The sequence below is a fragment of the Suncus etruscus genome, chromosome 2 (genome assembly GCF_024139225.1).
Source record: "Suncus etruscus isolate mSunEtr1 chromosome 2, mSunEtr1.pri.cur, whole genome shotgun sequence".
In the NCBI taxonomy this organism is placed as follows: Eukaryota; Metazoa; Chordata; class Mammalia; order Eulipotyphla; family Soricidae; genus Suncus; species Suncus etruscus.
In genome coordinates, this window is record NC_064849.1 from 131,370,362 (window position 1) to 131,658,719 (window position 288,358).

The following is a 288,358-nucleotide window of genomic DNA, read 5'->3' on the forward strand; positions in this document are numbered from 1 at the left end:
GGCATTTGTCTTACACGCGGCCAACCTCAGTTTGATTCCTGGCATCTCATATGATCCCCAGAGCCTGCCAGGGGCAATTTCTGAGTGCAGAGCACTGCAGGGTATGACCCAAAAACCCAACACTCCCCCAAAAATAAAGGCTTTCAGAAAACATTGCAGAAAAAGTTCAGCACAAGATAGCTTTAATTCTAAATTCTATCAAGGTTTCAAAGTAGAGTCAATATATAGCCTCATCAAGTTTTCAAAAATAGCCCCATACTAGGCACATGCCCTACTCACTATACTATTTCTTTAGTCCCTTGTGTGTGTATATGTATTTTCTTCCAAAAGAAACTAGTAGTTTCTCCAAGACCATCACAACTAAGCTAGTGGCACAGTGCTTGGTTTCCCAGTGCTTAAGGAAGTTATATTTATACTATTTTGTGCTCTATTAAGTTTGCTAAGAAGACAATGTACAAAAGCCATAAATGTGGATATGATTGTAAACATGTGATCTAAACTATATTAATTAAATAGAAAGTCAAAACCAAAAAAAATTTTTTAAAAAGTTTTCAAAAATAAAGAAAGGGAAATAAAATAATAAAAAATAGAAAGAAAAATAAGAAAATATACACATGTCTTATGAAAACAGTACTACCTGGTTATAAGAGCAGACAAGAACATGAGGGAAAAAAATCAAAGATCAGTATTTAGGATAAACATTGATGAAAAATCCTCATTAAAGTACTCGCGAAACAATAAAATCATATGCTGTGATCAAAGGAGTTTTAGTCTGGGGATTTATTTAGATATCACATAAGTAAATAAATAAGCATAAAGTACTGTATCAATAAAAGAAAGAACCAAAGTCATAGTATCAGCTCAGTAGAAAGAACATTTGACGAGCTTCAACAATACTCAGATCTGGTAAAATAAAAAGTAAAAGGACATATCACAACATAAGAGGCCATAAGAGAAGAACCACAAACAACAGCATATTCAATGCTAGAAAACTGGAAGCTTTATTTTTATTTTTATTAAATAAATTAATTTTATTTACATTTTTATAAACTAACTTTCTTTTATTACTGATATTTTCATGTCATTATTTTTTATATCATCAAATCGCTTTTGAAAACATAGTTTTTAGAGACTTTATCTTCTATAAATGGGGTATGGATAGATTTGTTCACTACCTAGTCTTAAGTAGTTTGTTTTTAATGTTTTCTATGTTTTTTAATGTTTTCTATTTTTATGATATTCCCATAAACATCTGGTACTTAAATATTTTCAATTCTAAAATTTTTCAAGCAACAGAATTTGAGGAATGGTATTCCATGGTCAAAGAAAATGTACTGTTGTGATTGTAGGTTTTTTGTTTTTTTTTTGGTTTTTGTTTTGTTTTTTTTTTTTCATTTTGTGAAGTGCCACACACAGCTGTGCTGAGAGGCTACTCATAGTTTCCTGCCTGGGGCTCATTGTCAACTGTACTAGGAAGACCAGGTAGTGCTAAAAATTAAATCTGAGGCTCCTCGAGGTAATTCCAGCTCTCTAGATTTGAGCCAGCTCCCTGTAGCACATTGTTTTGGAAATTAAATCCTGGGTAATTAGACCAGAAATGTGACTAAAAGTCTTCCAAACAGCAATGGAAGAACTGAAATGATCACTATTTGCAGATGACATAACAAAATACATTGAAATGGGACTAGAGAGAAAGTACAGGGTTAAAGTGCTTGCCTTATGGTCCCTAAGCACAGTCACTTATCCCCTGAACACAGGGGATTGAGGGAGTAGCACTAATTTCCTCGTGTAAGGTGGGGAGGGAAGCCCCCACAGCTTTCCAGGCCTTTAAATGGGCAATGGTCAGAATATGCCCTGTGCTCATTGGTTGTTAAAGGGGGGCTTAAACACTTGACAGCCAAGCCAGTCCATAGATAGCCAAGAAACATACATAGAAACCCCAAGTAAGCCATTTAAAAACTACTAGAAATAATAAACCTATGAGGCTAAGTGGCAAGCTACAAAATCAGCATATAAAAGAACCCTGTTGATTAATGCATGCAGTTAACAAAATAGCAGAAAGGGAAATTGGGAAAACAATTTTGTTTATAATTTCATCATTAATTTTATGTTGATAAAGATAAATTTAATCAAGGATGTGAGAGACCTATCATGTAAAACATGCTGAAGAAAACTCATTTTTTTTTGCTTTTTTTTGGGGGGGGTCACATCTGGCAGTGCTCAGGGGTTACTACTGTCTCTACACTCAGAAATCGCTCCTGGCAGGCTCGGGGGACTGTATGGGATGCCAGGATTCGAACCACCATCCTTCTGCATGCAAGGCCTTACCTCCATGCTATCTCTCCAGGTCCTGAAGGAAAATATCAGACGATGCCAGGAAATGGAAAAGTATTCTGTGTTCCTGAATGGAAGAAGGAATGTCATTAAAGTAGTTATATTGTCTTAATATACCTAGGCAATGGAATTTTTAATTATACTAATAATAATACAACAGTAAATAATAATTTATAATAAATTGTCAGACTGGATCAATAACATATCAGGTATGGAGCTTACCTTACATGTGTTTCACCCAATGTCTATTTCTGGCATCCCATATGGATTTGATGTGGATGCCATATGGATTAATGACTAATCCAAATAGTTTAAGGAGAGTGATATCAGACCGGAACCATAAATAAATGGGACTACATTAAATGGAGAAGTTTCTGCACCATAAAGGAAATGGTTGTATTCTAGTCACTACGATACAAAGGCCACCCACAGAATGGAAGAAACTACTCACCCAATATCCATCAGATAAGGGGCTAAGATCTAAGACATACAAGGTACTGACAAAAAATAACAAGAAAAAAAAATCCAACCCCATCAAAAAATGGGAAGAAGAAATGAACAGACACTTTCTCAAAGAAGAAATATAGATGGCCAAAAGGCACATGAAAAAAATACTGCCCATCACTACTCATCAGGGAGATGCAAATCAAAACAACAATAAGGTACCATCTCATGCCACAGAGCCTGGCACCATCACAAAGAACAAGAACAACCAGTGTTGGTGGGGATGTGGAATACTCTTATTCACTGCTGGTGATAATACCAACTAGTCTAGCCATTCTGGAAAACAATATGGATATTCCTCAAAAAACTGGAAATTGAGTTCTGATATGACCCAGCAATACCACTCCTAGAGATATACTCTAGGAACACAAAAACACAATACAAAAATGCCCTCTGCGTGCCCATGTTCATTGCAGCACTATTTACAATAGCCAGAATCTGGAAACAATCCAGAAGCTTGACAACAGATGAGTGGCTAAAGAAACAGTGGTATATATACATAATGGAATACTATGCAGCTGTCAGGAAAATGAAGTCATGAAATTTTCTTATACATGGATGGACATGGAAATATTACACTAAGTGAAATGAGTCATAGGGAGAGAGACAGACACAAAATAGTCTTACTCATCTGTGGGATTTAAGAAAAATAAGAGTAGTGTGGCAATAATACCCAGAGACAACAGAGATGAGGACTGGAAAGACCAGCCCATGATATAAAGCTTACTACAAAGAGTGGTGAGTGCAGGTAGAAAAATAAAGATACCAACAACTATCATGACAATGGTAGTGAGTGAGAGAAATAGAATGCCTGTCTCAAAGACAGGCAGGGGGTAAGAGAGTGGGGGAGGGGTGTTGGTGGGGGGCATTGATGGCGAGAAGTTCAAGGGTGAAGAGTGCATTGCATTGGTGAAGGATGCTGTATTTTTAATATAATTTTTATTTTGATCATAGTGGCTTACATATTGTAGAGCTGTACTTTTTATCACTGAAATCCAACTACAAACATGTTCGCAACCATGGCACTTAAATAAAGATATTTTAAAAATTTAAAAAATAAAAAGAAATGACAGCCTTCTCAATTCTTCATCCATATGCTCTTTAGGCTTTTCTCCTACTACTGCATCTCATTACGTTTTAGTCTCTTTATCATTTCACAAGAACCCAGATGGGATGCAATATATATATATATATATATATATGCATTTTTTTCTTGTACCTGGATAAAGAGCTTAACAATATTTAGCAATCCTATTCGCATCTTTTTTTTTTTTTTTTTTTTTTTTTTTTTTTTTTTTGGTTTTTGGGCCACACCCTGTGACGCTCAGGGGTTACTCCTGGCTATGCGCTCAGAAGTTGCTCCTGGCTTCTTGGGGGACCATATGGGACGCCGGGGGATCGAACCACGGTCCATCCTAGGCTAGCGCAGGCAAGGCAGGCACCTTACCTCCAGCGCCACCGCCCGGCCCCCCTATTCGCATCTTAATCGTATTATCTCAGAATCAGATTTAGCATTATAAGAAAGATTCAATTAAAGAAGTCCATAAAATGTCCTTTGAATTCCTTTTTTGCAATAAACCTTTTAGATTCAACTAGGACGGTATTAATCCTTAGGCACAAGCCTCTTTGTACCTTGTACCTAATAAAATTTGGTCTATGGTGTTCTTGCAAGTTTGAAGATCTCTTCTCCTATGACAGGATGTCCTGTTCTCTTGAGGAAACTACTGAAGCCTATATTTTAACCTGGCCCTGCGTTCTGATGGGAATTCAGATAAGCAGTCTGAATTGTCAGTTTCTTCAAGTACAGAGCCAATAAGCCAATAATCACACGCACCCCCCCCCCGTTAAAATTTATTTCACCCCAGGGAGTTCTGATGGGAGTTCAGATAAGCAGTCTGAATTGTCAATTTCTTCAAGTACAGAGCCAATAGACAAATGACACATGGGCTATCAGATGTTTGGGGTTGGGAGAAATGGGGTCACTCCAGACTTTGATGGAGTCTTTTTTTTTTTTTTTGCATTGAGCCATCAATGCAGTGTGAGCTCAATCAGGCAGCTGATCTAGAGGCTGACAGGGGCGGACTTCCCAGCCTGGTGGACAGCCTGTGCAGGCCGCTGGGTGCAGGCCGGTGCTTGGTACCGAACTGCTGCAGCGTGTTTCGGCTCCATCCAGCAAGGGGCGGGGCCTGAGCCGGGGGCGGGGCCGGGCATCTTCAAACTCCGCGACTCCGACACCCTCGCTTCCCTCTACCGGGCCAGGCGAGGAGTCCGCGCGACCCGCCGGCATCTCAGCTCACCCCAGTTCCCCGGAAAAGAGAGTGTCTGGCCGTGTGGCCATGAAGCAGCACGGGCTGGAGCAGCTTTGGATGCTGGTATCGTTGTTGGCGATGCTGGCCACTCTGACCTGCTCCAAACAGCAGCTGGGACTGTGGCCCCAGCCGCTCTCGGTAGAGCTGTACCCGCGCGTGTGGCACCTGTCCCGCCAGGCGTTCATCATCGACCACAACTCCTCTTCCACCGTCAACCGATCCTGCCGCCTCCTGCAGGAAGCTTTTCAGAGGTGAGTCTAGCCCAGGTAACCACGCCATCTCCAAAGTACCATCAGGTGCAGCGCTGGAACTGCACCGCAGGGCCAACTAGTCAATGCATCCTCCTTCCTAGCACTGAACTAACTGCCTGACCTGCTGACTGAGAACTCTCCCAGTCCCCGACCTAACCCTCATCCCATCAAACACCCAAAGAAAAGTAAGAACAATACTGTCCTCTTCTTTTTCCAATATTTTTCTTTTTATTTTAAATTATCTATTTTCGGGCCCGGAGAGACAGCACAGCGGCGTTTGCCTTGCAAGCAGCCGATCCAGGACCAAAGGTGGTTGGTTCGAATCCCGGTGTCCCATATGGTCCCCCGTGCCTGCCAGGAGCTATTTCTGAGCAGACAGTCAGGAGTAACCCCTGAGTACCGCCGGGTGTGACCCAAAAACCAAAAACCAAAAAAAAAAATCTCTATTTTCTTTCTATTTTTTAATAACTTCGCTTTCTGTCATCCTGAAATAAATGTATTATGGTCGATTATCTCATCTGTGTGATACATTTTCTTGAAATACATTTAAGAAAATAATAATATAAAATGGTGCAGAGATTAAAAAAAAAAAGTAAGGGTCCCTCAGGACAGAGTCAAAAAGTATCTGAAAGTCACGAAAGGGGACATCATGTCTAAGAAATCTTTGTGCCACTGAACACTGTATTTGCTTTAAAATTTAATTAGTAGAATTGGGTTTTCCTTCTGTGCTACACTACCGAGAAACAAGGAAAGGGTAATACGTTGATTGATAGGAGAATGACAAGATGAGAACAGGATGACCTTTAATGAGCAAAGATAACCAACACTTGAAGCAGCTGTAGGATGGTTCAAGAAACAAGCCCTGCCATTTGCAGGCAGTGCAGGTGATGATTGAAGCTTTTGCTTGAGTCAGGTTCTATGTGGGAGCAGCTGTTGATTATGGCTTTATTGTTAGGAAGCAGGAGATAAAACAGTCCTTGTGGGTAGGAGTTGAAAACTACTCAGGTGAGTGTTGCAAAGCCTCAAAGAAGCAGCGTCTGTGTCAGACCGAAAGCAAACTAAGGGATTGGAGAAAGAGTGAAGGGTTAAATTGTCTTGTATGTGGTGATCGAATGGGATTGACTCCTCAACATTACATATGGTCCCCAGAACATTACCAAGAATGATTTATGAGCACAGAACCATGAGTAAGTCCTGAGCACTATTGGGTATGACAAGCCTCCCACCTCTATCCCAGAGCAAGAAAATATTAGCAGGATTTGGCTATGATGGGGAGGAGAAGGTTTCCAAAAGTTCTAAGTGGTTTGAACACACAGAGAATCAGTCCTAGATAGTTCAGAATCCTGATTCGTGTCTGTGAAGAGCCCAGGTTCTGTCCCTAGTCAATTATGAAACCACGCAATTTGCAAACAGATCATTTGGTCTGTTTGTTTTGGAGCTTCTTACTCAGATTGTAGAACAAGACCTATCAGTGACCAGTTTCTTGTTTTCTTTAAACAAACAACATGCTTTGTGTCTTCAACCTTACTTTAAGAGCTATCCTTACTTACTTACAACCTTACTTTAAGAGCTACCAGGACTATAGAGTACCATAAATGCACCCTAAGAGCTGCCCTATTTCCCTGATTGGAACTGGTGCATCACTCTATCTCTGTTTCTGGAAAAGTATAAGATATTTTTTACACATAAGTTGCACATATCATTTTCTAGCTTGTAAAAAATCTAAAAAGTAAATAATTTTTAGTAGCCTATCTTTTAGCATCTTTAAATATTTATATTTTGTGATATTTGGGAACCAGTAAAATTTCAAGACCCTGGTGAAATTCTGTTTACCTGTGACCTTCTTTTGGGAAAAGGTGACAGGAATGCAGACTCTATTTTCAGCCATAAGAAAATCGATAACCTCTCATACACAATCAGAAAGTCCAAATCTGAGTTATGTCGGAGTACCTGTCTGACCCAAAAATATCCCTAGGGAATCTTTCTGTGGTCTTTAGTGTAGCTAATACTGGTCCAAATAATCATACTGGTAGAAAATTTTCTTCTTATGATTCATCCAGCAATGGAAACTTCCTATTACCACCCACTAAGCTAACCCCTATATCACAGATCAATTTTGCCTTGTACCCTTTAAGAGAAATGGGTTACCATTACTAATCTGATCATTGATTTTTAGAGACTTCCTAGGTACTACTTGAGAGTGTGGGGGAAAATTTAAGTGATCATGTCTGGATATCATATTCAGAGATTCTGCCTCTGAAGGTGGACATCAGGGTATTTTTGAAGGTGTATTTCTTCAGATGACTGTAAGGGAGAGAGCCTCTAGCTAGAAAAATATGAGTAACAAGGAATTGAGAAATCACATGTCTAGTTTATTAGGCTTAACTATCGTGCTTTCAAATTTTTTTGAATTTATTTTTCATACAGATATCAGGAGTATATTTTCAATTACACTGAGAAGCAACAAGACTCTGCTATATCTGAAAGTGCAAAACAGCTACAGAAACTCCTGGTCTCAGTGACTCATGACTCAGATTGTGAGTCTTACCCCAAATTCTCTTCAGATGAATCCTGTGAGTATATGTACAATATGAAATAGCTCGCTTAGCTGCTCCCTATAAACTTTAGTGCTAGAAACAGGCTTCATTCCATGAACTACTATGAGTTTATAATTACTCTTTTGAAAGGTACCACTAAAATGCTGGGTATAAAAGTAAGCATTGTCATTGTAAAAAATCCTTAATTATAGAGACTAAAGAGGAGGAAAGAAGAGACGCATCATTCTAGCATCCAGAGTCAGCTGCTAGCTATTTTTATTTTATTGCAGAGTAATGCATTAAAACATGATAAACAATGACATAAAATTGGGTTAAGTATTATTTTATTCTGCTTATATTTTGTGTGTGTAAGTATACAGAATATGCATTTAGCTAAATATTTTATCTTACTTTTTAATGACTGAATAATATGCTACCACATTTTTAGTTTGAGGGCCACACTTGATGGTGCCAAGTTATTCTGGCTTTGTGCTCAGGAGTGACCTCTGGTGGTGCTCAGGGACCATACGTTTTTCTGGCAATTTAAACTCAACTACATGCAAACCAAGTAGACTAAATGTCTTACCTTCTGTGAACTTTCTGGAAAGCCCAATGCTCAGCAACATTTTTATACATAATCTGCCATCTGTTAATTTGCATCAATCACTTGGAAACCTCCAATTTTATAGTAGATATATCTTAACTTCTATTTTGAAACTATGATTACTATATTCTAAATTTGACATAATATAATGTGGAGCTGGTAGTAATGGGATTGGAGCTATATAACTTGTTTGATATTTTTTCAACAATTAACTATATCATTTTGTTATGATGGATAAGTAATTATTCTCTGGCTTTTCCTACACTGTTTTGAAAGTAGTACATAAGTGGGCAGAACTTTTTTTATAAAGGGGCCTAGCATAAAATAATGTGGAATCGCACCATGGAATCATGTTGAACAATGTGAAAATATAGTAAAATAAGATTAATGCAGACTGGTGAGTGTGGGCCTAAAATGACAGAGAGAATATTACACAGGTGATATTCTCAGAATGATTCTTTTGAGCCAGAGCAATGTACAGCAGATAGGGCATGTGCCTTGTCCATGGCCAAACAGGGTTCAATCCTCAGCACCCCATCTCGTCCCCAAGCCTGCCAGGAATGAGTCCTGAGCACAGAGCCCTTACTACTGCCAGGTGTAGTCCAAATCCTCCAACCCCAAAAGTCTTTTGTTCTCAGACTACTTTATAAATCTCTAAATACTTCTTTTCTTTTCTTTTTTTAATTTTAGTTTTGGGGCCAGATTCAGGGCTCATCTTACTCTTGTGCTCCTGGTTCTATGCTTAGAGATTATACCTGGTGGTGCTCAGGGGACTGTTGCTGTGCAGGGCATAGAAACAGGGTCTGCCATATGCAAGGTCCTTTATTGTTTCTTTGGCTCCTTTTTCTTTGCTGGTAGAGAGATTTTAAACAACATTTTTTTTTTTTTTTTTTTTTTTTTTTTGGTTTTTGGTTTTTGGGTCACACCCGGCAGTGCTCAGGGGTTATTTCTGGCTCCATGCTCAGAAATTGCTCCTGGCAGACACGGGGGACCATATGGGATGCCAGGATTTGAACCAATGACCTTCTGCATGAAAGGCAAATGCCTTACTTCTATGCTATCTCTCCGGCCCCTAAACAACATTTTTTGATGAATAGCTTCATTTTTCTTCAGTTCTGTTTTTGTTCTTAAAAAGAGGAATTGTATAATTTGTTTATCAACCATGTGATTTCAGTTGGTAACTCTCAGACACTCTTTGAATTAGGTTTTGGATCTGAGTTAACATGGACAAGGTGATTTAGTTGCCCTTTTATCAAAACAGATGAACTATTGTAAAGTCCAGAAGATTAAATATAACCTAAATATAGACTAAATATAGTCTATATATTTATATATAAATATAGACTAAATATAGACCTAAGAGTAAAAGCTTGTCTTCTATGTGTCTTTATAAATACTTTTAATGAATTTTATGGCTAAGTAAAAATAAAAAGTAAATGCTTTTTATTGTGAAAATAAAATTTCCTGAGTCTGCTTGATTTTTAAATTTTCTGGTTAAAGACTAAGTAATTTTGGTTTAAACTAGTTGATATTGATTATGAAAGGATCAGCTGCAAATGAAAATAAACCATCAAATTATTTTCCAAATCTTAAGAAAATGTAGAAAAAAGAGACAAATGTATCTATATAAAAATAACAATGCAGGGACCGGAGAGATAGCACAGTGGTAAGGCATTTGCCTTAGTCGCAGAAGGACGGTGGATTGAATCCCGGCATCCCATATGGTCCCCCGAGCCTGCCAGGAGCAATTTCTGAGCATAGAGCCAGGAGTAACCCCTGAGCGCTGCCGGGTGTGACCCAAAAACCATTAAAAAAAATAACAATGCGTATGTCCCCAAACCAAAAGTAAACTCATTTCTATTGTAATAAGTTTGTTACATTATAGATGGTTGATTTTTTTTTTTTTTTGGTTTTTGGTTTTTGGGTTACACCCGGCGGTACTCAGGGGTTACTCCTGGCTGTCTGCTCAGAAATAGCTCCTGGCAGGCACGGGGAACCATATGGGACACCGAGATTCGAACCAACCACCTTTGGTCCTGGCGGCTGCTTACAAGGCAAACGCTGCTGTGCTATCTCTCCGGGCCCATAGATGGTTGATTAAGTTTGCCTATAACAGTGAAAAGTCAAAAGACACAATTTTCAGGTGTAAAGTAATATCCTAGGGAAATATGGTACTGCCAAGTGATTGTAGTTTAAAATTCTGTATGCATATTGAATGTTGCTAAAAGAGTGGATCTTAAATAATCGTATCACAAGAAAAAATATTGTAACTATGTATAGTATTAGTGTGATTAGATTGTGATCATTTCCTAATATATAAAATATTAAATCATTATGCTCTACACCAGAATTAATAGAATGGAAATGTCAATTATTCCTCAATTTCAAAATAAATGATTCAGAAATGCCAACTCTGTTTAGGAAGTATCCTGTGAATTACAGGGATTAACACTCAGAATTCATTTACTTTTTAACAATTCAAGATAACTTGAACGTACTAGGACCAGTGGCTTTCCTCAGTGCCAAGAGTGTCTGGGGAGTGTTGAGAGGTAAGTTCTATGCACTTTCATTGTTATTTTCTAGTAAAAAATAAAATATGTTTAGATGCTGCTGTGGGAAGTCAGGCACAACAAAAATTTTCTTCCATGGAATCCTTATGGAATTAGTTTGTTGACTAGTAATGATTTCTATTAAACATGTGTCACTTTAAAACACTGGGAAAGATCATTTGACATTTTAGGAAATGCTTGTGAGATTCCTGCTTAGGTACTACCTTGTAGATTCTTCAGTGGCCCTTTTTATTCTGAGGGACTTTATTTCTGTAAGTATTTTACCTATTACTGAATTGACCTACTCTTGCAGAAACCTAAAAAACATGACTGAAATCATTTCCCCAAGAAAGTGTATGGTTCTACAAAGTAATGGTATGTCTGCTTGAGAGATTTCAACAGTGGGACTTGAAGGGTCATTGTTCCAAATCTTTTGTCTCTTCTAAGTAGAAAATGTTTTGTAGCACTAACTGCTAAGTAACAGGGTTGATTGTTTTGTTCCCCTTCCTGCTAGTGTGACACTCTTTGAGCACACAACTTATGGCTTTAGTGCTTACCTAGGAGTACTTTGGTGCTCAGACATGCAGTTGCCACTGCCTGGGCCTGGGCCTCAGGCATGGCGCTCAAGCATTCTTTTTTTGTTGTTTTGTTTTGGTTTTGGTTTTGGTTTTTGGGCCACACCCGGCGGTGCTCAGGGGTTACTCCTGGCTGTCTGCTCAGAAATAGCTCCTGGCAGGCACGGGGGACCATATGGGACACCGGATTCGAACCAACCTCCTTAGGTCCTGGATCGGCTGCTTGCAAGGATAAACACCTCTGTGCTATCTCTCCAGGCCTGCTCAGGCATTCTTAGTTGTGCAGGTTGGGGCTGCATTCCTTTTTTGGGTGATCATACTCAACCTTGGATAGTGCAATGGCCTATACTGTCAGAGATAGTAGGTAAAAGAGCACCCACAGTCATATTTGTCACATGTAGCATTTGACCTTATGACTATGTCCTTGAGCTATGTCATTGAGCTAGTCTTCTGAACCATGTGCAATCAAGAGGTTGCATTTTTGGGCCACACCAGATGTTCTCAGGTATTACACCTAGTGCAATAATTGAGGTTTACATTCCCAGCCATGCTCAAGAGACTATGTGGTACTAGAATCTTACCCAGGGATCCTACATGGAAAGCATACTCTCTAGTCTTGTAAACTGTCTCTAACCTAACTCAGGGGTTACTTCTGGCTCTGTACTCAGAAATTACTCCTGGTAGGCTCAGGGGACCATATGGTATGCCAGGGATTGAATCCAGGTCAACTTTTTTGCAAGGCAAATGCCCTACCAAAGCTATGGCTTTGGCCCCTAACTAAGGGATTTTGAAAGGAAGAATAATTTTCTCCAATTATTTATTTAATTATTTTCTTCCATGGAACCCTTATGGAATTAGTTTGTTGACTATTAATAACCAAATAGCCAAATAACCAAACATAGTAATTAAAGTAAATGTTTTGGATGTGATTTGCTTTCCTATTATGTAAAAGAAAATAATTATTATTTTATTCTGTTTTTATATGTTTATAATCTTATTTCAAAATATAATAATATTATCTAGAGATATCAACTGCAAAGTAACTTTTACCATTATCATCGGGATCATATATATGTAATTTTTGAGGGAGGGTGTGTGCCTTTAAATCAGTGCCTGAGATTTATGGAGACTGATTGTTCCAAATGGAAGATTCAGTACTTTAGTGTTTTGTCATTTGAACAGATTTTTGGATAGGGGCTCAATGAAATAAGGCATTTTATTAGATGATAATATAATTTTTAAGTTTAGTTTTAATTGTAGAAATTACATTAGCAGGCACAGATACATCACTATCTTATATTAATTTCTAGTATGGGCCTCTGTTTTGATAATATAAGTTTTCTTGTCTTGATTTATTTTGTATATTAATTCATTGTTATTAATTTTATTTTTCCCTAGGCTTAGAGACCTTTAGCCAGTTGATTTATCAAGATTCATATGGGACTGTAAGTGTAATTATGTTACCATTAAATAAATTAGTTATTATTATTAAATAATCATGTTGCTAAAAATAAAGAAACCTATCACTAAAAATATAAACTTTCTAGTTCTTTTTTAAAATGATTTTTATTGATTGATATAGTTTATAAGGTTTCTCGTGTACATAATTCTAACACTGAAGCTTTCTAGTTCATTAGTAATATTTTTTTAGTAATCGGAGCAAGGCCTCTCATGCGGTGTCCTATGGACTGGGGGGGGGGGTAACTACAGCAATACTTAGAAACCAGTTGGATATTTCAGTGCTGCAGTTCCACAAAACAGGCCATCTGTAGCCATTCTCTAGCCATCTCAGGACTGCACCAAACAGTTCTCAGGAGCCCATGCAGTTTCAGGGATCAAACCAGGGTTCCATACATCAAAATCATGTACATACCTCTGATCCAGGCCCTTTCACCCATGCCTCTATATTTTAAATATATAGTTCTTGAAGTTTATTTCTCCCCAAATATATAATTAGAAATATTTGGCTGAAAATATTAAAAATATCTTCCTCAAATATTTAGTTGGAATATGTAAATTTGTACATTTTTCTCCAGACTCATATTTTGACACTGTTACACATGTATTCTTCAATGATATCGATTAAGAGAAAATTAAAAAATAAACCAAAATTAATTTTATCTTATAGATTATGATCAATGAATCCTCCATTATTGACGTGCCCAGGTTTCCTTATAGAGGTATTTTAATTGATACATCCAGACACTACCTGTCCATTGAGCTTATTTTTCAAACTCTTGTAAGTAATTATTTCAATCTATTGTCTGAAGTTGTGCTAATTTATTTTACTATGTTATGTTGGAATTTATAGACCACTGTGTGGGTTGTATTTCTGTAATATCTGTTATAATTACATTTTGTTCATTTCTGCTCCCTAACCTTTTCTTGGTTTTGTTTTGTTTGGTTTGGTTTGTTTTTTGGGGGCCACATCCGGTGACGCTCAGGGGTTATTCCTGGCTATGTGTTCAGAAATTGCTCCTGGCTTGGGGGACAACATGGGACGCTGGGGATCAAACCACGGTCTGTCCTAGTCTAGCTATGCCTTACTGCTTGCGCCACTGCTCCGGCCCCTGCTTCTAACCTTTTAAATGCTATTTTTCTTAAGTCCTCTTCATTGTTGTTTTGTTAATGATTGTGTACACACACTTGGCTGTGGTGTTTACCCTCTTAGTTGTGGTATTTCCTGGGAGTTATGCTAAAAGGCTGTGGTACTCACAATCTCATCCTGAGGCTTAAACTTCATTTGATTGTGATGCACACGTCTCATTGGGGTTCACACTCTTGGGTTGTGTTGCACACACATTCTGGTTCTAGTGCTCTCTGGGGATCTGTTGGGTGCTCATAGAAGTGCTTTTCAGAGGCATTGTGCTTTTATTTGGCTGTGATAATTTTTTAATACTCGTCAGAGTCACTGTGCTTTCTTTTGTCACTTCATACTCTTTTCCAGATCTTCATTCTCTTTTCCAGGATGAATGGCAAACCACCAAAAGTGAATGAATGCTTTTCACTACCTTTACCTTCAGTTGACGTTTGTTTTTGGCCTGTCTGAGATAGGTCTTTCTCATTTGTATGGGTGATATCACACTGCCATTTAGATTTTATTTCTTAGTCTCCTGTTTGCCTTCTTTGGGGAAGGGTTTATTTCAACTGCATTTCCAATTTTTATATGCTTATTTGTTTTATCTTGTAGATTTCTCAGTGCTTTTTAAAATTAAAATTTAATGATGTAAAAAATTTCAAATACATGATATGCAAATTCGGTATAAAATCTTTTTATTTTAGTTTTTGTTTCCTTTGTAGTACAGAAATTGTTTAATTGATGTAATTCCTTTGTTTCTGCTTTCTGTGCAAATGGGTTGAATCACTAAAATCTCTTCTGAAGTCAACTCTATGAATAGTATTTTCCTATTTCTCCTCTATATTTTTTAACAAATCTAATATGGGAGGCATTAGTCTGTACTGAATTAACCTTTGTGTATGTAAATATATAGGTGTTCAGCTTCAATTTTGCATGTAGATAACCAACACAATATCAAAGTTGCTTTCTTTCCCCACTTGATGTTCCTTACTCATTTATTAGAAATTAACTTTCTGTATAACAAAGGATTTATTTCTGAGCGTTCAGTTCTAGCCCATTTTTCTGAAATTCTGGATTTATTTCGGTACTAAACTATTTTTTTTTGTTTTGTTTTGTTTTGTTTTTGGGCCACACCTGGTGATGCTCTGGGCTTACTCCTGTCTATACACTCAGAAATCTCCCCTGGCATGGGGGACCATATGGGACACTGGGGGATTGAATCGTGGTTCATCCTAGGATAGCACATGCAAGGCAGATGCCTCATATCCTGCACCCCTACTCTGGCCCCAGTACCACACTATTTTTTTTTTTTTATGAATTTTGGGTCACACCCGGCAGTGCTCAGGGGTTATTCCTGGCTCCAGGCTCAGAAATTGCTCCTGGCAGGCACGGTGGACCATATGAGATGCTGGGATTTGAACCGATGACCTCCTGCATGAAAGGCAAACACCTTACCTCCATGCTATCTCTCCGGCCCCAGTACCACACTATTTTGACCAATATCTTGTAAAGGTGTTTTGAAAGTGACAGTTTATATAAGGGATATAAGTTGAAGAATTTCTATTTATGTATCTTTAAAAAAATAGAAATTGTAAATTATAAATGGATGAAGACATATTGGCAATACATAATCTAAGTAAGGAAGTGTAGATTGTATTGCATTTTAAATCTGTTTTATGTAACTATTTTTAACACCTTGGCTTGCAGGATGCCATGGCTTTTAACAAGTTCAATGTTCTCCACTGGCACATAGTCGATGACCAGTCTTTCCCATACCAGAGCACCACTTTTCCAGAGTTAAGCAATCAGGTGAGTATTTATATTATTGGAAATCTGTGTAGACTGTTGTTTGGTGGAGTTTCTTCCTATGGATGAAAGTAATATATAAAACAAGAAAGAGAAATTTTAATACGTTGGTCTTTACACTGTAAGTCTATTTACTGTTTTCATAATTGTTTTCAAATTATATACATTATAAATAATGTAATGTTACCATAAATGTTGTAAACTGTATAATATAAATATCTATAGAATCTTTACACATAAAAAGGAAAAAATACAAATGTGGAAGACCTCAAGCATTATTTATAAATGTACAATTAAATAATGATTATATAGCCCAACCATATTCGTTTTGAATCAAATTATTTGGGGTTTTTTAAATGATCTTTGTCCTCTCTGAAAAAAAACATAAAATACATATTGTTAGATATGATTAATACTTCACATAAAATACTAGATAGTTTCACTTTGAAGAGTTTAAATTGACTCATGAAACAGAGGGGCTGGGAACAAGACTTCACTATGAGTAGAAGTGTAATACCCTATAACGTTAAGGCAACAGCTGAAATTCAGTAAAACTTGATGCGTGGTTCAAATTGTAGGTGGCAAAGAACAGAGTCAGGATTAATTTTAGTGTTTCAACAAATATTCTGTGGCCTCGTCTCTAAAGCTAACTACGCTCATGTTAGGCTTTTACTGGAGAAAATTTCAAACACATAAGAAGTAAGACAACATAGTGAATTTCCATGTATTTTCCAAAAACCTCCATCAGTCAATACATGACCAGTAGGATCATATATCTTCCGAACACCTTTTTAATTATACTTTTGTGGTAAGTAGTATGGGAATTGAACTCATGATTCACATGCAATGAATGTGCTGTGCATGCTTTGCGAGTAACGTACCTGACTCTCTATCCCATCATTTTGAGTTAAATCTCATATGTCAGATCACATTTGTAAATGTCCTATTCTTAAGATAAATAATGAACACAGAATGTAGATGTCTGGAGGTGGTGGGTGAATGGCCACATGGAGGTGGTGTGTGTGTGTGTGTGTGAGAAGAGTGGAGCATAGAGACATGACCCTACGGTAGCAATGTTACAGCTCGTTTATTGCACGTGGGGACAAAATAATTATACAGAAGCATGAACAATAGGAGTGTTGATATTGCCCATGTATGGGAAGGATAGGTTAAAAAAAAAACAGTCATTAGTTGTTGCCTACAGTCAGGTGGTGTTTTTCAGAGTGCAGTGTTCCTTGTCTGATGGCGTGGCTTAGGGAAAAACAGAATGTGGGCCCTGCCACAGCTTGCAGCAAGCTCCTGTCCTATGTTTACCCATGGCTACCTCGTAATACTTATAAATAGTAAAAAATCATACCTTCCACTCTAATATTTGTTTTCATCTTTACTGTGGACATTTCGTTTATTTTATTTTATTTTTATTAAATCACTGTAAGTTGTTGATGCTTGAGTTTCAGTCATACAATGTCCAGCACCCATGCCTTCAACCATGTGTACTTGATGACACTAGTGCCCCCACTTTCCTTCTCAATGCTGCCCTACAGCCTGTATCAATGACAGACACTGTTTTCTCTCTCTCCCACATTTCTCCATTCTTCCCGTTAGGCACTGTGATTTGGATTGGAGTGCTGTTGTTGAAATGGCGCCATGCTCATCACTCTATCTCCTTTCTACCCAGTTCCAGAATGATAATTTCCAACTATTAATATCATAATAGTATTTTCTCTGTCTTAACTGAACAATTTCCCTCTTTGTGGCAAGTTTCCTACTAATGCTGAATCCTCATGGCACTTGTTTATACTGTCTTTGGTCATTATTCTCATCCTATGTATGTTTAATATTCTGCATGAGTATGATCATAAAATTATCATATGTCTGTCTCTCTGACTCATTCTCTCTGACTCATTTAACTCAGCATTTATATGAAAATTTCATTTTTCCTAATGGCTGTATAGTATTTTATTGTGTAGATATACCATAGTATCTTTATCCCTCATCTGTCCTTGGATACTTGGGTTGTTTTCAAATTCTGATTCTTGTGAAGAGTCTTGTGAAGTGCTACAATAATGGAGCAGATGCCTTAACTGAATTGTATTTTGGACCTTTAGGGTATATTCCCAGGAGTGGTATTTCTGGGTCAGTTCAAAGCTCAATTGAAAGTTCAATTTCTAGTGTTTTGAGGCGTATCCATATTGTTTTTTCAAGAAGGTTGAGCCAGTCTGTATTCCCACCAGCAGTGAATGGGAGTTTCCCGAGCATATTACCTTTAATAAAAAAATTGTAACATATGCAAATACAGACCATCCAAATACATAGCATCCTATTCATATATGTATTGATTCTTTCCCATAAGTTCTAGGCATAAACCTTCTGTCCTATTTCTTTCTAAATTTTGACAATATTTGTTAAAGAAACTAAGTCAGTTGTGTAATAATTTTCCAGAGTGGTGTGCTGATAGTATTTTCACTGTTTCAATTAGCATAGTTTTCTGTCCCCTAAATTTATATCAAGAGGTAGTTAAATGGTCTTAAGTAGGTACAAATTTTATGTTGTCGCTTGAACCAGATTTTTTTCCAAGACATAAACACTTATAGTTCATCTCTTAAAAAATTGACTATAGGAAATAGGCTACAAAACAACACTTTTCTTTAATTAAAATCAATATTGAGTCTTAAATTTTCAAATGAACTGTCAAGGGGCTACAGATAAACTTCAAGAAGATCCAGTCTGTTTGAAATTCTCTGGGAGGGATTTTTTAAAGCTAAGAGTAATGCAGGTAAATTTGAAGAAAACAACTTTTCCTTATAAAATTTGTGAAGTTGGTTATAACTAACAAGTTATAATGAAGTTGATTATAACTTTTGAGATTGTATGGTTACATGAGATTGAAACAGTATGAGAGCAGATATTTTTGAAACAAAATTGTTGGTAGGAATAAGAATTCTCCATAAATCTAGGATGAGCTCTAGGTATAGTGAGAACTTTTAATGAATTATCAAATATCATAGTATGATATTAGAAATATCAGGGCCAGAGAGATAGTATGGAGGTAAGGCATTTGCCTTGCACGCAGAGGGTTGGTGGTTTGAATCCCGGCATCCCATATGGTCCCCTGAGCCTGCTAGGAGCGATTTCTGAGCATAGAGCCAGAAGTAACCCCTGAGTGCTGCCGGGTATGACCCCCCCTCAAAAAAAACCCTCCCCCTCAAAGAAATATCAGGTTGTATTTATACAAGATTTCTAGGAACAAATCCTATTTATAAGTTTACATTTTTATATTACCTTCTACAGGGACGCTATTCCCCATCTCATGTGTATACTCCACAAAATGTTAAGAAGGTGATTGAATATGCCCGGTTACGGGGCATTCGAATCATACCAGAATTTGATACTCCTGGGCATACACAGTCTTGGGGGAAAGGTAAGAAGAAATGTGTTATACTTATTTTATAAGACATGCCTTGTAATTGCAAAAATTATAGTATTGTATAGTTCTGCGTGTATAACTTATGATATATGCTCAGCTTATCCTTACTGTGATTTCTAGCATCATATATAATTTAACATCTTTTGAGTGCAATTTGCTGACTAATTTTATGTGTTTTATGTGAGTAAATCAGTTTGGTAAGGTGCTGCCTGAAGTAGAAAACCAAGGGGGAAAAATAAAACATGATAACAAAAGCAGAATTTGGTATTGAATTTAAAAATATACTTTCATAATGAGATAATACTAAAATGCTTTTGAATGTCAAGGGTTATATTTATCTTTCTGGGAGACTGAGGCCCTTTAGGTCCTATAAGGGGAGAGTAGAAGAGTTTTTTCTTTTTGTTTTTTGAGAGTAGGGTTTTTATTTTAGAATTGTTCAAAACAGCTATTCATCAAGATCACCAGGTATGAATGCACTCAGTTTGCCATTTATAAATGTAGTGACCCATCTGGGCTAGCTAAATAAGCCTGTCTGCACTTTCCATCACTGAACTGGACATAGTTGAATAGTAGCTCTCATATAATGTTTTTGAAAATTAAATAATTAATTGAATGCGCATGACACAGCATCTTGCATGTAATTGTTCAATAAATATTAGGATAGAGAATACTGGGAACATTGGAAATATAAGATAGAAGATTACATGTTAGTTCAACAAGTTACACAGAAACCCCATTTAAACTTTTACTTAAAAGAATAATAGGATAGGGGTCATACTAGAGAAAAACCTGTCACAGTGAGAGGTTGGCAGAGGGAAGAGATTAAAGTTATAGACCATAATGAGAACCAAGTATAGAAGAAAAATGGACAGATTAAGAGACATTCTTGGGGCCGAAGAGATAGCGTGGAGGTAAGGCGTTAGCCGTTTATGGAGAAGGACGGTGGTTCGAATCCCGGCATCCCATATGGTCCCCTGTGCCTGCTGGGGGCGAATTCTGAGCGTAAAGCCAGGAGTAACCACTGAGTGCTGCCGGGTGTGACCCAAAAACCAAAAAAAAAAAAAAAGTAAGAGACATTCTGAAAATAAGTTCCAGAGGCCTTGTCTAGAGTCTGACTATGGGAAGAAAAGGAAGAGTTCAAGATCCCTCCACTATTCTCCCTGCCTCCTTTCGTGCACCAGGCTGCTGTAGCCACTTCAGACTGCAGTTCCAGTTATCATGACTCACTATTGATTTTCCACTGGTTTTGTCTAATCCCTTTCTTTGTTTCCTTCTACTAGCATTTGAGGAAGATTATCTGATATTTGTCTTTTAGTGTGAGAATTTGTGTTTCATTAGATATTATTTGAGGTGCATCTTGAAAATCTGTTTTGGGGACATAAAAATCTCAGATTGGCTAATAGATCATCTCATAGAGGCTGATAGAAATAAAAACCATGAGGTATAGGATAGGATTCTGTAAAGAATTCTCCTTCAAATTATTTGGAAAAAATACCAGTCACTTATAAGAAATATACTTATCTTTTTCTGTACAAAATAAAATATCATTTAAATAAGCTGGTATGATCACACATATTCAAAATAATGTATTTTAATGAAAATAATTTTTTAAAAAGAATCTTCATGTTTTCTTGCAGGTCAGAAAGACCTCCTGACTCCCTGCTATAGTGAAGTGTGGCCACCTTTGGTGTTTGGCCCTGTGAACCCTGTCCGAAATTCAACTTACAACTTCATGTCTAGGTTTTTGACTGAAATTAGTGAAGTGTTCCCAGACAAATTTATTCATTTGGGAGGAGATGAAGTGGATTTTACTTGTTGGTATGACAATTCCTTAAAACCACCTTCTTTTGGGGCCAGAGAGATAGCACAGTACGCAGTAGATCCAGGACAGACAGTGGTTCAAATCCCAGTATCCCATATGGTCCCCTGAGCCTGCCAGGAGCGATTTCTGAATGAAGAGCCAGGAGTAAGCACTAAGTACGACCGGGCATGACCCAAAACCAAAAACAAATGAAACACTCTTCTTTTCAAATGCAACATTATTTTTATATTTCTTAAGTCAGAAAGAGGACAGATACAGGTGATCTGACTCATCTGTTGCAATATAGAGAAACAAAATAAGTAACTAGACATTACTGAACCCTTGGCCTTAACTAAAAATTTTACTGATAGGCAGTAGGGTTAGGGGTGTTGGTGCTGGGGGATAGAAGGGCGAGGTGTTTAAGATCAGATTAGAGGTGACATAAGGACTATTTTTGACACTTTGGTGGTATTGTGTGCTGTGACTGTATATAAATATCATAAAATTTAACACCACTAAACTATAACACCACCAAATCACCTCCTAAACTATAATGAAAAGTACCAATGATGAAAAATTTTTGGCTCCATCCAAATATATTCCACGCCAGATAGCTTCCAGGAAAGGGCCTGATTTTTAGTGACATTTATTCTTGTAGACTTTAATTTGGCAAAACAGTTTGAAAGATGGTATACATTTACAGAAAATAAATACATAAAAACAAAAGGTAAAATATTGTAGGAGAGTCATAATGTAAAAGAAAATTACATTTAAGAAAAGACTAAACAAGATAGCTTTAGCAAAGGAGCACAAGAATTAAGTAGAACAAGTTTTTTCACTTAAAATCTATCTTGGTGGCCAGAAAGATAGTACAGGAGTTAAAGTGTTTACCTTGCATGCAATTGACCTAGCTACACTTTGAAAATAGCCTGAAGTTCATAAGAGAGACTAAAGATAGGATAGACATCTGGGCACCAATTCTGGAGAAGTGATTTTGGGTCTGGAACTACGATAACCCACAGTTTAGTTTCATTTTAAAATATAGTTGGGGCCAGGAAGGTGGCGCTAGAGGTATGGTGTTTGCCTTGCAAGCACTAGCGTAGGATGGACCGTGGTTCAATCCCCTGGTGTCCCATATGGTCCCCCCAAGCCAGGAGCGACTTCTGAGCATATAGCCAGGAGTAACCCCTGAGCATCAAATGGGTGTGCCCCCCCCCAAAAAAACCCAATATATATATATATATATATATATATATATATATATATATATATATATATATATATATATAGTTAAGGTAACACAGAATTCATTTTTTAGGTTTTGTTTCATACAAAGTTTAATAGTTTTAAATCTGAACAATTAGTATTTTCAGAGATATTTTCTGCTTAATACAATGAACTCTTTCAAATTTTAAAATGTGATTTTTAACCTCTATTTTTGCTAAAGGCTAAACAATCCAGAAATAAAAGCTTTCATGAAACGCAATGGGCTTAACAGAGATCTAAGAAAACTGGAATCTTTCTATATTGAAAAGTAAGTTACTTGAATGCCTGCTTCTATTTTACTTTAATGCCTTAAAAAGTTATTACTATTATTGTTGATTTTTTTCATTTTCATTCCATCCCTTGCCAAAGTTCACAGTGTGGAAAGAGTATAGATGATAAACCGTAAAGAGGAAAACAGTAGCAGTAAGAACTTGACTCAAAGCATTGGTTACTTTGCACTGTCTCCCTTACTCACCATCCAGTGCTGGAATTTCATCTCCCTTATCATCTCTTAGAGCATTTCTAATACTTTATACCTGATTGGGCTAGTGTAGCCACCACAGCCACATACAACTATTCATATATGTTAAATATATTTTGTCTAGAGGTTTGACTTATAACATTATACTATGACATCTGTACATGCTACATTATGATGAACATGAAGAATCTAGTTTTCATTGTCTACCATACAGTTGATTCCTGGTTACCTTTCTTTTATTATTACTTTTTTTGTTTGTTTTGTTTTTTTGAGCCACACCCATCTGATGCTCAGGGGTTACTCCTGGCTAAGCGCTCAGAAATTGCCCCTGGCTTGGGGGGACCATATGGGACACCGGGGGATTGAACTGTGGTCCTGATCCTTGGCTAGCGCTTGCAAGGCAGACACCTTACCTCTAGCGCCACCTTGCTGGTCCCTTGTTACCTTTCTTTTGATCCCTTACCACTCTTCATGTTCAAAGAGCTTTTATTTTTGGCATAATAGTGTCTGTCTCTTTCTTAGTGGGTTGGAGGGTTTGGGCAGCACCAGACTGTGGCTAAGGTTTACTCCTAGCTTTGTGTTCAGAGGTCACTTCTGGAAGTGCTCTGGGGACCATATGTAGTACCAGGGACTGAACAATAGTCAGTCAGTCATGTGCAAAGCAAGCACCTTATCTGCTCTACTATCTCTCTGGCTCCAATATATTACATGTCTTTAATCCTCCAGTATAGTTGGGCTTTCTCCCTAGTGTGAGAGATCATCTCCAGGGTCTGAAACATGTTAGGCATGTCTCTGACTGTGCCATACTCTGAACTCTTACCAAGTATTGTTTATTCATCAAGATATAGTTTGGGCTAATTATTGCAGTGTTGAGTATAATTTAGGTTAGATTATAGTTTCTTCTAAGATTGTCATAGAATTAACAGGTTATGCATACTTATTTATGAGTTTCCACATGAATGGGATATGAGCTACTTTACTCAGAAAATTACTTTTTAACAGTCCTGCTGAATCAATTCTGAGTTTTGTGAGATAAAGGGGTTGTGGGCTCCTCCCTAACTTTATGTTTCAAAAAAGGCACCTCTTGTGGTTATAAATTCCTGGTAGAAATAAAGAATACTAAAAGTATATTGTTAAACTTGTGATCTGAAATAACTGATTTTTTTTTCCAATGGCAGACTTTTGAATATTGTTGCAAAGCTAAACAAGAAAGCCATAGTCTGGCAAGAAGTTTTTGATGATGAAGTAAAGGTGAGGACTATACCAAACTCATAATACAAAAGACAGGATGTGATACCATCTTGTATGTTAGAACCCTCATGAAGCTTTCCTCAGTATTATCAGGAAATTGTTTTCCTTTTAAACTTTTTGAAGGTAGAACTGCAATTTTAGACCATCTTTTATGTCATTTCAATTACATATTAACAGTTTAAATTTTACATAAGGTTCTTTCCCAGAAAAGTTGAGTAGTAAAATAAGAATATGTGAACCTTCAGAGCCAAAAGTGGAGGGAAAGGCACCTACCACAGGCAGGGTGGAGAGAAAAAGACTGGGGACATTGGTGGAGTGAAATGTACACTGGTGAAAGATTGGTGTTGGAACATGGTATATCTGAAAGTAACTCATAAATTATTTTGTAATTCCAGTGACTTAGTATTAAAATTCAGTGATTTAATATTAAAAATAATGGGGAAAATAATGGAAAAAAACAAGTTAATTTGTTATTTTGATGTTATAAAGCTTTTATTTTTAAATATATCAATTCAGAGATGATTGAACAGGACAATAGGAAATATTATACATATGGCAATAAAGAACATTAACAATCAGGCATTTGTATGGAAACCAGATTTGTAGCTACTTAAAGTATAAATCATAGCTCTACTGTATAAACCAGAAATTCCACTGAAGTTTTCTTTCATATTTTTAAGTTTTTATTTTATGATATTTAGGAACCATGTTTACAGTTTTATTAACATTTATGGTATTGGTTAAAAAGTTACTACCACCTCCCACCACAGTGCCCAATGGCCTCTCCAAATGTCCTTCAGTTAAGGTAGTTTTGTTGTAAATAAAACTTTAAATGTATATATTTAATTTGACTTGACATTTCTCTCTGTCATAGTCAGAATTCTTTATTTGCTTTTGTGACAACTGAGAATTTGAAGAAAGACCTAGCTACTACTATTAGTCTTTGTGAAAGGTACATGTCTGTAGGTTAAAAATAAAAATATAAAGATCCATGTGTTGGATGAGTCCTTCCCCAGCACGATCCCTCTAGCCCCTTTGGCTGGTGGGACTGAAGATGTAGGGTAGTGGTGGAGACATAATTCAGAAGCAATAAGTTAAAAATTTTATCGGAGTCAGCTTGTTTTTATTCCATGGCCCTGTCCACCATGTGTTTTTTTTCTCACATGTCTTTTCTCTACTAAGCTTTCTTTTTTCTCTCTGTGTCTCTCTGTGTCTCTCTGTCTCTCTCTCCTCTCTCTCTCCTCTCTTTCTCTCTCTGTCTCTGTCTCTCTCTGTCTCTCTCTGTCTCTCTGTCTCTCTCTGTCTCTCTGTCTCTGTCTCTCTCTCTGTCTCTCTGTCTGTCTCTCTCTCTCTGTCTGTCTGTCTGTCTGTCTCTCTCTCTCTCTCTCTCTCTCTCTCTCTCTCTCTCTCTCTCTCTCTCTCTCTCTCTCTCTCTCTCTCTCTCTCTCGGCATCCCCCAGCCAGACTGGTTTTTTTTCTTTATTTAAAACAGTCTGCCCTAGTGCAACATTCCCATTACCAATGCAATGGTGAAGGGGTGTGTTCTTTACATGACTGAAACCCTACTACAATCATATTTGTAATCAGGGTATTTATATAAATATATTAATTTAAAAAATAGAAATAAATTTGACAAATTAAAAAAAAAAAACAGAAAAAACAGCCTGCCCCATTTCAGATGTCTGATCATTCAGGTGGGATTAATAACTCAAAAGAAAGCTTAGGTAAAAGGGTGTTAGGGGTAGGGTTACACTTGTCATTTTTTTAAACTTTCAAATTGGTCAGTTTATACCATTTTAGAGTTGCATAAATGGATTTGATGCTACCTATATGGCATGATATTTTAACAAAAATTAAAAATTCTTAAGTTTGAAGAATTTTTAAATTTTAAGTTCCTATAATAATTGCCTTTGAGGGGCAAAATCAGAGATCATTATGTTTTTTTTTTCATTATGTTTCTAACTAAAATGCCTCGAGATTTATTTTCCTCTATTGTACTTGCTCTAATGTACATTATAATTTTTAACTCCATAGCTTAATCAAGACACAATAGTTCAAATATGGAAAGCAGAAAGTTATGCCTTTGAAGAAGCAAAAGTCACAGCAGCTGGCTTCCAGGTCATCCTTTCTTCTCCTTGGTACTTAGATTTGATTAGTTATGGAGAAGATTGGAAAAAATATTATTTAGCAGAACCTCTTAAATTTTTTGGTAAGTGAAACAACAATCTTTACTTTGATTTGTTATTTTATCTCCTGCCACTACTATCCACCATCATGGGATATTTACCTAGTTACTGTCACCTAAGCTGACCAACAAATGTGTGTACTTAGAAAGAAATGCCTCCAGGGGCCGGAGCAATAGTACAGCAAGTAGGGCATTTGTGTCACACATGACTGTTCTGTTCAATTCCTGGCACTGGTTTCTCATGCACTGTGAGAGTGATCTTAGAGTGCTGATCCAGGAGTATGCTCCGAGCACTGCTGGTATGAACAAAAACAAAACAAAACGGAAGTCTCTGAGTCATTTTAAACTTAGTGATGGAAACCATATTCTTAATTAAACAAAAGAATTTTCTAGGCCCATGATTATGAAGAAATAGAGCATAATAGGCAAATAGAGCCATCATAAGACAAGTATAAGAAGAGAGGCATCATTCCTTGAGGTTTCACTGATGAGTAGTAGTAACTATCAAAACCTTAGGTGACAGTTAATTCCCCAATTACCAGAAACTTTGACCCCACAGAGGGAGATATGGTAAAGTTTGGAGGGCTGAGACCCCTCCCACTTTATTGGAAGTCTGTCCCCAGTATATCCCACCATTGGAAGCAGACTTCTGTGAGTGAACTTAAGGAGAAGTCTGTAACACTCAAATAGGAAACAGGTCTAATATCAATAGGAAGAGGAACACAGGGTATTTCATAACTCCAGCTCATCCTCTCTACCCAGGGCATTGACTGAAGGATAGCCCCTATGAATCAACCCTCATTCCTGAGGGGTCACTCCTGAGCAAAAAGCCAATAATAAATAGCCCACTTCTCCTAGCACTACTGGGTGTGGTCCACCTCCCCCAAAAAATGTTAATAAGAATATAATGACATTGACAAAGTAATTGATGACATAGACATAGAGACACATACAGAAACTTTTATTCAAAAAGAAATACAGTATATGCTTCTCAATGTTCAATACTGGAACATTTTCTAGAACATATCACATTTTTTTTTGTTTTAAGGGCCACACCAAAAAGTGCTCAGGGTTTACTTCTAGCTCTGTGCTCAGAAATTATTTTTGGTGAGTTTGGGGGACCATATGGAATGCCAGGAATCAATCCCAGGTTGGCCACATGCAAGGCAAATGCCCTACCCACTGTGCTATTGCTCAGTCCTCTAGATCATATTTTTATGTGAAGGTCCCAGAATTCCTAGAATACCCTTGGGAGGCTCTACTGCAAACAACTTGAAGAAGAAATAAAATTACTTAGAGAAAAATTAAAATACAGAATTGAGCAATCAGGGGATATTGTAGAAGCTTTATTAAGAAGCCACATTAAAAAAATACAGAAAATTCTCAAATAAACCATCTAACCTTACACCTGAAGGTATTAGAACAAGAAACAAGCTATAAGAGTAAGCAAAACCAGGAGTCAGCAGTACAGAGGAAATAGTAAAATTAAAACATAAATAAATTATGTTCAGTGCTGATAATTGGAGATATTATGTACAATTGGTGACAACATTCAAAGGTCTGGTTGGTTTATAAACACCTTGCTAGGCTCCCTGAGATAGAAAGAGAGAATGTGTTGATGAAAAGAATGAGAATTGGGTTTGGGGAGATGACTCAGAAATGGGAGCATATACTTTGTATTTAGATATCTGGATTCCATCACCAACACCACATGGTTTCCCTGAACATGAGGAATGTAAGGGATACCCTGTCCAGTCTCCCAAATCATAAATAAAAGTTAATACCAATACCATAGAAATACAATATCCAACCTTTCAGGGGATACTAAGATGATTACCAATATAAAAAAATTAGATAACCTAGAAGAAATATATTTTATTTTGTTTTGGGGTTACAACAGTAGTGCTCTGGACTTACTCCTGGCTCTGTATTTAGGATCACTCCTGGTTAGGCTCCTGGGACCATATGGGATGATGGGGATCACATATGGGTCAACCATGTGCAAGGCAGGCATTCTATCAGCTATTTAATAGCTCTGACACCATAACTATAACTTTATAATTTATATATAAAATATATACATAATTTACCATTTGTAATTTTATAATTTTCTAAATTATTGCAAGACTTGGGTCAGTAAAAAATAGCTTGAAAAGAACAAGTACAGAAAATGTACTTTAGTACAGAAAGTGAGACAGATACCATTTTAGTAATCACCATTTTGAAAGAGTTGATTTTGTTGTTTATGCTTTTGTTTATGGACTACATATGAGAGAAAGATTTTGTCATTAACCTATTTTACTCCAATCCAATCTATGTTGTTGCAAATGCCAGCATTTCATCTTTTGTTACCTGGATGAGTTTTGCAATGCAAGTATAACCACATCTCCTTACTTAGTACATTTTAAAAAAATATTTGACTGCATTAACCTTGTGTCTCATAATTTAAGCTGTTTCTCCAGTGGAAGGGACTCAACTGGACATTAGCCTTATTCAACAGATTAAAGACTGTGCAGTCTTAGGGAGCTGAAGAGTGAACATCGGTGAAAAAAAGATACAATGAGAGGAATCTCCACTATCCCAGTAGTGGAGATTTAGTATTTCAGACTTCTTACATTAGTACTTCCTACATAAAGTACATTCCTACTTTAGTACTTATAGGTTCAGCATACTTTTGTACCCTCACTGTTTTCTTTGGGAAAAGGTTTTAGCTCTAAAAAAGTTTCTAAAGTTTGCATATGATGAATTGATATCCTTGTTTTTCTGAAAAGCATTTTCTGAATATTAAGATTTCATGCTGACTGTATAAGAAATATTTGACATTAAATCTACTGTTAATACTAGTAGGAGGGGTGTCATTTGTATCCTAACTAGAGTTCCCTGAGTAGACTTTTATTGTTACATAGGGGGGAAATGTTGATTTCCACATCCGTTTGCATAAAACAAAAGTAAGAAGATATCCTTAGTAGACTAGGGTTATAGATATCTGATTAGCTCACATTAGCTAATAAGTATTATGTGAACTAAGAGATAGAGGTGGACTGTTTTTCACCATCTTGTGCTACAGCCATGAGCATCATCACTCAGGCCCTGCGGACTCCAGGAGAGGAATACTGCCCTAGGAAATGAAGATAGAAGCAATCACTATTGCCTATATGTATGTCTTGAGCTGCTGCTACTTAACTGACATCAATCCAATGATTTTTGTTTAGGTTCTCAGGAACAGAAACAACTTGTCATTGGAGGAGAAGCCTGTCTTTGGGGAGAATATGTGGATGAAACTAATTTCACACCAAGATTGTGGTATGTGTTTGATAGCATTTAAATGTACTTGTCTCTGTTTTCATTTCCTTTTTGTCCAAGAAGGAAAGCACCAGAATTTGCTTCACACATATATGATTTAGTTACTTCCCTAAGAAAACTCAATCCAAACTTCTGGTGGGGCATGTTTTTATTGTAGGCCTCGGGCAAGTGCAGCTGGCGAGAGACTCTGGAGTCACCAAAAGGTCCGAAATATACAGGATGCCAGTGAAAGACTGGCAATTCACCGCTGCAGGATGGTCAGGTAGGTAAACACCCATATTTCAACCTATGACATTATAAAATTGAGCGTAAGTTTTAACAATCTTTTTTTGGTATGGGCAAGCTCCTTAGGCTGATTTTTATTTCTGTTATTAATAGAAATGTTAATGTCTCTTTAGAAGCAGTCCTTTAGGGGCCAGAGAGATGGCACAGCTGTAGGGTGTTTGCCTTGCATGCAACTGACCCAGGATGGGCCTGGGTTTGATTTCTGACATCCCATATGGTCCCTGAGCCTGCAGTAGTGATTTCTGAGCTCAGAGCTAGGAGTAAACCCAAGTGCCACTGGGTGTGGCCCAAAAACAAACAAACAAACAAAAAAGAAGTAGTGATTTAAAAAGAAATTGGGAACTATCTTTACTTTCTAGGTAAGAAATATTAATGAGGGGGTAGAGGGATAGTACAGTAGGTGGGGTACTGGCATTGTACATGATGATTTAAGTTTGATCCAACAGGACCTCTTTAGTCTTCCAAGTTCCTGAGTGACCCCTAAATGCAGAGCCAGGAGCAAGACCTGAACATTTACAATTGTTACCCCTCAAAAAAAAAAAACCCACAAAACAAATACCTATGATATATTTGGAATTATATAAGCACTGTATAAAACAGAAGTTATACAATAGACACATAGGATAATTTCTAAATCCTATTTGAATGATTAATGCTACATGTAAGATGCCTTTATTCACTGACTTTTTTTTCCTTTTAGACGTGGAATAGCTGCACAACCTCTTTACGTTGGACATTGTGATCATGAGTATAAACATGTCAAAATTAGATGAAGCAGAAAGGAACAAAAAATGGAAACCCCATATCATTCTTTACTATGATCACCTTCAATAACTTTGTTTTGAAATCATGTAAACTGCTTTTGAATAAAATCGTATTATTTGAACCTATAACTTTTTACCTATTTCATGTACAACCTGATTTCTGAGACTAGGTTTTCTTTCTTTCTTTCTTTCCTTCTTTCTTTCTTTCTTTCTTTCTTTCTTTCTTTCTTTCTTTTTCTTCTTTCTTTTCTTTCTTTCTTCTTTTTTCTTTCTTTCTTTCTTTCTTTCTTCTTTCTTTCTTTCTTTTTCTTTTCTTCTTTCTTTCTCTTCTTCTTCTTTTCTTTCTTTCTTTCTTTCTTTTCTTTCTTTCTTTTTTGGTTCTTGGACCACACATGGTGATGCTCAGGGGTTACTCCTGGCTTTGCACTCAGAAATCGCTCCTGGCTTGGGGAACTATATGAGACGCTGGGGGATTAAACCACAGTCAGTCATAGGTTAGCCGCTGTGCCACTGCTCCAGCCCCTAGGTTTTATTTCTTTTTTTAATTTTTTGTTTTTGGACCACACCCAGTGATACTCAGGGGTTAATCCTGACTCTGTGCTAAAGAATACCTTCTCGTGGACTCTGGGTACCAGATGGGATGCTCGCTGTGATAGCCTCCAGTCATTCATCAAGGGCTCGAAAACTTGTTTATTAGTTTTCAGAGTCCAAACAATTAAATAATGTAAACTTTTCCTTAATTGTAATTTGAATTCCAATCAGAACAAAAAGTGAGATTCACCAAAATGCTGCTCAAATGCTTAGCTTTTGCCATCACACAACATCCATTAGCCTGCTCTTTCTCTAAAATGATAACCTTTCTACAAAGCCCCAAACTTCACTGTTTGTCTGCACATGTGTGACAACACTATACCTTAGATTTCCTGTATAATATGCTACAAGTGGTACTAAGAAGGGTGTTTATTCACAGCCCCACTGGGTTTGTGAAGAGACAGGAGAGACAAAGAGACAGCGAAGGAAAATGGCTTTACCCTCAAGTCAATGGCTTAGTTCTTCATTTTCAAGCCTCTGATTTATTCCTGAAATATGTAATTCAGTCCATACCACTGGATACTGACATGAAGGAATATGAAGGTGTAAACTTAAGGATCTGGACACAGAGGGCTCTGTGAGGTGTTTGGAGGACCATGTGATGTGATGTCAAGGATTGATTCCACGCCTTCTGCATGCACAGCATCCACTCTGGCCCAGTCACAATTTTTAATCTCAGAAGTCACAAAAGGAAACATGAACTGAAAAAAGCCAAAAGTAGCACAAGGCTTTTATGAAAAGAAAAATCTTATGAGGTAGTGGCAACAAAAAGAAAACTGACATTCTAGTAAGACACCATTTTTTGTTTTACATCAGATCAAGCAGTAAATGGGATCTGGCTGGACTCCACAGGAATGATTGTTTTGTTACTAAAAAGTTAACCCACTAGGAATTGAAGCAGTAGCATAGCAGGTAAGGTATTTGCCTTGCACACAGCTGAACCGGGTTTAATCCCTGGTATTCTAGTCTCATATAGTCCCTCAAGCCTACCAGGAGTAGCTTCTCAGTGCAGAGCCAGGACTAACTCCTGAGTACCACTGGGAGTGGACCAAAAACTAAAATAATAATAATAATAATAATAATAATAATAATAATAATAAATATCCCACTTTTCCAACATCCCACTTTCAGAGTTCAAGCATATAGCAATACAATTTTCTATACTCTAAATACTGTTTTATTATCAGGTAGGATGAACTAAATTTTGAGTTAGCTATGAATTCAGTTAAAAATAATGTAATTTTTCTGGAGGCTAGCTCTGGCTGGGATGGGGTGTAAGGAGACCCCGGTCAAAGGCCCTCTCCCTAGCTTGGGGGCAGCTGGGAGGCCAGGGAGGCTCCCACTCATCTCCCCGCTTCCTCCCAGACTCCAGAAAGGTGGGTGCTGGGGAGTTCTCTAAAGAGAGTTCGGCTGGGGTGATTACTAGCAACTTTCTTTCCACTGGTCTCCATTTTCATCAATAAATGAATGAAGAAAACATAGTGCCCCCCCGTGCATATGATATAAATCAATAGAATTTTCTATAATTAATGTATGTTTTGCAGATGCAGAATGTCCATATTATATTCTGCCCTTGCCCACTGCTCTACAAGTTCAGTCTAGTCCTTTATTCCCTCACCCCCAACCATCACTCCCTCACCCCAACCATTGTTACCTCATATTTAACCCTTTTTACCTTCAGTTCTTGGCTCCTCAAGAAGCAGATAATTATCCCCACACAAAGTCAGCTCCCAAACCGCACCCTAAGTGATATAATAGATCCTCAGCCTAAGAAGATCCCAATACTCTGTTGCTATTGATCTACTCTCAGAGGCCTCCTTCCCTCCTTCTTCCTTCATTGTGGACTTTTGCTTGCTAAGAGACTTGGTTTCTGAGAAGTCACGGCTCAAGGATTTTTCCTGATATGGATCCATTGCTAGCTGGTTATCAGACGGCACAAGCCAAATTACAGACCAAAGTGATGCGCCTGATTTAACACAAACCCCAACTATTTCAGAGACATAAAAGAGACATGTATCTTTTGAATATATCTTTTGAATATCTTTTGAATATCTTGTATGTACTTCCTTAACAGCTATAACCCTTACTGAATATTTTCTTATACAGTGATGATTTTCCCCACTGTTTTGTTCTTTTCTTTGTGTTCTGTTCAATAAGTAATTCTGGTAGAAGAGTCCCTAGATTTAGAGCTTATGTTAGAACCAAATTACAGGGATTGTTGGACTTGTTCCAGTGGTCCCCATAGGCACCAATAACGCCATGAGGCATCGTTCTACTTTTGCATAGGCACATTGAAATGGGAAAATACTATAGATACAGGTAAGTTCTTATCTAATAGAGATAGGAACACACAAATCTTGTAAAGCAGTGGGATCTTACACACTGAACATTGTCATACTGACCTGGCTCAGGCCTCAGAAGAATGGGCATTGTCCATTCACCCCTGAACCAGGATGCCATCTATGAAACAACCACAGTTGTCTATAACATCACTCTGAGCAGTCCAACCCTACCGATGCCCTGGCTTCGACCTACTCTAAAGAGAGGTCCCTTAACACCGAGAAGGCATAACAACAACAACAACAACAACAACAACAACCTGCTTTCAGGGCAGGGCTATCCCCATTGCCCTCTAATTGTGAGGTGAAACTAGAGGATGCTCCACATCATCCTGACTTCGATGTAAGATATGAAGATTCCAGGATCTTTAACTACAGAAACCTGACACCAACAACAGCGACTGTGTGGGGGGTGGGGGGAGGTTTATTGGCACTACAGACAATGACTTGGGTTGGACAACCTAGTATGCCTGGAGCCTAGAAATGGTTTTATGCCAGAAAACTTCAGGGGTAAGGTCTCCTTATATTTAGGCCAAGGCTTTTCCTTTCCATGTGCCTATGCAAACAACAATTGCTACTCTAACACTGTTTTGCTGTACTTCTTTAATGTTTGTCCTTAAAAAAAGAAGAAAGAAGAAAAAAGGAAGAAGAAGAAGGAGGAGGAGGAGGAGAAGGAGAAGAAGAAGAAGAAGAAGAAGAAGAAGAAGAAGAAGAAGAAGAAGAAGAAGAAGAAGAAGAAGAAGAAGAAGAAGAAGAAGAAAGAAGGAAGGAAGAAGGAAGACATAAGGAAGAAGAAAAAAGAAAAAGAAAGAAGGAAGAAGAAGGAAGACAGAAGGAGAAGGAAGAAGAAAAAGGAAGAAGAAGGAAGAAAGAAGAGGAAGAGGAAGAAGAAGAAGAGCTTATTAAACCTTCTGCTAAGCTTTTAATGAGTTAATTGGTGATTCAATGATTTTCAAAAATATACTTGCTACTGAACCTTTTTTTTTCTCTTCTATCTTGTTAGTTTTTTAATTTTTAAATAGTTTTGCCTTTGTTCTTCCTGAAACAAATGTATCATGATCAATTGTGTCAACTATGTAATATGTTTCCTTTAAATAAAAATTTTAAAAAAGGAAAAATAATTTAATTTTAATAAAAGGAAAGGTAGAGGTGGAAGAGGAAATGAAAACAACATCAACAAAAAATAATGTAATTTACTGCTGTATAGATGGATATGAATAATACCATACTGAGTCTCAAATCTGACTAATCAATGTGAGATATTATTTTGTCAGCGTGTTGGTGGTATAGTGGTTAGCATACCTGCCTTCCAAAAATGGGCTTACCACAGTGAGGGGATGAGGAGTTTGGGGTGAAGGTAAGAAGCAGAAGTGGACACTGATGGAAGGTATGATATTGGAATATTGTATGCATAACACCCTGCTGTTAACAATTATAAATCATGATGTCTCAAATAAAATTAACAATAAAAACTGATGCCTTAATATAAATTAAAGAGTCTTAGTGTTGTAGTGGAGATGGTGAGGCCTTTCTGGGCTCAACCCAGCTCCTGCAGCCCCTACAGTCTTTCAGGTCTGAAGGTGAAGGGTGAGGGCAGAGAAATTCACAAAGCAGTCAGATGAAGTTCCAGGAGTCAGCCAGCTTTATTTCACAGTCCCTAACACCATGCACATCTCCTCTTATGGCCTCTTATACTAAGTCTTTTCCTAGCAGCAACTTCTCTATTCCTATTGGGCTCTCTTGGCCTCTGTCTCCCTTGCAGCTGCTTTTACCAGGCTTCCTTACTGGCTTCCAGGCTGACTAACTCCCTTTGGTGATGTTACTGCTACTGCTTCCCTGATGATACTGGATTGCTGATGCTGAACCCACCCATTTCAGGTGTCCGCAGTTCTGAATTCAGGTGGGATAGATGAGTTGAGGGAGGGGATACCCGCATTCTTTACCTTTTTTGTATTCTATTTTTTTCTTTTTTTGGTTTTTGGGCCACACCCGGCGATGCTCAGGGGTTACTCCTGGCTGTCTGCTCAGAAGTAGCTCCTGGCAGGCATGGGGGACCATATGGGACACCGGGATTCGAACCAACCACCTTTGGTCCTGGATCGGCTGCTTGCAAGGCAAACGCCGCTGTGCTATCTCTCCGGGCCCACCTTTTTTGTATTCTTACAGAAGCATTATTGATAAATCTATAACAGGGATACAACAGAAATATATGTATAAATTTATTGTGTAAGCTATAGAATGTAACATAGCAATTGGGAAACATTCACCAGGATAGCTGAGAACTTTCAAAACTCTAAAATACATTTCCCCAGAATTGCGCAAACAAATATTAAAATTAGATGCAGTACAAAATTTTCTGTTTGCAGTAAGGCATAAAACAAAACAATATGATACATAAGGATAAAACACAATTTAAGTAATAAGACAATGACCAATGCAAATAGTCAGAAGATTAACCTAAAAAAAGTTGATATTTTAGAGGTAACCCAGGTGTAAGAAGTTCTAAAGGGAGCTTCTCTGTTGGTCTTAGGCTGGTCTTGGATCCTCCATCTTCTCCATCATCACCTTCTGTGTTAGGCTGCTGGGGTCTATTAGATAATCTGCTGTAGGTTAGAGGTACAGGGTCCTCACAAAAGGTGCCTCTAATAGAGGAAAGATGGTAGACAGTGGCATTTGGGATGCTGCCCAGTGTCCTCAACTCTTTCCCCTTCACTGCCTGTATCTATCTCACCTGAGGGGACTCTTTGATCATAGGTGGTAGGCCAGCTGAGTGAGTCTGGAGGATGAATTGACAGACCCTATGTCGATTGGGAGCATATCTGCTATCTTTCACTACCATTCCACCAGGTCCGGTTACGTTAGCAGCTTTTCCTCCCCTCTCTCCTTTCACAATATCAAACTCCACAGTCTCCCTATCACCAACGCTACACAGAAACTTCCTAGGATTCTTTCTCTTAATAGCTGTCCAATGAACAAAGACATCTTCTTTGGTGTCATTTCTGTTGATAAATCCATAACCATTCCGGACATTGAACCATTTAACAGTGCCCAGGACTTGAGTTGTCAGCATCGGCTTATCTACCTGACTTGGCGCTTGGGGCATGGGTGTATCTTTGGTTAAGCCATTTTCAGACTTGAGTCTGCAGAGACAGTAGCTGGCTTATCATTCTTGGGAGATGAGGGTCTCTCTGGCTTAGTGCCAGTAGTAAACAATAAATTATTAGTTCTGGGAAGGCCTTTAGATCGAGAACTCATCACCACTGAAAAGGCACTCTTCCCATCTTGTGAAATGTATTCAGGAGAGTCTCTAGGGAGACTGGCATGTATAGTCCAGAGTAAGAAATGCAGGTAGATAGACCAGAGCAACATGAAGCTATTCAGAACAGGAGCCATGTTCACCGATGTTCCAGTGAAAAGCAGAACAAATTCAGTCCAGCTCAAGGGGGTTGTCATGGTGATAATCCAACAAAGTGTCAAGTCACAATTAGCACTCTTGGGTCCAGGGTTCAAGTCAGTCCAAGGTTAGGGCATCAGTTGTTGTCTTATAAAATAATTAGTCCTAGTGTTGTACCCACCCATTTCAGGTGTCGGCAGTTCTGAATTCAGGTGGGATAGATGAGTTGAGAGAGGCTGGATGGTGATGGATGGAGGGATGGAGGTCTTTCTCCTTCAGCCCAAGCCACGTGTCTGCAAGCCCCTCCAGATGGCGGCTCTGAGGGTTCAAGGTAGCCATGAAGAAATCATCCATAGGCAGGCAGGCAGGCAGGCTTCAGGAGATATCTGCTTTATTAAGTGAATAAGGCTGAAGAAAAAGCCCCAGGATGAGCCCTAGAAAAAAGCCCTAGCTTTCCACAGACCCTTGCTTTTATACACAAGAATCAGGTACCACCCAAAAACTAGAACTCTCTTTTTAAAGTCTGCCTTCACTTTTGTATGTGCTATTCTGGAAAAATTTTTGCTCCCGTTACATACACCTCTTTATTCTGTCCTTCTATGGAGGCAATACATCATTTATATTGTGAAGAGTTAAATCAGAGCTCCTAACAATTCTGAGCTTGATACCTCATCCTCTATTTACCTTGCTCCCTCTTCTATTAGTATTAAAAATAGCTAGAACTGAAAAGCCGAAAAATATATTTTTAGAAGCATGGTACCTTGAAAAGTTACATCTCACAAAGAAAGAAAAACAGTATTTTGTTAAAAGATTTTCACATAGAAGACAATATCTGGTTAAGCCTTAAAGCAACAATCAACTGAAATAACTCAATGACCAAAACTATAAATAAAATGAAACTGTCACTAAAATACATTGATCATGACAAATAAAACTGTACCACAGCACTGGAGTGGTGGCACAAATGGTAGGGTGTTTGCCTTGAACACGCTAACCTAGGACAGACCAAGGTTCTCTCCCCCAGCATCTCATATGGTCCCCCAAGCCAGGAGCCATTTCTGGCATATAGCCAGAAGTAACTCCCTAGTGTCACCGGGTGTGGCCCGAAAAGGAATAAAACAGTACCGCATAGTCCCTTCTAGGGGTCAAATATATAGTAAGGTAGGTAGGGTGCTTCTCTTGCATCCAGCCAAACCAGGTTCAATACCCAGGACCACATATAGTCCCCTGAGCCTATAGAAAAGCTACAAGTAAGTCCTGAGCAACTCTGGGTGTAACTCCAAAACAACAAATACTTTCTGGGCATTGTATGCCCCACAACAACAACACACAGCAACACACACACCCACACGTGCGCACGCAAAACATTATTCAAGGAACTATTCATTGCAGAATTATTTATAATAACCAAGAATTGAGAACAACACAAGTGCCCACCCATAAAAAATTGGATAAGAAGATGTAAATATCCATAAAGGATTTCACTTACCTGTATAAAAAGAAGAAACCCTGTAGTTGCAACATATAGATGGATAAAACAGGTATTATTTTTATTAGGGAGAAATGTTTGCTGTTGAATTTCTTGATTCTTATTTCTTGCAGGTTAAAGATTTAGTGCAACAGACACAGAGTATTGGCAGCCCCTGAACATGCACACAGAGAAAAAAAATAACTAGGTGTAGAGTAAAGCCACAGGGGAATCTAACTGAGTACACTGGTGAGAAAAACACAGGTCATTTCTCAGAGGAAAAAGAGATCCACTTTCTCCTTTGGCCAGGGTTTTATATTCTTCTTGCAAATGGGGCACCCTCAATTTCTGTCTCTGGGTGGTTACAGAGAGTTCCTGCAGTTACAGATCCTGTCTAAAGTTTTGGAGATACATTGTTTGCAATATGCTCTTTTACTCATTCTGGAGATTTGCTCCGTGCACCTATCTGAAAGTATTACAGGAAACAGAGAGCATGCTTTGTCAGAGGAGGGAAGGACCCTTTTTTTTGTCTGTCTGTCTCTGTGGTGTGTGTGTGTGTGTGTGTGTGTGTGTGTGTGTGTGTGTGTGTGTGTGTGTGTGTGTGTTGGGGCAGAGGGGGAAGGGCACAAGGTATGTCACACCTGATAGTGCTTACTTATGACTGATCTTAGGAATCACTCTGGCTGGATTAGGGGAACCTTATGTGTTGCCAGGTATTGAATCCTGATCAATCTTATGCAATACTGCATTGCTTGGGTCTGGGAAGGACCTTTTATCATTTGCTGGCCTTGTGGTCCTGCAGGTCAGATCTGGTTCAAAGTAAGATCAGATGTTATGGTGATTACATACCTATCATATGTCTTTGGCTCTCTATTCAAATTCCTGCTTTGCAAAATATGCCTCTTTATTTGATGAAATACAGAGATAGACAAACCCATGAGATTTTACTCTTAGGTGTTAAATACAGAATAAATAAACTAAATAATAAAAACCTATAATTCATGGAAAAGTTAGTTATTGTCAGGAGGGAAGGGTGCTAGCAAACTAGCTAGCATATTTTTTGGTTTTTGAGCCACACCTGGCAGCGCTCAGTTACTACTGGCTCTGCACTCAGAAATTGCTCCTGGCAGACTCGGAGGACCATATCTGATGCTAGGAATCAAACCTGGGCTTATCCTGCATAGGCCGCATGCAAGGCCAACACCCTACGACTGTGCTATCACTCCGCCCCCCCCAATGTGATCAATTTTATGTTGATTGTGGACACTACATTTTTTGAGACAATGTAGTAAAAATCTACTTGCATTAATTGTATGACCTAAACAACAAAACCCATAAAATGTGACAAACAAATGCTACTTTAAATATCCAACTTGTATATAGACAAATGCCTTGTCACAAATGGCATAAATTATTCTCAGCAATTTTTTTTCAGAATTCTTTTTTCTTGAGTGGGGCTGGTTTTATCCAGGCTTAGAAACAGTGTAAATCATTGCAGAATACAAACCACTGAACTATCCAACCAACGAATTCCATCATCATTTATCTTAGAACTAGCCTTACCAATGTAGTAATTGTATACTTTATAAATTCCATTAAATCTTAGGTATTTATAATCCACTTTGCCACAGTGATCTCTCTCTCTCTTTTTTAAAGGACAGTCATTACTTTTAATAAGCTTGCCGGCATATGCACTGATTCTTCAAAAGTTAAGTAGTTTGAGACGATTTGATTTTAAACAATCTGTTCTTTCTACAGAGTGAGGAAGAAGGCAACTAATTTGATGGCTAAACAACTCAGATTTAATAGATGTGTTTACTCCTGTAGGACGCATTTAACAGAGACATATTTTAAAGCTTAGAAAAATAATACTCGAACAACAATAATTGAGGGAAAAAATCACTTCAAGGTGAATGTTGGTTTCTGCTCTGGGGTACACTGAGGACTGAGCCCAAGTGGAAAGGGTGAGGGTTGGGGGGCTGAGCTCAGGAGGCGGTCTCACCGGGCTTGCAGGTGGGGTTGAGGGGTGGCTCCTGAGCTCAGGGAAAGTCCCAATGGGTCTGAGGCCCAGTGAAGTGGGGCTTGCTCTTCGGGGGCGGTCCCGCAGGCGTGGCCTCCGCTCAGGGGTACTCTCAGGCTCGCTGAAGGAGGGCAGAGCCTCTGAGTCTTCTGAGTCTTCCAAGCCTCTCAAGAAGTAGGGTACCTGGTTGCCCTTCCCAGCCTCAGCTTGACTGGCCCAAAAGGCTCCAAGTTGCCATGGAGCAACGCGCACTGTCGCTGCACTGGTTGCTCCAGTTGCTGTCTCTCTTGGCTTCTCTTGTGTCGCAGCCCCAAAGTGCTTGTGCTCTCATGGACCCGGGTCTGTGGCCCCTGCCGCTTTCGGTGGAACTGTACCCGCGCCTGCTGTACTTGAACCCCAGGAACTTTCAGATCAGGCACGACCACTCTTCCCTGGTCGGCCCCGCCTGCGTTCTCCTGACAGAGGCTTTTAAGCGGTGAGCACACCCCACTGGTAGAGGTGTGGAAGGGACTAGGGCAAGAACCTTGCACGTTGGGGACCACACTTGGTCACAATCACATAGCTACCTCTCCTTGAACTCCCCCACCCCTGAAAAGTGTCTCTTTAAGACACCAGGGACCTGAGTAGTCCCAGGTATGGAAAACTCCAGGTGGACAGACATCTCATCTCTCCCCCACTTCCCCAGCCTCCTGGCCAGAACTCCGTCAGTTTGCAGACACTGAGGGGGAGAGGAGGAGGTTGCTCCCAGGCTGGCTATGCTCATTCTGAGGGTGATGGGCTGAGGGTGAAGAAGAGGCTAGTCAGACCACCAGTCAGGTGCAGAGGAGCCCTTAGTTCAGAGAGCTGCCTAGGTCGATCTCCCCAAATCTCAGTTCCTGACAAGCTGCCTATTGTTCCCAGCTGTTGACAGGATCCTTGGAAAGGTTGTTTCTCCTTTTCTTCCAGCTCCCTAGGGTCACTCCTGCACTTGTTTTCCAGCTTCCCACTGGAGGGAAGATGGGGAGAGTGTTTGGGGGTACACACCCATCTTGCTCATGGCTCACTCCTAGTGGGACTCAGGAGACCATATGGGGTGCCTGGGATCAGCCCAGGCTGACTGTATGCAAGACAAGTGTCATAACCCCATGTCCTATCTCTTCTTGTTTCATTCTTGAACCTCAGTTGGGCTGAATGGTATCGGGGGGGGGCACAATTCCACCTCACCCTATCCAGGCAGAGTGCACTTGGGGGCCACATGCTGCTCCCTCTTTGTGTGACTATGTAGGCAGAGCTGCCCTGAGGTGCTTGTATTCAGAAAGCCTAGAGCTCACTGGTACAGAACGTTTTTCCTCTCCAAAGGTTCATATTTTACCCTGGTAGGCATTATAAGCTCACTGTGCCTGCAGGCCCCAGGGAGATATGGGGAATACAAAAACAGTTTTAAAACACCATGTGAAGTCATTTGGTTTTTATACAAAAGGGAGCACCCAGTTGACCCTTGATCATAAAAACAAAGAAAGGAAAGAAACTGGTGTTGGGAAGGGAGGTAAGAAGATATTGATAGGACGTAATAGGAATACGATTCTTATAGCTTATTTATGATATAGAGATGTGGAATAGACTTATCCATATCCATATAGGGTATATCATAGATATATACTATGATACTATGTACTGCAAGCATGAGATCTAAACCACAATAACTAAACTTACAAATGTGCTTGCCAAGGAGTCAGATTTGGGTCTAGGAAGGAACCTGGATATAGTAGTGCCGAGATGTTGACACTGGTGATAGGATTAGCATTGGAAAATTATGAATAATAAAGCCAGCCATAAATAACTGTCAATATTGGTTTCTTAATATTTAATTTAAAAACAAGACCAGATGCTTTAGAGCAGTGGTCCTCAAACTATGGCCCGCGGGTCACATATTGTATTTGTATCTGTTTTCTTTCTTCATTGCAAAATAAGATATATGCAGTGTGCATAAGAATTCGTTCATAAGTTTTGTTTTTACTATAGTCAGACCCTCCAATGGTCTGAGGGACAGTGAACTGGCCCCCTGTTTAAAAAGTTTGAGGACCCCTGCTCTATAGGATAGTTTATTTTATTCTCCTTTTTTTAAAGAATGATTTAGAGTATGGGCCCTGAGATGGAAATGTCTCCTTTTGTGCAGTAACTGGGTAGTTTTACCCTCATCTTAGACACACTTTGGGTATTCTTAGTATTGACAGAATAAAGGATCAGAATGACTGATTGAAGTAAAGGAGAAATTCAAGCTTAATGACTGCCTGAGATTATAGAGAAGCAAAAAAAGTATCTGAAAGCTATGGCCAGGTTTGCTTTAGGATTTACTTTGTAAAACTGAACTTTCCTTCTGTCCTATATTGCTCTGCAAAAGGACTGGATAATACTGGATAATAATTGAGTAAACAATGGAATAAATCACATAGTTAACAAGATTAGGAAACTCTCCAATTAAGGCACCAATGTTTAGAGTAGGGAAGGAACACATTGATAATGGTGGTGTGAAGTGGTCCCTCTGTAGAAGAGGACATCAAAAGTTAAGGGGATCTCTCTGTTCTATCTTTGCCTGCCATCTTTAGTTTAGCCATTATCGCTGAAAGTTATTATATATAATGAAATTTATATATACTTTCCAGAAGAGGGAGATTGGGCATGGGTCAGGTATAGGCCTTGTTTGATTTCCAGGCAGCACATTGGCCATTAAGCCACACTAGGTTTCATCCTAGAGAAACCACTGGTAGGGTGGCCTGAGCAATACTTTATCCTCTTGTTTATTCTCTAAGCAGAACTTTACATCTCTTGCCAAGAATTGCAGGAAGGGGCATTGAGTCCTGCTGAGTACCACTTTAAAGGCCTTCTACATAAAGGAAATAATGTTATTCTAATAGTTCACCTGGAAATGAAAACTTCCTAATATCAGCACATGCCCAAGCCTCTGAATCTCTGCTTTCAAAGAAGTCAGGATTACCCATAAGAGTAATGAGATTATCATTAGAGATTTGATTTTTTAGGACTTACTTGGGAGTGTTGGGGTAACTTTAATATTCCATGTTTGGATCTCAGTCTCAGAGCTTCTATCTATAAAGGTTTATATAGTATTATATTCAAACCATCCCTGGGGGATGCTAATGTGCAACTTGGGTGAGAATCTCTAACTGGGTTGACATAAGTAGCATAGATCTTAGACATCATCACATCTTATTCCAGTTGACTATTGTGCTTTCAAATTTTGCTTCACTTTATTTTATATGCAGATACTATAATGATATTTTTGATTATGACATAAGATATCAAGACCCTTCTCAGTTTGAACACAAAGCAAAGTTACAGAAACTCCTGGTCTCGGTGGTCCATGACTCAACGTGTAACTCTTTCCCCAGTGTTTCTTCGGATGAATCCTGTGAGTACAATGTGAACTTGCCTTCTCAGTGACAGAAACAGGCTACATTTTTTAACTACTGTGAGTTTATATTTACTGTATGACATTTGATGGCTGAATAATCTTCTATCATATCTTATGTTTAATGTTCTATTGCATGTGGGTTTACCACATGCACACAGTTGTCAATCTCCTACTTTGTACTTTGTCAGTACTTAGCTTGTATTTTAAAAACTAGTCCCTGATCCTAAAAATCTCACAAAGATAATGTAGACTGGGTGAAAAGAGATTTTAACCTTATCATATAGATGATGTTATTTCCAGAATTTATCAATATTGATTTTGGGGGGAGGGTCACACCCGGTGATGCTCAGGGTTTACTCCTGGCTATGCACTCAGATATTGCTCCTGGCTTAGGGGACATTATGGGACTCTAGGAGATCAAACCGCAGTCCATCCTAGGCTATCATGGGCAAGGCAGATGCCTTACCCTTCATGCCACTGTTCTGGCCCCTCAATATTGACTTTTATTGTTGCTTAAAATACTATGTGTTTTTTTTTGGTTTTTGGGGGATCATATGGGACCCCAGAGGATCAAACTGTGGTCTGTCCTAAGCTAGTGAGGGCAAGGAAGACGCCTTACCACTTGCACCACCACTCTGGCCTCCATTAAAACACTATTCTCTGAGGACTTTTCAAATTCTTTGGAAGGAGTGCATTATTTGACAAGGAGAGTCCTGAGAGGAAATTATATAAAATTGTGCTAAGAAATCAAATGAAGAGTAAGAGAATGGCATGATATAAAGATTAGTGCAGACTTGAAAATTAGGTGTAAAAATGACAGAAAAGACACCATACCTTATAAGAATGATTCATTCTCTTCTATACACCAATAGTAATAAGGAAGAAATTGACATTCAGAAAACAACCCCGGGCCCGGAGAGATGGCATAGCGGTGTTTGCCTTGCAAGCAGCCGATCCAGGACCAAAGGTGGTTGGTTCGAATCCCGGTGTCCCATATGGTCCCCCGTGCCTGCCAGGAGCTATTTCTGAGCAGACAGCCAGGAGTAACCCCTGAGCACCGCCGGGTGTGGCCCAAAAACCAAAAAAAAAAAAAAAAAGAAAACAACTCCATTCACAACATCCACAATAGTGCCACACAAAGTCAAATATCTTGGAATCAACTTGATTAAAAATGTGAAGGACCTATACAAAGAAAACTATAAAACTCTGCTCCAAGAAATAAGAGAGGACACATGGAAATGGAAGCACATACCCTGCTCATGACTTGGCAGGATTAATATCATTAAAATGGCAATACTCCCCAAAGCAATGTACAGATTTAATGTGATCCCTCTAAAGATACCCATGACATTCTTCAAAGAAGTGGATCAGGCACTTTTGAAATTCATTTGGAGCAATAAACACCCTAGAATAGCTAAAGCAATCATTGGGAAAAAGAATATGAAAGGAATTGCTTTCCCCAACTTTAAAATGTACTACAAAGCAATAGTTATCAAAACAGCATGATATTGGAATAAAGACAGGCCCTCAGATCAGTGGAATAGGCTTGAATACTCAGAAAATGTTCCCCAGATATACAATCACCTAATTTTTGATAAAGGAGCAAGAAATTCTAAATGGAGCAAAGAAAGCCTCTTCAACAAGTGGTGTTGACACAACTGGCTAACCACTTGTAAAAAATTGAACTTAGACCCCCAGCTAACATCATGTACGAAGGTTAAATCCAAATGTATGAAAGACCTCGATATCAGACCTGAAACCATAAGATATATAGAACAACACGTAGGTAAAACACTCCAGGACATTGAGACTAAAGGCATCTTCAAAGGGGAAACTGCACTCTCCAAGCAAGTGAAAGCAGAGATTAACAGACAGGAATATATTAAACTGAGAAGCTTCTACACCTCAAAAAAAAAAAAAATAGCGCCCAGGATACAAGAGCACCTCACTGAGTGGGAGAAACTATTCACCCAATACCCATCAGACAAGGGGGTAATCTCCAAAATATACAAGGCACTAGACAGTAATTTACAAGAAAAAAACATCTAATCCCATCAAAAAATGGGGAGAAGAAATGGATAGACACTGGACAAAGAAGAAATACATATGGCCAAAAGACACATGAAAAAATGCTCCACATCACTAATCATCAGGGAGATGCAAATCAAAACAACTATGAGGTACCACCTCACACCCCAGAGATTGGCACACATCACAATGAATGAGAACAAGCAGTGCTGGCGGGGATGTGGAGAGAAAGAAACTCTTATCCACTGCTGGTGGGAATGCCATCTAGTTCAACCTTTATGGAAAGCAGTATGGAGATTCCTCCAAAAACTGGAAATTGAGCTCCCATACGACCCAGCTATACCACTCCTAGGAATATACCTTAGGAACACAAAAATACAATACAAAAATCCCTTCCTTACACCTATATTCATTGCAGCACTATTTACCATAGCAAGACTCTGAAAACAGCCAAGATACCCTTCAACAGATAAATGGCTAAAGAAACTGTGGTACATATACACAATGGAATATTATGCAGCTGTTAGGAGAGATGAAGTCATGAAATTTTCCTATACATGGATGTGCATGGAATCTATTATGATGAGTGAAAGAAGTCAGAGAGATAGAGAAAGATGCAGAATGGTCTCACTCATCTATGGGTTTTAAGAAAAATGAAAGACATTCTTGAAATAATACCTTTCAGACACAAAAGGAAAAGAGCTGGTAGTTACAGCTCACTGCATGAAGCTCACCACAAAGAGGGATGAGTTTAGTTAGAGAAATAACTACGTTTTAAACTATCCTAATAATGAGAATGTACGAGGGAAATAGAAAGCCTGTCTAAAGTACAGGTGGGGGTTGGGTGGGGAGGAGGGAGATTTGGGACATTGGTGATGGGAATATTGCACTGGTGATGGGTGGTGTTCTTTACATGACTGAAACCCAAACACAATCATGTATGTAATAAAGTTGTTTAAATAAAAAAAAAGAATGATTCATTCTCAGACTGCCTCAGAGAGAATTAAGTACATCGTTCCTCCTCTAGGTAGTTGGAATAGTATTATTTTTCATTTCTGTAACTGTTCTTACAGAAGAAACAGGATAATTTTTTATTATAAACTATGTGATTTTAATTGACAGCTTTCAGACAGACTATGAATAATGTTATGTGATCTGAGTTGAGATAGAGATCGTTGTTAGGTTGCCAAGGAATCTTTTCTGTATGCTATTAATAACTAATATAATTTCATAAGTTGGACTGGAGATTTAAAAAGTGTCTTCCATTTAGCTTGGCAAGCTCTTTTACTTATGAAAAGAATATTTCTTGAGCCAAATGCTTTTGATTTTTTCTTTTACGATAAACTTTTAAGTTTAGGATAGCTGGTATTGATGATGAAAGGAACATCCGAAAGTGGAAATAGCAAACCATCAACCGATTGGCAAGTCTATTATTATCCATTATAAACAACAGTGTAGGGACTGAAGATATAGTACAGTGTGCTTACCTTGCATGTGACCTATCAATATTTAATCCCCAGAACCTTAAATGCCACCAAACTTACAGGAGTAGAGCCAGGATTATGCTAGTATTTCCCTTACAAACACACACACACACACACACACACACACACACACACAGAAAAAGAGAGAAATAAACAGTGCATATATCTCCAAAATAGAAGCACTTAATTTATATTGCAGAAAACTAGTTAGATATGTCTCGGTGTTTGATTTAATTTAATTCAATTTGCTTATAATAATGATGAATTATGAACAAATGATCAACAATATAAGAGTGCTTCTGTTCAAGTCACACTAAAACCTATTATTTATATATATTATATATAATAATTATATATATTTATAATAATAAAGAAACAATGTTATAAAGAACAGCCATCAAGTCAATTCGAAGTGATGTCTCAGTGTATTTGAAGGACACCATTTATATACCAGTATACACAAGAGCATTTGGGAAAGTAGCATTGTATGTTCTTGCTATGCAGGTGTATATAAAAACCTATGAAAGGGCACTCTTAGCACTACCTCTGGGGGAAGTAGAGTTGAGTGAATCTCTCCAAAAGAATTTTAGCTTCATCTGTAATATTACTCTTTTTTTTTGGTTATTGGGGTCACACCCGGCAGCACTCAGGGGTCACTCCTGGTTCTATGCTCAGAAATCATTCCTGACAAGCTTGAGAGACTATGGGATGCCAGGATTCGAACCACCGTCCTTCTGCATGCAAGGCAAACACCTTACCTCCATGCTATCTCTGCGGCCCCTGTAATATTACTTTTAATTGCAAATATATTGATATCATTAGCACATAAGCCTGTTAAAGCAGCAAATTTCCATCTTGTCTCAAGGAGGTGTCAAGCCCTAGTGATCTGGGTAACAAAATCTCCTAACTGCTTTGTAGGTCTAATTTTGCACTGAGTTGGATCAAAATTCATTGTTGTTGTTTTAATGTCACACTTTGGAGTCTTCAGAGCTTACTCCTTAATTTGGCACAGGGATCATTCATTCTGTGCTCAAGACTATATGTTCTGCCGAGATTGAACCTGTGTTCAAATTGTGTGCAAGCCCTGCTTGCTGTACAGATATATCTCTCCATCTCCAGAATTCATTTTGCTATCATTCAACTTTAGCTACTAGTTATATTCATCTTAAGTATTTGCCAAATGTTTTAAAATGAATATTCATGCTATTTCTGGGAAATCTTGAGACTACAAAGTGGGAAAAGTTTTTATATAATTATCAATAAAATGGTGAGCTCTGGGTGGCTGATTCAAAAATGGTTATTGAATGAAGAGAAACAAAATTTGCTTTTACTTATCAGAGTAATATCATTTTGTCTGGCCTTTTGCTGATTTAACATTGTTATTTCCTGAGGAAAAATTGCCTTATCAATGGAAGGTCACCTAAGAGTTTGTATGACTCATGATGGCCGGGGACTTTTTTTTTTCCCTACCTACAACCAAGTATGATGATAAGGTAGTAATGGAGGGTCATGAATAAGCTAAGACTGACATGCAATAATTAGCCTTCAACTTTAATATTTTTCTTTACCATGGCATGATCCACAACTATCACAATCTTTAGATTTAATTTTCTCTATAATCTGGCATTTTGCTTCCTTTGTGTTTGACTCTAACAAAAACCTCTCTAAAAGTCAACCTAAAGGAGACTTTGAAGTGCAATTTAAAAGACTGAAAAATGAATGTCCCCTTTTCAGGCATCTCTTTGTTAAGAAGCAGCCAACTAGAGCCATGTTTTAGATAAACAGGACAATTTTTGCCACTTGGGCAAGCCTCATTTATCTTAAAACATTCAGAAGTAACTTTTATGATTTCTAGAGAAGTTATAAACTCCAGGTTATGCCCTATCTTCTCCAGATTATGCTCAGGGACCATCAGTCATAGGTAGAAATCTGGAACTCTCAGCTACAAAGTGTGCATTGCAGCCTTTTGAGCCATCTCCTAGCCCAAGGTTGTGATTTTAAAGTATATTTTTGATAGTTCAGCTGAGGGAGCATGTGTGCAAGAAAAGTTAAGAGACACAGAAATGGAAGGCAAAAGGTATCAATAATTGCCTTATTAGTGAGTGATGGATATGAATGATACTGAAGTTTCACCTAAGAAATAGTTGGTACTGAGGAGTATTTGTACTGTTGTCTTAAAATTGGAGAGAATGAAGACTCTTGAAGATGGCATCCTTAATATCAGAGGTAGGTGCAAGATCAAAGAAGAGGAGCACAGGAGAGGCAGACAGTTTTTGAAGCATGTAAGAGAAGGGAGTTCAGGGGCCGGAGCAGTGGCACAAGCAGTAGGGCATCTGCCTGGCTAACCTAGGACTGACCACGGTTCAATTCCCTGGCATCCCATATGGTCCCCCAAGCCAGGAGCGATTTCTGAGAGCATAGCCAGGAGTTACACCTGAGCATCACCGGGTGTAGCCCTCCCTCCCAAAAAATAAACTTGACAAGTATATAGAGAAAAGACAATTGTTTTGTATCTTTGGTGGGAATGTAACTGACACAGTTGCATTACAATACATTGCAGTCTCACTGCAATACAAAAGTTTTCCAAAAATTTAAAATTAGAATTTGCATATGAATAAATTATATTTCCAATATTTACCCAAGAAAACCTAAAACATTAGCTTGAAAAGTTATCTGCACCTCCTAGCTTCACTGCAGCATTACTTATGGCATAGAAATAATCTTAGTGTCCATCAATAGATGAATGAAGAAGACATAGTGCCGAGTCATGTATTACTTACTGGGAATATGTTCTAAATATGTCACTGATGACTTAATCATTGTTCAAATATCATAGAGTAATATAGTTTTAATTTACCCTGGGCCATTGAGTATGATTTTGGCTGTAGTTTTTTTTTTTTAATAAATGGGCACTACTATCTCAAGGAAGTTCCTTCTTTCTCCATTTTGTTGAGGGTTTTTTTTTATTATTACCTATAGATGTTGAATTTTGTCAAAAGTTTTTCTATATCTTATGGTAATGTGATTTGTTCTTTTCTTTTATTGGTATGGTGTATATTTTATTTTAATAACTCAAGATACATTGAAGGTGAAAGGAGACATAGCTTCACTAAGTGCCAAAAGTGTTTGGGGAGTGTTGCGAGGTAAGTTCTTTATGATCTCATTGTTAATATTAAGTAGTGAAACCTTTAAACTGATGCTGTGGGCAGTCAGAAATAGAAAAATTGTATTTCTTGGAACTTTGTTAAATATTTTCAGAATTATTTCCATTAAACTTACACTACTTCAAACACCAAAGAAAGGATGCAAGAGAGATAGCATAAGGACTAAGTTCTTGCCTTGCACATAGCTAACTTTGGTTTTACTGATTATGGTTTCCTAAGCATCACCAGGAGTGATACTTATGTACTGTTGGCATGAGCCAAAAATAAAATAAAATAAACACTGGAGAAAATTCATCTGATTTTTTTAAATTGCATGACAAAGAGTAAGTTTACAAATTTTTATCTTTTGGGCATTATTTTATTTTATTTTTCACATTTTGTTTTGGACCATGAATTATAATATTAATAGTAGAGTTTAAGGCATACTATGTTCCAACTTCACACCCACCACCAGTCTTCCTCCAACAATGTCTCAAGTCCCCTCAACTTCTTACCTTCTTCCTTAGTTGCATATATTTTCTCAATTATTTTTCTCATTTTATTTATTTACTTTTATTGATTGATATTCTGTAATATAAATACTGTTAATAATGGTTTCCCATATATAATTATAATACCACACTCTTCATCAGGGGACCCGCCAGCCTCCCACTAAGGATCCCAAGAACCCTTTCTTTCAACCCCTCCCTTTACCAACTCAATTGTGTTGCCTTTGTCCTTTGTTTCTACCATGTTGTGCTTCTTTTACGGCCCACATATAAGAGAAATGATTCTATAACTATTCCTTTCTTGATTTCACTCAGGTTGTACCCTCTAGTTCCTTCCAAGTCATGGCAAATTGCATGTATTTGTTCTTTCTTAGAGCTTCATAGTATTTTATTGTGTATATATACCACAACTTCTTGATTCATTCATTTTTAGTCAGGCATTTGGGTTGCTTCCCTTCTTGATTATTTAATAAATGTGGAAATTAACATAAATATGAATATATTATTTCAAATCAATGTTTTTGTGTTTGAGGATGGATGCCAAGAAGTATTATCACTGAGTCTTATAGTAGCTTTCTTCCTTTCTTTCTTTCTTTCTTTCTTTCTTTCTTTCTTTCTTTCTTTCTTTCTTTCTTTCTTTTCTTTCTTTCTTCTTTCTTTTCTTTCTTTCTTTCTTTCTTTCTTTCTTTCTTTTCTTTCTTTCTTCTTTCTTGCTTGCTTGCTTGCTTCCTTCCTTCTTCTTTCTTCCTTTCTTCTTCCTTCCTTCCTTTCTTTCTTTCTTTCTTTCTTTCTTTCTTTTTCTTTCTTCCTCTCTTTCTTCTTTCTTTCTTCTTTCTTTCTTTCTTTATTCTTTCTTTCTTTCTTTCTTTCTTTCTTTCTTTTTCTTTCTTTCTCTCTTTCTTTCTAATATCTCTATTTTGCTTTCTATAGACAGAAGTAGGCAACTTCCAACAGTGAATGAGGGTACCTCCTTCACCACAAACCCACCAACACTGACTATTTACAGACTTTTTGGATAGTGCCATTCTCATAGACATGAGATGACATCTTACTGTTGTTTTGAGTTGCATTTCCCTAATCATGAGTAATGACAAGCACTTTTTTGTATAACTATTGGTCATCCATACATCTTCTTTGGTGAAGTGACTGTTCATCTTCTCTTGCTGTTTTGGATAGGGTAATTGAAATTTTTGTTACATTTTGTGAATAAGTTATAGATCTTATATATTAGCTTTTTATCTGATGTATTGCATGAAAATATTTTCACTCAATGTTTGATTTTTTTTCTGTTATAAAGAAACTTTTTTTAATTCCATGAAGTTCCATTTGCTTGTTATTGTCATGTTGTTGTCTTTGCCTCTATGATCATCTTGTTGAAGACACCATGTGCTCAATTTCCTAAAGAGTTCTACTGATGTTTTTTTCAGTGTTTGAATTCTGGTCTAATCTTGAGATCTTTTCTAAGTCATTATTTAAAATGTCTATTTTGTTTTTGATCAGATACTTATATTAGTGTTGGCAATTTTGGTTTTGATTTACATAGTTACCTCATCTTTCCACCACCAAAGTGTCCAAACCTTCCACTTAAATCCTTATACAAACTCTATTCTTCCTCATTATTCCTTAACCCCCATCCATGCCCATAGTTTGCTATCTTAGTTTTGTAACTTCAGTTCAAAGGTTTAACATCATTTGATATCTTCCATTCATTAGTCTTATTTCTCTTTATAACACAGATAGGTGAGATAATACAATAGTTATTGTTTTCCCATTGATATACTTCACTTAACTGATATTCTCCAGTTCCAAGAAAGTTGCAATGAATATTGGATATGTATATAAAGTATAAGTAAATATTTATATACAATTATAAATATATTATTTAGAAATTGGTATATAAATATAAATTGGTATTTGAAATTGAGTATATGAATTTGGAGTTTCCAATTCTTGTCAGTTGTGCTCAGTTCTAAAATGCACAAAGATCCACATACCTTTTCAAATCAAGATTTTTGTGTTTTGAAGGTAGATACCAGGAAGTAGGATGTCTGGATAAAATAGGAGCCCGAGTCTTACTCTTTTGAGGGTACACAAACAGTAAAACACATACCAATTTATCTTAATCATGGATGGTATATAAAGAAACAAAGACAGATAAAAAAAAAAAAACAAGGTCTACAAGGTCGTTGCCTTGCATGTAGTATAAGTTTCTAAGAACTTCTCCAGTAGTGATTCATTAGTTCAAAGCCATGAAGAAGACAAACCCTTAGACTCTAATAACAACTACATTTTCTTGAAGTGGGGAAATGAGTGGAAGGAAAGCTGGATATGGACTGTGTTGGGGCATATGGACACTTTGGTGGTGGACATTGAATAGTGATATTGTACTTTAAAAATATCACATATATTCTCTTGCAAACCTAATGGTTCCTCAATAATTTTTTAAAACTTAAAAAAAATCACAATTTGTTGGTTTCTAGAGTGCTATATCTAGAGTGCATTCTGGAAACTCCTTTTTTTGTAGAATTGCAATGGCCATATGATTTTATTCTGTTTGTTTCTTTTTAAAATTTTTATTTAAATACTGTGGTCACAAGGTTATTCATACTATGGTTTTTCTTTTCACAGATAAAATGGTTCACGATTGAGTTATAGTCATACAACATTCTGAAAACATTCTGATCTTTTTTCATGATCACTTCTTGCTGCTTCAGGAGACAGAATCTCCCCTTCTGTCATTTATTTCACTAATTTATTTACTTATGTATATTTTGTTCAAGCCAATATTTTCTGCTACTAAACCAGCCTAGGGCAGATATGGGAGGATTCAGTCCAAACAAAATTTGGACTTTTGCTGTCCCAAAATCTTACACCTCTTCTCCTAAGTAGAAAGTTTATTGTTGCACTGACTTCTAAGTAGCAGGTCTGGTTTTATTTCTTCCTACTTCCCCTTCCCCTTCCAACCACCTGGTTGTGATGTTCATATATATATATATATATATATATATATATATATATATAAACAATATATATATGAACAATATATATATATATGAACAATATATATAAATATGAACAATATATATATGAACAATATATATATATTGGTTTCTGGGCCACACCCAGCAGTGCTCAGGGGGTTACTCCTGCTATGCGCTCAGAAATCGCTCCTGGCAGACTCGGGGGACCATATATGGGATGCCAGGATTCAAACCACCATTCTTCTGCGTGCAAGGCAAATTAATCTACCTCCATGCTATCTCTCCAGCCCCTTTCCCATATTTTTAACTGTGGTGCTCACTTGGTGGCTTCATATCATGTTAATGTGATGGAACACTTGGCCTTGGTACTCACCAAATTGTACACTACAGTGGCTACAGTGCTTGCACCTGTGATCCCTGTAGTCACTTTCTCAAGGGTACCTAAATTGTGCTTTTAAAGCTCATTGGGAGCTCTTTTTGCTCATAAACATGGTCACCAGTGCTTGTACTTCCTAGCCGTGACACTCAGACACATTTCCAGCTGTACATGGCTTTTTGGGGTGCTCACTCTCACCTAGAGTGCTGCCCTGAAAATCTCTTGCATTGTCAGGACATCAGACAACAGAGCAGCCACGATCGTGCTCATCGTGTATGGTCCACCTAGTACTGACCTTGTGCTTTTGCAAATCAAGTTTCAGAGCCATTGCACCAGTAGCAGAATGTATTAGGATTTTTTCTTGTATTTTTTTTATTTTGAAAAAATTGTTTTGATTTTTGGATATCAGGGCCACACCCAACAGTTCTCCCAAAGTGATGCTTAGAATTTGTCCTAGCAGTATGAAGAGTGCCATCCGGTGCCCATGATCTAATCAACAATTCCTGCCTGGGGCCGGCGAGGTGGCACTAGAGGTAAGGTGTCTGCCTTGCAAGCGCTAGCCAAGGAAGGACCGCGGTTTGATCCCCCAGCATCCCATATGGTCCCCCCAAGCCAGGAGCAATTTCTGAGCGCTTAGCCAGGAGTAACCCCTGAGCATCAAACGGGTATGGCCCGAAAAAAAAAAAAATAAAAAAATTAAAAAAAAAAATAAAAAGAATTTCTGCCTAAAAAGAATGTGCTCTGGTTATTTCTGCAGTCTTCACAGTCCCCAAGGCAGCATTTTTGGAGAGGAGAATGATTTTTTTTTTAATATGAGCTAATCTCACCAAAGCATAGCAATTAAAACAATTAATTTTCTGTATTTTCTTAGGTTGAGTTCATGTAAAATGAAATATTCTGTCATGTTCTATGGTCATTATCTATAATTTCAATCTTATTTCAAAGTAGAATACAAAAATATCTATAGCTATTGAGTATAATTATAAATTCAACTATTAGCATCTGACTCATTTATATATTATGTTTTGTCTTGAACTTCCCAGGAAAATGTGGAGGGAGTCTATTATTGTTATACTGGAAACTTCAATGCTCCAGAATGATGGGTTGAATTTACCAGAGCCACAGCTGGATGTTCTGGGGGCATTTGGGGCTGAGGATACAACTCAAGGCCTCATGCTTTTCAGAAATCTTTATATAGCCCCCGAGCTATCTCCCTAACTGTAACCTGCCTGTCTTGAATGGAAACATGGTTGTAATGATGAAAAGCACTTTGATTATATGATGACAAGGATCATTTGTTAAATTTGCTCATGCATGCATTTATTTACTTTTACACTGGTATTTATATTACTGTTTCAGAAACACCATGTTGCTGTACCACAATTGCCACCAGAGTGTCAACAGACTTTTTACCAATGACTTCCTGTTCACCCCTTCAGTTTCTTTACTTAGCAGAATCAGTTTATAGACTCAGGTCTATTAATGTAGGTTATTGTTTATTTCTTCCTATAATAACAATAACCTTTCAAATTTATTTTGGCTTTGTATAATGTTAGTAGATACAATTATCTCACTAAATTTAATTGTATTTGCTGATCTGGTTGCAGATCTCTGGATAACACAACTTTATTGCTTTGTTGTTGTTTTTTTTATAAATCAGTGAGCTATTTTATTTTTTTCTAGGTTTAGAGACCTTTAGCCAGTTAATTTTTAAAGACCGTCATAATACTGTAAGTATGATTATAGTGTATTATTAAAATTATGTGTATCATATTCTAACTAGTAAATACCTAAATGTTTACATATACATATACATTTGTAAGCATTTAGCTCTTACTGCTTCTTGGAGATTTTTTTCTGTAAATATCTACATGTCAGATGTTAGTTACCTAATTTATTTTAAATTAATCTTGTATTCAGTACTTACATAAATGAATTTAGTCTTCAATGATTTTTAGTCAAGAGAAATTATAAAAATAACTCAAAACAATTTTGTCTTTTAGTTAACCATCAATGAATGCAACATTACTGATTCTCCACGATTTCCTCACAGAGGCATTTTAATTGATACAGCCAGAAACTACTTGCCAGTTAAATGCATTTTACAAACTCTGGTAGGTGCTTATATCAGTCTATCATCCATTCTGAAGCTGCTCTATTTTAGATTATTATGTTACTCTGGAAGTTACAGACCACTGTACAAGTTTAAGCAGGTACACTTGCTTTTCATGTGCTAATTGAAACACTGAGCTCTCATTTCTTCCTCCCTTGAGTACTTTATTTTCTCAATTTTAAAGTGCAAAGTCTATTAGGGAATCACTCTAGTTTTTGTTATGGTGGCAGGGAGAATGAGCTTATACTTAAACAAGATTGTTGCATCACAACAATGGGCTTGGATGGTGATGAATGGTGATGGAGGGATGAGAGGCCTTTCTCCAGCCCAGGACTACGTGTATGCAACCCTTTCCAGCTGCGGGTCAGCAGCTTTCAAGATAGCGGTGAGTGGAAAACTCAAAGGCAGTCAGGGTTCAGGAAATACCAGCTTTATTCAGCGCTGGCCAACATGTTTGGCCTATTATCTTAAACCTATTTAAGCATGCTATCCTCAGTTTGCCCTGAGTCTAAGTTTCTTTCAGCCATCTCTCCTCCTGTTGCCTCTATCCTCCAAAATCCCTCTACTCCCTCCTCTTGGCCTTCCGGCCAAACCTTTTGAGACCTTCCCAAGACTCCTCCCAGAAATGGGAAGGTATTACCCTATGGTAAAGTTTGGTAGACAATGGAGGTGGGGTTCAATAGGAACATAAAAGTTGTAGGAAAATGGTTAAATGGCATTATAGGAACAAGAAAGTTCCAGGAAAAATGCTTGTGAAATAGTATTTAGAAAAATAGGAACAGAGAAGTTCCAGGATAGTGCTTGGTTAAAGAAGCATTAAGAAAATTTTAAGTTACAGGTGTATTTTCCAGAAAAGTTATGTTTTTGGAAAGGGCTGATATGTTAATTTTCACTTTAAACTTTGTTGCTATGGGAATATCACCCGCTTGAAGCCAGGAAAATAAAGGATAACCTATGCTCTTTTGTTTTTGTTTTAAGAAAAAAGGGGCAGATGTTACCCCATCCCCCATTCTTCCTGTGTAACCTTACCTACAAGAAAGACCTGCCCATTTCTGGGCGGGGTCTTTGGTGGGTTACAAAAGGTTTGACCTGAGGGAGCTTGGGAGGAGATTTGGAGGAGGAGTTTGGAGAGAGATTGAGCAAAGAAGATGGATGGAGAGTGGATGGAGAGGAGATGGCTGAGGGACAAGGTACAATGCATGGCTAAATAGGGATCCAGTGTAAAAGGTTTATAAGCCACACATGTGGTGGCTAGGGCATGAATAAAGCTGATATCTCCTGGAACCTGTCTGTGAATGATTTCCTCGCTTCTACCTGAAACTGCAGACCTGCCGGCTGCAGGGGGTTGGAAACACTTGACCTGGGCTGGAGGAGAAAGGCCTCTCATCCCTCCATCACCATCCACCACCATCCAAGCCCACCCAAAGGGCTTTGATGCAACACAGGATCATTAAGAGATGCCTATAGTTGTTGTTTGTTTTTGCTTTTTGGGCACACACACCCAGTGACACTCGGGTTACTCCCGGCTCTGTGCTCAGAAATTACTCCTGGCAGGTTTGGGGAGCCATATGGGATGCTGAGGATTGAACCAGGATTGATCTCATGTAAGGCAAATGCCCTGCCAATGTGTTATTGCTCCAGCCCCAAGATGCCCAGAGTTTTAATATTACCCATTGGACTTGTACATTCCAAGTTATCAAAGCATTGGTCTATCCAGTCTTCTCAAAGTGTTATACAGTACCTTTGTGGATGCTGGAATGATTATTCCCTTAAAGAATGTAAGCTTTAGGAGCTGGATTGATGGTCAGCAGGTAGAGTGCTTGTGTTGCAAGTGGCTTCCTGAGTTCAATCTCTAGCAACCTATATTGTTCTTGAACACTGCCAGGAATAATCCATGAGTGCAGAGTCAGGAATAAACTTTGAGCACCATTAGGTATGGTCCAAAAAACAAACAAAAATAATGTAAACTTATAGGGCAATACCAAATGACTTTTTTTAAGGAGGTAGGAAGCAAAATTAGTTTGGGATACCTAGCTAGATATAAACTAGTTGGTTAAAATTATATAGTGACTTCCACAAGTAATGTCCTTTAGTTTTGTGAAATTCAGTGACCTTCATTAAAGTGACATATGAAGGAGCTTCTGTATACCCAGAGAGATGGTTTAAATTTTCAGGAACCATTTGTCAAAATCTATAAGAATTTATTGACAGGGATCATACCAGCATATGTACCATTAGCCCCTTGGTTCTCAATCTGTAAGAATTGACAAGCGTTCTCAAATATTCCCAGACAAGACTTATCATGGCTTATGCCAGTACTCAAGGGAGATCTCAAAAGGAGGGTTGCACCAAGGATAGTATTCAATATTAGAATCTCCTAAACGGGTGAAAGTTGCACCATTCAGAGTTTAGGGGATGGCAGTGTTTAACAGCAGATAGTAGGTAAGAAGAGGTTTGGTTGTAAATTGCACTGTGGCTAGAGAGAGGAATCTTCAGCAATCTTGAAAGACATCATTTCTCACCCATAATTTGAGGGAGTTATACTGGATGGAAATTTCTTAGGGTTGAAAGAGTTTTAAGATACTGGGTCTATGGCTGAAGAGATCAGGCCCTATTATTCTGTCTCCTATGCTTCAAAACAATGGAGTCATCTTTGCCAAAATATTGATAATCTTCTGTTAATGGTCCATTTTTGTTGCATTAGTACTTCTTTGAATTTTAGTGAGCATATAAGCTGCAGTTGATAAAATATTTTCTTTATATCTTTTACTAATCGATTTATATTTGCTTTACTTTCATTATATATGGACTTACCATGTATTATTATGAAGCTCCCTAAATTTGTAAACAAATGTTTATGGTATCTTTGCCTATGAATGTTACACAATTTTTTAATTAAATCACTGTGAGAAATACAGTTAAAAAGTTGTTGTTTGTTGAATTTCATTCATAAGATCTTCCAATACCCATCTTTTCACCTTTAGCAATGTTCATTTCCTACCAACAGTTTCCCTAGTTACACGACCGTCATCTCATCCCCATCCTACCCTGCCCCTTTGGCAGATACTTTTCTTCTTTCTGACTGTCTTTCTCTGTCTCTGTACCTCTCTCTCTCCTTTTATCTGTAGTTTGCAATACTCTTATTGAAGAGGTAGCTTGTGTAGCACTTTACTTTCTTTCAATTCCCAATTCTGTTAAACAATTTTTAAAAGAAGCATTATTTCCCATCTTGATCCTTTTTGTATTTCCCCTGTAGTAAAGCTAAGAACATCCTCCCAAACAAGTATATAGTTTCAAGAGAGCCAAGCTTCTCAAATGTTTTTAAAGTTATACTTTTTCCTATTAAGTTCTTCTTGGGATGAATTTGATCATTTATCATTTTAATTTGGTTTGGTTTGGAGTTGGGGCCACATATTACAATTTTCAGGAACTGCACTGATCACGGTACTTGAGGTTTCTCACAATAGTGTTCAGGGAACCATACAGTGCCAGAGGTTGAACCCTGGCTCCTGCATGTGAGCTTACACTCTGCCATTTGAGCAGACACTGGGGAGGCTTTTTCTAGGAGATTTTCCAGGAGATGCCTTCAGAAGATGAGGGTGTTTGCTAAATTCTGTGTGTTGTGTGGTGATGTGGCGGTTACCTAGTCCATTAGCACTGAATATATTCTTTTGGTATTTGTTAAATAAGGCTTATCTTATGTTGAGGTTTGTTTCTTAAATTCCAACTTATTGAGGCTTTTAAATATCATAAGGGGGTGCTCACTTCAGCAGCACATATACTAAAAATTGGAACAATATAGAAAAGATTAGCACGGCCCCTGTGCAAAGATGACATGCAAAAATCCTCAGTGGGGGGGCAGAGCCATGGCGCAGTGGTAGGGCATTTGCCTTGCACATGGCTGACCTAGGATGGACAGAGGTTCCATCCTCCAGTGTCCCATATGGTCCCCTGAGCCAGGAGCGATTTCTGAGTGCAGAGCCAGGAGTTACTCCTGAGCATCACTGGGTGTTGTTGCCTCCCCCCAAAAATTGTGTTATTAAATCTTGTCAGATGAGTTTTAGTCTGTATTGACATGATCAACAGATTGTTAACTTTCCTTTTGGTAAATTGTGCATTACAGTAATAGATTTGCTCATTTTACCTTATTTTTAAATCCCTGTCATGTATTTCTCTTGGTCGTGGTATAAAATTCTTTTGATGTGTTCCTGGAGTCAATTCACTTTGAATTGTCCAGCATTATTTAATATCTATGACATTGCTCTATAGGATTTTATTGCACTATTCTTGTCTACTTGGGGATTAGAGTCATGCTGTACTCATAAAACATTTATAGGAGCTTCCCCACCCAAGACTTTTAGGAAGATTTCAATCAGAATGAATATTATATTTTCCTTGAACATTTAGTAGAATTTATTGCTGAAGACTTTAGATCCTTGGCAGTTGTCCTAAAGGAAACTTTTATCATTTAATTTTAGTACTCCTGAATCTGATAAAATTATATTTCCTCCTGCTTCACTCTTTAGTATGATACTAAATATGTGTGCAGTTCTCCCAGTTGCTCTTTTTATTTAGATATGTTCTTTTTTTTTTATCTAAACCAAATATTTATTTTTTCAGACTCCTGTGTACTATTCTTCCATACTTATCTCTTAACTAATAACTCCTTAATGTCATGCACACTATAACTTCAATGTTAATCCTTCCTTCCTTCCTCCCTCCCTCCTTGCCTTCTTCCCTTCCGTTCTTCCTTCCCTCCCTTCCCACCCTCCATTCCTTCCTCCCTTCCTTCCTCCTTCCCTCCCTCCCATCCCTCCCTCCTTTATTTCCTTATTTCCTTCATCCCTTACTTCTTTCTACCTCCCTCCCTCCTTTCCTTCCTTCCTTCCTTCCTTCCTTCCTTCCTTCCTTCCTTCCTTCTTTCCTTCCTTCCTTCCATTCCCCTACACCCATTTCTTTCTCAGGAATTTTTCGTGGTGGTGCTTCCTTCCTTCCTTCCTTCCTTCCTTCCTTCCTTCCTTCCTTCCTTCCTTCCTTCCTTCCTTCCTTCCTTCCTTCTTTTTCTTTCTTTCTTTCTTTCTTTCTTTCTTTTTTTTATTTTTTTATTTAAACACCTTAATTACATACATGATTGTGTTTGGGTTTCAGTCATGTAAAGAACACCACCCATCACCAGTGCAACATTCCCATCACCAATGTCCAAGTCTCCCTCCTACCCACCCAACCCCCGCCTGTACTCTAAACAGGCTCTCCATTTCCCTCATACATTCTCATTATAAGGAAAATTCAAAATGTAGTTATTTCTCTAACTAAACTCATCACTCTTTGTGGTGAGCTTCCTATGGTGAGCTGGAACATCCAGCTCTTTTCACTTTTGTGTCTGGAAATTATTATTGCAAGAATGTCTTTCATTTCTCTTAAAACCCATAGATGAGTGAGACCATTCTGCGTTTTTCTCTCTCTCTCTGACTTATTTCACTCAGCATAATAGATTCCGTATACATCCATGTATAGGAAAATTTCATGACTTCATCTCTCCTGACAGCTGCATAATATTCCATTGTGTATATGTACCACAGTTTCTTTAGCCATTCATCTGTTGAAGGGCATCTTGGTTGTTTCCAGAGTCTTGCTATGGTAAATAGTGCTGCAATGAATATAGGTGTAAGGAAGGGGTTTTTGTACTGTATTTTTGTGTTCCTAGGGTATATTCCTAGGAGTGGTATAGCTGGATCATATGGGAGCTCGATTTCCAGTTTTTGAAGGAATCTCCATATCGCTTTCCATAAAGGTTGAACTAGACGGCATTCCCACCAGCAGTGGATAAGAGTTCCTTTCTCTCCACATCCCCGCCAACACTGTTTGTTCTCATTCTTTGTGATGTGTGCCATTCTCTGTGGTGTGAGGTGGTATCTCATCGTTGTTTTGATTTGCATCTCCCTGATGATTAGTGATGTGGAGCACTTTTTCATGTGTCTTTTGGCCATGTGTATTTCTTCTTTGTCAAAGTGTCTGTTCATTTCTTCTCCCCATTTTTTGATGGGATTAGATGTTTTTTTCTTGTAAAGTTCTGTCAGTGCCTTGTATATTTTGGAGATTAGCCCCTTATCTGATGTGTATTGGGTGAATAGTTTCTCCCACTCAGTGGGTGGCTCTTGTATCCTGGGCACTATTTCCTTTGAGGTGCAGAAGCTTCTCAGCTTAATATATTCCCATCTGTTAATCTCTGCTTTCACTTGCTTGGAGAGTGCAGTTTCCTCCTTGAAGATGCCTGTAATGTCCTGGAGTGTCTTGCCTATGTGCTGTTCTATATATCTTATGGTTTTGGGGCTGATATCGAGGTCTTTAATCCATTTGGATTTTACCTTCGTGCATGATGATAGCTGGGGGTCTACGTTCAATTTTTTGCAAGCAGCTATCCAATTGTGCCAACACCACTTGTTGAAGAGGCTTTCCCTGCTCCATTTAGGGTTTCCTGCTCCTTTATCGAAAATTAGGTGGTTGTATGTCTGGGGAACATTTTCTGAGTATTCAAGTCTATTCCACTGGTCTGAGGGCCTGTCCTTATTCCAATACCATGCTGTTTTGATAACTATTGCTTTGTAGTACAGTTTAAAGTTGGGGAAAGTAATTCCTCCCATATTCTTTTTCCCAATGATTGCTTTAGCTATTCGAGGGTGTTTATTGTTCCAAATGAATTTCAAAAGTGCCTGATCCACTTCTTTGAAGAATGTCATGGGTATCTTTAGAGGGATAGCATTAAATCTGTATAATGCCTTGGGGAGTATTGCCATTTTGATGATGTTAATCCTGCCAATCCACGAGCAGGGTATGCGTTTCCATTTCCGCGTGTCCTCTCTTATTTCTTGGAGCAGAGTTTTATAGTTTTCTTTGTATAGGTCCTTCACATTTTTAGTCAAGTTGATTCCAAGATATTTGAGTTTGTGTGGCACTATTGTGAATGGGATTGTTTTCTTAATGTCCATTTCTTCCTTATTGCTATTGGTGTATAGAAAGGCCATTGATTTTTGTGTGTTAATTTTGTAGCCTGCCACCTTGCTATATGAGTCTATTGTTTCTAGAAGCTTTTTGGTGGAGTCTTTAGGGTTTTCTAAGTAGAGTATCATGTCATCTGCAAACAGTGAGAGCTTGACTTCTTCCTTTCCTATCTGAATTCCCTTGATATCTTTTTCTTGCCTAATCGCTATAGCAAGTACTTCCAGTGCTATGTTGAATAGGAGTGGTGAGAGAGGACAGCCTTGTCTTGTGCCAGAATTTAGAGGGAAGGCTTTCAGTTTTTCTCCATTGAGGATAATATTTGCCACTGGCTTGTGGTAGATGGCTTCAACTAGATTGAGAAAGGTTCCTTCCATTCCCATCTTGCTGAGAGTTTTGATCAAGAATGGGTGTTGGACCTTATCAAATGCTTTCTCTGCATCTATTGATATGATCATGTGGTTTTTATTTTTCTTGTTATTGATGTTGTGTATGATGTTGATGGATTTACGGATGTTAAACCATCCTTGCATTCCTGGGATGAAACCTACTTGATCGTAGTGGATGATCTTCTTAATGAGGCATTCAATCCTATTTGCCAGGATTTTGTTGAAGATCTTTGCATCGGCATTCATCAGCGATATTGGTCTGTAATTTTCTTTTTTTGTAGCATCTCTGTCTGGTTTAGGTATCAAGGTGATGTTGGCTTCATAAAAGCTATTTGGAAGTGTTTCCGTTTGTTCAATTTCATGAAAGAGTCTTGCCAGGATTGGTAGTAGTTCCTCTTGGAAAGTTTGAAAGAATTCATTAGAGAATCCATCTGGGCCTGGGCTTTTGTTTTTCGGCAGACCTTTGATTACCGTTTTGATTTCATCAATGGTGATGGGGGTGTTTAGATATGCTACATCCTCTTCCTTCAACCGTGGAAGATTATAAGAGTCCAAGAATTTATCCATTTCTTCCAGGTTCTCATTTTTAGTGGCGTAGAGTTTCTCAAAGTAGTTTCTGATTAACCTTTGAATCTCTGTCATATCAGTAGTGATCTCTCCTTTTTCATTCCTGATACGAGTTATCAAGTTTCTCTCTCTCTCTTTCTTTGTTAGGTTTGCCAGTGGTCTATCAATCTTGTTTATTTTTTCAAAGAACCAACTTCTGCTTTCGTTGATCTTTCGGATTGTTTTTTGGGTTTCCACTTCATTGATTTCTGCTCTCAGCTTTGTTATTTCCTTCTGTCTTCCTATTTTTGGGTCCTTTTGTTGAGCACTTTCTAGTTCTATTAGCTGTGTCATTAAGCTACTCAGGTAAGCTCCTTCTTCCTTCCTGATGTGTGCTTGCAAAGCTATAAATTTTCCTCTCAGTACTGCTTTTGCTGTGTCCCATAAGTTCTGATAGTTTGTGTCTTTATTGTCATTTGTTTCCAGGAACCTTTTGATTTCCTCCTTGATTTCATCTCGGACCCACTGGTTATTGAGTATGAGGCTGTTTAACTTCCAGGTGTTAATGTTTTTCTTCTGAGTCCCTTTGGAATTCACAAATAATTTCAGAGCCTTGTGGTCAGCAAAGGTAGTCTGCAAAATTTCTATCCTCTTGATATTATGGAGATATGTTTTATGTGCCAGCATGTAGTCTATCCTGGAGAATGTCCCATGTACATTGGAGAAGAATGTGTATCCAGGTTTCTGGGGGTGGAGTGTCCTATATATATCCACTAGGCCTCTTTCTTCCATTTCTCTCCTCAGGTCTAGTATATTCTTGTTGGGTTTCAGTCTGGTTGACCTATCCAGTGTTGACAAAGCCGTGTTAAGGTCCCCCACAATTATTGTGTTGTTATTGATATTATTTTTCAGATTTGTCAACAGTTGTATTAAATATTTTGCTGGCCCCTCATTTGGTGCATATATGTTTAGGAGAGTGAGTTCTTCCTGCTCTACGTACCCCTTGATTAATATAAAATGTCCATCTTTGTCCCTTACAACCTTCCTGAGTATAAAGTTTGCATTATCTGATATTAGTATGGCCACTCCAGCTTTTTTATGGGTGTTGTTTGCTTGGATGATTTTTCTCCAGCCTTTTATTTTGAGTCTATGTTTGTTCTGACTATTCAGGTGTGTTTCTTGTAGGCAGCAGAAGGTTGGATTGAGTTTTTTGATCCATTTAGCCACTCTGTGTCTCTTGACTGGTGCATTTAGACCATTGACGTTGAGAGAAAGAATTGTCCTGGGATTTAATGCCATCTTTATATCGAAATTTGGTGTCTTTTGGTTAGTCTTGTCTTAAATTAGGTTTTTCAGTTTTTCTCTTAAGACTGGTTTTGTGTCTGTAAAGTTTCTGAGCTGCTTTTTGTCAGTGAAACCATGTATTCTTCCGTCAAACCGGAAAGTGAGTTTTGCTGGGTATAGTATTCTGGGTGAAGCATTCATTTCATTCAGTCTTGTCACAATATCCCACACTGCTTTCTGGCATTGAGTGTTTCTGGTGACAGGTCTGCTGTAAATCTCAAGGATGCTTGCTTGAATGTAATTTCCCCTTTTGATCTTGCTGTTTTCAGAATTCTGTCTCTATCTGTGGGATTTGTCATTGTGACTAGGATGTGTCTTGGGGTGGTTTTTCTGGGGTCTCTTTTGGTTGGTACTCTTCGAGCATGCAGGATTTGATCACCTATATTCTTTAGCTCTGGAAGTTTCTCTTTAATGATGTTCTTGACCATTGATTCTTCCTGGGAATTTTCTTCCTGGGTCTCTGGGACGCCAATGATTCTTAAGTTGTTTCTGTTGATCTTATCATAGACTTCTATTTTCATCTGTTCCCATTCTTTGACTAATTTTTTCCGTTGTCTGCTCATTTGCTTTAAGTTTTTTGTCCAATCTCTCCTGCTGTATGGAATTGTTATGTATCTCATCTTCCACAGCACCAAGTCTATTCTCAGCTTCTGATACCCTGTCCCAGAGCTTATCCATTTTGTCATTCACTTCGTTTACTGACTTTTTCAGTCCTGTTAGTTGACATGTTATTTCAGTTTGGAGTTTTGTCATTTCTGCCTTCATATTTTCTTGGTTCTTATTAGTGTTCTGTTCAACTCGATCCATGGTTTCTTGGAGTCTGTTGAGCACCTTCCATATTGCTAGTCTAAAGTCCTTATCTGAGAGGTTGATTAGTTGTTCAGTCATTATCTGGTCCTCAGAATTGTCATCTTCATTCTCTATGTCTGATGCTGGCCTGTGTTGTTTCCCCATTGTCACACTTGTATTGTGGGTTTTTCTACGTGTTGTGGTGGTATTCATTGTCTATATGATGTAGGCAGCACACTCCTCTGGCTCCTCCCTTTCTGGATGGGCTGACTTGCCTCTAAGGGAGGGGAGTCCTCCGTGGATGAAGCCTCACACTGGGTCAAATCTTAGGCCCGAGCATGCAACAGAGAAGACAGTCCAGAGAGAAATGCTTGCTTCTCTGATATAGCACAGTTCTTATTGTGATTTTTTCTTATTGTTGCAATGGTGTTCTTTTCTTAGAAGGAGCGCACGGCCACGTAGCGAAGCGGAGCGGCCGTGCTCTGATGGAGCCTCTTTTGCCCCACTCCCAAGAGTTTCACACAAGAGGACAGTAGACAGATATTTACAGTTCACACTCACAGTTGGGCCCCTCTGCGCAGGCTTAGATTCGTGTCTTTTCCCCGCCTGATGTCCCAAGCAGGGAATCCAGCTTCTGCAGCAGTCTGCAGGCCGGTTTTTATGTTCTGAAGTCCCGCCCTGGAAATGGCCTCCGGGATAGGGAGAGCAGATTTCTGGAGCTCTTTTGCCCCACTCCCAAGAGTTTCACACAAGAGGACAGTAGACAGATATTTACAGTTCACACTCACAGTTGGGCCCCTCTGCGCAGGCTTAGATTCGTGTCTTTTCCCCGCCTGATGTCCCAAGCAGGGAATCCAGCTTCTGCAGCAGTCTGCCGGCCGGTTTTTATGTTCTTTAGATATGTTCTTAATGGTTCTTTATAATTATTTGTATTTCTATAGCACCTGTTATAATTTCACCTTGTTCATTTATTTTTCCACATTTGTGGTGAGGGTTGGGACACACCTGACTATTAAGAAATTACTTCAAGTGGTGCTCAGGGGACAGTATCTGGTGCCTAAGATTGAACTGAGGTTCAATAATGCAAGGCAGGAAATTTTCCTTCTATTATTTCTCTCCAACCCCTGACCATTCATTTTTTTAAATAATTTTATTCCCCTCTCTCTGCTTTTCTTTGTTGTTGCTTGTGCATTGGTTAGGTATTGAACACACTTCTATCTGTGGTCCTTATGCACTTTGTTGTGGTACCTTCTGAGAGGTATTGTGGTGCTGTCATCATTGCCATGTGTCCAGTGAAGATTGCACATTTGTATTGTGATGTATGACATATATTCTAGGTTTCATCACGGGACAGGGGGCAGCTCCTCAGTGCTCATGTGTTTCTCATGTGTTGCACATTCTGGCTGTGATGGTCACACTTATTTCAGTGGTTTTCAAAGTAGGGTTGTTCCCCTCCCTTAGTAGTGGTGCTCACAAACTAACTGTGATTCTACTGAAATAAGTTGAAGTGGCAGTTAATAGAGACAGCAGAACTGCCACACTAAAGTAGCAGAGCTTCCAGAATCACACTCAGCACTTGTGGAGGCCCAGACAATAAATCTTGTGAGCTTCATTTGCAAGGCAATTCTAAGTCACTGAGATACTCTCTGGACACATTTCTGATTTTTATGGGGACTTGTTCTACTTCTTTCTACTGACTTGGTTTTGTTGGCTCTTCAAGTACCTTTATAAGTTTAGTTCTTAGTCACGTTTTCTCTTGTATTTCCTTTCCACAGCTTTGAACTTTATGAACTTTTTTCTTAATACTCTTCTTCTGTATTGCATAAGATATAATAGCTCATTTCTTCATTTTTCATTTTTGTTTTTCTTCATATATTTTTTATTTATCCATTGAATTCGGCATTTAGCTAAGAATTATTCAGAACTGGGATCGGAGAGATAGCATGGAGGTTATAAGGCGTTTGCCTTTCTTTTTTTGTTTTTGTTTTTGTTTTTGGGCCACACCCGGCGGTGCTCAGGGGTTACTCCTGGCTGTCTGCTCAGAAATAGCTCCTGGCAGGCACGGGGGGACCATATGGGACACCGGGATTCGAACCAACCACCTTTGGTCCTGGATCGGCTGCTTGCAAGGCAAACGCCGCTGTGCTATCTCTCCGGGCCCAGGCGTTTGCCTTTCATGCATAAGGACAGTGGTTCGAATCCCGGCATCCCATATGGTCCCTTGTATCTGCCAGGAGCGATTTCTGAGCATAGAGACATAGAGCCAGGAGTAACCCCTGAGCACTGCTGGGTGTGACCCAAAAACCAGAAGAAAAAAAAAAGAATTATTCAGAAGTGCATTGTTCAGTTTCCACATTTGGACTTTTCCAGCTTTCTTTTAGTGGGTAATATAAATTAGTCATATAAAGAGATTCCCCCATACACAGTGATTAAACTCAGAATATATGTGACATCCATCACATCTAAAGCTTCATGTCATTGTGACCAGACAGATGGTCAATATAGTTTTGATCTGCATATATTCAGAGAGGCTAGTATTGTCTCAGTATGTCTTGCATCCTTGAGACTTTCATTTGCATTTTTTCTTTTTTTTTTCCTTTTTCTTTTTTTATTTTGTTTTTGTTTTTGTTTGTTTTTGGGGGCCACACCTGGTGACGCTCAGAGGTTATTCCTCCTGCCTATAAGCTCAGAAATCGCTCCTGAGTTGGGGGACCATATGGGAATGGTCGGGGAATATGCCGGGGGGATCTAAGCACGGTCTGACCTAGGCTAGCGCTCGCAAAGCAGACGTCTTACACCTTGGCGCCACCACTCTGGTTCCAATTCTTATTAAACATTTTTGGGAGTGTGATTTGTGATAGAATTGAAATTCATGTTCTTGACCTACAATGCTATTGTAGAATGCCCACCACCAAAGTGCCAGTATGTTTACACCACTGTCTCTAATGTATGTTTCCACACTAGGATTTGAACTATAGCTTCATATAGACAATTTAAACTAAGGAGTTATGTTTTAGGCATAATTTAAACATTTTTTTGCAGTGGGGAGAAACACCCAGAGATGCTCTGAGGTAACTCCTGGTTCTGCACTCAAGAACTACCTATGGTGAATCTCTGGGGACCACATAGGATGCTTGGAATAGAACCTGGGTCACCCTGAGTCAGCCTAGTGCAAGGCAAGTGCCCTAGCCACTGTACTATTGCTCTAGCCTCCATAACTGAAAAGTTTAAATTAAAATTTATTTAGTTTGTATCAAACTTATTTTACTTATAACAAAGATTTGACAATCAGTTCCCAGAATTGTTGAAATTATAGATTTCATGAATGAATGTTCTATTTTTCTATGCTCCATTCTAAACACAATCGTATTAGAAGTATATTCCCAGAATTATTTTTCAATTCTCAGCAGACCTCTAAGTATTGAAAATGTATACGCTTGTTCCTACCCAAAGAAGCATGGTGTAATTCAGTGTTTAGAATAAATGTTTTATATAAACTTAAAAATACACCATCTTTCTTTTAAACAAAATATATCTACGTTTTAAAGAAATTTTCCAGTTGTTTTATTTGCAATATAATTGACAAGCATCACTATATTTAATTAAGAATAATTGGGGCCAGAGAGATAGCATGGAGTTAAGGCGTTTGACTTTCATGCAGAAGGTCATTGGTTCAAATCCTGGCATCCCATATGGTCCCCTGAGCCTGCCAGGAGCAATTTCTGAGCGTGGAGCCAGGAGTAACCCCTGAGCGCTGCCGGGTGTGACCCAAAAACCAAAAACCAAAAAAAAAAAAAAAAAAGGATAATGGTAGGCTCTGCATACATTGATGCTTACCACAATAAGTCCGTTAGCACCATTATCACATAGAGAAGCAATAAAAGAAAGAACAGATACTTTCATGAGAACTTTTAAAATCCCCTCCTTTAATAACTTTCTCATGTATCATATAGCAGTCCTAACATCGCATTGTACATGCATTTCTAGCATTTCTGATAATCAGAAATTTTTAACTTTTAACTGTTCCCTAGTTTACTCCATGTGGTGACCCTTTAGCTTGCTGGTTTCCTTGGATGATGGCTGCCTGCTTCTAGCCACCTGCAGTTCACTGTATTCATAATCACTGTGTTCTTGTTCATGCAGACTGTGGTATGGACAGGTCGGGAGCAAAGGGCGTCACACAATAAAGAAATAGAGGAAATCACAAAAGATGCAAAAAGGCTAGCTGTCATCTTCTAGTTTGCTTTTACTCTTGCTCTTCTCTCTTGCTGTTCTTCATGCTCTTCTGTTCTACCTCTGTTCTCCTCTAAGATGTTTTTATCAACCAAAATTTAACATAAATCACTGGAGGGGCAGGGTTGATGTAACTAAGGGCACTTGTGCTGATAAACTCAAAAAAGGTGAGAAGAGAAAAGAAAAAAGTAAAAATGATTTTTAAGGGTTCTATAATTTTCCAGATGACAAGACTCCACCATTCTCTACTGTTTTGAGTGTGACAGGCCAGGTAAAGAATCGAAGACAAAGAAATTATACTTCTACACTGTTTGCTGAATCAAAATTTTAAATTTTAAATTAAGCATTGTAAACAATCCTGAATGTAGACATATAATTGGATTGTGAACCTAATCTGCTGTGTCAACATGTTGGCTTGCAGGATGCCATGGCTTTTAACAAGTTCAATGTTCTCCACTGGCACATAGTTGATGACCAGTCTTTTGTTACCAGAGTACCAACCATCCAGTTAAGCAATAAGGTAAGTAATAATATATTGAAATACATGTTTGAAGTCAAGATTTGAAGTTTCAATTTTGAAGGCAGTAACCTAAATATTTCCTTCTATAAATAGAAATGTCTACAATGAGATATTTAAACTTTTTAATATTACACCTATTTTTGCATGAGATTCATATAACTTTAGGATTTTATGTTTGTTATGATTATAAATAAATGTAAATTATAGCTAGAGGTTACACACAAAAATTTTAACACTAGAGACCTGAAGCATTTTTAATATAAGGTTTCAGTAATAATGAATCAGTTCAATCATAATAGTTTTTAAATGAATTGTTTTTAATTCCGTAAGTTTTCTCTTTACTCTCTGAAAAAAAATTTTTCCAAGTTGGGTTTGATGATTGCATTTCTTTTCTTTGTTTTTGTGGGGGGGGTCACAACCGGCAGCACTCAAGGGTTACTCCTGGCTCTATGTTCATACATCGCTCCTGGCAGGCTTGGGGGACCATATGAGATATCAGGATTCGAACCACTATCTTTCTGCATGCAAGGCAAACACCCTACCTCCATGCTATCTCTCTGGTCCCTGCTTATTGCATTCCTGTAGTATTGTTTACCATGTTCTCTGTCTTCTAAATCTATTTAAGGAGGTAGATAAACAGTCTTGATTAGATAAAAATTTGACATTGGAGCTGGATACAGATTTCTTTTATGGACATAACACTTATAGTCCCTATCTTGAGAAATGAACTATATTAACAGCATGAATATGGGCCAGAGCAATAACACAGAGGCAAAGCATTTGCTTTGCCCATGGCCAACCTCAGATGGACCCCAGTTCAATTCCCGGCATCCCATATGGTCGTCCAAGCCTGCCAGGAATAGACTTCTGAGCACAGAGCCAGGAGTAACTGAGTGCCACTGGATGTGATCCCAAACTAAAACCAAAACAAAATCAGCATCAATACACCTTTGTTTTTAATCAAAACCAATATTGAGTTCTAAATTTTCAAGTGAACTATCAAGGGGCTAAAGGGACTTCAAGAAAGTCATGTCATTGAGAGTCCCAGGGAAATTTTTAAAACTTTTATTAATTCAAATGTCTTTGAAAGATAACAGCTGCACCTTATATTTTTTAAATTTGGTGCTGTAACTGACAAATGCCTAGGATGTTTAAGTAACTTCACTTTGGAGTCGAACATTTTACTTTGAGGTTGTATGGTTGCGTGAGATTGAAGCAGCATGGCTGCAAGTATCCCTGAAACAAGATTTTCTGGTTGGAGTCAGAGATCTCTCAGCATATCTGGGATGCATCTGAGATGTGCTGAGAACATTAAGTGAATAATCAAACATCAACAAGGGACTATTTCACACATGATAATGGAAATGTTAGTTTTCAGCTATTGAATACAAGTAGTATTAACACTGTCTTGACACAAATACTTGTCACATGTTTACCTTTTTATGTGTCTTTTATAGCGAAGCTATTCCCCATTTCATGTGTATACTCCACTTGATGTTCATAAGGTGATTGAATATGCACGGTTACGAGGGATTCGAGTCATACCAGAATTTGACACCCCTCTACAAGCACGGTCTTCAGAGAAAGGTAAGGAATGTGTTTTATAATTATAGCAAAGAGTTCACTAAACTTGTGCATATCTAATTTTCTATGAATGGTCTATGTTTTTATCCTTAATTGTGATTAATTAAGCACCACTGATGAAATTTAATAACTACTCAAAGTAATTTAGTAACTATATGTATCTTTTGTGAGCAAGACACTGTGTCTAATTACTTCTGAAAGAATAAAATCAAGAGACAAAAGGAAACAGGAATATGATTACAGAATGAAACTTGATAGTGAGTTTAAGGATATACTTGACTCACAGAATGGGAGAAACTATTCACCCAAAACCCAACAGATAAGGAGCTAAGATCCAAAATATACAAGACACTGACAGAACTCAACAAGAAAAAAAAAATCTAACCCCATCAAAAATGAAAAAAAGAAATGAACAGACACTTTTTCAAAGAAAAAAAAAACAAATGACCAAAAGGCACATGAAATAAATGCTCCACTCACTAATCATCTGGGAAATGCAAATCCAAACAACAATGAGGTGCCATCTCATGCCATAGAGACTGGCACATATCACAAAGAACAAGAACAATCAGTGCTGGTGGGGATGTGGAGCGAAAGGAACTCTCATTCACTGCCAATGGGAATGCTGTCTAGTCCATTCTTTGTGGAAAAAAATATGGGGATTCCTCAAAACACTGGAAACTGAGCTCCCATATGATCCAGCTATACCACTCCTAGGGAAATACCCTAGGAACACACACACACACACACACACACACCCCTACGAAAACGCCTTTCTCACACCTATATTCATTGCAGTGCTCTTTACAATAGTCAGACTCTGGAAACATCCAAGATGCCCTTCAACAGATGAATGGCTAAGGAAACTGTCATGCATATTCACAATGGAATATTATACAGTCATCAAGAGAGATGAAGTCATGAATTTTCCTATACATGGATAGATATGAAAACTATTATGCTGAGTGAAAGAAATCAGAGGGATAGAGATAGACAAAGAATAGTATCACACATCTATGTGTTTTAAGAAAAATAAAAGACAGGGCCCAGAGAGATAGCACAGCGGCATTTGCCTTGCAAGCAGCCGATCCAGGACCAAAGGTGGTTGGTTCGAATCCCGGTGTCCCATATGGTCCCCCGTGCTGCCAGGAGCTATTTCTGAGCAGACAGCCAGGAGTAACCCCTGAGCAATGCCGGGTGTGGCCCAAAAACCAAAAGAAAAGACATTATTGTAATAATGCCCAGAGACAGCAGAGATGAGGATGGAAGGACCAGCTCATGATATGAAGCTTACCACAAAGAGTGGTGAGTGCAGTTAGAGAAGTAACTACTCTGACAACTATCATAACAATGTCAATGAGTGAGAGAAATGGAAAGCCTGTCTTGAATACAGGCTGGGCGTGAGGATGGAAATGGTGAGCATTGGTGGTGGAAATGTTGCACTGGTGAAGGGGGTGTTCTTTATGTGACTGATGCCCAACTACAATCATGTCTGTAATCAAGGTTCTTAAATAAAGCTATTATTAAAAAAAAAAAAGAATATACTTGAGTCAAAGACATAGGACAGTGGGCAAGGTGCTTTTTCTGCATGTGGCCAACCCCAATTTGATTGTCACATCCTCAAAAGAATATGCTTTTATGATCTGGCAATGATGATAATGATTTCAATAGAGAAGAAATATATTTACATTTATGGCAACGTATTTTATTTGAAATATACTGCAGCAAATAGTATGTATTAAGAATTGATATCAATTAAGTTGACTTATGCTTGAATATTTATTCTGCCATTTATAAATAGAGTAAATGACATGGGGAAATTAAAGAATCTCATACTCATTTCTCCAACTCTGTTTTGGGGATAGTTCATAGTAGTACCATCTTATATTGTTTTTGAGGATTAAATACTACATTTCATGTACACAGCATTATTATTAAGGTATAAGTGGAAATCACTTGGAAGTAGAGTCTGAATGCATTTAAGACAAAGAATGTATGAAATGAGTTCACCATGATCTAATAAAACCATTAAACATTACTGGAAAGAAGATTGACATGATTTGGTCCATGCTGCAAAAAAGCCTGGACAATAGTATCAGGTTGGCAATGAGAAGAAATTGAAATCCCAGACCATATGGTGAGCAGGCACAGGTACAACTCACATAGCTGAAAATAAAAATCAGAGACTTTTCATACTGACTCAGGGAAATGAAGAAAGAGTTACAGACTCATATTAGGATCTGAGAATAAAGAGATTCTACAAAGGGAGATTAGGGAACAAAATTTGGACTCTGAATTCTTTGTTATTGAATTATCACATTTTACAATAATATTGAGATTGTTGTTTTATAATTGTAGTGCTGCTATACTAGTAATGCCACTAATGTCAAAATCTGTCCATTGTTGTCCCTTGGCTCATCCACCTCCATCGTTAGCTACCTCAGATCCCTGTTCTATTAATCACGTCCCACTATTTTTTTGCACTAGGGATTGTTTAACCCCTTTATTTGTTTCTTTATACTAGCAGTTGAAAAAGATTATTAGATATTTGTCTCTTCATTTGAGAATTTGGATTTTGTTAGATCTTATTTGAAGTACAGCTAGAGTGCTGTTGTGAGGAATTAATGTTTGGGATTGACTCAGATCCTTTCAGAGACTTGTGGAAATAAAAATGGTGAGGTATATAGAGAGGATTTAGGAAATAATTTTCCCCCATCTAAATTGGAATAAATTATGTTAGTCATTCTTAGTAAACAAAGGCAATCTTTTTAATGAAATGGTAAAAAAAATAACATTTTATTAAAATAAACTGATATAATTACATTTGTGGATCATATGTTTGAAGTAAAAGTACTGCTTTTATGGTTTCCTTTGTAAAAAATGTATTTTGGGACCGCACCCAGCATTACTAATGGATTACTCTTGGCTCTGAGATCACTCTTGGTAGGCTCAGGTGAACATATGGGTTGCTGGGGATTAGACCTTGGCCAGCTGCATGCAAATGCCCTACCTGCTGTATTTTTGCTCAGCTTCGATCTTTATCTTTTCTTGCAGGTCAGAAACCCCTCCTGACTCCATGCTATGATCAAGAGTGGCCATCTTCTCTGCTTCGACCTGAGAACACTCTTTGGAATTCAACTTACATCACATCTACATTTTTTGCAGAGATTAATAAAGTGTTTCCAGATGAATATATACACTTGGGAGGAAATGAAATAGCATTAAATTGTTGGTATGACAATTATTTTTTTTAAAGAATTCAGTTTTCAATTTATAATTATATTCTATTTCAGAATAGGTATAGAGGCCTCTAGTGGAAGGGACGGATTTTTGGCCTTGTTTATATGTATGAAGTTTGGATTGTGAAAATAACTCATAAGATGGTATTCTTTTGTTTAATATACATTTGGGTGGTATAACAATGTAAAAGATCTTAGAATAATAGCTAGAGATATTGGACCCATGACTTGTTGGTCCAGGACAGCAAGGTTCAGCTCCTTCCCTCGCTGGCCTCTTAGCCCCGTTGTCCTGTTGTCCTCTGAGCAAGTGCGGTGACTTACTAAGACAAATATTCTAGGTTCCGTTTTCCTACTCAAAGGTTCCGATGGTTCACAAAAGGTAGTGGAGGAGAGCTTTCCCTAGAGGGGGCCGCTGTCCTGTCACCTCTATCTGGGGTCTAGGGCAAGCTGACGGAATAGGAAAAGCAACTGGCAAGAACACACACTTAACACAGTTGGGGAAAACGCTGTCAGGCAGCAAAGTCCATTTAATAGCGTTTTACGTGTCAATATATAGGGTTCCATCGGGAGACAGTATGCCAAGTCATTTCCTTTGAACACCAGATGCTTGCATTAGATATAGATTTGTCCATTATACTTGTGAATGTGTCAAGGACATATGGAAGAGAAGACTGACCTAAAAGCAGGCAGGAAGGTCTCCTGCCAACTGACTCAGAATGTGGTAGCAAGCAATAACTGGGAACAGGACAGTGGTGAGCTTATGGAGGCCTTTTTTTTTTTTTTTTTTTTTAGAAATTTCAGGCTGTTGTTAAGAGTCATAAATATGGCTTTTAGTTATGAAGGTTACCCTGCAAGAAAGATAATACAGATGTTAAAACACATGTTTGCATGTGACTGACCCTGGTTTAGTACCCAACAACCAATAAGACCCCCCCAAATACACCAAAAGTCATCCCTGAGAACAGAACCAGAAATAAGCCTGAGAACATTCAGGTGTGACCCCAAACCAACCAAACAAAAAGAATATTAAATATGCAGAAGAAAATTAAACTTAAGAAAAACTTTATCGAACAAGACTAAAGCTTTAATGAAAGAGAAAAAAAGATTAGCTGGGGGAAATTTTTCACTTAAAAACACATTTTGTGAAAAGAAAAAAAAACACACTTTGTGGCTGAAATGATAGCACAGAGCGGGGGGTTCTCAAACCTTTTAAACAAGGGGCCAGTTCATTGTCCCTTAGACCAGGAATCTCAAATTCAATTTACCTGGGGGCCGCAGGAGGCAAAGTCGGGGTGAGGCAGGGCCGCATAAGGGATTTCTCAATTTACCTGGGGGCCGCAGGAGGCAAAATCGGGGTGAGGCAGGGCGGCATAGGGATTTCACAAAAAAATAAATAAATAAAATATTCGCTTACCGAATATTCGCAATAAAAAATCGCATTAGTAAGAAAAGAAATCACAAACAATCGCATTAAACATTTGCATACCCCGAACGGAACTGCTTGGGGTATGCGAATGTTTAATGCGATTTTTTTCTTACAAATGCGATTTTTATTGCAATTATTCGGTAAGTGAATAATCGCGAATACTGCGATATTTGAAGGCCGGTCGCGGACCACAAAATGTACGGAGGGCCACAAACGGTCCGCGGGCAGCGAGTTTGAGACCCCTGCCTTAGATTATTGGAGTATCAGACTATAGTTTAAAAACAACTATGAACAAATTCTTATGCCCATTGCATACACTTAATTTTGAAGTAAAAAAAAAAAAACAAAAAGGGAATAAATAAAATATTTAAAATGAAGAACAAATAGTTAAATCAACGAACTTATCAGTATTTCAATAGGAACTACGGGCCTGTTTTTGATGGGCCTTAGTTTGAGGACCCCTGCCTGAGACTGTGAGGAGAAGTCAAGAAACAGAGAGGAGGAGCAGAGTCAGCTCAGAGTGGCGAACAACCCACATATGAGCACTGCGCTGATGCTAAACAGGACTGGCAGTGGTGGTAAAAACACTCGGTGGGCCAGATAATTGTCCTCAGCGGGCCACATGTGGCCTGCAAGCCATAGTTTGAGGACCCTGGCACAAAAAAGTAGGGCATTTGCCTTTCACAGAGCCGACCCGTGTTCTATTTCTGATATCCCATATCCCTCAAGCTGACAGGAGTAATTTTTTTCTTTCTTTTGAATTTTGGTTTTTGGGTCACACCCGGCAGTGCTCAGGGGTTACTTCTGGCTCTGCTCTCAAAAATCGCTCCTGGCAGGCACAGGGGATCATATGGGATGCCGGGATTCAAACTGATGTCTGTCCTGAATTGACTGCATGCAAGGCAAACAAATGCCCTACCACCGTGCTATTTCTCCAGCCCCCAGGAGTAATTTCTGAGATCAGAGCCAAGAGTAACCACTGAGTGCCTCTGGTTGTGGCTCCCCAAAACAAAAACACCACAAAAATAAAACAACTCAAAACCAAAACAAAACAAAAAAATGCTTTGTGTGTCCAATGTGATTGTATAGCTGTAACACAGATTTAATCCCTGTAACTCCTAGAGTTTCCTAAGCACAGCCAATTGTGGTCCAAACACAAAGAAAACGAAATTGTTGTTGTTGTTTTTACTTTAAGGGACTAGAATGATAGAATAGCAGGTAAAGTGTTTGCCTTGCACAAATCCAACCCCAGTTTGATCCTTGACATTCTATATGGTCCCCTGTGCACCACCAAGAGTGGTCCCTGAGTGCTAAATCAGGAGTAAGTTCTGAGCATCACCAGATATGGACCAAAAACAAATAAGTAAATACATGTTGAGAAAATGAAACACATCAGGACATTAACTTCTAAAAAAGTTGTTTGGAATCTAAAACTAACACATAATTCCTTGTTTTAATATTAGTTATTTTTAATATTAACATTTTATATTTTTTATATTCCTAAATTTTTATATTTTAATATTTATTGTACCTTAGATAACATGTGTACAATATAGTGTTTAGTTTGAGACTTAGTTTATTCTATACAAATTTAATACTTTTGAATTTGCATAATTGATGTTAGGAATATTTTATGCTTTATACAGATTGGCTATATTAAACTTTTAAATGTAATTTAACATCTTTTTTTGCCAAAGGGTGTCCAATTCAGAATGGAAAGCTTTCATAAAACGCAGTAGCTTTTACAACGATTTTAAAAATAAGGAATCTGACTATCTTAAAAGGTAAGTAACTTGAATGCCTTCTATTTTTATTTCAATGTCTATTATAAACATTTTGCTATTATTTTGGTACTGTCTTATTTTACATCTTTTCTTCAGCCTTTGCCAGAGTGTAGGTGGTGGTGCAAATTGTAGATGAAAAATCATAAAGAAAGTAGTAGTATATACACTGCTTGATATTATTAATATTAAGTTAATACTTTGACAGCAACTACTGAACAGTGGAAAGGAAATTCTAAGAATTCAGCCCAAATTCCATGTTTCCTTGCTATGTTTTTTTTTAGTCATCATGCAGAACTTGGATTCCTTTTCCTTTTCCATTTCCTGAAGCCATTCTAATAGTTTTTACCCAGGTTTCCTAGTATGGCCTCCACAACCACGTGCAACTGTTGGTATGTCTCAGGCCAGCTGAGCTGGGCAGCACTTAGAAGGGCCTGAGGGTTATTTGCTAGAAAGATAGGAGCAAGGAGTCAGTGAAGAGTGGGTACTCAGAGAACAAATACACTTATACACTCAAGAGTAGTCTAAACTAAGTTCAATTTAATGAGAGGTCTGCTTCATATTTAAGCAAAAATTATCAATAGCAGGAAGTTGGGTAGATCAAGTTTTTAGCCATAACATTAAATACTATGGGTCATTAGACACATAATCATTAGACAGCCATCTAAATATTGTTTGGATTTTATAAATTTTTTGTCATCAGTTTTATGTATCATAAACAGAAATTAGAAAAATACTTATTCTTTCCTCTTGGATAGGATTCTTGCTAGTCAACTATTAACAAAATACAAGCCCATTGTCTATTAATGTTATAACAGGAAACTATTGTAAAGAGGGTAGATGTAATTAAAAGGCCAAAAATCTTCGTAGTCTACACATTACTAAGTAACTACCAAGTGTAGAATAAAAGCCCTTGGATTGGGTTGGATGGGGATGGATGGAGAGATGGAGGGTGAGAGGCCTTTCTCCTCTAGCCCAGGCCACGTGTCTCCAACCCCCTCCAGCCAGCGGGTCTGCAGCTTTCAGGATAGCAGCGAAGAAATCCACAGACAAGTTTCAGGAGATACCATCTTTATTCAAAGCCCTAGTCACCATGTGTGGCCTATCGTAACCTTTTACGCTGGATCTTTATTCAGCCCTGCATTCTACCCTTTCTGCCATCTCTCCTCCTGCTTCTCTCTCCATCCATCCTCCAAATTTTCTCCCTCTCTCCGCCCCTGAGGTCAAATCTTCTGTTACCTACCAAAGATCCCCCCACCCAGAAATGGGCAGGCCTTATTAGCAGGCAAGACCTGCCCATTTCTGGGAGGGGTCTTTGGTAGGTAACAAAAGGTTTAGCCTGAGGGAATGGTTGAGAAGATTTTGGAGGATAGAGGGAGCAGGAGGAGAGATGGCTGAGAGACAAGACAATGCAGGGCAGAATAGGGATCCAGCATAAAAGGTCATGATAGGCCACACACATGTTGGCCAGGGCCTGAATAAAGATGATATTTCCTGGGGCCGGGAAGGTGGCGCTAGAGGTAAGGTGTCTGCCTTGCAAGCGCTAGCTTAGGACGGACCACGGTTCGATCCCCCCGTGTCCCATATGGTCCCCCCAAGCCAGGGGCAATTTCTGAGTACATAGCCAGGAGTAACCCCTGAGCGTCAAATGGGTGTGGCCCAGACACCAAAAAAAAAAAAAAAAAAAAAAAAAGATGATATTTTCTGAAGCCTGACTGCCTGTGAGTTTTCTACCTTGCCACTATCCTGAAGCTGCGGACCCGCTGGCTGGAGGGGGTTGCAGACATGTGGCCTGGGCTGGAGGAGAAAGACCTCTCATCGCTCCATCACCATACACCTCCATCCAGGCCCTATTTCAAGGGATTTTATTCTACACCAAATTGATTTTACCAGCGTGGTAAAAATATTATTGTAGATTCTATCAACAGTTTAGGGTAAGTAGGGTGTGTACCAGCTATTCTTGTTTTGATGCAAGGGGCAAAGGTACACTTTTTTAAAAGTAGATGTAGTGCTAACGTAGGGCACAGCTGGCCTTTTCTCAGTAGTGTCTGCCAGGAGCACACCTCCTTTTTCATAGAGGAGGCTAGACCTGCACCACAGTAGGTAGTCCTGCTGGTATTCAGTCATCATGCCTGTAGGCCAGGGGCTACGGCATTGGTATTTATTAAATGTGTTTTATTCTGGTAATAATGACATAGCATTATGACATCTATATCAACTATACTATAATCAGTACCAAAAATCTAGCTTCCATCTACTACCATACAATTGATCCTTTTCACCTGTCTTATGCTCCCTTACCCTGTTTCCTCTCTGAGAATCACTCTTGTGCTTTGAAAGAATGTTAATTTTATTGTAAGTATATAAAGAGGCAATGAAAGAAAATGAAACAAGTTTTTAATTTCCTAGTCATAGCTGTCACACTCTAAGTGCCAGCAGGCAAGTGACACTAGTAGTACATTCTGGAACGTGAAGATATAAAATGGTTCCATCATTGTAGAAAGATTAATGGATAGTTCTGCCCCTGTTAGAGGGATCTGCAAACTTTCTTCATAAAGTGACAGAAGATCAATATTTTAGACTCCATGGATCCCAAATGACTTTTTCAGCCACACTTTATAAATATAAAAAATACTTTAAATGGCCAGAACAAAATGCATTAAGGGCTTTGCATATGGCCAACCCTGGACAGACTCAGTTCAATTCCCGGCATCCCATATGATTACTTGAGCCTGCCAGGAGCTGCTTCTGAGCACAGAGCCAGGAATAAACCCTGAGCACTGCCGCCAGGTGTGACCCAAAAACCAAGTAAACCCCTTCATTTAGCAAGCTAAAATATAATAAATCATGACATATTACATTTCTTTAATTTTACAAAACACCTGTATCCTTGAGGTGCTTTCTTCAAACCATAGATTCAACACCAGACATTCCAGCATTGTAAATGTCTCATTCACCATATCACAACTCAGCTCTCATATAGCATTAAGCTCTTATATAGCATATTAAGGCATTAAGAAATACTTTGGACTAACAGTTGCAAATGTAATTTATCTTTTAGATGACATCAGAACCTAAATTTAGTTTCTATTAAGATTGTCATGGAATTAGAAACTGCTTTGTACACACATCTATGAATTTCCATCTGAATAGGGTATGATAGCTCATTTACACAACAAATGACCGTTTTAAACTATCTTACTGAGTCAAATTCTGAGAGTTAAAGGAGTTATGGGTCCCTAGCCAGTTTTATCTGTTTCAGAAAAAGCACCTGTTGTGGTTATAATCCCTAGTAGAAACCATGCATACTAAAAACAAATTGTTAAGATTGTGATCTGAAATAACTTATATTTTTTCAATGACAGACTTCTGAATATCGTTGCAAAGCTAAAGAAAAGAGCCATTATATGGCAAGACATTTTTGATGAGCCAGTGAAGGTGAGGAGTATACCAGATTCATATAACCCCAAAAATATGATGATGTTATATCATTTTGCATGACTGGAATCTTCATGAAACTTTCATCAACATTATGGAGAAATTATCTTTCCTTTCCTTTTAAACTTTTGTTAGAAAAAAACTGTAAACTTAGACCAGAAATTTGTTTGCTTTCTGTCACTTACTTCTTTTGTGTCATTTTCAATGACACATTGAATTTTTTTTTTTTTGCTTTGTTTTGTGGGAGGGTCACACCTGCAGCATTCAGGAGTTACTCCTGGCTCTGTGCTCAGAAGTCACTCCAGTCAGACTTGGGGGATGCCAGGTTTCGAACCGGGGTCTGTTCTGTGTTGGCCACATACGGCAAACACCCTACTGCTGTGCTACGGTTCTGACCCCTGACTTATTTTTAATTTTAAGTAAGATCCTTTCTCAGAACATCTGAATAATCAGATAAAAATTAAGTTCTTGTGCTCGCTTCGGCAGCACATATACTAAAATTAGAACGATACAGAGAAGATTAGCATGGCCCTGGCGCAAGGATGACATGCAAATTCATGAAGTGTTCCATATTTAAAAAAAACGATTAAGTTCTTGGGGCCGGAGCAGGGGCGCAGGTGGTAGGGTGTCTGCCTTCCACATGCTAGTTTGACTAGTTTGACTGCGGTTTGATCCCCTGGCATCCCATATGGTCCCCCAAACCAGGAGTGATTTCTGAGTGCATAGCCAGGAGTAACCTCTGAGCATCACCGGGTGTGGCTCAAAATCCAAAAAAAAAAAAAAAAAAAAAAGATTAAGTTCTTGTTGCTATTGTTCAATGTTATAAAGGTTTTTTTTTTAAATGAACTAGCACCAAGGATGACTGATAGGACAATAAAGAATATCATAAATGATGCAGATAAAGAAATTTGGCATGAGGTTGGAGTGGTAGCACAGTGGTAGGGCATTTGCCTTGTATGCAGCTGACCCAAGATGGACATGGGTTCGATCCCCAGCATCCCATATGGTTCCCTGAGCCAGGAGCAATTTCTGAGTACAGAGCCAGGAGTAACCCTGAACGCTGCCAGGAGTGAGAAAGAAAGAAAGGAAGGAAGGAAGAAGGAAGGAAGGAAGGAAGGAAGGAAGGAAGAAGGAAGGAAGGAAGGAAGAAGGAAGGAAGGAAGGAAGGAAGGAAGGAAGGAAGGAAGGAGGAAGGAAGGAAGGAAGGAAGAAGGAATGAAGGAGAGAAAGAGAGAGAAGAAAGAAAGAAAGAAAAAGAAAAAAGAAAGAAAGAAAGAAAGAGAAGAAGAGAGAGAGAGAAAGAAAGAAAGAAAGAAAAAAGAAAGAAAGAAAGAAAGAAAGAAAGAAAGAAAAGAAAGAAAGAAAGAAAGAAAGAAAGAAAGAAGAAGGAAGGAAGGAAAGAAGGAAGAAGAAGAAGGAAGGAAGAGGAAGGAAAGAGAGAGAAAGAGAAAGAAAGAAAGAAAGAAAGAAAGAAAGAAAGAAAGAAAGAAAGAAAAAGAAAGAAAGAAAGAAAGAAAGAAAGAAAGAAAGAAGAAAGAAGAAAGAAAGAAAAGAAAGAAAGAAAAGAGAAAGAAAGAGAAAGAAAGAAAGAAAAATGAAAGAAAGAGAAAGAAAGAAAGGAAGAAAGAAAGAAAGAAAAAGGAAGGCAGAAAAAAAGATAGAAAAAGAAGAAAGAAAGAAAATAAAGAAAGAAGAAAAAAGAAAGAAATGAAAGAAGGAAGGAGGAAGAAGGAAAGAAAGAAAGAAAAAAAGAAAGAAAGAAAGAAGAAAGAAAGAAGAAGAAAGAAAGAAAGAAGAAAGAAAGAAAGAAAGAAAGAAAGAAAAAGAAAGAAAGAAAGAAAGAAAGAAAAGATTTGACAATCAGGCTTTACTTGGAAACCAGATTTATTATTATTTAGAGTGCAAGTCACAGCTTTAACATACAAACAAGAAATTTTAATGAACTAAATTGTTAAGATTTACTTTCTTATATTTAGAAAACATGGTTAAAATTATATAAATGTATATGGTATTGCTATACAAAAGTATTGAGTCCCACCACCACCAAAGTGTACGATAGTCTCTACAAATGTACTTCTGTTAATGTAGTTTTATTGTACATAACTTAATTTTACTTGACATTTTCCTTTGCCATAGCCAAAAATTTTTATTTGATTTTGTGACAACTGAGAACCTGAAGATCTAGCTACTACAATTAGTCTTTCTGAAAGGTACATGACATTTATAAACTTTCAAATTGATCGAAACTTTGGTCTGGTATAAATGGATTTTATGCTTTTAGTTCATCACATCTATGTATCATATGTTGGCAAAAGTTAAAAATTTAACTTTACATTTGACGAATCATTAAATTTGAAGTCCCTATAATAAATTTTCTTTGGAAAGAACTTTGAGGGAAAAGGCAAAAAAGAAAACATTTTTTATTACTTTATTTAAACATTGTCGTTAAAGGTTGCTCATAATACAGTTTTGTTGTTGTTGTTGTTGTTCTACAGATACAAAGTTGTTCATAATAAGGTTTTAGTCATACCATGTACAACAATACCCTTCATCAGTGCACATTTCCCATCACTACAGTTCCAGTTTCTCTCCCACCCTCCCCCTGCCTGCCTCTGGGCAGACATTTTTCAAAGAAGAAAACATTTTTTGTTTGTTTATTTTTGGATGGACTACACCCAGCAGTGCTCACGGTTTACTCTTGGCTCTGTGCCCAAGAACCATATCTGGGGGCCTGAGCAATTAAGTACAGTGGGTAGAGAGTTTGTCTTGCATTCAGCTGACCTAAGTTCGATCCATGGCATTCCATACTGGTCCCTGAGGCTGCCAGAAGTAATTTATGAGTGTAGAACCAGAAATTACCCCTTGAGCACCGCTGTTTGTGGCCCCAAAATCCAAAAATACCCCCCTCCCCAATTTACTACTGGCGGTGATCAGGGAACCATATGGGAAGTTGGAGCTCAAACCTGGGTTGGGCTTGTACAAGGCCTACCCACTGTGCTATCACTCCTGACCAAAGAAGAAAACTTTTATAAAGTAATAGATTTATTGTGTTTTTCCAGCCTTAATACCTTGAGATTTACTTTTCTATATAATACTTGCTAGATCTAATATACATTCCAATTTATAACTTCATAGCTTCTGTCAGGCACAGCAATTCAAATATGGAAATTGGAAGAATATGCCATTGAAGAAGCAAAAGTCACAGCAGCTGGCTTCCATGTTATTCTTTCTGCTCCTTGGTATTTAGATTGGATCAGTTATGGAGAAGACTGGAAAAGTTATTATTTAGTAGAACCTCTTGATTTTTTTGGTAAGCAAAACAACAGTCTTGACTTGAGTTTGTTTGCTTTCTTCCTCCCACCATCATATAATATTTACTTAAATATTTACATAAATAAAATAATTTTCTAGGCCACAATTATAGAGAAATCATAGAACTAACAGGCAAATCGAGCTATCACAAGACAAAGATGCCCCTGAAGCATTACTGATAAGTATTAGTAGTTATCAGAAGCTTAGGTTTTGCTATCACTCCCCAATCTCAAGCCCAGAAGTTGCATAGAAAGCTTTAGTAAAGATTTGAAGAGACAATATGCTGGTTCTGTTTACTCCTCTTTTTATAGTTGCTTTAGTATGTGAGGCTTAATGATTAATTTGAGAATTTTCTAATTTATTTATTTGGGCCTGTGTTGCTATACATTTTCCTTTTAATTATCATTTTTTTCTGCATCCCATCAAGTTTGACTACTTTTCTTTTTTGTTTTAATTGTCCTTAGATAATTTTGAAGTGTGTAATGTGAAAAGTTGTTACTGCTATGCTTTTGCCATCAAAAGTTATGGTCTTGGTCTTTTTTCTTTTGTGTAATGCCAAATAAGATGGCTACTTTGACAGCTTTATTTTATTTTACTTATTTTTTTTGGGGGGGTCACACCCAGCAGCGCTCAGGGGTTACTCCTGGCTCTACACTCAGAAATCGCTCCTGGCAGGCTCGGGGACCATATGGGATGTTGGGATTTGAACCACCGTCCTTCTGCATGCAAGGCAAATGCCTTACCTCGCCAGCTATCTCGCCAGCTCCAGCTTTATTTTATTTTATTTTTGTTTTTGGGCCACACACAGCAGCACTCATGTTACTCCTAGCTCTGAGCTCAGAATTTACTTCTGGCAGGCTTGGCGGACCATATTGGATGCTGGAGATCAATCTCAGGTCAGCCACATGAAAGGCAAATGCCCTACCCACTGTGCTATCACTCCAGCCCCTAATTTGACAGCTTTAAAGCAGATTCTGGGAAAGTCACCAACAGCATGTCCTTTGCAATCAAACCTAGTAACCTGAACTTTATAGTTTTCCTCAATAAAACGTAAGCAATCATCATTAGGTACAAAGCTTTGCTATTTTTTTGCTCTTAATGATAAACTGAACTTGAATACAGTTTCTAATAGAATTTTGGCTGGTTTTATTGCTGTAATTTTTTTTTTTTTAGCACAGTTCTCTTTTGCTAGGAACAAATCTCCAAAAGAATTTGCCTCGAAGATTGTATTTCTGGGCTGCTGAGCTTCTGGAAAGTATAAAGATCATGGCACTTCCTTTTAACCCAGTCCTGCATAGCCTACTATCCTCTTTAGTTTAATTTTTAATCACTGTGCAATGGGCCATTTAAACCTGATTGATTCAACCCACTCCCTTTTGATAGTTGTCATTTTTTCTTTGGCTTGTTCATTTGTTAATCAACCACACATGAGTGAAACTATTATTTTGTCTTTGACATATTTTACTGAGCATATCACTTGTTACAAATGACATTTCAGATTTAGAGTCACCATGTCTTATATTGTAGATGTATTACACAACTTCTTTATCCCTGCTATTTAAGGATATTTGAGTTCATTAAACTTGTGTCCTGGGGCTGGAGTGATAGCACAGCGATATGGAGTTTGCATTGCATGCAGATGACTGGGATGGACCTGGATTCAATCCACAGCATTCCATATGGTCCCCCATGCCTGCCAGGAGCGATTTCTGAGCGCAAAGCCAGGAGTAACTGCTGAGTGCTGCCGGGTGTATCCCAACCCCCCCCCAAAACAAACAACAACAACAAAAACTAAACTTGTATTCTTATAAATTGCTTCTTCAATAAAAGGTTTTAGCCCTATTCAAAGGATTATAGACTCTGTACTCTTAAGGATCTGAAAAGTAAAGCACTGAGGTAGAGAAGGATGACAGTAGGATATATTTTGATGGTGAAGATTTAGGGTTTCAGATTCCCTTTATTCAGAAAATATTTACTTGGTACAATTTTATACCAAATTTCTTTTGGAAAAAATGTAGATAGTAACAAGCCAGTGTATGGGTAGGACTCTTGCCTTGCACTCAGCTGACCCTGGTTCAAACTGTAGCAGCCCTTATGGTTTCCCAAAGAACTGCTAGGAGTGATTCCTGAGTGCAGAGCCAGGAGTAATCCCTGAGCATAGGCAAATGAGGCCTAAAAGCGAAAACATAAATTAGAAAAAAAAATAGATGCTAAAAAGTGTCTAAACTTTGCGTATGTCATGAACTGACATGCTTGTTTCTCTAACAATCAAAATGTTATAATGACTGTAAAATTAAAAATTAAGTTCTTAGTGTAATTTCTGATACCAAGAGATAAATGGAGGAAGGAGGGATGCCACTAGTACTCTATTTTGCATTCCCTGAATACACTGGGAATATACACTGGATATATCACATGCAAGGCATTGAAGAGGAAAAAGTTGATTTCCACATAAGTTTTCATAAAGCAAAAGTAAAAGGGTATCTTTACTAGACAACCCCCTCAGTCAAAATTTGCTAATCAGCACTGTGTGAACCACAGTCTCAGGGTTAGAATAAATTACACCACCTTTTTTATTTTGCTACTTCCATGAATATCATGTGTCATGCTGACACCAGGAGAAAAATATTACTCTGAGATAAAGATAGAAGCAATCACTATTGCCTCTGTATATAAATCTTGAGCTGCAAATACTTAACTAACATCAATTCAATGATTTTTTTTATGTAGGTTCTCAGAAACAGAAGCAACTTGTCATTGGAGGAGAAGCCTGTCTATGGGGAGAATATGTAGATGAAACTAACCTCATGCCAAGGTTATGGTATGTATATAAGAACATTTGAACTTAGATGCCTGTTTTTCCGTCAGAAAGCACTAGGAATTTTCCCAATTATATGACTTAAATCTTTTTTAAACAAAATATAAACTTAAAATTTTTTGTGTTGGGGCAATATGTGGCTTTAATTCCAGGCCTAGGGCAAGTGCAGTTGGTGAAAGACTGTGGAGTCATCAAGAGGTCCGTGATCTATCTCATGCCTATGACAGACTGAAAATTCACCGTTGCAGAATGGTCAGGTAGGAAACATGAACACCTCAAGTTAAGATTTTTATGGACTCAGGAATTTTTTTATTTAATAGCCTTCTTAAGAATTGGGCTTTTGGGGCCCGGAGAGATAGCACAGTGGCGTTTGCCTTGCAAGCAGCCGATCCAAGACCAAAGGTGGTTGGTTCAAATCCCAGTGTCCCATATGATCCCCCGTGCCTGCCAGAAGCTATTTCTGAGCAGACAGCCAGGAGTAACCCCTGAGCACTGCCGGGTGTGACCCAAAAACCAAAAAAAAAAAAAAAAAAAAAAAAAAAAAGAATTGGGCTTTTGGATGTTTGGGATTTTGCTTCTTATAGAAATTATGTCACCTAAGAAATACTGATGTAAATATTTGATATTAGAAAACATTATAGGTATTATTAAAAAAAGAAAACATAGGTAAGAAATATCTCTGATGTATTGGAATGATACCAAAATTAATTTATGTATATGATACATTTTATTTAACTTTATTTTTTTATTTGGGGACCTCATCTGGTTTTGCTCAGGGCTTACTTCTGGCTCTGTGCTGAGGGATTACTCCTGACAGGCTTCGGGGCAATACATATGGTGGTAGGTGTTGAACCCAAGTAGGCTGCAAGTACCTTACCCTCTGTGCTACCACACTGGCCCTGTAGTACATTTTTATACAAAAGATATTTAGAATAACTCCCTAAATATTTGAAAGTAATTAATGCTATAGTTTAGTGAGATAATTTAAGATGGAAAATGGTTATAGTAATTCAAAACATTGGTTTTACTTATATTGGTTTCTTATATTCCATTAGACGTGGACTAGCTGCACAGCCTGTTTCTGTCGGATATTGTGATCGTGAATTCAACATGTAAAAATGAAATGAAACAGAAAGAAAAATAGGAGGGAAAAAGTACTCAGAACAGTATCTACTACAATCAACTGTTATCAACTTTATTTTGAAGTCCTGCAAACTGCTTTTGAATAAAATCTTATTGATGAAACCTCTCTTTACGTTTTTTGTTGTTGTTGTTGTTTGGTTTTTGTTTTGTTTAGCCACACTAGTTGCTGCTTAAGGTTTAACTTATAGTTCTTCACTCAGGGATCACTCCTGATGGGCTTCTGGGGGATCATATGGGATACAGGGGATCAAATTTTGGTGGGATGCATGCGAGACAAGTGCCTTGCCAGCTGTACTACAACTCGCCCTAAGCTCCTCTCCCCCCCCGACTCTGTGCCTCCCCCCCTGACTCTGTGCTCAGAAATCTCTCCTGGCAGGCTGGGGGGGTGGGGTGACGGACCCTATGGGATGCTGGGGATCAAACCTGGGTTAGCCGCGAGAGCAAGGCCCTATCTGCTACGCTATCCCTCCAGCTCCAGTTTTTAACTTTTAATTCATTTCAGATGCAGACTTTAGTATTATTTTCAGGGAGGAAACAAAACCAGCATATATTAGGTTTGGGAGAAATGGGCTGACTCCAGACTTTTATTCTGCTTTTTCATTGCAACAGAAACCAAGGGTGAGCTGGGTGGACACTCTGAAAATGAAGCTGCTGGTGGGAATCTCCCAACCTGCTGATCAGCTCCTTTAAGACCCAGTGTGCTACAGAGAGAGCTGGTATTGGTTTCTGCTCCAGAAGGGGGAGCGCTCAGCCTACTGAACCCCGCTCAGTTTACTGAAATCCATTCTGCGGGGGGGTGTGGCCTGAGCCAAGGGGAGTCCCAAAAGGGCAGTAGGCGGGCTGAGCTGCGCCTTTCTCTCATTGGATGATTTTGGCAGCTTCCTTTTTTCCTCCTCCCGGGCCCGGCGGGAAGTCCTGTGACCCGGGGCCCCCTTAGCCTCTAGTCCTAGATCCTGGTAGGGGAGCTGGGGGCCGAACATGGAGCTGCGCCGGCTGGAGCAGACCTGGTGCCTGCTGGCGCTGCTGGCGGCGCTGATAACCCGGGCCCGCCCCGCGCCGAACCTGGGACTGTGGCCCCTGCCGCTCTCGGTGGAGATGTCCCCGCGCCGTCTGCTCCTGGCCCCCCAGCAATTCAGCATCGACCACGACCCCTCTTCCAAGGTCAGCAGGCCCTGCAACCCCCTGCAAGACGCATTTCGGCGGTGAGTGCATCCCACGGGGCGGGAGTAAGGGAGTCCTTTAGAGGGGACCCCGAGTTGGGGATGAGACGTGCCAGGGATTCTGCAGGCTGGGGATCTTAGTGACCTCCTCTCCTGGGCACTTGCTGTCACCTGCAGTCACATAGTCACTCCCCCTTGGAAGTCTGACCCCTTACTTTAGCCCCTGGAAAGTGTCTCTAAAGCGCCAGGGTACCCGAGTAGTACCTGGTATGGAAAATTCCAGCGGCTCTTGGAACCCAGGTGGGGATGCATCTCAGTTCTCCTCCACATCTTGCCAATCCACCAGCCTCCTGGCCTGTGCCCGGGCAGCTACTGAGGGACACTGAGGGAAGTGAGGAGGTTGTGCCCAGCTGACCTTGCTCCTTCTGAGAGTGATGGAGTGAGAAAGAGGGAGAGGCCACTAGTGAGGAGCAGAGGAACTCTTAGGCCGGGATGCTGTTAGGATACTCTCCCCAAATCTCAAGTTCATCACAAGCTGCCTTTTGGCTCTCAGCTGTTTGACAAAGCCCTTGCAAAAGTCCTTTGTCCTTTTCTTTCTGGTCCCTGAAGCCACTCCTATGCTTGTCTTCCAGCTCCCTATTTGGTTCTTTTGTTTTTGTTTTGTTTTGGGGTCACACCCTGCTTCGCTCAGGGATTACTCCTGGCTCTGCACTCAGAACTCTCTCCTGGCAGGCTTGAGAGACCTTATGGGATGTCAGGATCGAACCTGGGTCCCTCCTGGGTCGGCAGAATGCAAGGCAAACACCCTGTGCTATCCCTCCGGCCCCCCTATTTGGTTCTTGAGCCCCACTTTGCAGGTCCTGCTTTGTCTACTTCCCCTTTGCTGGAGTGAATGGTGTGAAGGATCAGCTCAGTGCAACTCTACCCTACCCAAGGCAGAGAGTGCTTTGGGCCAAATTCTGTTCTCTGCTCAGAACACAGATTGGGGGATATTGTTAATGAATGACAGGGGAGCTAGATAACATACATAACAAGGTTAGAAAGCCAACACTTTCTTACTTTGAATTCTCAGGCATGGTTTGGCAGTGCAAGAATTCTGTAACATTAACAAATTCAATAAAAATGAAATATATGGAAAATAAAAAGAAAACCAACACTTGATTTACAGAAAGCAGGTTTCCCTTTTTTTTGAGGGGGTAAAGGGGTGCAACAAGCTGTGCTTATGGCTTACTCTTGGTTTTCTGGTCTGGTTATCCTGACAGCCTGGGACCCAATTGCAGAGCCAAGAATCCAAATGGAAGAGACAAATGCCCCAACTCCTGGCCCCAGGCAACACGTGAAATGTTTCAGAAAACAAGTGTTGGGGCTGGAATTATAGTATTATAGTTCTAGTGAGGGTTTGGCTTTTGCCTTGCATGTGGTTGATCTTGTTCCCCAACCACTTCCAGGAGTAATTCTTGTATGCAGAGCCAGATGCAATCTTTGAACATTGTCAGGCATGACAAAAACAAAGGGGAAATAAAAAGTGCAGATGATGATTTAAGAGTTTGCCTGAGTTTGGCTCTGTGTCAAAAGCAGCTGCTGATTATGGCTTTATATATGTTTTAAAAAAAAAAAAGCAAGTGATAAAACTTAGTCCCCATGGCTAATTTGAAGGCATTCTAGTGAGCATTTCCAGGTCTCAGGAGAAGCAGCAGCTGTGTCTGATTAAAAGCAAAATGAGGGACTGACAAGGTTAAGGCACTTACTTGCCTTGCATGTGGACAAATGGGGCTTGATCACTGGCCCCAAGTATGGTCCCCAGAGCACCACCAGGAATGATTCCTGAGCTCAGAGCCAGAAGCCCTGAGCACAGTTGAGTGTGACCCAAACGCCCTTTCCCACCTCTGCCCCAAAGCAAGACAATGTTAGCAGGATTAGAATCTGATGGGAGTATCCTAAATGCTCTACGTGACCTGGAGCACACCAAAGCCCAATTGCTCAGATTCCAGTGATCCATCTATGAAGAACCCAGCTTCTATCCCAAGCCTGTTGTGAAATTATGCTTTTGTTTTTGTTTTGTTTGTTTGTTTGTTTGTTTTTACGGGATAGCTTGGTCTGTTTTGTTCAGAGAAGCTTTCTCAACTTCTAGGCAGTCACTTGCCATTTGCTTTTTTTTTTTTTATAAATAAATGAAATGCTGTGTCTTTAGTCTTGAAATACTAAATTAATCCACAACACTCACTCAGGATTTTGTTGTTATTAATGGTTGACCCTCCAGAGGCAAAAATTGCCTTATTTGTCACAAGTGAACACCTAATGTAGGTAGTTTTCCATTTATTTAATTGTGATAAAATAAAGATTATTTAAGTTTGCAATATTAAAATGTGGGGTAGGGGGATCAGAGTCAAGACCTCACACCTGCAAGGAAAGTCTCTATGGCTCTTAGATTCATAGCCCCTATGTTGAGTATGTGGAATGAGAAAGGTTTTGGGGCCAGGTCTTACTCCTGGCTCTGATCTTAGAAATCCCTCCTTGCTGGGCTATAGGAACTGTATGTGATGCTGGTGACCACATATATGCACCTTATCCACAATACTTTCTCTCAGGCCCTACCTAATCTTTAGCATTTAAAAAAAATTTTTGAGATCTTTTTTTGGGTGTTTATTGGGGGGGGGGTCAGACTCGGTGGCACTCAGGGGTTACTCTTGGTTCTTACTCAGAAATTGCTCCTGGTAGGCATGAGGGACAATATGGGATGCTGAGAATTGAATCAGGGTTTGACCTGTGTTGGCCGCATGCAAGGCAAAGGCCCTACCACTGTGCTCTCGCTCCAGCTCCAATCTTTAGCATTTTTTAAAAATATTTTTATTTAAACACCTTGATTACAAATATGATTGTAGTTGAGTTTCAATCATATAAAGAACACCCACCTTCACCAGTGCAATATTCCCATCACCAGTGTAGCATTTTAAAGATGGCATTAGCCATCTAATGAACTTAATAGCCCTCAGTACATTTGTTTGTCTGTTCTGCTCTTCACTGGTTAATCTAAAGATTCTTCCATATTCATTGGAATTGATGAGGCAACTGTCCACTTTTATTTTTAATACAAAACACATTTTATGTTCAATTTTATGACGTAAAAATCTACAAAATAAATACTATCAGTATATATGATCTTTATCCATTAGATCCTTTATATGTTTATTTATATCATGTGATATTTTGGAATCTGCATAAGGTAAATTTCCAAAACCCAAGAAAAATTTTGTGTGATGTTGATCTTCTTTTTCAGGTTCCTGTATTAGATACCTTTGATGAAGTGCAATAGGAACACAGACTCAATTTTATTTTGGGGGTTTTTGCTGTTGTTGTTTTATTTTGTTTTGTTTTTGCTTGGGAGCCATACCTGGCAGTGCACAGGGGTTAACAGTCTTGGCTCTGCCCTCAGAAGTTATTCCTGGTAGGCTCGGGCTCCTACTTAGTATTGAACTACTTAGTATTGACAAAGATTGAACTCAGGCACATGCAAGGCAAACATCTTACCCATTCTGCTATGGCTCTGTTACCTCAGTTTGGTTTAAGCTATAAGAAAACCTATTATATCTCACACAACTAAGTGGTCCAAAGCAGGGATATTTCAGGGTAGTTGACTGATTCAACAAAATTGAATTCAGTAAAGTTAGCAAATCTTTTTGTTCCATCTTCAGTGTGGTTACTACTGGTTCACGTTGTCACATAGAGGCAACATTTTTGTCTCATGGTTCACCTAACAGTGAAGACTTCCTATCACAACCCACTAATTTTAACCTGTTATCACAGAACAAAATTAACTTGTACCCCCTCAAGAGTGATGAGATTATTGTTATTGATTTGATTACTGACTTTTGGCAACTTTCTGAAAATTACTTGGGATTGCCAAGGAAAATTTTAATTCCTATGGTTGGATCTCACTCTCAGAAATTCTGCCTCTGAATTCTGGACATCAGTGTATTCCAGAAGTTCTTCAGATGACTGACTATAATGTGCAGATAGGTGAAAGCCTCTAGTTGAACTAATGTAGGTAGTGTGGGCTAACTTTTGGACTATTCCAGAATTTCCCCAGTTTTCTAATGTGTAGCCATGTGAAGCCTCTAGCTGGACTAATATAATATGGGCAACATAGTATATTATTCAAACTTGACTAATTGTGCTTTTAATTTCTGTTTTAATTTACTTTTTATGCAGATACTATACGTATATTTTTTATGACAACAAGAGGCTTCAAGGTCCTGCTAAATTTGAAAATGGAACACAGTTACAGCAACTACTGGTCTTAGTGACTCATGACTCAGACTGTAACTCTTTCCCCAATATTTCTTCAGATGAGTCCTGTAAGTATTTGTTCAGTATGAACTATCCCACTCAGCTGATCCATTCAGTAAGTTGGTAGTTCCTGTTTCTAAATGTACCATTAAAATCTAATCTTGAAAGTAATGCATTGTCATAAGTAATGCATCTTTATAGTAACTGAAGAGGAGGGAAAAATGAATCATCATTTCAACATTCTGAGTTACTGCTTATCTATAAAATGTTTATTTGGGGAGGCTTATTTTTTGGTATGTGTGTGATTTGGGGTTCTTTGTTTTGTTTTGATTTTGATTTTTTTGTTTTTGAGCCAAACCCATTAGTTCTTGGACTTAATACTCCTGTTTCTGAAATCAAAGATCACTCCTAGCAATTCTCAGGAACATATGGAATGAAGGGGATTGAACTTGGGTTGGCTGCATGCAAGGCAAACATCTTATTCACTGTACTATCTCTCTGGTTTCTATATGGTATTTAAATGATTGACTAATGTTTTACAGTTTTCTAGAATAATGCTTCATATTCTGTGGTCTTAACATTGTACACTTAGCAATCCCTATGTTGTACTTAACAGTTTCTTGTATTTTTTTTTTTTTTTTGGTTTTTGGGCCACACCCAGCGGTGCTCAGGGGTTACTCCTGGCTGTCTGCTCAGAAATAGCTCCTGACAGGCACGAGGGTCCATATGGGACACCGGGATTCGAACCAACCACCTTAGGTCCTGGATCGGCTGCTTGCAAGGCAAACACCGCTGTGCTATCTCTCCGGGACCAGTTTCTTGTATTTTTAAAAATAAATCTATGATCCCTAGAATCTAATTTGTTATAAATATAATGTAAAGCTGTTGAAAGTGATTGAAGCTATATCATTTGGTTGATATTATTTTTAGCTATATGATTTTGTATTACTGTCTAAAATACTCTTCTTTAGGAATTATTTCCACATGGTTTTGGAAGGAGTGCCTAGACCTTTTTAAAGGGGATCTTGATAGGAAGTAAAATGGAAAAGGAATCAACTTGAACACTATGAGGAGATCATGCTATCTTACAAGAATGTCACTCTCAGAACAAGTTGAGCACAACTATTCATCTGCTGGATAGAAAGATTTTCAATATCACCTTAGAGAAAATAACCGTATATCTCTTAAATTCTGTAGCTAATCTTAGAAGAGATAAGTTGCTGTTGTCAGCCACATGATTTCAATTAATAGCTCTGAGGCACTCTATAAATTAGGTTTTACAATTCTTTTTAGTATATATGCTGCTGAAGCAAGCACATGATTTTGCAATCTGAGTTGAGACATACATGGTCATTAAGTTGCCAAGTAATCTTTGCTGTATTATATCAATACAGATTAGATATTAGACATTCCAGAAAATGGAATGCATCATGACTGGAGAATTAAAGCTGGTCTTTATTTAGATTTGTAATTCCTTTTTCACAGGAAAGAATACTTCCTGAGATAAGTTTATTATGCAGTATTCTGTTTTAAGATGAAATTTTTTAATATTTTGGTTTTTGGGCCATGTTCAGTATTGCTCAAAGGTTACTTTGAGCTCTGCACTTAGGAATCACTCCTGGAGCATGGGATGCAAAGCATAGCACTTGGATCGGCCATATATAAGATAAGCACCCTACACTTGTACTATTATTCTGACCTCACGACTAAATGATGATTAATGTTTTTACAAATTATTGCCTGCTTGTAAATAGAAAATCATCCACTAGTTTCAAAGCCTAAGGAAATAGTGGGGAAATTATCAAGCACATTATTATTATCTATTAAAATTAGCAGTACATATATCTCCAGACCAGAAGTGGACTAAATTTTGTTGTATTTAGTCATATTTATCAGGGATATTTGATGCAATTTTCCTCTAATAGTGAAGAATTTTAAACAAAACTATCAATTTATTAATGCAAGAGTAAGTGTATATGATCCGTTCATACTAAAGAATAGTATAAAATAGATAAAAATAAAGAAGCTGTGGCATTAATAGCATGCCTAAACTACTGATCAGGTAAAGGAGACAATGCTGTGACTGTATTCTATATAACAAAGTTTAAACATTACTGCATATATAGGAATGAACACTCAGGAAAAGCAGTAGTGTATATTCTTATTATACAGAAATGCCTGTGAAAGGGCCTGGTTAGTGTTTCTGTGAGGGAAGCAGAGAGTTGAATGAACCTCTTAAAGATAATTTTAGTCCACTGGTGAAAGGATTGGTGCTTAATCATTGTACACTTGAAACTCAAATGATGTTTGTAACTGTCATTCATGGTGAGTCAATACATTTAAAATAAAGAAAATTTTAGTCTTATCTATAGTATTATATCTAATAAATATATTGATGTCATTAGTACATAGCCTATTAAAAAAGCCTAAAAATGCTTTTTTGTTTTGTTTTTGAGTTTTTTAAGTCCTGATTATGCTCAGGACTTACTCCTGGCTCTGCACTCATGCATCACTCCTGGTGGTATTCAGAAGACCATCCTGTGGACATAGGTTGGCTGCTTGTAAGGACAAGCGCCCTAGCCACTGTACTCACTGCCCCCCAAAACAAATGGTTTCTACTTTGCACAGAGTGCTGAGAGATAGCTTAAAAATCAAGGTGTCCTTTTGTCATATCTCAGGGGCACTAGTGATCTGGTTTAGAGATAAAAAGTGGAAATTCTGCAATTTCTGTGTCTATGTGTAATAAAACTTTGTGTTTTGTATTTCTTGTTTTGCATTGAGGGGAATATCAAACCCTCTTACTCAGCCAACTTTAGCTATGATATATTATCATTATCAAAATACAGGCCATATATTATTGTTTTTATATAAATAACTGTCCTAAGTACCTAAAAATTGTAAGGTGAAAGAGTTGTTTTGGAGACTATGACCAATACAAGGGTATCTGACTGGAACTTTGATATAGATGGAGGGGAAACAAGATTGATTAGCTTATATTCATGGTAGCAGAACTCTTTCAACCTGGCCTTTAGCTAACTTGATATTGTGATCTTCTGATGGAAAGGCTTTCTTGTAAGCTATCTCTGGGAGGTTATGTGATTATTGGCTGCTGAGAAGTCTTTTTCCTTATCTGTTGCCAATTATGATGTGGCAGGTTGTGGAGCCTCATGATGAATTGAAGCTGAGATTGACCTGAAATCATTAACTTTTAGCCTTGAATTTCTTTCTTATGACATAGTCAACAATAAAGTCACAATCTTTAGCATTTGGTTTCTCTATATAGTCTGGTATTTTACTTCATCTGTGGTTGATTCTGCCCTAGACTTCTTTAAAGCCTAACATGATTATGGACCAATGTAAGGAAGGCTGATTTGAAAAGCTGATTTGAAGCCAGCTGATGCCTTGGGAAATTTTTACTTAGTGGGCTAAGATCAAGTAAATCATGAGTTCTCTCTCTCTCTCTCTCTCTCTCTCTCTCTCTCTCTCTCTCTCTCTCTCTCTCTCTCTCTCTCTCTCTCTCTCTATCTCCTTCTCCCTCTCCCTCTCTCTCCCATTCCCTCTCTCTTTCTCTCTCTCTCCCTTTCGCTCTCTTTCTCTCTCTCCCTCTCCCCCTCTCCCCCCCCCTCTCATTTTTGTTTTTGGGCCACACCTAGTGGTGCTCTGGAGTTACTCCTGGTTCTGTGATTAGAAATTACTCTTGGCAGGTTTGGGGAATCATGTGGAATGCTGGGGGATCTAACCCGTGTTGGCTGCATGCAAGACAAATGCCCTACCTGCTGTGCTATTGCTCCAGCCCCAGAAAGGAGACTTTTTGCCAGGGTAGGAAGCAGCACTCGTCTACTATGCTGTTTATCAAAGCATATGCTGCAGACCTCTAGTCTATCGTCCTAGACCAACATAAGACTTAATTTTAAGGTAAAGTTTGGATGATATTAAGGGAAGATAGGTGTAAATAAGTTAGAAAGCACAGAAAGAGAAGGTAGATGGTGCTGATAACTTGGCTTTATAGATTCTTGGAGGCTTTGAGTAATACTGAGGTTTTTGTCACGTTCAGTTAAGATCTTATACTCAGGATTCTTCTCTGTCTAGGTTCATTTATTTATTTATTTATTTATTTATTTATTTATTTATTTATTTATTTATTTTTAGAGGATGTAATTCTCCAGTAGGGAAGATAAGTAATCCTGAGATAATCCCCAAGTTCCTGATCTTTTCCTAAAGGCTTTTCCTTTCCATATCCCCCATATTTTGGTGGGCCAATTCAAACAATAATTGCCACTCTAACACCATTTTTTACTGTGCTACATTTGACTTTAAACCTTAAAAAAAAAACACTTAAACTTTTGCGGTTAACTTAAACTAATATGCATGTGATGAGAATGTAAAAAAACTATCTATGCCTTCAAGTTTAAGGAGTTACATAATATTTTTCTATGGCTTTAGATTGCTTGGTGTACTGTTAAGAAATGTTATTTTTGCAGGAGGCAAAAATGACAGATGAGCTCAGAAGAGGCAGTGATGTGTTTGGGGCCTGCAAGAGATGCAAGAGGGAGGAATTCAATTGCAGACCTTGAGCTGGAGGGAGGTAGAGAATATGGAAAGGAAGAGATGTAGGAGGTATGTGAAGGAACAGTGTGGAGCTTAAGAGGAATGAACTTTCCAGTGCAACAGATAAAAAAGAATCGGTCAGCCTCTTTCATCACTCTAGTGAGATTCATTTCCCCTGTCATCCAATGGTTATTATTAAAAAGAGAACCACTTGTGAGTTGAAATTAGAGGATGCTCCACACCATCCTGACTTCAATGTAGGATATACAGATTCTAGGATCTTCAATACAGAAACCATGATACCAACAACAGAGACTGTGTGAAAAATAAAACTGTATTGGCACTCACAGCAATTGACCCTGGATTGGACAAAAAAGTTTGCCTGGAGCCTAGAGTTGGTCTTATGCCAGGAAACTTCAGGGGTAGGGTCTCCTTGTATTTAGGCCAAGGCTTTTCCTTTCCATATCCCCATATTTTGGTGGGGGACTATGCAAACGATAATTGCCATTCTAATACCGTTTTTACTGTGCTCCTTTGACTTTAAACCTTAAAAAAAAAAAAAACCCATTAAACTTTTGAGGTTAACTTAAACTAATATGCATGTGCCATGGAAATGTAAAAAACTACTATGCCTTCAAGTTTAAGGAGTTACATAAATTTTATGGCTTTAGATTGCTTGGTGTACCACTAAGAAATGTTATAATGTACTAAAATCTGGGAACTTGAGGGACAAAGTTAATGGGTTCTGTTTTATTTTTCTTAATGTCCTTTGACTGTAAGTTCAAAATTAAGGTGGCAGCAGGGGAATTTCTTCTGAGAACTCTGTTCTTGGGTGATTGTCCTTCCACTGTAACTTTACCTTGTCCTCTTTCTTTGCATCATTTTTCACATAATTAGAAATAATTAGTTTTTTCTGGAAGACATGATCTAATTGGACATATTTTTGGAGATGAGTTGCTTTGACAATTAAATTTATGGATAATATGTAGAAATTTGGACTAAAACATTTTAATAGTGTATAAATAAGTTTAAAATGAAATTCTAAAAAAAAAAGAGAGAAACCAGTTAAATGCATTGTTGATAAATGTATAGGGAAAAGAAAATGGCTCTGTACTTGTGGTGTACTTTGTGGCAGTCACTCAGTATGCAAGTTCCTCAAAAACTTTAAAATATAATTAGCATGTGACATGCACTTCCGTTCCTGATCTTTACTCAAGGAAATAAAATATGAACTGCAGGGCCGGAGAGATAGCATGGAGGTAAGGCGTTTGCCTTTCATGCAGAAGGTCATCGGTTCGAATCCCGGCGTCCCATATGGTCCCCCGTGCCTGCCAGGAGCAATTTCTGAGCATGAAGCCAGGAGTAACCCCTGAGCACTGCCGGGTGTGACCCAAAAACCACAAAAAAAAAAAACATGAACTGCACCCCCATCTTCATTGCAGCATTGTTTATAATAGTCAATATATGGAAATAACCTGTGTCTATTAATAGATGGAGAAGATGTGGTGTCCAGGCATATGTCCCTTACTGGTGAGGCTATGTTCAAAACATGCTGTTGGATTATTTGTCATTGTTCAAGCATCATGGAATTAGATAAATCTCAATTGTCTATTTACCTTACAGCAAAGCTTTGGAACTCCCCAGAAGAGCAGAGCCTAGTGAGCAGTCATCATCAACCAAAATACCATTGAATGGCATATAATATGCCATTTGTTTATAAACATGTGCACACATATGTTTTGCAGGTGGAAGTCCCAGATTTGATCCTTTGCATTGCATGGTCTCCTTAGCCTTGGCAGAAGAAGCCCCCAGGCACCACTATGTGTGGCACAAAGCCACACACACACACACACACCTCAAAAAATCCCTCATACACAAATCCCCACACACAAATGGAATGTTATTCAGCTATAAAGAAAACACTGCGACCGGAGTGATAGATATGAGAACTACCATGTATGCCCCACTCACCAACAAAAAGAACACAATATTGCCATTTGCTGTCTGATAGTAGTATGTCAAGTGTAATAAGTCATAGTAAGATATATAATAGCATTTATGTATGAGTCTAAATGTAATAAAAAGATCTTGAGCCTATATATGTATAGAGAGATAAATTGATAACAAGTTATTTGTTAGAGGGTTGGGAAGGTGTGGAAAACAGGTTGAAAGTTCAAAGATAAAAATTTGAGTTGTAAAATAAATGTCCTAGGGAAGTAAAGTACAGCCTGGTGATTATAGTTAAAAATCCTGTATGCAAATTTTAAAGTTTCTGAAAGAATAGATCTTAAGTATTCCCATCCCAAGAAAGATTGTAGCTATGTACAATGATAATATTGTTTGATTTATTGTGTAATATTGCATTATTTTGCAATATATGCATCAAATTATTATGCTTAATAGAGTGGAAAATGTCAATTATATCTCAGTTTCAAAATGGAATGGTTCACATAGAACATGAATTATCTTGTTCTGCTTCATATTTCTATGTCTTCCTACAAATTGAGAAAAAAAAAAAGTGGATGGCACCCAGAGGCCAAACAGTCTCAGGAGCATTGAGTGGAAACAAAAAAATAGTCAGACTTAAATACCCAACCCAAAGTCAATGACAAAAGAATCGAGAGACCCAAACTGCAGCAAATTACATACAAAAGGGACCTGTTACACTAGTAGTCCAGGAGGCGAGGGGTGGAGGTATAGGATGCATGCTGGGAACTATGGTGGAGGAAGGTCAACACTGGTGGTGGGAATGGCCCTAATTCACTGTTACTATGAACCTTAAATACAACTGTGAAAGACTTGTATTTCACATTGGTTTCATTAAAAATTCAAAACAATAAAAATAAAATGTAATGGGTGGGACCTGGGAGATAGGAGCATGCATGGCTCTGAGTTGATAATTGCTCTGAGAATGTTTGAAATGTTCCTTAATAAAAGTCTTGTTAGAGAGTTAAAATAAAAAAAGAATGGTTTAGGAATAACGATTCTGTTTATGAAATGTAATGTGAGTAATGGAGGAATTAATACTCAGAATTCTCTCTCTTTTTTTTTTTTTTAACAATTCAAGATAAGTTGAATGTGCAAGGACCGGTTAGCTTCCCCTCAGTGCCAACAGTGTCTGGGGTGCCTTGCGAGGTAAGTTTTATGCACTTTCATTGTTTTTTTTATTGTAAAGAAATGTGTTTAGATGCTGCTTTGAAAAGTCAAGCACAATAAAATTTGCTTCCTTGGACCCTTGATAGGTTTATAAGAAGACAAGACCTTATTGGTATTTGCCATGACCCAAATTAAAATAAAAATCTTTGGGGCAGGAGTGATTGCACAACGAGTAGGACATTTGCCTTGTATTTGGCTAACTCAGGTTGATCCCTGGTATCCCATATGGACCCCTGAGCCTGCCAGCTGCAATTTCTGAGCGTAGAGCCAGGAGTAACCCCTGAGCGCTGCCGGGTGTGACCCAAAAACCAAAACAAAAAAACAAAAAAAACTAATAAATATAAATATAAATAAAATAAAGATTTTTGAGCCTATGAAGTGGCTGGGATTTAGTCCAAGAAATTTTTTATCTTACTCCCAGACTTCAAACCAACCTAGTCTATAGTAAAATTGAGTGTTTTACCACTTAACCACAAAGTCCAACCAATCATTCTTCTTTCTATGAGTTGTCCTTGGGAGAAAGAAGAAAAGGTCTACCAAAAATGTTTTTTATTTACTCTAAAATTGAAATATTTTTGTGGTTATATACTGTCTGCTAGTATAATCACTGTTTTTATAAACAAGGCCAGTTACAGGAAGACTTATGATATATAATGAAAACAATTTATTTTGCAATTATGAGTAAAAAACACTGATCTGAGTTAGGTCCTTATAAATTCATGTTGCCTCTTTGACTCTGTTTTCTGTTATATTTTGGTACCTAAAGTGTCATTATTTTATCAAGACACTTTTTTTCTCATAATATTATACCTTATTAAGGAACTGATATTGTATTAATAAAATCACACTTTTTAATACTTACCCTTTGAACAAAAATTGGAACAAAGATATAAAGCATTTTTATTAGGTGTTAATAAGAATTACTTTGACTCTATTTCAATTATAGAAAATACATTAGAGGGTATAAGTCAACACTATACTTGTATTAGCCCTTTTTTGTTTGGATATCTATTTGTATAATATAACTTTATTTTTTTTATTTTATAACTTAATGCAACATCATTTTATATTACCTAGGCTTAGAGACCTTTAGCCAGTTGATTTATCAAGATTCTTATGGAGCAGTAAGTATAATTATATGTTACTAAAAACTATTTGATAAATATATCTCTTGGAAAAAAATGTAGGATTTTTAGCTCTTTTGAGTGGGCCTCTCAAACAAGACTCTATGGAATCAGGTGCCATTTTAGTAATATTCAGCCAACCAGATGATTTGGTTCAATGTTTGGGCCCAAGGATGTTGTGCCATGGTGTTAAGCACAACCACGCTTATACCTCCGCCATCTTGGGGAACCACTAAGCAATCTCATGCAGTTCCATGAATTGATCTATGGTTCATATATATGCAATCCATGTGTCCCCTCATCCTTATGTCCTCTCCCAAGACATAAGGAAGAGAACATATTCCTTTATTGCTTCTTGAGGTTTATTTTTTTATTGTTTTTTTTACAGATTTTAATCTCTTTATTGCTTCAAAGAGTTTTTTCTCTAAATACTTAGCTGGAAAATTTTAAATTATATGTAGTTTTTATTGATGCTTAGTCAAGAGGCTATTCTAAAAATGAATCAGAAATTGATTGTTTCTTACAGATCAGCATCAATGAATCCAGTATTATTGATTCTCCAAGATTTCCTCATAGAGGTATTTTAATTGATACATCCAGACACTACCTGCCAGTGAAGCGTATTTTAGAGACTCTGGTAGGTGCCTATTTCAACTCATTGTTTATTCTGAAGTTGCTCTGTTTTGTGCTATTATATTACACTAAATTTACAGAACCTGTGCAGGTTTGCAATAGGGTCATTTGTTTTTCATGTATTAAATAATTTAATTATATTAAGACATACTATTTATTAAGACATTAAGACATTTGCTTTTCTGGGGTCAAAGCGGTGGTGCAGGTCATAAAAGGCAGGCCTGCCTTGTGCTGTACTAGCCTAGGACGGATTGCAGTTTCGTCCTGGCGTCCCATATAATCCCCAAGCCAGGGGCTATTTCTGAACACAGAGCCAGGAGTAACCCCTGTGCATCATCGGGTGTGGACCCCCCCCCAAAAAAAAAACATATGCTTTTTATGTATTTGCTTTTCATGCATTAAGTCAAAATACTGAAATTTCATTTCTTCCTTTCTTGGGAAGTTTATTTTCTCAGCACCTACTTTTTTTTATGGTGGTGCTGGGAAGGGGCTCTTAATATTTAGCCTGCATTGTTAAGAGAAGACATATAATATATCTTTATTTTTCAGAAACATTCTTATATTTTCCCATTTTGATTAGCTAAAAAAAGTTACATGGAAGCAGGTACATGGGAAACAATGCTTAATATAAGTTGAATCTTGTATTAAATTTATTGTGTGTTAACTGTTTTAACACCTTGTCTGCATGCAGGATGCCATGGCTTTTAACAAGTTCAATGTTCTCCACTGGCACATAGTCGATGACCAGTCTTTTCCGTACCAGAGCACCACTTTTCCCAGAGTTAAGCAAATCAAGTAAGTATTTTGTGTTACTGAGCTCTGTGATATTGAAGTCAAGTTGTTTAGTGGAGTTTTATTAGATAGCTGTAGCTTAACTATTACATGCTTGGATACAAATACTGTATAAAATTAGGCAATTGAAACTTTTTAATGTTTTTCTTCATATTTTAGAACCAAATATAGTGTTTCTCTTGTATTTTAAATGTACATAACATAAACAACATATTATAAATGCTACTATAATTTTATGGTATTATAAAATATAAATCTCTATAAAGATTCAAATATTAAATTTTAGAATTCAAAAGTAGGAGACCCAAAGTGTTCATTATTAACGTAAGGTTAAATAACTATGAAGTGGGGCAGAAGTGATAGCACAGCGGTAGGGCATTTGCCTAGCACGTGGCTGACCTGGAATGGACCTGGGTCCCCACCGTCCTATATGGTCCCCCGAGCCAGGAGAGATTTCTGAGCGCATATTCAGGAGTAACCCCTGAGCACCACTGAGTGTGGCCCCCCACCAAAAAAACAAAAAAACAAAAAATATTTATGAAGTAGCCCAACTATATTAGTTTTAAAGAAAATTATTTTGAATTCTTTAAATGATCTTTTTTTCCCTGAAAGCATGCAGTGAGTCTTATTATATATGAGAACTCTTTCTTAATAAATAGTTGCAGTTTGAAGAGTTTAAATTAACTTTCATAGACTAGAAGATAGAGGAGCAGGTATAACTAGTATAACTAGTAGTAGTATCTACTTGTAATACAAAGATCACAATTGAAATTCCTCAAAACTTCATTACAGTTCAATGTTGCATTAGTATATTTCATTTATTTTGCATAATTTCAAAGTTTTAACTAGGATCTGGAGCGATAGTACAGTGTTTGGTTGCTTTCCCTTGCATACAGTTGGCCCTGGTTCAATCTCCAACATCTTATATGATTCCTTATATGAGCCTGCCAGGAGCGATTTCTGAGTGCAGAACCAGGAGTAACCCCTGAGCATCACCAGGTGTGGCCCAAAATCAAAACAGAACAAACAAAAAATTTGATTAAAGTTATTATGTAGTATATATTGAAATGCTGGATGCACTTATGTTTTTGTTGATTGTGATTTTATTAAGGGAAATTTTTAAACATGAATAGAAGTAAAATAATTAATGTTTTTCATGTATGCGTCGCTCAATTTTATTAATCAGTACCTTCCCAATTAGCATGCTTAAATATCTAACACCATTAAAATTAAATTATGAATGTATGTGTGTGGTGTGAGGGACTCACAATCATATTTATATTTTCAAGTGCTGTTACCTTTCATAAAAATATCTCAACATTATGTGCAAAGATAGGCATACACAGCAATCTTTTAATATGTGTATTAAATTTTTTTGAGTAGGAGTATTTTATTATTTTCCAGCCACTTAATTTTTTCAAATTAATTATTTTGTTATGGACATTAAGGTAACATATTTACAATAGTGTGTTAATGTTTATGACCTTAGTTTATAGTTGCTACACCTCATACTACCATGATGCCCAATACCCTCCACCAATGTCCTTATGTTACTTCTTATTCACCACTTCATTCCCTTGTTCCCCTCAACCTCCTCTTATGAAGACTCCCCTTTACCCCAGTCCTGCTTTTAGTCTGTTTTGTGATCCAGGACCAAAGGCTTATCATTGTTCATTACTGTCTATTTCCTTGTTTTACTTTTGCATAAACCACACAATAGTAATATCAAGTGGTATTTGCCCTTCTTCTGACTTATTTCACTTAATGTGATGTCCTCCGGTTCTTTACAAGATGCAAAACATTGCATAATTTTGCCTTATAGTTGCCAAGTGTTCCATTTTATGTATACATGACACAGCTTCATTATCCATTCATCTGTTGTTGGACACTGGTTTGCTTCCATAGTTTAGCTACTGTTCGAGGTGCTACAAGAGCATTATCTTTAAGAATAAATGTTTTTGTTTTCTTAGGATATGTACCATGAAGAGGTAATGCATATGGAGGCTCCTCTATTTTTTTTAAATATCTATACTGTTTTCATAGAGACTGAAACAAATTACTTTCCTGTCAATAGTGAGTCAAGTTCCTTTTTTTTTAATAATCTTGCCAACATTTGTTATTTCCAGTCTTTTTTTTTATTAAGCCACCATTACTGGTATGAAATTATATCATATTGTCATTTTGATATGTGTATTATTTTTTAAGCTCTAGACTGCCTTTTATTTTTCTTCTAAATTTTATCTTTATTATTAATACCCCAGTTTTTGTTTGGTAATTGTATTTTCACAGTGTCAATATATCTTCTGTCCCCCTGCTTTTAAGGATAGATTAAAAAGTCTTTATTGAATACAAATTTGTCACTGTAATTGTACCGATATTTTCTTCTAGTACATAAAAAATTTATATTCTGTAGCCTTCATAGACTATAGTAATATCATGAGTGCACCTTTGTCTTTAGTTAAAACTAAAACTGAATTTTAATTTTTTTTTTATTTTTATTTTGACCATATTGGCTTACATATCTTTCACAGTAGTATTTTAGGTACATATTAACATTGAATCAGGGGAATTCCCATCACCAAATTTGCACCCCCCATACCCGTTCCCTTCCTGCAACCCATATCTCCCACCATCACCCCCCAGGCTGCTAGAGTAAGTGGTCCCCTCTGTGTCTAGCTTACTACTAGTGATCATATATTTGTTTAGCCCTGGTACCCTCCCTTGTTTCCCCCCTCTTTGAGAGGCGGACTAGATAGTTCGAGTTATGTGGTTTTGTTTGAAAGAAAGAAAAGCAATAGAATGGGGTAAAAAATCAAATAAGCTGAAAATGGGCCGAGTCCTTCTAGAGGCATTTAACCTCAGTAAAACTGAATTTTAAATAATCATGTGACTCAAGGTAATCTTTTTTTTTTTTTTGGTTTTTGGTTTTTGGGCCACACCCGGCGGTACTCAGGGGTTACTCCTGACTGTCTGCTCAGAAATAGCTCCTGACAGGCACGGGGGACCATATAGGACACCGGGATTCGAACCAACCACCTTTGGTCCTGGATCGGCTGCTTGCAAAGCAAACGCCACTGTGCTATCTCTCTGGGCCCAACTCAGGGTAATCTTAAAGAAAATATGTTGGGACTAAGAGATTGTGCGGGCCCAGAGAGATAGCACAGAGGCGTTTGCCTTGCAAGCAGCCGATGCAGGACCAAAGGTGGTTGGTTCGAATCCCGGTGTCCCATATGGTCCCCCGTGCCTGCCAGGAGCTATTTCTGAGCAGACAGCCAGGAGTCACCCCTGAGCACCGCCGGGTGTGACCCAAAAACCAAAAAAAAAAAAAAAAAGAGATTGTGCAACGATGGGTTAGGAGCTTGACTTGTTATGCCAAAAATGCAGGTCACTTTGAGAGCTCCTGAGATTTAGAAAGCTGATTATAGTTCAGTGAGCTTTGAAAAATAAATACCTTTGTTATGTCTGGTTCTATCATTGACAAATGATGTAGAATTCGTTTGAAGTTGTTTCACTTTGGAGTCAAGCATTTCACATCTGAGATAGTATAGGGATATTAGATTGAGATGGTAGATGTCCTGAAACAGAAGTCCTTTGGGAGTGAGAGTTCTCTGGGTAAATCTAGAATGATCCCAAAATATGGTGAGTAAACATCACACGTTACTATTTCATATACTACTGTATTGGAAAAGTCAGTTCTCTGATAGAATGTAAACAGAAGTATTAACTTTCTAGGAAAAATACTCATGAATTTTATATTTTTGTATGTGACTTTTAAAGGGACGCTATTCTTTATCTCATGTGTATACTCAAAATGATGTCCAAATGGTGATTGAGTTTGCTCGGTTACGAGGGATTCGAGTCATACCAGAATTTGACACCCCTGGGCACACACTGTCTTGGGGTAAAGGTAAGGAAGAGTGATTTATAATTAAAAATGGAGCATCTGAAGTTCTGCATCTCTGTGTATGCTTAGTTTGTACTTATTGTGATTTTTATTATCACTAGCACAATTCAAGAACTGGTTGATGTGATTCAACTAAATCTTTTGTCTTTGTTTTGGGCAAGTCATGGTGTTCAGGTACTATCTAATATATACAACCTATGGACAAAAGAAACAGAAACATCATTGCAGATGTAAAACATGGTGAATTTAAAATTTTATTTTCATGATGAGGTAGGTAATGCTGACAATGCTTTTGAAAGTTAAGCAATTTCTAATAAAGTGGGCATTTAGTTGAAATATACAGCAGCAAAGCTTTGAAATTGTTGAGAATCTCTATAAATCAAATTGTTTTGAGGCCAGACAGATAGTACAGAAATTAAAGGCACTTGACTTGCATGAGGCTAACAACCCCCCCACCCCCCCGTTCAGTCCCTAGTGCTGTGTACCACCAGGGTCTGTCTAAACAAAAAGCCTGGGATAACCCCAGAGCATCCAGTGTGCAGTCCAGTAACAGTGGTAGTGGTGGTGGGTAATAAAATAGAGAAACATGGGTTTGAACATTTTTATTGCATTTTATTGCAATGACTGATCTGGGCTAGTTATAAAATCTTATACTCACATTCTATTATTTAATAAGGGACAGTTTTAGTAATAGCCAAAGAATTTTTTGACATTTACATAATTAACTTAATGGACAAAGCACAATAATTTGCATTTATTATTGTTCAATAAACGTTATTGTTAGGTTGTCATGATGGGACTCTTATTGTGTTGTATTAAAAAGTCCTCGATGGTGATGGATGATGATGAGATGGATGAAGAAAGGCCTTTCTCCTCCAGCTCAGACCACACACCTGAAACACCCTCCAGCTGGCAGATATTAGCGTGGAGGTGAGGAAAAGACTCACAGCAATCAGGTTTCAGGAGAATTCAGCTTTATTCAGGGCCCTAGCCAACAGGTGTGGCTTCTATCATAACCTTTTACACTGGATTCATAATCATCCCTGCATTCAACATGTTTCTTCTCCCTCCATCCTGCCAGCTCTCCTTCTCTTCTCCCTTGCTGACTCTCCCTCAATCCATCCTCCAAATCCCCCTTCCTGCCCTTGAGGCAAACCTTTTCTTACCTTCCAAAGACCCCTCTCAGAAATTGGCAGGCCTTACCATCAGGTAAGGTTATGCAGAAGATGAGGATGGGGTGACTTATACCCTTTCTCATTTTTTATTCATTTTTTTATTCATTTTCTGCATAACCTTACCTCATGGTAAGACCTGCCCATTTCTGGGAGGAGTCTTCGAGAGGTATCAAGAGGATTACCTCAGGGGAGGAAGAGGATTTGGTGGATTGATTGAGGGAGATTCAGCAAGAGAGGAGAAGGAGAGCTGGCAGGATGGAGGGAAAAGAAACATGTTGATTGCAGGGCTGATTAAGGATCCAGCATAAAAGGTTATGATAGAAGCCACACCTGTTGGCTAGGGCCCTGAATAAAGCTGATGTCTCCTGAAACCTGATTGCTGTGTCTTATCCTCGTGGCTACCCTGAACCCTCAGACCCACCGGCTGTGGGGGTTGCAGATGCTTGGCCAGGGTGGAAGAGAAAGGCCCTCTCACCCTCCATCATCATCCACCTCCATCCAGGACTTAATTATTAATGTTATTCTACATTATTGTAGGAAATCTTACAGGACAGTGACAGGTTGCAGGGGAAACAGAATGATGGCATGCATAGAAGATTGTAAGAAGGGGCTGAAGCAGTGGCACAAGCAGTAAGGTGTCTGCCTCACCCACACTAGCCTAGGATAGACTGCAGTTGGATCCCCCTGCGTCCCATATGGTCCTCCAAGCCAGGAACAATTTCTGAGCACATAGACAGGAGTAACCCCTCAGCATCACTGAGTATGGCCCAAAAAGCAAAAAAAAAAAAAAAAAAAAAAAAGATTGTAAGGAGCTGAGAGACATTCCTGAAAATAAGATCCAGAGACCTTTGAGATTGATTGACTATGAGTGAATAGCTACAGACTGGTAGGATCCTACTACTCAGTCAGAATATACAAAGGAGATGAATCTATAAAAGAATCTTAAGAAAAATAGGAACAAGAATTTTAAAAATAATTTTTAGCGAGTGATCACAGTTTACAGTAGAATTGAAATTATTTTCACTTTCAGAGCTGGTTATGTATTTCACCAGTGTCAAGATACTTCCATCACTGTCTACACAATTACCTCCATCACCTCTCTACACATTAGCTTCCTCAGCTCCCAATAATAGTGATTATTCATGTCTTACTATTTATTTCCACTAGGAATTGTCTCATTTTTGCTTCTGTACATATTGCATAAGAGCAAACTCATTCGATATTTGTCTTTTATTTTGAGAATTATCATTTTGTTGGATTTTATTTGAAGTGTAAGTAAGATGTAAGTAGGGTTTATGTAAGATACTATTTCAGAGAGGCTCTGATCATCTTAGAGAAGCTGGTGAAAGTGGAAATGGCAAGGTAAAGGGATAAGATTCAGCAAAGAATTCCCCTTCATTTGGGACTGGAGATATAGTATAGCAGGATAGGCACTTACCTTGCACACAACTGACCCAGGTTTGATCTGTGGCATCCTAATTGGTCTCCTGAGCACTGCCAAGATTAATTTCCGAGTGCAGATCCAAGAGTAACACCCAAGGTATTACTGAGTATGGATCACTCCTCACCCAAAAAAAGAATCCCCCCGCATCTTATTTGGAAGATGTGTTAATCACTCAGTAAACATGCTTATCTTTTTCTATGCCAAATAAATCTTCACACAATTCAACTGATATAAAAACACATGTGAAACATCAGGTATTTTTAATGAAAGCATCTTTGCAGAAAATAATCTCCATGTTTTCTTACAGGTCAGAAAAACCTCCTGACTCCATGCTATAGTGAGGAGGTGCCATCTGGGACGTTTGGACCTATAAATCCTATCTTGAATTCAACTTACAGCTTCATTTCTGATTTTTTTGCTGAAATTAGTGAAGTGTTTCCAGATGAATTTATGCATGTGGGTGGAGATGAAGTAGATTTCACTTGTTGGTATGACAGTTGTTGGTATTAAAATTACCTTCTTCTCAAATCTCTAATTCTATTCCATCCCAAAGTATAGGTCTAGAGGGATCCAGTGGAAAGGAGACATTTTTGGTAACTTTTGCAGGGTTCAACTTAGCAAAACTGGAAGTGGTATACTTTTGTAGAATGCACACCTGGGTGATAAACCAAAGTTAAGGCTCTTAGAAGAGTTGAGACGTAGAATTAAATGGAAATGTCTGTATTGAATAAAAGAACTTTAGTGAAAGACAGTAAGAAATATATGGGGGGGGAGAGAGGCTGAGGAAATGAAAGACTATTCAGAGAAGTTATCTGGGATAAAGTTAACACATAATCCAGTTTTTATTTTCATTTAATTGCCTTAAAATCTCTCTCTTTAGTTTTTGGGCCATACCTGTAGTACTTAGGGGTTAAACTGACTCTGCCTGGGTTAACTTCTGGAAGTTCTCAGCAGACCACATGTGGCGCTGGAAATTGAACTAGGGTCACCTACATGCAAGTTAAATTCATTTATTTCTTTGTTGTCTCTTTTGAAAAGAATTTCATATGTAATCATTATAATTTAGATAACATGTTTTCTAATACATATTCAGTTTTTAGGTTATTTTCATTCGATACAAACTTAGTAGTTTTTAATCTTCACAAGTGATGTATATTTTCTGCTTTATACACATGGGATATATCAAACTGTGAAATGTAATTTTAGCCTCTGTTTTTTCAAAGGCAGTCCAATCCTGAAATTGAAGCTTTTATGAAAAGCAGTGGCTTTGAGAAAGATTTCAAAAAATTAGAATCGTTCTATCTTGAAAGGTAAGTTACTTGAATGCTAGCTTCAGTGGTTACTTTAGTGGCTTTTAGAAAAAAGTCTTTACTATTATTTTGGTCGATGTTGTTGTTTTTGATGTTGTTTTTACATTTTTCCACCCTTGGACAAAAGTATATGGTAGAAAATCAGACAAAAGTTTGGTGGCGGTAGAAAGTGTGGAGAGTGGGCTTGCTCATCAAACATGTTTCTCCCTTGAACATGTATCTTACTTCCTGTCTTAATGTCTCTTTGTTTGCTATTTCCACTCTGGAGAAGCCTGTGTTCTGTCTTGAACATGTACTTCTTCCATCCTCTTCCCTCTCATCTTTCTAAATAAGTTTCAATAAAACATTCTTGATTCTTAAAAAAAAAAAAAAAGTAAAAGAAAGTGTGGTAGAATGTGTTAAAAAAAAAAGGAGTTGTAGTAACATTGCTTGATTTTGCTGAGTAACATGGTGTAGTAAAGACTCTTGCAATAAGAGCTGAATGGTGGGATAACAGTTCTAAGAACTGTTATTTGTTATTTGTTATCTAAGAACTGTTATCTGCTCAGGACAGAGCAATAGTACAGGGGATATCACATGCCCTGGTGCCCAGACATTCCTAAAGCCCTCTAGGAGTGATCCCTGAGTGCAGAGTCAGGATTAAGTCCTGACCACATCATGGTGCTGTCCTTGCACCAAAAAAGGAGAAGGAGAGGAGGAGGAGGAGGAGGAGGAGGAGGAGGAGGAGGAGGAGGAGGAGGAGGAGGAGGAGGAGGAGGAGGAGGAGGAGGAGGAGGAGGAGGAGGAGGAGGAGGAGGAGGAGGAGGAAGACAATGCAATATCCTGCTTACTCTGCAGTGTCTCTCCTCACTCACAATCTAGTACTAAGATTCCTTCCCCATTGCTGGAGCACTTCTTATACTGTCAATCTGGGCTGGACAATGTGGTACTACAACCACAAGTGATTATATGAATTAAAATTATTTTGCCGTGTTAACAGTTGTCTGCAGCATTATGTCTATGTAGACTACATGTTCAACCCCAAGGGATTAGTTTCTCTCAACTGTTCCCTCTGACCTATTTTACACTCCTCATCCTGCTTCTGGACTTCAAGAGTTTCCAGTTTGACTGTTGTTAAGGAAAGTACAAGAAGGAAAGGAAAATGTGCTTTCAGTTTCAGTCACATTTGTTACACTTTAAGTGTCCAACAGGCAGGGAAGGTTAGTGGGTACAAATTGGAAAGTGGTGATAAAAAATGGTTCCGGAGCGATAGCGCAGCGGTAGAGCGTATGCCTTGCACGGGGCTGACCCAGGATGGATCTCGTTTCGATCCCCGGTGCCCCATATGATCCCCCAAGCCAGGAGCGATTTCTGAGGCAGGGGTTTTCAAACTACAGCCAGCGGGCCACGTATTGTATTTATTCTCATTTTGTTTCTTCACTTCTTTTTTTTTTTTTTTAATCTTTTTTTTTTGTTTTTTTGGGCCACACCCGGTAACACTCAGGGGTTACTCCTGGTTATGTGCTCAGAAGTTGCTCCTGGCTTGGGGGACCATATGGGACACCGGAGGATCGAACCGCGGTCCGTCCAAGGCCAGCGCAGGCAAGGCAGGCACCTTACCTTTAGCGCCACCGCCCGGCCCCTGTTTCTTCACTTCTAAATAAGATATATGCAGTGTGCATAGAAATTTGTTCATAATTTTTGTTTTTACTATAATCTGGCCCTCCAACAGTCTGAAGGACAGTGAACTGGCCCCCTGTTTAAAAAGTTTGAGGACCCCTGGATAGCCCCTGAGCGTCACCAGGTGTGGCCTCCCCCCCAAAAAAATAACAAAAACAGAAAAACAAACAATGGTTCCATCATTCTGCTCCAGGAGAGGATTTGACATACTATTTACACAAAATTCTTTAATCTTAATTTCTTTAATTTTATGAAAAGCTTGGCATGTTGAGGGCCGGAGAGATAGCGTGGAGGTAGGGCATTTGCCTTGCATGCAGAAGGGCGGTGATTCGAATCCCGGCATCCCATATGGTCCCCCCGAGTCTGTCAGGAGCGACTTCTGAGTGTAGAACCAGGAGTAACCCCTAAGCGCTGCTGGGTGTGACCCAAAAACCAAAAGAAAAGAAAAAAAAAGTAAAGTCAAGTCTCTGAAGTGCACTCAACCAACACACACAACTCATCAGTCACTCTCCACCTGGAATGGCCGGGGTGTGACCAGATGTGTGCATAGATAAGAAACAGGTGGGGGACCGGAGAGATACCGTAGAGGTAGGGCGTTTGCTTTGCATGCAGAAGGACAGTGGTTCGAATCCCGGCATCCCATATGATTCCCCCCAACTCTCCGAGCCTGCCAGGAGCGATTTCTGAGCGTAGAGCCAGGAGTAATCCCTGAGTGCTGCCGGGTGGGACCCAAAAACCAAATAAATAAATAAAAGTATGGCTCTATGCTCAGAAATCGCTCCTGGCAGGCTCAAAGGACCATATGGGATGCCGGGATTCGAACCACCTTAGTACTGCGTTTAAGGCAAATGCCTTACTGCTGTGCTATCTCTCTGGCCCCTAGATTATACTTTCTGCCATGGAATCAGCACAAGTTGCTGATTTTCAGACTTCTGTGAGTTTCTGTGTGAATGGGGTAGATGCAACTCATTTATTTAACAAAAGACAAATTGTTCAGTTAAGTGAGTTTCTGTGTCACATGATGAGTTACGGGTCCCCACCTACTTCAGATGTTTCAGCAAAAGTCATTGTTCTAATTCTTAACAGAAACTAACTACATACTTTAAATGTAGTGTTAATCATGTCATCTGAAATAATTGGTGTTTCCTCTAATGGCAGGCTTTTGAACATTGTTTCAAGCAAAAAGAAAAAATCCATAGTCTGGCAAGATGTTTTCGATAATAAAGATAAGGTAAGAGATTTACTGGATCCATATAGCCCAAAAGTATTAATGTTATTATATCTTGAATGGCAGGCACACAAATGAAACCTTTTTCAACATTATGGGAGATTACCTATTCTTTCCTTTGAAGTTTTGTCAGGTGAAAGCTGTAAACTGACCAGTAATAATGTTACATATTACCTTCCTTTACTTCACTCTTAAGTATAATTATTGTTCACAAGTTGACTCACTTTGAAATAAGTTTCTTTCCCAGAACATCTGATAATCAGATAAGAAGGGATGAGTTTTCAGGGCCTGGAGTTTTAGATGCAGTAGATAGGGCTTTTGCCTTGCGAGTTTCTAACCTGGCTTCAATCACTTACTTCCCATATGGTTTCCTGAGCAATTCCAGGAGTAACTCCTGAGTGCAGAGCTAGGAATAATCTCTCAGACCCACCAGGTACGGCCCAAAACCAAACCTAAATAAAAACAGTGAATGCATCTTTATTACTATTAAGGTAATTTTTTTTGTAAATAAATCCATCAATCTTTATTTGTTAATCTTTTAATAATACATGACCTTTCTCACTGATGGCAAAAATTCTTTATTTTTCTTTGGGACAACTGTTAATTTTCTTGTATGTTATTACTAATCTTCCCAAAAGATAAATGACATTTTATCAATTTGGGGGAGGGGGCTCGTTTTTGTTTTTGAGTCATACCTAGCATTGTTCAGGTTGCTCCTGGTTCTGTACTCAGGAGTCACACCTGGTGGTACTCAGGGGACCATATGGATGTCTGGGATCATACCAGGTCACCACTTGCAAGGCAAGATAGTACTCACTGTACTATCACTCCAGCCCATTTTTCAATTTTCTAAAGTGTTATATATTATTATGCCAAAATAGATTTAGCACCTTTATTAACATCACATTTACATATGATGTTAAATTTAAAAATCTAGCATTAAGGTTGTCTCTTCTAAATTTTAGTCCTTACAATGAATAACCTTTGGAAATAACGATAGAAAAGGGGAAGGAAGAGGATTTGTGAAGAATTATAGAAAGTCATATGCTGAGCCTTAAGCTTCACTTTCCTATTTTGTACTATTAGGTCTAATATTAATTATAATTTGTAACTTCATAGCTTCAGCCAGGCACAGTGGTTCAAGTATGGCGAATGGAAAAATATTCTGATCATGAAGCTGATGTCACAGCAGCTGGCTTCCAAGTGATTCTTTCTAGCCCCTGGTACTTAGATTATATCAGTTATGGACAAGATTGGAGAAATTATTACAAAGTGGATCCTCTTGACTTTAGTGGTAAGTAAACAGCACTTATTTCCTTAGGCTTATTCTTTTTCTTCCCTACTGCACCCTCCGCCATGAAATTTTACCAAGGTATTATCTAGTCACTGTCTCTTAACTTAATCCATATCTGAGTATCTTAAAAAGGAATGCCTTAGTGTCACTCTTAACTTTGTTACATATGTATGTTACATTTTATGGACATACATATTACATGTAAATGTACATTAACTTTGTGAAATAAGCAGTTTTCTTATATAAAAAGACTAAAAAATTGTTTATCTTTTGAAGTTTTGTGAAATAAGTGTTCAAGACAAAAGATAAACAAAGTAAAAAACCACAGCAGCACGTATTAATTTTAAAAGTAAATGTCAAAAAGGTAAATCCAGTGGTACAATGAATAAGAAAATCTCTTCAACAACTGACCTAAATGTTATAGATATGGGTAGTTTAATAAAGTAAATATATCAAATGTAAATTAAGTAATACAGAAAGGAAGAATAATGAAATAAAATGTAAGCACTAAGGGAGTTTTTACCAAAGGAATCAAATTATGAAAATAGTCCAGACAGTGACTATAGAAAATTCAATAGAGAGTCTAAATTACAGAGAACAAAATAAGTGAACTTGAAGATAAAATTTCAGAAATGAACCAAATCAAATAAAAGAAAGAAAGAAGACTTAAAAAATATTAAGGGGCTGGAGTGATAGCACAGCAGGCAGAGTGTTGGCCTTGCATACGGCCGACCCGTGTTCAATCTCCAGCATTTCATATGGTCCCCCAAGTCTGTCAGGAGTGATTTCTGAGTGCAGAGCCAGGAGTACCACCTGAGTGTCATTGGGTGTGGCCCAAAAACTAAAAAATAAAGTAAATAAATACAAATTAAAATAAGTAAGACACCATGCAAGTAATTAGACTTTGTCAGGAAAGGTATATTAGGATTATGGAATACTAGAAAATGAAGATAACCTAATAAAAGAAATAAAGGCTGAAAATTTTCTTTTTTTATTTAATAATATCTTTATTTAAACACCATATTACAAGCATGATTTTAGATGGGTTTCAGTCATAAAAAGAGCACCTCCCCTCCTTCCCACCACCACTGTCCTCATCTCCCTCCTCCCCCCTCCCCTACCTATATTCAAGACAGGCATTTTACTTCTCTCTCTCATTAACATTGTCATGGTAGTTGTTAGTGTAGTTATTTCTCTGACTGCACTCACCACTCTTTGTGGTGAGCTTCATATCATGAGCCAGTCTTTCCAGCTCTCATCTATGGGTATTATTACAATAATGTCTTTTATTTTTCTTAAATCCCAGAAATAAGAGAGAATATTTTGTGTGGGTCTCTCTCCCTCTGACTTATTTCACTCAGCATAATAGTTTCCATGTCCATCCACGTATAGGAAAATTTCATGACCTTCATCTCTCCTGGTGGCTGCATTCCATTGTGATATGTACCACAGAAGACTCTCTAAACCTAATAAAATTTAAGAAGATAAAAGAATTTCAAAATTCAGCTTTATAAAAACACAAGGTTAATGATCAGAAGTGGACATTATAAAACATATAATGCTGGTAAAGAAAAAAAGTAGCAGGAAAATCACCTTAGGCAAAGATATACTTGAGATTGAAGCACAGTGGGTAGGGTATTTGTGTTTCCCTTTTACTTTTTTATTGGGGGGGCACACCAGGTGACACTCAGGGGTTACTCCTGGGTATGCACTCAGAAATCGCTCCTGGCTTGGGGGACCATATGGATGCCTGGGGACCAAACCGAGGTCCGTCCTAGGTCAGCCAGAAGCAAGGCAAGTGCCCTACCGCTGTGCCACCGCTCTGGCCCCAGATTTATTGATTTCTATGTCTTGAGTCACACCCAGCAGTGCTCAGGACTTACTTCTGGCTCACTGCTCAGGAATTATTTCTGGTGGGGCTCAGGGGATTATATGTACTGAGGTAGTTCTAACCCAGGCTGGCTACATATTAGGCAAACACCCTACCTGCTGTACTATCTCTCCAGCTCTGGGAAATACATCTTAAAGGCACACTGGCCTGTCACATCACACAATTGATGAAAACTTGTAACAAAAAGAATTGAAAACAATATATGTGGGCAGGAAGTAGAGAAAAAGGAACTGCGGTACCCTGGAATAGAACTGTCTCAGACTGAGGAAAACAGGTGGAGAATGTTTTAAAAAGTAAAAGGGACCAGAGCAATAGCGCAGTAGTAGGGTGTTAGCCTTGCACGCAGCTGACCCAGGACCGACCTCGGTTAGATCCCTGGCCCCATATGGGCCCCTCAAGCCAGGAGTGATTTCTGAGCACATAGCCAAGAGTAATCCCTAAGTCTAACCCGGTGTGCCCCCCCCCCCCACCAAATAAAAAAGTAAGAGGGAAATACCATATGATCCTACAATACCACTTTTGGAATTTATCTGAAGACGAGTGAAAGAGGTTCTTGTGCTCCTTTGTTCATGGAATCAACCCAAATGCCTGCTGATATGACTAGATAGAAAATGCATATTCTCAATGGAATATTACTCTGCCTGGGTGCCATCTGGGATAAAATGAAAGAAACTTGAATTGATTGTGCTAAATGGAAACAGGAAGAAAGTGAAAGACCAGTATCATATGTTCTCACCACATGTGGATTATAAAATAACTAATGCAAACCAACTAGAAAAAACAGTAAAGCTGAGTCCAAAACTCACTAAATCTATGCTAGCTACTAGAGGGAAAGGGATGATTGGATGGGAGAAACATGTAGGAGGGGGTTTTTTGTGGTGAGAAGAACTGGTACCTGAGTTAAATTTCATATTCAGACTTGTTATGCCCACCCCTTTAGTCAACGTCAATAGGTCATGACCCCCTTTTTTTGGCTACAACCACAAAAGTTGTGCTGACTCTAGGAGAGAATATTGCCCAAGGGTAACTATAAAAACAATCACTATTGCTTTGTATATAAATTGTGAGCTCTCACTACTTAATTGACATCAATGATTTTTATGTAGGTTCTCAGGAACAGAAACAGCTTGTCATTGGTGGAGAAGCCTGTCTGTGGGGAGAATATGTGGATGGAACTAACCTCACTCCAAGATTATGGTATGTGTTTGGAAATAATGGAATTTATATATTTTAGCTTTCCCTCCTTCCCTCCCTCCCTCTCTCCCTCCCTCCCCCTCTCCCTCCCTCCCTCCCTCCCTCCTCCCTCCTTCCTCCTTCCCTCCCTCCCTTCCTTCCTTCCTTCCTTCCTTCCTTCCTTCCTTCCTTCCTTCCTTCCTTCCTTCCTTCCTTCCACATTTGGTGGTACACAGGGCTTACTTCTGACTCTAACCTCAGAATTACTTCTGGCAGACTCAAGAGTCCACATGTGGTACTTGGGATTAAACCCAGCTCCAGCATGTTTTAGAAAAATGCTTATATATATATATTATTTAACAAATAAAGTTCTCATTAGACAAATGCTTTACCAGCTATACTATCTCTCTTCAGGTCCAGCTTTCCTTTTCTGTCCAAGTAGGAAAACACCAGATTTTGCCTCTGATGTTTGACTTAGATATTTTCCTAAGAAAACATAAATCCAAACTTTATAAGGGTTGTGGTTCTAATTTTAGGCCTCGGGCAAGTGCAGCTGGTGAGAGACTCTGGAGTAACGAAAATGTCCGAGATTTAACTGATGCCTATGATAGACTGACAGCTCACCGCTGCAGGATGGTCAGGTAGGAAAACACCAATATTTCAAGCTAAGACGTTGTAAAATCAAAATTTATTTTTTCCTTTCTGGGCCATACCCTGCAGTGCTCAGACTCTGCACTCAGGAATCGCTCCTGATGGTACTTGGGACCATTTAGGATGCCAGAGATTGAATCCAAACCCACCATGTCAAAGCAAGCACCCTACCAGTTGTACTGTCTCTCTGGCTCCTAGGAAGTGCTTTTAACCTTCTTTAGTATTTGCAAGTTTCTCGAACTTTTTGAATTTCACTACTTATAGAAATAGCAACTTAAATGTTTAAAATTTGGAAGCATTTTTTATAGGTCTGAAATACCTATGTAATATTTGGGATTATACATAATTTTAATGTATTAATACAATTCATATTTATGTAATTCATTTTTCTAAATCTTTTCTGATTGATTAATGCTATGATTTAGTGATTCTGATTGAAATAATTTAACATGGAGATGAGTTTTATCAATATAAATATCTTTTATTCAAAATGGTTTCTTTTATTTCTTCAGGCGTGGAATTGCCGCACAACCGCTTTATGTTGGATATTGTGATCATCAGCTTAACGTGTAAAAATGAAAGGAATAAAAACATAATCATGGGAAAAGTACCCATTGTACTTTCTACTATAACATCATTTTGAAATTATGTAAACTGCTTTTTAATAAAGCTTATTGATTGAATCTCTAACTTTTTATCTATTTTATATATAGCCTTTTATACTATCTTTTCAATAGTGTTTAATATTATGCACCAGGCTAGGTCTTTATTAGTAACAGTACCAAATATGTAGAAACATAATGTAATTTAAGTACAACCAGTTTATCTTTTGGCTGTTATCAGGAAAGATAATACATAACTATGTGACTTAAAAAAAATGGTGAGGGCCAGAAGGTCTGGTTCAGGATATGAAGCTTACCACAAAGAGTGGTAAGTGCAGTTAGAAAAATAACTACACTAACAACTACCATGACAATATTAATGAGTAGGAGAAGTAGAATGCCTGCCTCGAATACAGGCAAAGGGTGGGGAGGAGGGAGATAGAGGGCATCAGTGGTGGGAATGTTGCACTGGTGAAGGGGGCTGTTCTTTGTATAACTGAAACCAAACTACAATCGTGTTTGTAATCATGGTGTTTAACTAAAGACATTAAAAAAAAATAAAACAATGTGACTAATTTCAAGCATAATTTTACCTTTCCCCCCCCCCCACACAAGAACATAGAAACAGTAGTGTGGATATTTAAAGATACAGACCACCGTCTCAAAGACGCCCTGGCCTTTCCTGTTCTTCCAGTGCACTCAGTGCTGTCCTGTGGTAGATGAGACTACTGGGGAAAATGACCATGATCACCAGCTAACAATAGTAAAAAATAGGAGAAGTGCTCGGAAGGAAAATGTGACCATTTAGTCAGTGCTATATTTCAGCACAGCATAACTCATCCTTTAAGGAGAAATGGAAACTAGTCCCCACACTAATATCCCCTGCATGTCCACATTGAATACCCTAAATCCTTATTTTTCCTGTGGTTGAAATATATTGTACCACCTAAAATCACTGAAGCTTTTTTGAGTAACTATTTTATTTATCAATATAGTCCTGTTATTAATACTGAACATGTAGTTTCAGTTGTAAATGTCATAACTTGTGGTAAGGGAACAAATCTAGTCACAACTTAGTTGTCTTGAGTCATGTCTGGAAGAAAAGCATGTATACTGCCAATGAGAACTGGAATAGCCAGTATGAAGAACAGTATAGAATTTCCTCAAAATTTTTAAAACAGCTCAGCTGAATAAAACCCTGTATTTGCAACACATTAGTGAACCAAGAAGGTATTATTTTCACTGGAAGCCAGAAGGGTCATGCAGTCATAGATTCTGCTAGGTAAGGAAAGTTAGATGCTTCCTACATGCAGTTATTTGCCCCTGCAAATAACTCTTCCCCACCCCTAACCCCAACATGTCCTCAAATATCATATAGGATACAAGGTGCATGTGCATTCATATTTAGTCAATCTTTAGGGCTCTCCACTAAGATTTCTGCTTTTTAAATCCTATCTCATTATTATTGGAGAAATAAAAGGTAAACACATGAGATTTCACTCATAGGCAGTCATACAAAAACAAAAAAAAATTGACTAAATAAAATAATGAAATTGTACACCTTAACGGAACAGTAATGATACGAAGGGAAGAGAGCTGAGTAAGTTGGCCAAAAGTTGTCAATTTTATGATGGCAGAAATTAGATGCGATAATCAGAATGAAGTGCAGACACTTGCTACTTTTAATAGATGGACATATATGCATCCAAACTATTACAGATTCATGTTTTTTTTAATAATTTTTAATTTGACCAAAGTGAGTTACTAGTCTTTCACAGTAATATTTAAGGTACATAGTGACAATAAATCAGGGTCATTCCCATCTCCAGTGTTGCCCTCCCTCTACCCCTGTTCCCAGCATGTGTCCCATATCTCCCTCGTTTGCCCCTGAACTGCCAGTGTAACTGCTCCCCTCTGTGTATAGCTTGTTGTAGATTGGGTATTGATTCTGTTGTCATTGACTTTGGGTTTTATGTTTGAGTGTGATCATTTTTTATTTCCATTCAATGTTCATAAGACTGGTCCTGGTACCCTCCATTTTTCCTCCCTCCTCAATTCATGAGGCAGAAAAAGTTAATTAAAGTTATGTGGTTATGTTGGAAAATAAAAACTGGGAGGATTCCATCTAGAAGTTATAAATATCAATTTAAAAGAAGAAAGGGGAAAAAAAGAAGAAAAACAAAACAAAAAAGCAAATAGACAGCACCTACAAAAAAAAAAAAAAAAGCACCCAGCAGGGCCTCGTTGTGCAACTGTAACTTGTCTGACTTCAAAAAAAAAGCACCCAGCTACTAAAAACAACCACCATCATATAATAACCACGAGAATAAAAGAAAATAAAAAATTAAAATAATAAAAAAGAAGAAAGAAAAATAGAAAAGAGAAGAAAAAGAGAAAAATAATAAAAAATAAAGGAAGAAGGGCTGGTGTGGCAAAGTTTTGTGCTTCCTTTTTTCTTTTTTCTTTTTTGCATAAGCACAGTAAGTATTGGGGAAATTAGAAAGGGAATTCCCTTGGCCTAAGAGATACCCTTGAAGCACACTGTCATGGGAACAACTACAGGCTCCATACACACTCATTATCACACCCCAAGGTCTTTTTATGGTGCCAGGAAACTTTCACCTTAGTTGTGGATAATAACATCAGGCCTCTGTAGCTAGAAATATTGGTATACAAATTCATGTTATTTCAAATCTTCAAATATGCATAGACTGAGGGCTGCCACAAATAATATATGTTGCTTACAGGAATACACATTAAACTGACTGTATTATTTAATATATCTTAAATGGAGCTGGGCATACCCTATTTCAGATACTGAAACACTTATATCAATGTCCTCAAAAGAGTCAAATATGCTTTTCTCAGTGAACCCAAAAGGCCTGTTCTAATAGGTTCTATCATGGAAGGAGGAGTAAATGATCAAGGCAGTGCTTGCTGCCTGGAAGAAGCTGTTCCCATTATTTAGAAATTTCAGTGAAATGCAGTAAGGCCCTGGAGGCTGAGAAGTAGTTCCTGTCACATGTCAGTGCTTGTCCCTTGATCTTTTTTTATAAGAAGTATCAGTTTCCTCATTTTTATAGGAACAAAAATAATGTAGTTTCGTGGATATTATCTCTAGAAATTTTAGCTTTTTACTCTCAGATAGTATCCTTGTTAAGTGGAATCTTCCCCTACTCTGCCTTGATGCTTCATATCTCCTGACTATAAATATCCAAGCTCTGTCCTATTTGCCCTTAGCAATCACAAGTGAATTCTCCATCCAGGTTTTGTCCTGCTACCCTGCTCATGATCACTAGTCTCCTCAGTCTCACAAGGGCCCATACTGTAAGGCCACCCTGAATTAAGACAGCATAAGCTCCTCCATCTTAGCATAAGTGCCTATATCTTTAACTGTCAGCCATTTTACATACTAGCTGACCTCTCTTTTTTGGGGGGGTCACACCCGGTAGTGCTCAGGGGTTCCTCCTGACTCTAAGCTCAGAAATCGCTCCTGGCAGGCTTGGGGGACCAAATGGGATGCCGAAATTCGAATCACTGTCCTTCTGTATGCAAGGCAAAAGCTCTACCTCCATGTTATCTCTCTGGCCCACTAGCTGACCTCTCAGTCACCCCCTAACTCCCCTTCTCTCTGGAATGGGGCTTTGTGCAAGCAGACAGGGTGAACTGACCTAGAAGTTACTCCCAAATAGGCACTGAAACTTGTCAACCATGTCTCGAACAAAATATCAATATATCAAGCAAGCAGAGAGAAAATAGTGCTTTGACAGTTCCCAAGGAAATATAAACATATCCTCTAGTAAATCTAACTAGTCATGGGGCCGGAGTGATAGCATGGAGGAAAGGCGTTTGACTTTCATGCAGAAGGTCATTGGTTCAAATCCCAGCATCCCAGATAGTCCCCCGTGCCTGCCATGAGCGATTTCTGAGCGTGGAGCTAGGAATAACCCCTGAACACTACCGAGTGTGACCCAAAAACCAAAAAATAAATAAATAAATAAATCTAACTAGTTAATCATTGTAAATGGAATAATAAGACTGTAGAACTGCGATTTTAGAACTATATAAGGAAGTCCTTACTCAATATCGGGGTTGCTCTCCTCCTAGAAGGGACGGTCCTGAGTGGTCAGCTTCAGGACTCAATGCTTGTTAGACTTGGGGTTTGTACAGTGTGATCTTTCAGATACCAGAATCTAACAAGACAGAATGCAGAGTTTTGTTGTTGTGGTTTTATTTTCTTCTTACATTTGGATAGCAGAATTTAACAGTATTTAGCCATCTTAATCACTAAGTTGTCTCAGAAAGAACAATCCAATTAAGGAGTTAATTCATTAATAAATTCTATTAAGTCCTTGACATTTTTATTCTGTTTTGCAATAGTCACTTTTTAACTTTTTAGAAGATTTGACCAAGGTGCTATTAATCCCTGGTCACATACCCTGTGCCTACTAACTTGATCCTTTTAAGTTGAAGAGATCCTCTGCCTTTCAGAGGCCAAGATATTCTGTTCACTATTCCAGTGAGTCTTAAAGTGAGGCTTCATTTAGAGAAAATACCATCTTCATGAATAGACTTGGGAACCAATAAGACACAACAGCCATAAGATGTTTGAGTTTGGGAGATGGGATGACCCGGGACTTGGTATGCTTTTCCATTAAGGCAAAAAGCCAAGGGTGAGTCTAGTAGAGACTGAAGAAGCTGACAGGAGCTTCCTTCTCAGCCTGGTGAGCAGCTTCTTTTAGGTCCCTAGCGCTTCAGAGAAGCTAGTGTTGGTACTTGCTCTATCAGGTCGAGTTCAAGTCTGCAGGTGGCCTGAGCCAAGGGGCGGTCTCGGCGGGCCGGAGGCGGGGCCGGGCCCTTGGGCTGTCCTGCTCCGTCCTCTGATTGGGTGACTCTGGCACCCTCAGTTTCTCTAGTGTCCAGGATGCTCCCTTCATTCCTACTACCTGTTGGGTGAGCAGCCATGGAGCAGTGCAAGCTGGCATGGCCTTGGATACTGTTTTCCCTACTTGCGACACAGGCTCGTGTTGCACCGAAACCTGGACTGTGGCCCCTGCCACGTTCGGTGGAGCTGTTTCCTCATCTGTTCTTCCTGTCCCGCCAAGAGTTCAAGATCAACTTCGGCTCTTCTTCCAAAGTCGGCCCCTCCTGCATTATCCTGCAGGAAGCATTTAGGCGGTGAGAGCAACTTAGGGAACCCAAAAACTGGGAAGTTTTGCTCACCAAAATACTTAACGAGCTGGGAACTAAGGGGACCTGAGTGCCTCTTGTATCTGCAATCACTCGGCCATACTACCTGGAACTCTGGTTCCTATTTCCTCCTCTGCAATGTGTCCAAACCTGAAGGGACCAGAGGCGTCCGGGATATGGAAGATATGGGATCTGGCTCTAAACAAACAACTCAGCTCTCCCCTACATTCTTCTACTCCCCACAGCTTCCTGGCCTGAGCCCCATCAGTCTACAAATACAGAAGGGGGTGGAGAAAGTTGCTCCCAGATTGGCCTTGCTCTTTCTGAGGGTGATAGGGTGATGGACAGAGAGGCTAGTGAGGCCACCAGCCAGGTGCCGAGGATCCCTTAGGCTGGGGTACTGCCTAGGACACTCCCCAAATCTCAATTCCTGATAAGCTGCCTATTGTCCCCCAGCTGCTTGCAAATGTCCGTTGTCCTTTTCTTACTGGACCCTGGAGCCACTCCTGTGCTTGTCCTCCAGCTCTCTCCCTTTTTTTGGGGGGGTGGGAGTGCATCCAGCAGTGCATCCAGCAGTGCTCAGGGATCACTTCTGGCGGGGTTCAGGAGACCATATAAGGTGCTGGAGATCAAACTCAGGTCAGATACTTGCAAGGCAAGTGCCATAACCCCTGTCCTATCTGGCTCCTCCCTGTTCCATTCTTGTTTCCTACTTTGCGGGGACCTGTTAAGTCTGCATCCTCTTTGCCTTAGCTGGGTGAATGGTATTGGGACAGCTCAGCAATGCCACCCTACTCAAGGCAGAAGGCCCTTGTGGGCTACATGCTGCTCTTTCCTTGGGCAACTGTGTAGGCAGAGCTGCCCTGAGGTGCTTGTTCTCTGAGGGGGCTTGAACTTACTGGTACAGGATGTCCTTCCTGTCTTCTCAAAGGTTTGTTATTGCCCTGATGAGCATTATAGGTTCACTGTGTTTGCAGGCCCCAGGCAGAGGTGGGGAATGCAAAACAAGTTTAATAAGCCTAGGTGTAGACTAGGGTATAGACTATAGTATATATAGACTCTTCTGAAGAGACCTAAGATGTTGTGGGCCGAGGCCTCCCTTTGTGCAGTAAATGGATAGTTTGACTCTCATCTTAGACGTATACTCGAGTCTTATAACAAATTTAAAGGTCAGAATGACTAATTTGGGTAAAGAAAAACGAAGCTTGTTGGCTGTCAGGAAATAGAAATGTAAAAAGTATCTGAAAGTCTTGGAAAGGCAGATCATGGCCTGGAAATATTTTACCACCAAATAATACAAGGTTGTAAAATTGGGTTTTCTTTTTGTGCTAAACTGCTGAGAAACAAGGACTGGGTCAGACACTGGAAGATGGTAAGAGGGCATGGTGGCATAGTTAATAAGCATAGATAATCAACACTTGCATCAGCTATGAGATGGTTCCAAAATAAGCCCTGCCATTTCCAGGCTGTGTAGGTGATGATTGAAGACTTCCTGAATCAGATTCTGTTTAGGAGCAGTTGTTTACTATGATTGCATTAGTAGAAACTGATGATAAGCTAGTGCTCATAGCTAAGACTTGAGTTCACTTAGTGAGCATTGCAAGGCCTCAGGAGAAGCCATGCCGATGTCAAAGAAAGGCAAGACAGGTTTGTGGGACTGGAATATAAAGGGGAAGTTTACAGAGCTCAAAGTGGTTCAGAACACAGAGAGGTCTAACCCTACTCTCCTCTGACTCCAGTCTGTGAAGAGTCCAGCTTCTATCCCAAGTCTCCTGTGAAGTTGTGACTTTTGTAGGCAGTTACTTTGGTTTTTATTTTGGTTGTAGTTTGGTACAGAGCTTTGTCAGTTTCTTGAACTAAGTTTATCACTTGCCAGCTGTTCATTTTAAGGCTTTGTGCCTTCAGCTTTGAATTGCTAAATTAACCCTAACATGTCTTACTCCACTGGCCCAGGGCAACTTTATTTATCATTATGTAATAATTAAATTTAATTGTGGTGAAATACAAATTACTTAAACCCATCATCTTCAACTTTTGGTCAAATGGGGAATGAAAGGGCATGCAAGGCCAGTGTTCTATGGCTGAGACATACATAACACTCTATTGAGCCTCTTTTTTCCTTTGTTTTGGGGCCACACCTGGTAATGCTTAGAGGTTACTTCTGGCTCTGCACTGAGAAATTACTCCTGGCATTGCTCAGGGGATTATATGGGATGTTTGAGTTCAAAGCAAAAACCCTATCCACTGTGGCTCCCTCTTGCATTTTCAAGTGCAGTATCAGTGAACTTCATTTTATTTTGATCTATATGAATTTTACTTTAATAGCCCTCTGGGGGCTGGAGAGATAATACAGTAGGTTGAGTACTTATTTGAAAAAAAAATACAAAATATTCTTACAAGTAGGACATAATTTTTTTATAAAAATCTACAAAATAAATAACTAGTAGTCTGTATGATCTTTATTAGCATCTTTAAATGTTTATATCTTGTGATATATGGGAACTTATATAAGGTAAATTTCTAAGACCTTAGTGAAATTCTTGTGCTGGTTCCTTTTTTGGGGAGGTCCATGCTATGTTTGAGGACACCTTTGTTGAAGGTAACAGGGACCCAGCCTCAATATAGTTTCAGTCAAGAGAAAGCATAATATCTCTCACATACAATCAGTAGGTTCAAAGCAGGGATATTTCAGAGTAGTTGACTAACTCGACAATATCATTAGAAAATATTGTTGTTCCACCTCTGCCTGCCATCTTTGGTTAGCTACTACTTGTTCAGGCTGTCACAGAGAGATAAAGTTTTTGACTCATGGTTCACCCAGAAGTTCAAACTTCTGACTGCTACCCACTACTTGTAATTCTTGTACCACTAATCAGAACTAATTTGCACCCCCATACATGATGGCATTACATTTCTGATCTGATCACTGACTTTTAGGGACTTCCTAAGTGTTACCTGAGAGTATGGGGAATTTTAAGTTCCCATGGCTGGATCTCATGCTGAGATCTGTCTCTGAAAGTCCAGATATAGGTATTTTTGCAGTTCCCCAGAAGACTATAATGTGCAGCTGGCATCATATGGATAGTGTGGACCTGAGCGATTTCACTGTCTAGTTCAAACTTGAAATTTTGATTTGAAATTCTGTTTCAATTTATTTTTTATGCAGTTATCGTATGTATATTTTTGACAACCACAAAAGGCTGCAAGGTCCTGCTAAATTTGAAAGTCGAAAACAGTTACAGCAACTCCTGGTCTCAGTGGTCCATGATAAAGAGTGTGAGTCTTTCCCCAATAACTCTTCAGATGAATCCTGTGAGTATTTGCACACTGCGAACTAGCCCACTCAGCTGCTACTTAAAAAAACTTAGTTAAGGAAGCAGAATCCATTCCACAAACTAAAAACAGTTTCTGTTAGTTTGTCCAATGGCATTTACTCCTTGAATATACCTCTAGCTTCAATGCCATGGGGAGTTTTACATATGTTTTCCTCCATATAACTTAGGATTCAGGTCTGACATCAAGGTCTTAAATGCATTTGTACTTGACTTTTGTGTATGTTATTAGAAAGTGTTCTGGATTATTATTATTATCATTTGCTTGTGACAATGGTTCCTAGCACCATTTGTTAAAGAGACTTTCTTTACTCCTCTTCGTAACTTTTGCTCCTTTATCAAAGATTAATTGTCCATATACTTGGGGATCTGTCTCTAAACTTTTCATTCTATTCCATTGGTCTAAGAGTTTTTCCTTATTTCAGTATCATACTTTTACTTTTATTATCTTTATTATCCCTTTTCGTATACTTTAAAGTTGAAGTAAGAGAATCCTCTAATCTTTTTCCTGAATTTCTTGGGCTAGGTAGGCTTATTTCTGGTAGGTTTATTACTCCATATAAAGTCAAATAGAGTTTAATTTGTATCCTTACTTAAAAAATGTCCTGCATATTTTGTTTGTTTCGGGTGACATCTACTAGTGCCCAGGGCTTTTTCCTGCAGAACTTGGGGACCATATGGGTATAGGGATAGGTAGCTGTGTGCAAGGTAAATGCTCTACCTGCTGAATTATCACCCCAACCGCTCATAGATATTTTTATAGGGACTGCATTGAATCTGCATAATACTTTGGACAAGATTGCCATTTTTGACACTTGAATTTTTGTAGTTCATGAACAGAGAGTGTGTTTCCATTTCTCCATGTCCTCATTTGTTTCTTTTAAAAATGTTTTATAGTTTTCTTTGTATAAATCTTTCACCTCTTTTGTTAAATTCATAGATACTTAATTTTCGGAGGCACACTTATGAACAGCATTTTCAAAAGTTTTATATTTTATTATTTGCATATATAAAAACACAGATTTATCTGCATATTTATGTTTAGTTGCTGCATTATAAGTTTATTGTTTCTAGGAAATTTTTGGTAGAGTCTTTAGCGTCTTCTTAATATCATGTCATATCATCCTCAAGATGTAAGAATTTGACTTCTTTTCTTATCTGGAAGTCCTTAATGTTTGTTGGGCCTATGGTAAGGACTTCTAATACTATATCAAATAGTAGTAGTGAGAGTGTGCAATTTTGTCTTGTGCCTGATATTAGAGGGGATGCTTTCAGTTTTTCACCATTCAGAATAAGGTTTGCTGTGGGCTGGGAAATCATCTTAACTATGTTGAGGAAAGTTCCTTTAACTACCATTTTATTGAGGATATGTATATATATATATATATTATATAGGTTTTTTTTTTTAATTTGGTCACTGTGAAGTTACAAAGTTATTCATGATTGTGTTTCAGGTATAATGTCAACACTGAACCCTTCAGTGTCCAAGTTCTTCTACCAAAGCTTCCCACTACCATTTGCCTCCCACCTATCAGTCTACTTCTACAAGGGGTGATAGGGGACTCTATGGGGTGCCAGGATTGAACCCAGGTCAGCCACATGCCAGGCAAACACCCTACCCACTGTGCTATCACTCTGGCCCCATATAGACATTTTATATATACTTATTTTTTCGCTGTGATTTACAGTATGTTGCTGATGGGGTTTCATACATAACACTTTGCCACCTTCCATTGTTTTAGGGATGGAGGGATAGTACAGTGGATAAAGTGTTTGCTTTGTACATGCCAATGCAACTTTAATCCCCAGTATCCCATACGGTCCAACAAGCTCCTGCAGATATGATCTCTGGGTTTAGAACTAGGAGAAGCCCTGAGCACTGCTGGGTATGGCATGTTTTCTAAAGAAAACAAAAACAAAACAAAAGATCCTAAATTAGTGAACTAGTAGCAATTTATTTGTTGCCAGAGGTATGAAGATGGGGAAAGGGTGACAGAGCAAAGACATAAATTTTAGTTATAAAATAATGACCTAAGGAAGTCACATATAATTTGATGACTATAGTTGAAAACCCTATATTCATATTGAATGTTGCTAAGAGAGTAGAGTTTAAGTAATCTTATAAAAATTATTAAATTTATTATGGTAAAATTTTGTAATATAAAAATATTAAGTCATGCTGTGCACTGGAATTAATAAAATGGAAAGTGTCAATTATATCTCAGTTTTAAGATGGAATCACTGAGAATTACCAATTCTATGTTTAGAAAGTTTATTGTAAGTCACTGAGGGATTAACACTGAATTCATTTGTTTTTTAACAATTCAAGATAGCTTGGAGGTACTTGGACCAGTGGCTTCCCTCCATGCCAACAGTGTCTGGGGAGTGCTGAGAGGTAAGTTTTATGCACTTTCTTTATTATCTTATTGTAAAAATATATGTTTAGATGCTGCTTTGGGAAGTCAACCACAGCAAAATTTATTAGTTTGTTAACTTATTAAGAAAGTGATTTAAGGGGCTGGAGAGATAGCATGGAGGTAGGGCATTTGCCTTGCAAATGGACGGTGGTTTGAATCCCGGTATCCCATATGGTCTCCCGAGCCTGCCATGAGTGATTTCTGAGCTTAGAGCCAGGAGTAACCCCTGAGCACAGCTGGGTGTGACCCCCCAAAAAACCAAAAAAAAAAAAAAAAGTGATTTAAGAAAAGGAAGTGATAAAAGAAATGTATCACTTATAAAATCATTTTCACTTTCACCTCAAGAGAAGATATTTTTTGGGGCCACACCCATTTGATGCTCAGGGGTCACCCCTGGCTTGGGGGGACAATATGGGACAACGGGGGATCAAACCGCGGTCTTTCCTTGGCTAGCACTTGCAAGGCAGACACCTTACATCTAGCGCCACTTCATTGGCCCCAAGAAGGTTGTTTGGTTTTTTTTTGTTTGTTTTTGGGCCACACCCGGCATTGCTCAGGGGTTACACCTGGCTATCTGCTCAGAAATAGCTCCTGGCAGGCACGGGGGACCATATGGGACACCGGGATTCGAACCAACCACCTTTGGTCCTGGATTGGCTGCTTGCAAGGCAAACGCCGCTGTGCTATCTCTCCGGGCCCAAGAAGGTATTTTTTAAAAAATTCCTTTATTAGTTCCAACCTTACCACATTTGGGGGGAAAACTTTTAATCTGCACCTATGCCTGTAGAGATATAATTTTCACAGAGAAACTTGGATGTAAAAAAAAAAATTAGGCTAGAGTGATAGTACAGCAGGTAGAGTTTGCCTTGCATGTGGACAACTAGGATTTTTTGTTTGTTTGTTTTTGTTTTTGTTTTTGGGCCACACCCAGTGACGCTCAGGAGTTACTCCTGGCTATGTGCTCAGAAGTCGCTCCTGGCATGGGGGACCATATGGGACACCGGAGGATCGGACCTCGGTAGGTCCTAGGATAGCGCTGGCAAGGCAAACACCTTACCTCTAGCGCCACCACGCCGGCCCCGACAACTAGGATTTGATCCCTTTCAACTCATATAGTTCCCCAATCCCTGCCAGGATTGATCCAAGAATGCAGAGCCAGGAGTGACCCCTGAGCACCTCTGGGTGTGGCCCCAAAACAAAAAAATATATAACTTTAAAAAATTGATCTGAAACCTGCTTGGGCTTCAGAGTGAGAAATGAAATTCATTTCTTGGGATTTGATTCACTTTAACTAGTTTAAAAGTGAGGTGTTTGTTCTTTTCTCCAATTTCATAGTCAGAAGAATAGGGGATTTAGTGAGGCAATGTCAGAAAATAAGGATATACTTGTAGAAAGAAACTTATTTTCAAGATTTCTATGCAAATTGTCTTGGGGCTACACACAGTGGTGATCAGAAATCATTTCTGACTATTCTCTGGGAACTCATATTTTTTTGTGTGTTTTATTGGGTTGTTATTGTTTTCTTCCTCCTACTCCTCCTACTCCTCCTCTTCCTCCTCCTCCACTTCCTCCTCCTCCTCTTCTTCCTCTTCCTCCTCCTCTTCCTCCTCCTCCCTGCAGTGCTCAGAGGTCAATCCTGGCTCTGTTCTCAGGAATTACTCCTGGCAGACTGAGAGAGGAGAGGGACCATATGAGGCGTTGGTATTGACAAAGGTGTTTCATTGCTGGCTTCTATACTCTGTCATCCCCCCACCCCCTAACTAATCCCCCCTACTCCCTTCTTGACACTTTGGTAGGCACATTAAAGTTAGGTAGTTGCAGCTTATGTTTTTGGTATTATTGAATCTGTTCTTTGGATTTAGCTATAGCAGTCTTTCATATCACCAATATAACCAAAGCCCAGACCCATTTCTCCTTTTCTGGTTTTTTTCCTTCCTGCCTTGATTTCTTTTCTTTGTCCTTTTCTTCCCTAGGCTCTGGGATTAAAATAATCTAGGCATTCCTCCTTTATTATATTACATTTCCTAATTCAAATTGTTTTATATACCACAGATAAGTTAGACCAGGGGTCTCAAACTTGCAACCCTCGGGCCGTTTGTGGCCCTCTCAGCACAACATTTTGTGGCCCGCAGCCGGCCTTCAAATATCGCAGTATTCGCGATTATTTGCTTACCGAATAATCACAATAAAAATCGCATAAATAAGAAAAAATTACATTAAACATTTTTATTGCGAATATTTGGTAAGCAAAATCCCTTATGTGGCCCTGCCTCACCCCGACTTTGCCTTTTGTGACCCCCAGATAAATTGAGTTTGAGACCCCTGAGTTAGACCACCCTGTGTCTTTCTTTTTCTGACTTACTTCACTCAACATGAGGTCTTCTAGTTCAAACCAAGTTGCAGCAAATTGAATGATTTCATTGTTCCTTCCAGTTGCTCAGTATCCCATTGTGTATATGTATCACATCTTCATAATCCATTCATTTGTCATTGGGCACCTAAATTGATTCTATATTTTAGATATTCTATTAAGTGCAGGTAATCTTTTGGATGAATGTTTTTAATTCCTGGAGATAGATACCCAAAAGCAAAATTGCAACTCAATTCTATGTTTTCCATGACTCTCCATAACATTTTCCAAAAGAGTTGAACCAGACAACATTCCCACTGGAAATGGATGAGAGTTCCTTTTTACCACATCCCCACCAGCACATTTTTCCTACTATTTTTAATATGTCCCATTCTCATTGTTGTGAGCTGATATCTCAGTTATTTGGCTTTCCCTAAAGTTAAGAAATGTTGAGCATTTTTTTATGTTCCAATTGGAAATTTGCTTGTCTTCCTCTGTGAAGTGTCTGTTCATTTCCTCCCCCCACCCCCCACCCCCCACTTTTCTTGTTTGGTTGGTTGGTTTTGGGCCACACCTGGTGATGCTCAGGGGTTACTCCTGGCTATGTGCCCAGAAATTGTCCCTGACTTGGGGGACCACATGGAATGCGACGATCTATCCCAGGTCCGTCTTGGGTCAGCCACGTGCAAGGCAAATACCCCACCACTTTTCCCCTTTTTTAATAGGATTTTAAAATTTTACTTTGGTTGATTTTTGTTAATACTTTATATATCCTGGCTATTAAACCATTATCTGAAGTATTGAATGTGAATATTTTTCCCCATTCAGTTAGCTGTCTTTCAGTTTTAGCCTGTGTTTCTTTTGCCATACAGAAACTCTTTTTTTTTTTTAGAAACTCTTTAATTTGATGTAGTCTCATTTGTTTATTTTTTATTTTGTTGCCTTTGCCAGTTTTTCCCTCAATGTACTTTATAGTTTCCTGTTGGATCTCCAGGTCTTTGATCCACTTTGAATTGACTTGTGTGTAAAATGTAAGATATGGATTGAGTTTTAATTTCTTACATGTATTTATCTACCTTCCCCAGCACCATTTGTTGAAGAGGACATTTTTATTCCACTTTATCTTCTTAGCTTCTTTATCAAAAATTAACTGTCCGTATATATATAAACATATATTGTAAATGAACCCTAGTTTTTATAAGTGCTTTTTTAAGTACCACATTTCAAAATTAAAACTTCAATAAAAATCTGTATCTGAGGTATTTGGAAGATCTAACCACATCAGTCAGCAGAGCTAACAGGGTCCTCACTCATGGCCCCAGGTCTTTTCCTTCGCAACATGATGCCTCCATGCTATGCTTACCTCTGAGTCAGTGGCCAACTCTGCCTTCAAGGAAGCATGGGAAATGGGTTCCCTGCTTTCTGGTAGGGTAAGTGGGCTTCAAATGTGAGAAATTCCTGTAGCATTGGAAAAGTATTTAGATGATGGCAGGTGGCTATAAAACAGTTGTCTACCTTCCCAAGGAAGGAAATGCTTGCAGAATCACATGAGATTTCAACCCATTCCTTTTCTCTCCCATCCATGCTAAGTCTCCAGGCTGTTTGCTGTGTCCTATTTCTGTTTCTCTGCTTCTAGGATGTTGCAACTGGTGACAGACTCTGAGAGCTACTATTTTAACTATTGAGAAACAAGGATTTCTAGCAAATCCTTCCTTAGCTCTTCATCTTCCATTTAATATTGACACCTAGACTGATGACCTTCCTTAGCACTTGGCTTCTGTCCTGAGGATTATCTCCCTTTAGCTTTTATTAATTACTTGTGGCAACGGATGTGGTGGTGGTGGTGATGATAAATCATGTTTATTATTTTCATTCAATAATGAATTTATTTTTAATTCAGTTCTGATTATAGAAAAGACATTAATGAAGAAAAGAAAAAACATTAATGAAAGAAGAAAAGATATTAATGGTAGAGGTTCAACACTGTATTTAGCTGGATTAGTCATATCTGGCTGTGGTTCTCTATTTGTTTTTTGTTTTTGTTTTTTTGGTTTTTGGGCCACACCCGGCGGTGCTCAGGGGTTACTCCTGGCTGTCTGCTCAGAAATAGCTCCTGGCAGGCACGGGGGACCATATGGTACACCGGGATTCGAACCAACCACCTTTGGTCCTGGATCAGCTGCTTGCAAGGCAAACGCCGCTGTGCTATCTTTCTGGGCCCCTGTGGTTCTCTATTTGTATAATACAACTTCATTTATCTACTTGTTTTATAAGTTAATGCAATGAATTATTCATTTTTCTTTCCATAGGTTTAGAGACCTTTAGCCAGTTAATTCATCAAGATTCCTATGGGATGGTAAGTATGGTTATTATACATTACTAAAAGTTGTAGATAAATATATTACTGCTAGAAAATATAGGATTTTACTCTCTTGATTCCTATTTTGGGAACCAGAGGAGGGCTTCCAAATAACCTTTGAATCTCTGGAGCCACTCCAGTAACTCAAGCCAGATGATTAAGTGCTTCTATCCAAGGATGTGGTGCTGCAGTGCACCACAGTGTACCACCAGGGTCATCTCCAATCCAGCTATCTCAGGACCCACCAAAACTACACCAAGCAATTCTCAGGAAGCCTGTTATTTCTGTGAATGTAACCAGAGCAACTACAAACCATATGCTCCTTATCCTTTTTTTTTTTTTTTTTTTTTTGGTTTTTGGGCCACACCCGGTAACGCTCAGGGGTTACTCCTGGCTATGTGCTCAGAAGTTGCTCCTGGCTTGGGGGACCATATGGGACACCGGGGGATCGAACCGCGGTCCGTCCAAGGCTAGCGCAGGGAAGGCAGGCACCTTACCTTTAGCGCCACCGCCCGGCCCCATGCTCCTTATCCTTATGTTCCCTCCCAGGTTCCTGTTTATTGCCTCTTAAAGTTTCTTTTTTTCCCCCAAATTTACCTGGAAAGTGTAAACTGTATATCTCTAATCAAAGTTGTCTCCTAGTCAATATTTTTTTTTCTTTTTTTTTTACACCACCCATCACCAGTGCAACATTCCCATCACCAATGTCCCAAGTCTCCCTCCTCCCCACCCGACCCCCGCCTGTACTCTAAACAGGTTCTCAATTTCCCTCATACATTCTCATTATTAGGACAGTTCAAAATGTAGTTATTTATCCAACTAAACTCATCACTCTTTGTGATGAGCTTCCTGAGGTGAGCTGGAACTTCCAGCTCTTTTCTCTTTTGTGTCTGAAAGTTATTATTGCAAGAATGTCTTTCATTTTTCTTAAAACCCATAAATGTGTGAGACCATTCTGCGTTTTTCTCTCTCTCTCTGACTTATTTCACTCAGCATAATAGATTCCGTGTACATCCATGTATAGGAAAATTTCATGACTTCATCTCTCCTGACAGCTGCATAATATTCCATTGTGTATATGTACCACAGTTTCTTTAGCCATTCGTCTGTTGAAGGGCATCTTGGTTGTTTCCAGAGTCTTGCTATGGTAAATAGTGCTGCAATGAATATAGGTGTAAGGAAGGGGTTTTTGTATTGTATTTTTGTGTTCCTAGGGTATATTCCTAGGAGTGGTATAGCTGGATCGTATGGGAGCTCGATTTCCAGTTTTTGGAGGAATCTCCATATCGCTTTCCATAAAGGTTGAACTAGACGGCATTCCCACCAGCAGTGGATAAGAGTTCCTTTCTCCCCACATCCCCGCCAACACTGTTTATTCTCATTCTTTGTGATGTGTGCCATTCTCTGTGGTGTGAAGTGGTATCTCATCGTTGTTTTGATTTGCATCTCCCTGATGATTAGTGATGTGGAGCACTTTTTCATGTGCTTTTTCAAGAGCCACCCACTGAGTGGGAGAAACTATTCACCCAATACCCATCAGATAAGGGGCTAATCTCCAAAATATACAAGGCACTGACAGAACTTTACAAGAAAAAAACATCTAATCCCATCAAAAAATGGGGAGAAGAAATGAACAGACACTTTGACAAAGAAGAAATACAGATGGCCTAGTCAATATTTTTACACATGTGGGTTTTACGAATATTTAGTCAAAATGGAATTCTAAAAATAATTTAGAAATCAATTTTGTCTTATAGATCACCATCAATAAATCCAGTATTACTGATTCTCCAAGATTTCCTCACAGAGGCATTTTAATTGATACAGCCAGACACTACCTTCCAGTTAAGCTCATTTTAGAAACTCTGGTAGGTGATCTATCTTCTATTCTGAGACTTCTCTGTTTTAGGTCACTACATTACACTATCTTGGAGCTGGAGAGACAGTACAGTGGGGAAGAGACTTGCTTTACATGCAGCCAACAGGGTCAGTCCCTGGCACTACATACGGTTTCCTGAGCCCTGTCAGAAATGATCCCTGAGTTTAGAGCCAGAAGTAAACCTTGAGCACCACTGGGCATGACCAAAAATCCCCAAACAAACATTGTGTATACACAGTGGAATACTGGGCAGCTGTCAAGAAAAATAAAGTCAAGAATTTTTTTTATACATAAATGGACATGGAAATTATTATGCTGAGTGAAATAAGTCAAAGTCAGAGGCAGAGAGAGACACACAGAATAGTCTCACTCATCTGTGGGATTTAAGAAAAATAAAAGACAGTATGGTAATAATACACAGAGACAATAGAGATGAGATCTGGAAGGACTGGACCATGATGTGAAGCTTACCACAAAGAGTGGTAAGTGCAGTTAGAGAAATAACTACACTAACAATTATCATGACAGTGGTAGTGAGTGGAGAAATAGAATGCCTGTCTCAAATACAGGCAAGGTAGGGTAGGGAGAGGAAAGGAGGGGTATTGGTCGTGTGAAGGTGATACTGGTGAAGGGTGTGTTCTTTTTTTTTTTTTTTTTTAACAGAAAAAACTTCATGTATTTGGAGTCAGAGAAATAGCACAGTGGTAAGGTGTTTGTCTTGCACATGGCCAACACAGGATGGACTCTTGTTCGAATCCCTGCATCCCATATGGTTTCCCAAAGCATATGCCTTGTATATGTAAGGCCCAAGTTCATTCCTGACATTACATATACCTCACCCTCATCCCTCAATGTACACCCTAAACACTATTAGGTGTGACTGCCTGACCAATATTATATTACTGGGTCAAGCACTGAATTGGGTGTGTTCTTTTTTATAACTGAAACCCAACTACAAACATCTTCATAATCATGGTACTTAAATAAAGACATTATTTAAAAATATAATAAAAACCCCCAAAGAAACTAAACAAATCCCAAAACAAACAAAAAACAATAGAAGGGCTAGAGAGATGATACAGTAAATAGGGCACTTGCTTTGTATACAGCAGACCTAGAGTTGACTGTCAATAACACATATAGCTCCCTGAGCACCAACTAAAATTTATTAATAAAAAAGAACTCTGGGGGCCAGAGAGACAGCATGGAGGTAGGGTGTTTGCCTTGCATGCAGAAGGATGGTGGTTTGAATCCCGGCATCTCATATTGTCCCCTGAGCCTGCCAGGAGCAATTTTTGAGCATAGAGCCAGGAGTAACCCCTGAGCGTAGCCGGGTGTGACCCCAAAACCAAAAATAAATAAATAAATAAATAAATAAATAAATAAATAAATAAAAGAACTCTGGTATATCACATAACAATGCTGATTTTTTAATCGTGTTGCTCACTCACCCCCAGTACTTATCTCTCTGGTAACTATAAGCTGTAACTTGAACACCTTCCTCAGTTTCACACCTGCCATTCCTGTGTTCAGGTGGTTTGAAATCAACAGGCCATTAAAGTAGCAAAGATTTATATGTTGACAACTATGTTAGTGGAAAAATTATTAAATGAATGCACATATTAGAAATAATCCTGAATGTAGAAATATAATTGGATTGTGTGTTAAATCTATTTCTGTAACTTTCAACACTTTGACTTGCAGGATGCCATGGCTTTTAACAAGTTCAATGTTCTCCACTGGCACATAGTAGATGATCAGTCTTTCCCATACCAGAGCACCACTTTTCCAGAGTTAAGTAATCAGGTGAGTATTCGTGTTACTGGAAATATATGTAGACTAGTTGTTGTTACACCAAATAATTGGGTGTAGTTTCATTAGAAGTTTATAACTCAAATATTATCTCCTATGAATAAAATTCAATATTTGAAAAAAATTTTCTTCACATTTTAGAACCATATAACTGTTTTTATGATGGTATTTTAAGTGAATATAAGTAGCAATGTTTTCTTATAAACATTGCCATAATTTTTTTTAATTATGCATAGAGTTTTTACACACAAAAATGAAAAACCCGGGGCCAGAGAGGTGGCGCTAGAGGTAAGGTGTCTGCCTTGCAAGCACTAGCCAAGGAAGAACCGCGGTTCAATCCCCCGGTGTCCCATATGGTCCCCCCCAAGCCAGGGGCAATTTCTGAGCGCTTAGCCAGGAGTAACCCCTGAGCATCAAATGGGTGTGGCCCAAAAAACCAAAAAAAAAAAAAAAAAACCCAAAAAAAAAACACCCAAAATTAAGAGACCTAAAACATTCATTATTAGCATAAGGGTAATTATGAAGTAGCCAAACTATATTGGTTTATATATGTGTATATATATATACATTATATATATATAAATATATATATATAATCTTTAGGCCACAGCTGGTGGCACTCAGTGGTTACTCCTGGCTCTATGCTCAGAAATTACTCCAGGCAGGGTTGGGGGACCATACGGATGCCAGGGATCAAGCCCAGGTCAGCAGTGTTCAAGGCAAATGCCCTATCCACTATGCTATCACTCTGGCCCTTTTATATTTAAATTTTATTTAAGGCACTGTGGTTAACAATATTGTCGGTGATACAGTTTCATGCAAAGTTCCAACACACCCCTTCCACTGGAATGTCTGCTTCTATTCACCATTATCTGATTGTTTCCATCTCCCACTTCAACTCTATTAGTTTTAAATAGAATTATTGGTAATTTAAGTGATTTCTTTTCTGAAAATATGCATTAGATATTGTTAGATGTGAGAACTCCTTCTTAGAAAGTATTGACTACTCTTGGGGCTGGAGAGATAGTGCAGTGGTAGGGAGCTTGGTTTGCACGTGGCCAACCCAGGTTTGATTCCTTGTACTCCAGATGGTTCTCCAAGCACTGAATTACTCTCAGGAGTAAGTTCTGAGAGTAGAGATAGGTATGAATAGGCCCTGAGCTTCACTGATGTGGCCCAAAGTTTTTTAAAAAATAGAGAAAATACTGGATAGTCTCAATAAGAGTTTAGATTCATAGGCTAGAGGGGCTTGAGCAAGTCTTGGTATGAACTCATAGTTTAACCTCCATGTAATGAAAAAACAGTAGATGACATTCAGTAAAACTTGATACTTGGTTAAAATTATAAGTAGTATGGAACAGTGCCAGGATGCTAAACATTGGTCCCTGTACACAATTCTAACATTTTAACTGAAGTTGTCACAGAGTATAATTTGAAATGTTAACTGCACTTATATTTCTGTTATGCTTTTATTAGATAAAATTTAAAATTTTAAACATAAATATATAACAGTGTTAAGATTCCATGCACTCATCACCGAACTTCATTAATCAATATCTTACCAAACCAGATCACTTATATATTTAATACCATTATTTTCTCTGTGATGATCAGGGGTTACTCCTGGCTATGCACTCAGAAATCACTCCTTGCTTGGGGAACCATATCGGACGCTGGGGGATAGAACTGTGGTCCATCCTAGGCTAGCAAAAGCAAGATGTCTTATCGTTTGCACCACTGCTCCGGCCCCATGAAACAAAATTCCTGTTGAGAGTCCTCTAGCTAACTCTAGAATGACCCCAAAATATGCTGAGTAAACACCACATAGGACAGTTATAATATTGTAGAATTGCGATATTATATACAATCTTATGATACTGGAAAAGTCAGTTCTCAGATATCAAGTACAAACAGAAGTATTACCTTTTTAGGACAATTCTCTTCTGATATTTATATTTTTGTATGTGTTTTTTTTTTAAGGGGGGCTATTCCTTATCACATGTGTATACTCCAAATGATGTCCATAAGGTGATTGAATATGCTCAGTTACGAGGAATTCGAGTCATACCTGAATTTAACACCCCTGGACATACACAGTCTTGGGGTAAAGGTAAGGAAGAGTGATTTATAATTAAAAATGAAGCATCTGAAGTTCTGCATCTCTGTGCATTATTGCATAAAGGGAATATCTCAGGGCCAGAGAGAGTACACTGGGTAGGGCGTTTACCTTGCACATGGTCAAGCTGAGTGGGTCCCAGCATCCTAGATGGTCCACTGAGCACTGTCAGGAGTAATTCCTGAGCACAGAGCCAGGGGGTAACCCTAAGCACTACTTGGTTTGGTCCCAAAACAGAAACAAAAAAGGGAATATCTCAAGATCTGTATCTCTGATTTATAATGGATGCTCAGTCTGTCCTTATTGTGATTTCTACCATCACTAACACAATTCAAAACCTGTTCAAAGTGATCCAACTCTTTTTTATTCTGTTTAGAGCAAGTCACTATATCCAGGCACTGCCTAATGTATAAAATCTAGGAATAAAATAAAACAGAAACAGGGGGCCGAAGCGATAGTAGAGAGGGCATTTACCTTGCATGCAACTGATCTGGGTTTGATCCCCAGAATTCCATATAGTCCCCTGAGCACTTTCATAAGTAATTCCTGAGTGCAGAGCCAGGAGTAACTTCTGAGTATTGCCATCTGTGACCTCTCCAAAAGAAAGAAAACATGATTGCATAGGTAGGAAATAGTGAATTTATGATTATACTTTCATAATGAGGTAATGCTTACAATGTCTTTGAGATTCAAAGAAAACACTCCTATTTCTAGCAGTCTGAGACATTTAGTTGAAATATAGAATAGCCAAGAGTAGGAGTTTCTATAAATATGTTGAGAACCGGCATGAATTGAGATTACCTAGGTTTGGAAAGCTGAAGGAAAAGTATAGGAATTACGATGCTTGCTATACTTGCAGTCAGGCCAGAGCGATAGCACAGTGGTAGGGTGTTTGCCTTGCATGTGGCTGATCCAGGACGGACTGAAATTCGATCCCCAGTGTCCCCTATGGTCCCCCAAGCCAGGAGCAATTTCTGAGTGCATAGCTAGAAGTAATTCCTGAGCAACCCAGGGTGTGGCCCCCAAACAAAACAAAACAAAACAAAACAAACAAACAAAACCCACCCTAGTTTAAATGTGATGTTGCCACCAAAGTCTCTGAAAACAGTTAGAAATAACCTGAATATCCCAGTGTGTCGCTCAAAAGCCAGAGGGAAGAAAATGAAAGAGAGAACCTGGGTTTGAACATTCCTTTTTGCCATTAATGTAGTGACTGAACTGGGCTAATAATTGTAAAATCTCATACTCATTTACCATCTCCAAACTTGGAAAGAGTTGTAGTAATTGCCATTATGTTTTTGAAGATTAAATAATACATTTAATGGACAAAGAACGTAGTTTGCACTTATCATTGTTCAATAAACATTATTGTTAGGGCTGAAGTAGAGATCCCTAGGAAGTTAAGTCTGGAAGCACATAGGCATAGGGTCCTGGCCCTAAACAGATTGAAGTCCTGAACCAAAATAGTGAGCATAGAAAACTATACAGATGAGAAATATTCTGAAAACAATATCCAGAGAGCTTTTGAGATTGACTCTAGTAAAACTACTACAGTCAAAAACAAAAATTGGAGGTAGATGGGAGGCACTCTCAGCAGTAGCTTAGAGTTCAGGGCTATGCACTCAGGATTGTGCACTTCTGGTAGAGCTCAAGGGACCATTAAGGTGCCAGGGATTGAACCTGGACTGGCCATATGCAAGGCAAATGCCCTAATGCTCTGGACCCCAATAACATTTCTATTGACTGTACTTAGTGTACAATCAGAAAAGATTTAGAGGTAAAGTAAGAATTGTATTCTCCTTTCCTAGTAACTTAGTCAGAACATGAAACCAGAAGCTACAGGAGCTTTTAGAATCATATTCTGTGACCTTTTCTTTTTATTTGATTGAGTTATCAAAGTTTACAGTAGTATTGAAATCATTGTTTTATATCTTCAGTGCACTAATTCCCTCCATGTGTGATCTTGCTACCACTGTCACCAGTCTCAATGCCACCTTACTTTGTAGTTTCTTCCATTCCCAGTAATATTATGTCTCATATATTGTTTCCACTTAGAATTGTCTACTCCTGCCCTTGTCTTTATATTTCACAGAAGAGAAAATTCATCCAGCATTTTTTCATATAAGAATTTGGTTTCTGATGGATCTTTGTTGAATTGCAGCAAGGATATCTGTTTTTGTGAGAAAATATCTTGGACGCAGATCATTTCAGAGAGGGTCATGGATGTGGAAATGGTGAGGGATAGGAATAGAAGTCCAGAAAGAATTTGCCCTCTTCTAATTTGGAAGGAAAGACAATATTTTAGTAAATATGATTATTTTTTCTATGCAATAATAAAGCTTCACCCAAATAAGCTGGTATAGTACATGTACAACATTATGTGTTTGAAATGAAAATATAATTTTTAGAAAAGAATCTTTATGTTTTCTTGCAGGTCAAAAAGGTTTCCTAACTCCATGCTATAATCCAAAGATGCCAAATGAGTCTTTTGGCCCTGTAAATCCTGTCCCACATTCAACTTACATCTTCATGTCTAATTTTCTTGAAGAAATTAGCAAAGTGTTTCCAGATAAATTTATTCACTTGGGAGGAGATGAAATAGCATTCCACTGTTGGTATGGAAATCTTTAAAACAGCCTTAATTTCATACTTTTAATTATATCCCATATCGAAGTAGAAATTTCAAATCTATCTCCAATGGAACAGAATAGAACATCTTTCTTTTTTTTTTTTTTGTTTCATTTTGTTTTTGATTTTTTTTAAATTTTTATTTTGATCATATTGGCTTACATATATTTCACAGTATAGTACATCTTTCTACTTGCAAAGTTTATTTGGCAATTTGGCTATTTGCGAGGTAATGTATCTTCTCAGAACATATATACAGGTAGTAAAATATATGGTGATTAACATTTATGGGTGTTGTGAGCACCCAGTTTTGCTCTGGGCTCAGAGGTTACACCTAGTAGTGATTGGGGACCATATATTTATAGCACCAAGAATTGAATCAGAGTCAGTTGTATGCTAGGCAAAGACCTAAACCCCTGTACTGACACTCTAGTCCTATTTTTTTGGCCACATCCAGTGACACTCAGGGGTTACTCCTGGCTATGCGCTCAGAAATCACTCCTGGCTTGGGGGACCATTATGGGATGCCGGGCCATCGAACCGTCCATCCTATGCTAGCGTGTGCAAGGCAGAAGCCTTCTGGCTTGTGCTACTGCTCTAGCCCTATTATAAGAATAGTTCAGGCCAGAGAGATAGCACAGTTGTAGGGCATTTGCCTTGCACGATGCGGACCCAGGACAGACCTAGGTTCGATTTCCATATGGTCCCCTGAGCCTGCCAGGAGTGATTTCTGAGTACTACCGGGTGTGGACCCCCCCCCCAAAAAAAAACAAACAAAAAAAGAAATAATAGTTCACAACATGTTTCCAAAATGCTTGTTTTTATGCTTCTTTTAGTCTATACAAATGTAATAGTTTTCAGTATGCATGAGTGATTATCCAGGTTATTTTCTGCTTTTACAAATGGGGAATGTCCAACTTTCAAATGTAATTTTAATGTTTTTGTTGTAGGCAGACCAATCCAGGAATTCAAGCTTTCATGAAAACCATGGGCTTAGCAAATAATTTAAAAGCACTAAAGTCTTTCTATATTAAAAAGTAAGTTACTTGAATACCTGCTTCTATTCTTCTTTCAGTGCCTTCTAGAAAAGAAAACCATTAATTTAATACTATTTGGTTTTTCTCATTTTCTTTCCATCCCTTGCCAGTGCTGATAGTAGAAAGTGTCAATGAAAATTTACAAAGAAGAAAGCAGTATCCATTGCTTGATTTCACTGAGTATTGCAGTAAAATAAAAAGTCTTTAGCATCAACTGCCCAGCAGTAGGAAAGCAGTTCTAATAACTCAGCTCCAGCACTGGTTACTCTAAGTATCTCCCTTACTATACTACCATACCACCATACTCACCTTACCACCAGTGCTGGGATTCCTTCCCCATTATTTCCTGAAGCATTTCTTTTTTCTTCTTTTTCTTTCTCCTTCCTTCCTTCCTTCCTTCCTTCCTTCCTTCCTTCCTTCCTTCCTTCCTTCCTTCCTTCCTTCCTTTTCCTTCCTTCCTTTCCTTCCTTCCTCTTTCTTTCCCTCCTTCATATATATCTCTCTCCCTCCCTCCCTCTTTCCCTCCTTCATAAATATATATGTATATATATATATATATATATATATATATATATATCCCTCCCTCCCTCTCTCTTTCTCTCTCTTTGGTTTATGGGTCACACCCAGCAGCACTCAGGGGTTACTCCTGGCTCTCTGCTCAGAAATCACTCCTGGCAGGGACCATATATGGGATGCAGGAATTGGAACCACAATTGGTCCTGGGTCAGCTGCTTGCAAGGCAAATGCCCTACCACTGTGCTATCTCTCCGGCCCCACCCTGGAGCATTTCTAATACTTTGTTTCTGGATTGGACAGTAGGAGATCACAACCATGTGACTATACTTATTGTTTGTTTGGGGGCCAGTTACTGGTGCTTAGGGTTTACTCCTTGCTCTTCACTCAGTGATATCTCTTGGCAAGCTTGGGGACCATAGAAGATTTTGGGGTTCAAACCCATGTCTGTTGTGTGCAAGGCAAATGCCCTGCCCACTGAATTAATTGCTCCAGCCCCATGAATCTACATATTAAAATTATTTTACCTTGTTAACAATGGTCTGCAGCATTGTCTATGTAGACTACATTTTGTTCAACCCCAATAGATTAGCTTCCCTCAACTGATCCTTCTACCTATCTTACACTCCCTCATCCTGCTTCCTCTCTGATTAATACTTTTTTGATCTGGAAGAGTTTCCACTTTGACTGTTGGTATGGAAAGTAGAATGAAAAAAGGAGAAAATGTGCTTTCAGTTTCAGTTTCAGTCACATTTATTACAATTGTGCCCAGCCGGCAGGAGGCTAGTGGGTACAAATTGAAAAATGGAGATAAAAATGGTTCCATCATTGCATAATGCAGCATTGTGCCCCAGCAGAGTTGACATACTATTTATACAAATTCCTTAATGTTAATTTCTTTAATTTTATGAAAAGCTTGCAGTTTTTATTTTCTTCCTTGATACTATAGGTAGGACCCAGGACCTCAAACATCTCTGCCACCATGACAAATCACCAGCATTTCCTTAGCATTGTTTTTTTTTTTTTTGGGGGGGGGGAGGAGGGGTTATACCTGGATGTGCTCAAGGGTTACTCCTGGCTCTCAGCTCACGGGTCATTTCTGGCTGTGCTTGGGGAACCATATGGAATGCCTGGAATCAACCCCTGGTCAGCATTGTGCTAGTCAAATACTCTATCATCTGTACTATAGCTCTGGCCCATTTCCTGGCATTGTTTAACCATCAAGAAATGTTTTGGACTATGTGTGGTAAGTGTTGAATGTCATTGAGTTGCCATCACAAGCTAGATTATACTTTCTGCCATGGAATCAGCAGAGGTTGCTGATTTTCAGACTTCCGTGTTTCTGTGTGAATGGTATATGCAGTTCATTTATTCAGCAAGTTTTTCTACTGAATCAAGTTGAGTTATTGGCCCCCACCCACTTCAAATGTTTCAGCAAAAGTCATTTTTTCTAATTCTTGACAAAAAAACGTGTCCTTCAGTTGTAGTGTTAATCGGGTCACCTGAAATAATTGATCCTTTCTCGATTGGCAGGCTTTTGGACATGGTTTCAAATATAAGAAAAGGAGCCATAGTCTGGCATGATGCTTTTGATAAAGATAAGGTGAGAAATTTACTGGATCCAGATAACACAAGAAAATTAAAGTTACAACATGTTGGATAGCAGGAACCTAAGCTTCTTTCAACAATTTAGTCAATTATGGAAAATTAACTTTCATATCCTTGAGTTTTTGTTAGGTAAAAGCTGTAAACTTGTCAGAGATAATGCTACCTATTTCCTTTCCCTTATTTAATTCACTCTTTAATGTCATTATTTACCACAAATTGAAGTAAGAGTGAGATAAGTCCCTTTCCCAGAACAGCTAAATAAGTGTGAATGAGTCCTTTTTGCTCCTTCACCTACGTTCAGTCACTGCAGGATTTGGCAGTTATCACTCATATGCACATAGTTAAGGCTCTAATTTAGAACCAAAGCTGAGGGGACAGTAGCTGCTGGACTATGGTCTTGAGAGGTAATCAAATTAACAACAACAGGTTCTGGAGCAGAGGACAGAGATTATAGGGTTCCAGGCAGACTTCAGACCTGAGCATATAGTAAACCAAAAACTGTAAAGGAACTGGATCAGGACAAAGTACAATGGATGCAAATAAACATAGAAGTAACTGGAATAGTAAGTGGTATATATGTCAGGGATACTTGGATATTGGAGAGGGACTGAACATCATTTACTTATACTGCACAATAAACTTCATGAGCCAAAATAAGAAAATAAAATAAATGAATTTCCTTTTTATTATCAAGGTAGTTTTGTTATAAATAAACGATCATGTACATTTTTAATCTTTAATATGACATTTATCTCTGATATGACAAGAATTCTTTATTTTTCTTTGTGGCAACTAAAATTTGTTTGTCTAGCTACTTCTATCAGTTTTCCCAAAAGGTAAATATTTTCTGAGTTCCCAAAGGAGTAAACATTACTATGTTAGACATACACCAATCCCTTTTTATTCATCTCTAGTGTCATGTTGGCAAAGTTAAAAATTAATAAGGCTGATGGCTTTCTAAGTTTAAGTCCCTAAAATGAATAACTGTTGAGAATAACACTTTGGGGTTGGGGGGGATTGTTGTTGTTTTATTTATTTATTTTTATTTTTTTATTTTTTTGGTTTTTGGGTCACTCCCGGCAGTGCTCAGGAGTTACTCCTGGCTCCACGATCAGAAATCACTTCTGGCAGGCTCGGGGGACCATATGGGACACCGGGATTCGAACCGATGACCTTATGCATGAAAGGCAAACGCTTTACCTCCATGCTATCTCTCCGGCCCCTGTTGTTTTATTTTTTGGCCATGCATGAAGTGCTCAGGGCTTACTCCTAGATCTGTACTCAATGGTCACTCCTAGTGGTATTGGAGGACCATATGTAATAACAGGGATCAACTTTAGGTCATCTGTAAGGCAATCATCTTATCCATGTATTTTTCTTATCCCTGGAAATAACTTAAGAGGAAAAGGGAAAAAGGGAAAAGTGAAGATTCATACATAGTAAACTATTCTGAATTATATTTTATTTTATTTTACTAGACCTAATATTAATTTGTAACTTCATAGCTTCAACCAGGAACAGTGGTTCAAATAGGAAAAATGGAGCAATATTCCATTCATGAAGCTAATATCACAGCAGCTGGTTTCCAGGTGATCCTTTCTAGTCCTTGGTACTTAGATGAAATCAGTTATGGAGATGACTGGACAAAGTATTATGAAGTGGAGCCTCTTGATTTTTCTGGTAGGTGAAATAACATTCATTACCTTGAAGTTTTAGTTTTCTTTCCTCTCTTCTCCCACCCCAATGAAATTTTGCCAAGGCATTATATTATATATAGTAACCTTTTAGTTTAATCCTTGACGTATGTAGAAAGTACTGACTCAGTATTATTTTAAACTTTGTGGGGCAAGGGTACAACCCATACTGTCTAGGAACTTCTAAGATGAAAAACATGGAAGAATAGAGCTCAAAAAGAAAAAAGAAACTATAGGATAAAACATGGTTGGTGAGGAATCCTTCAAGTCATCAGTGACAAACAGTAGCCACAAGAGGATTACGTGACAAGAACCCATCTTACAGTTCAGGACCTTGAGGAAGATCTACTCACAGTTCAAAGACTGAAACTTCTTCCCATTTTCTAGGAAATCTATGCAAATCTATCTCCAGATGTTCATGCTGTAGCCATGAACATCCTCACTTAGATCCTGCTGGCTCCAGGGGAGAAATATTGTCCAATGGTGACTATAGAAGAAATCATAATTGCCTCTGTATAAAAATCTTGAACCGCTGCTACTTAACTGACATCAATTCAATGACTTTTATGTAGGTTCTCCAAAACAGAAACAACTTGTCATTGGTGGAGAAGCATGTATATGGGGAGAATATGTGGATGGAACTAATCTCACGCCAAGATTATGGTACATGTTTAATAATAACTAAACTTAGGGGGTCTTAGCTTTCTTTTTCTATCCAAGTAGAAAAGCACCAGAATTTGCTGTAGGCATATGGCTTAGAAGTTTCCCTAAGAATATATGAATTCACACTTCTTTGGGGATGTGTGGTTTTAATTTTAGGCCTTGGGCAAGTGTAGTTGGTGAGAGACTGTGGAGTCAAAAAGACGTTTCTGATCTACAGGATGCCTATGATAGACTGAAAATTCACCGCTGCAGAATGGTCAGGTAGAACAAATATGTGTATTTCAAGCAAGGCATTATAAAATTAAGATAATTTTTAATCTACTCCTTTAATATGGGCAAGCTTTATGGGCATTTTGGTTCTTGCTATTAATAGAAAAAACATCTAAGAATAGAGATTTCTCTGGACAAAAACTGGCAATTTAAAGTGAAGGGATGGGTGTTGGAACACTGTATGACAAAACCTCAACTAAAATCAAGAACAATCTTTTATTTTGTGGATAAGTTATATTTTGATGTGTTTTAATCATATAAAAATGTTTATAAAACATATTTTTATACAATAGGAGCCTAGACATCTTAGAATTCTTCCCTGAATCTCTTCTGAATAATTAGTGCTATGGTTCAGTACTTTAAATATGGAGATATAGAGATAAATATCTATCGACCTTTTTAATTCCATTACTCGTTTCTCTTATTCTTTCAGACGTGGAATAGCTGCACAACCTCTTTCTGTTGGCTATTGTGATCATCAGCTCAATGAGTAAAAATAAGAAATTAAATAAGAATATGAGAATAAAATTGACAGCAATCTCTACTACAATCAGCTTCATTTGAAATCATGGACTTTTGAATATAAGCTTACTGAGAGATTAAAATTTCATCTATTTCATAAATTTTCTTAGTTTCTTTTTATAAGATTTAAAAAATCAATCTCTGATATCACTCATGGGATTGAATCTTTATTTACCAATAATATCAATTCCATAGAGACAATAAATTCAGAACAATGATTTTTACACTGCTATAAAAAATAGAACAAATAATCCCACTCTCAATGTTTAAGTTATGTTGTTATATTTTTTTTATCCAGTCCTTTGGATGAACCAAATAGTAATAACTTTGTCTAATCAACAAAGCAATAAAATTTTTTCTTACTCAAAATGTAACACGTAGGCGCTCCTGAATTTCTTTCCATTCACAAGGAACTAAGATATTAGCTCAAGCCGCTTCTCTGGTTGAGCAGTGCACTTTGCTCTTGAGGATTCATGGCCTGGTAATTAGACAGTTCTAAGGCAAAAGCAGCTGAGCCTGAGGTAAGTGTCCGAAGCACAGTTGAATAACCCTGATAAACAAGTTAAGTCTGTTAGCCCATCAAATATTTGCCATATTTCTCATTATACTACTTACCTTTTGACTGTTATCAGGAAAGATGTTATTATTTAACCATGTCACTGTCTTCAAGCTCATCATTTCACTCATATTTTTCAAGGAAAATATTCACAGGAATGTGGAGGAGCATAGGAAATAGTGTGCGTGTGTTTTAGGGTGTTCCCTGGCCTTTTCCAAATCTGTTGTACTTGGTGCTATCCTGTGCTATCCTGCTAGCCCTGATGGGCTACTGGGAGAACAACTTGGACCTCTAAATGGACAACAACAAAATCAGAAGAAATGCTTGGAAGGAAAAAGGGGCTGGTCATATCAGCACAGCGCAAGTCATCCTTGATGGAAAAATGGAAACTAGCCCTCACACTAATGTGATCCCCTGTATGTTCTTCACCTTTAATACTCCTAAGTCCTGACAGTTCTGTGGTTGAAATGTACTGTGCCACCTAAAATCATTGATGCTTCTTTAAGTAGTTACTGTTTTATTTGTAAGTAAATTCCTGATATTAACACTGAACATGTATTTTTCAGTCACAAGTACTTACCATAATTTCTGCTAAAGGAACAAATCCAGTCACAACTTTGTTGTCCTGTCGTGTCTGGATTTCCTGAATGTTCCCTCTTCTCTGTGCCAAATCTGCCAGAACAGGGCTGAGGTAATCTCCAGCTACTGTAACCTCAAGCTTCATCAGGGGCTCTAAAATTTGTTTGTCAGCTTTTTTCAGAGCCTAAAGAAAAAAAAATGTGAATCTTTGTTCCCTAAGGTAAAAATCAAATTTTTCTTTGCTGTTTTATTTGTTTGTTTGTTTTAGACCTCTAATTCTGCACTCTGGAATCACTCCTTATGAAGATCAGGAACCATATATGGTTCTGGGGATTGAACAAATTCTAATATTTGAACACTCTTGTATCTTAATGTACTTTAGATTATAGTCTATTTGGGGTCAATATGATCTCAGGAATGTCTTCTCAAGGCTTGAAAGGTAACCTAAATAGGTTTAAGTCTGGGATGAGAAAAGAAAAGATGCTATTTAAGTAGCTTGTTTATTTGCCAAACTGAATCGCTTTCTTTTCTTTTCTTTTTTTTTTTTGGGGGGGGGAGTGGGGTGTTACACTTGGCGGCACGCAGGGACTCTCCTGGCTCTTTGCTCAGAAATCACTCCTGGCAGGCTTGGGGGACCATATGAAATGCTGGGAATAAAACCAGGGTCCATCCTGTGTTGGCTGCATGCAAGGCAAACGCCTTACCACTGTGCTATCACTCAGGCCCCACTGAGGCTATTTCTTACACAGTGCTTTCTTAGGGCCTCTCAAATACATTGTCATTAATCAGATATTATCCATAAAAAAAATGCCTGTTGATTTAAGGGTTCAAGAGACAAAAACAGAGGTCAGGCACTGCAGCAGACTTGACTGCAGGATCATCTCTTGTATTATCATCATGAGAGTTGCCTTAAAGTAGAGGATCAGACTGGTTCTATACCTTATGTACACATCTTGAGACACAAGCAGATATCATAGTGGTGGAAGTACCAGGATGGATTATCAATGAATGTAAAATAATTGCCATATCTTGAACTGGAGAGCCAAGCAATGGTCCTACAAGAAAAAAATAAACTGTATTAAGAATATGTGGTGAGGAGTTACTGATGAACTTAAGTTCAGTGGATGCACTGAGGAAAGAGCCTCTCAATATAAGAAAACATTAGTAGAAACCTCCAATATTGAAAAGCAGAATCAATAAAAAGACTGGGAGGGCTGTGGGAAGTGGAAGACAGAATCAAACCAGACCAGAAAATCCCAGTAGTGGGATAAATATAGAAGGTCTAACATATATGATGTGAATGACAGGAAGAAAATACTACCACAGTTAGGAAATAAGAATAATTTAAATTAGCATCAAGAATTATTAGATGGTTGAATGTGATGCTAAAAGTTCCTCTCACCTTGGAGGCAGGCACTATGGATTCCATTTTCAATGGCCTCTTGAGAAACCTGCAAAAGGTCTCCACTAATACTCTCAGCATACTCAATAATTGGCACAGCAGATGAAGTTTCAACTGGTTTTGCTTCCAGTTCTATAGTCACACAATGTCGTTTGTCTCCCAAGGTTCTATCTAATGTATCTGTAAGCAGATTGAATAGGAAACCTCAGAGATTGTTTTGCAACCATGCCACAACTCGCAAAATTGCAACCTTCATACTAAAGGTTACATAGACAAAGGAGGAGAAGTATTAACAATGACACAGAGGGGTTGGAGCAATGGCGCAGTGGTAGGGCATTTGCCTTGTACCCGGCTGACCTAGGACAGACCACAGTTCGATCCCCCGGTGTCCCATATGGTCCCCCAAGTCAGAAGCGATTTCTGAGCACAACACCAGGAGTAACCTCTGAGCGTCACTAGGTGTGGCCCAAAAACCAAAAATAAACAAATAAAAATAAAAGAACAATGACACAAGATACATTACAGATAAGAGTAATTTTGTGCTTTTATTTTTATCAACTTAATGTTAAGATATAAGTTGAAAACAGTAAATCACATGTATTTTGACATATAAATTATACTTTTTTGGTTTGTTTTTGCTTTTTGGGAGGTCACATCTGGTGGTCCTTCGGACATACTGACTCTGCTCAGGTATCACTCCTGGTATGGTTTGGGTGATCATATGGGGTGCTGGGTATCAAACCCTGATCATCTTCATGCAAGGCAAATCCTATGCCCCTGTACTATTGCTCCAGCCCCCTGCATAGCTTTACATTTCTTACCTGTGGCATGAACTGAATTTAAGATGGTCTCTCGGTATGCCACTTGGAGAGGCCCCAGATAGGTTTCCAGTCCATATTCCCTCTTGATTCGGTCATGAATAATCTCTATATGTAACTCTCCCATTCCACAAAGAACAGTCTGAGAAAAAGAAAGAAATAACAAGGAGAAAATTATATTTATCATAAAATACCACAGAAAGATATAGTATCATTATGTTATTTTTCATTAATAGCATGTCTTTTACATTTTGGGGACTCCTACATCAAAATACTTTTCTAAGGAAAGCGTAAAGTCCTGGGTGAAGATGCAGGCAACTTTCTTTTGAATGGGGAAATAACTTTTCCTCCTAACATTCCCATCCAATGGGTACTTCCCAATCATCCTGTATATCTGGCAGCTTTGTGAGCAGTCAAAAATCTCTCCTCTAGGGTCACAGTGATAGTACAGGCATTTGGGCATATGCAAGGGCTTGATCCAATCCCCGGTACACATACTGAATATGGCTTTGGAGAGCCCAGATCACAGCTGGGATGGGCTCAGGTGGTACCGAGTACCATTAAGCCCATAAAACATTGCATTCTTAGGCCTTTGCAATGAACTGCTGGCCTAACTGAGAATCACAAAGAGCTGCCTTGAATTCTTGAGCACTGATTGGGCAGTGCAAAATACATGAATACATAATATCCACACTAGCTTGGACCTTTACATGACAAAGAATCTTATTTTTATCTTCTTTAAATCAACGCTACTTGTTGCCCCTTATTAGAACAGTCAAATTTATATCAAAGACAAGTCATGACTTCTTCTAAGAACAATAATGGTTATTCCTAAAAATTATGTTTGATAAAAAACAACCAAAGGTGTAAAGAATTCATATTTGTTACAACTTACTCATATATCATCTGTGTATTGACAGTAAAGACTTAAGCCCAAGGAAGATCTGGCCTTCCCCATGGTTACTCATAATGTCTCTCTAAGCCAGGATGTGCCTGCCTGACAGAAATGTCTGTATCTGTGGGCTGCAAATCTATGAAAAGCACTGGAAACTGCCAGTCAACCACATCAACTGCATGTGAAGGGGCCCTAATAAACTAGACTCCAAAGACTCAAATGAGTCTACCTAGGTGGAAATATTCATTGTCAAGAGAGGAACACTTGCACTTCCAACACTTTGAAATTTGCTGTTTTTCTTTTGTTGGTTGTTTTTAATTTGTAACCTCTTATAGTATTAAGCTATAATTATAAGAATGAAGCACCAAAAATTTATTTGGTGTATGAGTGCAATAATTTAATAGTTAAGTAATAAATTACTGGGGAAGGAAGTTGCAGAATAACATACAGAACAACTTTCAACAATATTAATTTATATAGACACATTTGAGAAAAAATATGTGGGGTTTAGTAAATTAAGAAGAGATTTGGGTGAATGTGAAAGGTTGTTTACCAAGTATTTAGTGGCTATCTATACAGGATCAAATACAGAGAAAATGGAAGACTAATTTGTAACTCTGTACATTTTTTTGCTTTTCAGAAAATATCTGCTGGCATTTCAAATATGAAAGTACTTTAACATAAAAGTCTGACTTAATTACAGTTGTAGTATTGGAATCATATTAGTTAACATTAAAAAGTAAGTATTCTGCAATTTTTCAGATTAAATGAAGCTGTCCTTTAAGACAAATTGATAATCATTTTAAGACTTTTCTGGGGCAGGAGCAATAGTACAATAGTAGGGCATTTGCCTTGCATGCAGCCAACCTGGGAAGCACCAGATTCAATTCCTGTCATTCCATATGGTCCCCTGAGCCTTCCAGGAACGATTTCTGAGTGCAGACTCATAAGAAATCCCCAGTGGTGAATGCTATTAGAGAAATAACTAAACTAACAACTAGCATGACAATGTTAAATAATGAGAGAAGTAGAATTGCCTGTCGAGAATACAGGCAGGAGCAGGGGAGGTGGGAATGCTGCACTGTTTATGACTGAAACCCAACTACAAACATGTTTGTAATCATGGTGCTTAAATAAAGATTTATATATCAGAAGTAGCCCCTGAGCACCACAGGGTGTAGCCCAAAACTACAATAACAACCAAAAACAAACAAGCAAAAAAAATTTTTTCCCCAATCTTAAAAATAAATTTTATCATACTTCCCTAAAAAGATACAGAATGAACATCTGTTCTTCTATGTAACACAATACAGCACTGTTCTATACCTACTTTCAAATTCTATTTCCCAGTGCTTCTTTCTTGAACATGCACTCTCTCATTCTTGACAATGCCTGGAACATTTACTTTCATTTTCTCTAGTGAATACTTGGTTTGCATTATGAGGAAAAAAATAAACTTCTATCTATTGCCACCATCCCTGATAAAACACAGATTGTAACCTATCATTTCCACCCATTTTTATGTGTATTATTGTCATTAAGAGGCTTTGTATCCTTTTTAAGTTCTGATAAAACTTCTCTAAGTTTTATCAAATCTATTTTATTAGACAGGTTCAAGACATTGTCTTAGGCCTAAGTTGTATTCCAAACTTTCACAAAAGGCAGTCTTCTGGAAGGCTGAAATGATAGAAAGAGGGGCCGGAGTGATAGCACATCAGACAGTGCATTTGCCTTACATATGGCTGACCTGGCTTTTACCCCCAGTATCCCAAATGGTTCTCCAAGTACCACCAGGAGTAATTTCTGAGCACAAGCTAGTAGTAACCCCTAGCACCAATAGGTGTGACCCAATACCCCCCTCTCAAAAAAAAAAAAAAAAAAGAAAGAAATGCTAGAAAGTATTTTTGTTTGTTTTTGGGCCACATCCACTGACACTCAGGGGTTACTCCTTACTATGCACTCAGAAATCACCCCTGGCTTGGGGGATCATATGGGATGCCAGGGGATCGAACCTCGATCTGTCCTAGGCTAGCACTTACAAGGCAGATGCCTTACCTCTAGTGCCACTGCTCCAGCCCCTAGAAAGTGTTTTTTTTTTTTTTTAAGTGCAGTACAATTAAGGAATTAAGGAGAAATTTACATAATTTGACAGATATCCAAAGAGGAAACACATATACACACCCCTTTAATAAAAGATAAAAGTGCTCTCTCACTCTCTCACACACCTCCCCCTCCCACCTCCCCAATACTGAAAGATCTCCTGGGCGCAGTAGTAATAGACCTACTTGTCCAGAGTCAGGATCTTGTCTCACTTTTAAACTGGGATCTTCACGCTGAAGGCATTTTAATGCATGATCCAAATCTAGAGGATAAACGATAACTATGTTTCACTTTTAAGGTAATATACCAGTTTCAGACCTTTTACTGAAATAAACTAAAATAAACTCAAAGGCAAATTCTGAAAAGAAAAATTCAATTCATCGTAAATCCTTTGATGCAGCCCTGAAGACAATGACCTTCATCTAATTGGCAGCACCATAAGAACAAGAGTAAGGAAGAAAATTATGTCAGAAAATTGGCCAAGATAAAAGAAAAATTGAGTCTGCCATATTAAATAAGCTATATTGATCACAAGAAATATCAATAAACTCAGATAAGAGTAACTAATGTCTGATTAAGTTTATTGAACTTAAGTTTATTTAACTTAATCAGGTAAGAAATCTGTTTGTTGAGGTCACAATGAAACTAATCAATTGTGCCCTAATGACACACTGAATAATTTGTACCTGGCTGCTTAGCCATTGAAGGGGGTTCTATGGTACAGAAGAAAACAGGTTCTGGAATCTCCACTCCAGCCAATACAAGTCTCTCTACCTCACTGTTTGGTCTATGCTTCTTTTCTCCATCTCTTTCGGCTCGACGAGCTGCAGCTAACGCACTGGACTTGGATGAAACAATGGTATCTCCGGTAGCAGTCTGCAAGCACACAAGATAGCTTAATAAAAAAGATTGTTGATAAATACTGTTTCCTCTAAGAATTATACACTAAAATTTTAATACAGCACTTTATCTTCAGCCTAAGTTTAAGAAACTCAGGTAACTATAACTTTAGAAGGTAAATTTATTTTAATTTTCTTAAGAATTCTATCCAGAGTTGCAAATGATCACTCTGGACAAGAACTAGGTACTAAAAGGACATAAAATGATATGCATAATACTCCTTCAGTAGCATACTGAAAACCAGTGTCTAAAAGGAAAAATCAAGCAGTGAGAGAAGAATGTCTGCAATAGAGGTAGGTAGAGAGGAGGATGGTGGGAGCTGGGAAGGAGAAAACATGCACTGGTGAAGGGTGTTTGACATTGTACGACTGAAACTCAATCATGAACAACTTTGTAACTGTATCTAATGATGATCCAATTAAAAGTTATTCAAATAATAAACAGAAAATATGAGTTCAGTATAAAGATAGATGTACTAAAAAAAAAAAAAAAAAGACAAAGAGCTCTGGGCCAGAGAGATAGCATAGAGATAGGGCGTTTGCCTTGCATGCAGAAGGACGGTGGTTTGAATCCCAGCATCCCTTATGGTCCCCCAAGCCTGCCAGGAGTAACCCCTGAGTACTGCTGGGTGTGACCAAAAACCAAAAAAGAAAAAGAAAAAGAAAAAGAACTCTATCCAGGACTTCACCGTCAGTACAATGTTTAAGTTCCTTGCCTTACACATGTTTGACCTTGTTTGATTCATATGGTCCCATAAGCACAGCCAAGAGTAGCTTGGAGTACTCCAGGGATCCTCTCTCCATCCACCCCCCCAAATTTTACCCAACATATTATAATAAATCCAATATCAAAACAGATCAGGGGCCAGAGTTACAAGACAGAGAGGACACTTGTTTTGCAAGTGGCCAAACTGGCCGACCTGGATTCAATCCCAAGCATCCCATATGGTCCCATAGCCTCACCAGGAGTAATTCCTGAGTGCAGAACCAAGAGTCAGCCTTGAGCACAGCCAGGTGTGGCCCCCAAACAAATAATTCACATCTAAAATTTGTTTTGCAAAACAAATATACCATAACCCGAAATTTCCCCAATCACGTCAAGCCAAAGTTCATTTTAGAGTTTTAACAGGAATAAAACTATGACTATTTTTAGAAAATCATCCAGTAAGCAGGCAATTATGACCTTTGGCGAGTACATGTATAGGCACTGCAGCAAACCCAGGATAGCATATCTTTAACTTAGATGATTCGACTAATAGAGTAGCCCCCAACAAGCACATGAACAAGCATTGTTAAAGGATGGCAAAGTTCAGTGGGCACTGGCTCATATGTGATCTCTACCACCTCAAATGCTAGAAATATAGAAGCACCATGGTCCGGTATGTGAGCAACCCTCAGTGACTGTAACAACATCTTCAACAATAATGAAAGAGAAAAGAGAAAGGAAGAAATTAAAAAAATACATGAAAGCATGAAAGTGCAGGGGCCAGAAGCCAGTGGTTGGAGCAAGTGCCTAGAGTACTCCTGGTAGTAAAAGCTGAATAAAAGCTGCATCTCGGAGACTGCACAGAAAGAACACAGGGAGATTCATGCATATATGTGACTACAAATGCGTGAGGAAGGAGTCATTAAAGGGAGTGATCTGGGAGGACAGGAAATATCAGGGCTACCAGCCAAACCAAAGGCCCCTGGGGGAAGAAAGCAGAGATAGTGAGGCACATTCCAAAGTGGCAGGGCTGAAGAATTCCCACTGGCCAGGATTCCAGTGAAGAAGACAATAGCGATGACTATCCAGACTACAATCTCCCTCCCTGACCACTCAAGCTCTGTGCAGGCAATAAAAAACATTCTGACAGTGGATAGAAAACTGACTCTCTCCTCTGGAACATAAAAGAGGAAAGATGCCTAGTGCTGGAGCGGTGGTGCAAGTGATAAGATGTCTGCCTTGCCTGTGCTAGCCTAGGATGGACGAAGTTTGATGTCCCATATGGTCCCCCAAGCCAGGAGCAATTTCTGAGCACATAGCCAGCAGTAATCCCTGAGCATCACTGAGTGTGGCCCAAAGGCCAAAAAAAAAAAAAAAAAAAAGGAAAAAAAGGAGGAAAGATGCCAACCAGAGTCACATACTGGAATCAGCATCCCCCATCACAACCACAACAGCAGTTAGCTCTCTCTATACACTTCCTCCCTGCCAAAGACACAGCAGCAAGTTCCCACTACTACTATCTGATTATTGACTCAAAAGATAACCCATGTTTACTACAGTGTTATTTATAATAGCCAAGAACTTCAGTACCCATCAACACATGATTAGATAAGGGTATTGTTATCTACCTACCCAACCATTAAACCACATGTTGGACATAATCACTAGGCTATGAAATCCAGAGTCAAAAGGCCCCAAGTTCAATCCTTGGTATAGCCAGTATGCCCCATCTCATCCCCAAGACTATACTAGGTATGGCTCTGGTGGTTGCCACATTACTGGATCTCATGCATTAAACAGTCCAGCACACATAGCTAAGCAGAGTATCATTGAAGTGCCGCTAGGATTCCTGAGCCCTATTTGGGAACCGTTTGCTACTCCCTGGGTGAATCTATAGGGAATTATACTTATTGAAATTCACCAAAGGGCAAGTGCAAATGACTTTACCGATTTGAGATACAGAAGCAAATGGATAAACCAGGCTAGGAATGTGACACAGTGGTTAAGCACATGGCTTCATATAGATGGCCCTCAGTTCAATACCCAGCACCACAAAAAGAGACCAACAAATAAATGAACAAAATAAAAATTTAACTTTTAGACTATAAGAAAAAGTTAGTGGCTGTCAGAAAGGAAACTGAATAGAGTGGAGTGGAGGAATAAATCAGGTTAAAAATGTCAACTGTATGTTAAAGGATGAAATTGAACTTTTAGTGGACATGAAATACTATATAGATGCTATTTTATCAAGATGCACTCCAGAAATCTATAATCTGAAAATTCAGTGTTACCACCAATAATTAAAAAAAAATTCTATAGGAATATAATGAGTATGGGATAGGGGGCTGCACCTGGCAGTAGTGGTCAGAACTGAACACTAGCAGTGTTCAGGGGACCATACATAGTGTGGGTGATTTGAACCAGGATTGTGGCCACCAGAGTTGCATGGAAGGCATCCCTAGGAATAAATTTCCTATCAGCTTAAGCCTATATATGCCCCCATAAACAGTAAACTACTTTACATGTACTTGTTTTTATTTTAATGTAATTTATACTATTTATAGCCTTCTCTAATTTACTTTTCCTTCAAGCTAATGTATGATTCTTCTTTGGATTGTTTTCAAAGTTTTAGGGTTTTGTTATTTCAAATACCTATGTAGTTCATCTTTTAAATTTTAGAAAAAACACTAGATTACTTACATTTTTAAGTCCAACAGTCAAAGCAATGTTACCAGTAGTCAGAGATGGGATTTCTATATGTTGGTCAGCAAAAGGCAAAAGCAGGCGACTTATTCTCTCCCTAAAAAAACATGATTGTTTTTAGTAAAGATATTCTTGTAACAATGTTTTAGAAAGTTTTAGAAATTTACAAGCACCTACTTACGTGCAGTTTCCATTAATATTATGAACTGCCAATTGGGGTTTTATCGTGCCCGAATAAATTCGCAGAAACACCAGTGGTCCTCGCTGTTTATCATGGAGAACTTTAAATGCCAAAGCACATAAGTCACCCTTATACCACGGCCTATAAAATTAAGGAGTCATCAAAGCATACTTCCAATGTGTCTGTCTATATTCCAGTCAGAACAGAAACATTATGCAAATTTAGCCAGATGTTCGCTAAAGATATCTCAAAAATTAGAGCTTATCTATATAAAGCATTGTTAATGCTATGTACCTGTCTTCATCCATTAGACTAAATTGGCTGTTTTTTTTTTTTAATCTGCTTTGTTTTGCCATACTGGTAGAACTCAGGGTGTATTCCTAGATCTGAGCTCAAGGATCAGTCCTGGTAGGCTAAGGGAACCATATAGGGTACGAGGCATTGAACCCAGGTTGACTGCATGCAATATAAATGCCTACCTGATGTAGTATCATTGCTCCAGCCCTACTTGTTTACTTCTAGTTTTTGCTTTTGGATCATATCTGGCAGTAGTTATGGATTACACCAGGCTCTGTACTCAGGAATCCTTCCTGGTGGTGCTCAGGGGACTATATGTGAGTTGCTGGGGAATTGAACCTTGGTCGGCCATGTGCAAGGCAAATGCCCTACCTCTATATTATCTTTCTAACCTGTTTATTTTTAAATTGTATATTTCACCTCATAAGCACTATATAAGACTTCCTCTAAACTGGCTTTTTCATTTTTCCTTGTTAAACTAAATTATTTAATGGTGATATTATTACTAATATCTCAAAACTAAAAATAACAGGGCCCGGAGAGATAGCACAGTGGCGTTTGCCTTGCAAGCAGCCGATCCAGGACCAAAGGTGGTTGGTTTGAATCCCGGTGTCCCATGTGGTCCCCCATGCCTGCCAGGAGCTATTTCTGAGCAGACAGCCAGGAGTAACCCCTGAGCACCGCCAAGTGTGGCCCAAAAACCAAAAAAAATAAATAAAAAGAAATAAAAATAAAGATAACAGACTATCTTTCAAATAGACCTCTATTCATACACATTTTTACTACAAAGAGTTCTCAAAAAATACACTGAGGAACATCATACCACTTTTCATATGCCTATAAATTATATATAAAAACTTTACAATTATTGCTTTCAACATCTTCCTACTTTCTAAATGTTTAATCATATAAACCCATACTTTAAAGCTGAATTTGTTTACAGAGTCAGTGTTTTTTTATTGGGGTGGGACCACATCTGGTGATATGCAGGGATCACTCCGGCTCTGCACTCTGGGACTAAACCCAGGTTAAGGTGCCAGGGATTGAACATAGGTTAGCTGTGTGCAAGGCAAATAAATGCCCTACTCTGTACTATCACTCTGGTAACAGAAACAGCATCTTTATAGAACAATGTCCTTGAATTCTCTAATAATTTCAGAAAATTAGAATCCCTCTAAAATTGTCAAATTTAACACGAGTACATTTTTCTCAGGAAAGTTTTCAAACTCCCATTAGCTTCCACCCAGCTGTGCTCTTGGATCACTCCTGGTAAAGTTCGAGAAACCATGTGTGAGCCAGGGTTCTAAGCTAAGTTGGTCACGTATAAGGCACGCATCTTACCAACAATTCTATCTATCCAGAACCATATGTTATTTAGAATGATATTTTTGCCCACCAAAGTTATTCAAAATATGGTGATATGACTAACTCTTTAAGAAATGAGGGGCCAGAGAGATAGCATGGAGGTAAGGCATTTGCCTTTCATGCAGAAGGTCATTGGTTCAAATCCCGGCATCCATAAGGAGTAACCTCTGAGCACTGCCAGGTGTAACCCAAAAACCAAAAACCAAAAAAAAAAAAAAAAAAAAAAAAAAAAGAAATAAGACCTATTTGCCCACTTTTGTTTTAAGGGTATAAGATTCTACTCTATGTACTTGTATACTTACAGAAAGTCATAGTTGCGCTCTTCGGGTGAAGGCAAATATATAGTAATAGCATCTAACAAGGGCTGAATACCTTTGTTTTTCAGGGCACTTCCACAAAGCACAGGCACTGCTGTCTGAGCCAGAGTTACTCTGTGTATTGCAGTCTGCAGCTATAAAGCAGAGATGTAATTATTTTATGTGTAGAGTCTACTAGTCTCAGTCAAAATATCTCAGAATTACACAACTTCTCTAAGCTAAAGTGCAAAGAAGCACGTTTTAATACTCTTTGATCATTACTTATGGCCTCATTCCTTATTGTTCTTTAGAACATTAATTACTACCTGGTACATTAAATATTTATTAGCTATCTTTTCACACATTAGAAAGTAAAACCTGGGGCCAGGAAGGTGGCGCTAGAGGTAAGGTGTCTGCCTCGCAAGCGTTAGCGTAGGATGGACCGCGGTTCAATCCCCCGGTGTCCCATATGGTCCCCCCAAGCCAGGGGTGATTTCTGAGTGCACAGCCAGGAGTAACCCCTGAGCGTCAAACGGGTGTGGCCCAAAAACCACAAAAAAAAAAAAAGAAAGTAAGTAAAACCTATGTATGCTTTACAATAAATCATAAAAACAACATGAAGTCCTCAAACACAAGAAAATAACTTAAATACTTCAAATAAACATGTAATTGAACCCTGCTAGTCTGATACAAGAATTGATTGATAATAAATGAGTTGTAATTTCTTCTATGAATTAAAATAAAGGAAAAGAGACACAAAAAGTAGAAAATTATTTTAAAAGATCTCAAGAACTGAGGAAAGCTGGGATGTCTCACAAATTACTGATATTAGAAAGGAGTCTATTACACAGTTAAGACTGTGAGCTCTCTGCAAAAATTATGTTGGGTGACTTACGAGCTAGAGTAAATGATGCCGTAAATAAACATTACTCTTAAGCATTCAAGTACTACACGATAAACACAATCAGATAATAAAATAATTAGTAAATAAAACTAAACACCTCAAAAATGATTCACAAATAATTGAATCATTTCATTCAAAAGGAAGAGTCACTTTTCTACCTTTAACTTCATGTGCCTCAAAAATAGAGGGCCCAGAGAGATAGCACAGCGGTGTTTGCCTTGCAAGCAGCCGATCCAGGACCAAAGTTAGTTGGTTCGAATCCTGGTGTCCCATATGGTCCCCTGTGCCTGCCAAGAGCTATTTCTGAGCAGACAGCCAGGAGTAACCCCTGAGCACCACCGGGTGTGGCCCAAAAACAACAACAACAAAAAAATAAAGATCCTATGTTTTTAATTGCTTATGTAAATAGTAAGTGAATTGCTAGACTTGTCTTAGGATCCATTTTACATACTATCACTTGGAAACAGTTTACTTGGTAATTCTTTAAAAAGGAGAATAAAAACAGTTTCTCACATTCATGGAGAATAATCTCCAACAGGAAAACAAAAAATACCAAAAACATCTTTAAGAAATCAAGGTTATTTATTTATTTATTTGTCCCCACATCCAGAAATGCTCAGGTCTTACACCTGGATCTGTGCTCAGGAATTACCCCTGAAGATGCTCAGGGACCATATAGAATTTCAGAGATTGAACCTGGGCTGGCCAAATGCAAGGCAAGTGCCCAGTCACCTGTACTATCTCTCCAGCTACAAGAAATCAAGAATAAAAACATTTAAGAAGGGCCAGAGATGAGTCCGGAGTTATAGCATAGTGGTAGTACGTTTGCTTTGCACGTGGCTGATCCAGGACGGACCTCAGTTCGATCCCTGATGTCCCATATGGTCCCCCAAGCCAGGGGTGATTTCTGAGCGCATAGCCAGAAGTAGTCCCTGAGAGTCATCGGGTGTGGCCCAAAAACCAAAAAAAAAAAAAAAAAAATGAAGGGTCAGAGACATAATCTAAAGAGCTGGAGTATAAATTTGAAGAATAAAGCAAGGGATAATTCCTGAGCTTTGCCAGGCATGGCTCCCAAACAAACAAACAAAAATCTTTAAGAATATTTTTTAGCAAAATATTTAGAGTTGCTGGAGATGGGGGTAAGAACTTACTAGCGGGGCCGGGCGGTGGCGCTCGAGGTAAGGTGCCTGCCTTACCTGCGCTAGCCTAGGAGACGGACCGCGGTTCGATCCCCCGGCGTCCCATATGGTCCCCCAAGCCAGGAGCGACTTCTGAGCGCATAGCCAGGAGTAACCCCTGAGCGTCACCGGGTGTGGCCCAAAAACCAAAAAAAAAAAAAAAAAAAAGAACTTACTAGCACTGTGGGAGGAGTGAAGCCACATGCAGCTGAGCACTGAACTTAGAGCTTTCTACATGCCAGGAATGTGCTTTGGCTTTCTCCAAAAACCCATTTTATTTTAATTTAGTTTAATTTTATTTTTATTTGGGGGCCATATCTGGTGGTGCTCAGGGGTTATTTCTGATTGTACACTCATGGGTCATTCCTGGCATTGCTCAGGGACCATATGGGATGCCAAGAATTAAAACTGGGTAAATCATTTGCAAGGCAAAATGACACGCCTGCTGTGCTATCACTCTGGTCTCACATAATGTATTTTAAAAGAAAAAAAGGGACAGATCTAACTTTTCGTTAAAAACAAGTCAGAAAAATACATTTTGAGAAAAAATTATAAATGTAGCAAGGCTTAACTTCAGTAAATTTAAAATATGAAATCCCAGAGTTTATCTCTTTTTTGGGCGGTGGGGGAGGGTTGTTAATAAGCTCAGGGCTTATTCCTGACTCTGTGCTCAAGATTCATTCTGGGGAGGTGGGGGCTCCAAGGGATGTTGAGGATCAAACCTTCATCAGCTACATACAAGGCAAGTGCCCTACTCAGTTTATTATCGATCTGGTCCCCAAAATTCTACCTTTAGAAGTCAGAGAGTTAGTCTCAGGTTTGCAATGCAGCCAATTCTTACCCAGTCACAAGGTCCTCCAATACCACAGGATCCAAGGAGCACCTCATCCTTGAGTCAATATACCTGCCTCACACAGGCCAGATTAGCTGAGAATTGCCAGTAGGGTCCCTTTAACCTCTCCAAATAAACTAATTTCTACCTACAATTTCTGCAAATAGTTAAGACAAATAACAGAATAAACAGGTGGCTGAGAATGAGTAATAAGCTGATTCTGTCTAAATATATGTTAAAAGATTACACTGCTAATTTTGTAACATGTATTTGAAAATTGAAAACCACTGCCATTATTCGAGTAGTACATTTTAGTAGTAATTACTAAATAATGAATAACTAATTTTATGTTAATGTCATACTAATTTTTGTTTAAGTCAATATTTTCTAATGGAATGCAATTTTAATACAAACAAAAAATTTAAGAGAAACCTAGAAAAATAAAATAAAATTTACCTTTTCAGCTGGCAGCAAATCAAAATTTTCACTAAACTCTCCTAGAACTAAATCGGCAAATTCATCATCTAAATCTGCAACCTATAAAGAAAGAAAAGTTTTAGTTCTGTGATTTGCACATAGTTGTCATAATTTCTAAGACTAACTACCATAAATATACATTATCCAAGTATTTCATAATAGTTACATAGTCATATTACACTACCTAATAGTTACATTTGGCCTTATCCAAGGCAAGAAACTACATCTTCTAGAAGGGTTTTTTTTTTTTTTTTCAAGAGAAGGAAGATTAAAAACTGAAGATATGGAAATTTGAGGGAAGTCAATCCTAATATATATATATATATATATTTTTTTTTTTTTGGTTTTTGGGCCACACCCAGCAGTGCTCAGGGGTTACTCCTGGTTATCTGCTCAGAAATAGCTCCTGGCACAGGCAAGGGGGACCATATGGGATGCCGGGATTCGAACCAACCACCTTAGGTCCTGGATCAGCTGCTTGCAAGGCAAACACCGCTGTGCTATCTCTCTGGCCCCAACAAAGTGTTTCTTATTCAGAGTGATCAAAAGAAACAAAACAAAACACAAAATTTACAGACTATATAATATGTGGAACAGAGTGTTGTTTTTAGATTAATTTAGGGGTTCTAATAAATAAAATCACTCTGTATTCCTTTCATATTGTAAATGCTTACTAATTTTTGTTTGTTTGTTTGTTTGTTTTTGGACCACACCAGGTGATGCTCGGGGGTTATTTCTGGCTATGTGCTCAGAAATCACTCCTGGCTTGGGGGACCATATAGAATGCTAGGGGATGGAACCAAAGTCCTTTCTAGGTCAGCCGCTTGCAAAGCAAATGCCCTACAGTTGCACCACTGTTCTGGCCCCATGCTAATCACATATTTTTATTTATCTTTCAATCTTGAGGGAAATAAGTCACACCCAAAGATGCTCAGGCACTACCCCTAGCTCTGTCCTCAGGGATTACTCCTGGTGGTGTTCTGGGGACCATATAGGATGTAGGGCATTGAAGCCAGGTTGGCTGAGTGTTAAGCCCTCTTAACAAATCTTTTTAAACTCTAAAAAAAAATACTCAAAATATAATCCTGTAACATAACACTTCAGGGGATAAAGTTAAGGTACGAATACAGGAAATATTTCAACAATAAAAATACAATGATTGGGGCTGGAGAGATAGCTTTAGGTAGGGCGTTTGCCTTTCATGCAGAAGGTCATCATTTTAAATCCTGGCATCCCATATGGTCCCCGGAGCCTGCCAGGCGCGATTTCTGAGCGTGGAGCCAGGAGTAACCCCTGAGCACTGCCGGGTGTGGCCCCAAAACCAAAAACCAAAAAAAAAAAAAAATACAATGATCAAGTTCATATTCTTTTCATAAATTCCTGTCTATATTAAATAAAATTCAGTTGACAATAAAGTTAATACTTCAAAAAGTTTATAACAGGAATAAAACATTCAATCTTAGTGAGAAAAATATACTTTGAACACAGCTAACTATGGATGAAATAAACAAGATCATCCTTGTAAACAGCAGCAAATGCGGTGGTTAGAATAAGACCCTGCAGTCACTGGCTGGAAATGGCTGTCGCATTCTCCATGTACGATAAAAGTTCACAGTAATTTTTTTAATTGGCAAATGCTTATTCAATTTTAAATCCAAAGTATGTCTTTTACTTGCTCAATTAAGGCATTCCTTGCTTCAGTTGTCTCCTTTAGCAGTTTAGGGTCACTCCCTTCCAAGAGGGGTTTTCTCTCAAAGTCTTTTCCATCCGCTGAACTGGGATTCCAAAGAAGCTTTTCTTTACGTATTACATCCACCACTCCTTTGAAAGTTTTGGCTTCACCAATTGGCAACTATAAGCCAGAAGGACATGAGCATTAATGACTACTCACTGAGAATAGCAATGATGATAAATATTGATTATTTGTATCATTTTTTCCAAAATGCCATTGTCATTACCATTACATCTAACCATTGTATTTATATCCCAGCTTCTTCAAAAAGTATTTGACTGACTTCAAAATCACAAGTCATGTCAAAATGTGTCAAAAATGTGTTTAATAGTAAAACAATAAGATGTCTGTTATGATCAAATAGTTGTTGCTATAAACCAAATTACCTGTAAAAGCAAGGGTTTTGCTTTCAACTTCTCTCTGATGCTTTCAACTGCATAGTTAAAACTGTAGAAAGCAAGATAACTATATTTTAAAATGCTAAAATTTTGAAAAGAGGCTTAAGAAGGCTAATTAAGAGCAGCTCGTTATATTCTAACATTGACCACTTAATAACTATTCATAAAATATCTGTTATAAACTTAACATCTCTGAGCAGCTATTAGTACTAGACCTCTGCATTAATTTTTAAGCAGATCTTAAAACAGCTACATTCTATTCTCTGAGCTAGTTCCTTTCATTGAAAAACTATTATCCAGTAACTAAATAAAATATAGGGACAAACAAGAACATCTTTCTCTGAGGAAACTACAGGAGATAACTTCTATCTTCTCCCAATAACTCTAATAGGGAGAACTACAACCTTCAGTAAAACTCCAGACAAAATCCTGAAATACAGGATGCTGCTCCTATACATTAGACTCTGGACTTGTTATCCATTACTTTGCTAGCAATCCCACACTGCTACTTAACTGTCTTCTTAAAATGGTAGACCACAAGATTCCATGGAATATTTATATTTTAGGAAATAGCTCTACATTTAAATTATAGTCCACTGAAAATTCAAATTGCAGTCTTACTTCAGTAAGTGGAAAAAAAATTACCTTGCTCCAGTTTTATCCATCTTGTTTAAAAAACAGATTCGCGGTATTCTGTGTTTATCAGCTTGCCTCCAAACAGTGAGAGTTTGTGCCTAATGCCAAGGGAAGGAAAAAGAGATATACTGAATGAAAATTACTACATGAAGTAAAAAAATCTAAGAGCCTCTTAATACTGAGAGTCAATAGACTTAATCAAGAATGAGAACATTTTCATTGTCTTGGCTTTTTTTTTTTGTAACCTAGAGATTACACAGTGTGCTAAATTCATTTAACATCAGTTTTCTAATCTCTGGCATACAGATTTTTGTCATAATTTGGTTGTAATGTAAAATGAACAGACAGGTTTTACTATAAAAAAAAGCTGTTGCATGGGGCCGGAGCCAACCCTGGACAGATTCTGATTCAATTCGGCATCAGATATGGTCCCCCAAGCCTGTCAGGAGCAACTTCTGAGTGCAGAGCCAGGAGTAACTCCTGAGTGTCATTGGGTGTGGCCCCAAAACAAACAAACAAAAAATGTTGTTGTATTAAAAATAATTGTAATTTTATTGTGAATTTTTGAACATTCCTGTAAGCCAAAAAGGATTTGAGGAGGGAAAGAGTCAATACTTGCACTTCTCATAAGTTGCAATTCTCATATAGAAGATAGTTCATAATTTGTAATTTTTAGGTAATATTTATGATATGAATAATTAACTATTCCAAACAAAATATGAAACATTTATTCTGAAAATGGTTATGTTCCATCCATAGCAAATCGTTCTGATTTCTGACATCTTAGCCTCATTCTATTTCTCTTTAATGTTATGTAAAAACCATAATTACTTTAGTTTAAAATAACATTTAAACTCATTAGGTCAGGAATACTGGCCATTTAGTTCTAACATTATATTCCCTTGTAAAACATATCAATTTGGGGACAGGGAGCTAATTCAAGCTTGCTATGCATTTAGTTCCTGGCAGTACGGGGTTGCCTGAGCACTAACAGCTATGAGTGGCCCTGGTAGCCCCAGAACTGCTGGAGCTTTTTTATTGTTTTGTTTTGTTTTTGTTTTTTTACCTATCTATTTGGGAATGCATATGTGAGTTGTTCCTAGTTTAGTGTCAATTTGAATTGAGCTACTATATACACTGATTACCAAGCTGCTTACTACTTGGAAAGGAAACATGTCTTTCCAGAGCATAGTAGGCATGTTTATGGCCTATTATAAAATATTTGCATTCTTCGGTGCTGGGATTTTCTGTCCTCTACCAATCCTTAAGACATGGGCAGATGAATTTGTTAACTTGGAAATGAAGGAAAAATTCAAGCCCTTTGTAGTTCTCAACACTACTTTTTCTATGTCCTCTAGAAAAACCAACTCTTCTCTTACTACATGAAAATCATACAGAGTACAACTCAGCATTAAATTCCAACTTCCTCTTATAATAATTTAATATATACAAACTTACAAATAAAAGATTACAGTTCAATAAATCTGATATTCTAGGTTTTTTGTTTTTGGTACAGTGCTCAGGGGTTACTCTGGTGTCTGTGCTCAGAAATCTCTCTAGGCAGGCTCAGGGGACCATATAGAATGCTGGGGATCGAAACCAGTTCTGTCTCAGGTCAGCTGAATGCAAGGCAAATACCCTACCATTATGCTATTGTTCTGGCCCCTACATTCTAGGTTTTTGTTTTTTTTTTTTTACTTTCAAAAATCATGATAGTCTGTGTTCATTTTAGAAATACTTTTTACCTCTACACCAGCGGAGGCATCAAATACAGCCACAGCACCATCTAACACTCTTAGGCAACGCTCAACCTCCAACGTAAAGTCCACATGACCTAAGAAAAAGATGAGAAATTAGACTCTTAAAAAGCTAGAACAACCATCTGGTGCAGCAATCTCACTTTGGGTATATGTTCAAAAGAACTGAAAGGGGTCTTAAAGAGGTATGTGCACATGCAAGTTCCTTGTAGCACTATTTACAATAGCCAAAAAATAGAAGCTATTCAAATTTCCGTCAAAGAAAGGTACAGATAGAAAATTTTGCATATATACAATATGCATTACTTGTATACAATGAAAAGTATTAGGAAGCATTAAAGGAAAGGGAATCCTCCCACAGGCTAATTTTATATGTATGTGTGTTGATAACACGTGGGTGGGTAACTGTGAGAATCTTATGCTAAGTGGGGAGGGGGTTTACAAAAAGACAACAACTGTAACACTCTAACTTATAACTGATTTTACCCTGTATAACTCATATCTAACTTAGTCAAGCTCATAGATATAAAAAGTATAACAGTGATTACCAGAAGTGAATAATAAAGACTAAGGGGAAAGGACTAAGGGGGATCATTGGTTCAGCTGCACAAAATGAAACTGTTCTGGAGGTATTTCACAATATACATGTTCTTAGCATTATAGAACAGTACACTTAAAAGTGGCAAAGATGCTAACATTTAAGTTTTTTTTTTTAAATAATAATTTATAAACATACAAACAAAACGATACATTATCTCTCCATTGCCAGGACAAAACCATACCTGGTGTATCAATTAAGTTGACTCTATACCCCTTCCAATCAAATGTAACAGCTGCTGACTGAATTGTAATACCCCTTTCTCTTTCTTGAGCCATGAAATCTGTTACTGTGTCTCCATCATCAACATCTAATCAGGGAAAAGATGATACAAGTTTAGTAGTAAGTATATTTTACTGGTACCTGTTATCTACCTGACAGTTTAATTTGCTTTATGAAACTGGTTAGGGGGTTGGAAAGATCAGACAGAGATAGGCACTTACCTTGCATGCTGTCATACAAGTTGCCTTGCATGCTGTCAACTCCAGTTCTACCCCCCAGCATTACAATGGCCCCATGAGTACTGTGGAGTGATGATCCATCAGCACATAGACTAGAGAAAACCCTGAGTACTGTCAGGTGTGGCCCAAAGATCCTCTCCCCAGAAAATAAAATTCATAAAACACTTGGTTTAATACTTAGAACTTTTAATTTCTTTCGAAAATACATCCTTCCTGTAGTAAAAATGTTTTAGCAAGATTAGCAAATTTTCAAGTAAAAAAGTTTTTAACCAAATCAAAATGTTTAAATGTCCTGATTTTGCCAACATTTTTTCCCAGTTTAATTTTCATTTTCTTTTCCTTGATAATTCCTCACACCTGGTCGTTGATAGGAGGGAGATTACTGCAAAAATTCATATATCCAGCCATGCTATACCAGATTGCTGAATATTAATTTCTGTGGTAGAGTTAGAGCATCCTTATTTACAAAATAAGGGCTGGGAAGATAGCTCAAGTGGAAGAAAAACATGTTTAAATTGACCTGGGTTCAATCCCTGGCATCCCACCCATAAATGATTTTAGAGAACAGAGTTAGGAGTGACTTTTGACCTTCACCAGCAGTGACCCAGAAAACAAAAATAAAACAAACAAAAAAACCCAAGAGACTTTAATAACTGGAACAAGAAATATTCCATCTCCTCTCTCAACTTCTCCACATTTCTGTTAAGAATACTATTTACTTCAAAAGAACAAAAAAGTTGTATGGAATGAAAATGTCTAAGAACCATAGTCATGAACCATATAGTTCATGAACGAAGTCATGAACCATACTTTACAATTTAAAAATTCAAGACTTAGAAACATACAATTAATAAATTTATTCTCCTACATGAGAATTTGAACTGATTAAGCAGTTCATTTTCTCTAGAAATCAGAAAACATATCTTTTATATGTAAACATCCTACAAAAAGACAAATCTGGTTAGTTATATCTGAATAAAAAAATAATTATTTATATATAAATAAATAAATAAAAGATTTATAAATGCATGATGAAGAATCACGGCTTTAAATTTCCCTGAGTGGGATGTGACATTATCATTTGTGAGAAACTAATTCATTCCTACATGGTACGAGTATTTTATAAGTATGGATGGTGCCAGTAAATCCTATCTTTTTACCCCGTTGTCACTCTGGTTGGCTAAAGATAATTCTCGTGAAGTTCTACATGAATTGTAATAGTTGGTCTGCCAGCAAACTCTCATTCCTTATCCTATATCTTTTTGATAAAGCCAGTGCCACTTGTGAACATTATGGTATTGCGAGTCTGAATGCTAGTGAATCTAAGACCCTTTATCAAGTGTCACAACTATTTTATCTTTAAAATCTAATTCAGCCAGGGGCAGAAAAAATTGTACTGTGAGTAGTGCTTGCCTTGTGTGGCTGACCCAGGTTTAATCCCTGGCATCCCTGAATACTGCTAGAAAAAAATTTTGAAAAATTCTAGTGTGCAGAGCCAGGAGTAACCCTTGAAAAATCAATGGGTATGCCCCCTTCCCTATGCCAAAAAAAAAAAAAAAAAAAAAAAAAAGGACGCAATTCAGGGGCCAGATCAATAGAATAGCAGGTAGGACATTTGTCTTGCATGCACTGAACTGTGTTCAATCTCTATATGGTCCCTGAGTCTGCCAGAAATGACTTCTGAACAGAGCCAGGAGTAATCTCTGAGCGCCACCAGTTGTGCACCCCTCCCCAATGATGCAATTCAGACATCAGTGACTCCATGCTACACTCAAGATCTCTAGATCATCTTTCTTTCTAATCAAATACTTTTCTATTGATCTTACTTCTAACGAGGGGCTTGGGGAGAAGAATTCTAACCTCCCAGTGATCTTGTGTATCCTGAATAGTACAATATTCTTTCCGTGGTGGTAGTTTTGCCTGCATCAATATGAGCCATAATTCCAATATTACGGATTCTGTTTAAAAAGAAAAAAAATACATATTGTAAGGCGATATCAAATTCTAAAACTAAATTATCTATTCTTTTTCTTATATTTTGGTTTTTGGGCCACACAAAGTGACTTTCTGGGGTTTCTCCTGGCTATGCGTTCAGAAATCACTCTGGCTTGAGGGACCATATGGGACACTGGTGGATCATAAGACACCTTACGCCTTGTGCCACTGCTCTGGCCCTAAATTATCTGTTCCGTGCAGATTTCAAAGCTGGACAATATTTTAATAATGATATATAAATATACTAGTATACAATTTAAGAACTTAAAAAAAATGGAAAACAATATTCCTTACTACATTATTCTGTCCAAACAACTAACAAAGACTTAACTATCTCATGATCATATCACATTAATTTCTCTGAAATGTGTGTTATTGCTATCTTCAGTATTGAGGCCGGTGAGATAGCACAATGGATAGGGTGCTTATTTAGCACACAGCCAACCTGGGTTTGATTCCCGGCATCCCGTGTGGTCCCCCAAGCCTGTCAGGAATGATTTCTGAACACAGAGCCAGGAGTAACCCCTGAGCGCTGCCAGGTGTAGTCCAAAAAACAAATAAACAAAAAGCAACAACAAAATTTTTCAACATTGAATTGATAAATATTATCTTTAAAAATATATATCAACATCTTTTTATAGGGCAGAAAGTCACAGAAACTTAAACATTCACTAACAATGAGAAAAACTTGTAACTTTTATTGGTGGGATAGGGAAAGACAAAAATCAATATGAGAGTACTTACTTATTTATAGGAGGACTGATGATAGAATGAAGAGATTTAGTATCATTTCCTATGAAATACAATGAAAGTTGAATTTCAAAATATGAAATTTTCCTTAAATCACAATGAAACAAAAATAATGTAAAGCAAAGTCTTTAATTCCAGTTAAAATAAAACCCAAGCTAAAATAACTTCTCCCATGGAAGGGTTATATATGACAATAAAACTAGAAAAAGTAAGAGGCTAAAGAGAAAGAGTAAGGGTTATGGTGCTTGCCTTACATAGTCAACCCTAGTTTGACCCCCAACACTGCATATGGTCCCCCAGCACAACAGGAGATTCACGAGCACAAAGCCAGGGATAAGTCCTGAGCATGGCCGGGGTGGTCCCAAAAGCAAATCAAATGAACAAAACAGGTCATGTTGTTTAGCACCAATGTCTAGATTAAGCAATTTTAAAAAATTAAGAAGAATTGGTACCTGGTAAGGAACTGTAATTTCTTCTAAGAGGTACTTGTAATTTCAATCTTTTTAAACTTGCTTTTATTTTAGAGAAATACATATTCTAGTAAAAAAAAAAAGAGAAAATAAATTAAGTTAATTTTAGCATGACTTTTTGAAAGATGTATTCTTAAGATGCATTTCAGATAAGAGAATCTGGGGGTAGGGCCAAACAACCTGTGTTTAGCAAGTTTTCCAGTTGAATCTGACAGCTACACTTGGAGTACCTTGACCCTCAAGTTAGCAGAGAATCAAGTTGGTCATATAAGATTTCTTTCCTGAATACTCACTGGTGCTTACCAGGGGTAGTGAATTCTAAAATCATTAGCAGTTGATATGTAGAAGAATCACCTAGAAAGTTTTTAAGCACACTTAAGTTTTTAAGTAGGGGACATGGAAGACAATTTCTTAAAAGGTCCTCAGGAGGGCTGAGGATGTGGCTTAACAGACCAGAACAAGAAAAAAAAAAGTTAGAAGTTCTTTTGATGGGGGAGGTGGAGTTGGCAAAGAACCTGCCATGATTGCATGAGGTCTAGAATTTGATCACTGGCACCATCACATGCAACCAGCATAGCCCGTAAATATATGCTCCTGAGATCTACATCTGAGCACCACAATCAGCATACACAAAAGCATCACAATTACAAGGGCAACCTTTGTCAGCAACTGTGCCTTCACATCTAAACTGCACTACCCTCCACGAGCACAATCTAATGTATGTGCAACCTACCCACCACTGAAAAAGCAATGGAAGATGAAAAGGCGCTTTCTCCTATTCAGCCAAAATAGAGGTTGTATATTTTCGATTCCAATTCATCTCTAAGCCACTAAACCAACACACATATTATTTGGGGGGGGGGGGCACATTCAGCATCACTCAGGCATTACTCTTGGCTCTACACTCAGTAATCATTCCTGGTGGGCATGGGATCATATGAGATGCTGAGAACTGAACCCAGGTCATCTGAGTGTGGCAAATGCCCTACCCACTGTGTTATCACTCTGGCTCCTACCACATTTATGGCTTCCAACATTCCCGAAACTCTCACATTTAATGCTTATAACTGTTTGGGGCTATTGCAATTTGCCTTTTATAATACAAGCAAATGCATACCTGTGCTTTCTTTATATTTTTTCCTATATTAGTTACCAAGTTTCTGACACTAAAATACTATCATCCCAAGGGAAAAATATTCAAGAGAAGAAATTTATAGCTACATAAATTTCCACTGCACAATAAATGACCAGGAGGGTCAGATTCTATTTCTAAGGGTATATATAGTATGAAAGTATATAGGATAAATGTGGAAACACTAAAGAAAACTAACTCCCTAGGATGGAAGATTCTTCAAAATGCTACAAAAATGAGTTATAAGTAATAAAATCCGGGGCTGGAGATAGCATAGAGGTAGTGTGTTTGCCTCGCATGCAGAAGGTCGGTGGTTCGAATCCCGGCATCCCATATGGTCCTCCAAGGCTGCCAGGAGCGATTTCTGATCATAGAGCCAGGAGTAACCCCTGAGCACTGCCGGGTGTGACCCAAAAAACAAACAAACAAACAAACAATAATAATAAAATTCAGCCACACTTTTAAAAAGTTTTTAAACCATGAAGGCAGGCTTACTCTTGGTTTAGGTGACTCCATACTTTCTTCCTAATTAAGAAATTAGGCATTTGGGAAATAACTTAGGTTGTTAAAGTTCATTTAAGTTTGTAAAAAAAAAAAAAAAAAAAAGGCTTACATTAACTTGCATGCTGGATATTTTCTTTTGATTTAGTGCAAGTATCCTTGAGTTGAACATCTTGGCTTGCTAAACTGTCGATCTCTGAAATATAAACAGAAAAATTGTAAAAAGTTTGCTAAGATATTACATGTAAGACATTAAGGCCCATTTTAAATGTTAAAACGACTTTTAAAATAACTTTATGAGGACTCAATACAGAATCTAGAAAATGAAAATTTTACGGTGCATGAGATGCTTTTCTCAAATTGCATTAATGCATACAAGATGTAGAGAAAGACACACTGAAATCCCCAAAACAGTCACCACCAGCGAGCGCTCTCGCGTATATACTTTGGCAGACCTAATACAGCAGTGATAATACCCAATTAAGTTACAGGCAGAGATAGAGAATGCAGCATCCAAAGCCTCCAAAGACCTCCAGTCTCGAGGTACTTACAACCTCTACGAACTTCCAGAATGAAGCCTCCGAATCCCACCCCAAAACTACTTCCGGTGGTGCATCCCTCCACTGTCTCCTCCCAGCAACTTCCGCCCTGCTAGTGCCATCCCGAGCACGGAAGCCCGGAACCGATGCGCTCAGCTTTTCTTGCAGTCCGAACGCTTGAGAAGCAACCCTTTCCGGTCGGGAGCTGCGTGGATGTTCCTGGGGAGTTTTTGAAAGCTGCAAGTCCAGAACTTCTTGACGCCCGGGAGGCTGCACGGGGCAGCCCCGAAACCTGCACCATGGTGAGGAGGTTTGGCTTAGGCACCCGACTTCAGGAGCATTTGCGTTTGGAGGGGCCCGGGGGGTGCTCACGCCGGGCTTTTCCCCAGAGGGCTAGAGGGAGGCTGGGTTTCCATCGGGTTCGCTTCCGTGGAGTCAGTAGAACTTCATTTGGGGACACAGGTATTTTGCCAGACTGCAGTTTCTAGAAACACTTTTTGAAGTTCCAGGCTTAACCTAGTGACAAGCCTCCACCGTGGGACATTATTTTCATTTCCATTTTCATCTCTTTTACTTTATTATTTTTTAATTTTTATTTTTTTCCCATTTCCTTTTCTGATGGGGAAACCAAAGGCCAGCTTTGGCCCAAATCTGAAGCTCACGAATTGCACAGATGGTATCTACTCCAGATCTGTCTGTCATTCTTCCACTTAGCTACAACCCAAGGGATAAATAAATGGTGTCTCTATACGATGGGAGACTATTCAGCAAAAAATATTTAAGGGGAATAAAACATTTTAAAGGGCACATTTTTTTTTTATCTTTTTCCTTCCTTCAAACAGAACCACATAACTTAACCATCTTGTTCCACCTCACAAATTAAGGGGGAAATAATGGAGGGTACCAAGACAAAAACAGCCGTATGAGCATTAAGTAGAAATAAAAAATGATCAGACTTAAATGTCAAAGCCAACGACAACAGAATCGAGACCCAATTTACAACATGCTAGACACAGAGGGGCCACTTATACTAGCAGCCCGGGGGGAGGGGTGGGTGGGCAAAGGAGAGGGATATGGGATGCATGTTGGGAACAGGGGTGGAGGGACCACATGTTCAATGTCCAGATTCAATGTCACTATGTGCCTAAAATACTACTGTGAAAGATTTGTAAGCCACTTTGGTCAAAATAAAAATTATTATTTAAAAAAGGCATTTTAAGGGAGCAATAGTACAGCGGGAAGAGCGTTTGCCTTGTACCCGGCTAACCCGGGGTTCAACTCCCCAGGGCCATCAGAAGTAATTCTGGTCAGAATCAGGAGTAACCCCTGAGCATTGTCAGGTATGGGCCCACAAAATCAAGTTCTTATCCAAGCCACAACGAAATCTCAAAAAGCTTATGCTTTGTGTAGCCTTATGCTACACACTAGATTTCACTCACTTTTCATCTCGAAAAAGGATAAACTGTAGGCATAAGTAACAGATGGCACGTGAGGCAAGGACCTGAGCACTGATTTTAGGTTGACAAAGGAGAACTTTCTGGGATGATGGAAATATCCTCTGTATAATAGAACTGAATAGTTTGCCAAATCTTAGACATGTGTGCTAACATAACAGTATTCATAGTCATGCATGGCTTAATGATAACAGTATATCCTCAGAAAGATCTTATTACTCAGTTATGTCAATCAACCGTCGTAGAGAATGGTAGAGATTGGTGATTTACAATCCTGGGCCAAATGGCCACCTATAGGCCTGCAGGATATTTCAAGAGGAGGCACAGGTGAAAAACTGCATAAATGATGGCAAACAACATGAGAGGAGGTCAATTTAGAGGATAGAAGGGTCTCAGGAAGAAACAAGATTATAAGAACCTACAAAAAAGTGAGATATAGTAACAGACTTCAGATTTAGATTATATGATACAACTCAGCATTCTTCAGCCGTTCACATCTGCAGACTAGCACCTGCCCTCATGTTGCAGTTAAAATCAAGGCAGTAAAACCAGCAGTTCTCAACCTTTCTCCAGCTATACACCAGCAGTAGTCCGTGGACTGGTGGTTGAAGACCATTGGTATAATCTACTTAGATGGTTCTGATGTTCAGAAAAAAGATTATTTGATTATCAGAGAGATAGCACAGCGGCAGGGCATTTGCCTTGCAAGCAGCCAATCCAGGACAGACAGTGGTTCAAATCCCGTCATCCCATGTGGTTCCCGTGCCTACCAGGAGCGATTTCTGAGTGTAGAGCCAGGAATAACCCGAGAGCCGCTGGGTGTGACCCAAAAGCAAAACAAAAGATTTGATTAGCCATATTATACCTCTTGTGGTCAGGTGTATTATTTTACAATCTCCTTGAATGAACATTAATTTTTATTGATATTACTACAAATGTAAATCCTGATTCCTTATCCAGAATCAAAATTTAATGTAGATCATCTGACTAGACTTTTTAATAGTGCAAATAATATAAGCAAGGGAACATTTAGATGATAAGGGCTTTCTGTATGTGCTATTCAAAAAGTTCTATAGAACAACTTACTAATTTAACTCTTATAACATTTCTTGTATCATTATAGCCACAAAACGAATATATTGAGTTACACCGTAAGCGCTATGGTTATCGTTTGGACTACCATGAGAAAAAGAGAAAGAAAGAAGGTCGTGAGGCTCATGAGCGTTCAAAGAAAGCAAAAAAGATGATTGGTCTGAAGGCTAAGCTCTACCATAAACAGCGTCATGCAGAGAAAATACAAATGAAAAAGACGTAAGTGATCCTAGTTATTTATCATAACGTATTAATATTTTAAATTAATATTTATTAGAATAAATATCTTAACATGTTTCTTTTGTTAGTATTAAGATGCATGAAAAGAGAAACACCAAACAAAGGAATGATGAAAACACCCCACAAGGAGCAGTACCTGCGTACCTGCTGGACAGAGAGGGACAGTCCCGGGCTAAAGTACTTTCCAATATGATTAAACAAAAACGAAAAGAGAAAGCGGTAAGTTATGAAAGTGAAGTCTTCCATTTCCTTTCCAGGAAAATTACTTCAACTCAGATTTTATGTTTTTGTTTGGAAATTTGAATTCAGCTATTATTGTTATGCCCATTACTTAGATGTCTTTGTAAACTTTATTTGATATAAAATATTTAAATAATGAAAAGGTTGTTTTCTCATCACCAGAATAGTTTTAGCATTTGACAGTTTTAAAAAATATATTGGAAAGTCACACATCTTTCTGTTTAAAAGAATTAAAAATTCGGGCTGGAGACATAGCATGGAGGTAAAGTGTTTGCCTTTCATGGAGAAGGTCATTGGTTCCAATCCCAGCATCCCATATAGTCCCCTGAGCCTGCCAGGACTATTTCTGAGCATGGAACCAGGAGTAACCCTTGAGTGCTGCCAAGTGTGACCCAAAAACTAAAAAAAGAAAAATTAAAAATTCATATTTTATTTTAGATTGTTGTCACACCTAGTGATGCTTAAGGGTTAACACCCAGAATCAGTATTTTAACAGCTCCCTATATTTGAGAATTACCAGTGCTATGCTACCCAGTATAGATTATATAGTGAAGATACAACTGCTACTTTTGCTGCCCCCTTGAGTGCCAAAACCAGCTACAAATTGAACATTGAATAACATTCCAAAGTTATTTGGCATAAATAAGGAAAAATATCACATCCATACTTGGTGTCAAATTATGTTAAATTTTAATGTTGTCGTTATTTTTTCTCAAAACTGAAAAAAGAACTTTTTTAAAATCAAAAACACTTTGGCTAGATTGACAGATGCAAACAGTAACAGAATATGTAGCATATCTAAATAACTTGAAATTAGGGGGCCGGAGCAAAAGCACAGTGGATAGGGTCTTTACCTTGCATTTGGCTGACCTGGGTTCTATCCCTGACATCCCATATGGTCCCCTGAGCCTGCCAGGAGTAATTTCTGAGTATACAGAGCCAGAAACCTGAGCACCACGGCGTGTGGCCTAACAACCAAATTAATTAATTAATTGTAACTAACATGCACATTTTTTAAAACTTTATAGTTCAGCTCTCCTCCTTCCCCAGGAATATGGAGTGATAATACCCAGAATCAGAATGGTAGGACTAGAGCACTAAAAGAAAGTTTAGATGTTATTTACTTAACCACTCATATTACTGATAAAGAGGGTAGAATCCGTGACATAGTTGATGGTCATATTTATGAAATTGTGGAGCTGTTTCTAGAACCTGTGTCTTAGAAATAACTTCAGATTTCTTTCTACTGCTATTTTTCTGTAGATTTTTCATTATCGAAATAGAAAGAATATTACTAATTTTTTAATAATATGGTACTCCATTGCCAGCACCATATATGGTCCCCCTGCACACCAGCCCTGAGCACTACTGGGTGTGTTCCTTCTGCCCTCCCCCCACCCAAATAAAACAAGCTATGAAGACATGTTTCCAGTTTTAACTATTACTATTAACTCTTTAGTAGTAAGCACATAATTGCTTAGGGAGAAAGTTATTACTACCTTGCTGTAACAATTTCACCATTAGTAAGACATGATTTTCAATTTAAGCAAATTATTTTATGTAGTTTTTCCCTCCTATAAGAATTTAACTAGTTCTGGCCGGACGGACAGTGGCGCTAGAGGTAAGGTGCCTGCCTTGCCTGCGCTAGCCTTGGACGGACCGCGGTTCGATCCCCTGGCGTCCCATATGGTCCCCCAAGCCAGGAGCAACTTCTGAGCGCATATCCAGGAGTAACCCCTGAGCATTACCGGGTGTGCCCCCCCCCCCAAAAAAAAGAAAAGAATTTAACTAGTTCCAAGTTATTTTGGGCTGTGAAGAGACAGTTTCTAGGAAACAGCTAAGCCAAAAATTTGAGTGTTTAAGGAAGAAAAGTGAATCTAATACTTTATAAAATGAAATGTATTGACATTATTCTCAGATCATTTACTAACTATATACATTTTAACTGTGGTCTCTTTTTAGGGAAAATGGGAAGTTCCTCTGCCCAAAGTTCGTGCCCAGGGAGAAACAGAAGTCTTAAAAGTTATTCGAACAGGAAAGAGAAAGAAGAAAGCATGGAAGAGAATGGTTACTAAAGTCTGCTTTGTTGGAGATGGCTTTACGCGAAAACCACCTAAATATGAAAGATTCATTAGGCCAATGGTAAGTCCCTTGCAAGAGTGTGGTAGCTCAAATATTAGTTCAAGGGTGTGAAACTCAATAGAGTTCATTACAATTTCTTGGTTACTAAATACCCAAAAAACAGACTGAAGACTTTTAAGCCATTTTTGTTATTTTAAGTTCTTCATAATGATTGCTTAACAGTTTTCCACTACTATCAAGTATTGTTTAAACATAAGAGATCTGAAATGAAAATAATTTTTAACATGCATTATTTTGACTTTTAAACGTGATATTGGGCTTAATTTCCCAGTCATTTTCATCACTCATCAAGTAATCTGTTATCTGTAAGATCTGTAATTATTAAGTAATCTATTATTGATAACCTGATACTGTTATCTTTGAAAACATCAGAAAATTTGGACAGGAGAATTTTAAGAGTCAATTCTAAGGCCAGAGAGATAATTGAGTGTATGCAGGAGGCCCCAGTACTGCATGGTTACCCAAACATGATTACGAGCAATCTCTAGCACAACCAGGATGCCACTTGAGCATCAGTGTGTGCCTGAAAAACCAAAAAACAAGTTAAAAGCAGTCAATTCCAGCTTTCTTTTCAAACTGGTATTCTCCCTTGAAAACATATCTTTTTCTTTGCTTGCTTGTTATTTCTCTTGAACATGTTTTCTCTCCTTAATATCTAAGTAAGTTGCTATTAAAAAAAACAGCATTCTTCACACAAACAAGTTATAGTTGAATAAAGTTAGTACTATCATAATGCCTTAGAAAATATTCAATATGCAGCAGTCATCAAAAAGTTTTAAAATGTGATATTAGTTATATCAATATATCAATAGCACTTATATCAATAGCAGCGATATTCAAATCACCAAATGTATTTGAAAATATTTATTGGCAATAATCTTGTAAAGAAACTGTATTACTTTTCTAAAGTGGATATCCAATTTGCTTAGAAAAACAAACTATCTGGGGCCAGAGAGATAGTATAGTGGGTAGGGTGCTTGACTTGCATATGGCTGACCTGGGTTTGATCCCCAGTGCCATGTATGGTCTCCTAAGCACAGCCAGGAGTGATCCCTGGGTGCAGAGCCAAGAGTAATTCCTGAGGAATCCCCTACTCCCCAAAAAATAAAGAAGAAAAAATTTACAGTGTACTCCAGCTTTCCATTTGAGTTATTTTCAAATGTAGCTTGTTTCTGTGAATTACTTTTGGATTATAGCTATATTCTTTCTTTCACATTGTTTTTCTGCTGCTTTTTATTTCAATAGAGGCTATTTTATCTATGAAACATATTCTCTGGTTCTTTATACCATGACCCACTCTATTATGTATTGGGCCTTGATTTTTTTAATTCTAATTTGTTCTGACTACATTTAGTAGCCTTATCATGATAGTTCTAGAGATATACAAATCAGACTGCTCAACAAGATTTAATCAAATTCTGAAAAGTTACAAGCCTGATGAGTGAGTCTGTTATGAAGAATCTGATAAATCATTTGATTTTCACTCCCATACAAATAACTAGAATTAAGAAAAAAACTGCTGCTGGTTGACTGGTTGACTCTGGTTCCTATTATAGAAACCTCTCTAGGTTTTCTCCAATATTTGACCAGTGTTGCCATATTTTTTCAATATAGAACTTTTTTGTATTTACAAAAGCAATCTTTTGAAATTAAACTATTATTAGAAACCAGCTGACCAGCCATTCCCCATCATGGAAGTATAGAAAGACTTTAATTTGGGATTATTCATTTTGATTCCATTCATACTATTTAATTTGGAACAACTCATTTAATCAGCTGAACTGTTTTATTATTTAGGGAAAAAATAGGGTAGAAAGGTTGTTTTGTTTAAGAGGGTTGTTTTGAGCCCAGACACATAGTAGCATATCATAGCAGTCAGAGAAGTGACTGGATAAATGAGAGTATGATACTGGTTAGTTATTCCACAATTAAACTTTTCACAAAGACATGCTGGTTTTATTTCCCCAGTTATGCCATAACTCAGGTTTTGGGTCTAGCAGAATTAACTAATTTATTTGTTACCTGAGATATGACATTTATTCTCTAGTTTTTGAGATACACCTAGAAATGATAAGCAAAATATATACTGCCATTTATATTTTGGACAATAACATTGTTTATCCTACTAGGGTTTACGTTTTAAGAAAGCCCATGTAACACATCCTGAACTGAAAGCTACATTTTGCCTGCCAATACTTGGTGTAAAGAAGAATCCCTCATCTCCACTGTATACTAGTTTGGGTGTTATCACCAAAGGAACTGTCATTGAGGTCAACGTCAGCGAGTTGGGCCTTGTCACACAGGGAGGCAAGGTTATTTGGGGTAAGTATTTTTACAAAAGCCACTACTATTTTACAATCTTAATAGAAAAATGTCATTCAAGGTGGCAGTACACAAATTTTCACAAAGAATTAAAGTTAGAATTTTAATGAATTAAAATTCACGATCTAATATTAAAAAGAATTCGAAGTTACTGTTTAAGTTAAAAATATTGTAAAAATGTGGGCTGGAGCAGTAGTACACCTTGGTAGGGAAATTTCCTTGCCTGTAGCCAAACTAGGTTCAATCCTTAGCATCTCATATGTTTCCTTGAGCATTGCAGGGAGTAATTCTTGAGTACAGAGCCAGGAGTGGCTCTCCTGAGCATCACTGGCTGGATGACCCAAAAGCTGAAACTATGAATGGGATATGGGGAGATGTAGGCATATATTGAATATTATTCATATTATTTGTGATTAAAACTGGTACATGTAGCAGTTTTACATTTTTTTTTTCTTGGTTGTTTTACTATTAGGTTTTTTAAAAGGGACTCTTCTATTTTTTGATATTGAAAGGGAAGAACATACTTTTTATTATTTTAATGGGTATTGCCTCATACTTCATATACACTGAACTTAATGTTAAGATGTTATTTACTGACTTTTATGCTCATTTAAAATGGTGCATTTCAACAGGAGAGAGGGGAAAGGGAGATATATTCAAGGGTCAAAAACATGTACATTGCATGTGGAAGTTTGGGTTTGATCTCCAACACTAGATAATCCACTGTACACCTGGCAAAAATAATCCCTCACTCTCCAGAAAAAAACTTGATGCATTTTCTAGTTAGAATTTATGGAGAAAGTAGCAATACAAGTAGATCCACCTTTGGGATTTTCACCAATTATAAAGACTATACAAAAATAAGGTTTAAGGGTCAGAGTTTATTTGATTGAACTTGTGGTCCCCAACATGCATAGCTCTTGAGCTTCAAGGTGTGACCCAAGAAACAAAGACAATAGAAAGGAAAATAGTGGTTTAGTGAATTTGGTAAATTCACATTTTTTCCTGTCCCTTAATTTTCCAGTGTTAGGAAGGCACACATTAGAAAAAGGCTATCTTTGAAATTAACTTGTATTAGCTGATTGTTTTTCATATTTTGCTTTTTTCTCAGGAAAATATGCCCAGGTTACCAACAATCCTGAAAATGATGGATGCATCAATGCAGTCTTACTGGTTTAACAGCAGTTTCATACAAATAACTCCTCATAATTACAGAAGACCAGACACCAGTCAGGAACGCCACTATTAAGCTACAGTCATCAAGAAAAATGCATATTGGACAAAACATTAAAGTGGTCCAGGTTTACAAAGTCATCTTTGTTTTGGGTCTTCTTAGCACATAGATGTTCTAAAATTGATGATTCTAAAAGTAATTACAAAAATAAGTCTGCTTCATCGGAGTCTGCATTTATGAATGGGTACTCAACAATGCAGAACTGCCCTTACTGGAAATGATTGTGTATTTAAACAGATCAGTGTTTAAGGTTTATTCTGAAGACTTCCACCTCCCTTATTGTTAAATGTTAATAATTATAGCTTATCAAGTTTATAAAGTTCTTACAGTAAAAGTATGTAAGTTCAGAGAACAAAAATTTTCACATCTTCATTTCTTGAACAATGTCAGTAAATTAGTATTTTAATTGCTTTCCCCTCTGATTCCAGTTGGGATATTTTCTTCTTGAAACTTAAAGTAAAAACAAAATGGAGAACTGAAGCATGGTTTGCTCTGGATTTGATCCCTGTCATTGCAGCAATGAAAATATGGATAGGTCTATCCCGAGATGTTTATGTGTTTCTCCACTTAAGACCTTAAGAGTGGTCTGTTTAGTTTTTTAAGGTTAATATAATATTGGACCAGAGAGTTAGTACAGGAGGTAAGGCACTTGACTTGCATGTGGTTGTAGCTACAACCATGATTAAATCTCCAGCACCATGTTAGCACTGCCAGAGTTCAGTCCTGAGCACCGCTGGGTGAGGTCCAAGTCACCACTCACACAAAATGGTTTAAATCTGAGTTAAAATCATTGTAGTAAGAAAGACTGCTGAAACCTTTAAAAAGAAATTTATTTCCAGCAACTTATATAATATTAAAAAAGATGTCACTGTTTTAGGGTTGCCAGTTGATAAAAGTACTTTTTTTGAATTATGTATTTTATGACTGCATTTTAGGATTTCTAATATTACACATCTATAACCAGTGTTTTAAAAATATTTTAAGTGAGCCAAAACAGTGTGGTTAACTGCCTTTTACAAAATCATTTAGCATCTAGACAGATTCAATATCTAAACATACCTTCACCAGAGGAAAAATATTTCAAAACACATACCAGTAAACAATCACAAAAAATATAGTCTTAATAACTACTTTTTAAAACTAAGAAAACAAATATAATACCTCAATAAGACTTGCTTTTCTGAATAAGATAACATCTTTCCTAAACTCTATAAACATAGAAGTTGGAAATGACAATCTAGTATGATACAATTCAGGATGACAGAAGCTGCACCATTCTTACAATTAAACTCTAGCAAATGATTCTGCCACTAATAGAAATGTGTGACTGACTTAGTTTGAAAAGAGTTGACTGAAGATAAGCACTAAGTACCAGAGAAATGAGGTTTGCTTATTAAGACAAAAAAAAAAATCTAAGCAAATTGTTTTGTACAAAGCACGCCAATGGGAGCACATTTGTAACCACACTTGGGAAAAACTGGATAACGCCTTAAACACCATGCTGCTATAAGTGGAAGTACAGAGCAAAAGTTCCTAAAATACTGCAATACAGATGAGTAATGTTAATTGCAATCCATTATTTACATTACGATGTTTCAGTTTGCTGGTGTGATCAAACCTTAAAAGGTAGGTAATCCATAAGGATAAAGAGCAGAAAATTATTAGATACTAGGTGAAGACTCAATTAGATGTAATCAGCTTTAAAGAAACTTGTCTAAAGTCAAATCATTTTAGGTAGTATTCAGCTAAAAGTAACCATAATCATTAGTAACTTAACTTGCCTTGATTTTCTGCATCTAATAGAAACATCACACACACTTTTTTTTTAGGCAGGAGCTATATCTAGAAGTACTCAAGACTCCTGGCTCTGCTCTGGAATCCTCCTGGAGGTACTCAGGACCATATGTAGTGCCCAGCATTGAACCTTGCTTGGTCAGCTGCATGCAGGGCAAACAAGAGCATTTCCCACTGCATTATCTCTCCAGGCCCTAGAGATATATTTTAAGAAGTCTGGCATCCTGTCATGATATTTGAATTTATTTTAAAAATTTCAGTAAATCCTCTAATCTATAAAAGCTATAGAGGAGCTTTAATAATATATTCTTAAATATACTTGAATTTTTAGAGGAACTAAAAGTTTCCTAATAACTGCGTTATATTTATACCAAAAACTGTACATAAGCTAAAATAAACTCTTCTCCACAGACTTCAAAACAAAACCCCCAAAATGGTAGTTTACAAAGGACAGAATTTAACTAGACAACAACTAGAGCTGGTGGAAATCAGATTTTTCTGAGCGTTTCTCTAATGCTTTACACAAACTGATTATAAAATTTTGATTCCTTGTTGGGGTGAATTTTTGACATGTTTTCTCTATACTGAATAAGGAACTCATTATTGAAGATAAAAAGTTCCACATACAACTTTTTTCTTCTCTACCATTATAAACCCCAAGTTAACATTTTGTTAGGATACCTTAAATGTATATGTTGAACAAAAAGTTGAAAGGGGGCCATAGAATTAGTACAACAGGGAAGGAGTTTACCTTGCACATGACTGACCCTGGTTCAATACCCTGATATCCCATATGGTTCCCTGGGCACTGCCAGGGCCTAGAGTAACCCTTGAGCAGTGTTTGTGTGGCCCCCAAACAACAAAGTTTTGAAAGGGCTTAAAAATAAGCCAAACAAGTCTTGATTTCATATTGTTTGTTCTTGATGATCACACATTAATAACTGAACATTTCTTTTGTAAATCCAGAAACTGGATTCATGCATGAAGAATTGTCAGCTCATTCCTCTTTAAACTACCTCTTTAGAAATTATTTTAAAGAGAACAGCAGCATGGAGGCTGGAGTAATAGTACAGCAGGAAGGGTGCTTGCCTTGCACATGGCTGATCCCAGGTCATCCCATATGGTCTCCTGAGCACCACCAGGAATGACCCCTGAGGGCAGAGCCAGGAGTAACCCCTGAGCACTGCTGGGTGTGGCCCAAAAACATCAAAAAGAACAATACTAAAATTTTAGGTTTTTTCAACTTTCAAGAATTTAAAAATAAAATAGCTCACTATAAAAGCTTGCTTTATTTTCTCATTTATCAAATTGTTTCTCAGGAAATATTTAAAAAATGGCAAGAACATTTGCTAGATACATTAGTATCTTCTTTCACTTAACATTAATTTAAAAAAGTGGCCAAGGTGCTTCCATTTTCATAAAGCCTAATAATCTAAGGAAAATGTTTTTCAAATTTTATATGAACAGGGGGTTACTATTTTTTGCCCATTTAAAAGAATTATAACTCAACCAATTTGATGTTTCTAAACTACCAACATCCCTTCCTCCCTGTGCACAAATTTAATGACATCACCTGATTAGAGTGAATAAACCTTCAACATCAATTCTCAGCATCTTAAAAGACAAAAAGTCATTAACACAGTTTTTTTCCAAGTAAGGACCAAGCTGTTTTACAGTCTCAACTGTCTCAAAGCATTCTCAACATAAGTGCAAATTTTAATATATATATATATATATAACACTTCCAAAGAGCAGTTCTGATCAGAGCTTCTCTTTGAAGTCTATAGCTCTTTTTTAAATAAATTATTCTACAAAAGGCGTTAGGCAAAAAGGCCTTTGCCAAGGCAGAATACACAGATAGGCTTTCATAATGACTATAGAACAAATAGTGATTAGATTCAAAGGGACAACTATAGCCTATCCAATATACATAAACTATAGCTCTTAGAGCAGGTTTACTTCTACTAGCATGATGAGACACCATTCCAAACCTACTCTAAAAATGGCTATTAGCTGATGATGGGTTAGCAGGTCTTTAGACAGGAATCATTCAATGAGTTAAGCAAGTCGATGAAAGCTGAGGAAGCATGAACATTATAAAAGGCAATGAGTGTTTTGAAACCAGCCTTAGGAAAAGGTCTCTGACTTTCTGAAGTACATATTCAGGGCAAAGGTACAGTCCCCAGTTTCATCTGTGTTGGTCATTACAAACCAGACCAAGTAAAACTATATTTTGAAAGTATGTTAATTGGGATATTCACCTAATTAAAAGTGAAAGTATGCTACTTAAGTATGTGTCTGTAAATACATAGACCAAAATTAATTTTAGAAAAAACAAACAAAATTTGTCATAATCATATCAAAGCCTAAGTGCCAAGGTTAAATCCCTAGTAGTATTGTCAAATGTAATAGTGAATTGTAAAGAGATTTTATGACTACTTTTCTACAGATAGTGAGGTTGAAGAAATAAACCATCTAAATCTGAAGAAGTCAAATATCATCATTGAACCTCTGACCACAAATTCCTAAATCTGTGATCTCATTACTTGAACTTACATTTATTTAATATAATTGACTTCTTGCTTAGGCATGCCCCAATTTTTTTTAAAAGATGACTACTTTTGGTATATAAGATAAAACATCTAGAACCCTCATCAAGTTTACTATTAAAACCTTTAGTATAAAAGAACTAAGTGATCTCTACAATATTGGAAAGTCAATTTCTTTAATGGTTTTTTAAATATTTTTGAAATATTAATGGTTATATATCTACTGAAGAAAAATATATATAGTATGATCTGGTTTCCCAAAATTGAAACATGGCTAATAAAAATTAAAAAATTGTATTTACACAAAATAGCCTGAAAAAAAGAATGGTATCTCCTAGGTATCTCCTAGGCCCTAGGGGAAGAGGAGAAAACTGTATCATAAATAAGTTCAATTGAAATTCTGGAACTTTTTGTCCTGTGCCCCATGCGTATTTATTAATTGCCATATTTTAAAAACAACAATAATGTTACAAAGATTTATTGTATGTATTTTCCATTCAGATCAGCTTGGCTTTCTTCTTAGCAGGTCCTTTGTGCCCTTTGGCCTTTCTTCTTAAATTTCGCCTGTCTACAACGGGCACTTCCACTTCTATTTCCTCTGAGCTGCTATCCACATTTTTTTCTGCGGATGGTGTGAACTGATCCAGCTGCTCAGAGGAAGCTTCAGACTGTTCCTCAGACTGATTTTTCTGTCCTGCATTCTGTGAAAATGGCACATCTTCCAGTTCAACCTCTATCAAAGAACTCTGAGCAAGAGTAGTTGGTGTTTCCTGGGGCTCAGGCACGCCCTCCTCACCTTGCTCTTCCAAAGACGACGTGTTCTTGAGTGGTAAATTTTCAGAGACTGGTTCTTCGGAAAATTCAGGGATCACAGAGCTTGGAAAGCCACTGTCAGGTCGTTCTTCATTTGGGATAGAAGTGGCGCTGTCTGAACTCCCAAAATGGGCTTTCTTTCTGGAGATTACTGGTGTTTTATCTTCAGTGTGCCCCTTTTCTTCGGCAGGGCCTTCATCTAGCAACATTTCTGAATCAGTTATATGTGAGGCCTGAAAATAAGACACCTGGTGAACATATAAACTATTCCGATAGGTTCTTACATAGGTGATCCTAAAATACTAATAGGCAAGGTCAGGAAACTGCAATTGAAAGGAGTTTGTACTTATTACTTCTGCTAATCATACTCTGAACACAACTCAGTTTCTTAAAAATTATCTCCTGCTTCTGATACATGTGGTTTTTATTTTAAAAGATAATAACAATGTTTCTATATACTAAAAACATTTTTGACTTCATATCAAGATTTTTAAATCTTTGATTCAGATTAGAGCCATAGTACAGAAGGTAGGGCATATGCCTTGCATGCAGCCGAACTGGGTTTGATCTGGCACCCAATAAGGACCCCCAGAGCATCACCAGGATTGATGCCTGAGTGCAGAGCCAGATGTAAGCCCTGAGCATTGCCAGATATGACCCCCAAATAAAAAACAAGACATTTAAAAGAAATTAATTCAAAGTTAATAGTTTCTTGATGTTACTATTGCCAGGAGTTCTTAAGGACATAACACTGTTCCACCCATTAAGTCTATTTTTTATTACATGATAAGTGAGGTAACACATGATTTATTTGTGATTTATTAGTATGATGCTATATAATATCGAATTTTTGCCTTGGGACCTCATCTGGTGGTCAGAGTTCACTCCTAGTGATGCTCAGGGTGCCATATAAGGTGCCAGGGATCATATCCAGGTTGGTCACATGCCTGTGGTACTATCACTCTGGCTCCACTATATTTTATAATATAATGTTAAAATTTTTAAATTTCAGGGGGGGGAGAGAAAAAAATTTTAATTTCTGAGGACCAAGTGACAGCATAATAGGTAGGGCATTTGCTTTGCACATGACCAACCCAACAAGTTCGATCCCTGGCATCTCATATGGTCCCCAGAACCTGCCAGGCGTGAGTCAGGAGTAAACATCTGAGCACCACCAGATATGGTCAATAAACAAAAACACCCTTTTTAAATATACTTTTTTAAAATACAACACCATGTTTTCCCCCCTACTGCCTGATTACTTAAGGCAAAATATAATTATATTGACTATAGACTATGTAAGCACAAGGAATTCAAATGTTTGGTAAATGGTTGCTTTTACTCATTTTTCGAAGTGTTTTCCTAAATATGTCAGACAACTGAACAAGGTTTATGTAATTTTACTGAGTCATTTTCTTTTTTCTTTTTTACTTTTTTTGGGGGGTGGGGTTAAGGGGCACAGCAGTGTTTGTTTTTGTGGGCCACTCCTGGCTCTGTCTTCAGCACTTGCTACTGAAAGTGCTTGGGGGCTGAGAGGGTCTTACAGTGCTAGGGATCATAAAAAAGTCAAACACACAATCAAGTACCTTCACCCTATAAAGCTCTATGGCTCCTAAATACATTTTCTTAAAACACCAAATTACTGTGAACATTTTTCCTGAAAGGGGTTTGGGATAAGCTTGGGTCAGGAGTATCTGCAGGGACCCAAATTCAATCCTAGTCACTGCACAACTCTCTGAGCACCACCAAGTATACTCTGGAAGCCTCAGCAGCACATTCTGGGGCCCCAACACTTAACCTTAGCCAGCTTGGCTGGCTGAGGGCATCAAGAAGTTTCTCCCAGACTTGCTAGACCCAACATGGAAGGCTCAAAAAAAAAAAATCATCTTTCCCCCTGAAAGATTATATATGTTAAAGGGGAAGAAAAATATGTGTGCTGTCTTCCCCCCCCCCCCCCTTTCTTTTACTATTAAAAAAAATCAGTTTCTGGGTCCGGAGTGGTGGCATAAGCAGTAGAATGCTTGCCTTGCATCATGCACTAACCTAGGACAAACCACGATTTGATCCCCCAGTGTCCCATATGGTCCCCCAAGCCAGGAGCAATTTCTGAGCGCATAGCCAGGTGTAACTCCAGAGCGTCACCGGGTGTGGCCCCAAAAAACAAACAAAAAATCAGGTTCTCCCCTGCCTCTTACCTTATCCTGTGCAACAGAGTCAGGTTTTGAAGATTCTACCACTGTGGGAACAAGATTTGTAGAATCTTCATTGGAATTTAAAGACTGCAATTTTAGCTCTTCATCTAAAACTTCACTAGCAGAGTCTTCCTCCTCTGTTATAAGTGAAGAAGTCTTTAGCGTATCATCCATGACCTCACCATTCAGAGGCTCTGATTCAGATTCCTAAACCATCAAGGAGACCAAAGTCAACCAGAGCACAACTACAAACTGCCTTACATTCCAAGCAAGGTGACTCGTTCTCAGTCCTTACCTGCCATGCACCAGGACTCAAAATACAATCCACTTTCTACCACCAAGAGAACAAGATTTGTAGGATCTAAAATTTGTAGCATAAGTTAAGGAATAGTCAAATGAGAAAAAAGGAGAACCCTGAAAGGCCAGCTCAGTGGAAAAAAATTACCCTTAGAAACCTCGCTTGTGGGGCCGGGCGGTGGCGCTGGAGGTAAGGTGCCTGCCTTGCCTGCGCTAGCCTAGGACGGACCGCGGTTCGATCCCCCGGTGTCCCATATGGTCCCCCAAGAAGCCAGGAGCAACTTCTGAGGGCATAGCCAGGAGTAACCCCTGAGCGTCACAGGGTGTGGCCCAAAAACCAAAAAAAAAAAAAAAAAAAAAGAAACCTCGCTTGTTCCTTTCTTGAAGAAACAGAACAGCATCAGAATGCTCTGTAGATAAAGTATAGGTCTAAGACTTAAGAGAGAATAAGGTAAATGTGGGAGGAATATTCTGAGTAAAAAGGCACCAGAGAGCACCTAGATTTGGTATCAGCTCTCTAGAGAATTGGAATACCAGCTGTTCAGCTTGGAATCTCTGGGTCCCAGGAAGTTCAGTGAGAAGTTGAATTTGGGTACAATTCTGTTGAGAAAAGAGAGCTCCAAATCTCTGCTACCTCACTGTCCAGGTCAGTTTGGAACCATTCTTCTCCTTACAATACATAAAATATAAAAAAGAAATCTAATAGCAAATGTCCTATCTCTGAAACTCTGCTTCTAATGCTTATTAAGTTATAAAACATTAATATTTAATACTGTATGTAAGAGAGAGAGAGACAGACAGACACAGTGAGTGTTGGTCTGGGACAGGTCAGAGACCAGAAGTATGGGAAATATACTACACAGTGTGCAGCTCAGACCAAGATGGGTCCCAGGACTACAGTTGGCTTGTGGGAAAAGATAGTCCCCTCTGGCCCATGAAGCACCCAACTGCTCTCTAAACAGAACTGCAGGGCCAGAGCAACAGCACAGCTGTAGAATGTTTGCCTTGAACACAGCGGATCCAGGACAGACCTTGGTTCGATCCCTGGCATTCTACATGGTCCCCTGAGCCAGGAGTGATTTCTGAGCACATAACCAGGAGTAACCCCTGAGTGTCACTGGGCGTGACCAAAAAAATAAAATAAACAGAACTGCAGAACTACAAAGGGAGTGCAAAGAATACATGAACAAAATCACTGGAACCCGACAGGTAATGTCTAATATTTCTATTTATTCCAAGTGAGTCTCATAATTTCAGAGCAGTAATCACTGTATTATTAGCAGATAAATGTTAAAAAAATTATTCATACACAGTCTCAGAAATAGATTTGGCAGTGTAACACAGGACCTCTAAAATTATATAAGGAAGGTATTTCAAAGGTATATGAAAATACTGGGTTTTTCTAAAAATTAAAATGTCAGTCCACCACTGATTTACAATACTACATGAATTTGGGGAGTATAGCTTCATATCTATGTATATATAAGCTCCATTTCACCTACCACTATGGTCCTACTGATATCTGAGACCTAGAAAAATTGGCCACACAGTATACTGAATAGATTATATTACAAAGGGAATTATAATAAAACTCATGAAAGAAATAATGAAAAAAAAATCATATAAAGAAAGGTTTTGTGGGGTTTTTTGTTTGTTTGTTTTGTTGTTTTGGTAATTAAAATTAATCTGCAACTACAAAAACTCAGTCCTTCGTGCTCTGGGTTTGAGGACAGAAAGCAGGATCAGACTAAGAAGACAAGCTAAGCACACAGGTCAGAAGTCTGGAGTTACTGGTCACTACCAGAAAAAGGGCAGCTGAGCATGCAATTTGGATGCATTTACTACAGAAAACAGAAAGTAAAAGCCTAAGTTTTCTAGAATGTTCACAATAAAGGAGAAAAGGCAGAAAAAAAGGCAACTAAATAAATAAATAAATAAATAAATAAATAAATAAATAAATAAATAAATAAATAAATAAAACCCAAAATAGAGATGTGTTCAGAAGCCAGAGGACTATCAAAATAACCTTGAATAATGGAGAGCAAGTCACTGGAATTGAATGGAGGTATCACTAATGATCCAGGAGAACAAGTGCTCATTAATCCTTAGATGAAACAGCTCACATTTAGTATACAGAATCTAACTAACTTTTTTTTTCTTTATGGGCCACACCCATTTGACGCTCAGGAGTTACTCCTGGCTATGCGCTCAGAAATCACTACTGGCTTGGGGGACCATATGGGATGCCAGGGGATCGAACCGAGGTCCGTCCTAGGTTAGTGCATGCAAGGCAAACACCCTACCACTTGCGCCACTGCTCCGCCCCTAATTGTAAATTTTGTGTATTGGGTGGAGGGCTGGACCACACCCGGTGTGCTCAGGGATCACTACTAATAGCACTCTGGAGAACAGATGTAGTGCTGGAAATTCAAACCAAGGTATAATGCAAGCACCCTTAGTCCCTATACTATCTTTCTAGTCCATTTACTTATTTTTATAAAGGTAAATCTCATATTCACATACTTTGTGTCATGTGAAATTATTTTACCTTTTAAAAACAACTTACTGAAAAAAAAACACTCTTCTTTCCTGAATATAAAAAATTTAAATAAATTCTGTTTGATATGCAGAACACATTTTTAATTGTATTCTCTTCCCAAACTAGTGTCTGACCTCATTTAAAGATGCATGCTTAAGACAGTTTCTACTAAGGGCAAATATTATATTACATATTTCTAACAATGTATGATTAAGAAAGGTAACGCTGACTCTACTTTCACTCATTATTTAATAGGATTTGTACCTTTTCATCTGCTTGCTTCTCCAGGTGTGATTGGGTTTCTGGTGTTCTCCCCGAATCTTTACTGATGCCTTCATCCTCAAATTCAATGACATTCTCTTGGAATTCTTCTACAAATTCTTCTGAACTCTCTGATGTGTGAGCAGTAAGTTCTAATCTAGAAAACAAAAGAAAACCATCCTTACTTGCTCTACCAGACAAAATCTACACACTTTTTTTTTTATACCACACATTTCTATCAAGTTTCTTCTCTCCAGCTGCATAAGCTACTTTGATTAATGGCATCACCATCTTCTCAATCAAGTAAGTTAAAACTCAATTCTAGGGGGCTGAAGAGATAGCACAGCAGTAGGGCATTTGCCTTGAATGCAGAATCCTGGCATCCCATATGGTCCCCTGAGCTTGCCAGGAATGATTTCTGAGTGTAGAGCCAGGAGTAGTCCCTGAGTGCTGCCGGGTGTGACCCCAAAACCAAACCAAAACCAAAACAAAAAAGCAAAACCCCTCTATTCTGTACTTCATTGTGTCTTATTCTAGTCAATGAATATTTGTAACAGTTTATCTGGGAAAATCCAATTTACAACTTTTGACCCAGCACTGACATAATACGTAATATCTCCTTTAATCTCAAATGTCCTTTAAAAAGAAAAAGGGGAGATAGAGCACTAACCCATCTGGGAAGGGTAGAGTGTTTGCATTGCACGTGGCCAATGAGAGTTGATCCTCGGCATCCTATATGGCCCCAAAACTGCCAGGAGTTATTGCTGAGCACAGAGCCAGGAATAACCCCTGAGCACCAATGTTGCCCCAAAACAAAAACAAACAAAAGGAAACTGAAGATATTTGTGGAAGAAAGAGGACATTGGTGAAGTGACTGGTATTAGAATATTGTACTCCAGAAATTATGAAAAATTTTGTACTTCAGTGATTCAATTAAAAAAACTTTTTTTTTTCTTTTTCAAAAAGTAGCTGAGGAGGGTACTGGAGCCATAGTACAGTGGGCAGGGCATTTGCCTTGCATGCTACTGACCTGGGTTCCCCAGGATGCCATATGGTCCCCTGAATCTGCTAGGTGTGATTTTTGAGACCAGAACTAGAATAATGCCAGAGCACTATGAGGTGTGGCCCCAAAACAACAAACAACAACAACAAAAAAATGTAGCCGAGGAACTTTAGAGATAGTATGAGAGGTAGGGCACTTGCCTTACATCAGTTGACTTGGGTTTGATTCCCAGCACCCCATATGGTCTCCTAACCACTCCAGAAGTGAGGTCAAAGCTGGGAGTAATCCCTGAAAACAGTTGGGTGTGGCCACAAAATAAACAAAAAATGTAGCAGAATCCAGGGGCTGAAGAGATAATAGTGGGCAGAGTGCTTGTCTAATTTTATTTGTATTAATGGCTCTTTTTTTCATTCCTTCTGATAAAATGATTCCCTTAGCAAATGGAATATACATATTAAATGTCTAGAAACTATTAAACAATGACTAAGTTCTACAAATGGTTGAGGTTACAGAAAACTTGAGAATAGTATACATAACATACTAAGAAAGACATCAACCAGTATACATGTGCCACTTTCACACTTTATTCAAGATTTTAATACATTAAATAATACAAGTAAACATTGAGACCAAAATCTTTTAACTATTCTCTCCCAGATGTGGTTAAACATAACTGACATAAGATTTGTCAAATTTCGGAGCCAGAGAGATAGCATGGAGGTAAGGCATTTGCCTTTCATACAGAAGGTCATTGGTTCGAATCCCAGCATCCCATATGGTCCCCCGAGCCTGCCAGGAGTGATTTCTGAGCGTGGAGCCAGGAGTAACCCCTGAGCGCAGCCAGGTGTGACCCCCAAAAAGAAACAAAAAAAGAAAAAAAAAAAGATTTGTCAAATTTTATTCATCTTCATTATGTCCTCAGATATATAAACTTTCATATTAAAAGAGCTAATCTATACCTGAGATAGTATAAAACTAGAGTGGAAACTATTGTTTAGCAAGTACCTTTTTTTTAAAAACTCTGTGGCAATTTTTCCTCAAAAATTGCTATTTCAGGGCCACAGATATAGCACAGTGGTAGGGCATTTGCCTTACTTGTGGCTGACCCTGGTTTGATTCCCGGCATCCCATATGGTCCCCCAGTCTGTCAGGGGTGATTTCTAGGTGCAAAGCCAGGAGTAACCCGAGCACTGCTGGGTATGGCCCCCAAACCAATCAATCAATCAATCAGGTTTTAAAAATATACCTATTTCAAACATAAAACTGGAGTCAACCTTTCAGGTAGCAAATGGAATAATTTGTACAAAAGGAAGTTGGGACAGATTTTTCCAATAGACAATTTATTTTCAAAGGAAAGAATTGTTTTGTGACTTTCACTTTCAAATGACTGGCATTAATGATGTTGGAGAATATAATCATTTGAACATTCTTCTAGTTTGCAGACATCAAATGGCAAAACATTAAATGGCAAGTTTATTCCAATCTCATACTTGTACTTTTTCCTGATACTCCTTCATAGTGTCTCTGCCCACTATTCAGTATGCACAATTTATCGTGTAAAATTCTAATACAAATTCCTGCATCGATATCATTTGCTACACAATAAAATAGTAAGTCTCTAATGCTAAATGATAATTTGGAAATTAAGAATAAAAGCAATGAGTAAAATAAATAATAATTTACTTGTTTGCTGAAACTGTAGGTGAAGTCTGGGAAGTTTTTGCATCTTGACCTTTAGAATTAAATTCAGAATCCAGAAACCGTTTTCCAATCTTTGGCCGCTTTAGGTGACAACTTCGTGTACGAGTGGAAACAGGTGTTTTAACATGACCTGAGAAATAACAGCAAAACTGCTATGAATTACGTATTTAAATGATTGCCTGTTAACATACATATATCATACAAGAACTCTGCTAGTTTACATATATTTCCCCACCATTATATACTTCCCTTCTCTCACATACACCAGGCTATCAAACAATGTCAGCATCTTTCTTTAAACAGTGTTTCAGCATTCCCATTTATAGCTAAACAAGATAGTACAGTTCCTAGTTACAAGTAAAGGAAGAAAGAAAAGAGAAGCTTAAAAGCTAACTCTGATCAAAGAGCAAAATCAGTGGTGGCTGTAACTTAAGAACACATCAAAGATGTTCGAGATGAACAGTTTGACTTAACACACACACACACACACACACACACGATTTAAGTTTCTCACATGACATATCAGCTGGATTTCTTACCTTCTGACGTGCTTTCAAAGGCATCTTTTAGAGAACCAATCTAAAAACAAATTACAGGTTAACACTCAAAGATTTAGATAAATTTTTCTCCCTCTGGGTCTCTTTTCTCCCTCTGGGTCTCTTTTATTCATAGTATCAAAGAAAAACATTTTATTTTGCGTTTGGTTTTGGTTTTGGTTTCTGGGTCACACTTGGCAGTGCTCAGAGGTTTCTCCTGTCCTGGAAGACTAGAGGTACCATATGAAAATGCTGGGATCTGGGCCCGGAGAGATAGCACAGCGGCGTTTACCTTGCAAGCAGCCGATCCAGGACCAAAGGTGGTTGGTTCGAATCCCGGTGTCCCATATGGTCCCCCGTGCCTGCCAGGAGCTATTTCTGAGCAGATAGCCAGGAATAACCCCTGAGCAACTCCGGGTGTGGCCCAAAAACCAAAAAAAAAAAAAAAAAAGAAAATGCTGGGATCTGAACCTAGGTTAGCTGTGTGCAAAACAAGTGACTTACCTACTATGTCCTAGCCCCTCAAAGAAAAAAAGTGTTAAAAAACATTTCTCCAAATAGAATTCTGAATTGAAAAAAAACCTACTTACGATAAAAAGGATATGTTATAGCTTCATAGAAGTGAAGCTACAGCTTGAATTTACTCCAAGCCTGACCTTGTCAAACTATTTACAATGTTAGGGTGATACACATTGTAATAGTGTTCAGTCTTCAACTACTCTTCCTTCACAGACCACAAGCTCTCCCTCTCCCTGTATGATTTCCTCTACAACCCACTTCAATATCTATTTGCTGATGAAACCAAAAACCAAATTTAAGTACTTTTCAAATTTCCAAAGCTCTAGTCTCAACGAAACAGCTTCCCAATGAATGTTCCAACCAAATTCATACCCATTTTATCCTGAACTAAACTCTTAAAATGGATCCTATCTAAGGACAATTTTAAAGATCAGATATTTGGCCATAAACCTGGGTCATAAGTGACTTTATTTTATTGTTTAGGGACCATACCCGGTGGTGCTCAGAGGTTACTCCTAGCTCTGCACTCAGTAATCACTCCTGGCAGGTTCCGATGACCATATGGACTGCCAGGGATTAAACCCAGGTCGGCCATATGTAATGCAAATAGCCATCCTACCGTGCTATCGCTTCAGTCCCCCATCCCTGCAAATGACTTCTTACTCTTTCCCGTCCAATTCAGCATAAATCTATCAATCTGTAGTATAGATTTAGATTTCTTGAATTATTTATATTATACTTCAAAACATTTCAAAATGTTGACTCTATATTATAGTCAATTAGCAAGCTAATTAAAATGGGAAATAAGAACAAATAATTCTAAAGACACTTGTCTGTTAATGGTATGTTCAATGGGTAAGGAATTTGCCTTGCATGCAGCCAACTCAGATTTAATCCCCAGAATCCCGTCTGATCCTATATGGTAAAATAGATATATGCTTTATAATATATATTATATATACAAACATATAAAATTGTAGTAGTTATTTGAAAGTATATTTGCTATTACAGAAACTTTTCTCTATAGTGCTTTTTTCAAAATACTTATTACTACTACTATTCTCCTGACAGATAGTAACTATATTAAAATCATTTATTAAGTCCCCAGTGACCAAGTATCAGAGGATGTAAAAAAAACTATCACAGTAGAAATTATTCAAGTTTGTTCAATAACCTGTAAGAAAAACTAAAATAACAGTGAGTCTACATTAAAGAAATAAAATATAGTATTTCCTACAATAAACATACAATGTACTTACAGTTAATTGCATCTCACTAGATTGATTGTCTTCGTTTTTTGCTTCATATTCTGAAACACATGCAGCAAGACCATAATTTCCAGATATAGTTCTTTTAGCTTCATTTTGAGAAATGGCTGTACAGAGAAGAATTTCAAAAATTGTAACTAAATTAGTAATTGTAATAATATATATACTGGTTTTCACAAAAGCCCTGAAAACAGAAAGGGTGGAAAATCAAGGGGCAGGATATCCTGTTCACCAACAGTTTGTAAAATGAAACCCTATATATTAAGTCTTTTAAAACTATATCAAGAGGCTGAAGCGATAACACAGCCTGCTTTGCATGCAGGCTGACCTGGGTTTGATTCCAGCATCCCATATGGTCCCTGAGCCTGCCAGAAATGATTTCTGAGCACAGAGCCATGAGTAACCCCTAAGCACCCCACTGGGTATACCCCAAAAGCAAAAAAAAAAAAAAAAAAACTAAACAAAAAAATCTGTATCTACTTTGGAGTGAGTTCCATATACAATTACCTTTTATTTTCTGATGCCTATTCTATACTTTATAGTATTCTGTATTTATCACCTGGATTTATTCCCACTGGATTATTACACTCTATTGGACTACTGGAGTCCCTTCCCCCCATTTACTACTAATCCAAGTGTTATAGAGAATTCAAGCTTAAATAGAAGTTCTGCTACTAGAGTAATCATGTCTGGTTGTATCTGAAAAGTAAGACACAATCATCCTAAAATACTGGTTTTCTTTCTTTTCTTTTTGGCAACAACCAATGATGCTAGAGAGCAACTTCTGGCTCTGTACTCCTGAAACCATACCTTGCCAATGACTGAACCCAGAACTTCTGCATATAGAGCATGTGCTCAGCCCTTAGACATTTTTTTTGATATTTTTATTTATATTAATCTCTTTATAGTCTTTTGAAGACCTGGGTCAGTATCACAAGCTGACATAGATGAATTTGTGTTTAAACTGAAAAAAAAAAAATGTTTTTTTGGGCATGTGAGAATTTAGAGGTCCTATCTGGCAGTGCTTAGGAGTTAATCATGGTACTACAACTGACTCTGATCAAGGTTCATTCCTGGTACTTTACCCTCATACTATATCTCCAGCCCCCAAACTGAAAATATACTTACCTTTAATTTTAAGAGTTTCTCTCTGTAATGCCCTGCTGACTGGTTTTCTCTGGTACCAGTGTCCAACACCTTCAACTTCCCAGAGAAGTTCATGGTCTCCTGGATATTTTTCAAAGTACTGCTTGCAAGCTGGAAAATACATTTATAATTTTTGAGAAATGATAAATATTGTTTTAGAAAACATAAAGAAGAAAGCCAGAGTGATTATACAGAGGGTAGGACACTTGCTTTGCATGTGGTCAACCTGAGTTTGATCCCCGTTATTCCATATGGTCCCTTGTGGACTACCAAGAGTAGTTCCTGAGTGAAGAGCCTGGAGTAAGTCCTCAGTACTACCATTTTTGATCCCAAAATAAAAGTAAACAAAAAAGATGAAAAACAAGTGACCCTGTACCCTTAATGAAACTAATAGAACCTTGATATAAAAAATGCAAAGACCAGCTTTGAAGAAACCGAGGAAGCTTATAAAGAGTCTCATTTATGGGGGCCAGAGAGATAGCACAGCGGTAGGGTGTTTGCCTTGCGTGCAGAAGGACGGTGGATCAAATCCCGGCATCCCATATAGTCCCCCAGCCTGCTGGAGGCGATTTCTGAGCGTAGAGCCAGGAGTAGCCCCTGAGCGCTGCTGAGTGTGACCCAAAAACAAAAAAAAAAAAAAAAAAAAGAGCAAAAATCCCAAATTAAAGTTTAACATGACCAACTAATAAAAAATGGAAATAAGTGCTTTGTCTTTAAAGAGAAAATTACTGTACTAGAAAGAAAATAAGAGGGTTCAAGTGTCTGTTTTGCATACATTTGATTTAGTCCCAGATACCATAAATTGGGGGTTTCAAACTCACGACCTGCGGGCCGTTTGCGGCCCTCCATACAACATTCTGTGGCCCGCGGTCGCCCTTCAAATATCGCAGTATTCACGATTATTTACTTACCGAATAATCGCAATAAAAATCGCAAATACTTTGTGCCTAGCACAGACGTCATTTCCGCTGCTCCTGCCCGCTGTCCCTTTTTTTGTGTGTGTGAAATCCCTTATGCAGCCCTGCCTCACACCGACTTTGCCTCCTGTGGCCCCCAGGTAAATTGAGAAATCCCTTATGTGGCCCTTCCTCACCCTGACTTTGCCTCCTGCGGCCCCCCAGGTAAATTGAGTTTGAGACCCCTGCCATAAATGGTCCCTGACTACCATTAGGGGTCATTCTTGAGCATAGAACCAGGAATAGTCCATGAGCATGGTGGTATGTGGCCTAAATCCCAAGTAAATAAATAAATAAATAAACATAAATATCTGCAAAAAATTCAAGTCAAAACTGATACTAAGAACAAGTTCAACATCTTTAACAACCCATTTACCTGTGTACATGAGAGAGGACAGTGGATACCTCAAGCCAAGTGCCTCTTCTGTAAAAGAATCAACAAAGTCCTCCAGTATATGAAGCCCAAATTCTTTGCCTCGATATTTCTTCCTTATAAACATTGTATCAAGAACTGGTAGCTGGTAGCTCTGGGTAAGAAATGAGGCACATATACTTCCTGTAGTCGTAAGAACAGAAAACAATTTTTCACATTACATCTACAGACAATGAAAATGAGTTAAGTCTAAAAATGTTTACTTTCTTTCTACATCAAAAATATTAATTATAAGTTTTATAACATAAAATGCTTTCAACAATTATTACGCATAACATATACAACAATGAACTCTATACATGTTGTTAGCTAACAGTCATTTAGTACAAGACAAATAACTATTACATTTTATGAATGATAAGCATGACTATATAATCAGTCTATAGATTTATACATCTTTAAAATTCACCATATTTTCAAATCAAGAATAGTAATAGAATTGTAATAGTTTGTATGTACAAAGTCTCATTCTAATCCTCAAATCTAAATATTCATTTTTCCCTAATGAGTCTCAATCTAATAATATCAAAGAAATTAACTCAGCCTCCAATGTTTAAGGCTTTGAAAAAAGTAAGACAAATTGGGACAATGTCATGGAAATGGCCAAGTCATCAACCTTTATATTGAGAACATATTTTAAAATATATCTAACATTTTAAAGTTGGAGAACAGTTTAGAATATTCAAATGTGCTTCCCTACTATTTTGTTTCTTAAGAACTCTCACTTTGATTCTGATCTTCCCCAAAAATGTGTTTACAAATTGAAGGCATCAAAGTGGGCTTCTATTTATTTAAGTATTAATTTATCATTATATCAATATTCTTTTTGTCTCAGCTAAATGAGTATTATTATATCAGAGTATTCATATGATTTGGGAAAATTCTAATAATATGGTTCAATAATATCTCACAAGGTGATTATACCAATCATTTGATGAATTTGGTCAATAAGACTTTTTAATTCAACCTAATAATTTCAATAGTCTCCAACATTACCAACTAATTTAAATTTAGATTTGGCCATATATATTGCTATACAATGCAAAAGCTCACTTAACCTCATTAGTAGATTCTTAAAAACTGAAGCTTTAAACCAAAAGACAATAAAAATAAGGTCCTAAAACTAAGGTCCTTGAGTTATATCACTTGGATCAACTTTGAATATGACTCGCTTTTTCTCAGCAATTTATAATGAAATACACTGAAACAATTCAATGACTTTTTCTCTTCAGTTAGGGAGGGTGGTTGGCCACATTCAGCTATGCTCAGGAGTTAATCCTGGCTATACACTCATTGAATCACTACTGTTGATACTTATGGATCAACTGGGATGCTAGAAATTGAACCCAGGGGCTGGCGAGGTGGCGCTAGAGGTAAGGTGTCTGCCTTGCAAGCGCTAGCCAAGGAAGGACCACGGTTTGATCCCCCGGCGTCCTGTATGGTCCCCCCAAACCGGGGGCAATTTCTGAGTGCTTAGCCAGGAGTAATCTCTGAGCAACAAATGGGTGTGGCCCGAAAAAACAAAAAACAGAAAACAAAACAAAAAAAAAAAAAAAAAAGAAATTGAACCCAGTCAACTATATTAAGCTGAGAAGCTTCTGCATCTCAAAAGAAATAGTGCCTAGGATACAAAAGCCACCCACAGAATGGGAGAAACTATTCACCCAATACTCATCAGATAAGGGGCTAATATCCAAAATATACAGGGTACTAACAGAACTTAACAAGCAAAATACATCTAACCCCATCAAAAAATGGGGAGAAGAAATGAACAGACACTTCCTCAAATAAGAAATACAAAGGGCCAAAAGACACATGAAAAAATGTTCCTCATCACTAATCGTCAGGGAGATGCAAATCAAAACAACAATGAGGTACCATCTCACACCACAGAGACTGGCACACATCACAAAGACCAAGAACAATCAGTACTGGCGGGGATGTGGAGAGAAAGGAACTCTCATTCTCTGTTGGAAATGCCATTTAGTCCAGTCTTTATGGAAAACAATATGGAGATTCCTCAAAAAACTGGAAATTGAGCTTCCATATGATCCAGCTATATCACTCATAGGGGTATACCCTAGGAACAAAAAAATACAATTCAAAAATCCCTTCCTCACACCTATATTCATTGCAGCACTATTTACAATAGCCAGACTCTGGAAACAATTCATATGCCCTTCAACAGAAGAATGGCTAAAGAAACTGCGTTACTTATATACAATGGAATATTATGCAGCACTCAGAAAAGATGAAGTCATGAAATTTTCCTATACATGGATATACATGGAATCTATTATGCTGAGTGAAATAAGTCGGCAGGAGAGAGATAGACACAGAACAGTCTCACTCATTTATGGGTTTTAAGAAAAACTAAGGACATTATTATATTAACCACCAGATACAACAGAGATGAGCTGGAAGGACTGGCTCACAATATGAAGCTCACCACAAAGAGTGCAGTTAGGGAAATAACTACACTAACAACTATCATGGCAATTTTAATAGGTGAGAGAAGTAGAATGCCTGCCTCAAATACAGGCAGGGCTTGTGGGAAGAGGGAGATAGGGAGCATTGAAGATGGGGGGAATGTTGTATTGGTAAAGGGGAGGTGTTCTTTTTGTGTCTGAAATCCAACTATAGTTATGTTTGTTATCACAGTGTTTAAATAAAGATATTAAAATATTAGATAAAAAAAAAGAAACTGAAACCAGTCAGCTGTGTGCAAGGTCATTCCTTACTATCTCTGTGGCCCCATATTCAAGAACTTTCTGAATTTTGTTTTTAATTGCTGATATTAGAATATTTACAAGGATCAAAACTTTTTATGGCATAAGTAGAGATGGGTCTGTTATACTGGCAGACTAGGGGGGTAGAGGGAGGCATTAGGGGATGCACTTGAATGCACTTGCTGGAGGGAGGTGAACATTGGTGGTGGGATTGGCTTTGATTCACTGTATGTCTGAAACTCAACTATGAAGAACTTTTAAATTAAAATGAAAAAAAGTAAAACTAAGGAACAGGATCTTCAAGCCCCTGTTCTCTGATGAACACCTAAAAATATGGGTACATGAAATTTGCTGAGAAATCAAACTTTGTTATCTCTCCATCAAAGAAAATGGAAGCTGTGTGAGGCAATAGGTTGCTTACTTAGCTGGATTGTGGTGAGCATTTCACAATGAATCATCAAGCTGTACAACTTAAATATATATACTGTAATTGAGAATTAAACTTAATAAAGCTTGAATTAATTTTTTGATAAGTCTAACAGATTATATGGCCACCAACATTTTTCAAGGCCTTAAAAGTAGTGTTCTTTGGGCTGGAGTGATAGCACAGTGGTAAGGCATTTTGCCTTGTAAGCGGCCAACCCAGGACACGGTTTGATCCCAGGTATCCCACATGGTCCCCCAAGCCAGGAGCAATTTCTGAGTGCATAGTCAGGAGTAACCCCTGAGCATCACCGGGTGTGGCCCAAAAACAAAAACAAAAAGTATCGCTCTTTGACAACAGCTATAAGTGATTATAAAACTAAAATACATGCCTTTTAAGTAGTAGTTAATTCAAATATAAAAATGAAAATGGTCATGGATATATATGGAATCTATTATGCTGAGCGAAATAAGTCAGAGGGAGAGAGATAAAGACAGAATGGTCTCACTAATCTATGGGTTTTGAGAAAAATAAAAAAACATTTGTGTAATGATTCTCAGAGACAAAAGAGAGGAGGGCTGGAGGGTCCAGCTCCTGACATGAAGCTCACCACAGAGATTGGTGGGTGCAGTCACAGAAATAATTACCCTGAGAACTATCATAACAAAATGTTACTGAATGAGGGAAGTAGAAAGCCTGTCTAGAGTACAGGCTGGTGTGGGGTGGGGAGGAGGGACACTTGGGATATTGGTATTGAGAATGTTGTACTGGTGAGGTTTTTTTGTTTGTTTGTTTGTTTTGTTTTTGTTTTTTTTTAAAAGAGTGATGGCCAAATTCAAATATCTTGGAATCAACTTGACTAAAAATGTTAAGGACCTATACAAAGAAAACTATAAAACTCTGATCCAAGAAATAAGAGAGGACACGTGGAAATGGAAACACATACCCTGCTCATGGATTGGCAGGATTAACATCATCAAAATGGCAATACTCCCCAAGGCGCACACACACACACACACACACACACACACACACACACACACACACACACACAACCTATTCCAATTATCAGGAACCAAAAATAATCCTACAACTCCTGCACACACACATACACACACAAACCCTATTCAAAAGTACCTTTTTTTGGAGACACAATCTAGCCCAGGACCCACACATATACATAGAGTGTTCTACCACTAAGCCACATCCTCAAGCCCCACTCTGCCCCAAATTTTAATATTCTAAATGGTTAAAACATCAACTGAAAGCAAAGCAGCCATCTCATTTCCCAATGATATATTCCAGAAAGCACAATAATCTGGAATGCCTCATGTATTTGCACATTTCCTTAAGGGATTATACCTATAGAGACTTTAGTGCAAGGGTTAAGTGTTAGTCTTACAAATGGTTAACTGCAGTTCTATACTTAGACCTGAATATAGCTCCCCAAGCAATATCCTATCCCTGTTATAAAGCTCTTTTTTTTCACTTAATCTTAGCCAAAAGGATGAAAGGCAGTAATACTATTTTCTGAAGTTACAAAAATTATGACTTCTATTTCAAATTTATAAAAGAATAAAATATCATCTAAAAGGAAAAACCAAAGTATTTACTAAAGAACCAAATCATTGTAAACTATAGATCAGTGTTACAGATCTAAACTATAAATCAGGTGGAGGAAAGGCCTCTCGTTAAATACATACAGTAATTTTCATCCTAAATATTTAAGAAAAAATAATAAGGTATCACAACTTTCAGCCATACAAGAGCAGCTAAGTCTGGGAGTTTAAAATGTAAAAAGACATATAAAGAATATGAATGTTCTCAATAAAAGGTGCTTTTACCAAGGTAGACAAGATCAGACTAACTGTAATTCAAAGTTTTAAGGTGTAGATCGGGTGTATGTGTCTATAAGGTAAGTAGATTAGCTCTTTCTGGCTCTAGGACATGAACAAAATAGGAAAATCAAAGTCGTTAAGAAATAAGTTACGGAGCCCGGAAGGTGGCGCTAGAGGTAAGGTGTCTGCCTTGCAAGCGCTAGCTTAGGATGGACCGCGGTTCGATCCCCCGGCGTCCCATATGGTCCCCCCAAACCAGGGGCGATTTCTGAGCGCATAGCCAGGAGTAACCCCTGAGCTTTGTCAAACGGGTGTGGCCCAAAAAACAAACAAACAAAAAAGAAATGTTACATTTAATGGTGTCGAAGTGATAGCACAGTGATAGGGTGTTTGCCTTGCACATAGCCGACCCGGGACAAACCCAGGTTCAATCTCTAGCATCCCATATGGTCCCCTGAGCCTGCCAGCAGTGATTTTTGAGTGTAGAGCCAGGAGTAATCCCTGAGCACTGCTGGGTGTGGCCCAGAAAAACAAAAAAGGAAAAAAAAGTTACATTTAAGTCTGAGGATCAGAAATTCAAATTTCAAAATACTAATAAATTCAAGGAGTCTCTAAAGATCTTAAAGTTTTTCATGTAATTAGCACATATAGCCTTTCATATATTAGAATAGGCTGTAATAAATAGAAAAATGCTATGCACTTTACCTGTAGGTATTCTTTTCTTTTTTTTCTTTTTGGTTTTCCAGGCCACACCGTTTGATGTTCAGGAGTTACTCCTGGCTAAGTGCTCAGAAATTGCCCCTGGCTTGGGGGGACCATATGGGACGCTGGGGATCAAACTGCAGTCCTGATCCTTGGCTAGGGCTTGTAAGGCAGACACCTTACCTCTAGTGCCACCTCGCCGGCCCCACCTGTAGGTAATCTTAAGGAACTGCACTGTGTCGTTCGTAACACAAATCAAAGTAAAGAACAATCTTCAAATATTGGAAGGAAACAGGAGGGAGAAAAAAGACAAACTGAAGCCAAAACTTAAAAGTCCCTTCCATGTATGTATGTGGAAAAAAAATCTACCAAATTTTTATTTGTTTTTCTCAAGAGACTTTCATGTCAATCCTCTCTGACAGCATCTGAGAGACAAAAAGCATTCTCCCAAAATACTAAGTGAATTCATTTCAATTTGCATGCTAGAGAGACTGATACAGTTGAAGTCTAAAAAGATTTCCATAGATTAGTTTAAATAACTTTTAAAGACTCACCTGTAGGCTTGACTGAATAAAACCCAATAGCCTCTCCTTTGGTCCATAGAATTTTAGCATAATCAGTACTGTTATGACACAAGAATGGGACCTCATTTCTCTCCATTTCCTGTTTTCTATAAATAATTCGATTCAGAACATAGAGAACCACTCTCTCTCCAAGAGTCCTCACCTACAAAGAGAGTCAAACACCAGGCATAACAGTTATAACATGCATCAATTCAGAGACACAGTTCATCTCATTCCCTGATCTACATGGTATTCAAAGCACCTTGAATACTTTCAAAATTAGTCATAATATATTTCATTATTAGAGATGAGATTGGCTGTTCATCTCTGAAACAATCCAATGCTATAGACACACATTATACATAATATACTACCTGTCAATGAAACTCTTAAAAGGATATAATGCAATTTCAAGGTACTGATCCCCAGCATTTTCCCTTTAGCACTTCGGGTATTCTGCCTGTAGCATCCCAGATCTAGGGTCTTCTCTTAATTAACCCACATCTCTAATGTTTCAGTTCATCTCATTCTAGTATCCATATTTAAAAAAAAAAAAAAGAAAAAAAACTAAAAAGGTTTTATGATATCCCCTAAAGACATTAAAGACAAGTCCCTCATTTGCTGAACAAAGACAAAACGATGCTCTTAGAAAAAAAGTCTGTCTTGGGACAGGAGTGACTGTCCAGTTGGCAAGAAGCTTGCCTTACATGTAGCCAACTTACTGCAGGTCTAGGTATAAGCCCTGAGTACCTGGATGCCCAAAGATACCCCCTCTCCTGAAATAGAAAAAGGAAAAGGAATCTGCCTCATCTTGTTAAATAAAATGCTCATTTAACAGTCATGCTTTTGTTGTCTATAAATATGTCTGCCTCTCTCACTTTCACTCTTAGACACACACACACACACACAAACACACACACACACACACACACACACACACACCATTCACTCCAGGAAGCTTAATATAATGTAATTATAGGAACTATAATGTAATAGTTTTACAAGAAACAGTTTTAAGGTGACTACATCTTGTTACCTGTTTAAGCCCTTCTCTAGAAGGGACAGATGTTTTCACAATATCATCAATAGCCCACCACTGATCAGCAAGGTAAAGAGCCACAGCTGAAAAAGAATACAAGGTTAATCAGACAAAATCAAGGTTAGTCTAAAAAGTACACAATATTACTATCTGATTAAAATTTGCATAAGAACCATTATTATTGGGGCTGGAATGGTGGTGCAGCAGTAGGGCATTTGCCTTGCACATGGCTGACCTAGGACAAATTGCGGTTCAATCCCTGGCATCCCATATGGTCCCCCAAGCTAGGAGTGATTTCTGAGCGCATAGCCAGGAGTAAGCCTTGAGTGTCACCAGGTGTGGTCCCCAAAAAACAAAACAACAAAAAAAAACCCATATTATTATATCCATACCTTATAAGAAATATCATTTCTTTTTTATTTATTAATTTTATTTAAGTACCATGATTACAAACATGATTATAGTTAGGTTACAATCACAGGTTACAATCACAGACAGAACATCCCCCTTCACCAGTGTAACGTTCCCCCTCCCAATGCTCCCCTCCCCCCTTCCCAGAAACCTCATTTTATTCGACTTTATCCATTAGATATTTAATCATAAGTAATTTAGAATTATATTTAAATTTACATTTAGAAGTAAACTTTGCTTTTCCTGTCACTTCTTCGTGTAGCTAACTTCTAATAAATGTATTTTCTTTTTTGAAGAAAATTTCCTCAAATCACAAAGACAAAGCAAAAAAGAGAGAAAAGGGGGGAAAGAGATACCTGTCAGTGAGTCCTCAGGTGCAAAAAGAGCGAGGATTTTCTGGGTCTGATCGCCACCATAAAGTGGTACAAAGCCTACATTTGACAGGCTGATGGGAATCTGAAATGACAATTGATGAAAGATCAGTAAAAAATTAGAAGAAAATATGGGATAAAACATCATGCACTTACCTAAATATTAAACTTCCTACACAAATGTTAATTTGATAGAAGTTTCTAGTCTTTAAAAAAGATTTATTGGGCTGGAGCATTTGCCTTGCACGAGGCTAATACAGGTTTGATCCTTGACATTATAGTCACCAGAGCCTGCCAGAAATGACTTTTGAGCACAGAGCCAAGAGTAACCCCTAAGTAGCACTGGGTGTGGCCCCAAAACTCAAAAAAGTTTTTATTAGCCTGGAGGAGGGAAACAAGTTATTTCACTACATATTGCTGCATTCTAGTCACAACTCTAAATCCGATCAAAAGCATAGGGCTAAAGTAATAGCTGGAGTGGTAGCACATATCCATGGTAGTCATGAAGCCCAAAGTCTGATGCCCCACACCACTGCTGACCCCCATCATGATGCTACCTGTAGTCCTGGAGCCCTCCCAACACTACTAGCCTGAGCAGAGAGGCAACAGGCCTCTACCAAGGGCACTGGAAGTAGTACCTATGAAATAAATGTTTCAAAAGTACAACATGGGAAGCTGGAGAGATAGCATGGAGGTAAGGCGTTTGCCTTTCATGCAGAAGGTCATCGGTTCAAATCCTGGCGTCCCATATGGTCCCCGGTGCCTGCCAGGAGCAATTTCTGAGCCTGGAGCCAGGAATAACCCCTGAGCACTGCCAGGTGTGACCCAAAAACCAAAAACCACACACACACACACACACACACACACAAAAAGTACAACATGGTACAAAAAGTCGTTACAAAAGATTATAGTTTTCCTGAGGGGAGGAAAAAGTGGATGAGACCCAGGGGCGAAGTGGTCTCAGGAGAAGTGAGTGGAAATAAAAAATGGTTAAACCTAAATACCCAAACCACAGTCAGCGACAATAGAATCAAAAGACCCAAACTACAACAAGCTATCCACAAAAGGGACCTGTTACACCAACAGTCCAGGGGCCTAAGAGTGGTGGTATGAATGCTGGGAACAGTGGCAAAGGGTCATCACTGGTGGTGGGAACCGGTCTTAAGTCACTGTCACTATGTAACCGAAATAGAACTCTGAAAGACTCGTAATTCACATTGATCTCAATAAAAATTATTTTTTAAAAGAAGAATTATAACTTTCACCTATTATTCAGTCCAGATTTGATCAAAGGGGAAGGGGCTATGTTACCCTGTAGGCCCCCAAGATATTCCAAGGAGTTACATGTAAAAACTATATAAATGAGGACTATCGAGTAAAATTAAGGGACCAATTTACAGGAAATAGGGACCACAGGGGGGGAAAAGGCTCATAGCTGGGAAAATGAGCACTGAAATCAGAAACACTAATTTAGGCCACTTGATGAAGAAAAATTTCATTTTCTAGCAGAAGATACCAGATAAATTATTTCATGTATCTAAATACGTAAAATATAATATATGGGATATATGCAAATTTAAAATTTTTTCTTTCTTAGTCCAATACTAATTCTTCATTACAGTGTCAACGATTCAAAGAATTATTAAAAACTGATGCTGGAGAAGACTGAACAGAATAAGTGAAATCAGTGTCAATTTCCAGAAAAATAAAAGCCTTGAGATCTAGAGAATTAGAGAGCTAATCTACACTCAAGTTCACAGCACTAGTCTTTTTTTTTTTTTTTTTTTTGCTTTATTTTGGGACCACACCCAATAGAAGTTGGTTTGGGACTGCTGGGGAAGTGGGGGCTGTGTGTGGTGCTAACAATCATAGAGGGTTTGTTCCTGCATGTTGCAGTCCTTTGAGCATCTCCCCAGCCTGCAGTGTAATTCTGATGATGCAAAGTCTAGTGATCTTCCTGTCACAATAGATTAAAGTTTACTCAATGAAATTTAATGTTTTTGTAATTTAGAAAGTACATTTTTACTTTAAAAATTTTAGTAAACAGGGGCCGAAGAGATAGCATGGAGGTAAGGTGTTTGTCTTGCTTGCAAAAGGATGGTAGTTCAAATCCCGGCATCCCGTATGGTCTCCCCAAGCCTGCCAGGAGCGATTTTTGAGTGTGGAGCCAGGAGTAACCTCTGAGCGCTGCCGGGTGTGACCCCAAAACAAAAATTTTAGTAAACAACTCATGGCACAAAATATGTAGTGTTTTGCTGATTTAAAAATATTTGTAAAATTGGAGCCAGAGCAATAGCATAGCAGATAGGCCATTTATTTGCCTTGTATGTGGCTGATCTAAGTTTGATCCCTGGCATCCCATATGGTTGCTTCTCTGAGCCTGCCAGGAGTAATTTCTGAATACAGAGCCAGGAGTAATTCCTGAGAGTGGCTGGGTATGGCCCAAAACTTTAAAAGAAGATTTCTAAAATCACAAATTTCCAATATAAATTAAGTTACCTCATTTATGATTAACTAGACCTAGACAAACTACTTTACCACTTACATATACTTTTAAAGGCACAACACAAACATTAAAGAAAAACCTTATACTTTAAAAAATATTAATCACTGTACTTCAAGTCAATGATATTTATATTTACCCATGATGTTTTTGTCTTCTAATAACTGTACATTCCTCACCTCATCTGAACAGTCTTCCAATATTTCAAAAATGGCTTTTTTAATAAGAATAAGTAAGAAAATTGATTCATGTATGATGCAACTGAAAAAATAAATAAAAATTAGTACTGAACACCTTACCGTAATGTTGAGAAGAGAAAAGCACTCGGGATTTTCAGGGTCCCCACAACGAAGATCTGACATGTAATCCTCGGCAGAACTTTCCAATTCTTCATGACTGCAATTATCCAGCATGTCCACAGGGAATGCCATGCTCTTAACAAACAACACGAACAAAATGTTTCAGGTATTTTATCCAAAGAAAACGTTTTTTATTTTAAAGAAAATTATTTCAGAAGAGGGAAGAAGATAGTGGTATTTGGGTGACACTTGGTGGTGCTCAGGGAGTTCTCATGGCTCAGGGATCACCCTATGGTGGCAGGTATTTAAAAAAAAGCCTATCATTAACAACACTGTAAGACAGAGTACCTCCATTTTAAAAAAAATTGATTGGTGGTGGGAAAGAAGTCAATGGGCTGAGTGCAAGCTTTGACTGCGAGAGGCCTCAGGGGTTCAGTCCCCAGCATCACAGAATTCCCCATCCCCATCCAGCACTGCATGGAGTGACTTCAGCACCACTCACTAGGTGTGAGTGACCCAACATACATACATATATAGTCTTAAAATTTTGCTAATCATGACATAAAGGACAAAATGTTCTTCAAAACCTGAAGAATCCTGCCTAAAGAGTACATAAAAACACAGCTGAGTACTATCATTTAAAAATATGGGAGTCTAGACAAAGGCTGTAACATGAACCAAAAAAGCAAGTCTGTGGGTGATTTTTTCTTTTTGTCTATGGTTACAATAATAGGATGGAGCTTAATGGATTTTAAAAGCCAATGCCATGTTTAAAAGGCACTTTATGAGCTGAAGAGATAGTTCAGGGCTTAAAGTGCTTGCCTTGTACACAATCGATCCTGGTTTCATCCCCATAAACATATACGATCCCCTAAGTAATGCCAATAAGGATGTCTGAGCACCGCTGTGTGAGATCCCCAAAATGAAATAAAATAAAACATACTTTCCTGGGGCTGGACAGGGTTAAAGCACTTGCTCTGCATGTGGCCAATCAATCTCTAGCACATCAGGAACAAGTCCCAGGCTCATAGCAGGGACTTCCCAACCTCATCCCTGGCCCAAGCAACACTGGGTATGACCCAATTACTCCAAAATAATTCGTAAAATAAAATGCACTTTCCTCTTTTTCAATTTTATTGTTGCAAAAGTCTTGGAAACTGAAGCTGAAGCAATAGCACAGTGTATAAAACACGTGCCTTTCACACAACTGACTGTTTTCCATCCCTAGCACCTTATATGGTGCCTGGAACTTGTCAAAAGCGATCCCTGGGCACCACTGGGTGTGGCCCCAAAACAAATGAAAAGAAATAAATAATGACCTGTTTATTAGGCAAGCTAATTCATCTGAACACAGAACCTAATGGCATAGCCCAGCGTCAGAGTATTTTAGCAGAGTCAAACACAGCAGAAAGCCAGGTTCCTTCCCCATGACACTGTAGACCAGGGGTCTCAAACTCAAATTTCCCTGGGGCCGCAGGAGGCAGCAGGAGGCAAAGTCAGGGTGAGGCAGGGCCACATAAGGGATTTCGAATATTTGCAATAAAAAGTCACATTAGTAAGAAAAAAATCGCATTAAACATTTGCATACCCCGAACGGAACTGCTCGGGGTATGCTAATGTTTAATGCAATTTTTTTTCTTACTAATGCGATTTGTATTGCGATTATTCGGTAAGCGAATAATCATGAATACTGAGATATTTGAAGGCCGGCGCAGGCCACAAAATATTGTAAGGAGGGCCGCAAGTTTGAGACCCCTGCTGTACACAGAGGAATGTGCACGCCCCACTTCGTCCCTCAGGCCGGGTCTCTGTGTGCCACTATCCTTCTTCTAGTGCTACCAGATCATTAACGTTTTACATACCACCATCAACATTTGTTCCAGCCTGCCAAGCAACTGGATTGCTGCTATCTCATATGGTTCAATTCCTCCCTCCCACTCCTCCCTTCCACAGGTTCAAACTCAAATTCATTCATTCTCTCTCTCTCTCTCTCTCTCTCTCTCTCTCTCTCTCTCTCTCTCTCTCTCTCTCTCCTCTCTCTCTCTCTCTCTCTCTCTCTCTCTCTCTCTCTCTCTCTCTCTCTCTCTCTCTCATACACACACACACACACACACAGAGTCACACACACACTCTTCATTCCAATCCCTCTAAATTTGATTAGGTATACATTATCAAAAAATTTTCCATTTCAACCATTTCTAAGTCCCCGTAAGTATATTCAAAACACTGTTCAACCATTTTCACTGTCCATTTCCAGAATTTTATCAACCAAAATTAAAAAAACAAATCTCAGCATTAAATAGTAGTAACCTATTCCTTTTTCTCTGAGAGTCCCTGATAATCACTATCCTCCTTTCTCTCTCTAAATTTGCCTATTCTATGAATCTCAAAAGTGAAATCACTCAGTAATTCTCTTTTTACATTGTTTATTTCACTTGGCATAATAACAGTTTTAAGGCTCATCCATGTAGAATTATTAGAATTTCAACTCATATTTTTAGAAACATTCTACCACTTTAACCAAACATAAACTATCCTAGTAGTAAAAAAGGTTTTATGATATCCCCTAAAGACATTAAAGACAAGTCCCTCATTTGCTGAACAAAGGCATAATGATGCTCTTAGAAAAGAAGTCTGTCTTGGGGCCGGAGTGATTGTCCAGTTTTATTACTAACAAAAGCTATGATCCACAAATTAAAAAAATCATTATTAACTATGGCATCATAGCCATACTAATAATATAAAAAAGTAGAAAATATTTTGAAAATTTCTACATACATGTCCCTCTAAAATATTTGTGTTTGCAAATCTTTCCTGGAATCCATCATTTAAATTACTAATCACTCTCGATGATCAATTGTTTGACTAATCACCTATTGAAAAACATAAATGATAGAAGGACCAGAAATTATTACAAATCAGAAACTTCTGTAGGCAGTCTTTATGGAGAAGTGACCAGTATGGGCCATTTAAAAAACTCACATTAAAATATAAGAAGGTACTTCTGTCATCTCGTTCTGTAAGTAAAGAAACAGAACTTTAAGGATAATTAAAGGATTGGCCCAGTACAACACCCATAATGGGGCTAGAAAATTATAAACAGTACAATTAAACTTTTTGACAAAATCATCAGCACTTGATATGCAAATATCAAATATCACCACATGCTGTCATGGTTATAGAGTTTTCTTTTTAAACATATTGTCATCATTATTTTGTTACTAAATATTCTAATCAAATATTACACCAGAATGAGCGCCAAAGCTGGAATTCTATGGCCTGTGTTTCTGGGTCAGCTCTACCATGAATAAAACTCTGTGACCCAAAGCAAGTTTACTTACCCTCTTAGCCTTCCTGTTTTCATGTAATGCAACTGGACAGGTTATTCCTAAGAAGCTTTCACCTCAAAATGTCCACAGTACTTTGCTTTAAGATACGTGAATTAACTTAAGAGTCTGTAAATAATCAGCCTTACAGAGATTCTGCTGCAATTCAGGGAGGCAGAAAAGACAAGTTCTGGAGAGCAATATAGGCTGCTATGATGAATCATGTACTAATTCTCTCATTATTTTTGTTTTGAAGCCTCCAGTCTATGTTATATAACTGGAAAGTTGTCAGATCAAATTATGTCAAACACTTGACATGTTGCCCATGGGGTAAACTACAAAGACTAACTAGATTTTATATGAACAAGAAGCTTAAACTAGTCTTAAGTGAACTAATTCATCGAAAATTTTATACAGAATAGATAATGAAGTGTAAAAAGTGTCCAAATCAATTTATATATTAAACAAATGGAATGCTCGTTACCCTGGCTAACTTGTACAAAAAAAACTAATGTTCAGACTTTACCTAAGAACTTAAAATTCCCATAACCTATTTTATATCTCTCTTTAAACCCCTTTTATGAAAAAGTAATTATAAACTCGTTTAAAGAACGAAAGCTCTTAGAGAACAAATTCTTATTATGATTTGTTCCTCCTTAACTCTAATTACTCTTAATTATAATCTTCAAAAGGGGCAGAGTGAAATTCCTAAGTACAGTCCCTTTACATTGTTGCAACTATTCCAGGCTTTTAGAAAAAGAAAAAGATAAGGGGAAAGAGTATAAAATTATTGCAACTGAGTGTAAGTTTTTTTAAAAAAGAAAAATCATTTTAACCAACTCAAGAATTATTTTATGGTGGCTAACTGCTCACTTAACACCTAAATAGTTTTGAATTCGGGGATCTAATTGGCAACATGCTCAATCTTTTATGCACACACACACACACACCAATTTATTTTAAATAACTTGTTTAACAATATCATGAAGGTTGGAGCGGTGGCACAATAAGAAGGGCATTTGCCTTGCATGCGCTAACCTAGGATAGACTGCGGCGTCCCATATGGTCCCCTAAGGCAGGAGCGATTTCTGAGCGCATTGCCAGGAGTAACCTCTGAGCATCACCAGGTGTGGGCCCCCCCAAGAAAAATATCATGAGGCCAGAGAGATAGTTGGCAAGTTAAGATGCTTGCCTTGAACATGACCAACCCTGGTTCCATTCCCTGAGCACCATCAGGAACCAACTCTGATCAGAGAGCCAGGAGTAGCTTTTGAGCACTGCCATGCTCTGACCCAAACACCAAAATACTATCATGACTCTTCTTTTAATTCTTTCTTTTTAGTTTTCTCTCCAATACCACTTCCTTCATACTACTACAGCAATTCAACTTATCTCATTACTTGTCCTTTATTCTTTTATCATCTATTAGATTAAATTTTCTTTAAATAGTTTAAATATGATAAAAGTAAAAACAAGTGCACAGCTATCTACAGTCACCAAATAAATGTCTAATGGGCTCAACATTCCTTTTTCATCTTCTGGGAAAGGAAAAAATATTCAAATATGGTTCAGGACTGCCTGCAGTTTATGGGTGTGATAAGAGAAATTTAATGGGGTTCACATCAGTTGACTATCTCAATAAAAAGCAAAAGCTCTTTTTGCCGCAATCATTGAATCAACCTAAAGCAATCCACAGAATTCAACTTCTATCAGAACATGAATGGTACATTTAAAGGGAAAAAGTAAACAACTGTAAAATTTGTATGGAACCACATAAAATATCAATTAAACAAAGCAATTCTAAAAGAAAAAAAATGAAGGTATCACACTTTGACTTCAGACAATGCAATGGTGTAATTAAAGACAATGTGGTACTGGAACAAAAACCAATGGAGTAGAGAGCCCAGAAATAAACTCATAAAAGTGGACATCAATAATGGAGTCAAAATCCACAATGGAGTGGAGAAACCTGAAAGATCATATAGAGGGTAAAGAACTTGCAGGTGATCCACCCAGAACCCCAGTTTCCACAAAATCCCTAGAAACTAAACCACTAGGAAACACAAGGTGTGCAAACAAACAAAATCCTCTCCAAAAAAATGGAAAAACTGGATGGCCATATGCAAAAAAGTATGTTAACTTAACCTCTGTTAAACTAAAATCAAATATACAAACGAACTCAAAAAAGAACTAATGACTCAGATATTAGATCCCAAATTGTAAGATATATTAAAGAGAGAAACCACTGATAACATAGTCAAGCACAGTTGCATTTGCTAAATAAATATACTGGCAAGGGAACCAATGTAATGAATAAACAAATGGGACTATATCAACTTTTAAATCTTTTACAGAGCAAAAGAAGTTACCTCCAAACAAAAAAACGGCAAATGAGCTCTAGAAAAAGGTATCTTATCTGTACATGTCATGTAAGTAGTTAATACATACATATGTTATGTACATGCAAACACATATATACATGTATATAATAGACACATGCATATATGTATATAGGTACACACATCAAAATATAGAAAGAACTCATTATTTTGCAACAAAAAACAACCCAATCCCCAAAATGGGGGGGGGGGGCAAAGGGTGAAGATATCAATAGATATTTCTCCAAAGGAAATAAAAGAGTTGCCCCACAGACACAGGAAAAAATAGTTAACATTGATTATTATTTGAGAAATGTAAATCCAATGAGCTGTCATCTACACAGGTGAAAACAGCCTTCCTGAAAACTGGAAACAAATGTTGGCAAGGACATGGAAGGAACCCAAGCACACTGCTGGTGATGCAAATTGGCGCACCTTTCTGGGAAATATTAAAGAGATTCCTTAAAAAAAAAGAAAAAAAACAGAAACGGGGGATCAGAGCAATAGTGAAGCAGTAGGGCGTTTGCCTTTCATGGCAGCTGATCCAGGTCGGACCTCAGTTCGATCCCTAGGGTCCAATATGGTCCCCCAAGCCAGGAGTGATTTCTGAGCACATAGCCAGGAGTAACACCTGAGCATCACTGGGTGTGGCCCAAAAACAAGAAAGAAAAAAAGAAAGAGAGAGAGAGAGAGAGAGAGAGAGAGAGAGAGAGAGAGAGAGAGAGAGAAAGGGAGGGAGAGATGGAGGGAGGGAGGGAGGTAGAAAAGGAAAGGAAAGGAAAGGAAAGGAAAATAGAAGCAGAAGGCATCCAGGATACCTCGAAGTACCGCATCTGCAAGGCATGCAGGTATATGAGGTCACAAATTCAATCCCTGGCCCAATGTGTATTAGCATCATGACCACTTGTGCTGCCAGATGCCACTACGGAGAGTGTTGTAACCATGCATGTGCACAACACAGTCCTTTCTTTGAGCCCCACAAAGCATCAAACCAAAAAGCGACTGAATATCACAATCAAGTCAGTCTACACATTTCACGCATGTATAGCCAGCCATTGCAACAATACAACATGTGTATTACATATACAACTAAATTTTTAAACAAAGAAGAAACTTCCTGTGTTACAGTGACACTACTCCCAGGAAAAGAGCCTTTCAATTAAAAAAAAAAAAGTAATTTCAAATATGTGAAAGAACTTGTACATTCAGAGTGGTACTATTCACAAGAGCCAGAACCTGATGATCAAGTTAAATGTTCAGATCCACAGATGAGTGAAGAAAGAATCCATGGTATATGTACACAATGGAATATTCACTCCTCTGCTGTTGTAAAAGACAAAACCGTGTCCTTTAGAACAAAATTAGAGGTGATTATGCTAGATGAAGGACGTAAAGACAATGAAGTAAAGTTCATATTCCACACATTTCATGCATATGTAGAATATGAACTAACACAAATAACATGTCCAACACACTAACTCCCAGACTTGGCAAAAACTACAGTTTCTAAAAGAAAAGAAAGCGAGGGGAAAAATAAATTTCTGAGATGGAATGTTATTTCTGTCCTGGTGTTGAGAATGATGACAATTAAACACAGGTGTGACACTAAACCCCTAAAATTCCATCATCATAAACCAATGATAAGTCAATACAAATATCAAAGATCTTGTTGGTTATTTTGCAGTGCTGGGAATCAAACTCAGAATCTCACACAGGCAAGACAAATCTCTACCATTGAGCTACATCTCTAGTCCAAAAGATATAAAATTTTTTTAAATAAAACCAATTTTTCCAAACTATAACTAGTATACCCACAAGAGTTTATATCCTCATTAAAAATACACTAAGGGGCAAATAATCACAGGCAAGAAGAGTGTCAACTAATAAAACAAAACAAAAATAGTATCAAAATTTATCAAAAAAGCAAAAAATAGTATCAAAAATAGTATCAAAATTCTTCTTCTATTTCTACAAAGCCTATTTACACAGCAAGTCATTTCAAACAAATTAATTGGACCAGAAAAAAAGCTCCATGACTGAGCACATGATTTGTATGTAGGAGAACTGAGTTTGATGCCTTTTAACACATGGTCTCCATAACACCACTGAGAGAAACCCATGAACACTACAGAATGTGATCCAAAACAAACAAACAAAATTAACTCATTCAAGTATTAGTCTACCTGAGTTTAATATTTAATGTGATCCAAAACAAACAAAATTAACTCATTCAAGTATTAGTCTACCTGAGTTTAATATTTAGCACCCCATCGGTCCCCTGTGCACAGAACCAGAAGCAAGCCCTGAGAACGGCAGGGTGTGCAAAAGAAAAGGAAGAATATAGGACAATCTGGTAATATATACAGAGACAATAGAGTTGAGGGCCAGGAAAACCAGTCTATCATAGGAAACTTGGCCTAAAGAGCAGTGAGTACAGTTAGGGTAGTGAATGGTCCACTAAGACCATGGTCATCAGAACTGATCAGTTGGGATAAGAACTGGTGCTAAAAGAGTGATAAAGCGATACTAAGGTGGGAGTTGAGAGGGAAACGGCATTTGTGGGGGGAAATGTACACTGTTGAAGGGTGGTATATATTCTATAACTGAAACTCAATCATAAACAATTTTGTATTCACTGTGCTTAAATAATTATATTTAAAAATATAATAAGGGACATACACTACATTGTTAACAGTTGGTATTCCAGGTTTAGGAGGTAGACCTGAAGAGAGAAGACACAGAATTCCATTCTGAGCCCCCTTCCTCAACTTCACACTTGGTAGCCCTGACAATCTAGGATATATCTAATAGCAACATTTTGGTCACATGCCTGAATCTGATGTCCAACAAATACAGAACGAAGAGGGAAAGGGGGGTGATACATGAGATCTTATATGTCTTTAGCAAAAATGTCACAACACAAATTCAATGCTAAATGACCACACAGGAGAGAGTACTAAATCCTTACCTTACTATCATACACCATGATCAGAACACAGAAGGAGCTACTTACACCTTGAAATGTATATGCAAAGCCTAAAAATAAATCAATAGGTGATTTTTAAAAGAAGCAGAAATGAGGCTAGAGATAGTACAGCAGGTAGAGCACTTGCCTTGCACAGCGTCAACCTAGGTTTGATCTCTGGCATCTCTTTTGGCCCCCCCAAGTCCGACAGGAGTAATTCCTGAGTGTAGAACCAGGAGTAAACCCTGAGCACTGTCCAATGTCTCTCCCCCTAAAATAGCAGGAAATTTTGCTTATAAATTAAACTTCCATTTGACCAACTACATATTGTACTACCAAATATAACCTGCTTGCCTGCAAAATAATACATCATAACTTCAGTACATTAAATCTTCAACTAACCTCTGTCTGTAGTTTCTTGGAAATAGGTTATCTCAATAGCAGATTACTTAACACTACAACTTCAAAAAAACAATTCACAAAACTCAGGAAAGACAAAACAAGAGCTACTTACGTGAGCACACCATAAAATAGTCCCTCCACTGTAACCTTAGACAATGTAAGTTTCTTTTTATTTTTTTACTTGGCTTCCTTACAACATAATAGCATGGGTTTGAAATGGTTAAATCTCAACTATTAAGAACATAAACAATAAACACCACTGTACATATTTCTAAAATAAAATATAGATGTTTGTCACATTGAGAACTGTGAAAACTTTTCGTTTTGAAGGAAGTTTACAAGAAAGCAAAAACAAAACCTGTGCATTGTTTTTGACAAATGGTTTATAAACTATTCTGCTGAGTCACAAGTACCACCAGCAGCATCACTCAAGAGTCCCCACCACCTCAGACCAGAGACACTCACTGCACTCCAAACAACATAAGCAAAGGCTGCTGGTTCTTGCAGAAAATCACATGGATTGGGCAAACAGGGCAACCTCTGAACCACAAGCCAGCCATTCTTCTCTCACTTCCAGGCCTCTCCAATTTTGCATTTCCATGGCTCCAGTCACATGCCTTTTCACCACTTGCAAATTCAGGTGTAACTACTCTCCCAAATTATTTGTTGTTGTTGTTTAAATTGAGATGGTAGCTGGCAGTGGGGGAAAATAAACAGGTCTGATTTCATTATATAGTTACTAGTAATTCAAGTTTGTATCAATAAATCCCACACAGATTCTAAGAAGAGCTGCTATCTATATGGATAGTTTGGCTCCCAGACGAAAAACTATCTCAGGCCTTTAACAAACAGGGAGCAGACAATAAGCATTCTTAAAAGAGCAAACTATACAGAGGTAGGCAGGGGAGAGAGCTGAAGAGAGGGTAGAAGGGAAACTTTTTATGATTGGCATAAAGAGTGCACTGGTAAAGGGTGTTTATATTGTATGACTGAAACTCAATCATGAACAATTCTGTAACTGAAAAGAAACAGCTGTATTATGAAGCACCTTGTAAACCATGGTGTTTAAATAAAATGTTTTAAATCTAAAAAAAAAAAAAAAGAGTAAGCTAGGTATAAGGAGCTGGGTTCACCAGGGCAGTCCTGGTGTTTAATGGTCAGTGTAGAAATTATAGCAAATAGAGATCAGAAGATAAAAGGCCAACAGGCTTAAAATGTTAGCAAAAGTTCAAAGACTTGAGATTGCAGCTCAAGGTGGATGGGAAAGAAAAGAAGACCAAGAGTTCAGGAAGTCCTGCCAATTTTCAGTCCCCCAAAAGGGGTCCACTCCATTTTTATAGATTCTGCTACAAAAATAAGCGAACAGTTTTAATAGGCTAAAATGCAGTTAAAAGCTGATGTGGCTCTGAAGAACAAAGTGTTTTGCACTAAACTTTTTTGCTTCAGTTTCTACACTCTGGTGATTCTGACCTTTCTTGCACTCTTAATTCTTCATCACTGTTCTTAACTTCCTCTTATACCCGTAAATCTCTTATCAGTTTCTCTCATATTCCCAGATTTCCATCAATTTCCCTCATAATATGAGACAAGTCTGGACATCATTTAATACTCAAATATGAGATTATTTAAGAACTTCAAACAAGAGATTCAAGTCTGTGCTTCAAGACAGTTCATACAACAGCTGTGTACAACTAAAGGGAGAAATGTTTAAAGACTTAAAACAGACTATAATTTTTTTTAACTTACTCTTCAAGTGACCGTGTGACTTATTTTTCTTTAGCTGTCCCACCAAACTCAGAATTCCAGAAAAATAATCTTATTTCACCCAAAAATAGGGCTTGGCAAAAAGTTGGGTTGGGTCAAATAAATGATCTTTCTCTAATCATTCAATCTTGCAACTAGTAACTTAAGTGTCTGTACTTGATTGCTTAGAGAAAAAAGAACATAAAAAAACCTTAATTTACAAAGAGGGGTATTATTAAAAATTCAGTCATAATTTTATTATAGGGGCCCTTCCCAGTTTGGTCAAAGAAATGTCATAGGCCCAGTGACACTAGGGATTTCACAGGCTGTACCCAGTGGTGCTGAGGCCATGTGGAAAAGTATGTCTCTGATGACAAGAGAACTACTTGCTTGTTTACCTTATATCAGATAATAAGCCTCAGAACGACCCCAAAAGAAAATGACTGGAACAATAGCAATAGTATAGTGAGTACAGCTCTTGCATTGTATGTGTAAGACCAGGTTCCATTTTAGCATACCATATGGATCCCAAGAATAATCACCAAGAATGATTCCTGACCAAGATCCAGGAGTAATCCCTGAGCACTGCCAGGTGTGGCCCCAAAGCAACTGAACCTTAGTATACCAGTATCCTTACATATATTCTAATGAGGAGCCTCAAGTGTGCCACTGTCAATTTCTCCAATTTCATAAATAAATTGCCCAACTTCATTTAAGGAGGGGCCAGCCAGAGTGGTAAACCTGCAGGTAGGGAGTCTGCCTTGTACATAGCCAACCCAGGTTCGATCCCTGGCATCCCATATGGCCTACCAGAAGTAATTTCTGAGCGCAAAGCCAAGAGGAATAACCCCTGAGTTATAGACCCCTGTTTATAGACCAACCCCCCCTCCCAAAATAGTAGTGAGGAGCATCATCAGGGTGAAAACTTATACTATATTTTGCCAGGAAGATGTAATCAGAGGACTAGCATGAGATAAAAAGCCAACAAAGCCCAGGATGTTTGTTTATACAACAATTATATATAAGTTATAAGGCATAGTTTTCATTACTTTTTAGAAGCTAAGATCTTTAAAATGTGCAAAATCCTCCCTTCAGATGTTAGGCCCCGATTCTAATTACTATAATATAGCTTCTGAATTTTGAAATAGTCGCTATAACCAATAACTACAAAATCAATTGTTTTTTAAGGTTAAAAAAATAACTAAAAGGGAACAAAGTAAGATAGCTTATAATATAATTCTACTCCAAAACAGAGCTAAGAAAGTGAAATTCACAAGGTATAGTTTTAAATTATCTACTCATTTATCAGTTATTTCTGCTCTATAGTAAAAACAGAAACAAGATGCTGGAGCCAGGAAAGAGTAAAGCAGTAAGGAAAGCACTTGCCTTGCATTTGGGTAACATGGGCTCAATCCTGCAAGCACCTCTGGGAGTGAACCCTGAGTAGGAATAAGGAAAGTAGGAGTAAAGGCTGAGTACCACCAGGTCTGGGCCTTCCCCCAAACAAACAAAAAACAAGGGGTTGGAGTGATAGCAAATCGGATTGGATGTTTGCCTTGCATGCAGCCAACTCAGGTTTGATCCTCAGTATCCCATATGGTCCGAACCTGACAGGAGTAAGCCTAGTGCCATGGGTGCACACACACACCCCAAAGACCTTAAAATTTATATGAGACTCATACTGAACTACAAGCAAATTATTCTGTTTTCTTTTGAAGTTAATCCCAGAAGAAAGCTTCATTATTCGCTATATAAATCCAAAATCAGAGCTGGGAAGTTTTCCTGCACTCTTCATGGGTCAAACAGCATCTGTAATTTTCTACTCCATTCTTAAAAGTCACACTTTAGAAACAATCATATGGAATAACTGGAATCCTTTAGTGGAGAACCACAGGATAGCAAAGATCCAGAAACTGTGACATAGTAGATGAGAAACTGAACTAGGAGAAATCAGTAAAGGGAAGTCTGCTGGGAAAGGTAAAGAAGTAAAAGTTGTCCTTCATATGAAGCCTGAATATACAAATCAGAAATAAAAAAAAAAATCCATGTTTTCTCTCTCCCTTTCTCTCTAGCTCCCTTTTCCCCCCCACATCATACCCACATTCTCTTATTCCTCTAAATAAAACTATTTTACTTTAAAACATATATTCAAAACAATTAAAAACCGGGGGAGGGTCCAAAGTGATAGTAGAGCAGGTAGGGTTAAGGGTTACTTGCTTTGCACAAAAAGGAACAAGGTTCAACCCCCAGCATCTGGGGCCAGAGAGATAGCATAGTAGTAGGGCATTAGTCTTGAACACAGCCAACCCCAGATGGACTTCAGTTCCATTTCCAACATCCATATGGTCCTCTGAGCCTGCCAGGTGCGATTTCTGAGCACAAAGCCAGGAGTAACCCCTGAGCGCCTCCAGGTGTAACCGGAAAACAAAAAAAAAAAGCATCTCCAATCAATCTCCTCTCTGTCCTCTCCCTCCCCACAGGATGGCCAGGATTATCCTGAATACAGAGTGAGTAACCCAGAGCACAGCTGGAATCCAAAATCTCAAGAAAAGTACAATCTGGGCACCTGTCATATCTAGCAAAAAAAAAGAAAGAAAAAATCTTTGCCAATTGAAAGCCCCTCAAACAAGATTTATCTTTCAATATTAAAGGTTAAATTCTCTCCTGCAAGTCTCTCCACAGGGCGTGCCATTGATGAGACAGTATTTCAGATACTAAAATTGTAACCTCAAAATTATTTGTGGAAAAGCTAAAGACCTAAACTGGTGTCATTTATGCTAAACTTCACATCCCCAAACCTGGATACTCCAAACCTTAATATTTCTGCTCTCCCAGAATGGAACCTAAAGTAGGTCAATCAGGAACCAACTGACCAGGACAGAGGAAACAGCCTAGGAAATGTGCCCTCCAGGAAAATACTCTCCAAACTTGGTGTTTTGTTTTGTTTTGTTTTGTTTTTTTGTCACTGAAGTACAGTGGTTGTTCTCAAATAATAGGGCGCGCCCCCCAGGGGGGTCGTAAAGGTTCCATAAAGGGGGCACATTTGATCTCAGCAAACATTGTCATAACAAGCTAAGCCCCATCTTTATGTCTCTGTATGTCTCTGGAGCTGAGAGTTACTGTGTCCTGCTTCAAACCTCGCTTCGAAAAGCGATGCATTGCAAAACGTGCTCATTGTAGCCATGAATCCAGACATCACCTCTGATTAAAAAATCAGCTCAAATTATTTTATCTCTTTTTGTTCTGCAGGTTAAAGTTTTTTTTAATAAAGATACTATTTACAATCGCGCGTGGGGGGTGCGAAAAATGTTTTCTTCTTCCTAGGGGGGCATGACAGAAATAATTGAGAAGCACTGCTATAGTGTAACTTCCTTGTTGCCTCTCCCTTCTGGCCATAAATAGCATTCTGTACTCTTCCTCTGAGCTAAATCTCCTTGACAGTTTCCCCAACTTGAATAAATTTTTGCCCAAATAAACTCTTACCATCTTTATACCATATTTTAATTTATCTTCTAACACCCTCCAAATTACATTGTATTTAATATCTTTCTCAGAACCATAGGTAAGATGTGAGTTTGGTACACTCTGTCCCTTTCTTAGTGAAAGGTACCTTTTGTGATAATCCAATCCTTCAAAGGATTAGACAAACATAAAAATCTCTTAGAAGCTAAAGCATCTTAGGCTGTTCCATGCCCAGGGTCACTGTTGCTACTCATAGAACCTCAATTCCCTGAATCTATGCTTATCATACATCCAAATAAATAATTCTATGATAATTGCTACAAGCTTTCAGTGAAAAGATTTGTTACTTTGTCTTATTTTGTAACTGGCACAAACGGTTCCTTTCCAGTTTTGGCTCATCTCACGTCCCCAAAATTAAAAACTAAGCAACCTAACAACAAAAAAGTAAGTCTTCACCACATCATTAAAATCCTTCTTCTAAAGAGGACAACAAAATCTGGTTTGCAAGTAAAATCTGTAGCTCTCTCAGGAGGGTGAGGCAGGGAGAGGCAGGGAGGAGGTGGAAAGAAGCAGAGCAGATAAGGTTTATCCCAGCCAGATGTAAGAGGGGCCCACGTCATGAAACCTTCCTGTCCCAGGAATTTAATCCCCCGTCTGTGAAGCAGAGATAAAACACTAAGGATGAGAAAAACCACCAGATCTGTAGGATAGGTACATTCTTGTGGGCAAAAAAATATATAAATAAATAAAAAAAATTTTAATTCCCATGAAGTTCGAAAAGATCCAACTGTGTGCTAGTTTAGACTCACAAATCAAACTTTTCTTTGAGCACCCTATTCCCCTCCCCCATCTCTCCCCTTCCAAATTCCCTTAATTATTTTTTTTTAAAGCCCTGGAGACTAGTAGAGATTTTGAAAGAGATCTCCCCCAGGTGGAGAAACCTGCCCTAAGGATTTCATCACCTACCACCCCTACAAAGACACCCACGCCCATTTCCTGAAGCTGAGCCTCCGGGGAGATGCCTCATCCTTTCTCCCAGAGGACAATAATGGGAGTAAATGGACTCCAGATCCCAGAACCGCAAACAATCTGAGACTTCACGCTTGCATCTTCGGGAAAACGAAGGCCCCCCCCTCCCCCAAAATATATTTTTTTTTCTTTGCTTCTTGGACAATTCGAAATAAGAACAGAATTTCAATGGCCTGCATTCTAGTAGAGAATGTAGTCCAATGCCTATTCTAGAAGGCGTTTGAGCGGAGGGAGGCGGTCAGGGGCAGCGTTTGGAAAGCACCTGAGGGATGAAAATCCCAGGCCAGAGGCTTCAGGTTCTCTCTTCCCAGCCCCCCTCGCCCCAGTGGCCAAGGCAGTGGGCGAGAAAGCCTGGAGGGCCGGCTGGGGGTGGTGGTGGTGGTGGTGGAGATGGGCGGGGGTCGGGCCAGCAGTTGCGTAGCAGAACGTGAGTACTAGGGAGCATTCCCGCACACAAAATGGAGGCGCTGCACGCCTTGGTGGCCCGCACACCTGGGGGCGAGCAACATGCCCCCCTGGGGGACCCGGCCTGCCTTCGTCATCCTCGGTGCCGACCGCGTGCGCAGTCCCCGGCAGCCAGCTCGGGCCTGCATCGCGGCCGACTCCCCCTTGGCGATTGCAGCCCGCGTGGGGCTGCCTGCTGGGGGCCCAGATGCCGGCAGCCCCCCAGAAGCCAGCCTGAACCCCGACACCTCTTTGCACCGCCGGGACAGGCAGCGCACTCACCTTGGATGCGCCCCCGGAGGCCGCGGGGCCCGGGCCGGGAGGTGGTGCCGCGGAATGAATGAATCAAATGAATGAATGCATGAACGGGGTACACCCCCCGGTGGCGGCTCTCTCGGGCGACTCCCCGCCGGACCGATCCCGGGTGTGGGCGCCCCTCTCGGCTGCCCAGGGCGGGTGCGGCGCTGGCCCCCTCGCCCCGCACGCCCGGGTCGGCAGCTGCCCACCGTGGCCTCCGCCGGCGTGACGCACTCGCGCCGCAGCGCCTCCAGCCGTGCAGCCGCGCCCGCAGCCCCCGCCGGCCCCCTACTCGCGCCGCCCCGCCTCGGCACCGCCCCCCGGGGCCTGGCCGGCAGGTGCGAGCCCCGAGCCCGGCCTGCCGGGTCAGGGGTGCCCTTCCGAGCGACCCCACCTCGTCCCCGGCTGTCCCCTCTGCCGCCGATCTGAAGCCCAGGTCTTGGGGGGGGTTGGAACCCCCCCCATAGTGACCTTGGCTCTGCTTTCAAAAGCAATGCGAGTGAGCTGCGAGAACTAGCCACGCTGCATTCTCCCACATGCTCACAGAAGCAAGGATTCCTTCCCCACCCTGGCACACACCTAAGGGAAACTTCTCCAACAGGGACTGGGAGGGATGAGGGCATGGATGCTGAGGAGGATGTCTCCATCCAGGTCATCGCCCCCCCTCCCCCCGTTTTTCCTGGACACCCGCTGCTACCGTGGAGGAAGCGCGGGGAACTGGCGGTGCACCCCTCCGTGCACGATCTGCACACACCCGGGAGTTCCTACTCGCTTCTGGGGAGACCTCAGCACCCCCCGGTTTGCGGGCGTCGACCGTCCCTCTTTTAGAATTCCGCACGCGCAAAGTATGCAGAAGCAGAAGCCCCGCGGGCTCCACCCTTTCTGTCCTCTCCTTCCTTCCTTCCTTCCTTCCTTCCTTCCTTCCTTCCTTCCTTCCTTCCTTCCTTCCTTCCTTCCTTCCTTCCTTCCTTCCTTCCTTTGCTCACTGTCATCTTCCGCCTTCGCCTGCTGGGCCCTCTTGGCTAATTTTTACGCATTCGGATGGAAAGATCTAATTCTCTGGACAGGACAGCCCTTTTCTTCAAAGCAATGCAAGCCATGGTTTAAGTATGCTGAATATATGTATTGAACCATTGGAGTGTCGTTAATGTTATGAGGTTTTTTTCTTAGACGTCATCTCTGGGAAATAAGGCTAGCCAAAGTAGAGGCAGAGTTTTACCGTCGGGATAAATTTGAACTCGCTTCTTTTGTTTACCAGGAAATATTTAGCAACCAACAGCAGAACTTCACTAATTTTACTTTATTAATTTTACAGCGAAATCAATACATAGTGTATATTTGTTGTATACAAATATATTTGTTAATGTGGTGTCTGACTACTTTTTTTTAATTAAACAGGGTTTCTGCTTCTAATTATAACAATCAACCTCACATCTGTTTCATTTGTGATATTTTTTTTTTGTTCTTTTTTTTTGGGGGGGGGTCCACACCTGGCAGTGCTCAGGGGTTACTCCTGGCTCCATGCTCCTGGCATGCTCAGGGGACCATATGGGACTCCGGGATTCGAACCAATGACCTTCTGCATGAAAGGCAAACGCCTTACCTCCATGCTATCTCTCCGGCCCCTGTGATATTTTATTATATGCTTCTTGGGAAACTCAATAGCCGGATTTCATTCAAGTAAATTGAAAGCTGAACTGTAGCTGAGGCCAACCTTGAGTGAATGAATGAAATTATTTGGTAGTTTAATTTCTGTTCCTAGAACTGGAACTAAGCAAGGGGCTTTAGGACAATCCAAAAACAATTGCTACTTCAGGGAAGATGCTTTTTCCTTTTTAGCACCTATAAGTGGTGAAGCCTCAAGGGTTAGTGCAAAACTAGCCAGTGCAACTTGGTCATAATGGTTTTTTTGTTTTTTGTTTTGTTTTGGATTTTGGGTCACACCAGGCAGTGCTCAGGGGTTACTCCTGGCTCTCTGGTCAGAAATCACTCCTGGCAGGATCAGGGGACCATATAGGATGCCGGGATTTGAACCACCGACCTTCTGCATGCAAGGCAAACGCCTTACCTCCATGCTATCTCTCCCGCCGGTCATGTTTAAAATGATACACATGAGTAGAATTCATTTGAGCAGTTAGTTATCTTAGTTGTTGGATCCTTGTGCTTGATGTCCTTGTCTCCCAAAATTCTTGATACCATAAAAGGAGCCAGAACTACCCCTACCCAGCCCCATGAAAGGGCCCAGAGACTGATATTGAAGAGCTAGCCCCAACTTTCTCCCTATCTGCTGAGACCCATTGAACAATGGTCTCCGACATAAATGAGTGTCCCAGGAAATTTTATTCTGCTTTCTAATGGCAGCATGATGTAGCTTTGAGAGTTAAAAAAAAAATTATCTTCCCTTTCATTGACAGTTACATTCACTTATTGTGCTCTTTTCTAGGCAAAGAGCTAAAAAGTGAGTTCTTATCAGATTAGTACAAGCTATAAATCATTACCAAAATAGTCAGAAATAAGTTTTGAGGCTTTTGCCACAAAAGTAGAAAATAAATTAATGATTGCATTGTCTTTTGTTGTAACATTACTTTTTTTGCTATTTTGTAACATAAATAGGAGGCATGGTTAGTTTTCACTGCAGTTTTTAAGTCTTTATTGAAGTACTATGGTTGATGATATAGTTAATGATGGTTTCATGCATATATGCATTATTTCAACATCACATCTGTCACCAAAGTGCTCACTTCCCTTCACCAAAATCTCAAAGGCCCCTCTGTTAAACCCTCACCCCACCCTTTCCAGCGTGGTTCCTTGGGCCAACTCTTGAGTTCTGTTGTCTTTGATTATTTGTTGTTCCCTTGTTGACAAAGAGCATTCAGTATCTAATTTTTTCTTCTAACTTCACTCAGAGCAAAGAGCATTCAGTATCTAATTTTTTCTTCTAACTTCACTCAGTTTGATATTCTCTAATTCATCCATGTTGTGGCAAGTTATATGGTTTTGTCCTTCCTCACAGTTGTATAATATATTCCACTGTGTATATAGGCCACATTTCTTGATTCATGTATTTGCAGTTGGGCAGTTGAGTTGTTTTCATTCTTCGCTATTGAACTAAGTGCTACAGTTTCATTGTCATCTTTAGTGTGGTTCAGCAGCCTTCAGGAGGTACTCCAGGTTATCTGCTCAGGGATTGCTCCTGATTATGGTTGGAGGTGGGAATTACACAGTTCTGGGGATTGAACTGGGGCCAGATATACAAGGCAAATCATAGGCTCTAGTATATGTTTAAAGTAGAGAAGACCATTGTAAGAAAAACTTTCCAGTATGCTGGATTTTGGGGTTTTGCTGGTACAAAAGACCCAGAAAAGAGTCTTTAAATTTTAGTGAACAAGAGGAATTCAAAATGGCCAAAATAATGATTTTTTTTTGTCTGTTAACAAATTAACAAGCTATCAAATTCATTGTGGAAATTAACCGATTTAATCCTTATAAACCATCCTTGGAAGAGCACACTATCTCCAGTTAAGCAAGAGGAGCTTCAATCACAGAAGGAGCATATCCGTGATGGGTAGTAAGGTTGGTGATTCTGACAATTTGCTCAGAGTACAACCTAAAAAATTATTTTTTTATCACTTCCCCACACACAAAATCTTATATATATGTTATATATTTATATATCTCTACTAGATAGATGATAGACAGACACATAGATAGATAAATAGATGATAGATAGATAGATAGATAGATAGATAGATAGATAGATAGATAGATAGATAGATAGAAGGTTTTTTTGTTTGTTTTGGCTTTGATTTTTGAGCAACACCTTGCAGGCTCAGAGGACCATATGGGAGGGATTTTGTTTTTGAAGTTCATAATTATACATCCCCCCAAAAAACCAATATATGTGTTTTATTAGTTTCTTAAGCCCTAGGAGTATTTTTCTGCACTTGAAGAGAGATTTGAATCCTCAATAAGAGTGAAAGCTTTAAAAGTGTATCCTGATAGACATTTTATAACATTGTATAATATGTTTTTTGAAAAACTCTTCATTCTTTTTAAAAATCATTTAAGAATAATTGTTCTTCGAGTATTTTTCAGGCTGGAAAACAATTTTAAGTTGTATTTGGTGAATCAAGGAAATATTTTCTCAAATTCCTTGAGATTGGATCCTTTTGAAATGATTAGAATTAGAATTTTAATTTTATAGCTTGCAAAGACTAAAAAACTAATTTGCTAATAATCTAAGGCACTAAAACAATAAAGGAGAGGAAGGTCCTTCCTATTGGGATTGGAAGAGAAAAGGAAACCTACCTTGGAAGAAAAATAGGAAACAACCCTATATGGGTTGTTTATTTTCTCCTTAGTATGTAAAATGTGTCACAAGAATGTTTTTAGGATTAAAAGTAATGTCCTAATGAGCTTTTCTTTGTCAAATACTATCACTCTCTGCATGTTTCAAATTCCCAAAGAAGAACAACCTGAAAAACAGCCCTATTGCAATTGTTTCCTCTGGTTTGATTTGGACTGATACGAGAGGAAAGTTTAAGGACAGAGAGCTATTTGATAAGTTAGATCTAATGTGGGTTTTATTTTGTATCATTAATGAAAAATTACATGTTTGCTAGATTATGTCAGGTGACACAATTACTGTGTCAATATCCATTTTCCTCCCATTTTCTCTGAGGAAACCAATTTTATTCAGTGGTGGACTAAAAACAAATTCCTCCTCAGAAGCTATGAGGATCCTCTTTGTAATTGAGATAGCCATATGGTTATTTCTTGCAATAAAACATAAATGATTAATAATGGCATCCATAAAGGTTTGTTTTTCCTGATCAAGAAAAGAAAAACTTGCTAGCATTTCCCTTTGCTTTTTGAAATTGTGCTTTTCCTTCTTGTAGCCTGGAAGGAGGGCTTCAGTCTGAACTGGAGCAACCATCTTGCAACCATGAGTTGACCAGAGAATAAAATGTATCAAGATATGGATCAATATATCAATGAAATGTATCTTCCATATATCAAGTATGTCAGAGTCAAGACATTTGGGAAAATGTGGATATTATGGAGATGCTGCTTTCCGCTGGTCCTCCAAAAAACTGCTACTTGTCAACAAATGCAATTCAAACACCCTAACTCCAGATGCAACAAGAAAATAAGAACTATCTTCCATGATATATATATATATATATATATATATATATATGTTATACTATGTAGATACTATTCCTTGATGTAGCAGTTGTCTTAAGTACTATGCTTTGCAGAAATCAGTTCTCTGTCTTACCTATCTTGTATTTGGTGAAGAAAACAACTATTCCTAGATAGGAGATAATTTTCTTTGATAGAATAAAAATATTATTATATTTAATTATATAGAGCAAATCATTTTATACATGATGCCAGGAAATTACAATATCCCTTTGAAAAAGAATGTCATGGTATTGTAGTCAAGTTACTTACCTAAATTATTAAACTGACAAGTATAAAAAATATACAGATACATCAGAGAGATAATACAGGAGATAAGGTGCTTGCTTTGCTTTTGGTCAACCACGATTCAAATCCCTAGCAACACATATGATCCCCAGTGCTGATGACATAGGAATTTGACTATTGTCCTGAACTACTCTAGATATCAGGTACTATACTATAGATTTAACTATCCAATTTTTCTAGAATAGCTAGGTTCTATTATAGGTATTATATACTTACATAGCATATAGCTAGAAACTAGAACATATATTAAATCTCTCCCACCAATTATGTGTATTTTCAGTGAAGCAAAATAATTTTTATTGAAAGAAATGGAGAGAGATGTGATGAGAGAGAGAGAGAGAGAGAGAGAGAGAGAGAGAGAGAGAGCATGGGTTTCTCAATAGGCAGAAAGACAGAGAATGGCTTTGGGAAGAAAGTTATATGCACTCATAAACTCAAGACTTGTCTTATAAAATATGCCTTATGCCAAGCACTATGCTAGATAGACTGATACAATCTTGTATTGAAGGGGACAGGCAGTGTCAACAGGAATATAGCTATGACCTGAGAATAATGACTTAGTGGCAGAACTGAGAAGATAGCAAGAGTTTAGAATAGAGGATAGAGGCTGGGGGTGGTCAAGAGATACAGGAAAGAAGCAGACAGAATCAATTGTTCTTTTCCAAGTCTGGTCAGAGAGATAATACAGTGAATAGCTAGCATGCTTGATTTGCATGAGGCTGACCCAGGTTTTATCCCAACACCACACGTGGTAACCTGGGTTCAATCCTTGCTACTTTGTATGGTCCGTTAAGCCCTGCCATGAATGATTCCTGAGTACAGAGTCAGGAGTGAGGACTACACACTGCCAGGTATGACCCAAAATAAATAAATAAATAAGTCTGGTTGGCCCTGGTAAGTGGTCTGAACTCAATCCCAACAGCAGTAGAGAACCCTTAAAAGGCATCACTACATTTACAAGCTACCAAGTTTTCTCAGGCTGTTACCCAATCCAAATATATCAAGCTGTTGCACCAGAATTTGATAAGTACATCTTGGTGTGAGAAAGATAGATTGACTTCTGTGCTAGTAACTGAGATGGTGGCTTTACTGTCCTTCAAAAACTCATCTGACCAAAACGGGGCCATGAGGTTTACAGAAACAGAAAAGAACAGTGGAACAGTGGGTTGTGAGGAAGCTTCCAGCTGGCATCATGATTTGATAATGGTGATCTGCTTCTGATAAACACTATGAACTAATGATCTCTGCCTCCCAGGAGCCTACATAACAAACCCACAGAGATTTCTCTCTGGAGGGTCTGGTAATTGTTCCCTTCTATATGACTATATTGACTATTGTCCTGAACTACTCTAGATATCAGGTACTGGGCTATAGATTTAACTATCCGATTTTTAAAAATAACTAGGTTCCATTATCACTACTATATACTTAGCATATAGCCAGAAACTAGAACATATATTAAATATATATATATATATAAAACATATAGTTCTATAACTATAACTTCTATAGTTACCTCATTCTTTGTGTAGAAAGTTTTTTGTTTGTTTGGTTTGGTTTTGGGGTCATACCCGGCATTGCTCAGGGGTTACTCCTGGCTCTATGCTCAGAAATCGCTTCTGGCAGGCTCGGGGGACCATATGGGATGCCGGTATTCGAACTACCTTCTGCATGCAAGGCAAACACCCAACCTTCTTGCTATCTCTCCGGCCCCAGGAAGTTTTTTGCTTTTTTTTTTTTTAAGTCAAAAATAATACAGTAGGGGCTGGAGAGATAGCATGGAGGTAAGGCATTTGCCTTTCATGCAGAAGGTCATTGGTTTGAATCCTGGCATCCCATATGGTCCCCAGAGCCTGCCAGGAGCGATTTCTAAGCGCTGCCGGGGGTGACCCAAAAACCAAACAAACAAACAAACAAATACAATAAGTAAGGTGTTTGCTTTGCACAAGCTTGACCTGACTTCAATCCTTGGCATCCCAGATGGCCCCTATAAGTCCACCAGGAGTGAGACAGGAGCACAAAACCAGGAGAAATCCCTGAGCACCACCTAGTTTGTTGCCCTTCCCCCAAAGACAAGGCAAAGATTAAGTGTAATGAGAAGATAAAAGAAGCATGTATGGGGTGGACACACAATCAATAACATGAACTCATTTACAGTGCTGCAATGCAGAAAATGGACTGAATAAATTTAGACTGAAGACAAGGAGCCAGATATCAGTCCTGGTGAAACATGATAGTCTGGGACAGTCTGCTACTAGAGATAGAAAAGCACTGAGCTCAGTTCTAATTGATACAGATACTCTGGTTATTTTAAAAGGAGAATGAGATAGCTGAAGAGAAATTATAGCAGGTAAGGTGCTTGCCTTGGACTTGGCCAACCCAGGTTCTATCCTCAGCATTCCATAGGTGTTCCCTGAACACTTCCAGGAATAATTACTGAGTACAGAGCTAGGATTAAGTTCTACACATCACTCAGTGTAGCCCCCACAAACTAAACTAAACTAAATTAAACTAAACTAAACTAATATAACATAAAATAAAATAAAATAAAAGAATGAGGGAGTGGAGAGATAGAGTAAGGGGGGTTTTAGCAGAGTGAGAGAAGTGAAGTTACAAAAGATAGATTGTAGTCAGATTACCTGTGTCTCTTCACTGACTATCTTCAAGTGAAACTACTATTGTCCAGTGCCTGAAAGACATTGGCCTTATCAGAACTGAAAAAGGAAAGAAAATATTTCTAGGGAAAGGCTTTCAATTTAAAATGATATATCTCACAAGAACAGAAGAAGAATTTACAATTAGGACTTTTTGGTTTTGTTTTGTTTGGGGGATCACACTAGCAGTGCTTAGGACTTGCTCTTGGCTCTGTACGCAGGATCACTCCTGGTGGGGTGGTGAGGCTCAGGGGACCATACTGTATGCCAAGAACCAAATTCAGGTTGGCTTCATGCAAAGCCCTGTCTACTATCCTATTTATCTGGCTGTAAGGGGTTTTGTTTTGTTTTGTTTTGCCTTTTTTTTTTATTTTTAAATGTGTGCTGTGAGAGAAGGAGGTCAAGAGCCCATTTCAGGTATTGACTAGAACACATGGTGCTTCTTTTGATAGCTGAGAGCTTTTCCAGAGAGGATTTTATGAGGAAAGAAAATAATCTAATTGATCTTGGGACTTTTGGCTCCAAAAGTCAGAGTTTGTAAGGAGTCATATGGCATCCCTCGCACTCTCTTAGAGAGTCCATCATTCCTTGCACTTCTCTTAGATGTGTCCAAGTTGAAAAGGTGAGGATAGATGCTGGAGTTAATTCCTCTTTCTGAATAAATTGTACAAAACTTCTTCCCTTGAGCTTCATGATAACAGTGAATCTTTGTTCCTTAATGTGTGTTTGCTGTTCTGCAGACAGCTCAGGGGTGAAGTGAGGCCCTAGGAACACTATAATTGTCCTTGCTCCATGTCTTCATAAACAGGTGCCCCCACATTTGGCCACAAGCCAGAGAGAGCACATAAACGCCCAAACACCTCAACTCAAGGCTTAATCAGCCAGAAGAATAAGTCACTTTTTTCTAATGTGCCTATCATCCTGGAGAAATAACTGTTTTGTTGTTGGCTGGTTATTTGGGTGGATGTTGGGCCACACCTGACAATACCCAGGATTTACTCCTGTCTCTTTGCTCAGGGACAGGTGGGGGGCAATACATAGTGGTCAAACTGGGCTCGGCCATGTGCAAGGTAAGTGCCTTAACCCCTATATTGTTTTTCTGTCCCCAAATTGTTGCATTTAATAATTAATAATGGTGGTGGATGGAGAGAGATGGATGCCTTTGTCCTTAGGCCCCAGCCACGTGGCTTCATCCCCCATGAGCCGGCGGGTCTGGGGTCCAGGAAAGCAACGGGTATTGAACTCTCTCACAGGCAGGCATTAGGAAACATCAACTTTATTCATGCCCTGTTCACCACATATGTGTGGCCTATCTCATAACCTTTCAAGCACAGCCATTCTTCGCTAGCCCTGCATCTTAACTCCTTTCAGCCATCTTTCCTTTTGGGCTCCATGCTGCCCAAAGACCAGAAGCGAGAGAGCCAGCCAAGAGCCCTAATCCCCTCTGGTGCATACCTTATCTACCTTTTCCAAGACCCCTCCCAGGAATGGGCGGGGTCTTGCAGGTAAGGTCAAGTTACCTAGGGAGGAAGGGTGGGGGATGAGGCTTCACCAAATAACAACTTTTTAAAGAACTATTAAGAAATGACTCTTCTCTGCCAAGGTGATTCTAACCATAAAAGGTGAAGAATAGGGGCCGGCGAGGTGGCACTAGAGGTAAGGTGTCTGCCTTGCAAGCGCTAGCCAAGGAAGGTCTGCAGTTTGATCCCCCGGCGTCCCATATGGTCCCCCCAAGCCAGGGGCAATTTCTGAGCGCTTAGCCAGGAGTAACCCCTGAGCATCAAATGGGTGTGACCCCAAAACAAACAAACAAACAAACAAAAAAAGGTGAGGAATCAGCAACACTGGGAAACACAGGAAGAATAATTTGGGCTTAGCCCTGAAAGGGACTGTTTAGAAGACATAACTCATTTAATTGCAATTGGATTTTATTTTGCATTGGGAGGCTCATTCCATATTCTGAGAACACTGTTTTGTAAACCTTCTACTAATCAAAACATATAGTATTTGGTGTTTATTAGAGGTAGAGCATTAAAACACTCCATATCAGAATTCACCTATCTATCCTTGTATCCAATACCCCTACTCCTACTCCCACCACCAATTTTACTTTCTGATTTAGAAAAATATAATGTAGGAGATGGTAGCATTGTCAATTGGCTTTCTCCAGACCAGGATAGATGACCAAACAGAGTGTTTGACTAGGAGTTTTTGTTCTGTTCCAGCAGATAATACTTAAAGTAAAAATGTTTCAAATGAAGAATACGGGGCTAGAGAGATAGTACAAGGGTTAAGGTGCTTGCCTCGCATGAGGCCAACCCAGGTTCAATCCTTAGCACCACATATGGTTTCCAAGTCTCACCAGGAGTAAGTCCTGAACATGACCAAATGTGGCTCCTCCACCAAAAATTACCAAATGAAATAATTGATTATAAAAGTAGTGGATTGATGGGAATGTCACACTGGTGAAGGGGGGTGTTCTTTACATGACTGAAACCCAATTACAATCATGTTTGTAATCAAGGTGTTTAAATAAAGATCTTAATAAAAAAATTTGAAAAAGGAAAGTAGTGCATGCTGTAATCAAAAAATACTTAAAGAGTCCTTATTACAAATTCAAAACCAAATATCAAATAAAAATATAAAAGACCTATGAAACTGTGTATTCTACCTAAGCTACATTATGAAGAATGAAAAAAGGATTAAGTAAATAATTTGAATTCTTCTTTATTGGAAAGAACAACAACAACAAAAAAGATGAATATCCAGCCCAAACAAAGGCACATCCGGCTGGGAAAGGCATGTCCTGCCAAAGCTTAAAAGAGAGACAGTCTTCTGCTTCCCCTGCATCATGGTCTAAACTCTAAACAATACACAATGTCTCTCAATTTTTCAGCCTGGCCTTGCTTTGAAAATGTTACTGTGGAACTGATTAGCACTGGGTTGGGGGATGGGGTGAACCAGGGAACCAGGCTGATTCTTGTTTCACATTGAAGTAAATCTTGAGTTTCAGTGTGAAAAATGCAGAGTCTTTTTGAGTTTCTTTCCTCTAAAGTAGAGTCCTGGAGATCTGCTGAGGGATCAAAGAATATGCATTTTAAATAAGTATCAAAGGTACTTTATCAAAGTTGGTGGTATAACAAAGAGTACTATGGAGAAACATATATGAGGCAGAATGCTGTATAGCTGCAGCAAAATGTAACGTAAACTTCCTTTCTTTTTTTCTTTTTGGCTTTTGGGCCACAACCAAAGGCACTCAGAGATTCCTCCTGGCTCTGCACTCAAATTGCTCCTGGCAGCCTCCATGGCAGAGACCATATGGGATGCTGGTGATTGAACCTTGGTCTGTCCTAGATTGGCTGCATGTAAGGCAAATGTCCTACCATTTGTGCTATCTCAATGGCCCCTAAACTTTCATTTTTTTTAAATTTTTTAAATTTTTTTTTTTTTTTTTTTTTTTTTTTGGTTTTTGGGCCACACCCGGTAACGCTCAGGGGTTACTCCTGGCTATGTGCTCAGAAGTTGCTCCTGGCTTGGGGGACCATATGGGACACCGGGGGATCGAACCGCGGTCCGTCCAAGGTTAGCGCAGGCAAGGCAGGCACTTTACCTTTAGCGCCACCGCCCGGCCCCAAATTTTTTAAATTTTTTTATGAGAACAAAGATGCAAAGAAAGAGGACAAGCTAAAGTTACAGTGGAAGGACAATCACCCATAAATAGAATTCTCACAAGTCCCCTTGCTGATATCTTAACTTTGAACTTTCAGCCAAAGAACATTAAGATAAATAAAACCCATGTACAATTACTTTGTCCCTCAAGTCCCCAGATTGTAACACATTATAATATTTCTTAGCAGCACACAAAGCAATGTAAAGCCATAAAACTTATGTAACTCCTTAAACATTAAAGGCATAGTATTTTTTTTACATTTCCATGCACATGCATATTAGTTTAAGTTAACCTCAAAAGTTTAAGTGGGTTTTTTTTAAGGATTAGAGTCAAAGGAGCACAGTAAAAACGGTGTTAGAGTGGCAATTATTTGTTTGCATAGGCCCCCCAAAATATGGGGGACATGGAAAGGAAAAACCTTGGCCTAAATACAAGTAGACCCTACCCCTGAAGTTTCCTGGCATAAGACCAACTCTAGGATCCAGGCAAGCTAGTTTGTCCAATCCAAGACGTTGTCGATAGTGCCAACACACTTTTATTTTTCACACAGTCTCTGTTGTTGGTATCATGTTTCTGTATTAAAGATCCTGGAACCTACATATCCTACATTGAAGTCAGGATGTGGAGCGTCCTCTAGTTTCACCTCACAATCAAAGGGCAATGCAGAGAGCCCTGTCCTATAAGCAGGTCGTTGTTGTTGTCAAGTCTTCTTAGTGTTAAGGGAAGTCTCTTTTGAGCAGGTTGATGTCAGAGCAGTGGTAGGGTCTTCCCTGGTAGAGGATTGCTTCCAGGTGATGTTATAGACAAACTTGGATGTTTCATGGATGGCTTCCCTGGTTCAGGGGTGAATGAAGAATGCCCATTCTTCTGAGGCCTGTGCCAGGTCATTATGTCAATGTTCAGGATGTAAGGTCCTGTTGTACCACACGATGTGTGTGTTCCAATCTCTATTAGATAAGATCTTATTTGTATGTGTAGTATTTTCCCATTTTAATGTGCCCATGCAAACAAGGAACAATGCCACGTGGCGTTATCGGTGCATATGACATGGCATGGTTCAATCATAAGCATTAAAGGGGGACTTTTTCACCAAAATTCCTTATTGAACAGCTCACAAAGAGAAGAGAAGATAAAAAGTGGGGAGAATCGTCACTGTATAAGAGAATATTTAGTAAAACTTATAGCTGTCAGAGAAAAAAACACATAAAATATTCAAAAGACATACGTGTCCATTTTATGCCTTTTGAAATAGTTGGGGGCTGTTAGATCCAATGCACGGCTTTGGTCTGTGGTTAGGATTGTGCAGTACTGAAGTTAAAAAGAGTAATGTGGATTACTGATGGTTGGGGGGTTGAGAGAGTTAAGGAGTAAAAATGAGCTTTGTAGGGGTGTGCGAAAGGTCAGAATACAAAATGGACATTCTGCATATGCAAAACAAACATAAGGATAAGGGATACACTTAATACATGCAGTGCGCGCGGGGCGCTAGCCCCCGCGTGGTTTTTCATATTTGGACTAGTCAGAAATTGCCAGTAACAAACTTAGCGCAACCAAGCAGTTCTCAGAACACCCCAAGTTAAGACCCACCATTTCTGGCCTCCTGGGCTGGAACCCCAGAAGGCCTGGAGGCCGGAGGCAGAAGAGGGGAAGGCTGGGGGCCTATCAAGGCTCCCAGTGCACCCAAGTTAGGGAGAAGGCCTTCCACATGGGGTCTCCCCAAACATCTTGCGGCTTGAGCTAGCTTCCAGCTCAAGAGAGGATGGATAGAGAGCCGGAAGCCAGGATCTGCCCGCCCTAAACCCTGTGCCCTTCCCACCCTAGAGCTGGGGGAAGGGCAGGGAAAGCTTGGGACCCCATTCAGGAAGGACCCCCGACACTCAATTTGTTTGGCTGCCTGGGCTGCTACCCCAAAAGGCCTGGAGGCCGGGGGCAGAAGAGGGGAAGGCTGGGGGCCTATCAAGGCTCCCAGCGCACCCAAGTTAGGGAGAAGGCCTTCCACATGGGGTCTTCCCAAACCCCATGCGGCTAGAGCTAGCCTCCAGCTCAAGAGAGGATGGATAGAGAGCCAGAAGCCAGGATCTGCCTGCCCTACACCTTGTGCCCTTCCCACCCTAGAGCTGGGGGAAGGGCGGGGAAAGCTTGGGACCCCATCCAGGAGGGACCCCCCGAAACCCAACTTGTTTGGCCTTTTTTGTTATTTTTACTCCCCACCACCACTCACCCTTCATGGCATGCTGAGGACTTGGGCCACACCCAGAGGTCCTCAGAAGCTACTCCTGACTTTTCTCTCAGGAATCACACCTGTCAGTGCCCAGGGACCATATGCAATGCTGGAAAGTAAATCAGGGTCAGCCTTGTGCAAGTCAAGCACCTTATCCTTTGTACTACTTCTCCAGCAATTCTGTTACTATTACTTATGATTACCATTATGCTATGCATTTCTTTCCTTTCTGCTGAGATTACATATACTATTTTCTTTTTTTATATACTTTTATTTATTTATTTATTTATTTTGGTTTTTGGGCCACATCCAGTATTGCTCAGAGTTTACTCCTGGCTCTCAGAAGTTGCTCCTGGCAGGCTTAGGGGACCATATGGGTTGCCGGGATTCAAACCAAGGTCCATCCTGTGTTAACTGCATGCAAGGCAAATGCTTTACCACTGTGCTATTGCTCTGACCCCATACTTTACTTTTTAAAAAAAAATCATATGTATTTATTTTATGTTTTTATATATTTTTTATATCCTTTACTTTTACTAACCATTTGAGTCTTCTTCTTTGGGGTTGGGACACACCAGCAGTGCTCAGGATTTATTCTTGGCTCTAGTCTCAGGATAACAGTCAATATGGCACCTCTCTAAAACCTCCTTGTTCCCCTCCTCAAGAATAGACTGCTGGAGCCACAGTTGAGTGATAGCACAGCAGTTATGGTGTTTGACTTGCATGTGACTGACCCAAGTTCAATCCCCAGCATCCTATATAATCCCCTGAGGCTGCAGGGAGTAATTTCTGAGCATAGAGTCAGGAGTAACCCCTGAGCTCCACCAGATGGCCCCAAAACCCAAAACTAAAAAAATATACCATATTTCCTGGCGTATAAGATGACTGGGCGTTTAAGACGACCCCCTAATTTTGCAGTTAAAACATAGGTTTAGGCCTATATTCGCTGTATCTCAGAACGTTCCTGTGCTGCAACTGTATGTACCACAGTGAGCCAATCACAACAGCAAAGGTTCAAAGGTTATACTGTCATAGACTTCCTCTCTGACTCTGGCCAATCTGAGCAGGCTTTTGACAGTGTAGAATCGGGTCCAGAACATTGTCTAATTTGCATGCATCAAAAGCCTGCTTGGATTGGCTGAGTTAGAGAGGCAGTCCGAGCAGCCTTGCAGTGATTGGTGCAGGATCGAGTTGGAAAATTTATTTTGTGGCAATATTCAGACAATTTTCTTTTAGCGGCATATTGAAACATTTTTCAGGATATACTTGGCGTATAAGATGACCCCCGATTTTCGGTTGACTTTTTTTTTGTTTCAAAAGTCGTTTTATACGCCAGAAAATATGGTATATAAAAGAATAGCAGTGCAAACCATTGACTCTGTGTTTTAAAGGCTGATGGCTACCTTTCTATACCTTTTAAAAAGACAAAAAACATGCCTAAACTTATTAAGTATAAAACATTTTGAGCATTGGTGGCTCTATTATGTACATTTAATTTAAAATATTACTTTCTATCATTATTTTCTTTCCTGTGGCTTTTGTTTCTTTTTAAATTTTTAGGGGTCTTTGGATTTTGATCCATACTTGGCAATATTTAGGGGTTTACTCCTGGCTCTGCTCTCAGGAATTATTCCTGGAAGTGCTCACAGGACCATATAAGGAATGCTGGGAATCAAATTCCGGTTAGCCAACACAAGGCAAATGTCACTGTATTATTATAAAAACCCACTGTGTTATTTCTATGGCCACTGTTTTGTACATTTTAATGTCTGCATATATGCAAAAGTTACTCTTCCTTCGCTCTCATAAAAATTTTTTGGGGAACGAGTTGACACCAATCAATGCTCAGGGTTTACTCTTAGCTATGCACTCAGGAATCAAGGATGTCAGGGATTGAACCTGTGTCAGCTGCTTGCAAGGCAAATGCCCTGCCCACTGTACTATCACTCTAGTTATGAGTAATAAAACTTTTTAGACCCCAACAATTCATATCTACAAAAAATCATGACTATTCAGGCCAGGGAATTAATTGTGCTTCTCTGTGAAATAAACCTGACACATCTTATTAGCTAAGTATTGTGGTCTTTTAGCCATGTCATTCCTTCAGATTAAAATCACTTTCAGGCCCCTCTGCGGTGGGTTATTCTTTCCTGCTCTATTGAAGACAGCCTGATACTTGTTGAGAAACTTTTCTGCCTATAAAAGCAGTCACAGTCACTATTCATTGAATATCCTGGTAAATACAAAGCCCCACTGTCCACTTATAGAGCTTCAGATGGGCTAGAAGCCACAAAATTTAACTTCACAGAACCATTTAGATAGCTAAAATAAGTGCTGGGAACATTCCAAAGTCTTTTCCTGGGCAAAGGCCTGGGATCCCTGAGGACTCACTTCCATCTGTTGTTGTTTCAAGAATATAGATAGGATTTTCTGCCATTTGGTATATATCAGAAATCTAGCCAAAGTGTTACTCAAGGAGAGTCTCTATAACTTGTCCAAAGATCTTTGGGGTGATAAAAATCCTTTCACTAAGTCAGTTTTATACAGAAGCTACTCTGGTTGTAGGGAGAAAGCGACATTTGGAACTTTAGTTTCTTTTGTAGGGGCACACCCAGTGGTGTTCAAGGCTTACTCCTAGCTCTGTGTTCTCCTAGCTCAGGGATTAATCCTAGCAGGTTTGGGGACCATATGGTGTGCTGGGGATCAAACCAGGATGGGCTGTGTGCAAGGTAATCACCCTACTCAACGAAACTTCATTTTCTCAAAAGAACTGATATGCTGATTTCTTTCCAATGGAGAGAGCCATATATTAAAACAGTGGCTCCATTTATACCCAATTTAAATTCTGATCATAGTTCCTGTTTTGTAATATGCCTCCTATTTTTCACTTGGTTTTCAGTTCTTAGCTTCCTAATTCTCTGGCTAGGTCTCAAATACCTGTCTCCAACTCAAACCTCACTCCAGAGATCCAAAACCATCTCCTCAACCTCCCAATTTGGATTCCCATTAGAATCTCAAGCTTGAAACACCCAGGGAGCTTCATATCTTTACCCATCTAGAAACCCAAACATATAAAACCCAGGTCTTGTTTTTTCTTTTCCCATTTCCAAATGGGGTTAACCCCGTTTAACCCTATCAACACAGAAATTAAAGTCAAAAATCTTAGTTTTTCTGGCCTGGGGACAGTGAGGCCTGTGTCTGGGTGGAGAACAGGGAGGCTCCACTTCTAATCCCCTCTAACGAGCTTGAATGAACAGGGCCTCCTCTCCTCTCCTTCTTTCAGTCTCCTTCTGGGTTGCAGGCCCATCTTTGTACATCTGCCCTTTGAGGCCAACCAGCCTAAGAAATCCAGCACTTGAAATCATTACCTGAAAAGTTCAATGGAGAAGCTAAAGAAGACATCTACTGTGGGAAATACAGAGAGAAAACCTGGCAAATCTTCAAGTCCACCCAAAGGCCTGAACCTGACAGATGAGGACCTAAAATCAACACTTAATGGTTTAGCTGTGGAAATCAAGGAGTCACTAGTCTGTGAATTTAAGAAATATATAGATGAACAATTCAATCAGCTCAAAGAAGAACTCTTTCAGAAGATAAGAGAATTTATACAAACGGAACTGAAGGAACTAAAAAGCATGTTAGCAAGCCATAATAGTAGAATTACACATGTTGAGAATTGTATACACGAACTTGAAGACAAATTACAAGCCAGCTAGGATAAAGAAGTAAAAAAGAAAGAAGAGACAAAACCTTGGAAGAAAATGAAAAGTATTTACCATTATACCATAATGCTTATAATTATAGATTGCTTTTATGAGAGGAAACTGGATGCTCAAGACCCACTAGATAATATTTCTTTTTTTTTTTAATTTTTCATCTACTCATTAATTCTTTTAAGTTCACAGCCAAAAATGTAAATCTTGAATTTTATCTTGGAACATTTGAAGCAAGGATTTTACATCTCTGATAACACTCACTGTCCAAGATTCTGTGCATCTGTTTCTATTTATTTTTCTATTTTTAATTCATATAATTGTATCACTTAAGAGACATATTATCTTAAATCATATGGTTCATTAGACATAAAAGTAATTTATATGAATCACTTCAAATGACATTTTGCCATATTAATTTTTCTGTTAAGTGCAAGGGCACATGCACTTTACTTGAGAGAGAGAGAGCAGCAGAGTAGGAGTGGAGGAAACTGATTTGAAAACTTCTGAAAACAGAAGTTTACATGAGGCTAGTTAATTTCTTGACTCTCTTACTCTAAGGGTACATTTCTGTTGTATTTATTATTTTGGTTCTTGACCTCCAGTTTTCTTTTTCTTTTAGTTTTCTACAAAAGCACAAACGCACTGCTTGAATTCTGTTTCTTGCAAGAATAGGCAAAATCCCAGCCCAAAATGAACTCCCAAGATAAAATATGAACTTTTATCTATGTGTTTTATTTTTTTAATATTTATCCTCAATGGAGAAAAACTAAAAGCCTTCCCTCTAAATTCTGGTACAAGACAAGGCTGTCCGCTCTCACCACTCCTCTTCAACATAGATAGAAAAGGAAGAAGTCAAGCTCTCACTGTTTGCAGATGACATGATACTTTACATAGAAAACCCTAAAGACTCTACCAAAACTTCTAGAAATAATAGATTTGTATAGCAAGATGGCAGACTACAAAATTAACACACAGAAATCAATGGCCTTTTTATACACCAATAATGATAGGGAAGAGATGGACATTAAGAAAACAACCCCATTCACATTAATGCTATACAAACTCAAATATCTTGGAGTCAACTTGACTAAAGATGTGAAGGACCTATACAAAGAAAACTATAAAACTCTGCTCCAAAAAACAAGAGAGGACACATGGAAATGGAAACACATAGCCTGCTCATGGAGTGTCAGGATTAACATAATTAAAATGCAATACTCACCAAAACATTGTACAGGTTTAATGTGATTCCTCTAAAGACACCCATGGCATTCTTCAAAAAAGTGGATCAAACACCTTTGAAATTTATTTGGAACAATAAACACCCTCGAATAGCTAAAGCACTCCTAGGGAAAAGGATTATGGAAGGCATTACTTTCCCCAACTTTAAACTATATTACAAAGCAATAATTATCATAACAGCATGATATAGGAATAAAGACAGACCCTCAGATCAGTGGAATAGGCTTGAGTACTCAGAGAATGTTCCCCAGACATACAATACAGGAGCAAGAAATCCTATGTGTTAGCAGAACTGGTTAGCCACTTGCAAAAAAGCAAACATGACCCCTAGTTAACATAATGTTTGATGGTAAAATCCAAATGAATTAAAGACCTTGATATCAGCTCTGATACCATAAGGTATATAGAAGAACATGTAGGTAAAACACTCCATGACATTGAGACTAAAGGCATCTTCAAGGAGAAAACTGCACTTTCCAAGCAAGTGGAAGAAGAGATAAACAGATGGGAATACATTAAGCTGAGAAGCTACTAAACAATATTTCATGGTACAGACTCCTCTTATAGTACTCATTACCATATCACATAGTTTTCTAGACTTAAAAATTATGATTGTTATTAAGAATGCTCTGTATACAATCTAAGCCATGAATCCTATGTGTATGCATGAGTGTATGTGTTGGCCATCTTAATGCCTGTCTAATGTTCCTCTGTAATATGTATGTAATATATAATATAATGTCTATGTTAAATATTATCCTTCTGCTTGTCATATATAACCCCTCTGTCTCCCTTTTGCTTACTACTTTACAAACTCTTTTCTAGCCCTTCATTCTCTCACTCCCCATGTCTTATTTGTCCCCATTTAACCCTTTTTACCCTCAATTCTTAACTCCTCAAGAAGCAGAACATTTCCTCTACCCCAGCCAGCAGCCAGCCAGCTCCCAGAGTGAAAAAATAGATTCTCAGCCTGAGTCAAAGGTGATATTCAACTGCTACTTATTTACTCTCAGCAGCCCCCTTTTCCCCACCTCCCTCACAGTGGACTTTTGCTTGCTATCAGAATTGGTTTTTGAGAAGCCTCCAGATCAAGGACATTTCCTGATATGTGACTGCTGGGAGCCATTTTTTGGACTCCACAAGACCAAATCGCAGGTTAAAGCTGTGCTCCAGATTTCACCCCACTCCCCTCAGACTATTTCAAAAGACTTAAAGGGGACATGTATATATTCTTTGAATATTTCTTTAGTTATATATCCTTAATAGGTATAATCCTTATTGAATATCTTCTTATGTAGTGGCAATTTCCCCATTTTTTGGATCTGTTTAGTAGAGTATCTAGTAGATAATCTAGTGTTTAGAGTTCATGTTAGAACGAGATTATGTAGATTGTTGGGCTTATTACCTCTGCCCCCATATGCACAAGTAATATCTTATGGCATTTTTTCTTTTGGCAAAGGCACATCAAAATGAGAAAATATTTTAGAAAATCTTAGTTGTTCTTGTTTTTTTTCCCTCACCCTATATATTAGTCAGAATATATTATGTTACTTGCCATAGATCAAACAGACCCCAAACCCCTGTGGTCTAACAAACAGAACTTTGTTTTCTACACTTTCTCCTGTAGAGAACTGGACTCAGCTCTGCCTAATCACACTGACTTTAATTTTTAAATTGATAGAGCAGTCACTGCTGGGAACAGATTGGTCACTACAACACAGAGAAGCACAGTCTTTTTCATACTTGTGATTTGGGGGCTGGGGCCTCCCAGTCAATGCTCAAGGGACTCAGGAGCCATTTTAGCAATAATCAATTAACCAGGAAGGTCTACTTCATTGCTCAAAGCTGTTGATGCAATACTGTTTAGATCCAGCTGTGTTCAGAAGGCCTCCAGGTCTAATTCTAGGGTTTTGGGTGGGAGTAGGATGAGTAGACATGTGATACTAATGAGTGAATTTGCACTTGCACATGCAAGACTGCAAGATGTGCTCCAGCCTTTGAACTCTCTCCCTATCTTTTCTCCTGACTGTTGATACTCAGCCTAGAAATTACATTCAATACTCTACTAGAGCTGATGACTTGGTCCATCACCCACCCACAGGAAGGCCAGGAAGCATCATCATACCACAGGAAAGATATTCAGAAAATGAACAAGTAACATTAATAACTACCACACTATCTTAAGACAAACATTCTCAAAGCAGATCCTTGCATAAAGGTTCATGTGAAAATGATTAATTGGAAGTACTCCCAGAAGACTAGAAAAAGAAGCAAGTATCCCAGGTCAAAGTCCTCTTCAGGGAAAATTAGACTCAATTGCACAACAATTCTGGATTTTTTTTTTGAGGGGTGGTATTGGTGGAGGAATATCTAACTATGTTCAAAACTTATTTCTGGTCCTGTGTATATATGGGGATCACTCCTGGTATGACTTGGAGACTGTATTTGGTATGTAGGGTTGAACCCAAGTCAGCAGCATGCAAAACAAAGGGCTTATCTACTATACTAACTATGACCCCCTCCACGGAACTCTGGAGCCAGTTATACATGGAAGCAGTAAGCACAGGGCAAGGAATTTGGAGCACTAATACTCTTGTTACCGGAACTCTCCCCAGGTTTTGACACCTAAATTTTGCAGCTTTCCCTTCAGGTATTGGTTGTTGGAAATGAATGTACAGCAAGAGAGTGGAAAGGAGACATGAACTCATACAGACAGATGGTATATCAGAGGTCACTTATTCCTGCAATTCTCTCTGCTGTGTTCCCTTCATTATCGTTTGTCTTTGTTGTCATGTTCCCCCTATAGGAGCTCTCATGATTCTCTGCACTTTTTTGATCAGTATAACAAACAGTGGTCACAGGATCTCTAATCTAGTCTTGACAATATAGGGGCCAGCGAGGTGGCGCTAGAGGTAAGGTGTCTGCCTTGCAAGCGCTAGCCAAGGAAAGACCGCGGTTCGATCCCCCGGCGTCCCATATGGTGCCCCCAAGCCAGGGGCAATTTCTGAGTGCTTAGCCAAGAGCATCAAATGGGTGTGGCCCGAAAAACAAAAACAAAAATAAAAGACAATATAGTTATGTTGACCCTTCTGATTCAGGTGTCCTCCCAGTGACAGCTCCAATTTTTCATGCTGACTTTCTAATCAAAAAGTGAGATAGTGTGGTAGGTAAGGTGTCTGCCTTGCAAGAAAGCTACCAACCAGGATTTAATCCCTGGCATCCCAGATAGTCCCCTGAGCCCTACCAGAAATGATCCTGAAAACAGAGTAAAATGTGCCTCCACTCTAAAATGAAACAGTCCTATATTGCAGGTGAGATAACTGAATGTGCTACATTTAGCTAGTAGCACATAGAGCCAGAATACATGGGAATCTAGTATTTATTAATTCTTAACTCCTGGATCAAATTTAATCTGTAAACTATATCCTGCAGACAACCCAATTCTTTAAGCTTCAAATTTAATTTGTTTAAAAATAGATTAATCATCTTCCCTTCTACTCACCAAGTATCCTGCTCTTGAGTTCTTAGCATTAGTAATGGACCTGACATCTTTGGGGATCACTTCAACTCTTCTTTCTTTTCCTGTCTTGTTTCCAGTTATTACCAGTGATTGCAATTCTGGCTTCTAAATGTCCATCAGTGCTGCTAGGGTAGGCTTTCTGCGATCCAAGCCACATTCTGTAAATGTACCTGATAAGTACTCATATGTGGGAGGTCCTGGAGCTGGGCCCAGTGAAGGCTCATTAGTAGCGGGTATCATTCCAACAGCATCAGGTGCCAAGAAATGAAATCCGGATTCAGGGAATAAAGCCAACATTGGTCAGTCAGCTTGCCAAGCCAGCAGTTCTTGGATACAGTTATATGCAAAGGGAAAGAAGCCAATGACAAAGTAAAGATTGACAGAAGCTAAGAATGAAAGAAACAGTAATGGATGAAACAGGGTTTGAGGTGAAAATTAAGGAGTTAACATATGGCTCTAGGAAAGAGGCAGAATGTGGTTTCTTAGGGATCCTCCCAATTGTACTTGGAAAAACCAAGGGCCAACCCCAGTGATTCTTGGCCAAACAGTCCAATGATTCAAAGCAATGGCTCAAAGATATGGTACTGCTCACACCATAAGATACTGAGAAGGATTACCTGGGCCACAAGCCTCTTAGCCCATGAAGTATTTTCCCAGCCCCAGACTTGGATCTTGAATATAAAGAAGTATAATTCGGAGATACAGTAAGCACTTCAGAATTACTTTAAAATATCTCTCATGAGAGAGAGAAAGAGAGAAGTAAAACACCTGCCCCAAAAGCAGGTGGGCGGAGAGCAGAGGGCATCAGGAATGGTGAGAGAGAAACTGTTGACATTAGTAGAGGAAAGTGAACACTGGTAAAAGGTTGTTGTACACTGTGTGACTGTAACTCAATCATGAACAACCTTACCTGTGATAAAGTTGTAGTATGAACAATTTTGTAACCGTGATGTTTAAATAAAAAATTTTTAAAATAAAGATCTCATTTTTTTTCCAGTGTCAGGGATTGATTTAGAGCCTCACACACATGCAAAGAAGGAGTTCTACTACTGACATACCCAAACCCCCTAAAAGAGTTTTTGTGGAGAGTCACACCTGGTGAAGTTCAGGGGTTACTCTTGGCTCTGTATTCAGGAGTCACTCTTGGAGGTGCTCGGATGACCAGATGAGATGTGGGGGATTGTACCTGAATAAGCCACATTTGAGGCAAATGCCCTACTCACTATACTTTCTCTCTAACACCCACCCCCCAAGTCTTAATAAAAAGATCTATCCTCTATTAGCTAGGGATAACTGTTTTTAAGTAACTTAGTTCCCCACCCAATTTAGCATTTACTTTTATAGTCTAGGGTGTGTTTTTGGGTTCTTATTGAGAAGGTACTGAGAATCTATTATTGCATTGCATGCAGTGCTCATTCCAGCAATGGGAGGATTGTATGGTGTTGCGTGGGAGAAAGCAGAGCTGCTGTCAGTGCTTGGAGCTGCCAGGTTCACACCTGCCATACTGGATGAGGGTGGGCACAAAATTTCAGAGACTACACTTAGATATGTTCTCACTCCTTTAAGATATCTTCCTGGTTCTGTCTTCATGGATTTTGGTACCATATTTTTTTCCTGCCATTTCTTGATTCCTCCATTTGAAATCATTAACTAACTCTTAGGAAGATAAAGATTAGTTCTGTTTTATTACTGCCTCCCATTCTGACACTCCTCCTTCAGGATATAAAATTATAGATAAAATAAATTCAACTTGTTGATTGTACATCTGTGTCTCTGTCCTAGATTTGGATGGGAGCCACTTTGCAATTGAAATAGTTTATCTTAAAAAAAAACCTTGATTAATAAAGTCATATTATTTTTTGACACGAAAAAGTTTGTGTATGAAGGGAGCATACACAAGAGTTTCTTTCAGCTGGGGGAGCAGGCAGGGTTGGGGATGAATCCTAGACTCTAGCATGCAAAGTTCTGGCCAGTCAGGTAATTTCTGGCAGATCTTCCAATGAGAGGTTCTCTCCTCCCCCTAAAATATTTTTTGTTTGTTCTTTTTTTTGGGGGGGGTTGGGTCACACCCGGCAGGGCTCAGGGGTTTCTCCTGGCTCTACGCTCAGAAATCGCTTCTGGCAGTCTCAAGGGACCATGTGGGATGCCGGGATTCAAACCACCATCCTTCTGCATGCAAGGCAAATGAGCTACCTCTATGCAATTTAATGATATATTTGTACAAGTCTATCTTTTTATTGGGATTCATCATTTTTAAACATCTGTGTTCAGTGGACCCATCTCTAATGTTTTCCCAAGTATTCCATCTGTTTTGTCAAATATCTCAGCATATTGTTTTTCATCTTTAAAAGATTCGATTGTATTAGGCTATCTATCCTCCCCACTCCCTTGGAGATTGCCTGTCTATAGCCCTCCACACTCTGTCAGTGCAGTATTGACAGGTCTGTCTGCACAGGGCTGAGAGAATGCTCAGAGGGCTGGATACAGAACATGCATGGCACATAAGGGACATGTGCCCCTGAGCAGTATTGCACCCAGCACACAAAGTAAAGCAGGCTTACTACACAACAGTCATTCTAAGAATTCCCCTCCCTGTCAAACATTTCTGTTTTTTCATTTTTATGTTGTAGCCACAGTTCTAGGATAGGAAGGTACACCCAGATGTAGTCAGGAATTCTGAATACCAGGGCTTCAGGAATTCACATATGCAATGTTTATGCTCTAGCCCTTGAGCTGTAAACTTTTGCCCTCTTTCCTAAACTCTTTCTGGCTTTCCTTTCCCCAGAAAATCAGAAATGTTCCTGATTTTAGCTAGTTGTCTGTATTTGCTAAAATACAGCTTCTAGTAAATATAAAAAAGGAGATGGTTTTCATTTACCTGTATAATGATTCATAGTTTTTTTCTAATAATATCTTTATTTAAGCACCATGGTTACACACATGTTTGTAGTTGGGTTTCAGTCATTAAAGGAACACCCCTCCTTCACCAGTGTAACCTTCCCACCACCAATGTCCCCTAATTCCCTCCTCCCCCACTCCCTATCTGTCTTAGAGGCAGTCATTCTATTTCTCTCACTCACTACCATTGTCATACCATTGTTGGTGTAGTTATTTCTCTAACTCCACTCACCAATCTCTGTGGTAAGCTTCATATAGTAGGCTGGTCTTTCCTGTCCCCATCTCTATTGTCTCTGAGTATTATTATCACACTGTCTTTTAATTTAATTAAATCCCACAGATGAGTGAGACTATTCTGTATCTATCTCTCTCCCTCTGATTCATTTCATTCAGCACAATACTTTCCTTCTCCATCCACATATAGGAAAATGTAATGACTTTATTTTTTTCTGATGGCTGCAAAGTATTCCATTGAGAATATGTACCACAGTTACTTTGGCCACTCATATGTTGTTGAACATCTGTGTTGTTTCCATATTCTGGCGATTGTAAGTAGTGCTACAATGAACATTGATGTGCAGAGGGCATTTTTGTATTGTGTTCCTAGAGTATATCCTTAGGAGTGGTATTACTGGATCATATGGGAGCTCAATTTTCAGTTTTTCGAAAAATATCCATATAGTTTTCCAGAAAGGCTGGACTAGATGGCATTCCCATCAGTAGTGAATAAAAGATTCTTTCTCCCCACATGACAACAACACTGATTGTTCTTGTTCTTTGTGATGTGTGCCAGTCTCTGGGGCATGAGATGATATCTCATTGTTGTTTGGATATGATCTCCCTGATGATTTTTTTCATATGCCTTTTGGCCATCTGTATTTCTTCTTTGAGGAAGTGTCTGTTCATTTCTTCTCTCCATTTTTTGATGAAGTTAAGATTTTTTTGGTTAAGTTCTGTCAGTACCTTGTACATCTTAGGTATAAGCCCCTTATCTGATGTATATCTGGTGAATAGTTTCCTCCCATTCTGTGGGTGGTCTTTGTATCTTCATCTCTATTTCCTTTGAGGTGCGGAAGCTTCTCAGTTTAATGTAGTTCCATTAGTTGATCTCTGTTTCCACTTGTTTGGACAGTTGTGTTTCTTTCTTGAAACCTTTTCTTGATACCTTTGGTCTCAATATCATGGAGTGTTTTATCTACATTTCTTCTACCTGAATGGTTTTGGGTCTGATATCAAAGTCTAAAATCCATTTTTGTTTGACCTTTGTGTATGGTATTAGATGGAAGTCTGAGATTGCTGACCAGTTGTCCCAACACCACTTCTTGAAAAGGTTTTCCTTGCTTGTTTTGTGTTTTTTGTCCTTTTATCAAAAATTAATTGATTGTATGTCTGGGGAACATTCTCTGAATACTCAAGTCTATTCCACTGATCTAAAGGTCTGTCTTTATTCCAAACCATGCTGTTTTAATGATTATTGCTTTGTAATACAATTCATTGTTGGGAAAAATGATGCCTCCCATCTTCTTTTTCCTAAGGGCTGCTTTAGCTATTAGTGTTTATTGTTTCAAATTAATTTAAGGAGTGTTTGACCCACTTCTTTAAAGAATGTTGTGGATATCCTTAGAGGCATCCTTGAGTATCCTTAGAGGTGGCTATCCTTGAATCTGTATAGTGCTTTGGGGAATATTGCATTTTAATAATGTTAATCCTCCCAATCAATGACTAGGGTATGTGTCTCATTTCCTTGTGTCCTCTTTACTTTCTTGAAGCAATGTTTTGTAGTTTTCTTTGTATAGGACCTTACCTCTTTAGTTAAGTTGACTCCAAGGTATTTGAGTTTCTGTGGCACTATTGTGAATGGGATATTTTTTAAAATATCAATTTTTTCTCTATTACTGTTTGGGTATAAGAAGGTTATTGATTTTTGAGTGTTATTTTTGTAGCCTGCCACTTTGATTCATATGATTCATAGATTTTCAGGATAACTTTTATTTTGAATTTATTTCTTTTTAATAACTTAATAAATAATATATTTATTATTTAATTTAATTTATTATTTAATTTAATAAATTAATAAATAATATCTTTATTTAAACACTTTGATTACAAATACAATTGTAGTTGGGTTTTAGTCATGTAAAGAATACCCTTCTTCACTGGTGAAACATTCCCACCACCAATGTCCCAAATCTCCCTCCTCCCCATACCCCATCTGTACTCTAGATAGACTTTCCACTTCCCTCATTCATTCACATTGTTATGATAGTTCTTGGTGTAGTTATTTCTCTAACTGCACCATCACTCTTTGTGGTGAGCTTCATGTTGTGAGCTGGACCTTCCAACCCTTCTCTCTTTGTCTCTGAGGATTATTGCAAAAATGCCTTTTCTTTTTCTTAAAATCCATAGATGAGTGAGACTATTCTGTGTCTATCTCTTTCCCTCTGAGTTATTTCACTCAGCATAATAGATTCCATGAATTTATTTCTTAAAAGGTAGCATTAATATTTTATTATCCTTGATATCAATAGCAGCTGTATCCCAATATATGAATTTCCACTTTTTCTTTACTTTTTTGGGGTGGGTGAGGGTTTGGTTCATACCAAATGGTGCTCAAGGATTATTCCTGTCTGTTCTTAGGGATCACTTTTGGTGACTTTTGGTTGATTAAACCTGGGTCAACTGCATTTTATGATAACTACCTCAGCCGCTGTACAATCTTTCTTATTCCCCAAATTTTTATTTTTAAATAAAAAGGCTACAGTTGTTGTTGTTATTATTATTATTATTATTATTAGCATCATCATTATTATTATTTCTCTTTTCTCTTGGTGTTTTGTTAGTGATGGGAGGGTTGCACACAGACTTAGTTTCAATTTTGCTTCACTGGGTCATGGACTCTGATATTCAGCTGCTATGCTCAGGAAGGACACAGTTCTTTTTATTTTTGGTGCTGTCATAGATGTTCACCGGGACTGGATGGCACACTTTAGTCTTACAAAAATACTCATGATGGGGAGGGAGGTTACATTTCTTCCCCTCCATTATACTCAAGAAGACCAAAGTGATAGAACAACAGAGAGGGAGATTGCCTTGCTCATGCCAGTCCAATGTGATCACCACTAGGAATGATTCCTGGCTGCAGAGCTAGTAGTAAACTCTGAGCACTGCCAGTTATGGCCCCCAAACAAAAACAAACAAAAAACAACTGTTAGGATCTTGAGTTTAGAAGTCAAAAGTCCCAAACTTGATACAAATTTTATTCAGCTGTTAAGTCCAAAAAAAGTGGCAGCAATATCTTAAGTATATAAGACCCAAACCCAGACAACACACAGGGCATAGTTACCACTGTTCTCTCTACAAGAAATTTCTCTGCACCTCAGCTCTGACTGTAACCCGTCACTTATCAAGTAATGCACTGCCTTGCCACCTGCTGAAACATCCTGTAATGCCTCCCATCCCATCCTGAAAATGTTCCTTTGTTCTTTGTAGCTTCAGGCCTATATTTCCATGTAAGTCCCACAGAAGGAGGCAGCCTGTCCTGGCAGTGTTATCTGTAGTAAGCATGAGTGGGAGGGTACATTCTTGGCTGTGACTCTCAACACACATTTTTTCAGTTTGGTCTTTGTTAGGACCTTTTCTTGCCATGCTTGCACCAATCTGATTGTTGGGCAGAGTTTACCTGTGGCCCTAACAGGGATCATAGACTGCAGAACTACTGGCCACACACAGATTGTGTTTGTGTACTGTGTTTGCTTGGATTGTGCTCTGTACATGTTGTCGGCCTGGAAATCAAACTCATAGCTCAGGGGTGGCGAACAAGTTCGACACAAAGAGCCAACATTTTAAACTGTGAGAGTCAGAGAACCACACCACGCAGTGACCTGCCAAAACAGACAAACACTCACACAAAAGCATCTAATTTTAACAAGAATCTATTAAACACATATTGCATTTTGCCATTTTGAGTGAGGGTCAAAATCCTGCAGTGATGGTGAGGGTGTGCTGCGTCCTCCACACTAAGAACTAAGGGCAAGATGTGACCCAACATGTGACACACGGGTCCCCCGCTTGCTGGCCCGTGCAGTTGTTTTCGAGGAATGGGAAACGGGAGGAGGCAGCCTGGGGGCTGGACTACGCGCTCGGAGATCTCTCCTCAGAGGTCCCTCCTCAGAAGCAGCAGAACAAAATCCAAACTTGGCAAAGAGCCACAGTATACAAAGTAATGAGAAGAGGCAAAGAGATGCATTGATTTTGGCCGGGAGCCGAAAGCCGCATGTTCGACACCCCTGTTGACATAACTTCTTTCATGCTTACATGTTTTAGCAACAGAACCATCTTCCAATCCTAAGTATCATTATTTTTGCGAAGCATAATTAGACTAATGCACTAATAATGAATTTTGGTTTTAGAAAACTCACCACTTTGTTTTGGGGTCACATCTGGTGGTGCTCAGGGATTACTCCTGGCAGGGCTCCTGTGACTACATGTGATGCTGGAGATCAAACCTGGGTTGGTGCATACAAGACAAGCACACCTACCCTCTATAATGTCTCTCTCTGGGCTCCAATTTCCGCTAGTTTTGTTCCTTAATTTAAAAATGTGGGATGGGGGAGACAAGGCTCCCCAGTAGTGTTAATGAGCCTAGGACTACTCATGGAGACCCTTGGCTCATCCACACAGACCTAATGACTAGATATTTGGGCCTGGTGTTGCTCAAGCTCAGGGGAACTTGGGACTGTGGTGGCCATATCTAGGAATGCTTGAGGTGGAAGTTGGAAGGCTATCTGGTGTCAGGATCAAACTAAAAACTTTGCACATGACCCTTGAGCTATTTCCTTTTACCAATTTTGTTCCCTTTTTTGTTTGTTTGTTTGTTTTGGGCTACACCTAGTGACACTCGGGGGTTACTCCTGGTTATGTGCTCAGAAATCGCTTCTGGCTTGGGGGACCATATGGGACGCTGGGGGAATCAAACCATGGTCCATCCTTACCACTTGTACTCTGGTCCCATGTTCACCCCCACCTTTTTTAAATAATTTTTATTGTGATCAACATGAATTACAAGTCTTTCACAGTAATATTTAAAGTACATAGTGACATTGAATCAGGGATATTCCCACCACCAGTGTTCAACTGAGAGGTTGGTGTGCATTTGACACCACACTCTGGAGTGACACTTTGACTAATACCTGCTTTTACTCAAAAGAACACCCACTACATTAACCACTTTTGAGAAAGAAAGGAAGGTATGGTTACTTTACAAGTCCTGAAAAACCAGTTACCGCAAATTTTCCTTATTTTGTCCAATACTCATTAAGAAACGTCCTTGTTCTCCATCTGCTTCACTATGTTGATTGCTGTTATCTGCAGTCCGACTTTAGGAATTCACAGAGGCAGATCCAAGCTCCAGTTTGACCATTTGTTGGGTAGTTTTCTAAAAGTGTTAGTTTGTATAATGAAATCATAACTGTGAATAAAGGAGTCTTGAGATGGAAGAACATGAACAAACCTAAAGATAATCATGCAAAGTGAAAGATATTGATAACCATTCGCTATAGGATTTTTAAAAACATTTTTAAATTTACTTTATTTAAAGAGCATGTTTCACATAGTTGACATTGTTGATTGTAATACATTTGTTTCTAGATAAATGACAGCAAAATTATTTTTAAAAAAAGAGCATAAAGGAAAAAAGGAAGAGAAGAAATAAGAAGTACAGTGACAAGCAAATTTGTGAAAATTATAGTATCTCTAATGAGATCATTAAGTCATTGTTAGAAGGTTTAGTAAGCTCTTGTTGCTTGCTGATATTTCACTTGTTTAGATACAGTCACTGGTATCTAAATTAGTGTGTTACTATGGGGATGACAGTATAAAACAAAAATGAAGTTGTCACATGGCCTCATCTGTGGCCACGTGGTCCGGAAACAATGCACTATTATTGATACTGTGGCTTTTGTGGGATGTGTTGTAGGCTGTCAGATCTCCTGGAAGTATGAGAAGGTGGGAAGAGGGTGCCCGGTCACTCCATAAGATGTTCTGGTGATATCAGCCCAAATACCAGCATACTGAAGTTTGGTCACATTGGTTTCCCTGCAGAGAGCCATTAAAAAGTGGTGAAGTAGGGCTGTTAGCAAAGCAGCAATTGTGGGTGATGGATGCAGCAGGTGTGGCTTTGGCAGGACAGGAGCTTGGCCTGCCCTCTCCTCCCAAGATTGCCAGCTTTCTGCTGCATGGCCAGTATACCCTTGATTTTTCATGCCTTGGTTAAGATCTCTTTGAGAACAGAATGAGTCTATGGACTGGTTCAGTGTAAACATCAGAACTGTGTTTGTCTGTCATATGATTTCTTTTACAAAATGTCTAGATATGAAAAACTTGCAGAGAAAAATGTCTACTTATGATTGTCTGGGGCTGCAAAGAAAAGAGAGATGATTTGCAAATGGTCATGGTTCACAAAAAATTCTAAAACTGGATTACAGTGAAAAATGCATAGCTCTGTAAATTTACTAGCCAACACTGAATTGCACCTTTAAGACAATTGAATTAGGCTCTTCATCAATGGTTGTTTAAATAGACTAGAAAGTCCATGGTGGTGATGGAGCAATAGTGCCGAGGGTAGAGTGCTTCTTGTGCATGTAGCTGGCTCAGGTTTTATCCCTGGCAAAACATTTGGTCCCCCAAGCCCACCTGGAATAATTCCTGAATACAGAATCAGGAGTTAGTCCCGAGCACCAGGATGTGTGGCTCCCAAAACAAAACAAAAACAACAACAAAAAAAGAAAGTCAAAAACAAGGCAATTCATATCTTGCTACTGCCAGGAGGGTTTTTGTTTTGATGTTTCTGTAGAAATGTCAGGCCGCTATTCAATTATCTCCTACCAGAGGATGCAATCCTGACAGGACCAAACTGGGACTGGGCAAAGTAGATTCTCCAGAATGTGGAACCACTTCAGATTCTGGTATATTTGTGCCCGTAAAGTGTGAGCCTCCATGGCAAACCAAAGTACACCCAATTTTGGATACTAATTCTATAGAAGCACTATTACAACTCAAAATGAATCTAAAACAAAGAAACAAAAATGGCCAAATGATTCTTGTCCGTTGGTATGCAAATTCTTTCCTCAACAAGTGATTCCATTGAAATCTCTTTGCCCTGGTAGAAGAAATTTGCGTTGCCTTCATTTTACTTTCATTACGATGTCTCTTTCATTGAAGTGTATTTTTACTTTCATTGACCTTTGGCCAAGACAATTGGAAGCCCTGAAGTATCTTCTGAGCTTCCTTAAGATTCTTAGTGGCTTTCAATTGAGCTATAAACTGTGTGCTAGCGACCTCTTGTGACCATCTGTGTACTTCTTACTACCTAGAAATAACACATTCTCAGAAGTGTTGTAATTTTTATTTGGGGAGTAAGGAATGTTTAAAATATAAAAATAGAGTTCTTTGATAAAAGCAACATTTATAAGTATTTCTACTAATTAAAATTAAGTTAAAAAGATTGCACTGCAGAATTTTACAAGAATTATACACAGATTTGAGATGAAGGAAATAGGCATCTCCATAAGCTTAGCAGGACTATACCTAGGCAACAATGAACATAAGCACTGTGTGAATAGAAACCGGACTATTTAGTAATTCACATTGCCACTTTAATTTATATTTCCCTGATTATAAGCAACAATGAGTAATTTTTTCATGTATCTATTAATCATCTATGTTTCTTCTTTGGTGAAGTGAGTGCCCTATCAACTGGGAGAGCTTATGATGTTGAGAGTGAAGTAAAATGACAAATGAATGAATAAACATCACACATAGAAGATGAAAAAGAGAAAGTGAAAATGACAGAAAACCAGCAAGTGAGAAAGAAAGGAAAAAAGGAAGAGGAGATGCTGATTTTTGTTTAAATAATTTTATTGGAGCTGAAAAGATAGCACAGTGGTAGGGCATTTGCCTTGTAAGTGGTTGCACCAGGATGATCCGAGTTCTGTTCCCAGCATCCCATATGGTCCCCCAGGCCTGCCAGGAGAGATTTCTGAGCACAGATCCTGAGTGCTGCTGGGTGTTGCCCCAAAACCAAAAGAAAATATTTTGTTGAAATCATTGTGAATGACAAGTCCTTAAAAGTCAGATTTTAGGCATACAATGACAGTGAATTAGGGTCATTTCCTCCACTAGTGTTGATTTCCCTCCACCAAAGTTCCCAGTGTGCATCTTATACTTCCACTCTTAGCCGCCAGGCCTGCCAGTGTAACGGGCTCATATTAAGTTTGGATTGTTCTAGTTTGGGTCTCTTAATTCTATTGTTATTGATTTTGGTTTGGGTATTTAGTTCTGTCCTTTTTTAAAAATCTTTACCAATGCACCACTTAACCTGGCCCCCAACCACTCCCCCCCTCAATTTTATAGAAAAATACAAAAATATGAGGTAAAACAAAGTAAGTAAAGTCCCGAGGTTCTATGCAGGAGCCCCTATCTATAAAATAATTTTTTTTAAATGGGGGTGGAAGCTTTTTTATTTGTTTGTATAGGTGTAGCAAACATTGGGGAACTTAGGAAATACCCTTGGCCTAAAAAGCAGGGTGTCCCTATCCATGAAGCACCCTGTCATAAGACCAGCTCCAGGCTCCAGGCTTACTAATAGTCCAACCCTAAGGTCTTTCTTTATGGTTCCAGGAAAAATTATCAATCGCTGTTGTAGCAGTCAGGCTTCTGTAATTTGAGACCTTGGTTTTTGCACAGATCCTATTTCAAAGCTGAAATGTCACAGAGTGTCTTCTGATTTCATCTCATCATTACGTGGTGAGGCAGGGAAACATGCCCTAAAGGCAAATTGTTGCTGTTTCCTAGTTGTCAGGGTGTCCTATGAGCCCACCCTGGAGCAAGTTGGTGCCAGGGTGGCATTATGACCTCCCCAGGTAGAAGTTTGACATGCGATGCTGGATCAGAAAACCAAGCCAGTTTTAAGAATGGGATCCAACGTTCAGGGTTGGACAGTCAATGTTCATCAACTGAAACCTAAGTTAAGTCACTATGACAAGTGTTCAGGGTGAAAGGCACCCCTGTACTGTAAAATTTATGTATTATTTAAGAACTTCTTATACACAAAATTCCCCATTTTAATGTGCCTATGCAAAAAGAAATAATGCCACATTGTTACATATGCTACTGGTGCATATGGGGTTAAACATAACCAACTCAATATCCCTATAATGTGGTTCTAACCTGAACTCAGATTTCAAGAGAAACTTGTCTACTAGAATTTCCTTTCAAGCAGCTCAAAAAAAGGGATGGGGAAAGCTACTTCTACATACTATACTAATAATTATAACTATTAAGGAAATACATCTAAAGAAATATATAAAGAAAACATACATATCTCCTTTAAATCTTTTGAAATACTCAGGGATGGGGAGTAAAATCTAGAGCACAGTTTCAACCTGAGATGTGGTCTTGTGGAGTCTGAAAAATGGTTCGCAGAAGTCAGGGATTAGGTAGTGGCCTCAAGCTGAGGTTCTCTCTAGAGTTGAATCTGGTAATGAGCAACAGTCCCCAGTGAAGGGAGGTGGGAGAAATGAGGCCACATAGAATAAATCAGCAGGAACCTTGGTGGCAGCTTCTCCTGGGCCAAGGCTAGGAGGGCTGGGAGTCTGTCCTTTCACTTTGGGAGCCAGCTGGCAGCTGGCTGTGGATGGGGAAGGTTCCAGTTCCTGAGGGGTTAAGAACTGAGGGCAAAGAGGGTTAGAAAGGGAGAAGTAGCAGATCAGGAATGTGAGAGTGAGAGGATAGAAGAGGCAGGGAGGACGAAAAAGAAGGGTTTTATATAACAGGAACTATCTATACAACATAGACAGATGTACAATACAGATAAGGCAGACATAAAGGTGTCTACCACATTACACATTCACACACTCATACATAGACAGACATTGAAGATCAATCCATAGGTTGCAGTTGAAGAACTGACCCATGGGAGTAGATAACAGGCTACACCTTGTTATACTCAGAAATCACTCCTGGTGGGGTTCCAGGGACCAAATGTTGTGCTGGAGATTGAACCCAGATATGCTGCATACAGAGGGTAAGACAAGCACCTCACCTGCTGTGCTATCTCTTTAGCCCTTGCCTAGCCAAAGAACCTAGAAAGGGTAAAGCCAACACACACACACACACACACACACACACACACACACACACATACACACACACCAGAGAAAAGAGAAAATATTTTCTCTACAGAACATACTTACACAATAATATTTGCATAAGTAAATGTCCTAGAAAATATTACATGTTAAAATAAAAATAATACATATTAACAAAAGAAAATTTGAAGGCAGAGGCAGAGATATTACAGTATTTCAGGAGAATAACAAAATTATATTAAGAGAAATATAGTAATAATGGTAATGTAAAGATAGGGAGGGTATCTAATGTGTGAAGTATTTCTTAGATTTATTTATTTATTTATTTATTTATTTATTTATTTTTTGTTTTTGGGCCACACCCTGTGACGCTCAGGGGTTACTCCTGGCTATGCGCTCAGAAGTTGCTCCTGGCTTCTTGGGGGACCATATGGGACGCCGGGGGATCGAACCGCAGTCCGTCCTAGGCTAGCGCAGGCAAGGCAGGCTTACCTCCAGCGCCACTGCCCGGCCCCAGATTTATTTTTTATTTTTTTTATTTTTTTGGGTAATAAAAATCAAGTAAAATCAAAGAAATATAATCTTTTATGACATATGACTTGAAATCAATGCTATAAAAAGAACTTTACTTCTTAATAGTAAGCAGAAAAAAGTCAGCTTAAACAAACAATTTTGAGCATTTTCAAAATCCTCTTTTGACAGTCAGTGAAGAGTCAGAGTTTAAGGTAGTAAGATTTTTTGTAAACATGGTTGATATAGTTAATTGTAGTAATGATTATTCTATTTGTGCAGAGTATGGTAGGATTCAAGTACAAATAAATCTGGAGAATGCAGACATAGGTGATACTACAGAATAGGGCATTTGTGAAGATTAGACAAGTGTGTTCACACTTAAAAATACATGGTTGCCTAAAACATCACTGGAGCATTAGCTCTGCAACTACTGCATGATAAACTTAGACACTTTGGTAATAACTAGTAAGACAAAAATTAATAAATTAAAGCCGAGTGATAGTACAGCAGGTAGGGCTCTTGCTTTGGATGCAGCTGACCTTCGTTTGATCCCCACCATGCCATATGGTTCCCCTAGCATAGCCAGGAGTAATTCCTGAGCGCAGAGCCAGTAGTGAGCAGGCTGGGGTGGCCACACAAACAACCAGCAAGAAATTAATAAATTAATCAAAACATATGCTTTCCGATGAGCCAAAAGGAGGAATTCAAGAAAGATTTAGTACACTTAGAGATTCATTTATTCTTCTACCTTTCTTAACAGACACAAAGCAGAGATCAAATGAAGAAGGCAGTGTAGTATAGCTGTCTGCTGACAAGGCTCTGAGAAGAATCCTGCATATCGGAATGGAGAGAGCCCCAAATGCATGCTGCGCACACAGATCGTGGGAAGCCAAGTTTGATCTGGCTCTGCATGTTCGCAACCCCCTGCTCTCCTGGAAGAAGATTTCCACTACATTACATATATATATGGGATACACACACACACACACACACACACACACACACACACACACACACACACACACACACACACACACACTTCTTTGGCTTTATCAGAGGAGGCTATCAACTATTTGCACTTTCCATGGGGAATTTTTTCACCTCTAGATGATGCAAGCTAAAAAGCTAAAAGTAATCTCTCTTCTTCAAGGTTTAGCTGTATATGATTTGTAATGCCTTTGGGTTTATTTATTTCTGCATAACAATATAAAAGGCATTTTTGAATTTACATATTATACTTAGTTTATATTTTAATACACTTTTCTGTAATTCATAGAAATAACAAATATAGGAAGAAAATTTCAGTAATAGTTTTATATCAGTTACAAGGTAATTGGAACCAGAGATAGTACATGGGCCTTGCATGTAGCTCATGTCAGTACAATTCTTGGTTTAATACTTAGAGGCACATAATCACTTCTCAGCCTTTTGGCTAAGATCAAGTGTAATACTTAGAGGTACATAATATCCCAAGTACCACCAGGGGACGCTACTAAGCATAGAGCAGGAATATTTCCTAGCACTGCCAGGCGTGGCTCCTTCCCAACCAAACTAAAAAGAGGTTTAAAGGAATTCCATTTCTAATGTAAAACAATTATATTAAATAGTCTAACATATAAAGTGGAGAAAAATCTTGTTTGAGTTAATTGGAAATTAGTACCTAGTACCTATTTCCTTTGAGGTGCAGAAGCTTCTCAGCTTAATATATTCCCATCTGTTTATCTCTGCTTCCACTTGTTTGGAGAGTGCTGTTTTCTCCTTAAAGATGCCTTTAGTCTCTTAGGACATACTGTTTTTGTCAGCGAATAATTTTTATTAATATCTTTATTTAAACACCTTGATTACAAATATGAATGTAGCTGGGTTTCAATCATGTAAAGAACACCCACTTCACCAGTGCAACATTCTCATCACCAATGTCCCAAATCTCCCTCCTTTCCACCTGACACCTGCCTGTACTCTAGGTTTCCTACTTCCCTCATTCATTCACATTGTTATGATAATTCTCAGTGTAGTTATTTCTCTAACTATACTCATTACTCTTTGTGGTGAGCTTCATGAAGTGAGCTGGAATTTCCAGCCCTCCTCTCTTTTGTCTCTGAGAATTATTGCAAAATGTCATTTATTTTTCTTAAAACCGATAGATGAGTGATACTATTCTGCGTCTATCTCCCTTTGACTTGTTTAACTCAGCATAATAGAGTCCATGTACATCCATATATAGAAAAATTTCATTACTTCATCTCTTCTGACAGTTACATAATATTCCATTGTGTATATGTACCACAGTTTCTTAAGCCATTCATCTGCTAAAGGACATTTTTTTTTTTTTTTTGGATTTTGGGTCACACCCAGCAGTGCTCAGGGATTACTCTTGGCTCTATGCTCAGAAATCGCTCCTGGCAGGTTCAGGGGACCATATGGGATGTCGGGACTCAAACCATAGACCTTCTGCATGAAAAACAACTGCCTTACCTCCATGCTATCTCTCCGGCCCCAAGAAGGGCATTTTGGTTGTTTCCAGAGTCTAGCTATTGTAAATAGTGCTATCATGAATATAGGTGTGAGGAAGGGATTTTTGTATTGTATTCTTGTGTTCCTAGGGTATATCCCTAGGAGTGGTATAGCTGGGTCGAATGGGAGCTCAATTTTCAGTTTTTGGAGGAATCTCCATATAGCTTTCCATAAAGGTTGGATTAGATGGCATTCCCACCAGCAGTGAATAGGAGTTCCTTTCTCTCCACATCCCTGCCAGCACTGCTTGTTCTCATTCTTTATGATGTGCGCCACTCTCTGTGGAGTGAGATGGTACCTCATAGTTGTTTATGTTTGCATCTCCCTGATGATTAATGATGTGGAGCATTTTTTCATGTGCCTTTTTGTTGGAGACAGTGTCCTGTCAGAGATAAATTTTTCTGTCTTCTGTCTTTTATGCAGCCTTTCACCTAAGGCTGCCTACCTGCAGACTTTGCTGTAAGCTTTTGAGCTAACAGGAAAGGTATTTCGCAGCTGAAGGAGATTTTCTTTGAAGCCAAAGAGAAAAGTAAACACCCCAATGCCAGTTCCAGATTTAGGCCACTCCCTTTAGCTTCTTTCCGGAGTTAATGGTTACACTTCAAAAACTTGCCCCTTCACAGACTGTTGTTAGCTCCAGATAAGCAAGCTGCAGATCCCACTTTGGAGACATAAGGTCTCCCTTCCCTCTGGAATATTTTACTGCCTTTGTTCTATAGCCTTCGCGCCAAAAAGTATGATTGACATGTCCTTTTTACCTGCCCATTTCTCCTCCTCTATATAAGAGATGCTGGACCAATAAATTTTACCTCTGACCGGTTATTCGCCTGAGGTCATTATTACTAACCTCTCTCAGATTTTTTACAGGTGTGGTTGTTTTTTTAACCCAGCAAAATAAAGGTGCGGACGTCTAAGAGCCTCCCAGCCGCTTCCCCGCTGGCCGGGCCCCTCCGGGGGGCTTTAGGACCCCGCACCTTTTGGCCATTTGTATTTCTTCTTTGACAAGGTGTTTCTATTCATTTCTTCTCCCCAATTTTTGATGGGATTAGATGTTTGTTTTTTCTTTTAAAGTTCTGTCAGTGCCTTGTATATTTTAGATATTACCCCTTACCTGATGAGTATTGGGTGAATAGTTTCTCCTGAGCACTATTTCCTTTGAGGTGCAGAAGCCTCTCAGCTTAATATATTCCCACCTGTTTATCTCTGCTTCCATTTGTTTGGAGAGTGCTGTTTTCTCCTTAAAGATGCCTTTAGTCTCTATGTCATGGAGTGTTTTACCTACGTGTTGTTCTATATACTTTATGATTTCAGGTTTGATATCAACATCTTCAATTCATTTTGATTTGACCTTCATACCTCGTGTTAGCTGGGGGGTCTGAGTTCGCTTTTTTGCAAGTGGCTAGCCAGTTTTGCCAACACCACTTGTTGAAGAGGCTTTTCTTTTTCCGTTTAGGATTTCTTGCTCCTTTATAAAAGAATTAGGTGATTCTATGTCTGGGGAGCATTCTCTGAGTACTCAAGCCTATTCCACTGATCTGAGGGTCTGTCTTTATTCCAATACCATGCTGTTTTGATAACCATTGCTTTGTAATACAGTTTAAAGTTGGGGAAAGTAATGTCTTCCATATTCCTTTTCCAAGAATTGCTTTAGTTATTTGAGGGTGTTTAATGTTCTAAATGAATTTCAGAAGTGTTTGATCACTTCTTTGAAGAATGTCATGGGTATCTTTAGAAGGATCACATTAAATCTGTACAATGCTTTGGGGAGTATTGCCATTTTGATTATCTTAATCCTGCCAATCTATGAGCAGGGTATGTGTTTCCATTTCCGCATGTCTTCTCTTATTTCTTGGAGCAGGGTTTTATAGTTTTCTTCGTATAGGTCCTTCACGTCTTTAGCCAAGTTGACTCCAAGATATTTGAGTTTGTTTGGCACTGTTGTGAATGGGATTGTTTTCTCTTTCTTTCTTTTTCTTTCTTTCTTTCTCTTTCTTTCTTTCTTTCTTTCTTTCTTTCTTTCTTTCTTTCTTTCTTTCTTTCTTTCTTTCTTTCTTTCTTTCTTTCTTTCTTTCTTTCTTTCTTTCTTTCTTTCTTTCTTTCCTGGTTTTTGGGTCACATCTGGCAGTGCTCAGGGGTTACTCCTGGCTCTACGCTTGGAAATTGCTCCTGGCAGGCTCAGGACACCATATGGGATGCTGGGATTCAAACCACTGTCCTTCTGCATGCAAGGCAAATACCTTACCTCCATGCTATCTCTCCGGCCCTGGGGTTGTTTCCTTAATGACCATTTCTTCCCTATTATTATTGGTGTATAAAAAGGCCATTTATTTTTGTGTGTTTTTAGTTTTAGTAGCCTGCCACCTTGCTATATGAATCTATTGTTTCTAGAAGCTTTTTGGTAGAGATTTTAGGGTTTTCTAAGTATAGTGTCATGTCATATGCAAACAGTGAAAGCTTGACTTCTTCATTTTCTATCTGGATTCCCTTGATATCTTTTTTTTTTTTTTTTTTTGCCTAATAGCTATAGCAAGTACTTCCAGTACTGTGTTGAATAGGAATGGTGAAAGAGGACAGCCTTGTCTTGTACCAGAATTTAGAGGAAAGGCTTTTAATTTTTCTCCATTGAGGATAATATTTGCCATTGGCTTGTGGTAGATGGCCTTAACTATGTTGAGTAAGGTTCCTTTCATTCCCATCTTGCTGAGAGTTTTGATCAAAAATGGGCAATGGACCTTATCAAATGCTTTCTCTGCGTCTATTGATATGACCATGTAATTTTTATTTTTCTTGTTGTTGATGTTGTGTATTATGTCGATAGATTTACGGATATTAAGCCATCTTGCATTCCTGGGATGAAATCTACTTGATTGTAGTGAATGATCTTTTTGATGTGGCATTGGTTCCCATTTGCCAGGATTTTGTTGAGGAATCTTTGCATCTGTATTCATCGGAGATATTGGTCTGTAATTTTCATTTTTAGCAGCATCTCTGTCTGGTTTTGATATCAAGGTGATGTTGGCTTCATTAAAGCTATTTAATTTTAATTTTATTTAATTTAATAAATTATTATTTAATTTTTTCAATTTCATGAAAGAGACTGGCAAGGATTATTAGTAGTTCCTCTTGTAAGGTTTGAAAGAATTCATTAGTGAATCTATCTGGGACTGGGCTTTTGTTTTGGGGCAGACATTTGATTACCATTTTAACGTCCTCAATAGTGATGGGGGTGTTTAGATATGCTACATCCTCCTTATTCAACCATGGAAGGTTATAAAAGTCCAAGAATTTATCCATTTCTTCCAGGTTCTCATGTTTGGTGGCATAGAGTTTCTCAAAGTAGTCTCTGATTGCCCTTTGAATCTCTACAATATCTGTAGTAATCTCCCCCCCCCCCTTTTTTTTTTTGGTTTTTGGGTCATACCCAGCAGCGCTCAGGGATTACTCCTGGCTCTATGCTCAGAAATCGCTCCCGGCATGCTCAGGGGACCATATGGGATGCCGGGATTTGAACCACCATCCTTCAGCGTCTAAGGCAAATGCCCTACCGCTTCACTTTCTCTCCGGCCCCTGATCTCCCCCTTTCATTTCTAATATAAGTTATCAAGTTTCTCTCTCTTTTTCTTTTTGAGTTTTGCCAATGGTCTATCAATCTTCTTTACTTTTTCAAAGAACCAACTTCTGCTTTCGTTGATGTTTTGATTTGTTTTGGGTTTCCACTTCATTTATTTATGCTCTAAGATTTGTTATTTTCTTCTGTCTCCCTATTTTTGGTTCCTTTTGTTGGTCATGTTCTAATTTTATAAGCTGCATCACTAAGCTTTTCAGGTATGCCCCTTCTTCCTTCCTGATGTGGGCTTGCAAAGCTATAAATTTTCCTCTCAGTACTTTTTCTGTGACCCATAGATTCTGATAGTTTGTGTTTTCATTGTCATTTTTTTCCATGAACGTTTTGATTTCATCTTGGACCCACTGGTTGTTCAGTAGTAAGCTGTTTAATTTTCAGGTGTTAAGTTTTTCTTCCGTGTCCCTTTGTAGTTCATATCTATCAGAGCCTTGAGGTCAGTGAAGGTAGCCTGAAAAACTATTCTCTTGATTTTATGGAGGTATGTTTTATGTGCCAGCATGTGGTTGGTATATCCTGGAGAATGACCCCTGTACATTGGAGAAGAATATGTACCCAGGTTTCTGGGGATGGATTGTCCTATATATATCTACTAGGCCTATTTCTTCCATTTCTCTTTTCTGGGCTAGTATATTTTTTGTTGGGTTTCAGTCTGGTTGACCTACCAAGTGTTGACAGGACTGTGTTAAGGTCTCCCACAATAATTATGTTATTATAGATATTCTCTTTCAAATTTTTCAATAATTGTATTAGACATTTTGCTGGTCTCTCATTGGATGCATATATGTTTAGTAGTGCAATTTCTTCCGTTGCACATACCCCATGATTAGTACAAAGTGTCCAACTTTGTCCCTTACAACTTTTCTGAGCCTAAAGTTTGTGTTGTCTGATATTAATATGGCCACCCCAGCTTTTTTAAGGGTGTTGTTTGCTTGGATGATTTCCTGCAGTCTTTGATTTTGAGTCTATGTTTGTTCTGACTATTCAGGTCTGCTTCTTGTAGGCAGCAGAAGGTTGGATTCGACTTTTTGATTCATTTAGCCACTCTGTGTCTCTTAATTGGTGCATTTAGTCCATTGACATTGAGGGAAATGATTGTCATGGGATTTAATGTTATCTTTGTGTATAAGTTCGGTGTGTCTGTTGGCCTGTCTTTTTAAAGTAGACCTTTTTATTTTTCCTTTAAGGCTGGTTTTGCATCTGTAAAGTTTCTGAGCTGTTGCTTATCTGTGAAACTATGTATCCTTTCTTCAAACTTGAACGTGAGTCAGGCTGGGTGCAGTATTCTAGGTGAAACATTCATTTCATTCAGTTTTGTCACAATCTCCCACCAATGTCTTCTGGCCTTGAGAATTTCTTGTGACATGTCTGCTGTAAATCTTTAGGATGCTCCTTTGAATATAATATACCTTCTTGATTTTGCTGCTTTCAGTATTCTATCTCTATCTGTGGGATTCATCATTGTGACTAGGATGTGTTGGGGTGTTTCTCTTTGGGTCTGTTTTAGCTGGTACTTTTTGGGCATGCAGGATTTTTAAAAAAATTTTAAATATAATTTTTATTTGTATCATAGTGGCTTACATATTGTTGACAATAATATTTTAGGTACATGTTAACTTAATATCAGGGGGATTCCCACCACCGAATTGTTCTTCCTACACCTCCGTTCCCACCCTACCTCCCATATCTTCCTCCCTCCCCCCCCCACCCCCCCCCCGGGGCTGCAAAAATACGTGGTCTCCTCTGTGCCTAACTTGCTACTTAGTGGTCTTACACCTCCTGTTTTGTCTTGGTAGCTCCCTTATTTCCTCCTGTAACTGGGAGGCGGGACTAGATAGATAAAGTTACATGGTTTTGTTTGAAAAAGAGAAAAGTAATAAACTGGGGTAAAAATCAAATAGGGCATGCAGGATTTGATTGCATGCAGTCTTTAGCTCTGGGAGATTTTCTGTGATGATGTCTTTGACTGTTGATTCATCCTGGGGATCTCCTTCCTGGGCCCCTGGAACTCCAATGATTCTTACGTTTTTTCTGTTGAGTATATCAAAGACTTCTATTTTCATCTGTTCACATTCGTTGAGTATTTTTTCCATTGTCTGATCATTTGCCTTACATTTTTTTTCAATCCCTTTTGCTATGGAGTTATTCTGCATTTCATCTTCCAGTTAACTGATTCTGTCCTCGGTTGCTGTTACTCTGTCAGAGAGGCTTTTCATTGAGATTTTCAATTCAGCTACCATGTTTTTCTGATCTGTTATGTCAGTTTGGAGTTTTCTTATTTTTATCTTTGCATTCTGTTCAGCTAGAGCTATGTTTTCTTTGATTTTCATGAGGATCCTCCATATTTCTATTCTAAACTCCTTATCTGAGAGATTAATCAGATGATTGGTATTTTTTGTGTCATCAGAGCTATAATCTTCATTCTCTGTGCATGGTGTTTGCCTGTGAGGTTTCCCCACTTTTTCTACATGCTATGGTGGGATTCATTAGAAAGAGCACGTGGCCGTGAAGCAAAGTGTGCTCTTTTGGAGCTTCTAGGAGACAGTTTTCAGCCCTTGCTGGCCCTCTGAGTAGAGCTTCAGGAGATGGAAGAGAAGAAAAACATGCAAAGGATAGGGCCTGGAGAAATAGCACAGTGGCGTTTGCCTTGCAAGCAGCCAATCCAGGACCAAAGGTGGTTGGTTCGAATCCCGGTGTCCCATATGGTCCCCCGTGCCTGCCAGGAGCTATTTCTGAGCAGACAGCCAGGAGTAACCCCTGAGCACCGCCGGGTGTGGCCCAAACCCCCCCCCCAAAAAAAAACATGCAAAGGCATGTCCTAGTTGCTAAGCCCACAGCAGGGACAGACCCCTCACGTCTTCACAGACAAAGGAGCTACCCTTCTGCTGGGGTGCCTCTGGTAGCCGGTTTTCACTCAGTCTTTCTTGGCCTTTCTGCTTGGGCGCCTCTAGGAGACAGTTTTTGCTGGGCCTTTCTTGGCCTTTCTGCCAGAGCGCCTCTTGTAGCTGTTTTTTTTTTTTTACTTAGTCTTTCTTGGCCTTTCTGCTTGGACCCCTCTAGGACAGTGGTCCTCAAACTATGGCCTGCGGGCCACATATTGTATTTGTATCTGTTTTGTTTCTTCATTGCAAAATAAGATATATGCAGTGTGCATAAGAATTCATTTATAAGTTTTGTTTTTACTATAGTTAGACCCTCCAATGGTCTGAGGGACAGTGAACTGGACCCCTGTTTAAAAATTTTGAGAATCCCTGCTCTAGAAGATAGTTTTTGCTGGGCCATTCCTGGCCCTGTAAGGAGAGTTTCAGGAGACAGAAGAGAAACAGCAAAGGTGACAGGTCCCCTCAGTCTTCCCAATTACTAAGCCCACAGAAGGGTCAGACCAGGACATAATTCAATGCTATAGACTCAGGTTTGCTTAAGATAAAAATTATTATGGGTGGAGGAACTATAACAGTTGACTAATAGGTTAAATCACAAAAGGAGGCACAGACAAGTATGTAAACAAATGGCTACAGCTGTGGTCCTATCAGATCAACATACAGAGAAGGGGCAGCCTGGATTCCTCCCAGAGCAATTTAATGTTTTTAGTTTTTTTAATAGAAACTCAATTTAATATAAATGATCATTACATATACATATATCATTTTGGGTTTGGGGCCATACCCAGAGATTCTCAGAGTTTACTCTTGGCTCTGCATTTAGAAATCATTCATGGTGAGGTGCGGGAACTACATGGCAGGCATTCTGATGATAAAATGCAGGTCTGTCATATGCAAGGCAGCGTTACCTTCTGTACTTTCTCTCTGGTTCCCATACTACCTTTTTTTGGGGGGGGGCACACCCAGTGATGCTCAGGGGTTACTCCTGGCTGTGCACTCAGAAATAACTTCTGGATTGCGGAAGCATATGGGATGCTGGGGATCAAACTGCGATCTGTCCTGGGTCAGCCACATGCAAGGCAAATGCCCTACTGCTGTGCCATCGCTCTCACCCCTCATCTTACCTTTCTAAGAGCCTGAAAGATAGCTCAACCAACTAAATTCATGTGTTGGATGCAGGAGACCCAGGTTTGATCCCAAGCACGGTGTGACTGACCCTTTGAGTACCAACAGGTATGAACTGTTATTTGTCCCACCTTCAGTATCACTAGTTGTGACAACCCCCACCCTTAAAAAAGAAAAGACAAGGGCTTGAGCCATAGTATAGTAGGTCAGGCACTAGCCTCACAAACAGCCAACCTGATTCTATTCCTGGCACTACTTATGGTCTGAGCTCTGCCAGAGTGACCTCTGACCACAGAGTCAGGAGTGATCTTGGACCATCATTGGGTATGGTTCCAATTCTCCACCAAATGAAGGACAAAATGTAAAAATGTATAATAACAGACAATTATGATATCAAGACTTGATTTTTTATGAGGGACTCACATCTATCTGAGCTTAGGAATTATTCCTGGCTTTGAGGTTAGGGGTCATCCAAGTGTAGTTTGGGGGGACCATATTGGGTGCCAAAAATTGGGCCCAGGTCAGCCACATGCAAGGTAGGCACCCTAACTGCTATTCTATCTTTCCAGCCCACAAGACTTTATTTTAATGTAAACTTTTCTTACAAATATGAAAGTAAGAGTTTTATGAGATGAGTCCATAAAAAGTAAATATTTTGATGAACTCATAGCATATACATAATAGAGCAAAATAGAATAATACAAATAGGGAAGCCTTTCATCTTTATAAAAATCTTTATTAAACTCCTAAACACTACTCAGTATGGTCCCCAAAGAAACAAAAAAACCTATTAAAGAGGACAATGGGACTTGAGAAATGAACTGAACTGAAGGGAGGGAACATAAGCTCTGTATGCAGAAGCTTTGGGTTAGATCCCCAGAACCTCATAGTTCTCTGAGCATAATTGTGAGCACTATGTTTGGAGTAGTTCCTGAGCACCTGAGACCCAGAAAAAACAACAACAAAACTCTGCAAATTTTGGGTAAGTCTTTCTAGTTTAAAACAGCTGCCTTGCAAGCCTAAAACCATGAGTTTGATCCCCAGTGCCATCCACACAAACTGAGCACTGTTCGGTATAGTTCTGTTGTCTGCTGATCAGTTAGGCATACTGATCTCCGAACAAGAAATCTGAGGTTGGGATAGTCCCCTGGGCAAAACAGCTTAGGCCTTTTAGAATATAATCTAGGTAGGCAAAAATGCACCCAGGAAAGACTAGAACAAAGCTGCCTTTTAGGGTCTTTTAGATGTATAGAGAAAAATAGACAGAAATAGAATAGGAAATTGTCATAATTTTACTTCAGACTTCAACAGAGCTGCTGATGGGTTTTGTGAATACCCCAGCTTCTGTTCTCATAAGCCTATTAAATGTTGATGTGCTTTTTTACTGCCCTTAATATCTCTGTCTACTTAAACTCTCATGCTGGGGACTTGTATGAGGGATATTATATTGAGTAAATGTTCAACAACTCAGCAGATCCTAAAACTAGAGCAGTCCTTGAGGATTTGTCTCCTATGTGTCCAGTTGTCTCATTCTTGGCAACAGAAGGAACATGAGCACCTCTGCCCATTGTGTGAGCACCACAACCAGGCCTGAGTGTGACAACAACGAAGAAGAGATTCATTGACTGTTCCAGATTAAGTAGAAAACAACTTAGGGAGAAACAAGCCTCAAAGACTCCCAGAATCAGAGATGGTGTGGCTGGATTTTTCTTTTTTCCTAGCTCTCTATTCTCTACTCCTCTCTCTCTGTATTGGCCTCATTCTGTCAGGTCAGCCACTTTCTTCCATGAGACTAAAAATGTAGGGTAAACATAGCTGGCAGAAGAATATCTCTCATCTTTGACACCAGGAGAGGGGCTGCTCTCTTTCTTCTCAGTGCAAATTCTGAAAGATCTAAGGGAATGTCTAGCACTGACTCAGATTTTATTTCAAGCTCAGCTCAGGACCAGTTATTGTTTTGCCAAATAATTGGCAGCAGGGTGAACGTTATTAACCAGAATGCTGTCAAATCCCATATCCCTGCAAGCTTACCCTTCAAAAGCACTGCAAACAATTTTTTTCCTTGGTGTGTGTGTGTGTGTGTGTGTGTGTGTGTGTGTGTGTGTGTGTGTGTGTGTGTGTGTGCTATACCTGATGGTGCTCAGGGGTTCTATGCTTAATGATTACTCTTGGTGGGGTTTGGGGAACCATATGTGGTGTTGTAGATTTGCTGTGAGCATAAGTTCTCAAACCGTTGTACTACTGCTCTAGTTCCAGTCACTGGAAGATTGTTGCTGCCCTCACCAGTTGCTCCTCTTTATTTGATCATCTAGTTCAAATTAGGCATATGTCCAGCCTGCAGGGGGAGCAGATCCCCAGTGTGGAATAAGTTTGTAATCAGTATGTAAGAGTTGTCATGGGAGATGGTGCAGGGGTTAAGGTGCTGGCTTGGCATGTAGCTGACCTTGGTTCAGTTCTTGGCACTACATAGGGTCCCCCGAATACCTCTAGCAGTAAGCCCTGAGCAGAGCTGAGTATGGCCCACAAAACAAAACAAAATAAAACAAAAGATCAAATATGTAATTTTATTTCATTTTTAGCTCATTGAGGCTTGATAACAATTATACTGATAAAATATTGAATACATTTGGGGAAAGGCTGCATGAAACAATGCTCAGGGGTGGTTCCTGGTGGTTCTCAGAAGACTATGTAGTATTGAGGGATATAACCTGAGTTGCTATACAGCAGGCAAGATCTTAACCCTTGCATTATGTCTATAGCCCTAAAACTTACTTTAAAACATTTTAGAATGACCTGAGTGTTTCTGGGGAGAGGAGGGAAAACTTTGTTTTCTTCAAGCAAATCATGTGTTCCCGCCTATTGTTCTCTCTCCTGCTCCTTGACAACTTTCTAAAGTGCCTTTATTCAAAAACAAATATATTATTATTGAGCACCTACCATGTTCCAAGCACTGTTGAAAGGACGTAGATAATTTCAGTAAACATAATGGTCAAAGACCCCTGTGCTTATAATATTCAGAATCTCTTCTTAGAGATGTAAAGTTTGGTTTTGGCAAAGTGCTTTTTTTTTTTTTCCAAGGGAGCACAGTCAGCAATGATCAGGACCTACTCCTGGATCTGCACTAGGTTTTTCTTAGGCAACCCTGTGATGTGATGGGGTGTGAAGAATGGTTGGCTGCATGCAGAGAGAGTGCCTTACCTGCAGTACTATCTCTGACCTCTGGATTTTATTTTGTCTGATTGTGTGTGTGTGTGTGTGTGTGTGTGTGTGTGAGAGAGAGAGAGAGAGAGAGAGAGAGAGAGAGAGAGAGAGAGAGAGAGAGAGAAAGAGAGAGAGGAAGAGAGAATGAGAGAGGAAGAGAAAGAGAAAGAGAGAGAGGGGAGAGAGGGAGAGAGAATGAGAGAGAATGAGAAAGAGAGAGAGAGAGAGAAAGAGAGAGAGAGAGGAGAGTTGGTTGATTGGTGTTTTTTTTTTGTTTTTTTTTTTTTTTTTTTTTTTTGTAGCACCAGATTGAATTTGGGCCTCATGCAGCCAGTTTGTACTCATTCTACCAGGGGTTATGAAATTTTAAGTAGATAATTAATATATTGACTGGACTTTCCATATAAAATTTACATAATCTAAAAGGAAAAAAACCAAGGAATGCAGAGAAAGGTTTTAAAAAGTTAATAATCACTAGGGCGATAGTACAGAGATTAAGGCACTTGCCTTCTTTGCAGCCAACCCAGTTTGACCTCCAGCTCTGCATGTGGTGCTCCTGAGAACTGACAGGAATTCTTGAGCACAGGACCAGAAGTAAATCCTGAACACTGCTAGCAGTCACCCTTAACAAAATAAACCTAATATGAATATTGCTATTCTATAAAATGAATGATGTCTGAGTGTCTCACATTGTTCAACACTTCCCATCTGTTTGAAGCAGCAGTTTCTTTCCATGAAGTTTTATTTTTCTAAATAACAGGCCAATGAGATAAACTTTTAGGTAATCCAAAGCACCCAGTTTTTAACTAGTGTTCCTGGGACTTGGGAACAGAGACGTTTTAAAATAATAGCAGCAAATGTGCTACCTTTATGGTTTTGCCTCAGCTCTAGAAAAGCACATGGTGTTAATAACACTCAATTGTTTCCCTTCATGCCAGCACTTCTCTCTGTTCCTCTGAGTTCTGGGTTCTCCCCCATGCACACTAAATAAATGCTGATTGGGCCTTAAATTCTTTCACAGCCCATGGAATGCCATTCTTTCAATTTTGTGAGTTGTTTTGGGGAAGTTCTCTTAGGAGGGGGTTTGAGCCATACTTGGCAGTGTTCAAGGCTTACTCCTGGCTCTGAGCTCAAAGATCACTTCTGACAGTGTGTAGAGAACAATATGAGATGCCAGAAAGTAAACTCATATTGATCACATGAAAAGCAAGAGCACTGAGCCCGGAGAGATCGCACAGCAGTGTTTGCCTTGCAAGCAGCCGATCCAGGACCAAAGGTGGTTGGTTCGAATCCCGGTGTCCCATATGGTCCCCTGTGCCTGCCAGGAGCTATTTCTGAGCAGACAGCCAGGAGTAACCCCTGAGCACCACAGGGTGTGACCCAAAAAAAAACAAAAATAAAAAAAAAGAGAGAAAAGCAAGAGCACTGTCTACTGTACTATGTCTCTGGCCCAGCCATTCTTCCATGTCTCACATGGTATAAAGCATCATTTGTAACAAAGAAATGAGAAGCTGCTCTCCCACTTTAAATATATTTAATAAAATGATGTGCTGACCTAGGACTTGTATCCTAACTCTGAGTGCTCAGTCTAAGCATTTCCAAAGGTAAGCTTTGGTTTATCTAACAAAAATAAAGGAAAATGCAGTGCTAGTCACAGTAGCCAACATCAGGAAATAACCCGTGCCCAGAACAGTTGAATGGATAAGGAAGTTGTAGCATATGCACAGTGGAATATTACTCAACAATGAAAAAAGATGGAATCCTGTAGTTTACTGCTACAAGGTTGGAACTGGAGAGTATCGTGTGAGCAAAATGAGACAAGAGAAGGACAGATACTGAGCTATCTCTCTAAAATGTGGAATATAAAGAAGCATAGTCATGACCAATGTTAACAAACCTTGCTTGAGTTTGTTAACAGAGCTGAGTTTGCAAAGGAGGCGGGAGGTGAGAGGACCTTGGTTGAGGGATATAGTGCTCTAGTTTTGAGTGTGATGTAGCAATAGTGGCTCTTAAAACATTGCTTACACTATTGTCAATCCCAGTGCTTAAATTAAAGAATAATAATGAATAAAATAAAAGAGAAAAAGATGAAGAGAAAATGGACGTGAATATTTTTAATAAGTTGTCCTACCAAGACTATTTTTAACTAGAGGTTAAAAAGTAGTTAACTAGGGCCCAGAGAGATAGCACAGCGGCATTTGCCTTGCAAGCAGCCGATCCAGGACCAAAGGTGGTTGGTTCGAATCCCGGTGTCCCATATGGTCCCCCCGTGCCTGCCAGGAGCTATTTCTGAGCACACAGCCAGGAGTAACTCCTGAGCACTGCTGGGTGTGGCCCAAAAACCAAAAAAAAAAAAAAAAGTAGTTAACTAGGGGTTAACTAACTAACTAGTGGCTAGTTGAAGTCAGGCCTTATGGCTTACTCTTAGGCCTGTGCTCTCCCTTGAATACAAATTCCTCTCTCTCCCCTCACATCTTGCTATGTAAATTTCTTTCAATAAAATATTTAAAAAGTAAAGAAAAAAGAAATCAGGCCTTGCAAGAAATACATCAAGAAGCCCTTGGAGCCTCTAACATATACATTCACTGGAAGAGAATAAAATTAGAGTAATTCAGCCAGTAATCTGGAAAGTTAAGTCGCTTCTTTACTAGTTCAGCGTTTCCCATCTTCCAGGTTGAGGTGTAACTGTTCACTACTCCTCAGAGCCCAAGAAAGTGCTCTCAACACTTCTTCCAGAGAGGCATTGGAGTATTATTCTTGCACTCAAATTCTCTCACTTAGTTTGGTCAAATGTCTAGCAGTTGTAATGATGTGAGGAACCAACCAGTTGAAAATGTCCTACAGGACCAGTTAATTACAATCTCTATTCCCAATCTAGCAAGGGTAATAAAAGCACTATTAACAGCAACCACACAGATTTTGAGCACCTGCAGTGAGCCAATTAGTGTACCATAACTTTACACACATAACTTCTCATCTTTACATTAGTCTCAAGGGTAAAGACAACTTTCATTTTTTTAGGTAAAACCAGTAAGGCAATCAACTTTTAAGAATAAACACATTCATTCAAAAAGATGATTTGTACTTTCATATTCAGAGCTATTGCAGAGCTAGTCACAACAATCAAGATCTAGAAATGGCTCAAGTGTCCAACAACAGATGAGTAAATAAAAAAATTGTGGTGTATATACACAATGAAATACAACTCAGCTGTAAGAAAAGATGAAACCTGGTGTTTCATTAAAGCTTGGATGAAACTCGAGGATGCCATGCTAAAAGAAGTAAGTCAGAAGGCAATGGACAGATACAGACAATCTCACTCAGGTGGGGTATAAAGAAATAAGGCAAAGGAATAGACAAATAGAACAAATCCTGAAATGCTGCTCCTGAAATGAAGTTAGCCTAGCAGTGTGTGTTAGGAGTGCAGGGGATGTACATAGGGTAATCCAGCAAGAAGGAGCTGGGGCCAGTGGGGAAACTAGTGAGAAACATTGGCAAACTAGAGGCAAATGAGGTGCAGGTCTGCTTAGAACATTAATGCCATTGTTCACAATGATACTTCAGTAAAAAACAGTGACTTAAAAATATTTTTTGAAATTAGCAAAGAGGCCATTCTCATTTTGTAGGGTTGGCTGACTGCTCCAGAGTGGAGCTTAGCAAGTCACCCAGAAGATATAAGAATTCTGAGAATGCTGCTCTGAGGTTACCTTTGCCTTCATATTCTTCCTGTCTTTCGCCCAGCCTGCACTGCCTATTCTCCCTGTTCGGTACTGAAACTACCAACGCATCTGTCCAAGACCAGTTGTTCCACCAGGAGGTGCCATTATCTTTATGATCCTTTCAAATGGTTTCAGCATAAGTAATAGGAAATGCATCTGACAGTTGGGAGATGGGATGCTGTGTCCCTGAGGAACCATATTTACTTTGCTATTTTGCCTTTCCCAAGCAAAAGGAATTTGAAACAACACTAATACTGAGAGGGAGAAGCAGCAATTCCCTTAATAGTGTTGGGAGCAGAAAAATGGTTCCCTCAAGATGTTGGTGTTCTTTTCTCTGGAACTTGTTAATATGTTGCTTTACATGGCAAAGGGACTTTGCAGATGGGATTAAATTAAAGATCTTGCAATGGGAGGCTGTCTGAATTATCAAGTGGCTCAAAATAATCACAAGGGTCTTTGTGAGGGAAAGAGGCAGATGGGGGTGGTATTAGTGATGGGATATCGGGATGCAGCCAAGTCATGCAGAAAGCCTTGTGTTCTTCCCAAAGTGGGCTCTGAAATAATAGAGGGGGACAGTGGTAGCAGTGGGGCTATTTCTGTTTGTTCACTTAAGAAAGGTAGAGTTGCAGGGGTGCGCTGAGCGATTTTTTTCCTGAAAAGTAGGTGGTAGTTTCAATAAATTTCCTACTAGAAGCAGGAAAGGATACGGAAACAGAGGTTATTTAAATCCCCAAAGGCATCAAAGTCATGTGTACACCTTCCCCCCCCCCCCCCCCCCCCCCGGGGAGGGACACACCCTGTGGTGCTCAGAGCTTACTCCTGACTGTGCTTGAGGATCCCTTCTGACAATGTTGGAAAGCAAATGTTGGGATCAAACAAGGGCAGGCTTGTGCAAGGCAAGTGCCTTCCTCTCTTTCCTCTTTGTTTTCCACATCTTAATTTTTGCCCCATTTCAGACTTCTGACCCTCAGAATTATAAATAAAAAAAAACTTTCTGGGGCCAGAGAGATAGCATGGAGGTCAGGCATTTGCTACAAGGACAGTAGTTCGAATCCCCACAGCCCATATGGTCCCCCATGCCTGCCAGGGGCGATTTCTGAGCACAGAGCCAGGAGTAACCTCTGAGCGCTGATGGGTGTGACCAAAAACCAATAAATAAATAAATAAATACATAAATAAATAAATAAATAAAACTTGCTTTAAAGCATTCAATTAGTGGTAATCCATTACAGCAGCCACAGGAAACTAATACAATAGGAGACTCTGCGTTTTCCCATCTCATCATTTATGCAACTGACCATTAAACATCCCAGCCAGACATTGTACTAACCAGCAACCCTGCCACAGCCATTGAAGCCTCCATCATCAAGTGAGAAACATCAGCTCTGATGCCAGGTGCACCACTGTGCTATTGCCTCATTTTGTAATACTCGTTGGGCATAGGGGGGTGAGTTTAGACAATCCTGCTGTAGATGGATAAGATAAGAAACTATTGTAGATTAAAGCCGTTTCAGTGTGGATTCCCAGCCCCGGCTCCTACACACGTTCTTTCTCTGAGGTCTGATTAATGCAGTTCAGCAATTGGATGACATTTGCTCACTTGCAGGTTGGGCTTGAAGAAAACAGGCACTTCCTTACTTCAGGAAAACTTCCCCTGGTTACCCTGAGTCAGTTGTTTTCAATCAACTACTTTAAGATTCCAGGAACCAACCTAGGTGGAAAATGGCTCCCCAGCAAACCCCCCACGCCGCAAAGGAAATAAAGGA

General features: G+C 38.6%; 6 protein-coding genes, 1 non-coding gene and 1 pseudogene across 8 annotated transcripts; 6 read left to right on the plus strand and 2 right to left on the minus strand.

The window, feature by feature from the left end:
- The first annotated feature begins 5,050 nt into the window (after positions 1 to 5,050).
- LOC126001500 (beta-hexosaminidase subunit beta-like) lies at positions 5,051 to 30,939 on the plus strand. The gene is made up of 14 exons (XM_049768788.1): positions 5,051 to 5,398; positions 7,826 to 7,971; positions 11,023 to 11,088; positions 13,062 to 13,108; positions 13,792 to 13,902; positions 15,949 to 16,050; positions 19,339 to 19,468; positions 21,112 to 21,292; positions 22,723 to 22,809; positions 24,201 to 24,273; positions 26,308 to 26,482; positions 29,671 to 29,761; positions 29,919 to 30,023; positions 30,747 to 30,939. Exons 1-14 carry the CDS (start codon positions 5,175 to 5,177, stop codon positions 30,817 to 30,819), a joined length of 1,611 nt encoding a protein of 536 aa, XP_049624745.1. The 5' UTR covers positions 5,051 to 5,174; the 3' UTR covers positions 30,820 to 30,939.
- Positions 30,940 to 60,422: 29,483 nt separating this feature from the next.
- LOC126002364 (uncharacterized) lies at positions 60,423 to 60,508 on the plus strand (annotated as a pseudogene).
- A 22,912-nt stretch (positions 60,509 to 83,420) lies between these two features.
- LOC126003224 (U6 spliceosomal RNA) lies at positions 83,421 to 83,527 on the plus strand. The gene has a single exon (XR_007493757.1). It is a non-coding gene; the product is annotated as a U6 spliceosomal RNA (small nuclear RNA).
- Positions 83,528 to 91,022: 7,495 nt separating this feature from the next.
- LOC126001554 (beta-hexosaminidase subunit beta-like) lies at positions 91,023 to 122,835 on the plus strand. The gene is given in 15 exon segments (XM_049768838.1): positions 91,023 to 91,425; positions 95,593 to 95,738; positions 103,286 to 103,317; positions 103,320 to 103,353; positions 104,452 to 104,498; positions 105,025 to 105,135; positions 105,823 to 105,912; positions 109,701 to 109,830; positions 112,754 to 112,934; positions 113,670 to 113,756; positions 116,574 to 116,646; positions 117,763 to 117,937; positions 120,935 to 121,025; positions 121,538 to 121,642; positions 122,165 to 122,835. Coding segments are annotated over 15 exon segments (1,587 nt in total). The 5' UTR covers positions 91,023 to 91,201; the 3' UTR covers positions 122,226 to 122,835.
- A 4,382-nt stretch (positions 122,836 to 127,217) lies between these two features.
- LOC126001870 (beta-hexosaminidase subunit beta-like) lies at positions 127,218 to 152,616 on the plus strand. The gene is made up of 14 exons (XM_049769075.1): positions 127,218 to 127,432; positions 130,611 to 130,756; positions 133,106 to 133,171; positions 137,853 to 137,899; positions 139,660 to 139,770; positions 141,486 to 141,587; positions 143,574 to 143,703; positions 146,144 to 146,324; positions 147,288 to 147,374; positions 149,421 to 149,490; positions 151,001 to 151,175; positions 151,762 to 151,852; positions 152,009 to 152,113; positions 152,556 to 152,616. The coding sequence occupies exons 1-14, from the start codon at positions 127,218 to 127,220 to the stop codon at positions 152,614 to 152,616; spliced, it is 1,587 nt and encodes a 528-aa protein (XP_049625032.1).
- Positions 152,617 to 152,798: 182 nt separating this feature from the next.
- Positions 152,799 to 179,816, minus strand: GFM2 (GTP dependent ribosome recycling factor mitochondrial 2). The gene is made up of 21 exons (XM_049768754.1): positions 179,718 to 179,816; positions 179,375 to 179,458; positions 177,612 to 177,696; positions 177,154 to 177,202; positions 176,275 to 176,372; positions 174,138 to 174,263; positions 173,344 to 173,432; positions 171,608 to 171,696; positions 170,951 to 171,011; positions 170,505 to 170,684; positions 168,812 to 168,892; positions 165,448 to 165,596; positions 163,484 to 163,624; positions 163,300 to 163,399; positions 159,681 to 159,870; positions 159,180 to 159,256; positions 156,003 to 156,141; positions 155,182 to 155,361; positions 154,719 to 154,834; positions 153,781 to 153,963; positions 152,799 to 153,194 (listed from the first exon to the last, which is right to left on the minus strand). Exons 2-21 carry the CDS (start codon positions 179,432 to 179,434, stop codon positions 153,066 to 153,068), a joined length of 2,322 nt encoding a protein of 773 aa, XP_049624711.1. The 5' UTR covers positions 179,435 to 179,458; positions 179,718 to 179,816; the 3' UTR covers positions 152,799 to 153,065.
- A 171-nt stretch (positions 179,817 to 179,987) lies between these two features.
- On the plus strand, positions 179,988 to 188,601 carry NSA2 (NSA2 ribosome biogenesis factor). Its single transcript, XM_049768813.1, has 6 exons — positions 179,988 to 180,103; positions 182,379 to 182,566; positions 182,656 to 182,806; positions 184,790 to 184,969; positions 187,099 to 187,291; positions 188,403 to 188,601. The coding sequence occupies exons 1-6, from the start codon at positions 180,101 to 180,103 to the stop codon at positions 188,468 to 188,470; spliced, it is 783 nt and encodes a 260-aa protein (XP_049624770.1). The 5' UTR covers positions 179,988 to 180,100; the 3' UTR covers positions 188,471 to 188,601.
- A 4,674-nt stretch (positions 188,602 to 193,275) lies between these two features.
- On the minus strand, positions 193,276 to 234,086 carry FAM169A (family with sequence similarity 169 member A). Of its 2 annotated transcripts, none has more exons than XM_049768767.1 (13): positions 234,037 to 234,086; positions 217,412 to 217,546; positions 214,595 to 214,694; positions 213,825 to 213,910; positions 212,780 to 212,951; positions 206,476 to 206,655; positions 205,126 to 205,254; positions 203,989 to 204,104; positions 202,214 to 202,253; positions 201,657 to 201,804; positions 198,974 to 199,127; positions 195,877 to 196,080; positions 193,276 to 193,914 (listed from the first exon to the last, which is right to left on the minus strand). In XM_049768767.1, exons 2-13 carry the CDS (start codon positions 217,541 to 217,543, stop codon positions 193,366 to 193,368), a joined length of 2,010 nt encoding a protein of 669 aa, XP_049624724.1. In that variant the 5' UTR covers positions 217,544 to 217,546; positions 234,037 to 234,086; the 3' UTR covers positions 193,276 to 193,365. The 2 variants fall into 2 exon arrangements, with proteins under 2 accessions (XP_049624724.1, XP_049624723.1); XM_049768766.1 differs by lacking the exon at positions 234,037 to 234,086 and adding an exon at positions 233,443 to 233,656.
- Positions 234,087 to 288,358: the final 54,272 nt, after the last annotated feature.

Bases quoted from the DNA above. Each gene is read 5' to 3' on its own strand.
- LOC126001500 (XM_049768788.1), top strand. From the start codon at position 5,175: ATGAAGCAGCACGGGCTGGAGCAGCTTTGGATGCTGGTATCGTTGTTG. The intron at 13,903-15,948 runs GTAAGTAATTAT...CTTGGCTTGCAG, and splicing joins AGCTTATTTTTCAAACTCTT to GATGCCATGGCTTTTAACAA. The intron at 16,051-19,338 runs GTGAGTATTTAT...TACCTTCTACAG, and splicing joins TTCCAGAGTTAAGCAATCAG to GGACGCTATTCCCCATCTCA.
- LOC126001870 (XM_049769075.1), top strand. From the start codon at position 127,218: ATGGAGCAGTGCAAGCTGGCATGGCCTTGGATACTGTTTTCCCTACTT. The intron at 137,900-139,659 runs GTAAGTATGGTT...TTTGTCTTATAG, and splicing joins ATCAAGATTCCTATGGGATG to ATCACCATCAATAAATCCAG. The intron at 151,176-151,761 runs GTAGGTGAAATA...ACTTTTATGTAG, and splicing joins GGAGCCTCTTGATTTTTCTG to GTTCTCCAAAACAGAAACAA.
- NSA2 (XM_049768813.1), top strand. The intron at 182,807-184,789 runs GTAAGTTATGAA...GTCTCTTTTTAG, and splicing joins AAAAACGAAAAGAGAAAGCG to GGAAAATGGGAAGTTCCTCT. The intron at 184,970-187,098 runs GTAAGTCCCTTG...TTATCCTACTAG, and splicing joins AAAGATTCATTAGGCCAATG to GGTTTACGTTTTAAGAAAGC.
- GFM2 (XM_049768754.1), bottom strand. From the start codon at position 179,434: ATGTTCAACTCAAGGATACTTGCACTAAATCAAAAGAAAATATCCAGC. The intron at 171,012-171,607 runs GTAATTTTTTTT...TGCTTTCTACAG, and splicing joins ATGGATAAAACTGGAGCAAG to TTTTAACTATGCAGTTGAAA. The intron at 153,964-154,718 runs GTATAGAACCAG...TTTTTTCTTTAG, and splicing joins TCTCAAGATGTGTACATAAG to GCTCTGAAAAAAGCTGACAA.
- FAM169A (XM_049768767.1), bottom strand. From the start codon at position 217,543: ATGGCATTCCCTGTGGACATGCTGGATAATTGCAGTCATGAAGAATTG. The intron at 199,128-201,656 runs GTAAATTATTAT...TTTGTTTTCTAG, and splicing joins CCTACAGTTTCAGCAAACAA to ATTAGAACTTACTGCTCACA. The intron at 196,081-198,973 runs GTACAAATCCTA...TTGATGGTTTAG, and splicing joins AGAAGCAAGCAGATGAAAAG to GAATCTGAATCAGAGCCTCT.